At 38.5% G+C, this 288,358-nt stretch overlaps 12 protein-coding genes and 1 long non-coding RNA gene across 17 annotated transcripts; 5 read left to right on the forward strand and 8 right to left on the reverse strand.

Annotated features, from left to right (window-relative positions):
* Window positions 1–35,458: 35,458 nt before the first annotated feature.
* snap47 (synaptosome associated protein 47) lies at window positions 35,459–46,385 on the reverse strand. 2 transcript variants are annotated; one of them, XM_088085648.1, is made up of 5 exons: window positions 46,247–46,385; window positions 44,854–45,367; window positions 42,880–43,388; window positions 41,316–41,446; window positions 35,459–37,993 (listed from the first exon to the last, which is right to left on the reverse strand). In XM_088085648.1, exons 2-5 carry the CDS (start codon window positions 45,348–45,350, stop codon window positions 37,847–37,849), a joined length of 1,284 nt encoding a protein of 427 aa, XP_087941774.1. In that variant the 5' UTR covers window positions 45,351–45,367; window positions 46,247–46,385; the 3' UTR covers window positions 35,459–37,846. The 2 variants fall into 2 exon arrangements, with proteins under 2 accessions (XP_087941774.1, XP_042353005.2); XM_042497071.2 differs by lacking the exon at window positions 46,247–46,385 and adding an exon at window positions 45,493–45,754.
* Window positions 45,820–48,621, forward strand: jmjd4 (jumonji domain containing 4). Its single transcript, XM_042497070.2, has 6 exons — window positions 45,820–46,481; window positions 46,571–46,736; window positions 46,819–46,944; window positions 47,085–47,352; window positions 47,488–47,634; window positions 48,175–48,621. Exons 1-6 carry the CDS (start codon window positions 46,229–46,231, stop codon window positions 48,508–48,510), a joined length of 1,296 nt encoding a protein of 431 aa, XP_042353004.1. The 5' UTR covers window positions 45,820–46,228; the 3' UTR covers window positions 48,511–48,621.
* Window positions 48,622–48,715: 94 nt separating this feature from the next.
* Window positions 48,716–52,214, reverse strand: iba57 (iron-sulfur cluster assembly factor IBA57). Its single transcript, XM_042497075.2, has 3 exons — window positions 51,726–52,214; window positions 49,536–49,885; window positions 48,716–49,388 (listed from the first exon to the last, which is right to left on the reverse strand). Exons 1-3 carry the CDS (start codon window positions 52,064–52,066, stop codon window positions 48,997–48,999), a joined length of 1,083 nt encoding a protein of 360 aa, XP_042353009.2. The 5' UTR covers window positions 52,067–52,214; the 3' UTR covers window positions 48,716–48,996.
* A 3,093-nt stretch (window positions 52,215–55,307) lies between these two features.
* gjc2 (gap junction protein gamma 2) lies at window positions 55,308–69,177 on the reverse strand. 3 transcript variants are annotated; one of them, XM_042497072.2, is made up of 2 exons: window positions 68,441–69,177; window positions 55,308–57,705 (listed from the first exon to the last, which is right to left on the reverse strand). In XM_042497072.2, the coding sequence occupies exon 2, from the start codon at window positions 57,674–57,676 to the stop codon at window positions 56,420–56,422; it is 1,257 nt and encodes a 418-aa protein (XP_042353006.1). In that variant the 5' UTR covers window positions 57,677–57,705; window positions 68,441–69,177; the 3' UTR covers window positions 55,308–56,419. The 3 variants fall into 3 exon arrangements, with proteins under 3 accessions (XP_042353006.1, XP_042353007.1, XP_042353008.1); XM_042497073.2 differs by lacking the exon at window positions 68,441–69,177 and adding an exon at window positions 68,265–68,400; XM_042497074.2 differs by lacking the exon at window positions 68,441–69,177 and adding an exon at window positions 60,115–60,566.
* A 3,010-nt stretch (window positions 69,178–72,187) lies between these two features.
* On the reverse strand, window positions 72,188–74,690 carry LOC121951520 (7-alpha-hydroxycholest-4-en-3-one 12-alpha-hydroxylase-like). Its single transcript, XM_088085647.1, has one exon. It carries the CDS (start codon window positions 74,660–74,662, stop codon window positions 73,127–73,129), a length of 1,536 nt encoding a protein of 511 aa, XP_087941773.1. The 5' UTR covers window positions 74,663–74,690; the 3' UTR covers window positions 72,188–73,126.
* Window positions 74,691–77,367: 2,677 nt separating this feature from the next.
* On the reverse strand, window positions 77,368–84,342 carry LOC121952022 (7-alpha-hydroxycholest-4-en-3-one 12-alpha-hydroxylase-like). Its single transcript, XM_042498533.2, has one exon. The coding sequence runs from the start codon at window positions 84,295–84,297 to the stop codon at window positions 82,762–82,764; it is 1,536 nt and encodes a 511-aa protein (XP_042354467.2). The 5' UTR covers window positions 84,298–84,342; the 3' UTR covers window positions 77,368–82,761.
* A 6,606-nt stretch (window positions 84,343–90,948) lies between these two features.
* On the forward strand, window positions 90,949–94,141 carry higd1a (HIG1 hypoxia inducible domain family, member 1A). Of its 2 annotated transcripts, none has more exons than XM_042498503.2 (4): window positions 90,949–91,101; window positions 91,598–91,672; window positions 91,851–91,985; window positions 92,997–94,141. In XM_042498503.2, exons 2-4 carry the CDS (start codon window positions 91,603–91,605, stop codon window positions 93,068–93,070), a joined length of 279 nt encoding a protein of 92 aa, XP_042354437.1. In that variant the 5' UTR covers window positions 90,949–91,101; window positions 91,598–91,602; the 3' UTR covers window positions 93,071–94,141. The 2 variants fall into 2 exon arrangements, with proteins under 2 accessions (XP_042354437.1, XP_042354438.1); XM_042498504.2 differs by lacking the exon at window positions 90,949–91,101 and adding an exon at window positions 91,238–91,404.
* An 833-nt stretch (window positions 94,142–94,974) lies between these two features.
* LOC148188110 (uncharacterized) lies at window positions 94,975–96,790 on the reverse strand. The gene is made up of 3 exons (XR_015778181.1): window positions 96,683–96,790; window positions 95,199–95,332; window positions 94,975–95,020 (listed from the first exon to the last, which is right to left on the reverse strand). It is a non-coding gene; the product is annotated as an uncharacterized LOC148188110 (long non-coding RNA).
* A 4-nt stretch (window positions 96,791–96,794) lies between these two features.
* ccdc13 (coiled-coil domain containing 13) lies at window positions 96,795–113,080 on the forward strand. Its single transcript, XM_042497937.2, has 15 exons — window positions 96,795–96,900; window positions 97,749–97,921; window positions 98,063–98,211; window positions 98,293–98,435; window positions 98,511–98,594; window positions 98,688–98,804; window positions 99,749–99,853; window positions 100,008–100,178; window positions 100,257–100,433; window positions 101,577–101,768; window positions 101,848–101,948; window positions 102,248–102,310; window positions 102,634–102,765; window positions 104,317–104,470; window positions 109,441–113,080. Exons 2-14 carry the CDS (start codon window positions 97,752–97,754, stop codon window positions 104,429–104,431), a joined length of 1,719 nt encoding a protein of 572 aa, XP_042353871.2. The 5' UTR covers window positions 96,795–96,900; window positions 97,749–97,751; the 3' UTR covers window positions 104,432–104,470; window positions 109,441–113,080.
* Window positions 113,081–119,518: 6,438 nt separating this feature from the next.
* On the forward strand, window positions 119,519–137,185 carry tmie (transmembrane inner ear). The gene is made up of 4 exons (XM_042497004.2): window positions 119,519–119,879; window positions 124,411–124,528; window positions 126,404–126,553; window positions 134,806–137,185. The coding sequence occupies exons 1-4, from the start codon at window positions 119,769–119,771 to the stop codon at window positions 135,099–135,101; spliced, it is 675 nt and encodes a 224-aa protein (XP_042352938.2). The 5' UTR covers window positions 119,519–119,768; the 3' UTR covers window positions 135,102–137,185.
* On the reverse strand, window positions 136,730–200,715 carry pth1r (parathyroid hormone 1 receptor). Its single transcript, XM_042498364.2, has 13 exons — window positions 199,586–200,715; window positions 170,215–170,317; window positions 162,955–163,065; window positions 162,661–162,782; window positions 158,087–158,181; window positions 155,050–155,236; window positions 149,514–149,667; window positions 149,056–149,116; window positions 145,640–145,706; window positions 145,399–145,493; window positions 144,472–144,613; window positions 143,174–143,215; window positions 136,730–143,085 (listed from the first exon to the last, which is right to left on the reverse strand). Exons 1-13 carry the CDS (start codon window positions 199,652–199,654, stop codon window positions 142,723–142,725), a joined length of 1,611 nt encoding a protein of 536 aa, XP_042354298.1. The 5' UTR covers window positions 199,655–200,715; the 3' UTR covers window positions 136,730–142,722.
* An 18,941-nt stretch (window positions 200,716–219,656) lies between these two features.
* myl13 (myosin, light chain 13) lies at window positions 219,657–223,825 on the forward strand. The gene is made up of 5 exons (XM_042497585.2): window positions 219,657–219,875; window positions 221,809–221,836; window positions 222,236–222,385; window positions 223,149–223,322; window positions 223,421–223,825. The coding sequence occupies exons 1-5, from the start codon at window positions 219,768–219,770 to the stop codon at window positions 223,525–223,527; spliced, it is 567 nt and encodes a 188-aa protein (XP_042353519.1). The 5' UTR covers window positions 219,657–219,767; the 3' UTR covers window positions 223,528–223,825.
* Window positions 223,826–230,180: 6,355 nt separating this feature from the next.
* crhr2 (corticotropin releasing hormone receptor 2) lies at window positions 230,181–273,883 on the reverse strand. The gene is made up of 12 exons (XM_042497952.2): window positions 273,547–273,883; window positions 273,285–273,404; window positions 250,599–250,684; window positions 249,431–249,537; window positions 247,515–247,632; window positions 247,222–247,375; window positions 241,052–241,112; window positions 240,873–240,945; window positions 240,222–240,307; window positions 236,413–236,548; window positions 235,853–235,894; window positions 230,181–234,123 (listed from the first exon to the last, which is right to left on the reverse strand). The coding sequence occupies exons 1-12, from the start codon at window positions 273,665–273,667 to the stop codon at window positions 233,983–233,985; spliced, it is 1,245 nt and encodes a 414-aa protein (XP_042353886.1). The 5' UTR covers window positions 273,668–273,883; the 3' UTR covers window positions 230,181–233,982.
* Between the last annotated feature and the right edge of the window lie 14,475 nt (window positions 273,884–288,358).

Raw genomic sequence — 288,358 nt, forward strand, 5'->3', positions numbered from 1 at the left:
ATTACAGCCAAGTTCCAGGACACAAATTGAAAGAAAGAGGCATAAATTTTCTCCCCAAACATGCTGCAAAGGCCAACAGTGACAAAATGAACAAAAACAACCACAAGAAAGAATTCAGTGCATAGATAACGAACAGATAAAGAGGGAAGGAATGACTTTGTTCATTGCCTGTCAGGTTTGCTGATGGGTGTCTCCTTTAAAACTCAAGGGGTGGTCAATATCACACACTTCACTGAAAAATGCATGGAAAATGTGGGGTGAAGTTTTTCCCGTTGCTGTTGTAAATTTATCACAGTGATACATTCATAGCTGTCATACCAGTTTGGTACGAAGGGGAAAAAAAAAGATTTCTCCGCTAATTTCAAGTCCCTGTAGATCAGAGGGTGTTTGACGCGAAGCTGCATGACTTCTTCAAGTGAGGTAATGGTCATGTTTACCAGTAGATAAAGCTGCCAGGACAGACCCTTGTCACATTAATTAGTAGGGGTAACACAAAACACCAACCCAGTATGATTCACCCCCAAAATTCAGCAATAACAATGGCCCGTCCTCATCAGATACAGATGAATCATTATAGGTGGACTCCCTTGCCTCAAAGTCCTATTACATTTTGCTATGTTTTACTGAACCCAAATGATCCAGTACCAGATGTGCAAATCCATACCAGCAGCTCGCTAGCTTTCTGTCAGCCTGTATTGTAGCATAAATCCTCCAAAAAATGTCTCTTAAATCTGCAGTGAGGGAGAATTATAGTAACATTAATAGCCCTGCCCTATCAGGAGGGACTGTAAGAACAAACCCAGTGGATGTCAACACTCCTGTGAAGTCTGTGTCACTCTTTTTCATAATCACATTTAAAGTTTTAATCTGATTAAGCATGTACAATACAAGCTTACCCAATGTGTGGTCTCCTGCCCTAAACCCCCACCCAAATCCTATTACTACCCATTTTAATTACAGGATAATACCTGTGGGATATTGTATCATTATTGTTGCTAATATTATTAATATACAACTGATTGACACTTGGATCACATGCTTTGCTTTTAAGATGTCATTTAAATCTTGAGAAGACAAATATGCGCACAGACTGTTCATACAGTAGATGTGTTTGTAAATGGGAAATAGGCGCTACCATTGAGTCCTACACATTCCACACAAGCTTTGGCAGTCAAATGTCAGACAAGCTTATATTGGTAGATAACTCCCTCTATTTTCATGTCATGTGATTAAGTTGCTAAATGTAGAGTGTTACTTCACACTGATGTGTAAAACACGCCACTGTAAATTTTTCCTCGTTAGGTCTTAATAGGCTTGACTCCTGTTATTTTATCTACCGTGTTCAGAGCGCGAAATAAAACTGTTTCTAATTAGAGGGAAGTGAGTGCAGGGAGAGGCAGGGAGAGGCAGGGAGGTCTGAGGAAACCCAGCCACCGAAGGTGTGAAAGATGAGGACAGATGTTGTGTTGTCTCTGATGGTGAGGTCACTTTGATGGCTTTGACCTCATAAGCACGAGTCAGCAGGGCTCTCGCAGCCAACAGGTCATAAATATATGCTTGGGATCAGGAGGCAGACATTACCAACATAGTGGTGCATGACCTAATGATCTGGCAAGCTATAGACAGTGTAGTGTGTTGTTTTGGTGTGCCCGTACTACCATTCATTCACACAGTAAAATGGATTGACTGTTCTGGTGTAATAGAAGTAAAGGTGATACTAATTAAAAAAAAAAAAAAGTTCCTCTTGCTAAATTTGAGGAATAAAATACAATATTGAATGCAAATTGAGGGGAAGCTAGAAGAACATTTACACTTGCAGGAAACTTTTTAAAACTTTGAGCCTAGTCCAGGTGTCATGCCAATAAGATGTCCTTGACTTCACACTTACATGATGGCAATGGAATTACAAATTGGTTAATTGAGCATTTAAGCCTTATTATGAAAATTTGCATTGGTCTGACCATGACCCCTTAGTCTGTGTTTGATAAATTACCAAGAGTCATGAAGTAAGAAACAGTGATACACTGCCCACCGTTGGCAGGAATGCATATTTACAATATGGTCACCATTACACCACACATCCATCACCTAGCCCTGCAGGATTTTGGGGGTCTGCTTAGTGTGAGTTCTGTTCTCTTCTGATAAGTTCGGGGACCACAAGTCTGATGATGTTCACAAATGCTCCCAAGCTCTTCTCTGTTGTTTTGCAAAAATGACTGTATCAGTGATCACGTCCCCAAACAGGTCAGGCAATTCCAGTTGCGAAGCCGCATGGAGGATTTATTAGAACCAGATGGGCTGTGCTCCCTTACAAGCTCGGCCGAGTCGAAAAACACTGGGCTGGCTTCTCCCAGGCCTGCTCTGGGGGAACGGAGAGCGGCTGGTCCACCCATTTCCTTTCCTTGCCCTTCCCAGGCATGTCAGAGAGGAGCCAAGCCAAAAAAATCAGACCTGCAGTGGCTTTTGGACAGGCTAGGACTCGAACAGTGTGGTAATTACGGATGGCAAGAGGGAAGGTGTGCGGTAGAGAGGAGGGGGGCTGCCAGGCGGAATCATCCCGTGCCAAAGGCTTTAAAAGAGCCACAAAGGAACTAAAAGTAAAATAAACAAACAGATTGCTAAAAAGCTCTGGCACTTTTTTTTCTCTGACATTCCCTTGACACTGACTGTCAAAGCCGAGGTAGCTCACTTTGAGGTTCTTGATGCTCTTTGATGAACAGTGACATGACATAAGACCCATTAGGTCAGAGGCCTGTGAGCAGAGAGAGTGACAAAAAACATTTACTATCCGTGTATGTATGAGGTCCTATCTTAAATAACTTTTCTCTCTGGACCTCTCCCACCCAGCCTTTAAGTCCTTCAATTATTGCCAACAGCAATTTGCACTTGTCCTTACAACTGGTTTACTTCTGTCCAGCCACCTGTTTTTCATTGGCCAGACATACTTCTGGTATCGCTCCACATCTCTTAGCCGCTCTGCTCAAATGGCTTAGACCTGGCTGGCAGAAGTGCAGCTCACAGTGGTTTTTAAAAGGTCTTCTCTTGACTTCATTACATTCGTCTGTGTGTGCTTGAATCACTGTCAAAAGACATGCTATCCTATCCTATCCTAACCTATCTCGGACAAGAGTGCTATGTTCAGACAGGCAAATCAGATTTGTTTCTTAAATCAGATCTTGAAGAGGGACTGTCCATACTGTTATCAGATTGGATTTATTAGTCCATATGTCACCAACCTATCCGTATGGGTTGCTGTGATGGCAACATAGGTGTCAGTAACTATGTAGCCATGCTAGTGACACAGTGTTACAATTTGGAAGCATGAAAAATGGAGGTTCATGGCCCTCCAAACAATTTATTTTGGCATCTGTCCCTAGGAACCCAGGAAGTGTGCTGGGCAATGATGCCAATATTTGTATTGGCTAAACAGTCGAATTTCAAACCAAAGATAGCTGGCTTGGTCGCCTAAAGGTGTGCTTACTGTACGCCCAGTGATGCGGAAGCAGCTCTGCTCACCTGGGTAATTTTATACCACAGAAACAGAGCTTTTTTTGGCTTCATGTGCCACTGAGCAACTTTTATAGGAATTAATGGGGCCCCACCTCCAAAACTGTATCAAGGTCTCTTAATACATCCGTGGTCTGTCTGTGGACTGTTGCTCCTCATGTTGTCCCCTTTAGCCTGCTTCTAGTATAGCAGCATGGATCTGTTAAACACTTGTGTCACTCTGGATTCAATGTCATTGTGTTTAAGGACACTTTAAAATCCAAATCTGAGCATCCCATGTCCAGACTGGGACATGTAGAAATCCAATTGGAATTTTAAACCAACTCCAAATGTGGTTTGGATCAGATTTGCAAAGTTCGCATTTCATGTGTTTTTTTGTTTTTTTCTAAAATCAATCAGAATACAATGTAGATATGCCAAAAAGCGATTTGGGCTGGCAGTCGGAACAAGGCCAAAGTTTTTTAGAAACTGTGCTGTCAATACAGAGCACATTTACTCTAAGATGAGTTCAAGCCATAAGCAGAGTAGTTTTTGTGTGTGCGAATATTAAATGTTCAGTTAGATTTAATGGAGCTGGACTCAACTATGGGACATCAAGGCTCAGTTCTCCCATTCTCCCACAAGCTCCTTTGGACATGTCCACATGAATCACAAACAATATTAGGTGTCGCAGAAGATGAATCTGCAGAATGATTCATTCTCTCCCATTTTGGATGCGAAGCACTGCCAAACTTTATTTGCTCATTAAGCGCCTTGCTTATGATCCTTCACAGGGACCAAGAAATTCAAAGATATTTCCAAACAGGTGGAGAAACTTATGAGCATGGGTGGATTTCCTGAGGAGAAGCATAAAATAGAGCAGAAAACTGGAAAAGCAGCACAGCCCTATTAGAAGGATCTGGCATTTTCTCCTGTTTGTAGTAAAGCAGTGGAATAATATAACATTACACAATTTTGTTTTGGGTGGCCTTGCATATCCCCCCAAGAAAATATAAACAGCCGCTGTTCAGGGAATGCCCAAACATAATTCATCGCTTGAGGAGAGGTTTTTCCTTGCAGCTGCCATATTTTGCCATGACAAGTACATGTCTCAGAAGGATTATGTTAGAGAAACATTGGCTAAAAGAACAGTTGATTTACTCCATGAGTTGCTTAAAATGAGAGGTGCCTTTGTTGCAAGACACCGATTGAGGAAACAGGTAAGTATCAAGGCCAAACCCAGAAAAACAGTTACTGTTTTTCAGTTACTGTTTCTTGGTGTCAAGGACAGAGGCCTGTCTACAGCAAAGTGGTTTGTGATGGACAGTTTGAGAAAGGAAGGACAGGATGGATAATAAAATGACTGAAGACCTTGAAAGAAGAAAATTGATCATTATTAATTTGCCACTGTTTTTGTTTTTAGCACTAGATTGCCAAGGTTCACATATCCAGTAAGGCCTGTTGAGTCTATAAGGCTCAGATGAGATCATGCCATTTAAATGCACTCTGGTGTGCTACAGTGCAATGCCCAGAAACACCCAGCAGCCTAACAGGCAGTAAAACTAAGCCATTAGAGGGTATTTGCCGGTGATATGCCACTCAGTGGGAAGAACATCAGTCAGACAGTGAAGGGGTCAAGTCAATAAATTATTTAAAAAGTGTCAGGGTATTCAGAGGTTACACAAATAACAAAGTATCTCATTACTAATAAGGTTGCAGCTTAAAGGAATAATTCATCATTTTAGGAACAACACATATGGACCTCTTTGCTGAGATTTAAATGGGAAATTGGGGTTTCCCCACACATTAATTTATTTGTGGTGGTCTGCCATGATTAAAACATCTGCTGACACATTTTGATTTTCTACTTTTGGAGTCGGACTGTTCATTAGGAGTGCTATAGAAATATATAAATGTATGGAGTTCACTCTGGGCACAGAAGAAGCAGCAGAACGGCAGACGCAGTGAAAGTGAAACTTGGCAGCAGTCACAAACAGCCGCCCTTCTCATTTATCGATCTGATCAGCTCTAATCAGATTAGTTATTCACCCCACAATGAAAAACTCCACAAAGCGCTGCTGAGGGAAAAAATAAGAATTCCACCTGTGCTGCATTCATGCTACCCCAAAAAACTCTGAATTCAGAGAGGGGGCACAGACTTATACACAAGAACACACAGGCAAGGAACAAACAAGAACAAAAAAAGAAAAGTTAGCAGCATTTGAGGAAGGGACCTGCTCATTCCTGTGAAAGTTGCTCAGTAATGCATGAAACTAAAAAAAATTCAACCTCCCAGGTGTAAAAATTACCTGAGTCTTTCACATAGTTGGGTCCATCAAGCAGGTGCACAACAGACTTTTGCGAGTCAAGAAGCTGTACTGGTATTTACTGGCTCATGATTATGTGGAATATATACCAGTTGTGGTGCACAGTAATAATGCATGAGAATAACCTGTTTGGCCTGTCAATAATTTACAGTGTAACAACAAGCCTTAAGCTGCATGACTTTGCACCTGCTGTGATTCCTCTGGATGCCGGAGTGTTTATGCCTTTTATCCGGACAGGTGCAGTCCAAGCATCATTCTCAATCCTTTTTATCTGACACAGTGACCTTATGGCTTCTGCTGCCCACAAGGCAGTCCAGGAGCTGGTCTGTAGACAGATCAAAGTGGGAATCATGCCCCACCAACAGAGATAAATACACACTTCCTCTCTTCCCTCTCACACTGGTTTTTCCCACACTCCTCGAACCCCCATGCTGTAGCAGGGCCAGCTCAGAGGAAATGACAGACCACATCAAGAGGCTCGCCGTTGCTTTGACAGGAGCGCTCGCGCCAGCCGTCAGGAGAGAGAGTGAGACGCGTTTGCATTCATCAGGGGGTTGCAAGTTATTTGTACGTCTTTTGCAAATGTTGGCAGTGGCAGCACAGCACATCCAAATAAAAATGGTTTCACACTCATTTTGAACCATGCATGACCTACATTCACCATATTCACACCAGATGCCTTAAAGGAATGCCATTAAACCTGTGACCATTTTGTCAGTATTTATATACTGTAATCAACCATAATTAGGTCATCAATTGCCCTAATGGCCTTTCATTTATTATTCTCTATATATTACCATCACAATCTACAAACTGAGCCACTTCAATTAACAAAAAACAGGTCAATGGTGAACATAGTGAAAATTATGTTCTGTTTATTTTCTCGTAATGCACATATTCAAACCAGTGAAATCCATTAAATGAACTCACCCCAACGACAATGATTGATGCAAAAATGTTCCTTTATTGAATAATTGCTTTTAGCTAATTTGTCTGTAGAAGCATATCCTATAAACACTTTTACGGTTTTTAAGGTACTTCATCACTATGTTTCTTTTCCTTAACTTTACCAAAGTAACTCGACTTGCCTAAACCGTACATACACAACTTAAGATTAAGCATATAACCATGAACTGTATAAATAAAGGATGTAGCTGCCATGACATCACCCATTGGTTTGTGACTGCCATTTTGAAGCCTCTACTTTGGCATTGCCACCATCGCCATCTTGGTTTTTTTGGAGTCTGAAGTGACAATATTTGGGGAGAGGTTGGAGGTGTGGAGGAGTGAGAGGTGAATCTGAGTCATAGACTGCAGCCACCGTAAGTGACGACTTGCAGACAGCCAGTCTCTCAGGTGGCCCTGCCCTTAAAGATGCCCCAACTTTCAGGTTTTACTAAAAAGGTAAACAGGTGTAAAAAAAAAATCACCCTCTAGATATTTTTAATGACTGTTGAAATTAGACCAAAGTTGTTTTTTGTACCAGGCTGTACACATGTTCATTTCTGCTGTAAAGCTGGGCATTTTAACATGGTTTTCTTTACTCTGTTATGGAGTCAGTCTCTAGTGACCATTAGAGGAATTCCAGGTCTTTTACAGTGTTTTTATTGTTTTAGTCTTAACTTATTTGTCTTATTTTATGTTTTGTTTATACTGCTGCTGAAGAGTCACCAAACTGTTTGTTTTTAACAATGACATGGAGATCTTATCTATCTTTATCTATCTTATCTGGGAACTTTCACATTAGCTTAATTTTTCATCCTTGGAGGCTGCCGTTTAGGCAAAACGCCACTTCTGTTGCAAACATGAATGTGCGTATTTTTGATAATGTTGACTGTGAAAACTCTGTTGCATTCTGCTTTTAGATATATTAATAAAGAGACGTAGAGTTTATGTAAGTCAAATGTCAAATGTTGAAAGTGTTTCAAATTTTTGAGAATATGCTTTTATTTTCTTTCTGACCATGAGTAAGATGAAAAGAGGTTACTGCCTGTACGAAATATCATTTACAAGGTTCAGATTCATAAGATTTCATACAAAACTGCATCAAACCTTCTATAGGGATACGCTGTCCTACACATGATGTTGTTCAGTATCATGACAACTCCCCTACATCATCCAAATCAAGTATTATTTATTCCTGATCACTCAACAGCAATGAAAGGATTCAAACAGTCTTAATGACAAGACAGACTCTGTTTTGTGCTAATGAATCGTGAAGTAGGTTTCATGGAAGAGATTTACAGTAAAGGATATGATATCATGGGGTTTGGTCTCCTTTTTTAGCTATCCATCTTCAATCCATCTCCAAATCTTACTCACTGAGCAAACAATCCTTTATTTGCTCTTCTCATTGAGCCAGGAGTGGCTGATTAAATGATCCATTTTCCATTGTCTGGAAAATGGTATATTTAATTAAAGCACATGTTGCATGTCAACACCTACCCCAGCGTGCATAATGAGATAATACAGTTGTGCTCACATGCCATTGTGTCTTCAATCTGTAGGCGACCAGCACTTAAGGTCTGCATTCAAAGTGGTTTTCCAAATGGGGGTCCCTCGCCAGAAGTGTGTTTCCCAGTGTTCTGTTGCATCTGATGTTTGTTAATCGTCTCCTCATGCATGTATATCTATACTCAGGATTTCCAGCTGCGGGTACACCCAGACCCTCTCCACCTCCTTCTGTGTGCATATGGAGGAAGTCGGTCAGCGAGAGTGCAAGTGGCACATGGTAGTGAATGGTGGCCTGGGAGCAGATTAGCTGCTCCTGTGTCTATCTGGTGCTGACAGTTCACACAGGCCTTTTTTTCCACTGCCCCTGGGCGTATCAACACACTGTTTCCCTTCTCAGAAGGCTCTATCTCCCGGCCTCAGGGCTAAAAATGTGAAGGCAGACTGTGTACGAAGCTCAGAACATAGACACGGCTTAAAAGTAAATGCTTATAAAGATGAATTGGCTGAGGAAATGAGGTGACAATCTTATTATGATTTCTTTTATGTTGATTTCTACACTCAAACTAACCCAGAAATAAACACAAAGTCAGTTGGACATACATTAAGAAATTGATCATTTATAAAAATATAGTAGCTTAATGTATCTGTATAGTAGTAGTGTGATGTGCCTGGTTTTAATGGTCACATTGTGAATATGACGGGACTTAACTAGTCAGTATGATAACCATACAGATGTTAATGAGTAAGTGATTGCGATAGATGAATTAAAGAGCTGATGGCAATCAGCTAATGCAAGTGTGACTGCAAATCATACACCGTATAGTCGACATGACTACTGTGACATCATCCATTGTTTTTCGGACTGCTGTACTGAAGCCTTAAATTCAGAATTTTGGCGTCAACATCTTGGTTTTTTGGAGCCAGAAGTGACCATATTTGGACGAGAGGTTGAAGCTGCGGAGGCGTGAGGGGTGGGTCTGACCAGTGGTCTCTGATCTGAATCACAGACTGCAGGGATGTCTGGCAGATGGCTCGTCACTCAAGCGGCCCTGCTCTTAAAAATGTGCACTTTGGGGCATTGATAAAATGTAAACAGGTGACGTACATAAAACATTTATCCCAGCACCCCAGAGTTGTTGTTAATGTTGAAGTTAGTTATAGAGACCAAAAACTAATTATATCTGCTGTAGCGTTAGGCATTTTAACATGGGGGTCTGTGGGGATTCACTCTGCCACAGCAGGCCAACGGCCAAAGACACTGGCTTCATTTTTCAGACTCAAATGTTGCCACTTGCTGCAAATGTGTTGCTCCATGTGTTATGTTATAATTCTTTAGCTTTGATGTATTAGTTTCATCCAATTGTTCAACTGTAAAAAAACAAGAGTTTTTATTTTTTTGTGTGCAAAAAACAGGTAAATGGAGTAAGGCCATGAAAAGAAGTACATGTAAATAAAATAAACTAAGAGACAACTTATGAAATATCTCATCCCAAAATGACCAATTGGGAAGAGAATCTGAATACTGAAGGAAATCTAGGAATTAACTGCTTGATGCCACCAAATCCCCCCTACATTTTACACACCTCACCTTCAAGGAGTTAGTTTGAATTTACCAAAGCAAAACAATAACACAAACAAACTGGCCCTCTGATTGAGGCAGCTTTAGAACAGCAGCTCCAGCATTCAACAAGGTAAAATAACTGTTTTTGTCAATGAATAGAGTTTTTACTTTTAGTTTCCTGACAGAAGGGCCTGTGTGTTTGGAAAGCACTGAGGAGATGACTGGATAAATGAGACTTGGCTTACACTGCACTATTTTTGTAAGAGTTTGAAAACGGATGTTTTGATATAGTTTTCAGTGGTTAAATATGGACACCTTTTACTCCAATTCATGATGAGTTTTAGAATTCGTCATTCACTGGAAGCATGTGGTAGAAAAAAAAAAAGTTTTCTTTTGACTTCAACATAACACAGGATGAGTAACTGATATACAAATGGTCATAAGAGGGGGTGTAACACAACCAGTGGAGTACAGAAAGGTGGACTCAAAAATGCACAGCTCCCACAGGAGCAGATAGGAATAGTCAGTGCACAGGTAATCAGAAGTTCAGGCAAATAAATCCAAGCAAGAAGCAGGCTTGGGACAAAAGATCAAAAAGACAGGCTAAGGTCATACTCAAGGAGATTTACTAGATAAAGTATGAGTATGTATAAGTATGTCGAGGATGAGGCAACACCAGGGAACACACAATGAAGTGCCAACATGAGGGAGAACACACAGGGATTATATACACAGACAAACGGGGTTAACAAGATGCAGGTGAGGCCAATTAGGGTGGGCTGAGACACAAGGAGAGGATGTTTTTCTTGTAAATATACAAAGTTTCTGTTTACATCCAGTATTACTCACCAAAACACACTGTGTGTATCCTTGAAGTCTAACAATGTGCTGAGTACATATTCTTCCACATAAAACATCTGCAAAGTCAATTTTTGTAAACCTGAATTGTTTACATCCATGTTTACTTGCTAAGAGGCTTCTTCTTTCCTGCTGCTGTTGGCATGTTGCTGCAAGAATGTGAATCTTGTGTGTGTGCATGTGTCCTTGTGTACACAAAAGGGAACCCACATGTAAAAACATGGCTCCATAGCGATACTAGTGGTGAAAAAATCCACAGAGTACCTTTGGAAGGAGACAAGCATTATCAATTATGAGCTGATGGACCCCTGGACACAGATGCCTCAAAGGGCCCCTCATGCCATGCATTAAAGTAAAGATGTAGATTTTCATAAGAGCTTCTGTTGAAACACTTGTGGACAGATTTTATGTCATTGGTATAAAATTGCCAGTGGGTAAAATGTTACCTTGATCCCCAGGATTGTGCCTGTCTCTGACATTTGCACTACTACGTGTTCAAAATAAATAAAAAGAAACAAATCCTCTCTCTTTTTTTTCTGTACCAATTGGATGCAGCCATGACTCCGGGGCTTTGGGCTCCCTTACCTCTTAGGCTACTGAAACTGTGTCCAGTGAGCAAATTCAGTCAGTTGATGGGACCTATCTTGCCTGGGAACCAAACACTGCTCTGGCAGATGCATCTGGTCCCCCTCTCCTCTGGACAGACATGCTGGACAAGCAGCCGTTGGGACTATTTACAACCATTTATCAAATATGTTATGTTTGACATAAAAAACACAAAAAGGACTGCAGTCGAGGCATTTTCAAAAACCCAGACAGCTATAACTGATGTGAAACTTTCTAATGAAGCCATTATCACATCAGTATTTAACAACGGATGCGCTGATAGATTATTGAATGGCCCTACAGGGCACAGGCCCAGGAGCCAAATCTCTCAGGAGTCTCCCAGTTCCTCACCAGCAAAATGTCACTCAAATTAACATGTACCATCGAGAAAGAGACTCAAGATAACCACAAAGAGCTGCAGGAAGACCACAAAGACATGCAGAGGGACAGCAAAGACACTCAAAATAACTACAAAAACAGGCTAAACAACCTCAAAGAGACACAAACCTACTACAAAAAGACAAAAGAATGACCAAAAAGACAACATTTCCACAAAGACACAAAATCACAAAAAGATACATAACAAAAACAAAGAGATGCAAATGTGGCGAGAGACGGGGGTGAGAGTATAAGAGTTTTTGGTCAGATTGTACACTTCAACTATATTGTTGCCAACAACACCACCTGAGGAGTTTCGCCCCAGGAATTAGTTTTAAACCAATTTCACCTTTAAGGCACGCAGTTCATTTTACTCAAGGCAGAGTAGACACGGTTCCGTTCAAACAAGCATCCTTTATTTTAACAATCGATTTAAAACACTAAAAACACCATTCACACAGGGACAAATCAACGGGGGGAACTAAATTAAAGCTGAGGCTTACCGGGGTGCGTGGGCTACTGACTGATGCGGAGAATCCCCAACCAAAAATATAAACACCCAAACACACGTGACAGTCACACACAGCACACACTCGGTGAGGAAACCCAGAACCCAGGGGAGCACAGCACACGAGAAGGGGGGGGGACCCCGCCACCAGGTCACCACCACCACCACCGGACCTCAGCAACTTAAGAGGAATACAAAAGAAAATTAGTGGGGTCGCAACAAAATTCAACAAACAGAAATATCCAAAACTTATATACAAATCAGAAACTAAACAATGCAAACTACCAACCACAAATGAAAGAAATTAAGACAAATACTGAAAGAATAATCCTCTGCCCAACCAAAATATCAAAACCAAAGAAATTAGATAACAAATTAGGCAAACAGGCAGAGAAACTAAATAAGTAACTAATGGGAACAAAAACAAAAGAAATAAACAAATGTGGGGAAGGATCTAACCCCACTATTCAATCACTACATTAAAATTGGTGAATTAATGGTGATTAAAACCTTGGTGCAGAAGCAAAGAAAAACAGGAAAAGCAAAAAACAGAAAGCATAGCACCAAAAGCAGCACCTAAAACAAGGACAAAGCAGCAGCGGTAAAACAAAGCAAAGCAAAGCTGCAAACGCAGCAGCGGTCAAAAGCAGCATGAAAAGCAGCAGCAGTAAGACAAAGCAAAGCAAAGCTGCAAACAAAGCAGCGGCCAAAAGCAGCAAGAAAAAGCAGCAGCGGTAAGACAAAGCAGCAAGAAAAGCAGCAGCGGTAAGACAAAGCAAAGCAAAGCTGCAAACGCAGCAGCGGTAAGACAAAGCAGCAAGAAAAGCAGCAGCGGTAAGACAAAGCAAAGCAAAGCTGCAAACAAAGCAGCGGTCAAAAGCAGCAAGAAAAGCAGCAGCGGTCAAAAGCAGCAGCGGTAAGACAAACAGCAGCGGCCCCTGTAGCTGTGGCGATGTGTCTCTTTAAACCCGCAGCACCCGATCAGCTGATGCTGACGTCACTCGCGCGCTGTTGGCCAGCTGACGCTCACACACTCTCGGCTGCTGGGATCTGAGGACCCGACAAATCATCATCTACACATTCACACGTGCTTATAACAATCAGAAATGCGGGAGGCTACATACGGGTTAGCAGGGTCAGCTGGGTATGACGCACCAGAGGAAGAGGGAGAGAATCGCGCAGCTACTGACGTTCACCTACAATCACGCACTTGTTAGCCGCGGTCATGAGCAGCAGTTTACAGAGAGGGAGAGAAACTCACCGCAGCAGGCCATCCAGGTGACACACACACACAGGAGTCTCCGGAAGCCCCAAACTTTAGCTCCCGGCCACATGAGCCTAAAGCAGCAGGTGCGCAGACAAACCGCGTTACCTTTCCAAGCGCAAAGGTCCGACACGGAAGTGACGTCACCGTCAGGAGCAGCGAGAGAAAACCGGCAGGGAGGGATCGGCCCGTTTTATAGGAGGGTGCGCCTCTGGTGGTTGGCTGTGGTGTTGCTAATTAGGCAGGCTCACCCACAGGTCTCTATACTGCCACACAAACAACAATAAAAGAGGTAAAAACCACTATGAAGTAAATGAAGCTTGCTCCTTTGTAAGGTAAGGGGTGGAGTTACCCCAAGTACAGTTGTATTAAGTGTGAAAATAGCAATAAAGACCAAAACTGTGTTTTGGACCAGTATGTAAATATGTTTATTTCTGCTATATAGGTGAACATGGAGGTCTGTGGTGATTGACTTTGTTTTGGAGCCAGCCTCAAGTGGCCATTAGAGGAACTGCAGTTTTTGTCTCTTTGTATTTGCTGCATTTTTCAGCCTCAGAGATTGTCCCTTGGTTAGGGCTCTTTCCTTTCTTATTTGAAACAAAGTTCCCCTCCTGAGCCAAAGTAACACTTCCACACTGTTTCCACTGCTTGTGATATCAGAGATAGAAAGCAGTTTTGTGCAGCCATCAAGACAATAAAATTTATATTCATTGACTCATCTTTGGCGAAGCTGGCTGACATGTGTTTGCTGTGGTTATTCAAGGTCAAAAACACACAGTGGTAAGCATCCGGTTTCTATATCCGAGTGTCTCTCAACAAGCACTTCTTCACCCCTGACTGACTTTTCCTCCACCCACCCATTAGAGCACCCATCTGCTTCATTATCTTTATTAATGATGTTCCTTCGCTCTCTGTCACTTCAGAGGTTTTCACTTGTGGTTCTGGTGATACTGCCGGTCATTAGGACAGCTCAAAGTGTGGGATCCCATCTGGAGTGTTTCACACAAAAGGCTGTCAAGCCACAGGGGCTGCTGAGGCTCCAGCAAACTTTCAACAGTTGTCTCAACCAGGTCCCCATGTTGTGGAATATAAGGCTATTAGAGAGACAGAAAGTCTGTGGGTTGTATTCTCAATACGAATGGCTCACCGAGTGCACAGGAAAAAGTGGTCATATTATTTGGAAAGGCCTTTATGGGGAAAAATTAATGAATATTCAGAGGTAGGGTTAGGGTTAGGGGACAGATGCAGGCGTAGAGAATTCATTACAATGGAATGAGCTTCTCATCTCAGTAGAGAAAGAATTCCCAAAGCATGATAAAATTGTGCATGTCCTTCCAGCTTTGAATCATTTAGACATATCCAATTGCAGATCATTTAAAAAGAGAAGAAAAAATCCAGTTGTTACTGATTAGCATAAATAAATGAGAAGTAAATGTTAGCATTAGGAGCTTTGACAGTGATGGAGGGCTGCAAAATTTCCATTCACAGTCACGCACAATAATGTCATCGCTGAGAGGGAATTTAACCCCCCTGTAGATTAACAATCCCAGAAAGCTTTGCAGAGCAGGTTCAAGCACCTGACGTCACGTGCCGGGGTGGGAGTACAGGTCTTTAATATAGAGTGGCGAGGGTGTGGTGCTCTGAGCTCGGAGACCATTAAACTGTCACCACTCTATTTCTGTGGTGGGACTACAGAGGGTTTCTCTCGTCCCCTGTAACACTGGTAATGATGAGATTTGAGGTTAGTCAGCCACTTCACTCTGTGTGTGTAATCAAAAGTCAAAGATTGCATTTGCAGCTACTGTTGAGCTGCAGCAAGTGTGTGCATGTGGAGGTGTTGCGGGCACATGTTTTTCGATGAGGTCAAAGAGGGCGAAAGCATGGTGCATACAGTCATGTAACAGACCTGCAAAGACCTGATTGTAAATCTACAACTCTTTAATAAAGCAAAATTATAGTCCTTCACAAGCAACAGTTAAAACAGGTTTATTAATTGATTTGATTTCTTTAAAAGTAAAAATGGGGTAAAGCAACTTAAAAAAAACATGGCCTACAAATGAGCAAGTAATTTGTAAAAAGTAACAGGAAAATTTCCTGAAAATAAGCAAACAAAAAAGTGTAAAAGAAACAAAAAAAAACAAGAGATAAAAAAGAGATACAATTTATAAAATATATATGTATGTATACATTTTTGTTTTGTAACATAATTTTAAACATATAATTACAAAAATGATAAATACACTTTCTGAAAAGTTTCCTTCTATTATTATTATCATTATTATTATTATATTATTTTCTTCTTATCCTCACTCCTTTGTAAAAGGAAATTTTCAGGTCATTTTCTTGTCATGTCTTACTAATTTCTCACAATTTGTGGGACATTTTTTGTCAAGTTGGTCATTGCCTGTTACCCATGTTTGTTTGTTTGTTTGTTTGATAGTTTGTTTTGTTTTGTTTAGTTTAGTTTTTCTAACCATTTTGCTCAGGTTTCAAAGGGTTAAATAGCTTTGAATACAGCTGAATACAGCACAAATAACTGACATTTATCCAGGTTTCAAAGGGTTAAACATAATTGTCAGGTATGTTTGTATGCACTTTCTCTGTTGCAAAGTGTGCTGATGGGTTACTATAGTAGCAAATGTTTTTGTGTTAATTACTGTCAGCTTACAGTTTACAGCTTACTTAAATCAACGGTTACACTGAAAACTGCAGTTTTTCTCTTATTACCATCTTATTTTAAAAGCAGGGTGTTGTTGACTAACCTTTAATTTCTGTCTCATGGAAGGAAATATCAGGTTAATTATGAAATTAAACATTTTCCACACTATGCCTTTTTATGAGACAAACCTTCGAGGTGGGTATGGATCAAAGATAAATGAGTCAGCTGTGACAAATATGATGTAGCTGTAACTATTGGGAATGCATCACCCCCCAGGCAGTGCAGTCTAAGTACAGGATGACGTTCTTAATCATTCCCCACTTACGGGAAGTCAATTTGGATGTTGAAATTATAAAACAGGTCTGACCTTAACCCTTTGAAAGCTGAGCAAATTGGGTACAAGAAAATCACTAGAAAATTATAAAAAGCAACTGAAGGAAAAATAACGTTTGAAAAAGCAAGGAAGATTTGGAAAACGTGCTTTGAAATATATAATTATTCTGTTACATAATTTTAAGCATGTAATTATGATTTTTATTAATTAATTCAATTTTATTTAATTAATGTTATTTTTCTGTAGCTTTTTTTTCTCAGGGTATTTTTCTCCAGAAATTTTCCCCTGGATTTAAAAAAATATTTTTCTAAATCTACTAATTTCTTGCAATTTTTAGAACATTTCTTACCAAATTGCTCATTGCTTTTTTGTCCATGTTTTGGAAATGAATCACACCACTTTGCTCAGGGGAAAGGTTTAAATACTTGAGAAAGGCATCTGAAAGTAGTGTAAGAAAAGTGATGTCCCCCTAGATTTCAAAGGGTTAAACACGTGGCCTTTACCATGTTTGCCTGTTTGTCTGTGTTGCAGGCACTGCCACTGCAACCCAACAGGAAGATACAGTAGCACCACCTTGTGTTGTGGCACAGTCAAAGGTTATAAGGTCCCCAAAAATAATCCCCTTTTTAAATCTTTTTCTAACTTTGAAACTAAATATAAAGACTAACAGTACAGCATCAAAGATAATGAATACCAGAAATGCATCACATAATCTCTTAATGAATATCTTTTTGTATCAGGAAACTTTTGCTCTTGAGAGTTTCACACACAGCCGATGACGAGGCTGGGCGGTATGAGGGCATCCCCTTGGCCTTTATGTCTTACGCACAGAGAAGAGTAGAATGGCTTGTGTTGGCTATTCCTCCAGCCAAACGCAGCCAGACACTGAGTTGTTCTGGCATAATTAGAACCTGCTGCAGATGTCTGAAGTATTACCTCACTGCAAAGAGCACGGCTTCCCCAGCTAACAGCCCCAGCTGGCTGGATCTGGATTCTGTTCCACTACTGATCAATGGGGAGCTCCCTGCACTTACAGCCACCAGTGGTGCTGTATATTGACCGAATCGAATGGGAGGAGGGGCGCTGGGGGTGAGATTTGCTCTTCCATCAAGCTCTTTGCTGAGTGGGAGCCAGTTTTCCCTCTGTGAAACTGACTGTTGTATCTATAAGAGCCTCACACTGATGGGGAATCAAAAGGGAATGGTTTCCTATACACAGATATGAACATTATTCACTGGTATCACTTTTCAACATGGTAGAAAACCAGTTCAGTACAAGTACAGTACTAGTACAACCAGTTCTGTTCCAGTTTCTGCACAAATTCTAAACTGTTTAGAGAATGAAACCAAATATAAATTGGTTCAGAACCTGAAAAGCGGGCTCTCAGCTAGAACCATGAATAGTAATGCACCCAAATTCATACATATCACATGTATTTTGAAAGGCTACAATCATGTGACCAATGCACTGACGGAAGTAAACAAGAAAGTGATCCCAAGTGGTCTTGTAGGTTGGGTTGGTGGATGGGTCACAAAAACCTGGCTTTCCCTTGAGACTTTACCCTGGGGACACATGTTCTGACTCCTGTGAACCTTGGGTCATTTTAAGGTGTGTCCTCACCATGTTTTTTTCAGCCCCTCCTCATTCCAAAGTTGTCAAATACCGCCGCTTTAGCAGTGAGTCATTGTAAGATCCAAGACACCAAAAGCCACCTTTCACGGCTGTATGATATGCCACCTGGCTGAGAATGCGCCCAGACAGAACCGGTACGGTGTCATGATACGCTGCCAAATGGCCAGACAGCACCTGTCATGTCTGCATGATACAGCGCCTGGGTAGTATCAGGTTAAAACGCTGCTGGTAACGTTGTAATATAAGGAGCATGAAGGTTCCTGTAGGGCTGGCAAGAGTTGGAGTGGCAGTGAATGGGTCGGACAAACCCCAGACTTTCACCCAGGAGGTAGGTTTTCACTTACCATCTAAACGTGATGGGTGTTTTTCCACACCTAACCATGTTCCAGTTTTGCCAAAACCTAACCATCTGTGCCTTTTGTTGCCCAATCCTAAGCATGTTCTTTTTTTGACATTTGCATATTGGTTTCCATGTTCTTTGGTTGACATCCCGGTGTCAGTAGCAACATCCGAGAACATCAACAGCAGGCACAGAAGGATACCTAGAGCGTAATATGTGGACACAGAAGTCCACTGACAAAGAGGCAATGTGTGACGACATGGGATGACAAAATGTTATTCTTTTCCGAGACCTAACCACAGTAACTTAAACAACATAACTGTAAATTAACAACACAACATCATTCGTGAGATCATACAAACTGTTGTGTGTACATTTAAGTTAGATATACAAGTAAGTTGGTTGATTACACTTCCTTGATTATAATGGTTATGTGCAAAAGTGGTGGAAACATGGGCTGGTTTGCCAGAAAGAACCAAGGTTCCAAGAATCCTTAACAGATCTGGTTCAAAAAACAGAGCTGATTTGGTGGAAAAATGTTATGGAAGTACTGGGCGCTCCTCCTTTTCAAAGGACATTTCTCTTCTATACTGCTGTTGAAAATGTCCTAATATAGAAACCAGGGGAGGTAGTTAAGTGACTGCATGCTTTGTAGTATGAGACATGATAACTGTATTTTTCCACTGCCATTTATTAAGTACTCAGAATTCATTAATAAAGGAGTTATTACAGTACTTAAATCATATAAGGCCCTGAGCTGTCATTTCACAGGCACTATAAAGTCTATGCGCACCTCCCCCGTGGCAAAGTATAAGCAGAGTCTCAAAGTATAAGCATATGAGGGACAGCCTAGGGATCAAGGCCGTCTCCGAGGTCTCCTAACTGCCTGAATCTAAACTTAAGGTCATTCCTCTGCTGCTCGACCAATTACCCATGCACGCAGCTCTGCAGAGTCTCAGCCAGACGCTTTGGCTCAATTGTTCCAGGACATCCTCCTGTGGGTTCACATTGGAAATATGGGCTGCCATCGACTGACATTTTATCATCAACTAACCAATACACAGAGGACGTGGGGGGTTGATTTTGTACATGCCAGCTGCATTAAGTGTCTTGTAAAAATAGGCTTGCATTGTGGCGAGATTTCTTTTCAAATCACTAAAGGGGCATTCAGCGACACATCATGTCTAAGACACATTTTAATAATTTTCCTATCTCAAAGGAAATGTGTAATTACTCCCTGATATTTTCTCAGGGATGTGAATGCTTTTAGGATCCGAGACATAGTGTCATTGACATCAGGCACATATTTGTAGACACTGTTTGGTGGGGTGAGTCATGTCATGACTCGTCTGTATGTGTGTTCCATAACCTCTGGTCCCAGCAGAGAATCTCATTACAAGGAAAATGGTGGTGATTGTTTTTTTGTGATGGGAGGAGGAATCCAGATATGTCAAAGCACAGACAAAGACCGTGTCGGAAAGTCTTCTGAGTGGAAGTAATATTAATGACCAGACATAAGCAAAAGGACTGCTGTGTTAGTGGTGACGTCAAAACAGCTCAGCAATCGAAGGTGTGTTTCTGATTTTTCAAATGCATGGTCGAACCTCTTATCATGAGGTAAACTGAACTACACTGCCATGTTCACATGTGAAAAAAACTTCCAATAACTAAAAAAGCCAGCAGTGCAAGAGACATCTGTAGTCATTCACCACAAGAGTAGTGATGGACGCAATGCTTCTTTTCACAGTATTGGTTCCTTCAAGTTAATACATGCAAATATATTGAACCTTTTGGGTTTTAATTTGTTAGTATCAGTTTCTCTGTGACACTTCATTATGCAGGTTCGACAGCTTTTGCTTCCTGCCCCAGAGGATTTCTCTTCAATGCATTGCCAGTCCTCAGCTCATTCGTGTGGTGTCAGATGAAAAAAATCGGTTTCCGTTCATATATCATGGCTCGGCTGATTTGTTCCCTGTGCTCTTTTTCTTTCTTTTTTTTTTAATCGACATGCTGTTTAAACTGAACAATGAAATTCAACATATTTTCTTTATAGTATAATTTTTTTATTATTTCAACTTAAAGCTCATGAACACTCCCAGAAACTACCATCCAAGGAGCAGGTAAATGCTCCATTGGCCTTGTCTGGTAGAGCAGCCTGTTCTCACTCCAACTCATCAAATAGCGCTGCTCTGTCAGTGCTTTCAATGTACGAGCTTGACCAACCCAAACGCGGCTGGATGGTGTCAGTTGAGAATGTGGTCCAACAGATCCAGTGCATTGTTACGATATGCTAGTGGATGGCTGGACGCCATCGGGCACTTCCACATGCAACACGAGCATGGGGGTTGTCACTTGAGAACATGGCTGGACAGAACGAGTTGTGTGTGCATCAAACACTAAAGGATAGCCTTACGTAAAACCACTGCCTGTAATCAAGTCATATAAAGCCATGAGCGTGCTTATAGGGTAGGTGTGTGGGGAGGTGGACAGGTCCCACAAACAACTGACTTTTGTGCAGTTCAGAGTTCACTTTCAGTGTGGATGTGTGTGTGTTTTTTTCTGCATCTTACCATGTGCCTCTTTTGCCTAAACCTAAACGTCAGTGGCTTTGTTGCCTAATCCTAGTCATCAAGGCAGTCTGCACTGTTATGTAAACATAAGGACCATGCTGCTTTCTGCATGGTGTGACATAACAGTAATGGGCTGCATCATCCCTCCATGACATTATTCCACCATGTGCATTTGTTGACATCACAGTAACGGCATCTTGAAGTGTAAGCAGCTGACCCTGAAGGTCCTGACAAAGTGGCACCAGGAGACGAGACTGTGTTGGGTAGATGCCTCAACCTGAGTCCCGTTCCATCGCTTCTTGTTCACTAAACATTGAAGGCAGGCAGTGCCCGCTCTGCAGTACAAGTGAGCAAGAAGGAAAAATTGGGGATTAATGTGCGCTGAGATACTCGACCAAGCAGCAACCTCTGTGGCTGAAAAAATTTAAGCCAACATATAAGTGCCAAACACTGCAGTTATTTGCATGGTCAATTGCTAAACTTTACAGCAGAAATAAACATGTCAACAATCTTTTGTTCCCTGCAGGAGTCTACTAACCAGTGAGTGACGTCACGTTAGCTATGTCTATCATTTTTACAGTCTATGTGCTCAACAGGCTGACCTTGTACACATCGGACACTAAGATGTTTAGTTCAGAAAAGATAAGTTTGTTCATTTCTGCCCATCACTGCACAAGTTACCAGAGACCAATGTGTCTGAAACTCACATTCATGGACTCGTTTGCTCTGTAACCAATTATATAATAGCCTGAAGACATCTCAAAGCTATAATTAATAATCAACATTTTTATACTGGCATTTGCTCCGTTTACTTTGTGTGATGTGAAAAAGGTTGCTCAGTGATAAAACCACACAGAAAACTTAACTCTGCAGACTTCTACAGTCTTTAAGCATCTTTTAAACTGGCTGTTTAGGGGTTGTGGCCTGTAAATTCACTCTTACTTCCCTTTCAGAGCTTTTATCAGTAATTGTTGATAATGAAAAAGCTCTAAAAAACCTACACGACAATTCCTTCCCAGCATCAAATGGCAAACAGGTACAGTTGGCGACAAGCTCACAAGGTAACAAGTCAGACATTTCTCTCAGGAGATGATGGAGACCAAAACAGAGCTAAAAGGAGATGTGAAAATATGTTATTGTTGTGTTTTTAGCTTTGTGCTGCCTGCAAGAGGCATCAATAAATCAATTACTGCAGGATTTAACAGTGCTTATTTTTTTTGAGGATCATAATATTAAGGATTTCAAGAAATCATTTGTTGTTTTCTCTGGTGTTCTTAAACTTTCAAGGAAATATTTGAATATAATTTTATAAAAAAAAGAAATAAGTAAACATACATACTATATGTGCATATGGAATAGTATGTATATGTGTGAGGCCAACATACTAAAGCACAAAAAAGTTAATTTCAGCCTCTTTTCATTTTAAAAATGAACACGCTCTGTTCCTACTGAAAGCCCCCAGACAGAGTGTGTCCATTTTGATTTATGGAGAGGAAATAGTTGTGTTCTCCTTGCGGGTGGGCCTGTAAAACCCATGTCCCCCCTCGCTCTGGTGTGTCGGCCTTGTGTAAGCTGCAGCGTAAGCCCAAATCACAAGAGGTCACCATCTCCAATAGTCAGTTGCAAGTCTTAAATTACAACTCAGTCACTGTAGAGAAATATTCCCAGATGTAGTTTCAGTTTGAGAGAAGATACTTGATCACCACAAACACTCTAAGGAGGAAGGGCTGCTCTCTGCGCTCCGTAAGAGCACAGAATGGATTAAGTCCCTCGATCATTCCGAAGGAAAGAGACACTGGCTCTGATTCAAGCAGGAACATCTATTCATTGAGTAAATGTGATGCATTGCAGTTACTTTAAATGATGTGCAGGACAATGACTTGTTATGAGGGAGTAATGTGTGAACTGACATATGAGGGTAATAATAAAACCAGACATGGTTTCATAGTTGAACACTCATTTTCTGCTTCTCTGCTTCTCAGTACCTATTCAGTGGACTGTAAAATGCAGGATGTGTCCCGTGAATTCACATAATCGATGGTGGTTATTACCTCCCAAAAGACCTCGAGCAGAATGTATCAAGAGCAGGTGTGCACATATAAAAACCACAACAAAATCACGCCATATGACTTTGCAAAATGAAGAGATTAAATAACTTTATTCGACACCTGGAAAAAATGGTAATAATACTGCGCAGTGGGCATATGAAACTGAAACAATCATGCAAGAGGGGTAATAGGGGTCTATAGCCATGAAAAGAAATATTATCGTAAAGCAGTCCAAAACAGTTCAGATATCATGCATGTCTATAACAAGTCATTTTCTTGACAATGGTCCAATTTACTGCTGACGCAAAGCTGTGACATCTACGTCGGCCCGCTCGTCGATGAGACATGATGTCATTGCGATTAGGTGGCTGGTTTCGGTATCACCTTGGCGTGATGTTCTCATATCGTCACTGAGTGATGTGTTTCTGTGCTGCCAGGATTGAAGACCCAGACACAGCCTTAGCTGCCTCATAACTCTGCAAATGATCTAACAAACACAAAATTTAGTTTTCCTCCTCTCTCAGAGGTCCGTCATATCTCTCCGGAAAACAAACTGTAAGCACCAAACTAATAAATTCTAGCTCTAATTCATCGTGAAATAGTAGAGTGCAATAAATCAAGTTAAGGAACTTGACCGCGATGGGTGTGAGCACATTTGTGACCCACCAAATCTCTGTTCTTTCACTCAATGGTGTTGCATAAAAATGAATTAAAGCACAGAGCATGAAAATCCGTATATCTTTCTGTAATACTATGTGAACACAGTGAACTTTAAAAGTGATTGTAACCTCTTTTCTGGGGAATAAATGCAATAATCCTCGGTTCCTGATCTGCTAAAATCCAATAATAGAATGATGAATGAGCTACTATTACTGTCCCAAGACATTAAATATTTTTTCCCTAATATTTAAACAGACAATGCAAAACAAGCAAATGCAAATCAAACAAAAGTTTCTAATCTTCATAAATGAACACCACTTTAAGAAATTTGGAGGCCTAAATGCCGTTGCTAGAGGAAAAAAAGCTGATGTTAGGCAATAATAAACTACACTATGGTTGCACAATTTAACGTCGCCACCAAAACGAGGCTGTAAAGCGATGTTCGGGCACAGCTCAGCGTGATGACATTCTGTAGTCTCCTTTAGCCACTTGTTAGTAACTGCCTTTTTCAATACAAATAAAAGGTTCAGAAATTATGAGTGGGTCATTTACTGATGTATTTTATGTTGTAGAACAAAATGTGGAAATTTTTTAAGCTTGGGTGAACCACAGAATTTATTTCATAATCTAACCAAAAAACCAAAACATTAACATTTACATGAGAACAGGAGGTGCTAAAATGTTTTTAGGACTCATTCCTTTGTTACTTTATATTAGCATATTAGTTAGTGGTTGGACAAAATTCACTTCATGAGGTTGACTATAGATTATCATTTTCATCATAATAATCCCCATGGTGGATTATGCAGGCAGTCATACATAGCCTCATGTGTGGTCAAACGAAATGTGGGTTATATAGCTGGCTTACTTTGAAACTAAAAGTATCCTACACTGCATAATGCATTTCCTTTACATTAAGTTCACGCCCAGATGTAAAGTTTAAACAGATGTCTATAATCAAAGATTTTAAATGCCTTTCTTGATATAGATGTGATGTTGCGCTGCAAAAGTAATATTCTTATATCAGAATGGTCATAAGTCACTTAACAGCCAGCGCACCACATGAACTACATGTCAGCCAGTTGTTTTATTAAAAGGGAAACTCTCATCATACATGTTCGTGTTTGTAGATGTAAGCAATATTTAATGATTTACCCCTCTAATTTGAGATTAAAGCACACCACTAATGACAGAACACCACAGTAACTTATAGATCTCCCTCGAGTCTTGAAAACCACAGGAGAGGAGAGGAGGGCAGGGAGTGACGCACTTTGTCATATATATAGACACGGTGATTTCACCTCTCTCTCACCAGAATGGAAGGAATGTCTTGATCTATCCACCCCACACATACACGCATGCAGACACATACAATCACATAACCTGAAATGAATGTGCAAGCATTGTGGTAAATGTAATGCTTATTAAATGAGCAGAACAAACAGGAAATAAGCTTGAGGTGGACACTCAAAACTTTTAAATCAACACTTTTGTTTTTGCTCCCATTTTTTAACTGTAAACTATTTTATGCACTAAGCAGTCCACCCGAGCTGTTGCCCATGAACTTCGTTTTAATTTCACTACCACAAGACGTCTCCAATGTAATTTTCCTAAATTTGGCAGTACATCCAACCAATCTCACATCACACAAGTTGGTTACAATGGGCATGCATCTTTGGATGTGCATTAACTGTTCAAGTGGTTCTTCAATCTTGCAGGTGAAGACAGGAGATGTGGAGTAGTCTGCAGTTGCGAGGTTGGTTGGATGTACTGCCAAATTAATGGGAACAACAATGAAGACATATTGTGGTAGTGAATTAACGTGCAACAGTTCTGGTGAAATTTCTGCAGTCAGCGTGTCAATGGCACGCCCCCTAAATGGTTTTATGCCTTAAATTGCATTTTTAGTGAGCTTTAATTGAACCATCCCAAGGCACACCTCTTTCGTAATGGTGCTGTAATCAGCATCTTGAAATACCACACCTATCAGGTGGATCGATTGTCTTGGAAAGTGTGAAGTGGTCAATAACAGATTTTAACAAGTTTGCCACCAAAATTTGAGAAAATTTTATCACTTAGTGAATAAAATTATCTTAGATTTTTCACTTAAAGGACCAGTGTGAGTGATTTAGGGGGATGTATTGGCAGAAATGGAATATAATAAGTATGTTTTCTTTAGTGTATAATCACAATTGTTGTGTTTTTGTTACCCTAGAATGAACTGTTTATATCAACATAGGGAAAGGGTCCTTGTTTATGGAGATCACCATGTTGCACTGCAATGTTTCTACAGTAGTCCAGAACACTGGCTCCAGATATGGCCATTTGAGTTTTGGCATCAGGCACTTTAGTTAGAAGCCCAACTGCAATGAGCAGCACTGGAGTTACACTGATTTGTAACGTGAAACTTCTTTATTCAGTGTTTGTAGCAGTTTAAATCATGTGGTTCGTTTGTTTTGGAGAAGAGACCTTTGTGGATGTTTTGGCTTACATTGGAAATCTCCCAAAAGTCGAGTTTTTTTGTTATCAGACAAAAAAAGTAACATCACATTGGCATGTTTTGGACGAGCTGCCCACAGGGACATGCTAAACTGCATCAGACATACATAGATTTTTAAGCTGAAACTACATTATTTGGTGTTTTGTGAAGTTTAAATCAACATCTATTTGTTTTGGAAAGGAAGAGACCTCTGCAGATAATTCTGTTCATTTCTGTTCTGTTCAAGTGTTTAAATGTTTATTCAGTATATGAAAAATGTTAGATGAACAGTCTCCAAAGGCAACAGCAGCAGCAGCAGCAGGGAATGTTGTGCAAATATGATGATTTCCTTTACAAAGTCATCCTGAAGCAAGGTGTGTAAACTATACGTTTGGGTACACTATATGAGTGTATCAGTGCAAATCACACAGACTCCACTCCATTAGTACTATGACATAATACAGGATGTGTCAAAAAGGCTGACGTGTGCTGCAAAAACAATGATGTAATATATGTTAACACTCAATTCTGACAGGCGATGGCATCACTATTAACTATCATTACCGCCAGTGTAATACCACCAATGTGATCTTTTACATTCACTAAGATCTGAAGTGTGTGAGTCTGCTATCAAAGTTGTGCACGTTCTCTCACTGTAAGGGAATGGTTTATAAATGGACATGATGAGTGACTAATTATACCTCACTATAAAGTGCAACGCTTGAAAAACTCACTGTTACTGTATTGTTCCAGACAATCTTACACATCAGATCCAGTCTGGAATTGTTTTTGGGGATGTAGTCGGGCTCCTTCTCACAAGAAAAAAAAAAAAAAAAAAGCAAATATTCAATGTTTCTGACTCTCAAAACATCGGTCTACCACAGGTGCAAGTTTTCCATTCCAATTAGCAACTGCTCCACCCACAAATTTTCCATCAAAATAAACTGGGAACACATAAAAAATGCACATTAAAATGGGAGTGATTGTCTTTGATATTCAATGCTTTAATTGAAACCAGGCTGCAGAATTACCGAGCCCCGTTTTGACGGCTCCATGGTTTCCATCAGTAAAAAAGGGGATTCCTGAGTGATATCCTGAGGAACACTAGATTTCCTTTTAGAGGAAAACCAAACACGGTAACACGTCATTGTTTTGCAGCAGCTTCATGGTCAATCGGCATTGCAGTTTTTTCTGTACCTGTAATGGACACTGGGTCAAAGGTTCACACTCCTTCTGTCTGCCACTCACACATTTTGCACATAAGTTCAGTAACCACCTCACATATGGCAGGGCTGGGTAAACATCTGGTAATCTTTGTTTCAGCTTCTCTATAGCTCACCAGGCTATGGTCTCTCTGTGTGTACTCAATCTTCTCCAATTACATAGTTGCTGGCGGCTCCCCTGAGGTTACGTGGACAAACCGTTTGGGATTGCGGAAGGAGTTTCCACAAAATAGGTGTTGTCCAAAAATTCCTCGCAGTTATGGAAATAAACCCACAAAAAGAAAGAACGATATAGAGACTCAGAAGAGCACGAGCTTGTGGGCATGCCTTTGGGTTCATTTTTTTTCTTTTGTTTTGAACTTTTCATCCCCAAAATCTGTGATGAAGTGAAAGAATTTAAGAGGCAAAATCTTTCAACAGACATTCAAGTGAAAACAGACAGAAATTTGAAGGCTGGTTTGTTTTTGAAGAAGAGAGGATATATATGAATTGCTGGACTTGAGAGCGTTACAGAAGTTTCATTTTATTTCTAAATTAAACCCATTCTCAGACCAAAGATGGTTACAATTATTCTTTCCGTTTGTGGCTGTATTGACTTCAAAAGTCCCAGCCCATGGTATTAGGCTGGCGGCTTCCTTTTGGTAGTTCTTCAAAGAGCATGTCACGGTAATTCCAACCTGAACTTGACGTTCCACACTCTCATTACAGGCCCGATCTATTGTCCTGGCATGGCTTCACCGGCTTTGTCAAACATTCTCATTGCCGTGTGTTGATGCAAACACAACCTATGCTGTCCATTCATTCATTTGCATTCATAAACTGTTGCATCTGCACAATGATTTCACAGGTCCCACTGTCAAGGCTGTTCTTACCATGCTGGCAGGGAGCCAGACGAGGCTGTTGGCCCAGGCTCCTTTCCCCAAGTTCCACCCAGACGCTGCGTGCGCCGTCATCCTGCTGAAATGTAAACCCCAGATTCAGCTGTGTTTGTTATGGTTGCGCCGGCCCTCGGTGAACACACAACGCTGTCACAACGTAGCTATAACAGCGGGGCAATATTTCAACAACAATCTATTTGGTCAGCTGCAATTACATCACTAGGTGGTCAAACACATTAGTTTGCTGGAATGATAATTAGGATTATTTCACGGGCAGTCCTAGCGAGGGTCTGAGATGCTGCTCTTATTTCCTAACACACCTCGACATTTAATACAGAAGTTTAAGTCAAGTGCTTTTAAGTATGTTTTCACAGCGTCTGAACTTGACCCCACTGGACTGTGTTCACAGGAGCACCGTCATTGCTGTTTTTGCTGGGGATGCTGTATTTAACAGCAGGGCCTGCTGTACCCCGTTGTCTCTTTTAATCATCCAGCTTCAGTATAAACAATAGTTTAGACTGAACACCAGTGTTGCCCTTGAGATCACTGGCCTGCTGTACTAATGGCTATTTACTTTCAAGGGAAAATAAGTAACCAAGAAAGTCTATTTTTATCCCGAAATGACCCCAGTGTCAACCCCACTGAGGTGGAGGCGGGGGGACACATCCTTAACTTTAATCAAACTGCCGGCCCTGCAGGCTGCACGCTAGTGCAACAGCCTTCGCGTGATTAATTTTTTTCCTGTCCTCTTGTCAGCTCATGTGACCCAAAGTCACTATAACACAGCAGATTCCAAGAGGATTTAATGTTAAAATATAAATCCATGGTCTGTCTGCGACTAGCTGGGGGTCTGTGCAGTGTGGCATCAGTGGGGTGGGTAATTTATTGTGGGAGCTAAGTGTTTCCATTTGCAGTAAGAGCCACTAAAAACAGACTCGCAGAAGGTTTCTGGGGGGCCCGCTTGTAAAAGTACTGATGCAGTGTGAGCTGGCTCATGGCCTGACAACCTGTTTGAGGAGCTGTATGGATGGGGTTTTAATGAATACATAATCCAGTCATTACAGAAAAGGACTCGTCACATGCGCCAAAGCTGCGACTCTTGACTGTTGTGCTCTAACTATGCAAAGAAGTGGGATGCATTCTTAAGAAAGGTTTCCCAAAGACAATAAACAGGACCTGCAAAGAAAAGTCTGTTGTTGGTTACTGTTACTGCGCATATGCAAAGATTAAAACGCAGAGCCATCACTTTTAAGATCAAATATATGAGCCTGAATCCAGTGGAAAGGAGGAAATGTTTTTTGAAAAAGTTGATTTATTTAATGTTTACCTAAATATAGAGACATTTGCAAGTATTTAGACTGGTAGTTCATACCCAGCAGACCAGACCACACATAGTAAAAACAATAATTATGTCCACACTCAAAGTGCAAAGGTCATAATGCACTAAACGTTTGTATTTAATGACCTGAAACTCACCATTAGCAACTCACTGCTGCCCTCTACTGAATCCAAAGAGCACACATTAACAATAATTATGTTAAAATAATATTTTGGGGGGGAATGTTTGATCAGCTCATGGTTGTTGGTTCAAGAAAGTAACTGTGTTTCGGCAGGTGGTGGTGATAGAGTGACATGAAGTCATTACAAACACTCTAACGCAGTTCTGTGTTAAGGTATATTATACAGTATTAAAAAATAAAACAAAAAAACAGCGTAGAATCTCAGTCATCACTTGTGCCCCTCTAGAAGTATGAAAGGTGTGTATTTATCTAGACTTTGACACTGTCTATATTCTAATCTATTCTATGAAAATCGCTCCTCCTAGTGCTGAAAAAAAATCCTCAAATATAGTGAACAAGAGTGAATCTGTTTAGCTGGCAATATTGTTTACAAACAGTAATGTATATAGTATATCTTTTTCGCAGAGGTGTTCCTTACTCTTGCACATATCACTTAATGTTCCCACACTGTAAAAACTGAGATGTCAGTGTCTCTTCCTATTATAGCAGGTGTAGGTGCTGTATAAATACTGTGAAAGTTATCAAAATACTCAACCCACAGAGAAATGCACACAGTCCGTAATCAGAAACTTTAAACAAGCTGTCAGGACTTCTGTGAAACTGTGATGTCACAACTATTTTATGTAAAGGTAGAAAGTGCCTCTGCAGTGCCATTACAGTCATTTTTCAGCTACAGGAACAGTGCAAAGACACCAAGGGAACAGATGCCGAACACCTAAAAAACATTGCCAAATCAGAGCACAGTAGGCTTAAAGAGATAGCATTTCAGACAGAGACTGTATACAGATAAATTCAAAAATACAGTAAAAAAGTGGGGTTTTTTACATTAAAGCATGTAAACATGTTCTAGCAGAAATCCAAAACACAAGTATAAATCTAAAAATAAGCATAATATGGGACCTTTAAAGCAGTAACACTAGATAAAGTGGCAAGACGTGCGTATGCTAAAACAGGCGAGAGTTCAGGTAGGTTGTAATGTGGGTTTTCACCTGGAGTTGATTTGAGACTGATACTACTGTATACGACCACAGCCAAGTTTGGTTTGGCTGCCTGGCTGTTAACTCTGTCGCACAGAAATGAGAAAAGTTTGTGAAACAAAAGCCAGAAAACCAAAGTGCGCCTCAAAGACCAAGGAAAACATAACAATAAGTGCAAGAGCACATGATATCATCATGCAGCTCAGCATCTGGGAAAGTACCATATTAACAGCCATGCGGAGCACATTTATGGTTTGACTAAACTGAAGACAGATCCGAATCCAAACAATGTACGTGCAAAGAATGTATATTCATCAAGAAAGTCACATGGAAATCCTCAGGTTGACTTATGCCTGTAGAGTAATCTTTGATTGAAGCAGAGGAGAAAATGTTACCACGGGGACAGCCAGGAACAAGAAGATGATGTTGATGTTGGGTGTCATATCGTTTTCTGTTGTAGACCACATATACACCCCCTGGTTGGACTCAAGCACCTTCCTTCCAGGAACGTTTTCTCCCAGTTCTAACATTAACCAACAGGCCTTATTTCCTGAAACCAGAAACTCCCTCAGCAAAAGGAAACCCAGCAACACCTGCACCAGTGAGAGTCCGGCCAGGACGTGAGTCAAAAATCAGGCCATTAGTCTGAGACATAGTCTAATAGTGCAAGTGAAATTTCTCTAATATTTTGTTAATATATTTTAGGTGTGCTCAACATCAACGATTACTTATAAATCTATAAGTGTAACTGATGTCAAATACTATGCACTGGTTAAAGAAGTATTTCACTGTTATGAAGAGGGCCCTCACATAAAATATCTGTATATGTACTTTTAAAATTGGTGCTACATGACCAAAGAAAGCAAAGAAAAGGGCTGCTTTTACTCAAAAGGTAGAAAATCTACAGAATGTCATGCACCTGATCAGACCAATGAACACGCCCGTTGATGGGTGACGTAACGTGGAATGGTCCATGTTGAACATTGGCAGCCAGGAGGATCTCGTATTTACGTTAAATGGTAAGGTAAAAACATGTGATAAGAGAAATATGCAACTCAGTCACAGACTTTTGGTTTATATTTGATCTTTGCTGCTTAGTTTTACCCTTTGATCTCTGTTTTTATTGGCCTCTGTTTTCACTGTGCAGGAAGCAGAATGGTGCCTACTTCCTTTTCACAAACTGTTAGTATTACAGGTAAACACGGTGTTAAAATATGTCTCTGAAAACAAATTGCAGTAACGAAGCCTTGATATGTAGTTGACCAGCACAGCCTAGTTTTCAGTCTAACTTTAAAAGAAAGAAAGAAGGGCAGGTAAGTCTGTTGATCCAGCTCTATACTTTTTGTGTTTGCGGTGGTTGGCAATTACAAAAATGCTAAAGTACAGTCTATTGTTTGAGCTCGAAAGCCAGAAAAACAGGGGTAAGGGGTGATGCCTGAAGTTTAATCTGTTCAGACCATTTGTCATTTTCACTTTTAGGAGATGTCTGCATTAAGATCCTTTGTCTATTGGAATGGACAGAAAAAAAAAGTATCCTACTTTTTTGTTTGCTTGTTTTTAGTTTTGGGGGGTTTTTTGCTAATGATTTGAGTGCATTCAGAGGAGAAATCCATTGCATGTTTTTGTGAGTGTTTGGAACATAATTCTGTTTTTAACTGGTTAATTTTGCTAATATTTACAAAAAGACATTGAAAAACATATTCCAGTGAATGACGACTGCAGTCTGTTTGTACTGCAGTCACATGGCTCCATATTTTGGAGCTCAGCACAACCCACATGTGCCCTCATAGCCCACAAACTTTTGCTGTTTTTTTCCCAGCATGAGTTGATTGATTGGCCATCAATGGAGACATGCTCCTCGAACGAGAGTGCTGGCCACAGAACTATCAAGTAAACAGACTTGGAAGTCAAGGCCAGCAAAATCCCTCGTGTCTCCATACCATCCGTTAGGAAGGCAAAGCCGGATCTCATGTATCTGTGGTCAGACGAGACCGCCACCACTTCCTCGTATTGCAAGGCTGCTTCAAAACCACGCCAGTGTGTGCTCTATTTCCCTGACCTTTTTTTTAAGGGGTTGGAATTCACATAACCATGTGGTGTGCTTCTGGAGTTTGGGACTTCCAGAATCTTACTGTTTATCACCCAAATCAACAAAAATAAACAGTCAGCGGTGAAAACATTTTCAACCGTGCTGGAAGGACTTTTCATAATGTCATAACTAGGCACTCCTTTATTGTTATCATGTGCTTGTGCTTACAGTCTCACGTCTTTCATGGTGGGCTTTGTTTAATAGAAGTGATAAGTTCATGCTAACTGAGACCAGACTGTTGAGTGAGGCTGTCGGTCTTCTTTCAGACCTCTTTGAGTCAGGCGTCTTCCTGATTCATAATTGAGTGCTCAGCCACTTGCCAAATCAAGTCTGCTCTACTGTTGACATGAAGTAGTCCCCCTCCCTTGATGAAAGCGGTCCAACAGGGGTGGTCAGCTGATGCCAACACTTTGGTGCCAACAGGATGTTATAATAGTAGAGTGTATAAAGTGAGCCACTTCCACACAACAGCATGCACAGCGGCTCAAACAGTAATTAACATCCGTTTCTAGTTTGCACGTGTTTTGATATTCTCTGTTGCAATTTGTCACATGGGAGCTGACTATGAGGGGCGTTGCCTGTTGACTTTTTGTTAAAGAATATAGCTGGGTTGGAATTCGGGAGGCTCATTTCACTGCCGTTTGTTTCTTCCAAAAAACCCAATTTGCTTTCCAGTTTATAAATTATGTTGTTTCTTTTGCTTTAATGGTCATTTTGTGCCAGGAGACTCAAGTGTTCTGTTGATTTCAGTCAAATTGGTTGCTCAAAAGCTTCAGCTTGCCTTTAAAAATATTTCCAAGGCACTCATCTTGAACTGGTGTTAAAAGGTGATAAAACTTAAATATTACATGGTGTGCAAGGGCTAAAATTCTTAACAAGTGAGATCCACATGCTCTGTGCACAGTGCATACTGCAGCCTTTTGCTTCAGTTGTTTAAATTCATTTAATTTCAGTTTCTTTTTTTCAGGCTGAGAGCACTTAAGGTGCTTTGTTGCAAACTCTATGCAGGCTTCATGTCTTTCACTGAGGAGAAACTTCCATCTGGCAACTCTCTGGAGTTCTCCCCTGACTGCTCAGTTTAGAAAGAGTCTTGATTGTTTCAAACGTTCAGACTTATGGAGGCTATTGCGATCTCAGAGACCTCAACATTTTTTTTTTTTTGCAGCCTTCTCCAAAGCTGTGCTTTGACACTATTTTGTCTCTGAGCTCAGCAGTCAGCTCCTCAGACCTCTTGGCTTGGTTTTTGGTCTGATATGAGCTGTCGGCTGTGAGGCCTTAAATAGACAGGTGTGTGCCTCTCCACATCATGTCCAATCAACTGAATGCAACACAGGTGGACTCCAGTCAAGGTGCAGAACATTTTAGAGATAATCAGGAGAAATGGGAGACACCTGAGGCTTTGAACCCTTATGTCAAAGAGATATTTCTTCTTCTCTTTTCTTTTTACTAACTTTGCAATATTTTTTTTACTCCTGTGCAACACAGGTTGACTCCAATCAAGGTGTCAAAACATTTCCTTTTAACAACTTTACAATAAATAATTAGAAATCCAGTGGAACACAGATGGACTCCAGTCAAGGTGTACACATCTCAGAGATAATCAAGAGAAATGTGCAATTTCATCTTTCTCTTTTTTTTCCTCTTCCTGTTTTCATTTTGTCATTATGGGATATTGAGAGAAAATTAATGAGGGAAAAATGAATTAAAACAACTTGAGTATAAGCCTGCATTATAATACACTGTGATAAAAAAATGAAGGGGCCTGAATGCACTGTGTACACACAGTGTAGATGAAAATTCTGAATGTATGCCTGATGACAAACTTCCAAATATGTGCTGGCAACATTTAAAAAACTGAGGGTGAAAAAAGCACTAATTTTACAATGTCTTGTAGAACAAAGATTGACTATTTTTACATGCACATGATATCCCAGTTTTTGCCCTTATTCTGAAAAAGACAATATTCCAACTAAGCTCTTAACATGCATAATGAAAACAGATATTTCGTTAATATTCCCGTGTACATGCAGCAGTGCATACTTCGATTAACATGCGCTAACATGTTGTTTATCATATCAAAATATGGGAGAGTGGAATGGCTGGAGCTGCTTGTAATTTAAAGAAAAATTAAATCTACATCAAAATATACATTTTTTAGTTTTCAACTGCTGGCCGACTTGTTTGATGATGCAAACACAGCCTCCCACCCAGGCAGCATCTGTCATGCAGGGCAGTTTGTATTTTTTCATGGCCTATATCATAGAATATGGGCTGGGTAAACACAGCGTAGTAGTATTTTAAATGCAAAAAAAAGATAGCATACACTGGATCAATCAGTTATTTTTCTAAAGACTATTGCAGTGAACCAAAACAATGAGCTCAAAAATTCTAAAACTTGCATACCTGAAAGGTCCTCATAATTTCATCTATTGTTGATATATTGAATTACACACACAAAAATGTAGCAGCTTTAAACCAGCAAAAGTATCCAAATAAACAAACTACTGATTTTACTTATGACTTCATGTTACTGTAAATTACATGCTATTAGAAGTTCACTGTTGGTGACGTCCTAACTGAACTCATAAGAAGGAATTCAATCCAATATTTAGTTTAGAATGCAAGTTGTGCTGCATTTTTTTATTCATTTGTTTGCCATGAGAAGGATGCAGGTGCACTTTTACTGTTATATTTAGAGCTAACTGTTTAGTTGTAACCAGTGTCAGGATGAATTTGGTATGATCGGCAAAAAGAAGCATCTAAACAACACTAAAATCATTATTTAAAAACATGGTACAGGTTTAACAGTTTAACTTTCAGCTTATTACATGTGACACGGTGACATTACAATAAAATCACAGAATTACAATACATGTGTCAGTCATTCACAGATAATACAGATTTGTAATAGTACCAATCTTTAGCAAGACATATACAGTTTACGTAGACCATAATAGGGTGTACTTCGTGTGTAATATTTAAAAACAGAGGAAATGTTTTCTGTTTGCACATTTACAGTCTTCTGCTATATATTGATAATGACGGGCAGCTTTTACTTGATGCAATACAAAGCGGAAATATTGAGACATGCAACATTAAGCCACAGAGAAACTGTGTCCAGAGAGGATAAGTGACAACTAGAACCTGAGAAAGAGAAGTCATCAGGACAGAAATGGTTACAAAAAGGAAGTGTGGCAGTACATCATCAGAAACAAAGAAAGTGCAGTGCTGATACTGGAAAACTTTAGCTGTCAGTCTATTACTCTCTAATCGTTTTGAGGTGAAATCTATTGTACCCAAATTACATTGACACGATCAAATCGAGTTATCAGTCACTCTTACAAGTTCTGTTGTTTCAATAATACTTGTCATGGAAGCAACATGCAGATTTTTAAAAATAAGATTGTGTAAAGAGATTAAATAACCCTGTTATTTTCTGTTTTTGCTTTTCAAATGTCCATTTTTCTTTTCCATGTGCTTGTTGCCATTGCTGTTTCCCACTGGGCTCGGGGAAAGTCCAAACTTAGTTGACAGCTTATTTTTTCACCAGCCAGTTTCCCTGGGAGGGCATATCATGCAATGTGGATTCATGCTATTCCCCCAAACAAGATGCCAAGCCTGATCAGTCAGTCAGCTGGACTTTGACAATCATTTGACCCCTCACTGGCTTCCCACCACAAACTTTGCCAGTGCGGTTAAATAGGCTGAGCCAAGCTATAAGCACCACTACCAGTGCTGGGTGGGGAACCGGGTGCCCGTTTTTGTTGTTTACATATTGATGAATTTTCAGAGCACACCTCTCTTTTCACACAATCTTAACCAAGCGAGACAGTTGGGGAAAAAAGTGTTTTCAAAATGACAGTTGTGCAGCTAACATCATCTGAAGTCCCAGACACCAAATCTACATCAAAGCACTAGCGGCGACAAAGGCTGACTGTTGCACATCGCCTTTGTCTCACCCAAAATGTGTCACTGAATACGCTGCAAGGACAACCAGCATGTACATTTTAGCACCAGCATGAGAGGAAATAACTTTTCATACCAGGCTAATGTAGCATGTATTCAAATTGGTTAGGTTTAGGTAAGAGGAGAGGATTATTTAGGGTTAGGGTAAAAATGTCAGAGTAAGCCATTGAGAGGCAGAGTAAGGCAGAGTAGCGTAGGCTTTTTCTTTGCCATCCTAGGAAATGCAAATTCACTTACATTTTGTATGGGGAGCACAAGAGGCGGAACGTATGGCTGAATTACAAACTTTGAACCCAACAGCTCTCGTCTGATGACTTTTTGCATTTTATTACCTTTTTTCAAATGATGTATCTGCATTCAAATTCAGATATTTGTTCATACAGATTAGCCAAAATATTGTTTGGACCTGTCTCAAGTTGCTGATCAAACTGTAAACAATCAACAAGTCTTGCCTTGTATATTCTCTGGCCACACCTGAACCCTTGAAATATTGGCTTTTGCTCTCAGAGATTTTAGCCTTGTTTTGTCATTTTAGGTGTTATTGATAGAGCACACACTCTACCATTCATAAAGATGGCTAAATTATCCAAGTCACACTGAATTGTTTCAAATAAAATAATGGAATTTATAAAGGAAGGACTAATTCACACAAAATGCTTAATGTAAAACATGTAGAAATATCACAAAAATGTATGAGCCCACAGATGAGACACTTAATGTAATAGATAGAAATATTGTTGTGATATACTAAGGTGTGTCCTTATTTTAAGTCATCATAATGTGCAAATTTCAGGGATTTTGGTGAACATCTTTAGTACTAAGCAGACACTTCCCAGACATCACTGACCCTTGAAGACACTTGATTTTAAACAACAAACATCCTATGAAGTATTTAGTGTATATGCAAGTCCCTACTGCTGTATTCCGCTGTTTTCACATTGCACCAATCCCTTGAGGACAATGAGGAAACTTCCAGTGCATTTCTCAGGAGGGACACAGTGGCCGCATGTGTCTGCTGGCCTGTCACAGCTACAGCAGTCTTTTCATGCGGCAGGTGTGCTTCTCTATGTGCATGGTGGCTCGGTCAGTGGAGCTGGTCAGGTCATCCAGAACGTCGTCCTGTCGTTCCAGCTCCGTCTCTGCCTCCAGGGCAAGGTTCTTCAGCTGCATCAGCATCTGCACACATGCAACAGTCTTTGTTTAAGTAATTACACAGCAGCCCCCAGTGAACATGAACAACTGAGGAGCAAGACACAAATAAAAGAAGATTAAATACTGAAACCTGCTGAAAATTGGTGAGCAATTGCAGGGTGGAACATGCAGACCATATGTGGAGAGGTGTAAAGATGGGGTCAGTGAGTTAGAAAGTGAGTGTGTTATTGAAACAGAGGAAGAGGCTAAATGACGGTTTTTATACTCCGACCTCTGGCTACAATGACAACAGCCTGCTGCTTAATGTCTGAAGATGAAGGACAAAAAACGTTATAATTCAACACCAACCATGATGAAATAACAGCTAGTCAAGTTGCAAATATGATAATGTTTCCTATTATGCAGTACGTGAAGCTTGAGAAGATATTCAGAGAGAAATCCTGGCTTATCTCCGGGGATCATTGATATCATACAACTGTTTGCTCTCAGCGGTTTTCAGGAAAACTGCAACTACGTTTCCATGGTCCAACAACTGTGTATGTTATGGTTGATGGAACAACTTAAATATAAGGTGATGTGCCAAGCAAAACCTAATAAACACTACTCCAAACCCCACCACCATGGTTTCTAAACTAATATTATGTTATTCTACACATGCTCTCACACACCCACCGACATTATGTCAGTTTTCACTGGCCAGTGCGCGCGGACATTGCAACTGAGCAAAGAAACAGCTCCAGACAGCAGTTTGAAAAACAGATAGTATGTCAATACACACCGAGGAACGACTGTATTCACTCACTGTGACTTTACTATTTCGACTTGGAGACTGAATCACACCTTGCTGTTACTATTCACAGGAGTTTTGGTGTGTCATAGAAAAACACAGAAAATGATTATTTTTAGCAGCTGCTTATACAATGGTTAGAGGACTGAAGTCATGTAGAAAGCCCTGAAATTAAACATTTAGGCTAGAGCTGATAGAAAAACACATGAGCTAAAAGCCTTGTGCATGAGCAAGGTAATTTCAGGACTGTGAATTAATAAAAAAAGGACATTACATGAAATCTACAAATGAGTGAACTACTTTGAGCTGTTAGCATAGGACTGATTTCCAACCTCAAACAATAATACAGGTTTTAAAAAATGCTCTACCAAAGCACTTACGTTAAACTGAGCGACCCTCTGTACAAGTTGACCCACTGTTGATTCCAATCTTGACATGAATTACATTAAGAGTGGGTTGTGTACAAAGGCTTAGCATTAAGTTCACTTTGGCAGCCAAGTTGCCATTTATGGACACAATAGACAATCGACCTGTATGACTGGTCCAATGCGGTCACTGCTGCAATAAATTTGTTTGAGAAATGATTATACAGATAAAGACAAGAGTGGAACATTGTACATTGTTATAAAGTACAATGATAACTAAATATTTAAGTGTTAACAATACCTCGTTTCAGATAAGATTTATACAGTGAATCAACAAAATAATGTATCATGAAATAGGACTGTTAAATAACTAAACTATGATGGACAACACTGAAACAAAGATAAGTCACATCAAGACGAAAGCACATGCACGGTACTTGTAAGCCCCAATAACCGGTATATGCCAATCATGTTCAGGTATGCCACTCTAGTACCTACACTCTTTTACCATGAAGCTGTTGTAACACATGCAGAAAGTAGCTTGGCATTGTCTTTCTGGAGTAAGCAGGGACATCTCTGAAAAAGATATCTTCTGGATGGCAGCATATGTTGCTCCAAAACCTGGTTATACCTTTCAGTATTCATGGTGCCTTCACAGATGTGCAAGTTACCCATGACGCCATGGGCACTAATATAGACCCATACCATCACAGATGCTGGCTTTTGAACTTTGCACTGGTAACAATCTGGGCAGTCCTCTTCCTCTTTAGCCCAGAGGACACAACGTAAGAGATTTAAAAAAAAAACAACTCATTGGACCAAGGCACACTTTTCCAATTTGTATCTTCTATAATATGCCAATGTTCAAGCACAACCACTGTGACAAGATATATTCCCCAACTATTACAATAATGTCAAAATATAGTTGAACATAGCTGAAGCCTCATCATCCCAGCTGTACATTTATTATGCACTTCTTAATTGCAGTCAGTATTATTGCTTTCTCCATGTAAAGTGGAGAGTCAGAAAAAAATTCCTAAATATCTCTGGTGGAGCTCATTGCAGACACTTGGATGTGAGTAATAGTATAAAAAAAGCATTGCCACAATTGTACCAGTTCTCCCATGAGTGCTCCATAATGACTGCTTTTTCTATGAAGTTTCAGCAAATGCATGTGTAGGCTATCCCAAAAGATTACTGGTTCCAGTGAATGTGGATTTTGATATGGAGTCCTCTAATTTCTACAATAGGCTCTATTCTGTCACTATAGAACTTTAATCCCATCTACTGATTTTTAAGACATATAGAATTTATTCTCTCGAGGGCAAACACCCTTGTAATGTTAACTAAAATGAAAAATGATTTGTGTACCTGCCGCATGATTTTAATCAGCTCCAAAAATGTAATGGGTTCTTTCTCTGCCCGTGATTCATCCTTTCACCAAGTTACATTAAATTGGGCCAGTCGTTTTTCCGTAATCCCTCTGTCAAACAGATGAACCAACAAACCCAACCAAAAAACATCCTCCTTGGCAGAGGTCATTAGAGCTAACTTGGCTGATATATCGGCCAATATTATCTTATTGTGGATATAATGATGTCTGCATACATAGTATGACGGCTAATAAGCAAAAACAAATGGCAGAACACAAACATTAGAAGATATGACAGGATATGTATATGAATATTGTGTCAATCAGAGAGCACTGGCAGTTTTTTTGTTTAACTATAATCTGATTTATAATTTGGTCACTGTTCTTCAAAAAACTAATATAACAGATTACCATTAACAATGTTTTTACCTGGTATAGTGTGTCACACACAAAAAATGTGTCTGAATCATCAGCCTGAATTTGCGTCACTGTGTAGGTCTTGCCACCACAGACCATGTCCGTAACATTTCTCAGTGCTGTGAGGATCTGAATGGAAAGACTCTGTAAATTCTGACCAAATGACTGAACAGGTTTCTTTCCTTTTCCTTAAACCAGGATGGACTTTGGTTTGTGGTCTCACTAAATAACATTTTAATCATACAGGATGAAAAATAAAAATCATTATGGTGGATTGTGGGTTGGAATGGAGCTATCAAAATACACCGAAACCATCGGGTTGTTTGCTGTCATACATATAAATATAAAAATATGAAAAATCTTAATGCTACAATTGTGCAAATCACATATTCACACAAGTCTCACCTGCTTGAGTTCCTGCGCTTCAGCCTGACTAACAGATGGCTGGAGGACGTGCACCTGCAACTGGGACAGCTCTCCAGCTGGGACCTCCAGCGGGAGCTCTACGTCTTGGCACCTTTGCAGCAAACCTGACTCTATGGGTGGAGATGGTGAAAAAGTGCAGAGTGCATATGTTGTTTATGAGGAAACCAGACAGTAAACTCAAAGTAACTGAGGCAATCAGGATGAAGTGACTCATCAAAACACATTTCTGTCAAGGAGAGACACCAATAATCACATCCAAAAGTCATGTGGATGAAATGTTTTTACATGTGGCTGCACACCTATAAATATACACAAGTGGAAACATAGATCTTTACTGCCCCTTAGTGGTCAATTTTATTTTACACATGAAAACGGCGAATGTGCTGTTACTTACACCGAAGAACATTTTAACAGGTTGAAGTTAAAGATCTAAAACTTTTTTCATGCATTCAATAGATAAATTTCCCTAAAGCTTAAGTCACAATTTTTGGTAAAATCTGTGTTCATGAGCACATGTCCATCCATCTTTAAAATGTGCAGTTTTATCACACAACACAATACCATAGATCAGGCATGTCAAACTGGTCCACAGGGGGGCCGGTGTGGCTGCAGGTTTTTGTGCCAACCAACCAAGAGCACACAGTTTGACCAATCAACTGTCTGAAGACAGAGATCAGTTGATTAAATGAGTCAAGTCTGGTGTGCTGCTACTTGGTTGGAAACAAAACCTGCAGCCACACCGGCCCCCCTGTGGACCGGTTTGACATGCCTGCCATAGATGATGCAAATGTTGATGGATTTTGCCATTGGCATGCTGACTGAAGGACTTTACCTCCAAGGGTGGTTACCTGTGAACTGAATGTTCATTTCACTACCATAAGACATCTCTAATGTTGTTTCCCTTAATTTGGCAATACATCCAACCATCCTCATAACGACAGACCACAAGTAGCCACACAGGACCTCTACATCCAGCGTCTTCACCTGCAAGATCGTCTGCGAGCAGCCACCTGAACAGCTGATGCAACAATAGGTTTACACAACTGCAGAATTTCTGCACAAACCAACAGACACCGCTCCGGGGTCGCTAACATTTTGTCTGTGATGGGCCAATATTGCCTGATAAAATCGACTGACCAACATATTGGCCGGGTGGTAATGTCTTATTGTAGTGAAGTGAACATTCATAGGCAACAGCACTGGTGGACATCCCTGCAGTCAGCATGCCAATCACAAGCTCCCTCAAAACTTGCAACATCTGTGACATTGTGTTGCGTGATCAAACTGCACATTTTAGAGCCTTTCATTGTGACCATCCCAAGGCACACCTGTGGAGTAATGATGCCGTTTAATCAGCACCTTGATATGCCACACCTGTCAGGTGAATGGATTAGCTTGGAGAGGGAGAAGTGCTCACACAGATTTTAACAAATTTGTGACCAAAATTTGAGAGAAATATATTTAAGAGTGCATTAAAAAGTCTCAGATCTTTAACATTTAATTTTTTTTACATTTTTGAGGAATATATTTATCTATGTCTTACCTTCATTCCAGTTGGGCCCCTCTGTGTCACATGGAGATGAAAGTGGAGTTGCTTTGAAAGCACTGTATTCACTGGTGAACTCCACTTTCTTTTTGTACTGCATCTCTAAAACTGACATTGCCTCTGGCATCTTGGCAGACAGGAACCTGTAGCATATATCCGGCTTCCCAATGAACCGCTGTCGAACAGTGATCTCATATGGACTGTGCACTCTGATTTCGTCGATTTCATTTCGTTCGAAGCGATGGAGGAGTTGGCAGTTTGTGTCTCGCACCTCAAGAGCGGAGACCAGTACCAGCAAGCATCCGGGTTTTAAGTCCGAGTTCCCGCCTTTGCTCACTACGGCTGGGATGCTTGTGATCACCTTATGTCTTGCGGAGCCTCTGCTAGCTGCAGAAGCTGCTGCAGCTGCAGCTCTTGCAGCGTCCTCAGCCTTGGCGTCCTGCTGAGTCTTCCAGGGGAGTTTACCAAAAGGCCACCAGGAGGGAGACTCCAGCTCTAACAAAAGTCTGCAACAGATACAAAGGGAGAGGAAGAACTCATTAGCGTATGACTATGAGCCTATTTATGTTTTGCTACTACTTAGTTTTAACAATCAACAACGATGAATAAAGCATGAACAAGTCTTCCGATTTTTAAAAAAGGCATAATATCTCAGAATGCACAATATGTATTAGGCCAATGACTTATTTGCCAACAATGGGAATTTTCTTAAAAGTATTATTACAATTTTGAAATTATAGCTGATATATAGCGCCTATAATACAAAGCCAAACTGCATTCATTTACTAAAAAAGGGCAGCATCTACCTGATACGGCAGGTGGTGGTACACCTTTTAAGCTGGTTTGCGAGCTGCCAATATAAACAGAGACTGCACAGAGTGTCTGATCCCCTACTGCCTGACTCCCCACCAGATCAGAAAACTTCGTGCTACCATTAAACAAGTTCAATGCAGTGCTGAGAGACTGTCTCAGGAGCGTTCACTTCTCACACCAAGTCTTTAAACTACCCAACAAAGTCACACCAAAAAGGCTCGACTCTGTCATTAAACCCATTAATAATCGTTTAGTAACGCTTGCTGTGTGATGCTACAGTTAGCCCTGTCACTTTGTGTGTGCAGGTGGACTGTCACCGTCTGTCCCCCAGCACAAAGCCCATACATCCACAGCTGTAGTCTCTGCAGAGAGGTGGAAGCACCTCACTTTCTGTTTCCATTACTTGTGTTTAAAACTTTGACAGATTATGTCAAAGCACTTAATTTGAATTCTTAGTTAAATGTCTAGGAAGTCTTTTGAGATACTTAACATGAAAAAATGAATGAACATTTGAAGAGTCAGAACTGTTCTCCGCTTTTGTTGTGTTAACAGTAATGTCAGTTAGATTTTGTTAGGTCAGGCTATGTAGTATATAATCATCTATATTTTCTCACTACATCTTGGTCTATCTTACTGTCTAGTGTGCATGAACTACAGTTTATAAACTTTTTAAAATACAAAAATGTGAAAGTATTGGTTATCAGTCATGACAAGCAAGTCATTATTAGTTATCAGTGTTGGCTATAAAGTATATAAATAAATAATTCATCAGGAATGTACAATGTTGGATTTTTTTGCCGATGTCTAATATGCTGATATCCGATACTGATATTTCCCCACCTAATTTTAGTGATCAAGTCTATTCTGTAGTGGCATTAACATCGTGCTATGCACACTTTTATTGTGAAGCCCACTAGCAGATGGAGACATGAAATTAAATGTTCACTTTGTCAATAATAAAAACAATAATAATAATAATAATAATAATAATGATAGTAAATTGTGATATTGGCAGAAATCAACATGTTGGCTGATTCTTATATTTCATTTTAAAGCCAATACCTGCCAATACTGATGACATGCTGATACTGCCGTGCATCTCTAAATATTATGCATCCCTAACAATGTCATTGAGATAGGAAATATGTATATAATTACTTATCAGCCACGCCCAGATCAGAGTCAATCTTCTCCAGTCCCTGCATCATATTGTCAAACTGCTCTCCTTGGTGGCTGAGGACTCTACCGGTGTCCTCCAGTCTTCTCTGTGCCCCTGCCACCAGGTTGATCAGCTCTCTGCCTTTAGAGGGTTGACACTCTGCCCCTTTGGCCTCTGAGCTTGGGGACAGAAGGCGTTCTCTCCAGAAATGCTCTAACACATTATAAACCACCACCCTGTTGGGCTTCAGGGAGCCGAACCAGTGTTTCACATTGCCCTCCTCGAGCACCGTGAGGGTGCTGAAGATGAAACTGGATGACTCCATCTTGATCTCCATGATCCTGGAGAGGCGAAAGCTGGCGAGACTCTCCTTGCTCTGGTTCGAGACGAAGCGCACCATGGTCCTGGTGAGGGACAGAGTACCATTTTCCCACCTCTTCTCGCTGTTGATGTAATAGGAGCCGGGCCAGCTGTGGATGGGAACGTCCCGGCTCATTTTGGAAGGAGATTCACCTACAAGGACAAATAATCCTTAGTTTTACAAACACACCATACACATGTACACACTATTGTTGTTTAAATCTGTAATTGTGAAATAATAACACTGAACCATCTCTCTGTCCTGGTGATAAACATACTTTCTTCAGGGTGAAATAAGGTATCCAGGCAGCAGCTGGGCTCAGCTGAGGCGGTCTCACTGGCAGCTTCAGCTGTAAAGCAACGACCTTTCTATCCCACTGACCGCATTATTACTGCGCCATTACAACGTTATGACACTTCTTAGCGTGTATCACTTCTTCTGGGCGCAATTATGTGCGTCCCACACCACATTAATCGACGATTTTACCTTACTGTGCCGAGCATTACGTTACCTCAGACTCCTCAACATCGCCGATGTTTATTACGGAAGTGACGTCACGGTTAAGCACGGCTGTATTTACTGTCCGACTTGAAAAATTCTTCTGTCAGAAAAAGGCTAACGCGACGATTTTGGTAAAAATAATTATCGTTAGCACGGACGACGGTTTCTAAATAAGCTAAACTAGCATGCAGCATTATTATATTATAAATTGACACGTTTTTATTTGCGGTTTGATAATTAATAAACATCAACGGTTTTATGAATGTGTCGTCCAGGAACCATAATCTGCGAATTTCGGGATGGAGTCAAATGCGGCGACTTGTTGTCATTATAGAAAAAAATACATTTTAATATAATATTGGGTTTCTAGCCCCACCTTTAAAGTCTGATAGCAAAAGTAAAACGACACGCGCTATGTCAAACCGGTCTACCCGTTAACGTTAGTCTACTTTGAACCGTTTTTAACGGTGACAGCTAAGGTTGCTAACTGGCTAGCCGTCTTGTTTATCATCATGGACAGGGAGGCGTACCGTAACTGCTGCAGTCTGGTCAAAATACCGAGACAGTCGTACGAACAGTTTTGGTCTTCACATTTTGTAGATTACATCGACAAGGAGTTGAGCTATTCCAAGTTTTTCAAGAAATATTTGCTTCCCAATCACCCGTGTATGTTTTCAAGAAGGTTCACAGAGGACTGGAAGTGTAGGAAACAGTGGGTGTCAGAGGAGGGGAAGCCGAATTTCCAGAAACTTCTGCAAGATTTTGGTAAATAAATCTGCTACTAATGCTTATAACTACCAAATGTAGCTACTGCAATGGTGACTTCAAGATAACGCATTTGCTGTCTATTACAGATGAGACTCCTGTTCCTGTTGCAAACTGCAATGCAAAGGAGTACAATGCAAACCCTAAGCAAGTTATGCCTTTTAAAGAATTTATACACTACTGGAAAGAATACATCCAGAATGGCCACTCATCACCTAAAGGATGCCTCTACCTTAAAGACTGGCACATGTCAAGGTAGCTGTTAATACCAAAGGTAACTCTGTTTCATACAGTGCAATGTGAAGAACATGATTAATCCAATAATATTGCTATACAGGGACTTTCCAGAGCATAATGTTTACACCACACCAGTCTTCTTTTCGTCTGACTGGCTCAATGAGTACTGGGATACACTTGAAGTGGATGACTACCGGTTTGTCTACATGGGACCCAAAGGCTCATGGTATGTAGAATTTAACATAATTTTAGTAGAATCCCATTCAAACCTTAGTTTAAAGTTTCACTTTAAAAAGTAATATAAATATTTCTATTGCTGTTATAAGGCAACATACCTCTCAATCAGATGCACTTCCTCCTCACCAGGACCCCGTTCCACGCTGACGTGTTCCGCTCCTACAGTTGGTCTGCAAACATCTGTGGCAGGAAGAAATGGCTCCTGTATCCCCCAGGTCAGGAGGAGTTTTTACGAGACACTCATGGCAACCTCCCTTACGATGTAACATCTGCTGAGCTTCGAGACAGAGGCCTTTTTCCACACTCCGAAGAAGCCTGCCAACCGCTTGAAATTATTCAAGAGGCAGGTGAAATCATTTTCGTGCCCAGTGGTTGGCACCATCAAGTTTATAATCTGGTAAGTACTTTAAAGGCAACAAAATTAATTATTGTAATTAGTTATTGTAATTAATTATTGTAATTAATTAATTATTGTACATTTTGGTCTTTTTCTGACATGGGCATTTTCTCTTTTTCAATGTTTGTCTTACAGGAAGACACCATCTCTATTAATCATAACTGGCTGAATGGCTGTAACGTTGACATCATGTGGCAGTTCCTTCAGAGTGAACTATCGTCTGTTCAGAAGGAGATAGATGAGTGGAGAAACACGATGGACTCTTGGCATCAGCACTGCCAGGTACTGCAGAAGCTTTTCAGCCTGCATGCTTTCTGGAAACATTCTGCTACTGTTAAAGGTCCCATATTATACTCACTTTCAGGTTCATACTTGGATTTTAGGTTTCTACTAGAACATGTTAACATGCTTTTATATTAAAAAACACAATCCTTTTCTTGTACTCTGTCTGAATGTACGCCTGTCTCTTTAAAACCCTGAGTGGTCAAAATTTCCACGTCTTCACATCTGCGCTCTCTGCAACTCTTAATAATCACTGCAGCTGGAAAAAGACTAGTGACACTGTAGCAGCAGTGTTTATCTTTATAAAGTGTAGTTGTGACATTACAACTTCAAGGACATCCTTACAGCTAATTTAAAGGCAAAGGTTTATTATTTCTGGATTTGTTTTTTGACTGAGTGTCCTGATACTTTCACGGTATTTATACAGCATCTGTACCTGCTACATAATTTAAAAAGACAATAAAATCAAACTTTTTACAATATGGGACCTTTAAGTTTGCAACATCATCAATAAAGTCACTGTTGTTTGTTACTTTTCAGGTTATTATGAAGGCCTGCTCTGGTATAAACTATGCAGAATTTGCTTCGTTCCTGAAAATAATTGCTGACAACCGAATGGCTTTCCTGAATGCCTGCTCCTCTGGGGATTCCTCCGATTACCCACGGCATCTCTCAGAGATCCTCACCACACTTGGACCTTACCACGCTGCCTTTGACCTACAAAGAGTGGCCCACATAATTGAATGCCTTCTCTGCAACGAAGACTTTAAGCGGCTCGATCATTCAGCTTTGACTTTGCAGCCAGAAACCATGTTACAGCAAATTCGGGACACCATACAGTCCACAAGAGGGCAGCACCTCCTTTATCAGGAGTAAAATGTTCAGTAGTGTCTCTACAATGTTACTATTATCTGGAAAAGGCTTGAATGATTGAATGAGAAGTGCCAATTTGTATAAGTGCAAAAAGGTGATAACGGTGTTACTGCACCTTCAGTTTGAGATGAATGTCTGGAATTAGCTTTTGCACTGAAAGATAAAAAGAATGAATAAACTAGAAAAAAAAAACAACAAATCAATGGAGTTGTATTGATTTTTGCATATTTAATCAACAGTCACCAATACAATATCACTTTTGGTATATTCTGTTGTATAGTGCTGCAATAGATCAGTTAAATAACATAATACATTACAATTTGGGGAAACTCTAAAAGTACATTTTCTGCAAACAAAAATACAAATGGAATAGTGCCACACAGCTGTTAAGCAATGACAGTGTAACATACTGTACTTCAGGGTTCTGTCTATGAGAAGTCTGTCAGATGTGATGTATGTCACATTTGAGGGAACGATAAAACATCCACTTCACTTGATTTTTGCGTCTTCGGGCCACCAGTCTGGCACAGAGGCCTCAAGTGCCACTGTGGTGTCATCGGAAGATTTGAGCATCAACGCCTCTTTGGCGTGAGCCATGCGGATCAGGCTCAGACCCAGCTCTCCGACGCCTGCTCGGTGCTTCCCAGCTGGTTTGCCCGACTGCGTTTGCAGCGCGGCACCTTCCTCGAGGTCTTGGACTGGAGTTGACAAGCGTACTGGCATCAGGCGTTTCCGAATCACCCCAGTGTGATGAGTCCTGGCTGTGAGCTCCTGGCCAATGTAACAGCCCTTGCTGAAGCTGATCCCCTGCATGTAGACGAGGTTTGACTCTAGTGGTAGCGCCACCCCTGGTGGAAGGTCCTTCACGCCCTCGGGAAGTCCTAGACGACAATGACAGCAGAGGAAATAAACAAAACTTGTCAAAAACTGTCAAGAACACGTCCATGCAAATCCTAACTTCCTGTCCTATTTCTCTTATTATACAAACTGCATGTTTTCTAAAAAAAAATAAAAATAACTGGTCTTACCGATTGCATAGCGATGTCGGTGATATTCCCCCGTGTCACCTTTCTGACATGATGCAACGACGTCCAGGGGGTCAGTTTGATTGTCCAACACCAGTCTCCAGCCCATTTCCTGAGTTCGGGGATCGGTCTCCCACACCAGAGCTTTGTCCGGGGAGGAAAGCTCAGGTTTACTGGCCTCTTGAGATGCGCTCTTCTGCTTGGAAAGCACCGCCCACACAGAGAGCTCTGGACAGGGGTTTATGTTGACCTTTCTGCGGAGCTTGTACACCTTCAAATGTCTCAAGATTGAGTCCTTAATTGTGCTGTCACACTCCAGGAAAACACCCTGTCCTGCTTCAACGTCTTTCAGACTGAAAGGAAATGCAGTAAATTTAGTGACTTGTACAAAAAGAAAATACACCATAAAAATGATATAATTAGTTAACCAGAACGTACTTTAATGGTGAGCAAATTCGCCTGATCTACCCGAGGCGAAGGTACAATATGCAGGACTTTTCAGTTACTGTTTGTAAACAATATCTTAAATCCAATCCCTGAGTCACTCCTGTGCCTCATCTGCATTTTTTTGGGCACAGAGTCCTGCTTACACTCTGGCACCTGGTTATCTTTCTGTAAAGTCCATAATTTCACCTGGTGTGCCCGGAGACGTCCTGAACACATGAAAATAAGAAGGATCAAAAAGAAAATTCAGACAGAGTGCAGGGTCTCTGCAGATGGATACTTCACCGCACACTTTTTGTAGGTCATAAGTGGTGATCGAAGAGTTTTACTGTTGTAAGAGAAGATACGCTGTTTTTGTTTTTTTTTAGGAAAATTCTACTTAGAATATCCTTAAAGATTTAGTTTTTTTCCCATAGAAACTTCAGAGTAACACCAGAAGATGTGCACATTGGTGCAAATACATTCCAGTTAGAGATCTAATTTACCAGGCAGAGTTCACACAAAACATTTGGCTTCAATCGCATACTAGTGTCTATAAACCATCTTAGAAAATATGTCATTTTATGGTACACAGCATTACAAATTATTTATTTATTAAAATTTAAATTTGAAATATTTTTTAATGGACCTTTGTATCTTTTAAGGTCTGGATGTGTAGACAATCAATAATTTCAAAACCAGAAAACAAAAATTATCAGAACCACTCAGTAAACATGGACATTATAAAGCAGCAGCCAGTAAAGTAGAAAGATGCAAAAAATACTAAATTACAGTGCAAAAATTAAAGGAGCTGATGGGATCACAATTCACTTGAGTTGTACCTTAAATAATTTCATGTATAATTTCATGGCTTTCAGAGGAAAAGGAATTAGAAGCCCACCCCATATAGACGCCTGTCCCAAATATAAGGCTGTTGTGTTCAGTGTTTTAAGCAAATAATAGCCCGGGCTATTACTTTTACAGTATTGTAAGTTATTTTTTTTACTTGTAATTTATTGTATTACCTTCAGTAAGATTCTTCCATGAGCCTATTTGGGTTTCTAAAAGGGGTCGACCGATTGTGGTTTTTCAGGACATATATCAATACCAATTATTAGTAGTGAATGAGACTGATAGCCAATATTTGGAAATCAATATGCATTTGCAATAAAAATTACAATCTTACAGACAATATTTAGAATTTGGAATACAAAAACTCCAATACAAAACTATGTATAAATGCCTTTAAAAAATGTTCAAAACCGAAACTTTAAACATAAAATACAGCAAGTTCCCAGCAACTATTTTTAAATATTCAAGTGAAAAATTAAATTAAAAATTAATAAATAAAAACAGCTCTCTGAGGTTTTACAAAGTAAAAATCCCTCCCATGCTGAGACTTTCTTTGCACTTTTTAATCAATTAATTTTATCAACAATCACCCCAATGTATTTGGCAAAATGCCCAAAAACAACATGAAAATGCCAAATATCGGCAGTTTATAACTTTTCCTGTATTTTTATTTTTATTTTTAAATCTGTGTTCTGTTACTGTTTTTATTTTTATTTTTAAATCTGTGTTCTGTTACTGTTTTCAATGGTGAGGATAAATAAATATAATTAAAAAAAAAAAAAAAGTTTGTTTGGGCTGGCTCTCGGTCTGCCACCGACAGCAGCAGCTGCATTTCCAGATAAGCAGCCACACCCTCCAGTCTGCTGACAGCGTGCTGAAGTGGTTTGAAGCGTAAAATAAATGTTGTGTAGATGTTACCTGTACAACATGATGTCATACAGTGTCCGTCCCTGCACATTGAGCATGTGTGAGTACATGGCAGTGAGTCCAGGCTCCACCAGCAGCTCCACGTCGTTGGTTATGATCCCCTGAAGAAACGGACTCGTGTCTTGTCCCTGGATTTTAAGTAGCGTCCTGTGGGGCAGGTGATAACACACAAACTGTCCGGGGACATGTCTCTGGACAGTCTCCTGGCTGTACTTCCTGACACGGACACCTGCTGCAGCTGAGACACCGGAGAGAAACGTGACGCGCAAATATCGACCTGAGTATTTTCTGGCGGACGTGAGCGCGCCTCTGGTCAAACACAAAACCCCCATGATGTCCACTGTCACAGGAGTGTGCGTGTGTGAAATTAAAGCGGTTACTGGCCTTATAACAGCAGCGGACGGCTACATAACACAGGACATCGCAGCTGACTCTCACAACAAGGACTCCATTTTGGAAGTCCCACAATGCATTGCTCGATAATAACAGAGCACGTGGGTGGCGCTGTTTTGCTCCCGTAGCTCGCGTGAATATCAGATATGAACCAGTCTACTACCTGTAAGGAGTGTTTACTTCCCTTTAGGCTTTAAACATAGACTGTAGGCTATATAAATATTATTATATAAAGTCTATGGCTTTAAAGTTACACATAACTCATGTTGTTTTTTAATTGAATGTGATTAAACAGAATTTACAAATAAAAGTTGGAGAAATTTGCCTTAGATCTACTTCTCAGGGATTGGATCTTGACCCTTCCTGCAGCTGTAAATATTTTTCCTTTAGTCTCCCTGAGTGACTGTGGGAAAATGAGTGGCCCTCTCTCTAGCTTAAATAGGCCTAACCATATATATGTAGCCTTTTTTTTTTTTTCAAAGTTCAAAATTAAATCAACTTAAAAAGGACTTGCACGTACATTTTTACAGGACCCAGTTTGTGCAAATGTTTTAGTTTTGGTGAAAATTTCAACGAGACGTAGAGTAAAATGATTCTCACAAAAAATTACTATTTTAAGTCTAGATTTTGTTATGTTTCCCGAGGAAAGCATGAAATATGCTCCATTATGTTTTTTGTTTTTACAGATTTAAGCCATGGTAAATGCTGTCATTTTGGCAATTAAAAAAAATAAGAAGATGCTTTTCACACCTGCCAGCTGATATAGTGGCCTATGTTGTGACAGATTTTACCTTTATAAAAAAAAAAAATGCAGCTCCTACAATTTGGATATTGTACTTTGCCATTTTGCAGTCTGGTTAGTACTAATATTTTCATTAATTGTGCAGCCCTAACAGCAATACCAACAACAACAACAACAAATCAGTGCAGGCTTATCATGAGAAAATGACAAAATGCTGAGCAGGCAGCATATGCAATGTAATGCGCCTCCCACTGAGGCTCTATAAACATTCACTGCTCAGTAAAACTCCTCAACAGATGGGAAAATACCAAAAGAAAATGTGAGTAAACACACACACACACACACACACACACACACACATCTGTACAGAACAAATTGTGTAACTCATTACAGAGTAAAGAGCTACAAGGCTTTTTCTAACAAAACTGCGGCAAAATAAATAATGAAGAGCTAATAAGCGTTGTGAAAGCACATCAAATGTTTTCTTACAGGATAAAGTGAAAAAAACTCCTATATATAGAAATAAAAAGTCATCCAATAGGATAGTAGTGATCCAGCTTCTCAATACAGTTTAACATGATGTCTTTTCCTAAAGCCTGGACAAACACCCATTGTTCTCTGTGTTAACAATTTGCTGATTAGCTCCAGGCGTGGAGTGCCACTTAAGGAAACCTACACTGGCACATAGATTGTTGAATGTGCATTCAGTTGCCTGTAACTGTTGGAATATAATAATCATTTGTATATGGATTGAGTACAATATAATTTTCCACATGGAGTTTTGTGGATCAGTAATTGGATTTATTGTGTACATTAGGTTTTACAATAGGGTTTTTATGTTATTTAGTGGCAGTCTACACCTGATGCTACTTATCCAATAATTAATGAGTACAAGAATGCCTGTTTGTCTCCATAAGTCTTTTGACACAAGGCCTTGTTTTAACATTGAATATATTTATACAAGTTTTTTTTATTTATGTTTTTATTTTCTTACTGCAACTGATTAAGGAAAATAGCTGCTTTTTACTTTTTATGGCATTTTCCCATATGTAAGATAGTAAAATGCTGAGTGGATTCATAGGTTGTAAAGATTATATGCCCCTGCTGCACCATCGCTTTGCTATAGGCTACTCAGTAAAGATTAGGGCCCGACAGGCTACATTTCAAAATATACTTAAAAGTCCAGCGTGTAGGATTTAGGGGCATCTATTGAGAGAAGTGGAAGCTATATATCAAAACTATGTTTTCATTCATTTACGACATTTAAGACAAATTGAACAACAGAATAATGTCAGCATCTCATCCCAAACACATTAAACAGTTTGTAGGAATCAGTCGTTTAAAATGTGATCAACTGTAAATGACACAATTTGCTACATTTTTGTTTCCCCAGAAATTTTCATGGACAAAATTTCAAAAATTTGGCTATGACTTTTCAAGGACTCATAATTATTATTATTTTTCTTACCTCACTTGCCCAGTGTTTTTTCAAACATACCAGATTCAAACTCTATTTAAACATAATTTCAGCTTGCTGGCATACATGAAGGGAGAGAGGAAACGCTGGAAGAAAACTGTATGCTATGGTAAACAGAACACACAAATATTACAATAATTGATCAAAAAATATAATTACACACAGTAAAATCCTATGACTTTTCCAAAACTTTTAATGATTTTTACTAATTCCATGGAAAATGTGTTTGTGAAATTCAATGACTTCTCATGGTGCATGACCTTGAAAACCCAGTGTTAAGGCTTTAAATGGATCTCTTTCTTGTTATGAGACTTTCTAGCTATAACAACAACGACATTGTTAGAGCTTGGTGTCCGAGGCTTGAGCCCCAAATGTTTTATTAATAGGATTGGCTCTAAATATGTAGGATATGTACATGTTTAAAAAATTAGAATAGTCCTAATAATAATAAAAAGCCCCAGATCTAATTATCAATGTCATTTCATTTACACTTGTATTTAAATTCACATTCCACCACTGTTAACATAAACTGATTCATTTAACTATTTTCCCAATTCTCATAACTTTTTTTTTAATGATAGCAGTTGTAATTCTGTTTTTACGCAATACTGATACCTACTAATATTTTTAACATAAGAATTCATAATTATTCTGGGAAAAAATGTTTTTACGGATGCATTAAAAATCACAGAAATAGAGATTCTTCATATATATATATATATACATATATATATATATATATATATATATATATATATATATATATATATATATATACATATATATATATTTTAAGTTGGGGAATGATCCTACAGAGTTCTGGGTAAAGCTCCTAATGTCCTATAAATTCTAGAAACACCCCTGTATAACAACAGACATGATACATAAAATAAAAAATTGCAAACTTCTAACCCAAGAACACACCAACAGAGAGGCAGGTGTGCTATAAAGCAACAAATCAGAGGTTTCAAATAAGTTTATTGCTTCATGAATAAAATGCGAGAACAGTCTTTAAAAGTTTGAGGCACTTTGATATATGACAACAGTGAAGGCAGGATTAAATGTTACTCAGAAACCAATTTTAGAAGCATACTGCTTCAATGACAGAAAAACTGAAACGGTCACCTTCAAGACCTAACATGCCTAAACATAAGATAAACGTGGAGCTATTGAATAGCTAAGGATGGGGTTTCTACTGTAGCATATGTGTATAATGTATGTTCCCAGTTGTAAAGCATGCATCATCTGCTTCCGATTGCAGAAAATCAGTTAGAAAATAATCATATTTTCTGTTTACTTACCTCTTCCCCCTTCAAACGTGACACTGCAAGGCTTTGGAAAGTATAGAATAGATAAAGGCTTTGCACGCAATGACTGAAGATCATCACACTAAGCAGATGTTTACCAGAAGAGCCTACAGTGACACAGCCCTGTTTCATTATCTTTATCAAAATATTTCACATTTAATCTGCTTCCAGCAACACTCGTCCATACTACATCCAAAAATACTTCCCCGAATATTAAACATGCATCTTTCCAACAATTATCATCATTCTTCAGAAATGAGTCATTGTGCATTCGCAGTGTTTTTCACCGCATTTTCAAATTTGTATCGAGGGTACAATCACACACAAAGTTAGATTTCTTCAGATTAATCCAGTTCAGCGGCAGTCAAGGGTAGATCAGATAAATAGCTCGAAGCAGTCTATTTTTACTTTGACATTTTAGCTGGAATTAGAGATGTTTAACTAAGTAAGCACATGTTAACCATGTCCAGAAGCTATGGCGGGCACAAACTGACACACTACAGTAACAAAGAAGATTCGTGATACTGGATTTGATCATTTCTTTATGTGTGCTTTCATTGAAATCCCCCAAAAACTGTTAACTGTACTCTTTCAGCTAGAGTGATTGAATTCTTAATTGTTATTGTCCAAAGTCGCATCTCTCACTCTCTCTCTCTCATACACACACACACTCACAGGCACACACTCACACTCATGTTCTCCAGCTGTGTCACAGTGCAGTCCTGGAGTCTTAAAATACTGTTAATTCACTAAATTAGAATTATCTCTAGATCCAGACAGATGTCTTTCCATTTTTTACAATAGTCGCAGCCTTTTCTGCAGCGGATTTCGGCCGCGCTCCTTGTTTCTCCTGGACTGTATTGACTCGATTTTGCTCGGCCATAGTGCCCCCAGACACAGGACTGCTGGTTCTGGATGTTTGCTGGTTGTTTTTGGTTTGATATGTTTGAAAGGCCATATCGAGCTGTTCCTGGGCAACCCGAAGGTGCCGATGCAGGCTCGCCAAATCAGACGGGATATTCTCATCCGGGCTGGTGCACTGCTGCTCCTGGGCCACATTGGCCATGTTCTGCTCGTGGGTGATGAGGCTGTTGGGGATCCTGCTAGGTTTGTCTGTCTTCATCACGAGGTTGTACCCCGGAGGGGAGGCTGGGATGTTTCGAGAAAACGGGCAGCTGTAGGACGTTCGTCGGCCCCGGTTCCTCTTCATGCGAAGAGTGTCCCGAAAAGCGCCTACTCCCAAGTGAAGCATCTCGCACACATTTAGCACTAGACAAAGACAGCTTACCACATACATGATGAGGAGGAAGATAGTTTTCTCAGTGGGCCTGGAGATGAAACAGTCCACTCTGTGTGGACAGGGGACCCTGTTGCATACGTATGAAGGACTAACTTGAAAGCCATAGAGGAGATACTGTCCTGCAAGAAAGGCGATTTCAAAAATAGCTCGCGACATGAGCTGAAGGACATAGATTCTCATCAAGCCTTCTTGCATAATTCTTCGACGGCCATCATGTTTTGGGGGGTGATTGCTACTGCTGCTCGCTGGTTCAGGCTTAGCCTCCTGCACCTCCAGTGTATCCTCATAGATCATGGGCTCTGCATCGTCATCTTCCTCCTCCTCTAGGACATCCTCCAGATGATGGTTCTCCCTCCACCTGGAGTGAGGAGGAGGCTTTTTGCGGAGCCTGTGGTGCTTCCTGCGGTCCTCCTCTGTAGTTCGGGCTATCTTGTGGATGGCGTAACCCATGTACATGATGGAGGGAGTGGAGATCATGATGATCTGGAAGACCCAGAAGCGGACGTGAGAGAGCGGAGCGAAGGCATCGTAGCATACGTTGTCGCAGCCGGGCTGCTTGGTGTTGCAGGTGAATTTGGTCTGCTCGTCTGAGTAGATGGACTCGCCTCCGACTGCTGTGAGCACGATGCGGAAGATGATGAGCACGGTCAGCCACACTTTCCCCACAAAGGTGGAGTGGTTGTGGATCTCTTCCAGGAGACGAGTGAGAAAGCTCCAGCTCATGTTGCTCTAACAAGCTTTTCAATTAGAATCTGTAAACAGAGAAAAACAACCTAATTAAGATCCAAGTAGAGACCCATCGAAGAAGGGATTTGGACTTGAAAAGGCTGTGAGTTACAGTTTAATTCCGTTTTAGTGGATTGTAATTTTGCTCCCGGAATCACAGTAAAATACTGTAGTATTATGTCGTAAGTTTATATATTTCTTCCAGATGTACTCCTTATATCAAAAGCCTGTGCTGTTTATGTCCAACCCAAACAAAACCATACTAGAACTGCAATTAACATTTGTTTTCAGTTTTGATTTCAATTCAAATGTATTTATAAAGCACATTCAAAATCAACAACAGCTGACTGAAATGCTGTACAATCCAAAAATAGCAAAACTATAAAAATAACACAGAAAAATAAAATAATAAATAACCCAGGGGAAACACAGAGACCATATAAACAATGTAGTGGAAACACACAAAAAAAAACTGTTTAAAAGACAAAGGAACAATCATTTATAAAGGCAACAGGCACAGTGAGTTAAAAGCCAGAGAATAAAAATGTGTTTTAAGGCAGGATTTAAAAACAGGCAGTGTAGGGACAAACCTAATGTGTAAAGGCAAAGTTATTTTGTCATTTTGTTTGTTATTGATTGTTTTATTGTCTATAAAAAAAATAACTTGAAGGATCAAGTTGTTCCTAAAATACTTGCCAGTCAATTAATCATTGATCAACTAACCATTTCAGCAATAAACCATTGTGGGCTGACAGGAAATGTGGACTTTACAAATGTGTCAGACATCAACTACACAGTTAGACTTCTTGATGTAGAGGAGACATTCATTTTCAATCAATTGCGCAGCCAAACACAAGACAATGGCTTGTGTTGATTCATGTCAGTGAGCAGGGTGATGTCATTCAGTCAGCCTATCTGAACACACACCACGCGGTACTCTAATATCCAGTTTTAACAGAATTAAATAGTTTCAAAAAGGGCTGAAATAGCAGAAATAGAAATGGTAAGATTACAAACAAGAACACTGAATCAGAAACATACAAATCTGGCAATGATAACATATTTTGGTTACATAGCTTTGACCAAAGAACACACTTAAAAGGGTGACACGCTAAAAACATAAAATGAAACATAAAGTGCTCTGAATATAAGACGAGTCTATTCTGGCACAAGTGTGTGATCCACTCAGAGAGCCACTTCAGAAACATATTGTACAGTGTTTTCAACACATCATGCCAAGGGACACACACAGTCTAACAGATGACATGAAACCTCACAGTGTCATCCTCTGACTCTGTGAGGTGAATGGCTCTACGACAAGGAGACAGCGTAGCGCTTCTGTCCCCTTCATTCATGGGCCGGAGCAGCAGAGTTCGAGTTGATCTCATGACTGCGGCACTGTGTTCCCTGGCGTGGGATGTGCCATCTCCCCTGCCATCTGAGTGAACAGGAGAGGCTTGTTGATCTGCCACGAGGCCTCCCCTCCAGATCCAGCACTGCTGACGCTGGGGAGGGGGGTACAGCCACACGGAGACAGATGGCACCTATGGTGGGCGAGTCAAGTCTGCCCCAGGATGGCATGACAGGAGGGCCACTACACGGAGGATTTCTAAGTTTGAACGAATCATACTGGAGCAGAAAACATCCTGCCCAAACACGGCTCTCAAGATATTCGCCTGCTGTTGATGTGTTTTGCAAAGTGTTTTACAGCTTGCTATGATCATTTGTTGCCTTGTCTGTCTTTAATTTTCAGTGTTGTTACAATTTTAACTACTCTCCTGAAGAGATGTCTAATCTAAATGTCTGTTTAATAAATAAAGATTAGATTTTACTGAGGACAAAGAAGCAAGTGACAAAAACTGAGTTTAGGTTTAAGATTTTATTTGTGTTGGTTACGATACGCAACACACAAAAGTCTTATAAGTCTAATAATTTGAAAATGTGGAAAAACAAGCTTCAGAAATGTTACAAAATAAGCTACAGATGCATTGTAGTTATAGAAAATATTCAAACTGAATAAATACAATCATTTATGATATTAAAATTTCACAAATTAGAGACACTTTTTTAAAAATAAAGGCTTAACAAACTGATACAAACTAGATAGTTATTGCATGGTTAAGGCATATTTTTCAATCCTAAGCGCAGGTATTTTATCATTGATGCAGGTGCAGGCCCAATATATTTTACATTATTAAACAGGTATCATATTGTATTGTGTTTGGTGAAAATATAGCAATAGATACATGTTTTTTTAAGCAGCATTTTCATATTTGAAGACTTCAGCAATGGTATTAAATGATCTTACAGCCAGATGAATTCAGACCTCACAAACAGTCCACAATTTCACTGTAACAAACTGAGCATTTATAATTTTGAGAATTAAACAGAAACTACAGTTTCTTTAGGGAAAATCAATAACTGAAACAACCCACCTGGAAAAGTTGCACATGCATTTCCCATCCTGAAAGTCTCCTGTGCCCTCTCTAGATATCCCCTGCTCAGTCTGATCCATGGAATACCACTTCAGTCTTAATGTCCTTGCCTTCCCCGCCTTATTGATCACTCACAGGATGGCGAAAACGAAAAAAACAGTGACGAAACTGATCAGACTAGACTCTCTATTTATTCCGTTTTCCCACTCTGTGCAGAAGTGAGGTCTCGCCGCTGTGAATGCCTCACATTCTGGCTTGTGTCTGGTTTCTATTACACCAGCCTTCTGCCCAAGAAGGAAGTATAAAAAACAGAGAGGCAGAAAAAAAATCCTCCTCTGGCAAGTGACCCTCATCCAAGGGTTCAGACTTGAGGATATCGTACTGCAGATTGAAATGAACACCCAGCTGAGGGAGCGTGTTAATCGCAACACAGTCAACCTCCCCCCAACGCTTATGTGCAACATTTGTAACACAGATGATGAAGGTCTCTCTCTCTCTCTCTCATTCTCTCTGTTTCTCTGACTTTGTCTCCCTCTCCCTCTTTCTCTTTACTTCTCCATCATCTATGTGTCTTTCCGTCTTGCAGGTTGATGTTTACGTGCCCTCCAACCATTTGTACAGCAACAACAGTATCTGACTAATGTATAGAGTCGTGGCACACTTCACACGCATTTGTAACAATGCAAAAGGTCATTTAACATCCACACCTCCTCCTCCTCTTCCTCTCTTGTCTCACACACACAACAGCCACAGTAATATGTTGGTAAATGCAGATTAGCATCCTCTATATTATCTGTCAATTACATAAGAGTTTACAGTGGGTGACAGTTATGAAAAAACAACTCTGTAGAGACAAAGATGGGGAGTTTGAGGACAGAAGTGTCACTGAGACATAAGCCATCTTGCCTCAGCGCAGATCCGCTAGAATGTAACCAGCAGGTACGCTCAGTCATATCAAGTGTCATAATATTTAGATCCTCCATCCAGGCAGATGGCCAGATAACAGAGCAGTGGACAGGTTGCACTCTGCACTCCTGCTACACGTCTTTTCCGACTTGATGTTTATACTTTCAGGCTTTCACCTCGGCCTGAGGAGCGCAGTAGCACACGTTGTTGCTTGAGGCATGAGGTGGATTTTTTCACATGATGGCAAAAGTGGCTGTGTGTGTACAGAAGTCTCTCCCTCTCTCTCTCACACACACACACACATGTACTTCCTTACATTTTTTTTAAGGTCTGAAATAACACGACAAAGTACAGATGAGGTGGTGATTCATGCAAGATTAAACTTGGAAAGAAATTCCTCCATCTCTTTATTGTATGTGCCAGACGCTGCTGTCAGGTTTGGGAAGCGATCTAAAGTCAACTACTTTTAATCGAGGACAGATAAACGGGTTAGTGTCTGGCTTGCGTTAATGAAATGTGTCTGGTCATTGTCACAGTGACCATATTATTATAATGTTACTTTCACAAGGCCCTCAATAACCCTTAATTATGACCTGTATACAGCTATAAAGCCAAGAAAAACGTTCAACAACATCAGCGAGGCCCCCATCAATCAGATCACACTTTCAACTCAGTTCCTTAAATAATGACAGAAAAGTTTTGATTTCCTGTGTTTCAGTATACTGTGAGGATATTAGACTGTCTTTGGTTGAAGGGTGAGGTTGCAGATTGAATTTCAGAAAGCTACGGTGGATGAAGCAAAAAAGTGGTTTGTCTGTTCTGGGCTACTGTAGGAACAACATGGCAGACTCCTTGGACAAGGAGCATGCCTCCAGGAACAGCCAGGCTTTGAGGCCAGTGGAATGGACTGCACTTGTATGGCACTTTCTTAATCTTGCAGCCACTCAGAGCACTTTAACACTACATGTCACAATCACCTATTCACACGCACATGCACACACAGGTGGCCGAAGCTACCGTACATGGTGCCACCTGCTACTCTGTTACCATTCACATGCACAAAATAAAACTAAAAAAGAAAACATCTTGGTTTGTCTGTCTGCTGTTCCAACAATCACCAACTCTGGTTTGTCAGAAATATGCTGCATTCAAATGGGACATGCAAGCCTGTAGTTACGGCATGGGAAGCCTTGTACACGACATGCTTGGTGTTCAAGTGGTTAAAGAGCACTGCAGTGTGAAATATCAACAATGAGATTGCGCAATCACATGAGAAGTCTTTGTATTTAGATCTCATTCTCTTTGAGCAGTTTGCGGTCAAAAAGAAAACTCTGAGAGCCAGCCATCTGTGCCTGCAGGACCCATCGTCCTGAGGCCTCACCTTCAGGGCTCCCCTCTCCTACTGACTGAGGAGATGTGGCGTAGCGAGCGCCTGTGGTGCAGCACTGAAGAAAAGAAGACAGGGGATGCTGCTGGAATGACTAGAGCATTTGGGGTTTGGACATGTGCTATCCCTAAGGGACAGATACGCACGTGTTTTTAAGTTGCAGCAAGCATTCCTCTCCAAAATCTTCCCATCATCCAAAAGACGCAGATGGTCCAGAGAGGGTTGTTAAGTGAACTAAAAGCCAATTAGAGTTTATATTTCTAAATAGTTGGTAGATCCCACTGCAATTTACAATGAGGAGCTACTCTATCTGTCTATCTACCTGTCTATCTATCTGTCTATCTTCATCTTCATCTAAATATTAATTTGGTTGGTGTTGGTTGGTGTCTAAGATAGATACCACTGGTCATCCATCATTGTAACTTCCAGTTCTAAAAATCTAACACGGCCTAAAAATAACTCATGTAATTTTAAGAGTACAGTGTTTTACTTAAAAAATATTTAAAAAAGAAACAAACTTTATCTTTACTTACTTTATCACAATCTATCATTGGCTTTTATTTTAATTGTTTAAAAAACATTGTATGTATTGCAAGTCAGGGCTGACATAGGTTACCACAGCTGTAGTCAACGGGAAGGGGGAAGTTAACATGTATGTTGAAACATGCATGTTAACTTGCATGTAAATACACTTGTATTTTTTGTTGCCTACCCAGTGCAGCTCAACCACACGATTAATGGCTGTACATATTTGGTGTATGGTTTAAAAACTTCGGCAGCAACTTCTGTAGATAATTTGAGTTAACAGGCTAATTAACTAATTAAGCCATCTGACTGTTATTATGTAAATAGATAAGATGCAGCATTGTAACACCTATTGTGTGCTTCCACTTAAATTTGAACACAAGCAGCTCATTATAGGGTGCTTAAGATTATTTAAATAAAGCTGGCAAATAACCACATATTTATAATTATTAACATGTGGATTACCAGTAATACCATCACTCAACTCTTGGCGATTAGGCTCACTATAGTTTGATAGAGCAGCAATTATTTGATAATAGCAAATACTCAAATTTTAGCAAAAAGAGTAATTATAAACAATCGATTTTTTAAACAATTAATTAGTCTTTGAAACAGCATTAAAACATCTGAATGGCTCACAGTTACTTTGAGCAAAACCAAAAGTGCACAAATGCATCCAGTCAAACCAATGATCGTCTAGTTTTGAATGTGTTGTCCCCGTGTCCTCGGACAACTCGGGCTATTTTAGCTTTGGGAAACTGTAGTTCATGTTGATAAATATTGATTGGACCGCCCAGAGCCAGGAAAATATTACAGTATTCCCCTGTAAGACATTGCTTGACATTGCTCTTGTCACAAGGACTGGCAACATGTGACAGCCAAATGAGAATGTTTAATATTCATTAGGTTACAGTTATATTTAGTGTTACATGTAAAACAAAGCATTTTTTTCAGTTGTGGTAGCATCTGCGAGATGTGAACAACAGTCAAAAAATCCAACATGACAGCTGACAACTGAACACAAACTTACTTTTTTGAAAAAAAATAATGATGATAAATTATTAGCATAAATGTAGTAGTGCACCTGCTGTATGGAAAAATTCATTTTTTTTAAATTTCCTTAACATTTAATTTCAGACACATTTTAACAGAAGGATTTTGTTATTCCCAGACAGTTTCACCTTTAAGAGGTCACAGGGAGCTGTAAGGGTTTGCAGCGTCGCCGAGTGTTGAAGTGATGCAACATGGAGGAGTGAACATCTCGACAACTCTCCTTGGCTGCCACCAATGTCAACACAAGAGTTTTATCCACATGTATTTACTGAACAAAGTTGATGCGAGCAGACTGGGGGCTGTGGAGGTCTGTGTTTATGTAACAGATCAAGCTCCACCATGTGACTTCAATGTGCCCCCCGCCCACCCCCCACCCTCAGAGAAAAGAGTGACACAAGACACCAGAGCAAAAACATGCAACTTGGTGCCTGGACTCCTCCTTCTCTCCCATCTCTCCTACTACTATCATTAAACTGCTCTTACCAGGCTGTGGGGGAGTATCCCATAGGCAGCCTGAGAGTGGTGGCAGTCCCATCTCATTTGTTCATTTTTCTCCCAGTTTCTCAGCCGAGCCTATCCTACCCCCAGGGTGAGTGCGTCCCGTGCCAGTTTTACTAAGGCTGGAGTCCACTGAAGCGACTGAGATGAAAAGCCTTGAGGTGGATGCCAACAACTTCCCTTGGCCAGGGCTCTGCGTCTCCCACATAGAAGCAAAGCAACTTGTATTGAAAATTAGCCAAGACACAACTGTACAATTAAGCAAATAAACACAACTTATTCAGTTAATACTTATGAATTTCTAAAAGAAATTTAAAAAGTGTCAGGTATTCCATCATTTTCCTAAAAACATGTTTACTTTACAATCTGGACTCACTTAAAAATTCATGTCAAACTATTTAAAGCTCTGCACAAAACAAGGACGTGTAAAAATATTTTAATAGTCCTAAAAGTAGATTTTATTCCATTGGAATAAGTCTGTTTCCTTTCATAGAGGCAGGTTACATATATTTTACCGCTCTGATTTCAATCACTCCGGTAGTAAAGATTTGCCTGTAAAAACTCTGCTGCTTTACGTGAGGTATCAGGTCGACCTGTAGACTTGGCATCAACAGCTCAAAAATCTCAATCATTCATGTTTGTCATTTACTATGGCTGACCTTGTGCCAGTTTTTTCCAGTTTGCCAGCTTTATTTTTCACAGGAAAACTGTTAATATTGAAAGTATAAAATATAAAGTATAGAAACAAGTATAAAAGAGCCCTAAGGAACCAAACATTTACTGGGAACAAGACTTCTCAAGTTTAGGGGAGACTTTAGGGTACCCACAAACTTGTTCCTATTCAGATATCTTGAGGTGACCCTATTGAAAATGACAATGCTAATTGTTTCCTTGCCAAAATTTAGCTTAACTTTCAAGTGTTCTTTTGCCCCCCTCCCAGCAAGCTATTCTGACACAGTTGGTACCAATACATGCCTTAGGTTGTCTAATTTCAAAGTGAGTGCACCACAGTCTTTTAAAGACAATAAAGTCAGTTTTTAATTATTTTCACCAGGGAAGCCAGCAATTGACAGGAGCCATGGCCCCACGCTGATTGGGGGCGTCACAGCATAAAGCATCAGTGCTTGAAGTAACGGACTGCCCTGTAGACTTGACATCATGAGCTCAAAAATACTGTCTCATTCATGTTTGTCATCTGATATGAACTGACCTCTTTGCTGTGTTATCACTGTGCCAGTTTGTTGTGGGGTTTTTTTCTCAGAAAAGACATAAACGGTTAAAGTGTGCAAACCAGTGTCCACAGCACATGACTGACTGTTGGCTACATGATAGAGTAAGGTCATATCATGTTTTTTTTAAGTTGCTGACAGGCTTTCAACACATTGAGGCTCAGTTGCAAAAAGATGGTTAAATGGAGCTAATGGAAATACTTTTTGAGAAAAAAATCCTCTGTGTTTATTGATATTAAAGCAGATCGTGAACAGATGACACTAATTAAGATTTACTTAAGAGCTCTTTGATCACAAGGGTCTCCAAAATAGAAAGACACATTGTAATTGAACATTCAAGTGAATCAAGTTCACAAGATTCTTATTTTTTTTTATTCCCTGTCATTGTTTTTGCACTCGCTGATGAGGTTTCCCATCAGGGCAGTACAATCCAACACACAACTACCCATCCAAATAAACAAAATAACAACGCTTTGCTTGCAGAGCTGGAGGGCCTTAATCTTTGACATTATCTTGTCTTAACTGGCCATGTCATGGGCTGATCTGAGGCAAGCCCAAAGGAGCAGCAGACCTAGTCAGGGTCATTTGGACTACCAGAGATATGTTTACTGCAGCTCCTTCCTTCCAGATGCCTTAGTGCTGCTGCCCTTCTCCAACTCAGTGAACTCCTGGTAGCAATGCTGCAGGATTACACTGAAAACAGCAATACACCCTCTCTCTTTGGCGTTCACTTATGCAACAAGAGCTCAGATCAAAACTGTATATGTGAGCTTACTGTATAGTGTACTAGTGCACACGTGACATTTAAAGCTTAACTATTAAGTCCATGATAAGATGAGGCAAACTGCTGAGCAAAAGGCACTGGCAAACAGGAGGAACAGATTGGGCAAAATATTAACCTGCAAGGCAAATGTGTATGTGATGATGTAAACCCAGAATATTTTCTGCAAACAGAAAACAAAACTGCTTTTAAATGGCCTACATATTACAGTTTTTTTGCAGAGACATGAAAACCGGTACTTGTGGCACAATAATTTAAAGCCATAATTTAAAAGTCTGCTTTTCACTAATTTTGAAATTCCAAAACACACTTCTTGCAAATAACTACACACCATTATCTACACCACACACACCTTTCAAAAGTAAAAGCCTGTGTGCTGCTTGCTAAACACCAAACTCAATCATCAATCACCTGCACCAAGAGTGCACATGTGAAAACACCTGCAACCAATTAGATCACTTAGCAATCAGAGTTTAAACAGTATGAACGGGATTAAAGTTTGTTCTGTCATGTGCACAACAATTGAGGCCAATTTTGGAGAGAGATTATGTCTGATACTATTATGATTATTGAGAATAAACAAATCAGTTTGTTTCCAAATGCATTTGTGTTCATAGTTTATATTTACATCAGAACATGAAAAAGACTCTAGATAATAGTGTTTTATTCACAGCACATTAGACAGCAATTGGCATGCGGAAAGACCTATTTATCTGGTGTTTGTAATCCAAATATACACATTTTATAATGGCTTATATAGTTTTGATTAAGAGTTTGCATTTGCAAGAGGTGTTTTAGAGTTTAGAGTTTTGACAAATGGGGGCTTTAGTTTTAGAAATGCTGGCATTAGTAATACACTGATCATTAAGAGCAGATGTATGTAGCTAATATTTGCTCTGCTTATGTCAATTGACATTTTTATCCACTAGATGGCATTCATGTACACAGCTGACACACTCTGAGGGAATGTTTTCAAACATCTTGCAAATATGTGGTACTTTCCAAATCACTTTTATGTCAATGATCGGTCTGTTATCTTTACCCACATAAGAGGATAAGATTATTGACTTTTGGAGCACTAGCCCAGAGTGATATTAGGTGGAAAATATAAAAAAAATAATGGCAGTTTAGACACTAAAACATAACTGCCAGATCTTCATGATTGCACAAACATATTGGCTGAATAATTTAGGCGTTAAGATTGAGTTATAGTATTTTTAAGGCATTTAATACATCTAACCAGCAAGGGAGTGTAAAATTCCATTACTACAACAGTTCACATGAGGACTACACCAAAACAGGAAGGGTTGTTTTATGTGCTGTGTCCTCATTGTTTCAGGCTGAAAACCGCTTTCCTGTTTAACTGCCCCTCTGTATCACTGAAATAGATTCTTCTCCTTTTTTTTCATTTGAAAAATCCCACTTAATATGTTTTAGATTACTTTATACAAACACTGCCATTCAAATTTACAGGCATAAAGCAGTAACTTACTGTATTAAGAGGTTTACTAAAACTTCATATCAATCTGAGCTGCTGTGGCAACACGATAACCGCTACTGTCCATATTTTAAAAATGAAACAACACATAATAAAGTTAGATTTTCAAGGACAGAATACAAAACAACAACACAATATGAGACAACAACACAATGTGATACAACTGTCATTTGCATTAAAAACCAAACCTCTCAACATGGCGTTTAACCACGAGACTGAATAGAAAAAGGATGCATACATCACATTTAAACAAAAATGTAACAAGCAACCTACTTATTTTCTGGCACTTCAAGTTGCATGAACATCTTTCTCCAGCTTAGTCAAAATGCTGACAAAAATGAAAGCCTTTGTTTATGCATATAAAGCCAATAAATACATACAGTATTATGAGCAGCATAATCCACAGCACCACAGGGGTAAAAAAAAAGAGTAATGAAGACTGTACCTACCTGTCCATGCAGATAAAGCAGCAGCCTTATTCTATGCTTATGTTCATCCTGGGCGGGCATCCAGAGGCATCGTTTCACTGTCAGACTCAGAAGCAGGATGAGAGAGACAATGGGTCATTTTTCTTCAAAACCCCTCACCACCAAGTACAGGCACGACACTCAGGAGACCAGCATCCTCCCAAAGGCCCCATTGTTTCCCCGCTCGTCTGCCTCCACTGCCATGACCACTCGCTGTTTATTTATTTAAATCAGGATGACTCCTGCTACAACCCCATTCATTCACCCAGAAATTAGAAGTGACGTAGCTCTGGACCTCCAAAACCTTGCTTTTCCTGATTTAGCCATGTGTGAGTGTGTGTGCAGGCCTGCATGATGTGAGAGTACTACCAAAGTTATCATCAGCTGACAACATTATTTCCAACATATTCTTTAAAAATGGTGTCGTTAACTTATAGTGTACTTGTGGGTGTTTAACACATTTCATTATCCACCTAAAAAATACTTCACCAACAAAAATTGTCCCAAAAGGTGCTTATGATGTTAAGTCAATGCATGGGGACCAGTTTAACAACAGCAAAACTACATACAATATTTTTACAAACTCTAACACAATTCATGCAGTATAATATGAGTCTTACTTATCCAATCAGATGCATAGTACTGACTAAACTCATGCATTTTTGCATTTACCCAGGGCCTGCCACAGCACGTGCAAGCATATGCATGCAAGCATGAGCAGAGTTCACAGACACGGATGTATCTGATTACTAATGATAAAGCAAAAAATGCACAATTTTGGAAAATACATGACTGTTTGAATGAGACTTGGGTTTCACAATATGAGTTTTGCTGGTAGACGTGGTCCCAATTCATGAAAAATATATAAATATATATATATATTCATAAATAAATATATAAATGGTCATTGTGGAAGTGAAGCATTCCTTTAGACCTTATTCTTGTGATGTGCTGAAGATTTGAATGTGGGGTTTTTTTTTGCCATTTTAAAGTTATTTTCAAAGCCAAGGAAAGCTTGTGTAAGGCTTTTCCTCATGTGTTTGCAAAGGGCTGTTTGTGTTGTTCATTTGCCAAGGTATGAAAATGTGGCAATGGCATGCCAAAGCCTTAATGATTACAAAGGTATGATATTCTTTTGGGATTATGTTTAATCTCTTGTCATCTTTTGTATCAGAAATGTAGCACTGTATGTAAATGAAGTTCAACTTACATAATAAACTTCAAATATATACATGCTACGGCAAAGATAATGTAAAACAAGTATGGAATTGTGGCAGGTTTTTAAATTAACAGGTTTTAGGTTACAGGTTTCACCGATGTCCTGATAAGACCACCGTGACTATAGGAAAATCATAGACAAGTATTCATTTATAATGGTCCACATTTAAAATATGTGTTCAGGCAAAAAGGACTGCATATGCTTTTTGAAAAATCTTTTACACATTGTTCATTTAGCGGCTACTTCCATCACAGGACAGGCTGGGACTTTACGGTCGATTATTGCTCATGGGCAGCTTTGTGTTAGGGTCAGCCAGAACATGCTGGTGTTTATGTGTAATGTCTGTTAACTTCAACATTTACATAAAGTCCAGTAAATGTACCTGTCATAACAATAATCATAAATTGAGAGAGTGATTCACACATTAATTTAATTGTTTACATACCTGATGTAAACAATTTAAAAAGGCAAGAACATTACAGGCAAAGATTACAACTCTTTTTTGTCCCTTCATTTTGAAATAACAAATGCCATGGATATAAATCAATTTTTATGCTTATAGCGTAGCACTATTGGTGTGTTGGTCAGTCTATCACTTTGATTCAGACAGAAATACCTCATCAACTATTAAATGGATTACCACGAGTTTTTAAACAGACTTCCATGGTGTCCACAGGCTGAGTCAAATGACTTTTGCGATACCATTAGTTCTCATCTTAATTCTCCTTAAGTTACACTGTTGTCCTGTGGCATTTCAGCTGATGCTGCCCAGCAGTGTATCATACTGCCATGGAGGAAGAACTAGTTTTGACAATGTCTGACACAGAAATCACTGATTAATCTGTGGTATTTGATGATTTCAGAATGAGAAGTCATGAGTTGCTCTCATACTTCCATTTGTCCTTTATGTTGGCACAGTTACAGCCAATAGATGGCATTATAAGACAGAGTCAAACATATATAACAACGAACAATGTGCTTGTGGGGTGGAGGAGGTTGTAATGATTTATCTTTTAACAGAGGCAGAGTTGCAGACAGCGGTGGTCTGGGATGCCATTAAATACATCTCGACATGTGCAGGGGGAATTATTTTTCACTACATTACCGATTCATTCCATTTCGTTATTTTTAAATGTCTTGAAGTCATAGCATACCACGCTATCAAAAAATAAATAAATAAATAAATACTCAGAATATTGTAATACTCCTTAAACAAAAGGATAGCGGAAGAAAATATTTTTTTTTGTTTTCCAGCACTTACTATATCTTTACTATATGTTTTAAAATACTAATAAATAAAAATACCTTAGAGCCTTTAATCAATCATTTATCACATTAAATCATGAAAGGTTACAACTCCATTAACATGCAATCCTGTGACCCTCTTCAACTAGTGCAGTGCAATTTAGTCCCTTTTTGCCTTCTTATGATTTGCACAAAGTCTAATATTGAACAGCTGCTAAATAGGATAGGGTGAAAAAAGCAACCCATTAGGTTGTTTTTCTGGTTCCTCCACATTTTATCAGATGTGGGAAATTACGTAAAAGTTCAGCATATGGCATGTATTGGTATCAGATGTCACGATTGGTGACAGATGTGTTTGTTTCTGAGTGTGTGTGGGCGTGTCACCCACAGCAATAAACAGCAGTGAATGTTGTAACCCACATCAAAATAGCTGTTTTATCAAACATTTTGTGTCTGTGGACTGAAAATCTTTTTTTTTCTTCAAAATGTATGGAGTTTTCAAGTTTAAGTGAGCTGTGAAGCACATATCTCTGCACTAATGAACCCCAGATTTCTTTTCAGGACTGCTGCCAGGCTTACAGAGAAGCCCTCATTACTAACAACTTCATGAGTTTCTTTTAAGATACAATTCTAAATATTGAATACATCAACATTGTACCATTTCTCTTGTGCCTGTGACACCCTGTCACAACTTTTACAGTTGTCGCCTTGTGGAAAAGAGCCCTCAGAAAATCCCTTAACTTCATTATCAGTGACCTACACTGATAATGCTTGATCATAGCCTTAGATTCAACAAACACAAGTATCAAAATGTATGAACTATTTTCTAACTCCAACTCAACCACCTTCAAAACCTGTTTGTTGAGACGAAGGTTAACACACCTATGAGTATGTGGACTTGCACGCAGGCTACAAAAAACATTTAATAACCAGTGAAGCTGAGTCAAGGGACAGAACTGGCACAGAGGCTGGTGGAGGCAAATGCTGAGAAAAGAAGTCGTGTTGAAAAAAAGCTTGTTCACCTGCCAGTTTGTGTGTGCTCCATTCATCTAAGCTCTCCAGTACTTTTCACACAAATTATCATAAAAAATGTTAAATTTTGTAAAAGGATTTCAGCACCTAGTCCCACATAAAACTGCATAGTCGTCTGAGTGAAGTGATAGAGTATCAGTAACAGTTCGTTTTTGAAAGCTGGCAATAAACTTTAAATTACTAAAATGAACTGTCAAACATGAATTGTTGAGCAATTGCACTGAAAAACAAAGTTCAGAGACCACATCACTAGGTTTATTTAGTCAAGGAAAATGTACTTTGTTTCTAGTTCAGTCTCTTTAAGGTCCTGGCATAATACATTGTAATCTTTTTTACTATAGTTACTTAACTACAGGTTGCAAAAAATCAAAAACAGTAATGATCATGATAAACACAATTAAGATTACAGGTGCAATTTATGGAACAAGGACTTCGCAAATAAAACCTAACCATGACCATCTAATTATAAACCAGTCCAGTGACATTACATTCATGCACGTCCTAAAAGCAGAATGCGGTCTTGATCAACAGATTATCACACAGACATGAGACGAAAGCATTATAAAACCTGCCCTTGCTGATATTATGGTTACACAAATAGATTTTTGCTCAAAAAGTTATTAAATGAGGAATATAACCATCATGATTAACAGATACACAATAAAGAAAAATATTGACAAAGCACTGACATTTTTGCCTTTTCTACTTTTGTTTTTAGTACTTGCCTGTCTATATCCATGTCATGAGATGTAGCAACTAATGTCAACTAGTCTCCAGCACTCAAAACTTCAGCATTTTAAGCTGTTTGTCTTTGACTCATAAAATGTTTATTATTTTGCAAGATGCAGGTGCCTCTGGCTTATACTATGTACATGGAAGATTACTTGATTAATTTTATGTTACACCCAAAACATATATGACTAAGTAAAGGTGGTCTTGCACCATGCACTCACAATCACGTGCTAGAGATCTTTCAAAGAGCGAAACAAATTCTCATACAATGGTTTCTTTGATATCTTATGAAAATCCACACACAGTGGATATCAAATGGAGTAGCACTCAGCAGTTTCATCTCATTAATCCATAAATATGAGTAATTTTCAAATGAATGCTTTCAGAGATGATCACAGTCAGGAAATACTTAATCAGTAAAATAAAAGGGATTGACTGGTTTAATATCTGAGTCTGTATCTGAACTGGACGTCTCTCTGTGGCTGCATCGATCCAAAGCCCCATCGCCTGAAGTCAACGTCAGGTATCTTCTCATCGGGATTCTTCAGCTCAAAGTCAAAATAAACCAGCATGAGGAAAACAAACTGCTTCAGCTCATTGGTGGCAAAGAAACGCCCAGGACACATGGAGACCCCAGCCCCCCAGGGCATGCTGTAATACTTCACCCTCTTCCCTGCTTTGTAAAAGTCAGTTTTCTTGCTCCCGTCTGGATTGAGAAAACGGTCATATTTGAATGAATGTGGGTCAGGGTGGATCTCTGGGTCAATGTGAACGGCAATGTATGGAAACATTGCCATTCTGTCACCCTTGCGAATGAAGTACTCACGCCCATCAGCCATCTTCAGGGTTATATCCTGAAGCACTGCCCTGGTGAGGAGGGGTGCAGCAGTGAGGCGGAGGGTCTCTTCTACAGCACTGTCCAGGATTGGGGTTTTCATCAGCATTTCACGGGTCAGGTTAATTAAAGGGCTATCACGTTTGACTTCTTGTCCAAATTCCTTCAGAACCTTATCCACCTCTTCCTTCACTGCTCTCATGGCTTCTGGGTGTTTCATGAGGAAGAGGAGCAGCCAGAATGAAGAGGCTCCTGTGTTGCCCTGTGAGGCCCAAAGAAGCACAAACATGTACCTGCTTATCATAAACTCCTCCATGCCCCTCTCCGCTTTGGCTTGCTGGATGTCCCACACCCAGCGACTGATGTTGTCCTTGGTCCTCATTTTCTGCACTGACAGACTGTTCCAGAAGTATCTCAGCAGCCTCTCTGATTCCAGCCTTTCCCTTGGCAGCAGGACCCCATACGCCAGGTTGGGAAAGAGCTGATCATATTTACGAAACTCATGAAATAAGGCTTCTGATTCAGCTCTGTCGTTCCCTTTGGCTTTCTCCTCACTTCCCGCTGACTTGTGTGGCTCATTTCCATACAGAGCTAAATAGCCGGCCCTAAAAACAATATTGTAGCTGTACATAAACAGTCCGTCCTCCGCCCAGGTTCTTTGGTCTGCAGCTGAGCCGATGTTGTGCAACATCAGGTTCTGCAAATTACTCATCATGGCTTGTGTCATTAATTCTAGGCCATCGCCCTTCAGATGCTTGTTGCTGGACATCTGGAGAATCTCATGGTCATCCACTATAGATGAGTAACCAAACACTCTTCGTATCAATTGCTGAGCAAACTTGTTGAAGTCGAGTTTTTCTCGACTCTCCTTAACAAATGCCCCAAACGACAGCGGATCCTGAAGAAACGTTATATAAAACCCTCCCAGCTGTACCGTAAACACATCGCCGTGCTTTTTCTTCATCCTCTCTAGAAACTTGGCCGTGTCCCTGCGAAACTCTAAGACATGACCCAGCCAGGGTATGAGCCCCTTATCCAAAGGGGGTTCTCCAGGTTGCCGCTGTCTAAACACCCCAAGAAGATAAAGCCCTCCAAGCACAGCGGCAAGAAAGCCCAGAAGGATCGGCAGCAGCAGTTCCATGACCGAATCCTCTGACAGTCAAACAGAGATTGGGAGTAAATACCCACATCCTGCATGATCAATGGACCTTTGCTCCGCCTTTTGCTTGGGGAAATGATTGAATTAATTAATATTTAACTTTTTTGTCTGGTCATTGACCTGACCCATCCATCATGGGATTATTCAGACATACTTACCAATAACACACCAAACATATTATCCAGAAAGCCAAAAATCATTGACAGCCGCAGTTCAATGACTGATGCCTGTGTGAGCAGCATGTGCATGGCATGGAATACCTTGTATTTTTATTTCTTTGGTGCCCATTTTAGAGCAGCCACACTGCCTGCATGTGCAGTGCTGCTCACAAGCAGCTCAGTTGCTGCTCAGTTGCCGCTTAGCTGCGGAGCATGTAGAGATTCAAAGTCGCAACTTTTTTTTTTTCCACGTGACAAGTGTGGTCTGCACGGAACATAGGCTGAGACATCATACCACCTTTCACAATAGTTTCAATACATAAATCTACCACAGACATGTAAAAAATCTATTTATTTTTAACTAAACATTTTCTGTGTGTGTTAATAAATAAAAACTCTCTGCCAGAAGACTTTTCATTGTAATTTGCATGGCTCCATAAATTACTGAAAAACAGCTTTTCACTCCGAGGATAAGGTAAAACAACTCATATTTGTGGATTAATGAGATGATGCCAGATGATTGATACTAGATTACTAATTAAGAAATAAACCACATTAATAAGTAGGCATTAGACCAAGAGTAGGATCTCCTTCACATCTAGAGAGATCAATTGAATTGCTTCATGCTTTTCCAAGATTCCTCTTTAAATCTCAACTGCTGAAAATTGTATTTAAGCTGTGGTTAATAACTTTTATTAAAAAGAAAACTTTGTTTATTTTTTCCTGAAACTGTCACAGTATCCTCAGAGCATCAAATGAGACAGATAATCAGTGAAAAAGATCATACTCCTCTGCATAGTCTACTGCCTTGTAGCATTTCTAACAGCTTTTCTGCATGTGAAGGGCAAAAAAATAAATAAAATAAATAAAACAATCACAGCCAAGGGGTCTCTAGCGCAGCTGTGAATCATATTAATTACTGCTCATGAACTGCGGTCACACTTTCAAACTAGGCAGCACTGATCAAATATGAATCAAAATTCTGTTACTGCATTTCTCGCCTCAGTGTTTTCAGAAACATATTTGAGTGGTCTGTTTAGCTGTAAAATGGGAAATTTTGTGACCTGCCCACCATGCTGAATAAAGTTAAATGGTACCAAGCACCGCCCATCAGCCGGACCTTTCTGATTGTACAGCTGAACAGTATGCTCATATATGTTTCTTAAAACATTTGAGTCGAGAAATAGGCAGTGCAGCGACAGAATCTTAACTCATATTGATCAACGCTGCCTATTTGACAGAGCAATATTGGAGGTAGTGCCTAAAATCTGCAATGGAGCCAGTGGCAGCGGAAAGAAGTTTCGTAACAAGAAAAATTTTCTTTTGTTACAAAAGAAAATATGACAACTGGGTAGATGTGCTAATTTTAGCCCCTTTGTCATCGCAATGACAAGCTGCGACAAAATACCATCCGTCCCTGTCCAAGCTGTGCTCAAATATTGTTTTTCAATTTAGTCTGCACCGAGGTTGAGCGAACGACTGAATGAGTAAGAGGTATAAAAAATAAGTAACCCCAGTAAGATTTTTAGCAGCTTCCCTGTATATTTTTGTTTTCTAATGTGACACACAAGATAAAAAAGGCGTACTCATCAGAGCTGTGTACACTGCTCTGGTCAACCAGCTTGTTCTCACTCCAAACTCGTCAAATGTCAGTGCTTACAGGATACGAGCATGGAGGCAAATGCTGAGAAAAGAAGTCGTGCTGAAATAAAGCCTGTTCACCTGCCAGTTTGTGTGTGCTCCATTCATCTAAGCTCTCCAGTACTTTTCACACATATTATCATAAAAAATGTTAAATTTTGTAAAAGGATTCCAACACCTAGTCCCACATAAAACTGCATAGTCGTCTGAATGAAGTGATAAAGAGTATCAGTAACTTCGTTTTTGAAAGCTGGCAATAAACTTTAAATGACTAAAATGGACTGTCAAACATGAAAAACAAAGTTCAGAGACTACATCACTAGGTTTATTTAGTCAAGGAAAATGTACTTTGTATTTACTTCAGTGTCTCTAAGGTCTTGACATAATAAATTGTGATCTTTTTTATGTAGTTACTTGACTGCAGGTTGCAAAAAATCAAAAACATTTAGGCATTATTGTATGGTCATGATAAAAGGCCATAATAACGATTACAGGTGCAATTTATGGAACAAGGACTTCGCAAATAAAACCTAACCTTGACCATCTAGTCAAACCAGTCCAGTCACATTACATTCATGCACGTCCTAAAAGTAGAATGTGTTCTTGATCAACATCGTGTGTCGTGTTGAAATAAAGCTTGTTCACTTGCCAGTTTGTGTGTGCTCCATTCATCTAAGCTCTCCAGTACTTTTCACACAAATTATCATAAAAAATGTTAAATTTTGTAAAAGGATTTCAGCACCTAGTCCCACATAAAACTGCATAGTCGTCTGAGTGAAGTGATAGAGTATCAGTACAAGTTCGTTTTTGAAAGCTGGCAATAAACTTTAAATTACTAAAATGAACTGTCAAACATGAATTGTTGAGCAATTGCACTGAAAAACAAAGTTCAGAGACCACATCACTAGGTTTATTTAGTCAAGGAAAATGTACTTTGTTTCTAGTTCAGTCTCTTTAAGGTCCTGGCATAATACATTGTAATCTTTTTTACTATAGTTACTTAACTACAGGTTGCAAAAAATCAAAAACAGTAAGGCATTATTGTATGATCATGATAAAAGGCCACAATTACGATTACAGGTGCAATTTATGGAACAAGGACTTCGCAAATAAAACCTAACCTTGATCATCTAATTATAAATCAGTCCAGTGACATTACATTCATGCATGTTGTTACGTTCCCTTCAAAGTAAAGGGACAATAACACAACAACCAAGAAAGACGAACCAGAGAAGAAGTGGAAATTAAAGTAATTTATTGGTGACCAAACAAAAGTTTCTCAAAATGTGAGAGAAGATGGGACCACGTGGTTGTGCCAAAGAAAATACCTGAACAGAACAAAACTGGCCCTAACTAAACCATTATCTCTGAAAACAAAGTAGAAACAAAAACCTAACTCCCTTCTAAAGAACAGCTTTCACAGACAAAAAACAGGGGTAGCAACAACCACTTAACCTAGTGTGTCTAAACAGAGATTTCCTAAGTGTGTGAAAAATGTAAAGGGTACCCCCAACTAACCTAACGTCCACAACCTCTCATCACATACCTTTCACCAAATGCAAAAATACAGTTCTGATCACAGGTCACAAAAACACACAGCCAGCTCAGGCGCAGAACAAAAAAAGGAACAAAAGAGAAACTGGCAATCTGTGGGGCATTAAGTGGAGGGAGCCAATGAGCATCCTGCCCCTCTGCAGCACCTGAAACACTCAGGTCATTAGCACCTGGAAAAAAAAAGGGAGGAGGGAGAAAACAGGAGAGAAAAACACACACAGCATTGTGCCCCTGCCTGGCACGTAACAAACGTCCTAAAAGCAGAATGCGGTCTTGATCAACAGATTATCACACAGACATGAGACGAAAGCATTATAAAACCTGCCCTTGCTAATATTATGATTACACGAATAGATTTTTGCTCAAAAAGTTATTAAATGAGGAATATAACCATCATGATTAACAGATACACAATAAAGTAAAATATTGACAAAGCACTGACATTTTTGCCTTTTCTACTTTTGTTTTTAGTACTTGCCTGTCTATATCCATGTCATGAGATGTAGCAACTAATGTCAACTAGTCTCCAGCACTCAAAATTTTAGCATTTTAAGCTGTTTGTCTTTGACTCATAAAATGTTTATTATTTTGCAAGATGCAGGTGCCTCTGGCTTATACTATGTATACGGAAGATGACTTGATTAATTTCATGTTACACCAAAACATATATGACTAAGTAAAGGTGGTCTTGCACCATGCATTCACAATCACGTGCTAGAGATCTTTCAAAGAGCGAAACAAATTCTCATACAATGGTTTCTTTGATATCTTACGAAAATCCACACACAGTGGATATCAAATAGAGTAGCACTCCAAGAATTATGTTACGTATTTCACATAAAGTAACGTAGGTTAGATTTGGGCAAGTAATGTTAATTCCGTCTGGTTTAGGAGAAAAAAAAAACAAAACAAGGTTGGCACCCTTAGGTTTAGATAAGTATAGAAACTTTTCGGAAAAGAGACATGGTGATGATGAACCTAAAAATGACTCAAAGTCCACACAGTTCTTAACACTGATCTCTATGTAGGATCCGAAAGGGGCTTTCCCTCCACCGCGCGGTAACAAAAGCGTAGACAGCAGAGGAGAAGCGGATTTGAATGTGCAGTTTTTGCTCTGGCGCATTGAGTTCACTGTGATGAACTGTGATGAAAACCGTGGTGGCAGCAGTCAGTTTGGGTGTTTCATGAGGAAGAGGAGTAGCCAGAATGAAGAGGCTCCTGTGTTGCCCTGTGAGGCCCAAAGAAGCACGAGCATGTATCTGTTTATCATAAACTTCTCCATGCCCCTCTCCTCTTTGGCCTGCTGGATGTCCCACACCCAGCGACTGATGTTGTCCTTGATCCTCATTTTCTGCACTGACAGACTGTTCCAGAAGTATCTCAGCAGCCTCTCTGGTTCAAGCCTTTCCCTTGGCGGCAGGACCTCAGGACATCAGGTTCTGCAAATTACTCATCATGGCTTGTGTCATTGACTCCAGGCCATCTCCCTTCAGATGCTTGTTGCTGGACACCTGGAGAATCTGGTGATCATCCACTATAGCTGAGTAACCAAGTGCCCCAAACGATAGCAAGTCCCGAAGAAACATAATATAAAACCCTCCCAGCTGTAGCATAAACACGTCGCCGTGCTTTCACTTCATCCTCTTCAGAAACTTGGCCGTGTCCCTGCGGAACTCTAAGACATGGCCCAGGGGTGTGAGCCTCTTATCTGATGAGGGTTCTCCAGGTTGCTGCTGTCGAAACACCCCAAGAAGAGACAGCCCTCCAAGCACAGCTGCAAGAAGGCTCAGAAGGGTTGGCAGCAGCAGTTCCATGACTGAATCCTCCGACAGTAAAACAGAGATTGGAGATAATTCCCAAATCCTGCATAATATACAGGCGCTTGCTCCTCCCTTTGCGTGAGTTTTAACATTCCAGGAAATGATTCAAAAAACAAACCCCAGGTGACATGCAGTTGCATTTGGCAAACAAAAGGGCCTTCTTTTCTGCACTTTCCTTAGAATTGGCAAAAGCAGGTCAAAATTTATTGACAAAATGCATTTGTATTGTCAGAGGTCATGTGATTCCCAAACTATGGTCTGTGTTGTTCAAAGACCACCTCAAAGGACATGTAGGACCACCTGCAGCAGTGCATATCTTATTGGGAATAAAATATAGCACGATAGCACATCAACCAAAGACGAACCAGAGTAGAAGTGCAAATTAAAGTCATTTATTGGTGACCAAACAAAGGTTTCTCAAAATGTGAGTTAGGATGGGAACAGGTAGTTCTGCCAACGAAAATACCTGAATAGAACAAAACTTGATCTTGGGAAACAAACCAGAAACAAAAACCTGTTGTTTTGCATGAAGGCTGACACACCCATGAGGTTGTGGACTTTCACACGGGCTATAAATAACTTTTAATAACCAGTGAAGCTGAGTCAAGGGACAGAACTGGCACAGAGGCTGATGGAGGCAAATGCTGAGAAAATAAGTCATGTTGAAATAAAGCCTGTTCACCTGCCAGTATGTGTGTGCTCCATTCATCTAAGCTCTCCAGTACCTTTCACACATACCATAATAAAAAAAATGTTAAATTTTGTAAAAGGATTTCAAAACCTAGTCCCACGTAAAACTGCATAGTCGTCTGAGTGAAGTGATAAAGAGTATCAGTAACTGTTTGTTTTTGAAAGCTGCCAAACATGAATTGTTGAGCAACTGCACTGAAAAACAAAGTTCAGAGACCACAACACGAGGTTTATTTAGTCAAAAGAAAAGTTACAATTAGTATTCACTTCCAGGACATATGATGCAGTAGTTATGGATGTGATGAAAATATGACAACTGGGTAGATGCTCTAATTTTAGCCCCTTTGTCACTGCATTGCAATGACAAGCCACAACAAAATAACAAACAAAAAAAACCCCAAAAAACAATCACAGCCAAGGGGTCTCTAGCGCAGCTGTGAATCATATTAATTACTGCTCATGAACTGCGGTCACACTTTCAAACTAGGCAGCACTGATCAAATATGAATCAAAATTCTGTTACTGCATTTCTCGCCTCAGTGTTTTCAGAAACATATTTGAGTGGTCTGTTTAGCTGTAAAATGGGAAATTTTGTGACCTGCCCACCATGCTGAATAAAGTTAAATGGTACCAAGCACCGCCCATCAGCCGGACCTTTCTGATTGTACAGCTGAACAGTATGCTCATATATGTTTCTTAAAACATTTGAGTCGAGAAATAGGCAGTGCAGCGACAGAATCTTAACTCATATTGATCAACGCTGCCTGGTTTGACAGAGCAATATTGGAGGTAGTGCCTAAAATCTGCAATGGAGCCAGTGGCAGCAGAAAGAAGTTTTGTAAAAAAAATTAAATAAAAATAATAATAATGTGGTGCGGGAATATGACACTTTCTTTTCTCCTGTATTGTATCATAAATAGTGAAATAATTTCACAAATCATTGAAAAGACATTCAACTATATAATTAAGGTCGCCAACAGAGTTTAGTTTTCTAACATATATTTGGATTAATTGATATCAGGTGGATCACACCACACCTAAATGACCACAACCCAGGCAATTGTTTGTAATGTTGATTAAATGTGATAGCTGCTGGATGAACCTCACATGGGAAGGTTCAAGACATGGTACAACTGGTTTATCTAGTCAAGGACAGCATACTTGCTTTTAATCACATCGCACATCGTCCTTAGACCTTGGCTTAATAACATGTAATCATATGGTTAAATAAAGGCTTTATTAAAAGGAACTTTTAAAACAGACACATTATTTCATACTCACATTTATAAGCTGTACTTATGGGGTTGTATGTAAGTGTAAAATATCATGACAAAATCTGACCTTGACCCTATAGTAAAACCTCGATCAAGAGATTACAAATGAATGCGTAACTGTAAAACAGAAGCTTCTGAAGGTTAACAGCTACCATGTCTGATACAGCTGATATACAAAGGAATTTATATTTTCCTCCATCATGACAACCATGTCACCGAAGTACATTTAAAGTATGAACAAAATAACTGCATCTCTGCTTTTTACTACTTTTCTCCACAAGCTGACATTTTATGTGCTTAGCTTTGTGAAAATTCACAAGTGAATATACAAAAATATTATTTAATTAATCTATTTATAGATTAAATATTTGGATTGAAAAAGTAATATGAAATTAAGTGCTTTTTAGAGCAATTACAGTACTAAAGTCACCACTTTATCTTTTTTATACTGATCGTTTGAAAAGTATAACTAGAAGCCAATTAATATCTTGACAAACTATATTTGAATTGTCAGAGGCCATGTGATTCCCAAAGTATGGTCTGTGTTGTTCAAAGACCAGATCAAAGGACATGTAGCTCCACCTGCAGGAGTGCATATCTTATTGGGAATAAAAAAAAAGAAAAGTACAACCATACAGCCTGTATGTGACTTGTAAGCTTACTTAAATTAAGATATATTTAATTACTGTAAATCATACTGGAAAACAGCTGTACACGGAAGCAATATTCTGTTAAAACTACAGTGTTTATTTATACAAAAATGCCTTATTGTTATTGTACGCAACAATATTAACACACATAGCTTTGAAGCCACATGCAAAATGTGCACATCACATCACTGATATTAAAATAAAAATAATATTAATCTCATTTTTCATGCATAATAGTCAAATGAATGCTTTCACAGATGATCAGCATCTGAAGGCAGTTTAGGATTGACTGGTTTAATATCTGAGTCTGTATCTGAACTGGACGTCTCTCTGTGGCTGCATCGATCCAAAGCCCCATCGCCTGAAGTCAATGTCAGGTATCTTCTCATCGGGATTCTTCAGCTCAAAGTCAAAATAAACCAGCATGAGGAAAACAAACTGCTTCAGCTCATTGGTGGCAAAGAAACGCCCAGGACACATGGAGACCCCAGCCCCCCAGGGCATGCTGTAATACTTCACCCTCTTCCCTGCTTTGTAAAAGTCAGTTTTCTTGCTCCCGTCTGGATTGAGAAAACGGTCATATTTGAATGAATGTGGGTCAGGGTGGATCTCTGGGTCAATGTGAACGGCAATGTATGGAAACATTGCCATTCTGTCACCCTTGCGAATGAAGTACTCACGCCCATCAGCCATCTTCAGGGTTATATCCTGAAGCACTGCCCTGGTGAGGAGGGGTGCAGCAGTGAGGCGGAGGGTCTCTTCTACAGCACTGTCCAGGATTGGGGTTTTCATCAACATTTCACGGGTCAGGTTAATTAAAGGGCTATCACGTTTGACTTCTTGTCCAAATTCCTTCAGAACCTTATCCACCTCTTCCTTCACTGCTCTCATGGCTTCTGGGTGTTTCATGAGGAAGAGGAGCAGCCAGAATGAAGAGGCTCCTGTGTTGCCCTGTGAGGCCCAAAGAAGCACAAACATGTACCTGCTTATCATAAACTCCTCCATGCCCCTCTCCGCTTTGGCTTGCTGGATGTCCCACACCCAGCGACTGATGTTGTCCTTGGTCCTCATTTTCTGCACTGACAGACTGTTCCAGAAGTATCTCAGCAGCCTCTCTGATTCCAGCCTTTCCCTTGGCGGCAGGACCCCATACGCCAGGTTGGGAAAGAGCTGGTCATATTTACGAAACTCATGAAATAAGGCTTCTGATTCAGCTCTGTCGTTCCCTTTGGCTTTCTCCTCACTTCCCGCTGACTTGTGTGGCTCATTTCCATACAGAGATAAATAGCCGGCCCTAAAAACAGTATTGTAGCTGTACATAAACAGTCCGTCCTCCGTCCAGGTTCTTTGGTCTGCAGCTGTGCCGATGTTGTGCAACATCAGGTTCTGCAAATTACTCATCATGGCTTGCGTCATTAATTCCAGGCCATCCCCCTTCAGATGCTTGTTGCTGGACATCTGGAGAATCTCATGGTCATCCACTATAGATGAGTAACCAAACACTCTTCGTACCAATTGCTGAGCAAACTTGTTGAAGTTCAGTTTTTCTCGACTCTCCTTAACAAATGCCCCAAACGACAGCGGATCCTGAAGAAACGTTATATAAAACCCTCCCAGCTGTACCGTAAACACATCGCCGTGCTTTTTCTTCATCCTCTCTAGAAACTTGGCCGTGTCCCTGCGAAACTCTAAGACATGACCCAGCCAGGGTATGAGCCCCTTATCCAAAGGGGGTTCTCCAGGTTGCCGCTGTCTAAACACCCCAAGAAGATAAAGCCCTCCAAGCACAGCGGCAAGAAAGCCCAGAAGGATTGGCAGCAGCAGTTCCATGACTGAATCCTCTGACAGTCAAACAGAGGTTAGAGCTTATCCCCACATCCTACATGCTATGTGGGCGCTTGCTCCTCCCTTTGCTTGAGTTTTAGCATTCCAGGAAATGACAGCCAAATACTTTTCCAGTAAGGCAGGACACAGTAAAATGGTGTAAAACCCCCACTGTGTAACATCAAAAGACCGAGCAGATGGTTTTCTTAACGACACATCATTAAATCATAAGTATATTTTCAGCTATGTCTGCAAACAGTCCTCATTATAACTTTTTTTTTTTTTACATAATTTGTAGCAGTAGCTGTAGACACAGTAAATAAAAGTGAAGCTGTGATACACCAGACAGAGTGAATAAGCAATATTGTAAATTACTCACACAAATTACTCACACACACTCACACAAATAAAGCTGAGTGAAATGGAATTTGTGCCCGGAGGTGACACCATGTGACACTTTCTGATTAAGAAAACAAGCCCCATGTGACATGCAGTTTGACAAAAAAAGGTCCTTCTTTTCTGCACTTTTCTTAGAATTGGCAAAAGCAGGTCAAAATCATGTTCAGTTGTTTATACTTAAAAAAACAATATTCTAATGTTGGCAGTTATAAGTTAAAATAATTTCCACACCTAAAGGAAAAAAAAGTTCTATACATAATTTGTCATAAGCACCTACTGCATATAACAATCAGAGTAAGTTCAGTCAGTAATGTTGAGAACACTGCCAACAATCTGAAAGAGGGCCAATAGCAGCAGAGAGAAAACTTTAGTAAAAAGAAATCTCATAATCTCATCTAAATATGAGGCTTTCTTTTCTTGTGTATTGTTTCTTAAATGGTGAAATAATGTCACAAATTATTAGAAAGTCATCCAACCATATTTCAGAGAGTTCTTTATTTCTCTAAAATGTATTTGATATCAAATGGGCCATATCTATTTTTTTGGGAGTATAACTCACTAACTGTGGAGTTGATTAAATGTGGCAACTGTTTATTTTTTATAGCTGAATTATCCTTACACAGGAAGGTTCAAAGCCTGATATGTCTGTTTTTTAGGGCTGCACCTAATGATTTTTTTTATTGATTAATCTATTGATTATTTTTCACTTAATCGATTAATCTATCGATTATTTTTTTAATTGCTCTAACTATTATTTTTTTATTACTTGATTAATATAACAATACATTTACCGAAAATAACTTTTTAAAACGCTGCAGGGCATTATTCCCCAACAAAAAATAGCCCAGTCTTAACTGGTAATCTGCGTTTTACAGTCTGATATAAAGTCTCTCCAAATAAAATGAATGCAAGAGCTTGTTCCACTCAAGTAAAAGGAATGTAGTGCAATCTACATTTAGCAATCCAACAGCAAAATAAATAAAACAATATAAAATTCAAGTCAGTTCACAAATAGTAACTCTTTGTTACAGTAACAAACCTCAAAAAAAGCAGCCAAAATGTCTTACAGTAAAATCAGTGCAATTTTAATAAGACTATAACTTTTCTCTAACAGAAATAATTACAACTAGTCCATTCTTTCTGCATCAACATAGTCCAGCTTTAACTGGGCCTTAAGGCATATCGCTGCCTGCTGATATGAGGGCTGTATTTTCAGCTGACAACCCCATGCTGGAAATGTTTCAAAATAAAATGCATTGTATCAGCAACTGACAGCATTCTGTCCACAGAGACGCAGTCAGATAGCTTTTGTTTTGAAAGGAAAGCAAAGAAGACGACGTAAAACAAACATCTTTGTATTTCCTCATCTCTGTGACAGAGAGCAACTTTAAACTGCAGTATAAAGTGGTATAGAGTCAACAAACGTGAGCGTCACGCATGAAAAAACAGCGTGCAGCACCATAGATGTGCTGCAGCTGACACGCAGCTCAGACACGCCTGACAAGCGCTGCTCGGGCGAGCGGTGTGCCGGTGCGATATGTCGACGCACGTTACGTGACTCAACGTATTTACGTAATCGATTACGTTGATTACGTCGACGTGTCGCCCCGGCCCTACTTTATTGTTATCCACATAATATCTCATACTCACATTTTTTAGCAGTAGTTACAGGGTTTCATGGTGCAAATTATTCCATAGCCCTTTCCCACTGGACAAAGAAACCTACCTGTTAACACCTGTCTTTTGTATTCATTGGGAAAAGTTACAATTGGTATTCACTTCCAGGACATATGATGCAGTAGTTATGGATGTGATGAAAATATGACAACTGGGTAGATGTGCTAATTTTAGCCCCTTTGTCACTGCATTGCAATGACAAGCCACAACAAAATACCGTCCGTCCCTGTCTGAGCAGCGCTCAAATATTCAAATGTTTTTAAATTTAGTCTGCACCGAGGTTGAGCGAGAGACTGAATGAGTAAGAGATATAAAAAATAAGTAACCACAGTAAGATTTTCAGTAGCCTCCCTGTATATTTTTGTTTTCTAATGTGACACATAAGATAAAAAAGGCGTACTCATCACAGCTGTGTACACTGCTCTGGTCTACCAGCTCGTTCTCACTCCAAACTCGTCAAATGCGTCTGCTTTGTCAGTGCTTACAGCATACGAGCACGACACCAAAAGCCATCCTCTGCATCCAACAGGAACGTGGCTGGACGGTGTCAGATGACAGCATGCTAGGACAGAACCAGTGGTGCTGTTATTAAGCATTTGCGGACAGCCGGACGGCACCGGGTGCATCCATAAGGAGCACACTGTATTGGTGTTACTTGAGAACGTGGCTGGATGGAATCTGGCGCGTGCGCATGAAACGCAGAGGAGCAGCGTCTGGTAATAACGCTGGCGGTAACAATGAATGCGCTCATAGGACGGATGAGTGGGGAGGTGGATAGGTCCCACAAACAACTGACTTTCATGTGGTAGTCCAGAGATTAGTGTTTTTTTTTCTACACCTTCTTCATATGCTTTTTTTGCCTTAAACCTAACCATCCATGACTTTGTTGCCTAATCCTGACTGGCATGGAACCGCATGGTAACAAAATCCTGGAGCTTAAACAGCTGACACAGAAGGATATCTAAAACGTCATAAGTAGTCAGAAGGTCACTGACAGAGTGGCACCATGTGAAGAGTTGGGATGAGAGGTGTTGTCTACTGGCAATGGGAGACAGTTCACTATTTCAACAGGTTTTTGTCCCCTTTTAAAAAAACCCTGCGTTTTGTTGGGGAAAAGTTACATAATAAAAACCTTGACCTTCTAGTGAAACTTGATTATAAATGAATGCACAATTGTGAAACAGAAGCTACCAAAGATAACAACTGCCCTGTCTGATAAAGTAGTTACACAAAGGGATTTGCATTTTCCACCATGATGATGACCATGTTACAGAAATACAGGTTAAGTATTAACGAGATAACTGCATCTTTGAGAGCTGTGCGGAATTTTACAACTGAGAGTAAATAAATAATATTAAATATTTGGATTTAATAATATGAAATAAAGCACTTTTAGAGCAATATTTACAGCACTGAATTCAATACTTGGTCTTTTTTTATACTGATCCTCTGAAGAGTAGAAAAAGAAAAAAAATTATATCTTAACTTAATCTTTTGAAATGTCAAGGGTCATGTGATTTCAAAAATATGGTCTGTGTTTCTCCTGGACTATGTAAATGGACATGTAGCACCACCTGCTGGAATGCATGTCTTATTGGAAAAATAATAAGCAGCAGAGCCAAGATGTTCACTGTACAACCATATATGCGAAGCATACAACCTATTTTTGAACCTTGTTTATGCAAGATATATTAAATCAGTGACTGTCAGGTGTAACAAGGCCAAAATGTGGCCTCCAACAGACTAGGTAAGGCTTTTTGTTTTTAGCTAAGCCAGTTTCTGAGAAACTTGCAGCCCCTATCTGCTGTTTAAGAGAAGTGACAAATGATAAACAGTAATGGGTTTTCCAGTAACTGTGAACCACTGCAACCACGAGACACCCTCGAGCACACACTCAGAAATGTGCACACAAAATACCATTCTGATTGTTCAGTGGTGTCTGAGATTAACTGGGGACAGACAGAAACACACACACACACACACACACACACACACACACACACACACACACACACACACACACAACCAAATGCTTGGATGAAAGTCTATGAATGAAAAGCTTGACTAAAGTTTGAATTTGATTGAACAACATATGCTTATCTGAAACTATGACAAACTTTTTATTCAGTTTATATGTTTTAAGCTTTGTAACTTCATTGGTGGTAGTTGTAGGTTGCTTGATGACAGGAGACCTCTTTTTTCATATAATGAAACATCATGCCACACTGGTTTCTAATAACGGTCAGACCTTGTGAACATAAACTGCAGCACACATATACATTAATATGAAAATATGAATATGTGTTACTTAACTAATTGTACTGTAAAGATTGAGTGGTTAGTTTTGATATCCCCTTTAATTTTTCTGTCTACTTCAATATCTTTACTGTAAGTTTGTCAACTGAACAGTTACCGTCTCACCTCACTACTGATTAACAAAGTCACCACAGGGTGGAGATGTTGTTTAGATTTACAACATCACTGCAAGGCTCTGAGCTTTCTGACTGAGACAGTTTCCTTTGGAAAAGTTGTTTAATTGCAGGGTCATTTTCTTGTCTGTGGACAAGGCAAAGTAAAAAGCTGCAAATGCTAAGTTAGAATTCAAATATAAGCTGATGTTCAACATTACTTTTCCAGCTCAGAAAAGACATATGAAATGTATGGGTTGGATCTGTAGAAGACAGCTCAAGTGAAAGGTATGACACTACATAACACTAAAAAAACAAAATTAATATAAGTGTAAAATTTATATCAAATTATGTTCTTAGGAGTATTTCTGGAAGATAATTTGTTTGAAGGACTCCTCCCTTCATCTCTGCTTTAGTCTGGTTCACATCATGGCCTGGTGCATGATCAGTGGCAACTGATAGTGCTTCATAATTGCATAAAGAAAATGCCATGTCATTAGTGCTTCAAAGCTGGTGGACACAGAACCTTTCTCAAAAACATGGCAGGTTTCTGTTAAGATACCAAAAATTTAATCTACTGCTTTAGCTTTACAAAATCTTAACATTAGTTGTCAGATGACCACATAGGTTTTCATAGTCACCTCAGGCTTACAACAATTTGCAGGTACAACTAAAAATCATGCATAATGTATTATGACAGTAATTAAAGTAGCAAGTATTTCTAAGTTTAAACAAATCTTTAGATAGACAGATATTTATTAGTTAGTCCTTTCGAAATGCATTGCCTGTGACACAGCAATTATCAGATAAGTAAATAGACAATTATAATAACACCAATAACAACACCCAATGAAAAAACATCAACACATTAAGTACTGTAGTATGTCACTAAGGTGGTTTATGTGACTATTTCTATACAGAAATTTTATCATATACTGTTATTAAGTGTGTGTAGACAATTATGTTACCATAAACTGACTGGTGCTAAAATTATTTCTGTCAATGGATATGACCTTGATTGTAAATTATTATTATTTTTATTTTTATTATTATTATTATTATTATTATTATTATTATTATTATTACAGTACATTGCTATTATTACAATAAAAATAATATAAAATGTATTAGTCAAAGCAATTTAAAACTGGGTCAAAACCTAAAAATGTGGACCAAACACTCAAACTATTATTAGAAATATTGCAATCTTTTAAGTTACAATATTCAAAACCGGATGCAGCACGTTGCAGAAACGTGCAAACACGAGCCCCCATGGCATGAGCCCAGTGTTACATCATCCCAGAGATCAACACGTGAGGCAAGAGCATTCACTTCCACCTAACACCGTTCGTTAAATACTGTTATGGCACAGAACAGTGTGAGGAGAGATCATACAAAAGCGTAGCTCAGCGTGGTTTCTAACCACCGACGTGGTGTCTCAAGTTACTCCGAGATTAAATGAAATATGACAATAACAGCAAAAATGTCATATGGTCAGCTGACGTTATGAATGACCTGTTTCTTTGTTTCATTGCGAAACAGACTACACGCCCATCGGGCCGGTCGTACTATCTCTTACAGCTGTCGTTTCACTCTTTGACTTCGCAAAGGGATTGTACAACTGATGCTGCGTTCACGACACATCGGACTTACTACAACCATCCAACTGTTGCAATGTAATCTTAACAGTATATGCTGGCTAGGGTAGCATTATGTTATGTTTGCCCTGCATAATGCACAGCCGTCCGTTGCCACCAACAATTCATAACTGAGCTATTCAGCTTCGTGCTAAAATGACATTCAACAAACAGACCCACCTCAAAGCACCCAAGCTGCGCGGCTTTTATAAGCATAAGCCTGTTCAAATGTAGATATTTCTTTTTTTATTTTCAGATCAGATCAAATAAGACAAGTCTTAAATCACTCCATCCTGGAAAGGTCACACAATTCAGCAGCTTAGGACTCAGAAGCAAGAGAAAATGTTACTTAAGATCCAATACTGACAAGCTCATTTTTTTGAATATAGGATACATTGCATAGGATACTCTTTAAAAACAGAATCGCAATACATACAGAACTTGGCCTGTGGTTAAGATTTCAAAGCATTTCCAAAGGGCAACTGTATTTTACCATTTTCTTCTGGGACTTGACCACAACATACTCATGACACTACTGACGTCAGACGTGCGTGCGATCATTGTTACATCACGTAGCCGGCTCACTACTTCCTTCATACTGCGTGTGATCTGAGGCTCTGAGAACTCCTAAAACCTCTTTGGGTTATTTCTTTATTGGCGATCCAAATTGCAACACACACCTTAAACAGGTAAGAGTCAGTCCAGCCCACAGTGGCGTAATGATGGTTTTATCTAATGTCAACACTGTAGTCCTCGCTTGATTGTTTTATTTTATTATCTGGGGTGTTTCGGTTATGTGGCCTTTGATTAAAATGTAATCTACTTCGAAAGAATATAACTTAGTATTGCACAATAGTTTAAGTGTCTTACAATATGCGGAATGGGTCGAGCTATTTAGGCCTATAAAAGGATGTGCCCTTCATGTGTAACCTCTGAGCAGTTCATGTGGTATTAACATCAGATCTCAACAGCGAGTTATCAACCAGCTTTGGGTACGAATTTAATCTGGGGGTTTTTATTATGTGGGTTAAAACAAGCTTATTTACGACTGTAATTTGGGTTTAAAGTGAGGATTTCACGTGGATCTAACAATGAATGGACCCCTTATACTGAGCTAGCATGCTATATGATACGAATAACATCCGAGTTGCATTAATACTTTTCTTGTTTTTCTTTTCATTTTAGTCAAGATGTCTGCTTATGAAGAGAATGAGTCCAAGTTCATGCGAAAAGCAAAGGAGAATCCATTTGTCCCAGTGGGTGAGTACATCTGGTGCCCAAATTGTTATATAATGTACAGTTAAATTTAGCTAACACTAAAGTATGCTGCTTAGTGTTCTCCACTTTTAATACTTTTTTGTTCTTAAAGTTGTCAGACTCTGACTTGGTTTTAGTGAGTCTTCTGTGTAAATTTGATCTGTGTTTTGGCTCCTTACAGGAATGGCTGGGTTCTTTGCCATCGTCGGGTACAGACTTATGAAGATGAAAAGTCGGGGAGACACCAAAATGTCAGTTCACCTGATCCACATGCGTGTAGCTGCCCAAGGCTTTGTGGTTGGAGCCATGACTCTAGGTACTTAGCTTGGATCATATATGTGTTTCTGACAAGATCGTTGTCTCAGTGTTTTAGTTTTCTCATAACCATAGTTCTTTTTTTATGGGGGATGTTTATTGAATCCTGGTTGTTACAAGTGGTTTTGACTAAAACTCTTTTAAATCATTTTTTAAAGAACATTTATGTTACAAATTAAAGAAAAAAACAGACAACAACAGTACTGATAATAGACCCTCTGCCTGTTCAAGGCGGCATTATCGTGCCATTATGCTGCCTCACTGTTTTGTAAAAAGGGTACAATTGCAGAATGGCGGGGCAGAGTCTTTTTGTCTTTGAACCAGCAGGGGAGCTAGTAACAGCCCTGATCGGGGTCTATTTAAAAGGGACAGTTGGCAGGACGGGATTTTAGACAGGACAGGTCAGGTGTTTTGATGGTGTGTCATGCATGTGACCCACCGTGGGAGATTTAAAAAGCAGTTTATAGCAATTAGCAGCTAACTCAAAGAAGAAGCACAGAGGCCGTCAAGGTCTGCAAATTGGGAAAACAGTGAGGTCCAGGAGAGGGTACGGAGCAGAGGCCACCATATAACAGGGACAGTAACTGGTTGTTATCGCCATGTTATGCCGTGGTTATTGTTCAGAATGTGCTGCCGACATGTATGTTACAAGTCACACCAGAGACTGACGCTGTTGTGTAAAATGTCACGTCTACCACGCCTATCTTGTTGGCATGCTTTCTAAAATGACATATGAGAGTGGCATGATGCCGCTGTGGTTTGTTTCTGTGTAAAAATGCAAAGGCAGCTTAAAAAAAAGGGACTTTGTTGTGGCCCCTATAGCACAATCTCTGTTAAAAAAGGGCTACAGTAATCACAGAAAACATGAGTAGTTTGGACTAAAACAGTTGTCCATATAAAGGTCTGGATTTTGGCTTTTTACATCATGGTGATTATTACTTGTCAATAATAAATTATTTTACATAGAGGTAAGGGTCATGTGTAAAATGTCTTTCTGTTTCCTTGTTTTTAGGGGTCCTGTATTCCATGTACAGAGAGTACATTGTAAAACCCAGAGAAGAACAGAAAGCAGTGCAACACAAGTGAACATGGACTCTCACTGACGTTTTATGTCCCTTAATATTACCTCATATTAAGGTGTGTAGAAAGTTTATTTTTACAAATGTGTCATAATTTTTGTATGCACACTTCCCTTCAGTAACTCACCTACACTGTAAATAGGTTTAAGTTATTGGTTAATACTTTGTATCCTTTAAGTAGCATACCAGAGGCTCTAGCTATCACTTCTGTATTGAGAAGGAGGTATACTGATCTCAGCTGTTTTAACACTGGTTAGTTACTCTCTGTGTTCAGTAGCTGGTTTGAAATCTGTGTGAACAGGTGACATGACAAATTGAGTTTGGTCGCCTTTATTTTAAGGGTATGTGTGAGTGAATATAAAAAATTTGACTAGGCTAAGATTTTAAAATAACCACCACTGGCAGGTAGTCAGATGTTTTTTTGTTGTGTTTATTTTATTGTCTCACTCCTGCTATATTATTTTATGTACTGATGTAAGGATTTTTGCCAAATAAAAAAAAATTGCACCTTAGCCCACCTTTTTAAAAAAAGGGTATCCCAATGCATTAGGGATATGTTAGGGCAGGCTTTGACAACATGTGATCTACAAGATAAGGCCAGTGCTTTCACATTGTTTAAACAACAAGGATACGAATGGTTTGTGACTCACCACTGATCAGATTATCACCAAAAACAAATATATAAAGTAATCAAGTGGAAATTGGAAAAGAACTAAAGCCATGAAACAAAACCATAAAGGTCTCTTATCGAAATAAAATGTCAATAGCCCATATACACATAGACTGTAAAAGGCAAGTGTTTCCTTCATATTTTTATCATTATGTTGCGGTACACAGGGGTCCAATGTTTCATTACAGAATCTTCACAAGTCTTCATGAGACGCATAACTTACTAAGGTTCACCCACAGACTGTGCAGTTAACATCATCATTTATCCTGCCTTGTGATGTGCTAAAATAGATGCCTTGTTTAGTTATTTACAAAATTCAGTTTTGAATCTTGTGCTCAAATACAGTGCATGTTAAATTTAAAGTTTTCTTTGATTTTGTTCTGGAAATAAAAATGAAGAGTCTCATAATTCTGAAATTCTGTTGTGTATGTTTTGAAAACTCTCCAAATTGAACTGATTTTTTTCTTTTACTGTTGTAGCTTATCCTACATATCTAACTAAAATAAATACATTCAATACAATAGTAAGCAGTGAGTCTGTGTTATAACACAATACAGTTCAAAAGCACCACAACCTACAACCTCCAAAACAGCCCCAACAGTTTCAAACACCACTGCATCAAAAGATGAACATTAAAACATTCACGATGGTACGATTTACTGAAGACCACATTTGTTTTAGTGAGGTTTATCAAAGGTCATTCTCAACTTTGTCTTATATGGTTGGTCAAACTTTCTTACTAGATGCAAATTGAAAACTGTTGTATGTTCCAAGTGCTCACTTTACTGTGCATCAGTTGATGTCCTAAAAATTAAAACAATAAAACCAGTACACATTTTTGAACATTAACCTGTCTCTCCCATCATATAAAACTGATTTGCTTCCCCTCACTGATATCTCAGCAATGTTTTGAAATACTGTAGTGTCCCACCCAAAGATCCTATTTCAACAGGAAATGGATGACATCCATTTAACAAGGCCAGATGCTCTAAAATGCTGTGTCACCATGACTTTGGACTGTGAGTGCCGTGACGTCATTTACTTTTTTATCAGGTTTCACTGTGTAGCCTACCTATATCAAAATGCAAGCGGAGAGCACGGATGTCACCTGTGTAGTGTTTCACAATAACACCTGAGGATGGTGTGTGTAAGCATGACTATGCCAATCATGGGGCTTTTTATCACTCCTCATTCATTGTAACATAATCTATTCAGCATCCTCAGCGTTTTTCCTTACCTCCAGATCTGGGTCGATGGATGATAGTTGAAAATCTTTCACAGGATTCACTATCAAATGAGAAAAAATATTTGACTTTTCAGTATCTAAGAATATATATGGGTGGATATTTTAAATAGGATATAGCTACAGCCAATATCTGTCAGCCTAACTATAAAAAATAAATGTGCTATTGTGTGTTTGGCATGACATGGTTGAGACTGAAAACCCCCCTCCGAGTCTTTTTACCTTTGGCAGTTTGACAAAGGCTGCTTCATGGAGTACATTGCCCTCTTGTGGTCACGTCGGACACTGGTTTCCAACCTGGGGCTCCAGGTTCCCACAAGGAGTTGCCAAAGCTTCTCAGGGGGTGAGGAGGCCATCTAGATTTTAAAGGGTGAAAGACAACTTTAAAAAAGATATATATATATATACAGTTGTCCTTTATTTCAGCATTTTATTCATTCCTGTGAAGAAAATGAAAAGAAACTAATATTTTTAAAGTTTGGATTATTATTTACAAAGATACAAACTTGGACAGAACACTTATTTATTTATACACTTTTTTTTTTTTTTTTTTTTTTAAAAGGTGCAAAAAACAGGAAAACTCATCTCTTGTACATTAATATTAACAGGAAATAATCTGTTCAAAATTGTTCCAAATTGCTTATTTTACAGAGAATTACTACAGTTCACTATTTGAGTTAATTGTGCAGTTTGTCTGTTGTTCTGTAGTTTTTTGTGATGTATAGAATATTATATGAAACATCCATAAAATCCATCACTTAGTCAGCAGTTGTCAGTTTCTTTAACGATAGAAAATATTTTAGACAGACCTGTAATCTCAGTTCTTTGAAACCATATCTTCAGTATATGCTTTTAACCTAAGGGATAGCACTTGTATATATATATATTCTATATGATGTTTTTTTATTCACAGACAGAAATTACATGAGTCAGCTTCTACATTTTTCATCATTCTTCCAGGAATTGAAGTCTCTTTCTAAAATCACTCAGTTTATTAAAAAAAAAAAAAACTGTCAAGCTTTTGTGAAATCAAGTTTTTCTCCAAATCCTCTGACTGAATCCACTTCATCTATATGAATGTATCCATGTATTCTTAAAAAAATACGTGTGTGTGTGTGTCTGTGTCTGTGTGGGTTTTTTTTTTATATTGATGATGTTATTTATACTCTTCATACATAGTTGTAGCAATCAGATTGCTTTACACACGCTGTTATAATTTACCTGATGGTTTTAATTATGGCAAAAAAGCTTAAATGTTAGAAAGGAGGTCTCTTAAAGAAAAGGTTGGGAACCACATACACTTTTTTGACATGAGGTGACGTTTAAACAAATATCTCCTTCGCTGAAATTCATGCGACAAAAAACGTTTGTTTTTTTTTACCTTTTGAACTGTTGCTCACCGTAAAGATATTCAAAAGTACTAACATTACAGTAAAACCAAATCTACCTGCACATACGAAAAGCTTGAAAACACTCAGTTTAACGTTAGCTTGGAAAACTTCTTCAGTCAGTAAAGAGCTGTTGCACCTGATGCTGTTAACTGTTAGCTAACTTTTCTCCTCGTTTCCCGCCTCATTTAATTTTCTAACACTATTTTTCAAATTAGCAAACGATAGACAGCAAATCCCCCGGTCTTACTCTTGTTGTGTGCTGTATGTTGTTGACTGGCTCTTGAAAAACGGACAAAAAACGTTAGAGTTGCATACCTGTGAACTGACGGTTGCAGGTACATTGCAGGTACTCTTGGCTCCATGACTACATTCTTGCTCTCGCGAGATCTTGTTGCAAGTCTCTGAAGTGACGTTGCTATGGATACAGCAGCGTCGCAGTCAGTGAGGAAGCTAACAGTTTATTCACCTCCAGTACAAAATGACCCCGACAGCCTGTAATTTGTTTACAAGTGCGGTACTTGGATAAACGACAGGTGAGCTACGTTTACTTGCTTGGTCTACTATTCAGTGAGAAGTTGGACGACTAGAATTACAGTTAGTGATAGCAAAGCTGTTAAAAGTAAAGTATCATAAACATCAACGTTACCTTTCGCTAAAGGCTCCTCACGTTATCATGCAAATATCAGTCAGTTTAGGTCCATGATGCCAAATTTAGGTCAGTGGAGTCATTATTTATAGACTAACCTTATGCCTGACGGTATTGGACTCACAACGAGAAGTTGGTACTGCCATCTCCATGAGCTTTAAAGGGAAGGACCTATTAGGAATATCCAAAATTTGGAGCATTTAGGTCTATTTGGTCTGTTCGGAGAAAATTAAATAACTATGGCGCTAACACTGACATTTGGGTGAAGGTAATGATTAGGGACTGTTCTCTATTTATCTGAAAAAGGGTGTAACTGAGTTATTTATGAGTTATTTTTTTATTTTGTTTGTTTTTTCTTTTTCTCAAACCATCTTCAAAACCAACGGGCAGTTTTGGGGTTTAGATGATATTTAAAATACAACCATTTAAAGTTATATGTGTCTTCCCTAAGCTGAAAAAAAAATACGTTGCTAATCAGTGGGTAAAAAATATTTTACATGCCTCTGCACCACCTCTCGCCCCTAATAAATAATGAACCGTCCCTTCAGCTAAAACAAATAAGTGATAAAAACTGTACAGCTTAACTGTACTGTAGCCTTCAAATCCAGAGAAATGTCCTTGTCTAAGTGTCTATGATATTAGTATATCCAAAATCCCATAGTCAAAATATTGATTCCCTTTGTCATTTTCCATTCTTATAAATTGATTCTTCTCTCCTTATGCTATAAATCATAGATCATGGAGAATGACGAACTGAATGACTTGCGGCTTCAGTTCCAAGCGCTACAAAAACAGCAGGAGAAAAGAAAACTTGATAGAAAAAAGGAGAAATACGTCAATGTCAGTGTTACCCAAGATGATTTGGATCTGTTTAAGCAAGGTAGTCAGGAAGACGATGTCGAACCCAGGTGAGTCCTTCAAAGGCTTAAATAAATGTTTTCCCTCAAGCTTAAATTATTTTGATACCATTAATAAGCACACATTATAGATTCTACATTGGGAACAGTCATCACCTGAATGTGAAAAATCATGTTTTATACCCGCTGTAGACTGTTACAGAATGAAAATCAAAATATGCTGGACCAGCTGAGGGAGCTTAAGGACGAAAATGGTCGGCTTTTCAAACTTCTCAGTGAGAAGGATTTTGAAATTAAACACCTGAAGAAGAGAAGAGAAGAAGAACGACTGGTTTTAGCAGGTATAATACCGTAACTTTGCACCGCAGTAATTTCATAAAGGCAACACAGCTTCCATGTGACTTATCCACTCATCCACTTAGGGACATCAGGTTTGGCAGGGGATGTCGCAGCCACCAAGATTGTAGAGCTATCTAAGAGGAACAGAGAGCTAACTGCTGAAATTGAGCGAGAAAAGATTAAATCCAAGCAAAACAGCAACAGAAACAAAGAGCTTGAGAAAGAGGTAACAGAGTTTGGATTCTGATTTATTTTGAGGAAATAAATGAATTAATAAATAAGTGTATTCTCCTTTCTATAGCTGCAAGCAGCTTTGGTGCACTCTCCACCTGGGCAAAAGGTTGATACAAAGTCACAGGATAAGAGGTCATCCGAAGACTGTGAGGTAACTATTGATGTGAAAGAGGATATTTTTAATGTCTTCCTCACTTTTGTGATAACTACTCAGTCTGAATCGTGTATCATGTGTTCACAAAAGCAGGAAAATCCAGTGGTGAAATCTCTGCAGGAAAAATTAGCTGCGGCACAGCTGAAAGTGACGGAGTATCGCAACCAGGTTCAGTCTGTCAAACAGGAGTTGAAAGTAGCTCAGAAGGTAGTATCTTTTTTTCCTGGTCCTTAAGTGACCATTTGTCTGACACTAACTCACTCTGCTTTATGATGAAATCCAGAAGCAACTTTTGTTTTCTTGCATATATTTTTCCATGCATTTCTTGCATACATGTAGTTATATATGGTCTGTATAGTTTATACTTTATATGAAGTTATATATAGTTAAAAAAATTTAATTATTTAAAAATGGAAGCGAATCAATTATTTCTCAAAGGCTGATGGAGAAGGGGTGGGATTTAATAAGTTTTTCCCACTTCTTTTTTGACATGCCTGTATGTTTGTGTATATTTACATGTTCGTTCTTAACATTTTTACATGTTCAAAATAAATTTCAATTCAATTCATGTCTCCACGTAAGCAAAAAAAAAACAAAGAGAAAATTCTTGATGAATTAAAGGCAGGGGGGTTGTGTTTAACAACCACAACAGAACTTTTCAAACGCTCACACAACTCATGCAATATATATACACGACTAGTTTGATGTGTACTTCCCAAACACATGCACATTTTGAATCCACATAAACAGTCTCAGGCACAAACAAGTAGCATGTCTGCACTGTTTATAGCTAATATTTGTATGAGCAAAAATACTTTGTGTTTTGGGAAGTGCTGAGCATACGACTGAATAAATGAGATTTGTATTATACTGCATAAGTTGTGTGAGAGTTTGTAAACAAATGTTTGGACCCCATTCACTTCAGTTCATCAAAACTACTCTCAGTTTTTGGATTCTTCATTTACTGGAGGCATGCAAGAAAAACAAAAATGTTCTTCCAGAAGTAAGTAAGAAGTAAGGGTGAGTAATTGATATAGAAATGGTCTTATTGGGGGTTAAGTATCCCTTTAAGTCTCACTGCTTAGGCTGAATATCAAACATTTATATGATTAATGATCAGTGCCTTCTGTATTACAAAATATGAACTGTAGGTTTTGATCAGTGAGGTTGGAGAGGAGGTCAACTTCCAGCAATTACTAAGCTGTCCCGGGAGCTTTAGAGGTCGCTCTCAGCAGATATTGGCTCTTCAGACAAGGGTAAGCTAAAACATGTCCATTTTAATGTCCTTCTTGAATTAAAGTTATCAAGTTCTTTACAGATTTAATGAAGTGTTTTGCAAAGTGTATAAGATAATAAACATATAAAAGAAACCTGAATTCAATGTTAACAAATCTGGGTACTGTACAACAGGTGCGTGACCTTGAACAGCAGCTGAACCAGTCAACTCAGCGAAGACAGCCAAGTGTCCTTAGTGCAGAGGAAGAGTTTCTGGGCGTGGGGGTCCTTCAGAAAACCCCTCCTCAAGAGAGGAACTTCAGCTACATCCGCACCATCGAGAAGGAGAAGAGGGAGGCGTTCGAGGTGTGTATATAATAACTGTTAATTATTTAAAATCTGAATTTGTTGATGAGGTCTTGCTTTCCTTTCACAACTGCCCAGAGGATCTCAGTGGACTATGAGGCCCTCCTGAAAGACCACGAGGACGTAAAGAAGAAGTTGGAAGCCTCTAAAGCCAGGAACAAATCCCTGTCTGCTGAAATTAAGTCTCTGAAGACCCACATCTCCACTCTCCTCGAGAAGGGTAAACATGACGATGAGCTTGTGGATGCTCTGCTGGTAAGGCATTAGATAAGGCTTTTATGTAACAGGAATGTATTTCCTGTTGCTCTGTTTGTGAGTTTAACAATGTTGAGCGCGTAATATGATTTAATCTGGTAATTTGTGGTTTGGGAGCAAATGCTCCATGACAGGCATGAAATGTTTTTCAAATGTTAAGGTTTATTAACTACACAATTCAGTTCTTGTTACACAGACCAGACAACAATAATTAATCAGGTATTTCACATCATATTTACAAGTTAACCTTTTGAAACCTGGAACTACATTACTTTTCTTGTGCTGCTTTCAGATGCTTTTCACAAGTATTTGAATCTTTGAAGCATTAGCAAATTGGTGCAATTTCTTTTAAAAACAAGGCAGAAAGGCAATGAGCAACTAGGTAAGAAATGATCCACCAATTGCAAAAAATCTGTAGATTTAGCAATTTAAAAAAACAACAACTGTATTTTTAATTATCATAATTACATATGTACATTTATGTTACAAATTTATGTTTGTTTTTACTTTCCTTTTAATTAGCATTTATTTATTGACTTCTTCCCATGTTTTTGAAACAAATCAAGCCGATTTCTTTGGGTTTTAAAGGAGTTAAAATAAGCCACACAATTTAGAAACAAGGATCTTCTCTGATAAGTTCAGTTCGTCGTAGTGGGGTTAAAAGGTAAAAGCAGGACTGATTACCCAAGGCCCCAATGGGAGGGGGGTGTTAAAAAGCCTGGAATAAAAAGCTTGTTGTTGTTGGTTTTTTTGATAAATAAGTGCCATAACTAAATTGGTTGAATAAATCTTTTGATGGACTCAACTTTGTGTAAGAAATAGTGGTAGCTCTTTGAGGCCCTCTAACCCCTTAAAGGCACAAAATAGTTTAGTTGAATGAGTGACTGCTTTTGCTGCTGGAGCACTAACGTAAACTGTCAAGTCTTTCTCCGTGACAGGGAGAACAGGAAAGAAAGGAAAGTGAAAGAAAGCAAACTGACTTTGTAAAAACAAATCTAAAGGTGTATGAGAGAGACATGGAAGATAGAAATGGCAAGGGGCCTACAGACACTGCTTATACATAAGGCCCAGAATGTGGTGCTACACCCTCAGATAAGCCCATACATAGTCCTCAGCATTAAATGGCCCTTGTATCTCTGGCAGAAGCAGCAGTCTCAGATGCAGGAGGTGCTGAGAAGGCTCAGCCAACAGCAGAATGTGCAGGAGACCAGGAGGAGCCCGAGACAACAGCTGAGCAGTGAGCCCTCAGAGCACAATGCTCTTATCCAGAGACTTGCTGAGAGAGACGCCAGGATCAAAAAACTGGAGGAGGACATCCAGCAGCTCTCTGTCAAGGTATATAAAAGTCACAGAAAATCAAAAAAATGACATACAAACTCACCTTAGCAAAAATAATGTTGTATTTGACTTACAGGAAGAGGATGTGGAAAGACAGTCCAGCCTCAAGACAACAATTTGCAGTTCAGTATGTCCCCCTGAAGAGGGAGACATTAACAACAGAATAACTATCTCAGGGTATGTTTTCTAAATGATAATCATGCTAAAATTATCACTGGAGTATGAATACATAATATCACTTTAATGAAATTAGTCACAGAGGGTCATTATGGCTATCAGTTCATATGTTTAAGTATTCTCCTCTTCTGTCTCTTACACTGGGTTTTCGGACATCTTGTCTGGCAAAACAAGGGTTAATAATTCACTCTGGCTAATGAAGGACTTTCTGTACTTAGATTATTGATTTTGTTTGATGCCTAACAGCTTTGCCACAGAGGGATTTCTTTTAATACAACTGTGTGTCACCTTTTTTCCAGATTAGTTTCCAAATTTGGACATAAACTGGTGTTGCCCGCTGTAGGAAGTAGTAGAGAATTCAAGTAAGTGGACATAAAGCTACTCTATTTATGCCTTTCCTTAAACATTGTTACACATCTATTCATGTACCACTATGAAATGAATTAACTCACTAAAAATAAACTTTTTACTTTAACTGAAAGAAAGTTAGTGTCCAGGCTGTCTGAAAATTTTAAGTTGACTGAATTTAAGAAGTCAAGTTGAGGTAATTTTGTAATGATTCAAGTTGTCATCTCAAATTCAGTCAACTTAAAAATTTAAGGAAGCCCAGACACCAACTTTTAAAGCGAAAACAACAAGTTTCTTTTTACAGTGCAGCAAAATTGATGTGTAATTTTTTTCTCAGGGGTCCAAGTTCTTCAAGATGTCCACAATGTTCAGCTGATGTGAGCGCACTGATGACCCAGTGTGACGAATATAAAAACATTTGTGTGGAGAAGAACCGACTCCTTGAGCTGGTTAACGCCTTACAGACAAAGTAATTAACACATTTTTTTCTCCAATATATTGCGTTTAATTTTTGAATGTCAGTGGTACATGGATTTTGTTGAAATTCACATCATGATTTCATACATTGATTCATGTGTTGCTTTGAAACAGTTTCTATTGATTCAAGCAAAATATCTTGACAAAACAAGTTAATATTCTCACCATAATATTCACCATATATGGTCTTCAAAAGCAAGAACTCTTTGTTACCTTGCTTACAGATGATGAAATCTGAGATTAGTATATGAGCAAACAGCACTACAGCTGGCTATTGTCTCATTAACAAATATTTTCTGTGAAAAACATTTGATGCTATTGTCTATCTTGAATGGGAACTATATGCCCATTTTCAAAATTCACATCATACCTTTTTCTAAGACATTCCAAAAATATTAACAAGCAATCCTCTCCACAGTTAAAGTGGTCAAATTTGTGATGTATAAAGTCTGGAGCTGTGCTTTTGATAATGAATGGTGAAAGATGTCCTAGATGACACTGAGAGCACCTGTGGGAATGTTCTGAGTATATGGAAATGTTTCTTGTTTCTGAACTGAGAACACTACAGTAGATAAAACTCATTTGGGTGTAAAAAAAGAAAATAAACGTTTTGTGGGTCCACAAATCATGCCCCAATTAATTGTCTATGGAGCAGCTCCAAATTTATACCCTGTGACATCACAAGTTTGAGAATTACTCCTCTGGATATTGGATTTGAGAGAAAGTTGCTCATGTTCCCAAATATCAATTGAAATTTACTATATGGCGATAACATACTGAAATTTTTAATTTAGGTGGCGTTCCCCTTTAAGAACTAAAATGTCAGTATTGTTAGTTGCTTGTGAGAGACGGCCACAACAAAAACATAACATGCATACGAGTTCCAGAGGTGGCAGTGTCCATATGCAGAGTTTAATTGTGGTGTTTATTTGAAGGTCCCTTTAATGATTCACATGAGGAACTCTGAACCTTTGAATTTTTTTTTCATTTCATGTATTTTAATTTAGCAATTTTGATGTTTTTGTGCATCACAGATATCAAATGAACTTTTATAATAAAGTGTGACTAAAATGCCACAATGTTTTACAACTAAAATATTCGATATATTTGTAGTCCATTGTATGTGCCTATTTCATGACCACCTCTTATTGCTTGGTCTTGGAATCAGCTTTATTTATGTATTCAATTAAAACCTTGACTGAGCTTTTTAATGACACAACAAATTGACCTGTTTCTTTGACAGCCTTCAGGCTCCATCAGCATATGAATATTGTCCAGTTTTTCTAAAATTCTAGTAGAGGACAGAGTAATTTTCATCCTTCACTAGAATCACAATACATTGCTAAATCTGAAAATCCTGTCATGATTTAAGGATTAGAAAAGCTATAGTGTTACTTAATCAACTTTAAATAAGTAAGTAAATCTATCTGTTCATTTATTTGTCCATCCTTGTTGCATCATTCCATCTCTACTGTCAGCATCCAGAGCAGTAGCAATATTTTTTAAATTGTATTTCTAAATATCAGACACCTTGATCTTTCAGAGAAAAAGAGATGACCCAGAGGTTTTTGGAGGTGAAACAGAAGTACCAGGAGGAGCACTGCAGGACGGTGATCCTGGAGCAGCAGCTGGAGAAGACAAAGTTGGACTCCAAGTAAGGACTCTGCAAGCAGCAAGGATAGAACTGGTATGCCAAGGTCAGTAACAGCATGATGTGGCAAACAAGTCAAGCAGATTTATTTATTTATTTTTCTTTTTTTTTCAATGCGCTGAATTTATATCTCCCATGTCTGTCTTGCTTCTGGTTATCATGACTCTGTCCCTCAGAAGCTGTGTCCCTGAGCAGCAGGGTGGCAGGAGTCACTGAGCAACAGGAAATTCATAGATAAACTATCCACCAAATCACTTTAAATTTGAAGACACTGTCTTGGACAGATGCAGATTTGTATTTTTCCGATTGTGGCGAGGGGCTTATAGAGTTTACCTAAACAAATTGGAAAAAAGAGTAATAAAGGTTACCGACAACGCCACCTGAAATTTCACCCCAGGACATTAAGAAGTTCACTCTGTTACTCATAGCAAGGACACAGGTTCAACACCTGAATAGAGACGTGGTTTACAGAGTTAAAAATGATATTTATTTTGATAACAATTAACAGACAATAGGTTTAAAATATAATCACAAAAATCCCCCCAAGCAGAGCCAAAACATGCAAACTAATCAGCAAATAAATAAAGTCATGCGAAACAAATGAAACAAATAAACAATTCAAAAAGCAAACAAACTTCTGCCAAACACATGCAAAATAAAGAAAACAAACTCAATGAAAAGCATATCAAAGCAAGGCAAACATCAATGCAAACCAAAAACCAAATAAGGCAGGGCTAAATCAAACAAAAACACAGAAAATGTAAAACAAACTAAGCAATGCAAAGCAGGCAAAATTAAATGCATGCAGCACAGCAAGATCAAATGCATACAGAATAACAAAATTAAACACATGCAGAGTCGATGCACAGCAACTAGAAATGCATGCAATGAAATAATCCCAGAAAGCTGCTGTTAGTCAATGCAAGGCAGAGCGGGGCGAAGTGAAGCAGCGCAAAGCCAGTCCGAGCAGCAAAGCCAGCCAGAGCAGCAAAGTCAGTCAGAGCAAGGCAGCAGAGCGAAGCCAGCAAAGCAGTCAGAGCAAGGCAGCAAAGCGAAGCCAGCAAAGCAAGCAGAGGTCCACCACAGAGCCACACTCCAGTACAGCCTCTGTTAAGTAAACTTCTATCAATACACGAAGGATAAAAGATGGCTAAAACTATGATATCGTGGCTTACCTTTCATTCAGTTGTCACGGGAGGGAGAGGTGAAGAACACATGCTAACATAGCGGCGGCAGCAAAGAAGGCTATGTCACGCCAGCCGCGGGCCGAGCACACTGACACGGGGTCCACAAACACACGCGGCTACAACAAAAGAACAAGGAACAATGACTGATAACGTCAGTAAGGTAAACGCCAACACCAAAGTAGCTAAGACTATGTTACCTGTACCGGCACGGAGAACACGGAAGCAGATGATGACAGGAAGTGGGCAGTCTCAGAGCCAAAGAGCATGAGGCATCGCCAAGATGAACACCGCACCTTTATAAAAAAGCGCGCTCAGGCGGCCATAGGCTTACTAGCACAGCTGATAATACAAGCATGCTCATTAAGCGCAGGGATGAGACGTCATCCTGCCACAATCTACCCCCCCAAAATGCATCGGCGCCCCGACGATGGGCCAATCAAGACCGAAATCACCAAAGCTAACTCCAGGGTCTAAAGATTGCAGTAACTGCATTGGAGACCGGCTCGGGTGGGTTTGCAGCCCCCCGGGCCCTTTCTCCTACCGACCTTGGGAGATGATTGACATTCGAATGGTTACCTGCGGTTGACCGTTGGGTCCATGCGTGGGTCACCTCCTCCATACCAGACCGAGTGACTGCGGGGACCTCCACTCGGACAGATGGTTCACTGGCTGCCATAGCAGCAGGAGACACAAAAGGAACGGACCCAATCGGGGCCGGGTCAGTTTGGGGAAGTGGCCCAGGGAAGGTTATTTGAGGAATGACAGAAGGAGCTTCATACCTCAAAACGAACCAACTATCACCATCATCGTCCTCTGACTGAAGATGGACAGAAGTGGGTACAAGAGGATCAGAGGTGTAACCTGGACCAGTTCTAACCACAGCCTTTAACAATGAACGATGGACATGTTTGGCTTTAGTCTGGTCGTCCGCTGGTGCAACAGTATACACCGAGCCTCCTTCTTTTGGTGCCTTAAGCACCATGTGCACCACAGAGCCCCACAGATCCTGGATCTTATGGCGCCCTTTCGCACTAAAATCCCGCAACAGGACGAACTGGCCCTCAGGCAAGGGGTCATCCCGGACATGTTGGTCATAGTTTTTCTTTCGCCGTTGTGCTGCAACTCTTAGCCGGTCTCTGGCCCCTTCGAAGGCAATCTGCAACCGAGTCCGATGCTCCTGAATCCAATCATGGACCGCACCGGCAACAGGGTCCTGAACTCGTCCCAACAGAAAATCAATTGGGAGTCTCTTGGCTCCTGGCCAAACATCAGGAGAAAGGTGATTCTCCAGTTGCCTGGTGGGGAGTAGTGTTATAGGAATACAACAGTTGTGGCAAACAGGAGTTCCAGTCTCGTTTCCGAGACACTGGGAGAGTACGCAGCAAGTTGTGAAGGGTACGGTTGAACCGTTCACACTGTCCATTACCGGCTGGATGGTATGGTGTGCGTGCGACTTCTCAATCCCATAAAGGGCACACAACTGTTGAATAAGAACACTCTCGAAATTTCGGCCTTGGTCCGAATGTATACGTGCAGGGACCCCGAACTTCGAGAACCATTCAGTTACCAACACCTGAGCAACAGTAGCGGCTCGTTGGTCACAGGTGGCAACGGCCAACGTATATTTACTGAAAACATCAGTCATGACAAAGACATTTTCAATACCATTATGGGTAGGTTCCATCAATGTGAAATCCATAGCCAGGATCTCATTGGGTCCGAGAAGCTAGCAAGGTGCCCCATGGAGCTGCGAGCAGTTGGCTGAACTTCTTTCGCAACTTGGCACCTGTCACAAGCATGGCACCACTGGGCTACATCAGAGGACATCGACCCGACGATAATAACACGTTGGCGATTAAAACCCCAAAGGTCCTCTCCACTCCCTGGTGGCCATGCCTCTGATGGACGTCCCTCAATACCTCTTCCCTTAGGACAATAGGCAACAACAACTGCAGTACTACCTCTGCACCATCAGGACGAACGATCTGGCGATACAGGACTCCCTCCTTCTCAGCCAAGCGGTCCCATTGCCGAACAGCGCCAGCGCGAGTGGGGACAACCGTTCACGCTCCTCCTGGGTGGGCGCTGCTTCTGCTTCCAGAAAGGTAGCAGTTCCGGATAGTGGGGTCCGCTTCCTGGAAACTACGGATGTCAGCTGGTGTATGACTGGGCAGGGCTATGACGACAACTTGGGATGCCTCAGTCCTCTGGGCCTGCAGAGCTTGCTGCAAAGGCTCAGGAAGCCCTGTGCCAGGAAGCATAAGCTTCCATGTCCCGACACTGCAGGGGATGCTGGCGAGATAAAGCATCAAGCATTACTGTTACTCTTTCGAAGCGCGATACTTGATTTCAAAGTCGAAGGAAGCAAGCTGGGCTGCCCAACGTTGTTGTGAAGCGCCTAGTTTAGCAGTCGACAGGTGGCTGAGTGGATTATTGTCGGTATAAACAATACACTTATGGCCAAGCAGATATTCTCTAAACTTTTCAGTCATGGCCAGGACATTAAGAGTTCACTCTGTTACTCATAGCAAGGACACAGGTTCGCAACACACCTGAATAGAGACGTGGTTTACAGAGTTAAAAATGATATTTATTTTGATAACAATTAACAGACAATAGGTTTAAAATATAATCACAAAAATCCCCCCAAGCAGAGCCAAAACATGCAAACTAATCAGCAAATAAATAAAGTCATGCTAGAAACAAATGAAACAAATAAACAATTCAAAAAGCAAACAAACTTCTGCCAAACACATGCAAAATAAAGAAAACAAACTCAATGAAAAGCATATCAAAGCAAGGCAAACATCAATGCAAACCAAAAACCAAATAAGGCAGGGCTAAATCAAACAAAAACACAGAAAATGTAAAACAAACTAAGCAATGCAAAGCAGGCAAAATTAAATGCATGCAGCACAGCAAGATCAAATGCATACAGAATAACAAAATTAAACACATGCAGAGTCGATGCACAGCAACTAGAAATGCATGCAATGAAATAATCCCAGAAAGCTGCTGTTAGTCAATGCAAGGCAGAGCGGGGCGAAGTGAAACAGCGCAAAAGCCAGTCCGAAAAGCAGCAAAGCCAGCCAGAGCAGCAAAGTCAGTCAGAGCAAGGCAGCAGAGCGAAGCCAGCAAAGCAGTCAGAGCAAGGCAGCAAAGCGAAGCCAGCAAAGCAGCAGAGGTCCCTACCAGAGCCACACTCCTCAGCCTCTGTTAAGTAAACTTCTATCAATACGAAGGATAAAGATGGCTAAAACTATAGATCGCGTGTAAACACCTTTCATTCAGTTGTCACCGGGAGGAGAGGTGAAGAACACATGCTAACATAGCGGCGGCAGCAAAAGAAGGCTATGTCACGCCAGCCCGGGCCGAGCACACTGACACGGGTCCACAAACACACGCGGCTACAACAAAAGAACAAGGAACAATGACTGATAACGTCAGTAAGGTAAACGCCAACACCAAAGTAGCTAAGACTATGTTACCTGTACCGGCACGGAGAACACGGAAGCCAGATGACAGGAAGTGGGCAGTCTCAGAGCCAAAGAGCATGAGACGCCAAGATGAACACCGCACCTTTATAAAAAAGCGCGCTCAGGCGGCCATAGGCTTACTAGCACAGCTGATGGCAATACAGCATGCTCATTAAGCAGGGATGAGACGTCATCCTGCCACACAATGATAAGATGTACACCAGATAACAGAAATAATGATGCGTGGCAGTGGACACACTGCCTGTGGACAGTGCTCATTCGAACTCTCATGTTTGGGCTATACAGAGACGCTTATGTCGCTTGTGTATGTTGTCTACTGGTTGTTCATTTAGCTGGAGGAAACAGAGGCGCTGAGGGCATCGCTAAAGTGCACTCTCCACCATGACCTGCAGCTCTGCAGTGACGTGATGAGACAAGCCAAGCATGTTTTCCTGCAGGCTCTGTGACAGCCCAGACTAGACACTAACCAGGGGAACTGGCTGGTCCCTGCTCAACCTCACGTCCAGCTGAGCCCTACCTTCTCCTGTCACATGTGACAAACAGCAGCCTTCAGGAAACAGGCTCTCCTCTTCAGCCACACAAACATCACAAGGATCTCCATTTTAATCATCAGAGGACAGTTTGTGTTGGTTCCTTTGTGCGTTCGGTGGCCTCTGTTGAAGCACTTGAGTAGCAGAGGTTTTACCCTGATGGCATCAGACACATGTTCCTACTGCTTACTGAAATGTTTGATGCTGATTTTGTCTGCTTGCTATTTTATAAATGCCACTGTCATATTTTATTAAATTTATCTTCCACTGTTAATGTTAAGTGCACTTCAGGTATAGAGAGCATCTGCTTTTAAAGGTCCAATATTATACTCATTTTCAGGTTAATACTTTTATTTTTGGTTTCCACCAGAACATATTTCTATGCTTAAACGTTCAAAAAATCCCATTATTTTTCTCACTCTGTCTCACTCAATATACCTGTATTCATCCTCTGTCTGAAACTCTCCGTTTTAGCGCCTGTCTCTTTGTAACCACCCTTCCTGAGAAAGCCAGCCCTGGTCAGCATTTCTGGGTCTTTCACATCTGGGCACTCTGTGTCTCTGCACCATTATTGCAGTCGGGGAAATTACTGTAATGGCACTATAATGGCATTTTCTATCCTTATAAGGAGATCTATCTTTTCACTGGATTTGCATTGCTAAACAACAGCTTGAGTCCATGTTTACTTCCTGTCAGCTGATGTCATTTACATACACTGCAAAACATTCCAACAGGAAAAAAAGGCCCATTTATAATGTTTATGCTACAAGTTTCAAAAAGTTCATAGACTGAATCACCGTGATGTCACGCTAACAGTAAAAGTCACCTCCTGGAAGAAAACTGGCTACTGTTTTGACTTGCAGAGATATGTTAATTTGGCAAACTTGTTTATTTCTGTTGTCATTTTCAGTCATAACTGTAAGATATAAACATATAGAGTTAAACACAGCAGTCTGACCTGATGTTTCTCTTGTGCTTATTTTATAAATTGTGTTGCTTTACTACCATCATTTATCAACCAAATCTACTGGCTCAGAAGCTGAGCATTGTACTGCTGTGGATGGAGTCGCAGCAAAACATAATTTAGCAACCTAAAAAAAAATTGAATATTTCCTCTGTTTCACCTTACACAATAGTTATCAAGGCACTGTAGAGAAGCAACTGCCTTTTTGTAGCGTAAAATGACTGCTTTCATACTGTATATGATTTTATAAACTAAGCAACAGTTTTCTGCTCTGAAGTTATTGTTGAAAAACATTGTGATTCCTTCTATAGGATATTTGTGACATCATAACTTCACAAAAGTCCTGACGGCTAGTTTAAAGACACAGTTTCTTATTTCAGACTGTGTAGATTTCTTTGTGGATTAATCATTTGAAAACTTTCACAGTTTTTATATAGCTCCTTTACCTGCTTTATATGAAAAAAGAAATAGAAATATGATTTTTTACAATACGGGACCTTTAAAGTATTTTTGTAAGCAAATGAGACATCCAATTCAATCAATGAAAGGGGAACCGAAAATTTACCAAATGTTTGAATATATTGTTTACATGCATAGCTATGACCTTCATAGACATTTTTTTGGCTTTAGAGGGTTGTACGTAAATGTGTGACAGGCCAAGCCAAATAGTAAAAACCCCAGTTAAAGTTCCCCAAAACGTCAATATCCCTTTTAAATATTACCACTAATCATTCATGACTTAAAACCAGCTGTGTGGGAATAGCGGTTGTAAATGAATCTGGGCTCAAGCTGCACAAACTCCCACTGTAGTCCTCAGCACACTCCCCAGAGCATGTCACACGTATGTGATCCTAGCTTCTTAATCCAAAATTTGTGTGGATGTGCGTAGCCTGGTGGGAGTGCCCTTTCATACTAACATTCATACTAACATCCGAGTTATTTTCTTCCGATGCGGCCAAAAGGATTTCAGCAGAAACCCCCTCCTTCTCCTCCTCCTTCTCCTCTCCCTCCACATCACGCTTAATTTAAAACCATGGCTGAGTTAGTGTGCTGCTTCAAATACCGCACTATTTCTTCCAGGACCCTGTGGGAGATTGGCAGGTCCCCATTGGACTGAGCGAGAAAGTGCCACAAGACAAAAATATCAGAGTTTGGACGTGATGAAGAAAGCCTTTATGCTCAGAGTAACAAAAAACAGCTTGTGTTGAATACCTCCTGGATAGAAGGTGAGGCGCCCTTTAATGTAGTCGAGCGGGATGTGTCACTGGATGAGATACCATGAGCTTTACGACTACATGCCCTGCAGGACTGCCAGATTTGTATCAAATGTAGCAATGTGCGTCAGAAAGGGTGTTGATGGAGCAAATACTTGTCATGGTCCCTAACTGCATCTGATTCCAGGCAAAATGTTTAGCTTAATAAATTTTTGTTTGGTTGTTTTTTAAATTTGCCATAACACAACTTCATATAAAAATGTGTTTGTGAGCATGTGGAATACTTTCCCAAACGTGTAATCTGAAGCTTTTATTTTGTAGTAGTTGATAGGAATAAGGCCAATATTACCAGCTATTGGATTTCAAATCAAGCTTGTTTAATACTTATTTTACTGTATAATTTCAGCTAAAAACCAGTGTTGTCATAGATTAATGTGACTACTCTTGTTGACTTCAGTCATTTAAGAGTGTCATCACTTCCAAATAAATTACTCTTCACGAAACAATTTTAATATTGTTTTATGTAGCTGTATTACGCAGAAAGGTGTAGATTTATTCCAAAATGCCCAATAACCCACCAAACCAAACACAAACTTATGTAAACACAGCATACGTAAACAGCCTCACCTATTTGTCATTCCAGGTTTGAATGACTCCTTTCTCCATCCTTCTCCTCAGAGGTATTCCCTCGTTCTGGACCAATGCTTCCTGCAGACCATTGACTGCATCCAGAAACTAAAGTAAATAGTGGAGCTGTGAACGCAGAGGTTAAAGTTAGCCATCAGTATATGAGGGATCTGTGAACTTTACTCAGGCCAGAAAACGGTTTGTGCCTCTATGAGTCCATTCATCTCCCGGTGCCTCTCATTTACATGTAATGGAAAGAAAATAAACAGCGGAGTCCTAATGTGCTCATTTACAGTAAGTAGAAATAAAGTAATGAGCTGTTATCTTTACTAAGACAGTGGGGAAGCAGTGATAAACATCTTTTTTTTTTTTCAAATGTTGATCAAAGTCTACACACAGCATGAGTAAAATTGTTGCTGACGATGCTATCTAAAATGCAGCGTGGAGGCGTTCACTGCAGTCATCCACAATTCATAGAAATGTGTTGACGAGACAGTTTCTGTCAGCTGATTGTTTGATCTTCATTTTGATCTGTACCTCTTGCTTTCTTATTTCAGACTTTTGAAGATATGTTTGCGCACTTTCAAACTTTGGCTTTACTTGCAGTTTGACAATTAAACATAGTCTGGTGCAATGATGTCAATGCTGTATGTTCTTCTTTAGTGATTTTGTTATTCAGCAAGATGGTATCACTAGGTGGAAGTGTGGTCAGTCATGTGCTGCATATCATCCACTTCTGGCATGTTTTTCTGACATTATCCGGCAATAATGTGGTCTGAAGACAAAAATGCCAATTAAAAATGTTGTATGCCTGCTCTGTTGCACACAGAAATGCTCTTCTGTATTCAATGCAGAACATTTTAATTGCCATTATAATGAGTGAGTTTTGATTTTATCAACAGACTGTAAAGAAAAGCAATATTGGTTCTAGAAGCAATGTTGCTAACAGAAGAGTAAATAACTATGGTAAATGACAGTAATGATGTTGATGCTTAAAGTGACCCAAGTCTGACATCAGTGTGAATGGATCTCTGCCCTGAAATGCCTCACATTTAATCAGTAATGTCACTCAATGGGAAGGGTTTTAGAGAGGAAAAATTCCAGGTCTTCATTCCTGTATCTCTGTTGCTGCCTTATGAAAACACTGTCACAGCATGTAGGCAAGCTGTCCCTATCAGAAAGTGTCTGGCATCAGTCTTCATTGGCAGGTGACTGGGGCAGCTTATCGCAGCAGCTGTACATCTGCAGCCTTCTGTGGTTTCAACGGACCTCTGCGACACTGTGTGGTGAGTGATCTGCTTCTGAGTAGTGAAGTAAAAAGTAGAAAAACTATGTATGTCTTGGGCACATGAATTCCAAAATAACTGTTCTCACAGTCTTATCCCCATGATAAGTTTTTTTTGGGGGGAGTCTTTCCCTTTGTCAATATGAGGGTCTAAGGACAGAGGGATGTTGTATGCCCTAAAGCCCTCTGAAGCAAATTGTGATTTGTGATAATGGTCTTTATAGATAAAATTGACTTGATTTGACAGCAGTCTCATGTCAAGTTATTGGATGTACATTTAAATGCACAACACTTCATAAATTTAAGACAAATTAAGCAAATGGGATTTGTGATATGAACTTTATTTAGCTCAACATGAAACACTTGAGTTACTTGGACTTAAATCCACTTTCAAGGTTAAATTGAGTACATAAAATCAAATGTTTTAAGGCATTTTCTCAAACAGTTTGAGTTGGACTCATCGGGTTTTACAGTATGTGACATTATTGTAGAATATTCCAGCTGTGTGTTGGCTACAAAGATACTTTGTATGACAGCAGCACAAAGAGCAAAGTACAATAAACTGACTCTGAGATGGTGACAGCATGGCTTAGAAAACAGCTATCTTTTGGCTGTAGCTCCTCACAGTCTGAGCCCTGCATGTCCCCATTCCCTGTAACCGTCACTCTTGACTCTTCAATTAAATTGCTTTACTTTTCTGTCAGACTCGGAAATAACCATTTTCTTCAGGAAACACTTAACCTCATATCTGATGACAGGCAAAACAAGCTGCTTTGTTGTAATTCGATCTCCTGACAACTGACACTGTAGCATTTATATTTACCTGTAAGACTACCTCTGTTGAAGAAGAATGACATACAGTGTGTATAGTTCAACATTTTTTTTTCTATTAATAGCCGAACTGTACCAGAGCTGGATGTTTGAATCACTGGCTGTGTCATGTGTATGCATCATCACTGGGGTGGATATCCTTAATGTTTCTGCCAACGTGAGGTCAAGTCCCTTGATGAACACTACTGTTTCACAAGTCCCTTCATACATGTTGACACAGTGGCTTTGACATTTTGCTCCCAAACATGAACACTGCCAGTGGTATCTGCTGCTTCCTGCGGATGTGTGCATGAGCACCGCTGATCACAGCCTTCTGATTTTCGTAGTTTTACCTTTATCTGATAGTTGCAGCAAAAAGACACAGAGATAATTGCAAGAGACAAAAGGGAATGGCATGCCAGCTGAGCCACCTCGGCGCCCCAGGAGGCTGACAGAGAAATACCGTCTGTGCACGCTTAATGAATATAAATGCATGAAGCTTTGTTTTGACAGAACATTCACATCCAATGATTAATACTTAATGGTCCTCGTTATGTCGGCACAGGGTTATACACTCTCTTCATGTAGTGTGCTATGTAAAGGTGGTATGCAATTAGATATTATCAGACCCAATTAAAAAAAAACAAGATGCTCAGATATTTCAGGGTGTTTTGAAGCTTTCCAGACAACACTAATGAGTTACATTATTATGAGAGAGTTCCACACAATTTAAAAATGAACATATGTTTTGTTGGTTTCTGCCAGCTGCTGCATCCTGAATACGCCATAAGCTATTTCCACCTCTACCTCTTATGTAACTGATTTCTGACACTAAGGACAGTGTAATTCTGTAAAGAAGGCATATTTGTTAAATACAGCACACATTTACAGGCCCTATAAGCACCATCACCTTAATTGTCCTCTTCCCACTGATACCAGATGTTGATGTCCCCAAGCATGTTTGGTCTATCACATAAAATCTAGCTCATCAGGCAGTCATAGGACGAAAATGTCAAACACTCAGTTTGTCCCACTAGAGGAGGCCTTGACTCCCTGTGTTACAATCAGTAAAGTGATTTGACCTTCAGTGTTTGATGCTTGAAGATGCATCATCTCCTTCTTAACCCATTCTTGACCAACGCATCATAACCGTAAGAAAACCAAGAGAGATCGTATAATTTTGTCTATTTCCTAGATCCTTTTCATGCCTCAATATAAACGTGATAAAACTATAAGTAAAATAAAAATTAAAAACATTAAATAGTGATATGTTTATTTGTTTATTCTTGTCTTCTCATATCTGTAGCCAATGGCATAGGTGTGATTTGATATCTGGAAGAGCAAGTAGCAACCTCTGGGGATGAAAAATGAAGCCAACAAGGAAGTGTCAAAAATTGTAGTTGCTTTAATGGCCACTTGAGCCTGGCTCTGGAAGTCAGTCAATCCCCTTAGATATCCATATTAAAATGCCCAGATTTATAGAAGAAGTAAATAGCCTGGTAAAAATGTGATTTTTGTCTGTATAGCCAGCCCATTCTCATTCTAAAGTCGTCAAATACCGCCACTTTTGCAGTGCTTTCAACATAAAATACCAATGCCAAAAGGCACCTTTCACGTCTGCATGATATGCTGCTCGATAGCGCCAGATGAGAATGTGGCCGGAGACAGCTAGACGCGTTATTATTATTATACAATGGCGGATGGCCGGACGGCACCTGCTGTGGTAGCATGATATGCAGACAGTCAGCGTTAGTTAGAATGCAGCCGGTCGGATCTGCATGATAAACCGCTGGATGGTGTCAGGTTGAAACGCTGCCGGTAACAACATAATAAAAGAAGCATGAGGGTGCCCATAGCGCAGGTGGGAGGGGTGGTGGTTGGATCCAGCAAACCTCAGACTTTCATTTGGGAGTCCGGTGTTTGCTTCCCATCTGAATGTGATGTTTTTTGGGGGGGGTTCTACACATAATCCTTGTTGCCTAACCCTAACCATTCGTGCCAGCATGTACTGTTGTTGTTGTCCCGACATCGATCTCCATATGCTTGCGTTGTGTAAACATAACTATGTGCAGCGTCATCCCACCATGTCCAGTTGTTGACATCACGGTAGCACCATCACGACGGCGCCATCCTGGAGCGTCAACAGCAGATGCAGAAGGATACTTTGAGTGTAATATGTAGACATTGAAGCCCACTGCAAAGTGGCAGTATTTAACTGCTGCTTGTCCTGCCACCCCATTTACTTGGGATGAGATGTGTTGATTTAACTAAATTCCCTATTCATGAACATTTGTATAACCCGTCGCTTTTAATTTTTATTAAGGCTTAATGTTGAGGATAATTACAGGTGGCTGCATTGAGAGACAAGCTGTTCGCAAATAGTGTCCTCTGCTACTTAGTCAGATCCACCCCTCGCTCCTACACAGCTTCAAACTCACATCGAAATGTGGTAACTTCTAGGTCCAAAAACCCAAGATGGCGACAACCAAAATGCTGAACTCAAAGCTTCAAAATGGTAGTCCCCAAACCAAATCGTGACGGTAGCTACGTCCACTATTTTTACAGCCTAAGAATGGGACACATATAAAACAAAGGCTTTGGGGTCCTTCACTTGAAAATTCTGAGCATCAACCAACATTTTCTGTATTCTGGTGAATTTTTATGCACCGATGTGTGCCTTTTCTGCATAAATTTATGGTGAAAATGCACCTTTTCAAAATATTAAAGTCGGATGTTTCCCCAGCATAGCCCCTGAAATCATGTCTGCAGCATATTTCCTTATGCTATCGAGTTGTCACACCGTATTTCTTTTTCTTAATTCCTTTTTTCTTTTTAAATACACACTGTATTTGCTGTGTGTATTTTATCCCAAATATTTTTCAAGGTTGAAAATGTCTCCCTCATTTTTGTCTTCTAAATATTGATTGTTTTTTTTCGGTGTGCTATACATCTGAAATTCTTGTCATTATTCCAGTTGAATACTTTGGCCTTGTTAAAAATAAACATGCAATATTTCAGTCATGTAGCAGTGGTTTAATGATTGCTTCCAACACCTATGCCAATCTCTTGAGCTATTACTGACTTAGGTAGAGGACAAAGGTTTTCATTATCATCAAAAACCCTTTGGATGGGACTACACACTGCTAACACATATTTTATATTCATCTTCATCATCATCATCATCATCAGGGAAGTCAGATTCAAGTGTGCTACATACTGTATTGAAGTGTATGCTCCCCAATCATGCTCCAGTTTCTATGGCAATACATAGCCAAGGTAAGTGTGTTGTTATGGAGAGAAAAAATTTCAAACAAGACAATATTTCACCGATAATGAAATATTTTCCCAGGGCCAGGGAAAGGTCAAAACTATAATGAAAAAGAATCGGCTTTTATTGTAGTATTTAGACTGACTCTGAGACATGAGGATGCTTGATTCCATGTGAAAAGGTGCCTCAGTCAGTCAGTTTGCAATTATTTAACAGAAACCTTCATGGAATCTGTAAAGTCAGTGTAATATCTGGTTATTATAGCAGTAGGTGTGAGAATTGTTTTGTTGTCAACAATCATAATAGCAAGAGTAAAAGATGAGGTTGACCCTAAAGGGCATGCAGTAATAATACAGCACAGCAAGAAAACGGACCTTGGAAACATCGAGTGAGGTTAAGTAACAACGCATACCCAAGTACATGAGTACTGAGTACTGCTGCAAGCAATCTTTTTTATATCCAATGAATTGCTATTTTGGTAAATAGGCTTATTCACTTTCTCCCTGAGATTTATAGTGCTATCATGTTTGTTCATTGGCCCAGGAAGTGCATCAGGCTTTAAACCCCTTTTTCATAATGGCCAATCGATGTAATTACACCATCATGTGATGCCCCGTGGCCCAATGGTGAAAGAGTCATCTGTAAATAAGTGGATACATTTTTTGATCATTACCTTTGCAAAGCGACTTGTTTCACTATCAGGTTTGAATCCATCTAGTGTGACAACATTTAATCTGAAGAGCTGCATGGTTGAATCATTTGATCCCCATTCAAGTTCACAGAGCGCTAATATGGACGTGGTCGGCTTGGCTGTCAGAAGTCTCTGGTGTGCCGGCTCTATGGGCCATACAGTGTGAAAGCAACGCTGATCATCCCCAGATCGTAGTCGTATAATTTTATACTCAGCAGTGAAACCATTTTGGCTTCACGCCACTTAGCAGTTATACCTGCATGGGCAATTGTTTCCTCTCATGCTGGTGTAGAACATACGGGCTTGTTGGCCATTGGTAATAGTCTTTGAGGTGAGTTCATGTGTAATTTTTTGTCCAGGTCACAGGCAAGGTGAGACATGGTGACACAGTCTTTCTTCAGCACCAGTTCTTTGATGTCATTTTTGTGTGTCTGGGCCATGAAAGCATGTGCAACTACAAACTGTAGGAATTTGTTAGAGGGGCTGCATTGTCTAAGCCCTAATTAAAATACAGTTTTACTATTCAGCAGACTAAAGTGGCCCTTTTTTAAAGATGTACTTAAGAATATCAAATGCTCTTTTCTTATTGTTGTATATGACTTGAAAATACATAAATTTTATTACTGAGGCGAGCACAAATGACTGCAGCCAAAGCCATTGGACTCCAACTATGTTGCTCTTTCTTCAGGCGGGTGCGTTGAAAACACTGGAATCTGCAGCATCTTAGTTCTTCACATTCTGCCACACTGAAGCAACGAGGCTGCGAGCATGTTTACACTCCAGATTCAGGAGCAGTAAACATGATGACGCTCACAGCCATTTGCTTCACTGTCCTGCACAGGCCAGTCTCATGGTTAACTGTACTGCCCCTCCCCCCACACTGAGCTAACTGCCTGTCCCCAGCAGGATGAGCTGGCTGTAAACCACACCAGGTCTATTAATTAATTAATGTACCCTAACTGCAAGCTTGGCTCCCTCCATTGTAGTCGAGCAGTTTGGAGCTGGCTGCAGTGGTGACTGCCCGTGTGTCTGTGGTGTTTCTGCGGTGTGGTGGGAGAAAGGCAAGAGATAGAGGAGCAGAGCAGCAGAAAACTGTGGATGAGAGGAGGCCGTCAGCACCAGTAGTCACCATAAATCACCCAGGGCCATTGTGGTCCTGTCCTCTATACGGCGCCAGTGCAGGCAAGCAGGCAGACAGAGAGAGAGAAGAAGAGAGGAAGAGGCAGAGGAAGAGGGGGCAGGGTGGCTGCAGGGTGAAAGAGGGGGAGAGAATGGTTGGGGATCAGCCTGTATGTCCACCTCAGCTCCTGCTGCGGGGCTGGGGAGCTGTGCTGCTGTCTCAGTGTTTGTCCTCCGTGTCCTCCCAGATCCCGGATCCTGAGGTAAGAGCCTGATACACACACACCATGTCCTCCACAGGTTCCTCTCAGAGCTTTTCTCTGTAACGGGTGCAGGTGTTCTGCCATTTAAAAGGTAGCTTTGTGTGATTCTTGTTTGGTCGTCAGAGTTGTTGTTTACGTTACTGGATAAAGATTCGGGGAATGTTTTGTGGAAACCTGATACAATTTGTGGTCTTACATGAATAGTTAAGCCACATGTTTTTTATGCTGGTACAAACAGGAGGATGAATATGATGAGTCCTAGTGTGACAAGTTATTTTTGTGTTTTGGGGCTAAAGAGAAGAGGGTTACATTACAGACAATATGATTACTGCAATGGTCAGCTAAAATCCATTACGTTCTGTAATAAAATATTCCTGCTTGAAAACAGGCAATTTACTTCTGTGTAGTACAATGTGTAGTAGCATGATTAAAATGTCAAAATATTTAATTATATATTTAATACCACAAACAAACAAAGTACATTATTTTTTATTAAAATGAATGATCAGTTTTATTTTTATATTATAAACATCTTAGAAACACACTAGCTGTGACATGTCAATAAATTCAACTTTGAACATGGATTATGAATTTGAATAATCCAATAGATTACATCAATGTATACAATTTTAAGAAGGCAAAAAGATTATAGTGTTTATATTTATTAATGTTAATACAAATATAACATATAACTTACTATAAAAGGTCAGTGAAAGCACACAAAACTTCTCAAAACAGCCTCCCTCTGGCTGTCCATATGAGGCATTCACAGCTTTCAGGAAGTGTAAATGGAAGCTTGAGTTTGTAGCTGAAGATGCTAATTAAATAGATATGTTTGTTTCTACCATACACCAGTGATACTCAACTTGCAGCTCATTGGCCAGATCTGGCCCTTTTTTGTATAGAGATTGTTTAAAAAAACTAAGTGGCTGTGGAGGTTCCCCCAACAGAGACCCAGGCTAATTATTTATATATTAATTTTTAATGTTTGTTTACATAATGACCCCTGGCTTTGTGCCATTTTGCAAAAAGGGCCCCTGGGCAAAGCAAGTTGAGTATCCCTGCTATAAACTGTATATAAAGAGGCATGTGTCTCCACTTACTCACACCATACAAAAATGAAGCCAAAATATCTTGGTTATGGCCACAGTCGTCCTTAGCTGTTGACGTAATTTGGAGCCCGAGTCTGTGCAGTAGTGATCTCTGAGTTAACGAGTTTCCACCCATACACCCATCTGACCAATACCTAGTAGCGCCCTTGATTGTGGGTTTAATTCGCACACTGTTGGTCATGAAGTAAAACCCCATTTTGAATATCAAATAACAAATTAAAACTGGACCTATCAGAAAAACAAACATTTAAACATACATCATGGTGATAAGAACTACCTAAAAATATTTTATTTAGTATATATAATAAATGAAGTATATATAAATCAGTCATTCATTCATTCGTGGTGGGCCAGCATGATTAAAAGATCTACCACCACAAATAGATATTTTATTTTTGGAGCTGGAACATTCAGGCGTGCTGTTGAAATATATGTATTCTATAACTATTGATTGCACCACACTGATGGAGTGTGACTGACAGTGAATACTCTGGGCACAGATAGGGGAAGCAGAACGTCAGATGCATTGAAAGTGAAACTGAATCTTTCATTCTTTCGGGTCTTAAAGTTTGCATTCACTCACTGCAGCTTTTCCTGTCATCCATCAACCTGATCTGATCAGCTCTGAATGGATCAACAGATCAATTATCCACCCCTTTATTTGACATGTACTTTGATCTCATAATTTGGTCTATGCATGCTCCATCTGCTAACATGGAGAGGGCAGGGTTTATGACCTATACTGCAGCCAACCACTATAGTGTGGTTGGAGACGTTTTGGCTTCTTTTTTGAAGTTGTTGTCCATCTTTATATACAGTTGATGGTTTACACTGAAGGAAAGCATTTGCAGGTAACAAACAGTGAAGGCTTGAGTGACATTAATGTCACTCTTTTGTGGCGCACTTTTAAAACTTAAACGTAGGAAATCAGAATCTTAATACTGGAGGCATGGAAAACAATTGCATTTTTTGCAGGATATCCTTTTGCAAGTTTGTAATTGTAACTGGCCCTTTGCCAATACCTGTGAAAAAAGTAAACCTGTTTCCCAACGCTCATATTCCTACATTTAGACGGTAATCCTTCATTCCATTCTCCTAATCTACCCTGATCAATACCTAAGTACTCTTAAAAAAAAAAAAAAACTTACTCGTGGAAGAATATCCAAATATGCCACTGAATATGTAATGATCAAACTATCCAATCAACGATCCAACAAACAAAAATATGTAATAAATGTGGGTATATAACGATGAGGTAACTTGAGGACAATGTTGTTGTGTTGTTTGTTCCACCAAAAGAAAACTTGAGGCTTACAGCCACTAATCCTGCCCCATGAATGCCCCAGAGGAAAGGACTTAGCCTTATGTAATCACTCTTGAGCAAAAATCGTTATTATTTTAGAGCAGCCTGCTAAATATCCCCATCAAGGCTAATCCTTCTGTGGGAGTTGCAAAAACAAGATTGTAGACTTTTTCAGATCTTTTTTCTTTGTTCAAGTTCACAGCCCTTCTCGAGTCCTCAGTACATACACACACACACGCACACACATACACACACACACACACACACACACACACACACACGCACGCACGCACACGCACGCACACACACGCACACACACACATACACATTGTAGAGGCCCTGAAGACAGCTTGTACCGTCACATATCGCATGTTGGCTCGCTGATAAAGCCTATCAGATCTGACACACAGCAAAAACAACAGGTTATTCTGTCCTGGTGCTGAGGAGAGTCTCACTCTTTTCTTGTACTTTTCTTTAATTTCTTGCATTTTTTTGGGTCAGTTCATCTTTAATTACCTGTTCCCTTCTTCCCATGTTTTTGAAAGCAATCAAGCTAATTTCCTCAGGTTTCAAAGGGTTAAAAAGACAGATATACAGCATTAATTTGAAGGAAGAAAACATTTACTGGGAACAAGCCTACTCAAGTTCTAGAGGAACTTGCAGGTACCCATAGATCCCATTTTTATTCCAGCATCTTAAGTGTAGACATCAAGGGATCCCGTTAAAAATGGTCATACTTGTTATTCCCTAGTTTAGCTTATCTTTGGGTCATTATTGAGCTCCTATCCAGACAAGTTATGCCAGTATCTTTAGCATCAATGGATGCCTTAGGCCGTCTAATTTCATAGGATACCACCACTACTACATTTGCGCTAGCTCAATATATGGATGCAACAGTATCTTAAAGACATCAATATTTACCTCCAATAATGTCAGCAATTGTACCACGGGAGCACGCCATTCCCCGGCCACCCGTGGCTTTGACTGGAAGTCAAAGAAAAATATCCTCTGCAGAGCCTCAGTCCTGTTGTGTTTATCACCGCCTCAGTTTATTTTTAGAACATTTTTTCAATTTCACCATAAAATGGTCTTATCAGCAAAAGCAGCAAATGTAATAAGTGTCCATTATCTGATCCATCATGTTGGTTTATGGACTAAAGTATAGAGTTTCCAAAACAACCTTGTATCATCTAATCAAGTGATCGATATACAGTCCACCGGGAGAATTCCTCACAATGATTCTCTCAGGGAACTGATGCTTCGAATGCCTCGCTGGGTCTGGCAAAGCAGTGATCCAAGCCATCGATCTACTCTAAAACTTACACAGTTTTATTCTTATTGATCCCCAATCCTCAGCTCTGAAGAAATGTGTTTTGCAATGACAAAATAATATATAGTTTTGTGCAGCAGAGAATTTGGGCATCTAAGACCACTGGGATTGTTCAGAGATAATGAAGGAAAAGTGTGGAAACCAGAATTCTTTGTCTGCATGGTTTCATGTTGGTCTTGTCTGTAGACCTCAGTGCTTGTTTGTGTCAATGGAGATCAGGTGGTGACAGAGCCACAGGTGATGTGGGTGTTTTTTCTTTAGCCCATTTTGTTTTTCAACATTTTGCCAAACGCCTTGAAAAAGATACTTTCCCTTCGAGTCATTTCTTTGGTTTTCTATTTCTGTTCAGAAGTCAGTTCAGTTAAATGTCACTAATTTAAATAATTAGATAGAGAATCATGGGACTGACCTTCACAGAATACAGGATTCAAAGTGAGGTAGTTGGATGCATGCTTGCGCACAGATTGTGCACAGACCGAAATTACTGGCCGTAACTAGTGATAACTGGTAACAGTGACAATCAGTGACCTTTACATGACTTCAAACTCTTCTTTTATCCTGACATTTTTTAATGTATAACTCTACCATGTATATTAGATATAAACAGAGTTCACAGACAAATCAATTAATCATTGCCACACCACATTTTCTGAAGATGATAAAGAGAGCATGTGAAGCCTGAGGTTTCCTCTCTGCTGTAAAAACATGTCTGTGTAGGTTTATTGGTGGCATGCAGATACTTAAAAAAAATATAAATAAATAAAACTTTTGTCTTTGTTTCCAAAGCTTTTGCCCACAGATCCCCCGAAGAAGCCGGACCCTGTCAACTCAGAGACTGTTGTTTTCTGGGGGCTGCGGTTATGGCAGGTCATCGCCATCTTTTCTGTGTTTGTTTTAGCAGTTGGTCAGTACAGCTCAATCACTTTGCTGACACCTCCACAAACTATTCTTGTAACAGACTGCAATTTTGAGATAAGCCTACAGGCCAGAGATGTCAATGCATGCAATTATGTATCCATAGTATGACCATCAATAAATATATAATAACATAATATTGATTAATATTATGTCAGGGAAGGCAGGGATCACTATTTTGGTTCAAGCAGTGAGTCACACAAGTAATAGCAGCAACTGCAGAACAAGCTAAGAGAATCTCTCACTTGGTACAAAATGCATACCAGACACTTTCTGATTTGTTACAAAATTGAGTAAGAGTTGAGTTGGATTTTTGTCCTATAGTCTTTTTTTTTTTAAATGATCAGTTTCTCTAAACGAGGGAAGCACATATCTTCTCAGTTGTTTCTAGTAATATCTAGAAATGCTGACAATTTTGTTTTTTTTAGATCAAAGGAATTAAAACTGAATTTTTAACAAGACTAATGCCATGTTCACACTGGATGTGGAAGTGCCCCAGTGTGTCAGTTGTGGCACAAGCAGTCGCCTGTGCATTTCTCCGTGCCAGTCAGCAATGATTCTGCTCCTATGCCCATTTCTAATCACATGTACAGCTCTGTCACTGCCTACTTGTTTGTGAGTACTTGTCTCTCACTCTCTGTTTAGACCCAACTGTGGAATAATTAAAGATGCATATTCTATCATTTCTAAGTCTTATCATTTATATCATATCCTTTATATCATACTTAATAGATTATCGGTGTGTTTTCTTGCCAGATTTGATCGCTGCTCACAGAAAAATAGACCAGACACTGAAACTATTGATCACAAGCCATCAACAGAGCTTGGGGCCATGGGGTATCCCATGTAACGAGGTTAACACTAGAAGAAAACAGCAGTTGGCAGCGCTTCACAAATTATCTGCAGACTCTATGGTACTTCCATTCAGTGTGAACCAGGCATCAGAGACTACAGCCATGCTAGCAGCTGTGTGTGTCAAGGCACAGTGTTGCTTTGAGCTAAATGCTAACATCAGCATGCTAACATGCTCTCAACAACAATACCCTTGATGTTCACAATATTTACCATTTTAACTATCTATTAAACTATTATCTATTAAACTACTACTATTTGTGTTACAATTAGCATGTCAGCAAGCTAACATTTACTTATAGTATAGATTGTTCGAGGAAGGAGTCTTAAAACTTAGAAATGATTAAGCATTTTAGCATTTCCTGTTTCCTTGTCTCAAAGTTGATGTGTTTTTTGAATGGGTTTTTGTTTAGATGCCTGAAATGAGTTCTGAGGTTAACACAAGCTTTAACTTTTTTTGTTCTACAGTCAGTAAATACTCACTCCAAAATTCTGAACCTTCTGTGTGTCTTAAAGGTGGCAGTTGCTAACAAGGGGATAATTGAGAGTGGAGTAGCCTATCATCACACAGTACATGGCTTTACAGCCTTGTTGTGGTGGCAACAGTCAGTCAGTCATGCCACTGTAGTGTAGGTCACTCAGTGCCTTTTGTTTGCTTTTTGGTTCTGACAGTTGCGTTTAAGCTTAAAAAAATCATAAAAGTGGTGTTCATTTGTGAATATTATCTTACTGAACAAAACATGTAAGTCTTGTAAATGTTTGTCAAACAGATAATTTTCTGCAATAATTCAAAATCAGATGGAAAATCCCATGGGCTTTTTGTCGAGGGAACTAAAGCAATACTACGTTCTGCGTCTGCCTGTAGAAAAACATCATCCACAGAAGACTCTAAATAAACTGGGCCTGACTTTGGGTCCTGATCCTGAATGTGAAGGTTATACAATGTGCAATTATTAACATATATGCAACTATTTATATACACTAATCATGTCCCTTTTCCCCCCTCTTTCAGTTATCACTCTGTGTTGTATTTTTAAATGTCGAATTCCGAGAACCAAAAAGGAAATCGAGGCACGGCACGCACAAAGACAGGCCGCCAAGAAATACGCCAACACATTAGAGACAGTGCCACCTCTGAATGAGCTCACTGAGATCCCAGGATGTAAGTACATCTATCTAATATCTTTACAATATTAATATGATTATAGTGGATTAAGTAGTCATATTAAGTTTGACTGTGGCTAGTCCCTCGAATGGTTCGGCTTTGTTTCTCTTGCAGCACCATTTGTTTAAATGATGTTTGAAGTTGCACAGGAATGCTGGTGGCTTGAAGTGATAGACATAGGTTAGAAAACTGTGTCGTACATCGAAGTCCTGTGACATCAATGAACTACACAGACTAATCTGTGATTGAGTTACACAAAAGCACATGACAAAGAGATCTGAAAAACAGGAGAAATAACTTTGATGAATGGAGTTCTCTGTGGGTGGAGAGCTTCAGTTTGGATTTAAGTCTCGCTCTGTGGGCACAAAAGTGTTTTAATACTAGAATTTATTCTTTCAGATCTACAGGATTTAACAGTCAAAGACTCTTTGCTGTTGTAGTCCCAAATTGTGATTAAGGCTAAGAGGACAGCTGTCTTTTTACATAACATCTTTTCTAGGACAGTTTTAATTTCTTAAATTCTTACTGTCTCTTTTCATCTCACAAAACAGCTCCAGTTGTTTCATTCTTTCTGCTCTGTTACTAAATTTCCTCTTCTCTTCCTCTCTTCCTCACTGCTTTTCCTCCAGCTGCCCCAGATGCCTCTGCAGTTCAGACAGTCTCTGAGCAGGTCCAAACTCAAAGTGCTAACAGCAGCCAACTCTCAGTAGTTAGGGTCACAGAGGAGCAACCCAGCTCCCTCACCTTGCCAGAGACCGGCTGATTTTTTTCCTCCTTTTCCTCCTCTCTTATCTTCTGTCAGACTCTCCTTTTGATTAAGTGACTTTATAGTGCACAGTGAATGCACTGGTAGCCACTCTGAAAGTCCTCTTCAAGCAACATCCTCTATCTGTCCTACCTTAATACTATTGCTGCAAGAGAAATTAAATAAAAATGCAACTCTATTTTAACTGCTTACCACATCATTTTTGAAATCTATATCCAGAAAATAGAGCACATTTTGAACTGTCTAGATGTTGCTTTGTGGTGGAGTTGTAGTGTAGCACTGACTATGCACAGTAGCAAATAAGACTTTTACTGTGGCTACTAAATACAGATTGTGATGCTTTTGCAAATTTGATTACTTTAGGGCTTTTCTAGTTTGTATTTTGTATTTTTGAGGTTCTCCTCTTTCTTAAGATGTTTTTAATATAATGCAAATGTTTTTCTTTGCACATATTTGCATGGAAATTTCAAGAGTGTGGCACTGAATCACCGTGACTACTGGGTAGCAAACCTCAGTGTCATCTACATAAAGTGAAATGGCATGGAGCAAATGCTGCTTCATTTGGTTAGATTTTAGTCATCTAAAAATATGCTCACTTTGTTAAAATCCCTCTCACAGGCTGCAACAAAGATAAGACACCAGATGGGAGTTTAGAAAGGGTAAAAACATATTTATTTGCAAAACAATCAAAACAAAATGACAGATTGAACATGTAAGTCAGTAATCAGTCATATATGCATGTACTGGTGTGTGGAAATGGCCACATTAACAGCAGCCTGCGAGGAAGAAGGATCAATTGCAAAAGGAGGGAGGTTTCTATGGCCAGAGCACTGCGACCCTCCATTCAGCACCTGCAACACAACATCAAACACTGCAGTACAAATATGCAGGCGCCCCTAGTGGAATGTTTTGATCATCACAACCTAAAGACAAAATCATTTTAAGTGTCTGATTAGAGTATTTTCACCGTTTTACTTTACTGTTAGACAACCCTTTCCGATACAAAACTAAAGGAGTTATCTCAAGACTCAATTGACAAAAACAGTAATTATACTTTACAGAATATGGGAGTTGTCAACTGCTGCTTCGATCATTTAATCCATTAGGCAAAGCAGTGAAAATATTCCAAATATACTCTATGGTGAAACTGATTGATTGATTTTTTCTTAGGTTGGTCTCTTTATGTGGCTAAAATATGCAGCGGCCTCCCAAAGCAGTACTACTTGCTTAGGTTTAGTGCTGGTAGATTTGCTTTTTTTTTTTTTTTTTTTTTTTCAAAGACACAAAGCAACACATTACATAAAATAAGCACAGCCAAAATATCAGACAGGTAAGACTGCTGTTTATAATGACATGTCTTTATATGCTACAGCTACTGCTGAAAACAATGACTGAAATAAACAAGACTGATTTCATTTCATTCATATCAATTGAAATTAACTGCCAGTTGTCTTTCCATTTTGTTAGCACAATGTCACAGTGATTCGGTCTAAATTAATAACTTTCAGGAAATTATGAGACAGCATATTGTTCTTACTGAAAATGCTAATGCGTGCAGCATGTTCGTTGTGCTCAGTGTTTGTTTCCCTATACCTGCCTGTTCCATTTCCTATGGTTAGCTTTAAATAAAGTGAGTCATTCACACAATTTCCTGTTAGTGTAAATTGAATATGATCATTGATGTCAACAACACTGGTCTTATCTGCAATTAAATATTTACTTCCCCTCTCTTACAGAGAAATTTGGTGTGTTGCCTCGTGTGTAAGCCATCTCAGCCGCTTAGCTGTGGCCCTCTTAGGTTAAGAAATGTGACAAATAGGGACTGACAATCTGTCTTGTCTTGTTTCTCATGATGATATACTATGCATTCATGTGCACAATCATTGGTTCTTGTGTAAGAGAAAGCACTGAGCTGTCAATAAGTTTTTCTTGCATGACCTGTGTCAAATAAGATCTGCATTAGAGTGGGGTCACATGATAAACTTACTCTAGGAGATCAATATATCTTCAATCTCTATTATAGTCTAGAGATCTCATAAGCATTGGAGTTAATCCTCTTTCATGACTGTATAACTAATCATCTATGTGGCTCTGGGAGAGCAGCTAAAGGGGGCTGACTGCGACTCCTATTATACAGAATAAGGATGAACATGTTTATTTGCTGCTCTCAACCATGAACTCCAAACTTACCATGCTGTGTTTGCTTTTGGATGAACTAAGGAGCAGGGCAATATGAATGTACAGCAAATATGCAAAAGCTTCTTTTCCCAACTGCATTTTTTAAATGAGGGTTTGATTATGCAAAGCTACACTTAGGAAATCCAGAGCAGTCAGTAAGAACAACACAAAATATAACTTAGTTATATTTGTTAATTAAATGTTACAAATGAGGATCAAGAAATGCTCACTCTTATCTTTGAGATGCGTACATGAATACATTTTTTGTACAGTAGCTGGGGAAATCTGTTTACCTCTTTGGGGAAAAATATCGTTATTTTTATGACATGTGTCTAACATTCTCCATTAAGAAAGCTTCTGCGCCTCCATTTACACATTCTTGCCACGCTGTTAAAAGCATCTGGGACAAAATCTGAAAAAAACGAAAGCCTTTCACAGCCAATATCTGTTGCAACACACTTAAAAGAAAGAGAAGCCATGAACACAGGCTTAGACACTATCATCCTTCTCAAGCACCCCTTCACAAGCACTCATGCCAAAATATATAATATTAGATAAAATAGAAAGACAAAAGGACGGAACTGTGAATCAGTCCCTCCCATTTCCCACCTACACTTATCTGACTTTAACTCTCCCCAAATCTCCTGCTTCTTCAGTACAAAGCCCAAAATTTTAAGCAGCCGTAAATGGGGGAAGTTTTTAATGTCCCCAAACAGTTGTGGCTGTTGTTATTGTTAACAGCTCAAACACATTTCTCACACATCACTACAGCTCTGAAAAGGCAGTGAGAAAAAGGTCATCTGAGGTTCACAGCATGCCGACTGATGAGTGACGGACTTGCAAAAAGGAATTTGGACTGGTTACAAGTCCTGCTTTGTTCCTCAGGAGGAAATCTTTGTAAGCAACACTTTTTAATAACCATCATTAGGCTAATGGTAAATTGACAGTTAGTTCAACTTTAGTTAAAAGTTAACAAACTAAATGTTAAACAATGAAATTATAGTAAATTTACTAATTAGTATTGCTATTATTTATGTTACTTTGTTTTTCTACACATTAAAATGTTGCACCCTAAATTATGTATGTGTAAATGGTTGATGATTGTTTTGTAAGCCAAGAAACATTATAAAGTTGCAACAGATGATTATAACAAGTTATTTTATTCTATTACGTTAAAAAAAAAATCATATTCTTTTCTATCACAACTGTTTTTGTTCTCTTTCATGTTCAGCACTTGGTGTTGCATTTTATGCATGAATGATGATGTATAAAAATGATGATTATTATTATTATCTTCTTAAATCATTAAAACATTAAAAAAATAAATGAATGCTGTACAGTGCATATAATAATAATACATTTTATTTATAGAGCACTTTTCACAGTACTCAAAGATGCTTAACAGAGACATATATAAACAATGCCACGTTGTGTTGGCCAACCAAATATTTATAGATAGAGCGAGATGCCCCACAGAGTGAGATAGATATAGATATACACAGTTGTAATTTCATAATAGCTATCCTTATAGTGTTTACAGACCAATATTAAAAGCTCCAGTGCAGGACTTTCCCATGTAAATTAATGTCTGCTAAGTGGTGTCCCCAGGCGGGCACAATTGCTGCCCGTCCAGGCCAAAATAATTGGAGGCTGATATTACTGTCTTTAATAGGCTGCGCTGCGTAACCTCCAGAGCTGTAAAAGGAAGGCAAAACATGGAAGTACCAAAAACTGCAGTTCTTTGAACTTGCAGGCTGGCTACAGATGAGAATCAATCCCCATAGACACCCTTGTTAAAGTGCCCAGCTTAATAGCAGAAATAAACTTGTTTCCAGCCTGGGAAAAAAAAAACCAAAACATTTTGGTCTCTATTGCTACAGTTTTTTGTCAAGGTCTTGAAAAGCAGGTAGCAGACTTGGACCCAAATGCAGACAACAAAAGAAGCAGCTGGACACATTTAAAGACTTAGTTAAAAATGAGCTACAGTCCAAATCAGGCAGGCACAGGAAAGGAGGCAACTGAACTCCAAACCAGAAATCAAGACAAAGTGACAAAGAACAAAGGAACTGGGCAGGTATATGTAGGGAGAAACTGATTAGGGAAGTGAGAACAGGTGAGTAGACTGCAGGGCTAGTGAGGGACAGGTGACACTAATCAGAGCAGGGCACGCAGTCAAATGCAGGGGAAAAACAAGAGCAGGAGTGAAGTGATCTGAAAAGAGAGATGTGAGTAACAAAATAAAACCAGAAACAGAACCCAAAGGTTACTGAAAGACAGCACCCACCCACTGTCTGTTCACCCTGCTGCCATCTGGGAAAAGATACAGAGGTATCTGCTGCTGTACCAAAAGACTACAGACCAGCTTCTTTCCCCAGGCTGTGAGACACATAAACGCCTCCTTTGACTCCAAAAGATGTAGCAGGATTTCAGGGCGAACTATTAAATCTACCTTGAACCTTGTACCTTTTAAAACAGTAAACCTGAGTGAAAAATAGAACAAACAAAGGAAAAACATGACCCCAAGAAGGAGATCAGGGCAGATCATGTCATCTCTGGCTTTGTGCAAGCACAAAGTTAGTGGTATTTTGAGAAATGAGACGACCTAAGGCATCCATTGGTATCAACCATGTCATCATAGCTTGTTGGGAAGAGGGCTAAATAATGCTCCAAAGTTAGCCTAAATTTTGGTAACGGAAAACTGCCATGGCCAATTATTAAAGTTGTCCCCTGAACTCTCACCCTATATATCCCGGAGGGAGTCCTGTGTTGCTTGACCCATCAACCACCCCAACTTGTGGCTTATTTATGCTCTCTCTATGTACAAAAATGGATATATCTGTTTCAAACATTGTAAATCTTACTGCCCTCATACATCTGTGTGCCCTTTCAGATGGCACAAAAACAGTTAATATATGGCACTAAAGGGTGGAGATAAACATTTCTGACAACAACAAAAGAGGAAACATTGGAGGAGGTTGTAATAATACATACACAGTACATTTAAACAGAAGCCGTGCTGTAGATGGTGGGGATCTGTGCAGCCGTTATATACATCCCTATATGTGGACAGAGAATTCTTTTCACCAGTTGTACTATATATTTTAATACAGGCCCACTGATTCGTTCTGTTCCACCATTATTCTCTTATGGTCATCTCTTGAACTACCTTACAGTTACCTCCACGATTTCCGCTGGTACTGCTAAGTTTTGTCCGTATCCATTGGGTTTCAGAAAATGTGCACAAACAAGGACAAAATGAATGCGAAAACAGACTATCACCATCTCCATATCTAACAGTGAGCATAAATAAACTTCATCCAACTTCCTTCTTTACTTACATTAGCACATTGGTCACATGATTGCAGCTTTCCAGATTAAATGGATTATTCACAAATTACTTGTTCATGATTACTTGGGTTATTTAAAAATTATTCACGCAATACTTTTTGTAGCTTTACATATGAACAGTCCATGAGAACACCCTGAATTTAATATAGTGTGCAGCAATAAACTGTTAAATAACATAAGTTATTGCATTATGAATAGTTGGTGCACATTATTAAATATAATTTTGTTATATGTTAATGGTAAAATAACTATGAACTGAGGTTCAATGAATTTACCATTTATTATGATGGTTATTATAAAGGGCTACCAACTAATTTTAATAAAACTGGCATTATTTCAGTGGAACAATTTGTTGCAAGCAGAAACATAACTTCTGAGATAACATTTACAATTTGTCAGTCAGATTGAACTGTGATTTCTTTGAAATGCCACAATGCCCTTTTGTAGAAGGCAATGGTAACCTTTAATTAGTCCACTACCATACACAGTATGTAAACAACAGGGTTCGTGGCACCAGCACTCCAAGTCTGACCAAAATTGGAGCAATGTGGAACATGTCTGGGTTTCAAATTCTGATATTTAATTACGGCTCTTCATTTAGCCATCACCAACCCAGGCTTTCATAATGGCACAGATGCATCAACTCTCCAATTTTTGTCTAACTCAGACTGTTACATAAAGAAATAAGAAAAAGAAAAAGACTGAATAAAGAATGGATGAATGGAGGAGAAATGTATGAGGATAAAAGCGGAAGACAGTCTCAGACTTCACTCAAAATACAAAGAAATCTATTCACAAACATTCTGATGGTTGGTTGGTTATTTTAAGTCAGCTGGATTCACCCAAAACAGTGAAACACAGGACCAAAATAAGTCCAAGTTTACTCTGACCCCCTCCGGCAACTTTTGACATTTAGTGTGTGTTTGTCATTTGTTTTCTTGGCCTTCGTTTGAATATCCAGTGTCTCTGCATTTGTAGAACACCGGGAAAATGTCTGCTTTGCTACTGGAAAAAAAGAAGCTGCGTTTGGCCTCAACTGAAGTCTTTCCTTTGAGCAATTTTCACAGTTTTTAAACAATAGTTGATGAAGTGTAAAATCATACCAATGTGTCTTGTTTATGTATATCCTTTTGTTAACTCTTGCTTAAGGCCTTTACATGTTTTGTTGGACGCGGTTAGCTTTGTGTCAGCTTTATATTAGAGTTGCATCTTTCATGTGGAAAAGAGATCTGTGGAATTTGATGCCTGAGAGAAAAAATAGCTGTGTGCTCACATCTTCCAAAGAAATTAATTGAAAATGCCTTTTGAGTTTTTGTTTTTCTGCTAACTAAAGATAGCATTGGAAAGCTTTGATTTTATCTCCAAAATCTTCAACTCAGCTATCTCCAGTATGCAGACAACATGTTTGACATTATCTTTGCATGCACAACTTCGAGCCTTATCTGACAGATTCTGGTGCTACAGTGTTACAGAAAGAAGTGTAGCGTCAGTTATGGAGTTATATATCATAAGATATATATTTTTTTGTTTTTGGGAAATGCATTTAATTGCTTTTATTTCAAGTGTTAGCTGTGCAAATCTATGTCAGTCTCATATCTTGTTTATTAAAAGTCATATATGCTACATTCAGAATATTAATGTAGTGGGAAACTATTTTACGAAATGCAAAATTGTAGAGGAGTTTGTCTGTTATTTTCTCTGTAAACTCACACAAAGCTGACAGTAAACTTCTGTTCTCCATTTCCCACCCAGACAGTATGTGAAACAATCCCATTCAATGAATAAATAGACCATGCTTATTAGTACAGATAGAAACAGATGTGCCTTCATTATATCCAACCTACTTAGCCCGACATTCTTTTGTATAATATTCTCCCTTCCAATTAGCTCTACAGGCAGGACTTAGATAATACCTGATGCTGAAATCTTCAGTGATTGTTTTCTTGTTTTCCTGCAGCTGCAAAAGCAGACGAAAAAGAGGAGGTGTCAACAGTCTCCGGAAAAGTGGATGCTGATAAAGGAGAGAAGAAGACAAAGGAGGGCAAGAAAGAGGGAAAGGGTGCCAAAGAAGGAAAAGGAGATGAAAAGGATGCATCATCCAAGAAGGGTGAAAAAGGTGAAAAGGGAGCATCTAAGAAGGAAGCGGGTGAAGGGAAAGGGAAGAAATCTGGAGAAAAGGGAGACAAAGGGGAAAAAGGAGAAAAAGGAGGCAAAGGAGGGGCGAAGGGGGGAGCCAAGAAAGCTCAAAAGTGAACTCAACCCTCAGTGGATGAACACTGAAAAATACCATTTCATATTTTTCACTGAGAGCATTTTGCACACTATTTTTCTAAAATGACATTTGTATTATCTCAAAAATTTAAATGTAACTCTTTTGTTGTTGGTCCCATTTTACAAAGGTTTAAGTAAAGACTTTTTTTAAGCAACCACCTGATACTGAGTCTCAAATTGCGGTCGCAAATTTGTTAAAACTTGTTTTAGTGAGCACTTCTTCTTGTCCAAAATAATCCATCAACCTGACAGCTGTGGCATATTAAGATGCTGATTAAACATCAAACCTTAGAGACATGGTCAAATTGGGTTGATCTCTTTGAAAAACAGGAAAAAGGCAAAGAGCAGCTTAAAAAGAAATTAGGAAGAAATTAGTAAAATGTTCAAAAAATGAGTTTACCTTAAAATAAGCCAATAAATAAATAAAAAAATAAAGGGAAAATGGGGAAAAAGTCCCTAAAAAAATAAATATCTAATTATTGTAATTATAAATACGGTTTAGTTTTAGACATTTTTCCCGGATTTAAAAAAAAATTGCTAATTTAGACATGTCTTGGCAAGTTGATCATTGCCTTTTTGCCCCCGTATTTTCGAAAATGTCGTTTTTCACTCAATAAATAAGCCAGGAGTAAGCAGGACGGTGCACGGGAGTTTTTTTCTTTGCCCTTAGATTGTTCCTTTCTCCAACACACCTGTCACACACTCAGGTGTGCAGAGATTTTCTTCAGATTTGAAGGATCTGCCCCATATTTCAAAATAAATCAAACCAATTAGCTTTCAGCACAATACAAGTGATGTCAATCCAAGTTTCAAATGATTAAAAGCCTCTCTAAAATTAATGTTCACCACCGTAGAACATCTCAGTTTTTTTCCCCCTGAATCTGGCCGTACATCGAACGGGCTTCACAACCACACAAGCCGTTACAGTGGCGAACTGCTGACTCTGGCGAGCATGCTGATGAACTTCGCTGAGACAGTTTCTGATGGTTTGTGCAAACCAGTCATTACATCAGCTGTTCTGGTGGCTGGTCTCAGACCACCTTGTGGGTTAAGATGCTGGATGTGGAGGTCCTAAACTGGTGTAGTTACATGTGGTCAGCGGTTGTGAGGCTGGTTGGATGTACTGCCAAATTCACAGAAACGTAATGAAGAGAACATTCAGTTCATGGGTGACAGCTCTGGTGAATAGTCAGCTTGTCAACAACATGCACCTTCAAAACCTGCAACATCCTTGGCATTTTGTTGTGTGATCAAACTGCACATTTTATTGTGACAAGCCCAAGGCACACCTGTATGGAAATGATGCTGTTTAATCAGTATGTTGATATGCCACACCTGTCAGGTGGATGGATTATCTTGGAAAAGGAGAAGTGCTCACTGCTCACTAACATGGATTTCAACAAATTTTGCAACCAAATTTTGAGATAAATATCTATACAAATGCATCTATTCAGTGCATACAAAGTCTTAGATCTTTAACTTACATCTGTGAAAAATGGGAGCAAAACCAAAAGTGTTGCACTGAAATATTTGTTCAGCATGTATTTTAAATAAACAAAAGCTTTTCCAAAAATGCATTTGCCTTCAGAATCATTAAAGTTACAAGCATATCAGATTACAGTAATATTACAGATTTATTGTCTTATTCACAATTCACCGATGAACATAGAGACCAGAAAACATATTCCTATTTTAAACTAATATCTACAATGGGCCTAAAACAGTATCGAGTGATGAGAAGGCGAGATGTGTCTGAGCAAACACTGCCCACATACTGCATCTAAAGCATTAAGACCAATGCCGACTTCACTGAGTACATTTCAGCACGAGATAAATAAAAGACAACGACACACTTTATACTTCCATGAGAGGTATTTGAAAACAATGCATTACAACATTAGCTCTATGATTATTGGCCTTATTGTACACTTGATTCCAAAACACAATCATTTAACATGATACAATCAGAAAAAAATACTGTATTATAGGGTATTAAAGTGCTCAAATATAATTTTCCACGTTTCATGTCTTAATACCGGACACTTTTTTTTTTTTTTTTTAACTATCTCACACAACATAATGTCTACTTGCACAGTGGCTGTTATTGGAATGCCAGATTGAATTTGAACAAACATTTCAGTCAATTTTATTTTTAAATATAGTAGTACAACACTACTCCTGAATGGGCTACAAATACACAATAAATTTGTGAGAAATGTAAAGAAAAATAAATACTAGATAAAAGAAGCCATTTAAATATGAAAAGTCTTTACAGACATTAAGATACTTAATTATCAAGTGACAAAGGTTTACCTCCGCCTCAGTTTCCAGCTCTGTGGCTTGTCGCCACCTGTAATTAGTGTTGTAGTCAATACACCCAACCTCAAGTCCCACTAATGACCAATCCTAATGGAAATGTTCAAGCTGAGTCCAATTGGATTCACTGAAAGGCTAAAATGCACTTTTTAGAATTCCTCTGGTAACTGGTAATTGTTTTGTTATTCTACATTTTTCTTATTACCAAGAAACGCCATGAAAAGACTCAAACACTTAATGTATTAGTCCACTTGTCTGTGCTTTCCAATGTCCCTGTCTCTTATTTTTAAATTGACTTGTTCTCTAACATTTGAAAACGAGTTACAAATATTTAGTTTTATATGTTTTAAAAGCTTTCATAATGTCAATTAATCACAGGACACTGTAAGTAGCAAAAGTTCGTTAATTATGAGTAAATGGTGCAATGGTAAATGGGACTATTTTCAGCTGAGGAGTAATACATAATTAGTGTGCTGGTGAATATTTACACACCTACATGGTAAAATCTGACAAGTTGCTTTTACTTTAAAAAATTATAGGAAACCGATTGCATTGAAAAATATAAGCAAACTAACAACTATCAGTCTTAATTTATGCTTACTTTATTTTCAATAATCAAGTTTATTTAAAATGTAGTTATCTTTACTTAATTTTGTGAAGTTGTTGCAGCTTCAATAATAAAAAGTTGAATTAAGCCAATATTACTAAGTTTTAGAAACCTTAGTGAACCAAGTATCCTGTGCTATATATCTGTATTCTGCTGGTTACAAACTAGTCAATCATAGTTGTATTTTCTTAAACATTTTAACAAAACAGGTCTCCTCACTCATCATCATTGTTATGATTAAGTTAAGTCAGACTAACTTGGTTTAATGAAGTTGCTAACACTTAAGATCCAACAACTTCACAAAATCAAGAAAATGCAGCTAAATGTTGAGTAAACTTTACAATCAGATACAAATACATATATAAACATAAATTAAGATTAATAGTTATATTCAAGGTTTCCAAGGTTATTCTAAGTAAGATGAACTTGTCAGATTTTATTGTGTAGGAGGTGTTCGTGAGAAAACTACGGTGCCCATGTTTATCGTAATGAAAGGAAATGTCACCCAGAACAACAGTGTGCCTACATTTTGTGTTTTTAATAGTTTTTGGGCAACATTAGAGGTATATGGCTCAGAGGAATAAGCTATGTCAGATGATACTTTCTGTAAAAGTCACATCACTGTTGGTTTTGGTATTTTCATGGGAATAAAAACAACATAGACTTATTAATTCTTTACACATCTGCTGCATGGGAAAACAGTGGACCTGGTTTGTAAAGTTTAAATTTACTAATCAAAATATTAGTGAACTTTAGTGTTCTCTTTAAGATGCAGTGTAAATTAGCTGGATGGAATTGGGGGCAGTACAAACTAAAACAAACCAGACTTCAACCTTTCAAAACTGAGTCAAAGCACACACCTTAATGGATCTAGCATCAGCTGGAGAAAAAGTCGGTATCAGGAAATTGGCAAACTCAGAACCCATCGGCTATCATCTGTTGATGACAAAGCCTCTGGGGACAATGGCAAAGATTTGGGGGGGATCTAGTGTAGCAAGCGGATATGCGGGCCACTTCTGTGTACCACCCATTATTTACAGATCCAGTCAACATTTCAGCAAATCTCTACAAACAGACAGACTGGTTGACTGTAGGCAAGCAAAGCTGGTCAAATGCTACCGGTCAACACTACAGATGGAAGCTGATACCAAAATCCTGTACTGGTGCCTAAAATTCCCCATACATATGCAGATTTCTGTTTATAGAGGTTGGGTAATAGGGAGCCTAATTCAGTCAGTGTGAGTACCAAAAAAAACGCAATAGCAGGAGGGAAAAGAAAGCTTCAAAGTGGGTCTCTACTGGATGATGTAAAGCAATGTGGAATAACACTTAGCAAAAATGAGCTTTTGTCACATATTGAAATTAATGTGAGGTAAAACTCTAATAAGCTGAATGCAGTCTAAATCATGACTCAATCAGACACATTAGTCCAAACCAAATTGTTACTAATTTAGCTCTTGAGACCAAGTTAATCCAAGTGGAGCAACAAAAGTGCCTTTAATATTAATGGTCTTTGTCCATTGTTGCTAAGCTACAGAGTGTTGTGAATGTTTTTCCCATTTGCCTTATTACTGTTTACATGAAACCTAATATTTATCAAGAATCTGTAAGGGTGCTCTATTTTTTGACACTTTTATCTCTACATTTTCTTACACTAACTACCAGTAGCAAATACTTTTTTGAGACAGTGATTTTACTGCAACTTTAAGACTTTTTGGTCACACTGTAAACAAGATGGTGGATGATAACACAAGAAAATGCTGCAAAATAACCTTCTCACTGTGGCAGCCTTTTCTCTTTGGTATTACAGATAATGTCACCTAACCTGCAAAACATGCAGGTTAAGTGTGGTAAATTACAAGTTACAGAGATTAACATATCTATTGGAATGCTTCATTAAATGCTAGTTTGAATGCCCTCCGTCACCTGTAAATATATTCACCAGTTTTGTTTTGGACTATATACAAAACCAAATATTGCAAACAATCCGTAAACAAACACATAAAAAAAAAAAAACATAGCTTTATAACCATACACATAAACACTATTAGCTCACAATTATAATGTATTTCTGATCTTTGTAAACATTGTGACTTGTATATACACATCAAAAAGCAGCATAACACTGAACCATTTGTAAAAAATCACTGTGTGTTATTCATTTTCTGGGTTTTCCTTCATATCCACCACAAATGTCACTCTTGGAATTCCAGCTGAATTTGAGATTTTCTTGGAATCCTCATTTAATTAACATTCCACTGGAATATATGACCGTTTCCTGCACCCGGTGTTTTTAAAACGGGGTCTCCTCCTTTGAAAACTGTGTGGGAACATACGATACTGCTGTTGTCAGAATTCCATAACGTTTGTCTTTACCTCAGCTAACACTGAACCCACAGAGCGAGACAGTCTTCAAAGAAATAGTCCTGCTTTGGCATCATGTTGTGTGTGTGTGTGAGTGTGTGTGTGAGTGTGTGTGTGTGTGTGGTTGTGTGTGTGTGTGAGGGTATTTTTGGAGAAAATTTGAATATGAAACATTCATTTGAACTCTTCGAAATTTGTTGTAATTAGATATGAATACTGGGTTCTTCTGAACAGCAGAAACTGTACAACATTTCGAAAAAAAAATATGACACAGTCTTATATAACAAACCAATACCCTTAGAGAAATGCTGACCATGCCAAAACACCACTTTAAAGTATAAAAAATAGGTGTGCAACAACAGAGGACTTCAATTACCTGAGTACCTTCCCTTTTACACTGAAGTGGATTAAAGTCAATGCAGGACAAATGAGATACCATGCCAAAAAGCATGAATGGATGCCTCAAAGTAGTAGCATTAAAGAATTTTAAGCTGAGCCTACACTTAGGGGCCGTGTCCACCAAGGTGTTTTTTTTTCCCAGCTGAAAACACCACTTGCTAGTCAGGAAACGCCGTTTGAGAGAGCTTTGGAGGAGCAGTGTTTTTTCAGCTGAGACGCTTTGGTTGCGTCTGGTTGCTATGATACGGAATATCCGCTGAAGTAAACATGTCGGCACAAGGTAGAGTAAGTGCACTGGATTGGGGGGGGCAGAAGCATGTATGGAGAGAGGATTCACCCTCCGGTCTGTGTGGGTTCATGGGAGGAATACATAATATTTTTACAGTATGTACACAGATTTCTCCTCCATATTTTTTTTTTTGTTCAGCACTTGCTCATGTCAGATGTGTCAGTTTGTCTTTGCTGTAGGCTGTTTGTCCCTCCTCCACTGTGACTGGACAGCTTGCTCTCACTCTGAACTCATAAAAGTACTGCTTAGTCAGTGCTTTTGGCATAAGTGTGTGATGCCAAAAGGCACCTTTCGTGTGTGCATGAAATGCCGCTGGACGGCGTCGGGTGAGAACGCGGCCTGACAGAACTGGTCGCATTGTTATTATATACACCCCCGGACAGACGGATGACACCTGCCGCATCCACATGATGATGCACTGGAGGCATCACTTGAGAATGCGGCGGGATGGAACCTGTTGTGTACGCATGAATCGCAGCAGGACAGCATCAGGTTGCAACCCTGCCGGTAAAGACATGAGGGAGCACGAGGGTGCTCATATGGTAGCTGGGAGGGGAGCTGGAAACCTTTCCATGTGCTTCCTTCCCCTAATCCTAACCATCCGTGACTTTATCGCCTAGACATAATCTGTGCCATCATGTGTGTTTGTTGACATTCAAATGTGTGGTTGCCATGTGATCACTTTGCCTAAACACAACGACGTGCCACATCATCCCACCATGTTCTTTTGTTGACATCATGGTAAAGGCATCCTGGAGTGTAAACAGCAGATGCAGAGGGATACCTAACTCATAATAAGTAGACACGGAAGTCAACTGACAAAACTGCAACATGTGACGAGTTGGGATGAGAACATGTTGGACTGGATCTCTCAGTTGACAGTGATGTGCATTTTAACCTTAAGTTGAACAATTTTCAACTCTCAGTGCTCCTAAAAAAGGGGAAAAAAAGAAAAGCCTAACCAGCAGCACTCAGCGCAGACTTTCCGCTCAGCACCACTTCATGCTGCCCGTGTTCGTAGTTGGGTGTAAATATGCGGTGCTCCCACTGCAAATCATTAAAAGAAATATGCTGGCCTCAGAAAAAAATGCTTTGGTGGATACTGCCCCTTTAGTCTTCTCATGCTGACTTACTCCAACATCTTGCTGATAAAACTGCCCACACATGCATCACTAAGTGCACTCAAAATCCACACATAGGTGATTAAGGCTGTTCCTGGCAACTATACTGTAACTAACCCCAGTTTAATTCATGCACAGAAGCTGAGCACAAGACACTTGCCAAAGAAGCAAACAGAAAGTAAGATAACAACAGTTATGGCAGTGGAAAAGAAATAAGAAACGGCAGTCTGTTTTCATCCTTTTACACATTCTCTGTGGCAGGTGGATGATGAAAGAGTTGAGAGTGTTTTTGCCACAACGATGTGGGTCACCAGCACTCAAATAAAAGGCGGCCCAGCTCACAAAAGTGATACACCCTTTTTGCCTTGAGTATCTGTCGGTACTGTCCCGGCTTGATTCACAGGTGAAAAAACTGGCAGTGTTGACGCGTGCAGCCGTCCCCTTCAGACCATCCTGAGACTGTTCCTTGATTTATTTTTTCCAGTTTTCATCCCTATACACTGGAGGTCACATGACTGTCTCCCTCTCCTCTTCCACCACAGGTGAGGGTTTCTCGTTTTCGCAGGGCCGTGTATGAGCAGAGTGCTCCTCATCAGGAATGTGAAGCTCCTGTCCTGATGAAGGTATCGAGTTCTCGGAGACAGAGCCGTTCTTCACGTACCCAGGGAGGTTCCTGTGCCCGTTCACAGGCACCGGGCCCAGCCTCGTGGTGAGGTGCAGGGCCAGCGGTCCTCTGGCAGTGACGTTGGTAACACTGGTGTGTGAAACCATAGGTCCGTAGCTGTATGTGTTGCTGCCGCTCCGAGCTTTTCTTTTGAAGTCCAGGGCCAGAGTCCTCCTGCTCCAGGACTTTTTGATCTCAGCTTGCACCTGGGAGCAGAATAGGTTGCTTAGCCATGTAAAAAGCTTAAACATTATGCAAGAGTTTTTGCTATAAAATGCAAAACTAAGTTCTTACCTCCCCATTGCAAAAGCAGTATATAATTGCAACTAAGAATCCCTGTAGAAAGAGAAGAGAATGATTTTCATGAATTTCAAGGTCAGCTGATGACATGTTAGCTGTGTAATTTGATATTTTATTAATATGGTATTATATTAATATTTTAAATCATCAGCACCCCCTCTTTTCCTCTTGAAACTGATTAAAGGAATACTTCAACCCCCAAATTTGAATTTGTATATCAATTTCTCACAGGGTGTTCAGCTGAATTCATAAATAAGTCTTACTTGTTGCCAGACTCCATTGACAAAACACTTAATTTTACCTCGCTGAACACAGAAGCTGCTGTTCTAACAGTGCCTTGATCCGTAGTGACTTTAATTTATAGCATGATTTTGGTGTTACTGAGTATACAACTGGATACATGAGAGTTTGATTACTCTGCACAGGTTGTGTGGAGTTTTAAACAGATGTTTGGATTTAGTTAAGCTGTTTTTTAAACTTCAAAATCCTCTATTTTGTTCATGGGAGGCATGTGAAAAGAATGTTTTCTGTGAGTAACTGGTATAAAATAGTCATTTTGGGGGTTGAAGTATTCCTTTAAGATCTATCCACAACCAAATATCTCAACATTAAGCAAGTATACTGAGAAAAAAAACTAAAAAACCTTTTGTTTTTACTCCCATTTTTACAGGTTTAAGTTAAAGACTTTTTCTGTGCTCTCAATAGATCTATTTCTCTCGAATTTCAGTCACAGATTTAACTTCTGTGTTGGTGAGCACTTCTCCTTTCAAAAGATAATCCATCCACCTAACAAGTGTGGCATTATCAAGATGGTGGACAATTCTGGATTTCAGCATGCCAAAGACACGCTCCCTCAAATCTTGCAACATCTGTAGCACTGTGTGATCAGACTGCACATTTCAGAGTGGCCTTTTATTGTAAACTCCCTCAGGCACACCTGTGGAGCAACGACGCTGTTTAATCAGCATGTTGATATGTTGCACCTGTCAGGTAGAGGGACTATCCTGGAAAAGGAGAAGTGCTTACTCACTAACACTAAATTTAACAAATTGTGACCAAAATTTGAGAAAGATGTTATCTATTAAGAGCATGAAAAAGTTTTTTTTTTGTTTTTTTTTAGGTAAAATTAGGAAACTGATTTCTTCCAGTGTTTTCCTGAGATGTTGGCAAAGTTTTGGGTGATGAAGACACATTAACCCCAAGGGCTTGTAAAATCCTGATCAGATCACCAGATTTGTTCAATATGAAGGGATACAGTAATATTTACATGTATAACATTTCTACAGCTTTACCTGGAAGGAGTTGAAAAGCATCTCATAATGCATCTGTATCAGCCAGGGAACTCCAGACACCTCTGTATACGGCATGGCGTGGAATATGATGTAGTGGACACCAAAGAGTGGCATCAGCACCAACGTGGACTTCAACAGTTTTCTGTAACAGCAACAAAAAAGTAACACTTCATTATCTTAAAAAATACTTGTAGTAGTAACAGCTAAACCTGTAAATAATAATTTTAAGTTGTTGAGGAGAAAGTTTAAGTAAAGAAAGCAAAACATTCTCTGTTTCCAGTTTCTTTACTGTAAAGATTTGCTGCTCTTCTCTTTTTTAAATCATTCTGAAATGAACATGTTAGAGTTTTGGTCTGTAAGTTGGACAAAACAAGCAATTTTAGTTGTAACCTTGGAATTTTTGATGGCCATTTTTCACCATCTTGCAAGATTTTATAGACAAAACAATCTCTTAAATAAATTTAAAAAAATTAATTGTAATTATAACAACAGCACACATTGATCTACATGTCTGTAAAGGTGCTAGTGTTAGCAAGCCAGCTAATTTTTAACTGTAGTCCTTTAGCCAGATGTTTTGAAACCTATAAAATGCTAAAATTCACAGACCAAAAACAGCTGGACACCATAAAGACAACAATAGTGATGGCAAACAGAAATTCTCAAGGCAGAACACAAGCCATGCAAAGCAACTTGAAACAGCAAAACATCAGCAGGAAAGAATAAGAAAGCAGCAACAGATCTATCTAATAATAATCAGTAGACGCACCTTGTAATTTTAGCCTGCCTGACACAAATGCAATCAGAGAAAATACATTGCTAGTTTTACATCAACTACATCATGTGATGAAAAAAATCAAAAGGGAACAGGTTGTCTTGTAAGTTTTAGAAATAAAAACAGAATTTTGCACACTAATAGTAACTCAGTACCTGTACTGTTGTCTTGTGTCGCACCTTCCAGCATTTGTTTCTCGTAGTTTAGTTGCCAACACTCTGATGATGTTCAGAAATAACATAAAATTAACCTGAAGACAAAATAGAAACATAATGATATTGGTTAGTGTAATTGAAAAACATAATAAGATGTTATCCCATGACTGTAATGGCACAGGTGCAGTAAAGCTCTATTATTTCCTTCTCAGCAAGGTGCAAGCTGTGAGCATGTACTTACCACTATAGCGGCCAGGATAGGCACTTGGTATATCCATTTCAAATTGCCTGCACTTAAGTCCCAACACCTGCAGTAGATAAACAAGAAAAACAGGAATACGCAAGACATAAGTGAGGATCAAGGTGTCTGGTTTAATGATCCAGGATCCCTCAGTTCCACACTGGTGTCTCGAACGACCTCTGCTATTGTTTCTCAGCATGATGGGATTTAGAGAAAGATTTCGACAAATGCTTACTCTGTCTCCCCCGACCTCAGAGTCTTGACACAAGTAACATATAAAACCACTGAGAAACAAGATCAAGTTGTCAAAATAAATATTTACAAGTTATTTCCAACCTACTGAATTGATGCATTACCCCTGGGCTTCACATAAAGCCCCCTTCATGTTTGAGGGATTTCGCAGTTCTGAAAAGGCTTTTTAAGTTTGCGCCAAGGCATTGAAATAACAAAATCTGTGCCTGTTTTTAGTTGGTATCAAAACAGTTTACTCAGCTTAAACTGTCACACGCAATTAAATTTTTATGAACCCCACAGCCTGTGGGTGGGTTTGTAAGGCATTTTCTTATAAAAAAAAAGAAAAAAAAAGTCTAAATGTCAGTGTTTATCATAGCCAGAAACTGTAGAAGCATAACTTATTGTCAGTATTTCAAATGATCCTGGGACATGTCATGTGTAACAAATGCTATGCGAAAAAATAAAGTGAAGCTTAAAATAGTGATAATTTATCAAAATCAGTTTATTCTACATGTGCAATTTAAAATTTTGCTGAAAATAAACCATTACTAACTATAACTGTAAAAAAAAAACCTAAATTCTGCGCTCCTCAGCACAACCGGGATGCAACGACTCCACTGAGACCAACAGTCACAGGACAAGAATGAAAGTTAAACTTTGCCAACATCCACACTAATACACCTTTGTTTTTAAAATGCAATGCGATTTCTATGTTCACCCATTGCTATGACTTCCTCTGGTGATAAATAATGCGCCCATTACCACTCTAAGATGTCGACGTACTTGCTTTTGAATGACTCCCAACCTGTTTTCTGCTGCCTTAACTGCCTTATACTCGTGTAAATTACAGTTCCACTTTGTCATCAGCCCAATCAAAGAAATGACTGGTCTTCCTTTTCAGCATCATTACTGTATTGTCTGTAACCAAGCAACCAACCACAGAGTAGATAATCTGCTTCCAGTTTAAAATCGGCACGCACATGCCTGGTGAATGTCATGGGATATGTGTTTTAGGGTGTTTTAATATGGAGGGTGGTTAGATCTGAAGCTGTGCTGTGCTAAAACGCTGAGTGTGTAATTTTTTTTGCTTGAAAGGGGCCTTTTTAAAAGAAAAAAAAACATTCGTGAACATATTAGTATGAAAGTTGGTGAAGATTCCCGGTCGTCCAGGTCATGGTAATTCTACATCGTTATATCAGAGGCAACTGGACTTCAGTTCACAGCTGAAGAGGTCTCTCAGATGAGATATGAAGGGTCTTCAAGAAACTCAAGCAAGTCCAGCTGCCTACGATATAGAACTTACAATAATAGTGTGTATGTGGTTTTAGTAGAAGTTGCAAAAATGTAAGCAGTTCAATTATAATATAGAGCATGTTGAGCCCCCTTTTCAACCTATTGGCAACACTTGTGGGCACTTGTTGCATATATGTATCATTTTTGGTCGAATACATTTTCGAAGAAATTCAGCTTGTGTTTTTTCCTTTTTTATGATTGATTGTTATTATAATTGTTGACATTATTGTTTACAGCACAAAAGACATTTTGAGTTTTCTCTACTTTTCGACATGAATGTGTTGTTTCTATAGATGTGCAGGACTAACATAGTGCACTGAAAAATGAGGCCACAGTGAGTAAAAAGTGACAAAGGCAAAAACACCCTGAAAATGCTTCTAACTCTGGCTTTAACTGATGATAAGACACTGAGGTCATCGCCAAGTTTTTTTTTTTATGCCCTTTAGTAGCAAAATTCATAGATCTGTGGACTAAAAAAGCATTGATAACAGGCAGCTAGTATTAACCAGTGTGATATCTACTGTAGACAGATTTGATTTTTAGCCAAATGCCAACTATTACATGGCCAAGCTGTGGTTACTATCATACTTGGCTTGTTTCTCTGCCCAAAAAGGCGTAAAATGGAGCTGCTCTCCTGCTGACTTAGAAGAGAAATATGTGGTTTAGTTCCACTGGACAGCTGTTGGATACCAGCAGCCGTAAGCTCTCAGCTTCAGACTCCTCAATGTTCAACTGTGGTAGAGAGCCCATGTGGAGACTACAGATAGTGCCAGTAAGAGGGGGCTGAGAGCCCGCCAAATTGGTTCGAGGCAGTTTTCTCTGTGACCATTCAGAGAAGGAAAGTGAATCGACTTGAGTTCTTCTTAGCTTTCAAACCTTTCCTCAAGCTTTACTACAGAAGTTTGTGGGAAATACTGACATTTTTATTATATTGCAACTAAGATCTGTGTGAAATGCTGCTTTTGTTACACCCTTTTGTGGATATGCATGTGTTTATTTTATTTATTTACTAATTTTATTTGTAAAGGGGCCATTTACAATATTAAACACACATGTATCATACTCATGCAGTTGCTCATTAGTTCACAATTAAATCAAAAAAATATTTTCTTGATGTTGGTCCCCAAGGTTTTCATAGAACTTGGCAAACAAGCTTATAAATATGCCTCTCCCTTTTCTTAGAATAACTTACAGATGGACCTGAAAATGTCGAAGCTGATTACTATCAGGGAATTTGAGTCAGTTTTAAAGGATCAGGAAAATAATACTCTCGGTCAATGTGATTGCTATTCAAATTGTCACTGATATTGTTTTAGAAAACTGTACATGTATATGAACTTGACGGTTCTTGTGCTGCATTTTAACTGAAAGTTATGCTTACTGTGTGGTGTTATGATATGCACCGGGCGATAGCAGTTTGCAACATTGCTGGCATCTCCCATAATATAAAGAGCTACAAAGTCCCTATAGGGTGTGCGCAAGGGGTGGTAAATCAGTCCAACAAACCCTGGACTTCCACCTTGGAGCCTGTTGTTTGCTTCCTGTGTGAATGTTTAGCCATACCATGATGGTTTTTTTTTAATCTAGCCATGTGCTTTTGTTGCCAAAACCTTAGGAGATTAATGTAAAAAAAATAAGTGTATAACCTATGTTGTACTCATATTTTGAAAAAGACTATAAAATTTGGAAATTGACACGCCATCCAAAAACATCCAAAACAGATGCAAGAGGGAAGTTCATCTCATCATATTTAGATGTGAATGTTCACTGACAAAGCGGCGGTATCCGCACACACTCCCCACGCTGAGCTGACACAGATAAGGTTGAAAATCAGCAAAGTGTCACTTTAGGTTTAACAAAAAATGTCTAGTAATATGCAGTTTACTTACTCTGTGTCTGCAAATGTGGCTCTCATAGTTGCCCAAACTGTCACAACCATAGCTGGTACTCCTGAAAAACAGAAAAAAAAATTACAAAAAATTGAAACAGATAAAATTCTCTAAATGATTCCAGAGGAAGTCCATAATTTGGTCATATAGGTAGAAGCTGGGTAGCACAGCATCCACATTGTATGCGCTGTGCTAATGTAACTTATACGCACAGTGTGTACAATGCAGGAACTGTAAAGCCCATATTCATGCAAAAAATGCAGTCATTTTTAATTGTCCTTACCTACTTATTAATACACTTAGGGGATTTGACAGCACCTTCCATGTTTCTTTTTGCAAATAACTAATTAGATTATCAAGAACTAAATAGTTTACTGAATGACTGAATTCATGCTGAGTCCACTAATAATATTGTAATCACGTGCATACAAGTAGAATGCAAATGATGCAAAACTCACCCCATCCAATCAGAGTAAATCCCCACAGATACTTTCTGTCTGAGAAGAAGGTCATAAAGATGAGGCTGTGGAGGTACAGACCCTCCACAAGGATCCAGTAGTAATTGGTGGCCAGAAAGTACAAGAACAAAGTCACAACCACCTTGCAGCCGATCTACAAACAACAGACAAGGAGAACAGATTTAATCACGCTGACAAAAAGTCACATTTTTTTGAACACTTTTTTTGAACCATATCTGTTTTCTTTCATTACTCACATTACTCACACAGTGCTATTGTAGCTCTACAACATAGCCAGTGTGAAACCTATATAGCTGTCCAAGCACATCGATCAGTTATCAGCGATGTTTGAACAAAAAGGGATACTTCTTTATAATTTTCCAATTTCCACTGTTTTGATTGTGTTTTATTAATTCTGATTTTGTTTTGCAGGGAGTGCAGTTGTTCAATGGAGCCGAGCAAAACTCCCCCCACCCCCAAGTTTGTAAAAAACACTTGAATTTGCAGTCTATTTAATTAAATTTAATTGAATTTTTGTTATACTTGTGTCTAACTTTTATTGGTATATATTACTTATTTTATTTTTCTTTTTTATTTATCTTAATTCATATGGTTTGTCCTCTTTTAATTATCTACTTTTAGAATTAGTACTTTATTTTATTTTATTTTACAATTTTTTTTATCATTTACTGACTCACATCTCTTGGTCTCTTTTATTGAGTCATTCCTTATTTTAATTATTATTTTATGAGTTTTTGTTTAAATTTTTAATGGATCTGATTCGCTTCTATGGTCAGTTGACAGCATTGTTTTATCCTGCAACTTGTACCTTGCAATTTTTGCAGTACATTGTGCTTCCATCTGGAACGAAATGTGCTATATGAATAAAGTTGGGTTTTTCTTTCTTCCCTTGCTTTGCAGCATTTTTTGTCACTGATCTTGACACAATAATACACACTTTTTGGTCGCAGTGCTATTTATTTACCAAGTCTTGCAATATGTTTTATTTTGCTGGGTTCTAAGCCCATGTGTGAAATAAAATTGAAGGTGTGGTAATTTCTCTATGTCTGGACCTTCAACTAGTCACTGAGAATAATTCTTGACTCCATAGCAACCACTGTAATAAAGGTTCATGTCATGTCATCTCATCTCATCTCATCTCATCTCATCTCATCTCATCTCACCCTTTAAAACACCACTGCAGATTACTAAATACGCACTCATGGATGTAAGCTGAAATACAATACAGTCCATCAAATCAGAAAACTACAGCAGACTCTGAATGTTGCTGCCAGAGGCTTCCCAGGAAAATCAAGAAGGTGGATGATACCCCTCGAGTTTTCAGATCTTTGCACCAGTTTCCTGCATGTCTCAGAATTGATTTTAAAATTCTATTGAGAGGAAGAGGAGGAAAGAGGAAAGGTGATGACTGAAGAGGATCTACAGGAACTTCCTGGGAGGCTGACATGAGATCACAAATCTTTGAAGTGCTGCTGGTAGTATTGATATGTAAATTCATGTCTATCACTTCGCTACTTCCGCACTGAACACCTCTATCTTTGATGGCTTTAACCTCCCCTCTAGTTCTGCCACATACGACCCTGTGCTTGGTTACTGTCACAACAAAGTCATGACAGAATGAGAGAAACATCACTTTGATAACATTATTGCAAATGAGTTAGAGTTTGTGTTCAATGTAAGACCTCATATATGAAGCTCTCCATAATCAGATTGAAAAAAGAAAGATTTTCTTGCTGAGCCTGTGTGAGGACTTTTACTGCACAACATGTACGTACAACATGATGTGTAGATTTCTTTGTGGATAATTAAATGAGATATTTTGTCGATAAAAAAAAAAAAGAAAGATTCATGCCTTGTTTATAATGCAGTCATGAAGCATGTCTGTTAAATTCCAAGTTTTCATAATAAGACCGCATTATTTCTGAAAGATTTGAGGAAGCTAATTAGGTATTTCAAACTAATTTATTCAAGTAATCAAGAGATTCACTATATTAGCATTACAAAGCGGCTGGAGCTGAAGGGAGGGGGCTGCTTGCGTGCCGATTCAGAGCCGGCTCAAACTTCCCAACTAGGCCAACTTTGATTCGCAAAGTTGGATTGTATTTTAATCCTATTGGCAAATTTGTAGTCGCAATGCAGCGGGTGAGTATTTCTTGCTAGATCATGAGCGACAATCAGCCTACAGCTGGTTCACCCATTTTAAATGGCATTAGTGTAAAATATATAACCACCACAATGTAAAGTGAACTCAAGAATTAGGATAAAGATTACCAGAAAACCGGAGGTGCCACAGCAGTGACCTGCAGCTCTTTTGTAAAAGTTACATGTTTTTTTTGACCATGTGAATTTCCCCTGGGCTCTGCTGACTCTCATTAGTGAGCAGTGAAAACTGGAGATGCCGTCGAACAAGTTGGTCAATCATTTGGTCACTCATCCATCCTCAATTTCAGTGAGAGGTACACAAGTGTGGAGTGCATTACCATCTGAAATTCAATTACAGACAGAGCCCAGGGTTTTTATCATGCATGCAAAGCATTGCCTGAAAATGGAGCAAACCTGTGAAAACTTGACTACGCAGGCTACAATCTTTGATCAAACATACAAACCCATGCGCACATTCATTAAGCACAATGCATGGATGTACATGTGTAGGCATGCACAAATACACACACATGCACGTATGCTTCATACTTGAGTAACAAAGTCATTGTTAAACTTTTTTCACTTTTTGCACTGTAATCCCATACTTCCTGTTTTCATTCTAAAAGCCTAAACAGGGACTGTATGCATTGCATCTACTCTGTATTTTACATATGAAGCAATGTTTTATGTTGAGCGTGTCAAATAAACAAGTAAATGCATACAATAATAACAATAATAATAATAATAATAATAATAATAATAATAATAATAATAATAATAATAATAATAATAATAATAATAATAATAATAATAATAATAATAAATAATAATAATAATAATAATACAAAAATAACAAGAAATATCCTAGGTTTGAAATGAGTAGGCAATCCTAGAACTGTGCCTTTCACTACAACATTACAAATGGCATTTTCAATTGACCTTGTTACAAAATATTTCTGTTTGAACAGAGGTTAAGTGGAGTCTTTTAAGGAATCCCCACCTTCCCACCCCCACAAATCCCAGGAGCACATATTGATTCAGTCAGGCATTGATTCAGCTCCACTTAAAGCCATCCTCCACAATGACTTTGGCTGTTGTTGCTGTATTGCCATGCCATGATTATTAGAAGCTAATTCCTCTCAGTGCTCCTTTCATCCACATTCATTACCCGTCTTGTAATTGTCATCTCTTCCTTTTCTCATCAGTTTGTATTCAAATATGCACTGTTGGTTTCTTGCCGTGGAGAGACACAGGTCTTTGATTTCGACATTTTTTTTCTATGAACATTATTTCTTAATTATGGAATAAAACTGATATTTAAAGCTGCAGATTATTAAATTCTTAAACCCTGTAGCTGTATTAAACAGCAACACAAAAGACAGATGTATAATCAGACAGGTTGATCAAATTATAATGAGTATGAAGTCAAAGTCAGCAAAAGAAATCAAATATGTGAAAGAAAGGTAGATGATTAAAATCTAATTTTAGCACCTCATATTGTCTACATAATAATTCATGAATTAAGAGGTTTTTTATACTGTAATTTATATGGTAATTTTCCAAATCTGTTGGATTTAGAAACAGCATGCCAAAAGTTATGTAGCCTAAAATATTTAGTAAATCCAAATCAACTTCACAAAGAAAACTGATTCATGTTTTTTAAATATATGGGCAGAATTAATTTAGCAGTACTAAATATTATAAATACAAATATATATGTATACACACACACACACACACACACACACACACACACACACACACACACACATACATACATACATATATATATATATATATATATATATATATATATATATATATATATATATATAAAATAATAAATATAATAATGACAAATGTCTTGGTGCAACAGTCAACAGATTATCTTAGATTTACAGAGACAGTTACTGTACATATTTTTGATATATCTACAGTAGTTTTTCAGATAAAGCCCAAAAAGTGTTTAAACAGGATTTTTTTTTGCTTAAATCTACATCATTTTTCCTGTGCTGTATTGAGATATCTTTCGCATACATTTAAACCTTTTAAACCTGAGCAAATTGGTTTGATTTCTTATGAAAACATGGCTAAAAAGGCAGTGAGCAAGTGTGAGAAATGCTACACAAATTGCAAGGAATTAGGGAAGGGTGACAAGAAAATGAACTGAAAATTAATTTTAAAAGACAGACATTGAGAAATCATTAGCAGTTAAAAATAATATTTGAAAAAATATAGAAAACTATACTTTTAATAATAATAATAATAATAATAATAATAATTGTAATTATTCTTAACTGTTTTATCTTTATATTTATTAGGTGATTTACTCAACTTATTACTTTATCCTTTGAGGTCAAATATCTGTTTTACAAGCAGAGACATGGCCAAGAATAGCAGCGACCAGGTTTCAACGATTAACATAAAACTAATATAAAGATGCAGAGAAAAAGATTTGATAACATTAAAATGATCATATAAAGCATTTGCAGACAGACAGCCTGGACTCTTTATATTTAACCGTAGTTTTGAACTCATTCAGCGTCACTATGTCTCACAGCTTCGGCTCATGATTCTGCAGATCGTTCAAGAACCTAAAAGCTTTTTTTTATCAGTGCTGATCTGACTTTGGGCATACCAAAACATAAAAATTCTTGAAAATGCAGATTGTAATTTCTGTACTTCATATTAAAAGTGAAGATAAATAGTTAGGAATTTTACCAAGAATAACACATAATGACTGAAGCAGTGGTCTTATGTGGTACATGCATGACAGTATGCAAAAGCACAAACATCTATGTTGCTTCAGCATGTACTCTAATGAAGCACATTTAATGCAGTCCATAACTCAATTTGGAGAGCCACAGGATATGTGTGCACTAAATATATTGCGCAAATTGTTTGTTTGCATATTAAAGCATGCATGAAAAGTACCCAGTCCTTACCCATTTTTTAAACTTGACTCTGAAAGGGAAAGCCAAGTACTGGCCTAGTAAAAGCTTGGCACGGTGACAAACAGTGCAGTTTATTTGCTCCAGCACTGGAAAAGCAGGTGAGACTCTGCAAAATACCACTTCCTCCTTGGAAGCAAAATGCCCATCGACACTGCAAGTCAAATTATCTGCGCTTGTAATGCAATCAAACAAGAATGATTGCTGTAATGACTGTTTGGAAAAAACTGAAAATCCTTTATATTGCATATCAACCCTCAATCCTCCCATAAATACTGTATGTGCATAAAATCACTTTATGTGTCTTGTTGCTTATGACTGTATATAAATTGAAACTCCTCTATGAAAAAAAGTTCAGTATGTGTTTCTCCTTCTCTTCATATTTACTTCAAGGACACAGTGTACTGTGTTTGTGTACTTACGAACTGTGTTTTGTTGGCTGGTGGGGCCTCAGTGATGGACTTGAGGTCTTCCACTGTGACTCTTTCCATGTTCTCTAAGGCCGATCCAGAGTAGAGCACAACATCTTTCACAAATATACTTATAGCTCTTAGCATGTAGGACACAAATAGGTGCATGTGGATGTAGTTCCTGGTGCAGTGCAATCGTCTGGGGAGAAAACAAACAAGAGTGGCAAGGTCAAAAGATAGATCCGTCGAAAATATGTGTTTGTGTGTGTATGTCTATGTGCGGGCTGGCACACCTTCATGTCAGTAAGTATTTTCACACACACACATGAACAATACTCATCCTAATTAGAGCCAGCTGAATTCCACGCTGACTATTACACATTCTTGAGATTTAGGGGCTTGAAACGCACAAATATTGAATTGCTCGGCTCAAAGTGAGCTGTAAAAACAAAATTGCAAGCATGTGTTGAGAAAAAAAGCATGCGAATTTCCCTTCCAGACAAGCACGAGTTTATCCGTCAAAAGTTCTTCCAAAACATCCTGTCTGAGAGGTTATTATGGAGAGAGCTTTGACGTGATGTTACAGCACTGGAACCAGCTTGCCGGATCCATACAATAAATTCTAACATTGTTGCAAAGTCAAAAAACAAATATCAATGATAATATGACAGACAATTTAGTCATGGTTTAATAAACTCCAAAAGCCAACTTGAATTAGACTATTCTTAAGTCTATTTTACAAAAAAGTCTAAATACTCAAATTATCTTACTGCCATCTATTATTGACTGATTTTCTTGTAAAGCCTCATTAATGAGCTAATTATTTGACAAGTTACTGTACTGTCAGAGAGCTATTGATTTAAGACGAAAACTAATCTAGGGTACATTTCCATGGAGAAAAAAATCTGAGCACAACTGCTAATGTGAAATATCCCTTTTCTCTCCCTGGAAAACATTTATGAGCTCTCCTGTCTAAAAAGCTGACATTTGAAGGGGAGGCATGGCTGGAGTGCTCCACAGCACAGAGCCAGAATGTCAGATGGGCCCCTGGGATAACTTATTAAACTCATTTGGCCCATAGATTTCCTGGTGCCAGTTGGGAGCGTTCCTAAAGCCGTCTGACTGCCTGCCTGTATGGTAAGTCACGCTGGTGGGAACATTGGTAAACAGCGCCTTCACATCGATTCCTGATACTCCCCATGCTCAACAAAATAAGCAAATAATGACAAATGTGCCCTGCATTAATCAGTTGTGAAAAAAAATGTTGTGTTGCTGCACAAAAAAAATGAATTCAGCCTTGTTTTAGGTTTTTTTACTTCAATTAAGGAGAGTTGCCGCTAAGGCAAAAGAGGTAAGATAAGACTGACTGATGTACATCATATGTGATTTGGACTATCAAGCAATTAATTTTTGAAATCACAATTAATCACAGAATTACTAAAGTTAATTTTGAATAATCCCATTCGTTTTTAATCCCATGTATTCAATTCCTTTATTTTGCATTAAAAACTGTTTTGAGGTCCATATTGACAAAGTGAGGCAATAACTATTTTACAATTCTTCATATCTTTTAAGAACTTATTTTGTCTTTATGTTCAGTTCACATCCATAAGCCTTCTCAGTGTTATTTCTGTTAATTTGGCAGCACATCCAACTGGCCATACAACCACAGAGCACATGTAACCACATCAGCCCAGGACCTCCACATTCACTGTCTTTGCCTGAAAGATCGTCTGAGAGCAGCATCGTGGACAGCTGATAATAAGCTAATGATAGCTAATAATAATTGATTTGAAGAACCTAAGAATTTCTGCACAAATTGCCAGAAAACCATCTCAGGGATGCTCATTTGCATACTTGTTGTCCTCGCCCCGACATCAGTTCGCCATCATAACCAACCTTTGCGGTTGTATAGATCTTTGTCATTCTGAAGTGGTCAAATACTGCCACTTTGTCAGTGACTTCGGCATAAGATATCAACACCAAAAGCCACCTTCACCGTGATATGATACGCCCTCAGCTGTAAATTTACAACACCGCCAGGCAGAACCTGTCGCGTTGCATGATACGCTGCCGGATGGCATCAGGTTGAAACGCTGGCAGTAATGACGTAATGTAAGGAGCTGGAAGGTCCATATACAGTGGAATGATGGCATGGTGGATGAGTCCAGCAAGCTTTTCACTTCACAAATGAATGTAGAGCCAAACCATGATGGTGTCATTAGTTGCCACGTGCTTTTGTTACCTAAACCTAACCATGTGCCTTTGCTGCCATCCCAGCAGGGTTGCGGGTTCAAGGAACTTCAACAGCAGACACAGGGGGATACCTAGAGTGCAATGTTTAGTCGTGGAAGTCCACTGACATAGCAGCAATATGTGACAACCTTGGAGGAGAACATGTTGGGTTGTGAGGCTGGTTGAATGTACTGCCAAATTAATGTATTCAAAGTTTTGTGTTTCAGTGCCAAATTAATGTATTCAAAGTTTTGTGTTTCAGTGGGGAAAAAGGAAAGAACACCTTGCAGCTTAAGGACTGTTATCTTTGTAAACTTGGTAGATTAACAAAATCATTATGCGAGCTTTGTTTATTTGCCATCCAAACCTGAAATCAGCATAAAAATAAAAAAGAACCTAAATGTCAGACAATGGAGCAAGCCTGGAGGCAAACTCCTCTTCAAAGGTGGATGTATCACAGTTTGCTGAAAACCAAAGGTAATGTTTGATACAGTTTGCATGCTTCATGTTGTTGCCGTGACACAAAATACTAGCACTGCATGCATACATAGCTACAGCAAACTGCACGATATCATGATAAAGCCATTAAGCCATTGTTAAATTAAATGCTTTCTGCTTCACTGTATGTTTGCGTCTAATGACGTGGTAAGAGTGGAGCTTTCAATGTGCTATCATTAAATCTATTGCACTCTGTTTTGATCCGTGCTGCAGCGGCTCTGACCTTAATTTCTGACCCTGTATCTAAATCCCCCTTTTGGGAGCATCTGTGATTAAGACGATTGATTGGAAATTTCCAGTAACAGCACTGACTCACCGGAAATATCCCAAGATGACGACAGCCACCATGAGTGATCCCAGAGAGATGGAGTACCCGACTGTGTAGATGAGATACAGACGGTGAAAGACATCCTGTTGATAGAGAGGAATTTGTTAGAATGTCAACAGTGAGGCAAAAATTTACAAAAAGACTAAAGCATATCCCCTCTGTTCTGCAGTGTTAATACTGCACATTTTAATTAAATTACTGAAGTTTTGTGTGAAAAGATCTGTAATTATCTTCTCTTTTTAGCAAATTTCATGAAAACTCTGCCAACAAATATTAATTCATGTCTCGAAAAATAATAAACTGCAGCAGCACTAGCATCAGAGAGCACGATGGGCCGACGGGTGGAAATTGGCTTGATGGCAATGAGCAGCTTACAAGAAACGGCCCAAAAAAATTAGCAAGAAATTTGCAAAAAGTTCAGAGAGTTACTTAAAAACAAGTAAAAATAAACATAAAAAAGGAGAAGAAATGTTAAAAAAAACAACAACAAAACATCAGAAACAAAGGGGGAAGTAAATGACCTCAATAACAGGCTAAAAAATATCTGGCCTTTTTTTTCCACAGTGTTTTTGAAAGACATCAAACCAATTCTCTCTTCTCTATTGAAGAGAACTGATTCAAGTGTTAAAGGGTTAAATACACTAAGCTGCAGGGTTATTCTTTGTGCTCGTAACATTACAAGTTCAAATTTTGGTGACAACATTACTTAGGGCAAGTGATTTTATTACAAAGAGCATGTTTTCATAATACTCTCACTATATTTGAATTTCCACCCCTCAAAAAAGCGTAACTTCAGAATGTCTTAACTTCAGCGAGTTTAAAAATGCATTGCCATCTGGTGACAGAAATGTCTCAAGCACCCAGAAGTTACTGATGGAAACAACATTTGACATGGGTGGCGGAGCTGAGAAAGGCTGGGTGGGGCAGTTTGATCTTCCAGCAGCGTGCTGGCAGTCAGAGGACACTGTAAGGAGAGCCACTAACCAGACCTTCTGTGCGTCAACATGCTGAAAGGGCCAAGAGCCCCGTGTGATGTAACCAGATACTCCACTGCTGTTATCATTTAGCATCAGGATCCTGAGCCAAAAAAACGGGTGTCTTAAGTTGTGGTGGTGGTCTGCGGTATGGCAGTTGTGCTGTGTGGGGCTTTCATTCGTGCATATGTATTTGTCATTAACTGCTGCAACCGCTCCCTCGGGAGCCCATCAACATAAACATCTGAAGTCAGAAAGAAACTGAAGGGCGCCATGATGAGGTTATACCCACATCCTCCACACCGCATTCAAGCAGGGGAGAGGAAAATGTATGTGGGACTGCAGCTGCTGTTTGTAATGTTTCATGGCAAAAAAAAGAAAAAATCAAATTAATGTTTTTTATCAATTAGTGACTGACTGGTCTATTTTTCTATGTCCCCTATTGGCAACATTTTGTAAACACACCAAAAAAACTGCAGAGCCACATAACCCTATGAAACCTGAGCAAATTGGCTTGATTTCTCTCAATACCATAGAAAAAAAGAAGGCAATGAACAATTTAACAAGAAATGACCCCCAAATTTGCAAGAAATCAGTACAAAGTTAAAGATTTAACTGAAATTAGCAAAACAACAACAACTGAAGGAGGTAAAATAACAAAAACAGGAAGTGACCTGGAAAAATAAAATAAAATAATAAATATATCTTTGGAGTCTAAATTTAAATATATAATTATAGTAATTTTAAAGTTTTCTTTATATTTTCCCTTGTTAATTGATAATTCTCTATCATTCTCTCTCTCTCTCTTTCTCTCTCTCACACACACACACACACACACACACACACACACACACACACACACACAACTTGTAGCTAATTTTTACATCTTTTTCTCATCGCTTTTTACTCTACTACTACTTAATTTGTGGGAAAGGCATCTAAACACAGCACAAGAAAAACTGATGTTGATCCAGGTTTCAAAGGGTTAACACCAGCCTCTAATATAATTATGCACCTCATCCATCGAAAGACTGTTTACTGTTTTATATGTGAGATTATTAAAATGCTTCCAGACCATAATTAAAAAATAAATATACCATAAAAATTCCTCAAAAAGCCACGTCAGCATAATTACTGCACATAATGTAATTTTACTTAAACAAGAAAAACTTGTCCATATCACACAATAACGGCTGAGAAAGTGCTATTTTCCCATTTATAGCCACGCTCTAGCTGTTTTCCACAGCTTCTTACAATACCCAGTAGTCCCATTCACTGCCAGTGTTATGTTCTGACATCCAACCCTCATGCAATGATAGAGCGAGAAACACTGGGAGCAACTGCAATCAGGGTTACATCTACCTTTGTCAGTCACATGGGGATGACGGTAGTAAAAGGTTGCCGTGCTTGGTTTACAAAACAGCTCTCTCAACATGTGCTGTGGTGCGGTGGTGATGTCAGGGCTTATGGTATTTATGGCCCCAGGTTTGACTCTCCCAGGCTGATTATGTTCAGATTGTATGTTACAGATAGCTAAGCTGAAATATATTCTTTAGATAGCAGGAATGCATATCTGAAGATCATCAGTATTGACACATATTGGCTTTAAATTGAAATATTGGAACTGGCCAGCATCTTGATATCTGCCATATAGGTTTTTATGGACAAAACATCAACCATAAGTTGGCCGTTAGCAGCCGCTGGCTGGAACAAACAGCTAATGGAGGTTGCATGTTTCATAAAAAACAACAAAAACCATTGGTATCTATTATCAGCCAAATGGTTATTTTAAACAACAATATCGTGTCTGCAAACAATTTTACAATTGGTGCATCCCTAATTTACACCCATCCCTTTGACGCCTTATTAGTTCCATTTTTTGGCGACAGTCTATTTCAATGTGGTCAAACTGAGGTGCACTAGAAAGGGCTGTCGCACATAAGGGCTGTGAGTTTGGTGTGAAGGAGATAAATTGGCCTGCACAGAATGCTGACCTTAACCCAATCAAGCACCTAAAGGACACCAGGGACGTGTTGGACTGCCAACTGTGAGCCAGGTCTCACTGCTGATGATCTGTGCCCGACCTCAGTCATACCCTGTTTTTGAAACCTGGCTGCAGGGACTTGCTCCCATTTGGCCAGGCTCAAAACTGGTCACATATGGGTGTAATAACCAGGTGTCGTATACTTTGCACAATGTGGTACATAAAAATGTAACATATTTATTAGATTTGAATCCATTAAAGAAAAAGAAAATCAAAAATGTGCTACACAGCATATTGGTAGCCTAAAATGGCAGTCAGACACTACTTCTTGTCCTTAAATTAAAAGAGTACCTCACCCCAAAATGATAACTTGCATATCTCACTCAATGTTACCTTGAATTTGTGAGGAAACTTTGTTTTTCTCACATGCATCCATAGTGAACAAAGAATCCAAAAATTGAGATAATTCTTGATTATTAAAGTAAAATGCATAAACTTGATTAATCAATTTTTTACAAACATCCAAAATAATATTTTACTGATAAACAAATCTATTTATTATTACTAATTTATAATTTAATTTTCTGTCAACTCTCCGTCAACTATATGATAAACATAAAATATACTTCTTGTATAATATGTCATATCTTGCCATCTTTGCATTCATTTCTATGAAAAAAGCATTGCCATTTGGCTGTGACTAAGAATGACTTTCACTGACAAATAATCTGTTTACAGGATTACTTTCATTTTTTTACCCTCCTAAAAACTGTTTAAATAGTAAGGCTTTAGTGAAATGTTTGTGTTGGGAAGTACTTAGAATACGACTGGATAAACAGGACTTGTATTACAGTGCAAGAGTTGTATGAGAATTTGTAAATTAATGTACTGATATGCTTTTGCTGTTGTTAAATGCAGACCCCTTTTACTCAAATTCATCAAGAATTCTCGTTTTTTTTTTTGGATTCCTCATTCACCGTGGAGACAAATTTTCTTCGCAAATTCAAGGTAACGGGCTGAAATATTGATATGCAAATGATCATTTCGGGGGTGAAGTATTCATTTAAATCATTACCAGGAAAGCATCATGAAATCAATTCAGTCCTTGGGTCTAAATTTCTTTTTATCACTGTCTTGTAGCTTTGAAGGCGCCTGTGAGGTTGAGTCATGATTGGTGAGGTTTTAGATTTATCTGAATGGGTTGCTTTCCGGGAAGTTTTGCAATTCGCAATATAAAACTAATGTGACAATGTGACGCTGCTTTCACTTTGAACAATTAGACATTTAGCTAATTGCTGCCTCGTATTAACACAAAGCAACCACATTACCATCCCGTCATTATCTTATCGCTCTGTCATCATCTTGACATTTCATTAAATATGATTCATTTTCATTTGGACTGCACATTACTGAGAAGGCATGTCGACAACGTGACAGATTTCAAAGGGGATTGTAATTGCAGGGTAAAATGGTGCAACATTTGCCTAAAAGGCTGCAATATCTACAGAGTGACAATTTACTCAATGTACACACTCAAAGGCTAGTGGAGGACGGCACTGTAACTGTGACAATGAGCATGTATAAGGCAATGAGTCAGATCTCACCTTTTCATGGCTGTGGTTGTAATGGTAGAGGAATTTTGCACACTCGTTATAATTGGCCCATGTCTTGTTGGCGGTGGCCAGCTCCCACGTTCCGTTGTTGTCACACCGACGGTATGCTAGTCCTGGACATCAAACAGACAAGTCTAGTTTTAATTACAAATTTTGCCAGTTATTTTCCAACGCATGCATCCTCTGCTTCTTAATTGGACCTGCATAATTGTGGAAAATTGCAAAAGAGACTTCAAAAGGAGTTTCAGAGTTTCTGTTGCTGACTAAATCCAGGGCCAGTCTTACCTTTATGGTTGAAGTCATGGATATACTCTGGGCAGGCGGTGGATACAAGTTTTCCCGGGGGTCCTTCGGGCCAACAAACAATGCCGTCCCATTCTGGTGAGCAGAAACCATCTGTGGAGACAAAAGCAATGTTGACGTTTAAAAGCAGAGCAACATAGTTACAGCATACCATGGCTATAAGCATTTAAAGAGCAGTAATGCTTTAATGGATTCTGCAGTCCTTTAAAGAAGAGGCCAGGTATCTGAACCTTTATGAAATACATAAATCAGCACTGTAAATTGTGGTAAGTCTGACTGTATATGGCCTTTTTTAAGGAAAACTGTGCTCACCCAGAGAGAAATCTCTCCATCTATCATACAATTAAGACTTGCCATCATGGAATTCCCCACAAGCTGATAACAAGTTGTCCATTGAATCCGGTGTATTCATTAAGGTTTGTTTGTCAGCTGCAGCAGATTTCAATGACGGCTACATAGCATCATAATGTCGTATGGTTTCAATATGGATCTCTTTAGAAATATTCCCTACAACACTGGCTGCGTTCTGGTATCCTTAGTTACTTATTATGGCCAAATAAAAGTGCTATGTTCAATAGCTCATTTTATTCTCTGTATATAGTGTGTTCTTTAACTGCATTTATTAGGAATCCAAGGATAAGTTATTGATTTCATTATTGATTTGTGTGTGTCAGAAACTGACACCTGACATCTCATGCTCTTAAAAGGTCTTGTTTTGTCTGTCCAAGAGTCACATTATTAACACATAATATAAATCTGTACATTTGAGAAGATGGGAAAAAACAATATTTGCCATATTTGCTTGACTCAATTATAAAAAATGTTTGCCAAATAATATCTTACAGGTACAGGTCAACCAATTAATTCATGAACAAATCTTTTTTAGCATGAAACTTTATTATCTGGGAACCCTGGTTGTTGAGAGGTATTTTTTTTTTACCCCTTACACTGCTGTGACTGTCTGAAAAGGCATAAAATGCCAATAATAATAATAATAATAATAATAATAATAATAATAATAATAATAATAATAATAATAATAATAATAATAATAATAATAATAATAATAATAATAATAAATACTAATCATATCCTGTAGGATATATCATCTCTTGCCATCTTTGCATTTAGTTCTGAAAAAGCATTAGTTATTTTCATTGTCTGTAATTTTCTTGATTAATTGATTATTTGTTTGGTCTATTAAATGTCAGTGAATTGTAAATTGTTTCCCAAAGCCCAAGATAACATCCTCAAATTTGCTCAAATCTTCACATTTGTGAAGATGGAAACTAATTATTTGCTTGGATCAATTTTAAAAAATGTTGCTTATTAATATTCTATTGATCAACTAACTGATTCATGAACAGATTCTTTCAACCTGAATGTGTAGGGATAATTTAACCGTCAACAGTCAACTCTCTACCTAAGGATTACTGTCATTGTCTATTACTACTTACTAAAATATGTTCCTGATTGGTCTATAAAATAATGCTAAAGTTGACATCATCAAATGTCTTGTTTTGACCACAACCCAAAACTATACAGTTTCATAGAGGACTAAAGAAACCAGAGAATATTCACATTTCAGGAGTTGCATGAGAGACATTTTATTTTATTTTTTCCTCAAAGACAATGCCAAATATTCTGTTGTGAAAGTGAGTACGTGTGCCATTTCTCTGTTCTGCATTATCAACAAATGTGATAACATTGACTAAATTAGGATTTCAAACTGTTGGTCTGACAAAACTTTTCCTTTTTAAATTACTCAAACTGATTAATCAGTTATCAATTTGTTTATTTAATTTAATAGTTTACAACTAACTGATTAATCGCTGTAGCTCTAAATATCAGGCAAACCAATTAAAGAAGAAAACAAACTATTACAGCATCCTGTAATTACACTTTGCAAGTTTTCAATTGGTTGATTGCTGTATCAAAAGAAACTTCTTTCAATTAAAGTTGGAAATCGTTGAGATCATGGTGAGGAACTACTGCAACATGTACTTTACTACATGACTGAACTTTTCCTGAAGACTCCAGAAACTCGGTCATCCATTTTGACAAAGAATGCACGACATCAGACTCTGTAATAGTACATGTAGTTCAGACAAAGAGCAGCAGGTTCAAAGGGGGGAGCCATTTCCAAGCGTAGAGCGCCTTAATTGTCAGCTAAACCGTAGACTTTAGCCCTCCGATAGTGGGAGCAGAGTCCCTTTCCCCACAGATTCCTGGCAAGAGCCTCCCTCATGGCTTGGCATTTATGTTGTATTATTGAAAACATCTGCCCCACTTTGACCACTAATAAGTAGCTGAGGATAAAACTAAAACTATCCTCTCTTTGCAGTAGATCCATTATTTTCTCATTCCTGTAATCAAACTTGCAGAGAAACATCTGAAGCAATGACGACATGCTTTTTATTTGCCTGTCACTTGGAGCGCAAAATTAAAGAGCAGACTGAGTGGAGCTGACTGATTCCTACAGATCTCTGGTGGGAGAAAAACAGCGTTTAGTTTTGAGAATCACACTGACCACACATCCTGGAGAGTAAAAGTAGAATTGCTGTTCACTTTTGCCATAGGCTTTATTACCATAGGACCACCTACTAACAAGCTTAAATTAAACACAGAACACACACACATATATAATTTCCCGTAAATTTCTCGACCACGATTTAAATATAAACGTGACTACGGAGGGACTTTGGTATAAGTGATGTCACTATGGTTTTTAACACGGTTTTCTTTCCCCCTCACTCATTTGATTCTGACCTGCAGATGTCAAAACACATATTGCATTTTCTCCTGATACATGCAACCTTTTATAATGATTGCTGATGTTATTCTACACCCAGACCACAAGCTTGAAGGCTGAGCTATTTTCACACTGCAAGGTCTGGGGCATTGAACCCACATCCCTCCACTGTCCTCTCCAGGCAAACCTCAGTGCTTCCCTCAATGAAAACCTTGTCTCAGCCACGTAATGGAGACTTTTGTGTATTTAAAGCACAAATGAGAAATAAAAACAAACAGATCAAATGTTGAAATACAACCAAAGCTGAGGTTTTAGCCTCACATGGGATCTAATTCTCTCTCTATGAAGCAGGAATGGCACGATCAATTCATTACTCAGAGCAAATCCTACATTTCACACTAGTGTTTTAAAATAGTCATCACTCCACATCTCCTATAATAGTTCAGAAAACCACGAGTTTATAGTGCCAGAAAAAAAAGAAAAACTCTGGGGGTGGCCAGGCGGGACACAGGCAAGACAAACACAGATGTAAAGCCAAAACGTCCTAAAAAATGCACGCTAGCTGTGATTCTCAACCCACAGATTCAAGGTCCCACCACAATACAAGAAGAAAAAACCTGAATGTTTTAAAGAATTACAAGAGGGAATTCTGTCCAAGTCCTAATGACCACTTCAAGGAAAACGCTTACATGGGTCACCAGAAGGCACAAGTTAATGCTTTCCATGAACTTTATCTCAAATCTTGACAACCTCCTAAATTTTACTAAGCATCACAGACGAAAGCTTCCCAAATTTTAAATGATTTCCACGTTACATAATTACCAACAACCAGATGAGACACATTAGTTCAAATCAGGGTCAAATTAAGTGAAGTCAAAGAAATTCATGTGCCGTTAAAAAAAAAAAAAAAAAAAAGGCTCAAATCAAGCATGTTAAATGAGCACATGTGTGTATCCAGGCATACAATGACTACATCGGGGACTCGTTTTTTTTCTATTTATTATTTATCTATTATTAAGGTAATATGTTCATCTTAATTCCTTCAACTGTGATTGAACACACATGTGCAACCTTCCAAAAGAGGTCAGAAAACAGCTACCACATACAGGATGAGTCACATCCTGTGTGCCAGCAGCATCAGGTATGCGGGTCAACTCTTCATGTCCCTCCAAAACAACACCTCAAGCATTTCAAAGCATCCCAGTCAGACATTCCTGATGTACTTGTTAGAGTCTAGATTCAGTGTAAACATCCTCGCTGATGTTCAAAGAGAAAAACATGCACATAAAAGAGTATGAAGTGCAATGGCGCAGACAAAGTTGTATCTAATCTTTCAATTTTCTTAATCCAATAGCTAGAATAAACTGGGTATTTTTTTTTTTTACAAACATTAGATAAAAAACGCTATTTGTGGCACAATCGTGGCAGGAAACACAGTGATGGCTCAGTTACAAAACAGCCGCTTTCTGTTTTTCATGAAGCTATCATGCTTTTGCCATCAGGGCCCCTGCCTGAGGAGATATGGCTGCCAGAATCCATGACTTCTTTAAAATCACTCTAAAATCCCATTTTTATGGACTTGCCTTTATGTAATGTTGTCTTTTAATTCATCTTTTTATTCTGCCTTGATCTTGCCTATAATAACAACAATAAAAATCATTATTATTATTATTATTATTATTATTGTGGCTAGAAACACAGCGATGTCTCAGTAAAAAACAAATGCTTTTTGTGACACTATCATGGAAGGAAACGCAGCCATGGCTCAGTCAAAAACAAACATTTTTCTTGTACTATTCTCAGTGAGAACACAGTCACAAGTTGCTGAAAACCCACATTTGCTGCCTTAAAAGCCACTGGAAAGGCAGCATTGCCTGGTTAATATATTACAACCATTTTTTTGTTTGTTGGTCTCAAAAGGTGGTCTGCAGATTGGCAGGCGTCTTGCTTATATGACGCATCATTCACCATCCCCTCCACCTCAGCATGACAAGTCAGCTTATAAACTGAGTTACTTTACACTGTAAAAAGAAATTATTTGTTTTAGCTTAAACTTAAGACTTAAAGGCAGCTCAGACCTTTTTAGTTATAAGAAATAGTTTAATTTTACAGTAACATTTGTGGTTTGCAGAAATGTACAATGCTGATATTTTCTAACAATAACAAATCAAAACGTTAAAAAGAGAAATGGAACACACTTTGAGAAGCTGGAAAAAGAAAGTTTATCCTTTTCCTTGCTAAAACAATTATAAATGATCATTTAACATAGAGACATAATTAGAACTGTGAAAACATATTTTCATTTTACTGGGTCTTGAAATAATAAGGACATTTGACATGTTACCGTCATATCTGCATCTATTAAGGATTGCGTGAATTTTCTATGAATTGATTCAAATTCAATCTATAAACATTATGCAAATGAAGCGACAGCTGCAAACGGTGCTTGGAGGTTTATGGTGAAGTGTGACACCGGGCTTGCCAGTCACTTCAGCGTGTCAGGATGGATTAAGCATGATGGTGGTCAGATGAGCAGCACACACTCTCATCTGTGAGAGGCCTAATGTTCAACTGACTGCTCTGCTCTGCATTAACATCGATGACCATCCTGTCACGTACGTTTCGAGGAAAAAACAGCATTGTTGTTATATAAGCCTTTGACGTCTAACATGAACTACTCCTTGGCGCCTGTAGTTCTCAATAGTAGCTATTCTTTCATATTTTTTAAAATCCAATTTGGGATTTGTGGACATTTATCAAAACCATGAAAAGTTGGGAAATACCACGCAAGGCAATGTACTGTAACTAGTGGGAACGGTCAACAAAAGCTTTTGTGTTCTCAGCCTGGAAGAAAACATTTTTTAATTATGTGTTTCATTTACAAAGGGGTACCGTTTTAAGGGTCGAAGAATTCGGTGCGACCACATTGCACTGGGGTTAAAGAGAAAATAATACGATTGGTTTGGCTGTGGAATCCAAAATCCTCCTCTGAACAATCAACTGGGAAAATGACAGTAACCACAATGAGATACAGTAGATGCTGGGGTCTGTTGGAAAATCGTGCCCGTAAATACACCCCAGGATCAACTTCGCCTTCAATCCCAGCCTCCGGAAAGCCCCAGGGAGGACAAAGGAAACAGAACAGCATTTTGAAATGTAACCATCAACTTAAAGTACACATTCAAACTGCTCCCGAAAAAAAAAAAAAAAAGTTGAACATTTCTGCAAAAAGTAGGAAAAACAGTCTCTGAAACCCTTATCTATCTGGAACTTTATCTTCATCAAGGTGTTTCTTGCAGAGCACTGAAGAGTGCGCATCATCAGCTGATTAGTATAAGCTCTCAATATCAGCAATCACATGGAAACACATCACCAATCACGTTCAATCAAGACATCGAGGCGGTTCTTACAGTCTCGCTCACTGCCACTCAATGATCATCATGTGATCATTATGCTGTTTACTTCCACAGTTCCTGCTAACTTTACCTTTTGTGCTGATTGATTCCTTCCTCCATCACTCCAGCTTTTTTCTCCTATGTCTTATTGGCATTCCCTGGCTTGTGTATGATATCACATCTGTCTCTGTGGGGTTCTGCTCTGTTTAGCCCCTGTGGGATTTAATGCACTCCCCATTGAACCTCCCGCTCCAGCTGGAATTCACTGTAACAGAGCATATTCTGACTAATAAAACCATTTTGAGTTATAAATGGCTCCTTTGGCATTCTCTGACTCTGAAAAACCTGTTGCAGGTAGAAGGAAAATCAAACTATTGGAGACCCAATCAAGGCTAATAAAGGAGGATCTTCTCCCATCCCACATGACCTTCTTAGTTGCCTTCAGGGTTGCAAAGTGAGTAATTTTGGTCGATATTTACAAACCATGTGTGACAGGTTTACAGATTACAGAACCAAAAGCTACGCTAATACAATTGCTGACCCCACCCCTGACTCCTCCTCACATATTATATATGCATCTTATGTATTTTTAAACTTGAGTGGGCTTGTCCCCAGTAAATGTTATATTCCTTATAATCAATGTACTCCTTCAAATTAAAGCTGTATAGTAGTCATTTTAAGAAAAAGGACAACTATTTGAAGAACAATGACTGGCCTTACACATGTACATACAGATACATAACACATTAAAACAGTATGTTGCTTTGGAACTCAAAATAACTGTGTTAGCATTAGATAATAAGTTACAGATATTTAGTCACATTAACTGTAAAGTATAACATTAACTGTAAAATTAAAAAAAAAAAGTATATCCGATTCTCAAATTCACATGTTTTTCAACGTGCTTGTATACTTCCTAGAATTCAGTTATGGCTTTCAGTTTTGATGTGCCACCGCAGGATTTTCAGTGGCCCCATGTGGCAACCATGGGGCCACTGAAAATCATTTCAAAAATCATCATATCATTTATATCATTGTAGCTGTGAACATGTTACCATTTTGACACTGACATTAGCATCTTGTTTCTCTACTCACCAGGAATCTTGTGCTTTGACTTGATTGTTCCCTCGCACTTCCGTTTGGCTCTGAACAACAGGCCTATCTGTTCATCTTTCGTAAGCACATCATCAGCGTACGCCTGAAAAAACAGAACATGATATATATTGGTAATAAAGAGAAATGTTGAAGTGTAAGTGGCAGTGTTTGTTGTAAATGTCAAGCCCCAGCAATAACACACATTATTAAGGAATATGGCAGAGACATTTTCTATAAGACAAGATGTTTTCTCAACTGATTTGTGGTCTCATCTGGATTTAAAGCAAAGGTTCTGACCTTTATGTTAGAGTAAAACAAAATGAGCCGTAAATGCATCAGTTAACTCCCAGACTGCAAAACGTGATTGAATCAACAGTGAGGTATTGTCAGGCAGAAACACTGAATCCATATTGCCGACACAAATCAAAATTGAAACCACTCATGTTTACTGTTGAATAAATGTTATTTTTTCATCCATGACGTCTCCTTTGTCATTTCCCTCTAAAAAATGTTTCCTCACTACATAGAAATTATTTCTTTGCCATCTAAAACTAAGGTCTCCAGATTTTGGAAATGACAAACAGGGACATTTCCAGTTTGACTGTCAATATCAATAACATGTCTATATTAATATCTATGCACAAAAAAAAAGGACAAATCAGGTTTTATTTGACAAAGTAACTGTTGTACTGTAAAAACTATAGTGTGGGCCAACTAATAAATTGGGTAATATATGTATACTTTATTTTATATTTATTTCAGCCTATAATAAAACTTTCATCTAGATTTTTTCTTCTATTTCTCTGTTTATATTCCAGTCTAATTTAATTTCTAATATGTGTATGTCGCATTCCAGGAAGATACTCAAAGTGACTATAAAGAGATACAAAAACAGGCAAAACAACCACAAATGACCAAAAAAATAAAATAAATAATAACAATAATCACATACAAAACATATATATAAAACATATATAAATGTTTGGGTTTTTTGTTTTGTTTTTTTTTAAAGGCAACACTACTAGGGAGAAGTGGTGGGACCTTTTACAAGTGCATTTACCCAGGGACCCACTGTTTCATAATTCGCATATGAATGTATGACGTGAGTGCGCTAAAAAATGACAATTGCGTGAGTCTCACTTTCAACTGGGAGTTGGCAGCCCGGCAGTTAAAAACAATGACATTTCTGGGGACAGCTCCAGCTGGGGAAAGGCCCCAAAAACAGGACAGTCCCCGGAAAATGGGGACATCTGGTCACTCTATACAAAACCAAACAAATCGCATGCATCACAGAGAAGAGCTGCTTTATTCAAAACAAGTCTGTCTTACAATCCCCTGAAATGGTTGTTCCCATAAACTTTTACATTTTTTGATTAAAATTATTTTTTTGTGTTAAAAACTTGACCCAAATAACAATTTAATGGCATTTAACTGCTGAAGAAACACTGATTCTAATCAGATTTTTCAACCTTTCTGACCTCAACTCAGTGTTGGATTAACAAATTTTGCTATCTCCAGACATGATTTCCTCTTCACAGCTGCTTCACAACCCCTTTAACCACTGCTTTCTGCATCCCTGGACATAGCGCTGCAGGCAGCACCCTCTTAATCCGGTTTCCTTCTGTGAAATGTTCCTGAAAATGTACACTGCTGACATTTTCTCAAAAGGAATATGGGGAAAAGCAACAGGGTGGCCTGGATGTTGAACAGCCCCATCTGTATCTGGAAGGTCAGATTAGATTGTACATTGACCGCAACAATCCACCCCTCAAAGTGTTCATGACAAAAGCGGTAGGGCTTTATTTATTTCTGTCATGAAGCAAAAACAGGTTGTTAAAGAGTGTTTTTCCTTGAATAAACAGTATCAGTTTCACTTGTTGTTTATAGTCCCAGCTTGTATTCCTGTGGTTATATCCACTGTGTGGTCACTAATCGGACATGACAAAGTTAGAACACAGACAAAAACGACATTTTATTCCCAGCATTTACTTACACCTTATATGTTGTCAGCTTTTGAACATTGTGTTTGAGAGTGGCGTGGTACTTCAGGTGTGGTTTTCCAGTCATGGAAACATTTTCCATTCTAATAGGTCACATTGACTGGCTCGCTGTTTGCCCTGGGATCACTTTTGGGCAATGACAAATGTGACTGTATTGAAAATGACCATATTTATTTTTAACAGAGCGTGACGAGAAAAGTGGAAATGAAAACAGAGAAATCCAAGCACAGTGCTAAAACTGAAACGTAGATCAGCGCACAAATCATCAGGATTTTCTACGCTGTCAGATATGAGTTTTCATGCTGTGTTGACCCAACGCTGCGGCAAAATGCAATATGTATCTGCACAATGAAACACAAACTAACGTGTGTGCAGTGCAGTGTGCCCGGAGGTACAGCTAAAAAAACTCCCGGCCTTATTTTTTTGGTTCAGTGATGCAAAGTAAACAGTACAAATTAAAGACAGACGTCCACCCAGAGCAGCTGACTCCCCGGCTTTAGTTGTATTTGTCAGTTTCAGACATAAATTTACATGTCTGGATGTAAAGAAATCAAATTCTGCTCTCAGGTTAACAAGTAATGGGAAAAATATTTGTCAAAAGGCAGTTTAGACCGAACATGACACAAAGAGACAGAAAGAGTGCAAAGGTTAAATGCACACACAGATATGCATAATTATACTTAGAAAAAATGTACTGCATCCATTTAATGTATGAAACAAAAGCAGTGTGAAAATGTCCTGAGGATATAACTATTTCATTCTGTCTTTTCTGTAACTGAAAATCTGGTGCCGTCTATCCTATGTATTATTTATTTGTTAAACATGCACTTTTTAAATAGCGATAAACTAGCATTTTTGAGGGACAATAAACTAAGAAAATCTTTTAAAAAGTGGATGATTGCATATTAATTTTTGTTTTTGGGCATCTAGAAATCTAGGTTAAATCTGTTAAATCCAACAGTGAAAAACTATTAGAACAGTCATTAACTGTAAGTTGCTTTCTGTTTGTTACTTTACAAAATCCAATTGTACATGAAGTATTCTAATCTTAAATTTTGTTGAATATTCACACAATAACGTAAAAAATATTAGTGTACAGTATAAGTCCAGCATTCAAACTCTTACTTAAGAGTGCAAAAGTATCAGCAAAATGTACTTAAAGAGTCCAAAGTAAAAGTATTCATAGTGTTCAAAAGTGTTCATAATAGCTCCTGTTGAAGTGATATTATCATATTATTGGATTATTACTGTTGCACACAGCATTTTAGTGATTTAGCTGGTTGAGGTGTTTTAAGATCAGTTTGGTTGAGTAAAAAGTGCAATGTATGCCTCTAAAATGCAGCAGAGTAGAAGAATAAAGTAGAAAAATGAAAGTACCTTAAATGTGCACTTACAACTAAAGAGCTTGAGTAAATGTTTACGTTTGTTCAGTGGAATACTTCTAAAGTCAGTGATGGAGGAAGTTTTAAGTTCCTTTACTAAGTCAAAATACACAGAAAATTCATTAAATAAACACCACAAATACTCAAAACTGCTAAAAAAAAAAAGAAAACTGAAAATGACTCACATTTTTATCAGAATAGTTGCCAATTAATTTTTTAGTCAATCAGCTATTTAATTAATCAACTAACTGGACTCCCTGGACTTTTCCGTTATTTTTTTATTTATTTTATTTTTAAATCTAAATCTACTAATTTCTTGCAAATTGTGGAACATTTCTCAACAAGTTGCTCATTGCCTCTTTTCCCATGTTTTTGAAAGAAATCGCTCAAATTTGCTCACGGTTCCAAGTTTTAAATACCTGTTCAAGGCGTCTGAAAGCAGCACAAGAAAAGTTACATCGCTCCAGGTTTCAAAGGGTTAAGCTATCAGATAAATGCACTAAGGTAAAAAGTGCAATATTTCCCGATGCTATTTACTCGTACTATTTACGAGTTAAAGTATAAAGTGGCGTGAGAAGAAAAAACTTAAGTAAAGTATTTCAAATGTGTACCCAAGTACAGCAATAGAGTAAATGTAATTAGTTACATTCCACCACTGTGTACAGTTACTATAGTATTGCACACCAAGTAGTATGGAGTTTTGCAGCTGGCTGCTACAAATGAAATAAGAACCATTTACAGCAGCAAAGCAAAGTTTTGCTCCCTTTAAGCCCTCTCTGGTTCTTGTTTATAATCTAAAATAAGCAGCTATGGAACTTCTAAATCTGCATGCTGAGACAAGGAGTAATTTGGGAACAAAGACTTGTATACATTGTCTCTGGTGCAAGTGCGTAATTTCGTGAGCTCAAAATGAAACTGCAAATACCGAGCCGTCGTGGATTTGCAGCACACAAAACCATAATACCTCAATCCATCAATATTTTCACTACTTTCAGCCCTGAAATAAGGATGTCCAGTCTGGGAGCTGAATAAGGTTACAGAATGAAGACGTTTATGGCTTTGCACAGTAAACAACCACAGATGGAACAACATTCGACCGCAGGCGAACAAGGATAGATACTACCTGTTTGCTGTGCTAACTATGCCAATGTAGAATATTCCACTGAACGCTCCTGAGACGTTGACACTATTTTCATCTGAATAACCGGCTGGTTTTACTTTAGGTGAACGCTGAACAAACGGGAAACCAGAAACAGTGAGTCTGGATGGTGACTGCTCTTAAAGGACAAGTGTCATTATCATCACTGCATTCTGCAATGTTGTGATTGCAATATTCACAGCTTGAATAGAAATACCAAGCTCTTATTATGCTCAATTTTTACATTACATTTTTTGTCATAAGGGTCACTTTAACTTCAGTCAGTGAAATGCCAGTGACAATTTGCTTTTATACATCGGTTTTTTGGCTTCTTTCTACAATTCTGGTGCATGGAGGTGGCGTTCTGACACATTAAAAACAGATATCTTAACCTTTACAGCTCAGTTTGAGCCGGCGTGAAACATTAAACTAATATGAGGCACAGAGTTTCGGGGTCTATTTTCTTTCTCAAAAACTGGGGAAATTTCCTCCTTCATCTGCAGACGCCAGCTTCGCAGAGACATAGAAGAGTATCATTTACCATTTTAAGAAGAGAATCCTGGGTAATAAGTGTGCCCCCTGATTATTTCTGAAAACTATTCCTCCTCCACTGGCCAGAGTCCAAACCTCCAAAGTAAACACAACTCTCACAGGGAGAAACATGGACATTCTTATTTACTGCATTTCATTCAAAACACAGTAATCTTTTTGTCAAAGGCTTTTTGCGCGTGTGCCAAAATGAAAATTAGAAAAATACACACCATATAAATATGTGTGTTTTCATCACTGGACGCTAGAATACAAACTCCACTTGAATAAACCACAAGTTTCTATTTGTCTTCGCAAACTGCGGCTTGATGACTTCAACTGCAGCTCTCTGCTAGGATATAAGACCAATATTGAGAGAACTGTATTTAGGCTGGTGTGTCAAGACTGTGTTGAACCACTACGCCTAAATACTGACGGTAGAGAGTAAAGGTACATTTACAGTTTTAGTTCTAATTCCAGCATTTGGTTTCCATATTATTTTAGTAACCTAATGCTAAGTTATGTTTAAGTTTAGCTCGTCTGGTGCCACAGATGTCTTCAGTGTTCATTTGTTGATTTTTAAATATTTTGTCGCAAAGGCTAAAAAAAAAGAGTGTTAAAAAAATATCTTGCATCAAAAATGGAGTCATGTGGACAGACGCCATGCATACATTGAGCGGAGACACTGGGTTTCCGGTACATTACCAACAGTCTTGATTGTGGACAGCTTGCGCTTTTTCTTTCTCTTTTTTCAAGAAAGTTGTGGTTGACCAAAGTCATTTCCTGAAATGCCCTGCAGTGAATAAGAGAGCGCAATGCTGGGGCTTGTGAGGTAGACTTTCATTAGAAAGCACAAAGTAAAAAAAAAGCTGAGTGTCCAAAATGTTCCAATGATCCGCAAAAGTACCACTGAGTTCAATGTAGTGTAATTATCTATTGTGCATCAACAATGGAGTCAAAGTACAGCCCTATGATCTCTTGGTTGTATTTTAGTGCGTGAAAGAGAAGCCTTAATGCAAAAAAACTACACCACTTAACAAAACTCCAAGTTCAAAGAACAAAACTCATATTTAACTGAATGTTCTGACAACCATAACTTGTGTATTTCTGGGCAAGACTGCTGCTTCAAATGGTTGTGACCTTTGCATTGACCTCCACAAAAGACAATTTCAAAGAAAATTTCTCCGTCAAGATTAAAATGTTATCGTGGTGCAGATTCTCAAAATCACAAACAGCATATTTCCACACAAGGGAAACACATAAAATACCTGCTGGTATAGAAAACTGCTTTCAGATATATTTACTATCGCTGAATAATTGAAAAGATAAAGATAAAATTCAAACAAAAAAGAAAAAAAGAGCTGGCGATTTTAAGGATTGTTTTTACTTTTAGTATTACATGACAGCAATATGAAAGCGCACTTTTTTCATTTTTATGCAACTGACTGACTGAGTCTTAACAATGCAATGACTATACTAACCAGTCCTTCAAGGATTTCCCTATGAATTAAGCCAGATTGCAATTTTGTGAGATCATCACAATTACCTGCAAATTTGACTTCTTAAAATGTGTAAAATCTTGTTTAATTTTAACACCGCACACAGCGTATTTATCACATGCTATGTGGTAAATATTGAATGTTCAGAAAAATAAGCTCCAAATCCAGCATAATCACAACTATGTTTGCAATTTGCACTTGCCCCCATGATTTCAATACAAAAAACTGCCAATGAACACTGCAACAATCATTACCATAACAAAAAACAGGCATCTCAGGCCGCAACATTTCCCAAAACAGCCCGCAAAATCCCTGAGACTGATTACTTTCACCAATATTTTTGGATGATTATGAGTGGGATTTTTTGTTTATTTTTTGACATAACAAACAAACAAAAACAAAAACAAAAAGAAGGGCTGGGTAAAAGAATTTTTTTTTTTTTTGATCAAGTACCTCGACATCTATATGCAACAATATTGTAGGGCTGACTACAGATGCTTCAACCAAATATTAATGTAATGAGATTTTGATAATTAATCATCTGTAATGTATAATTACTTGGTTGTAGAGGCAAATAACAGCATAGACAGAGCAGTCTGGAATTCAGAAAACTGCATCACTTTACTGTAACGAGCCTTTAAAACCAGGAAAAGACAACAATGCAATGAAATCCAAAAACTATCAATATCAATTAAATATCAATTAAATATTGATATATTGCCCAGTTCTACTATAAAGTAACAACAAATATGCACGAATAAGCTAAACTGTGGTCATTCATAGGAAATCCTCAAGACTCTCAAATAAAGACATTTTGCAATTTGCAAAAGAATCCAACTGTGACCTACTTGACAGGCAAGATTCGACCAATTAGCAAACAACAGAAACTTTGTGTTGATTGGTTGAAGTGTTTGATTCAGCAGAGTAGCCAAAGTGTGGCACTGTGGGAAAGGTTGTAGGATTTTCAAAACTGATTAAAAAGGTTTCTTTATGTTAGGAACATGGGAACAACTGAAAGGCGAGCTTGATGGTGGCACTTGAGGACCACTACAAGTCCAAAAGCTGGCTCAGCTCAGTCAGTCACTGGCTGAGAGCCAAAACAACAGTTGGGATTTAGACAGCCTCTCCATCTTCATCTCCAGCATGAAAAAAAAAAAAACATTTTGCAACCGACAGCAGAAAATCTGAGGTGCATTGCAGCTGAAAAAATGTCACTGAACAGTAATGAAGATAAAATGAGATTTAATTTATCTCAGTACTAAAGACAGGTTTTAATGTTCCAGTATACAATTACTGCCCTCTTTACCAATCATCATCTTCAGTTTGCATAACAATAGTCTGATCATTTCACATATACAGGTTTGTGTATTCTATTGCAATATAATGTAATCATATTTATTTTACATAATTTCAGTATTGATAGGTGCCTTTTAGGAACTGTTCCTTTGTAATCAGAGGGGCATTGTTTTTTAGTTTTGTTTTTTCAGGATGTTGACCTATGTTACAAATATTTTCCTCTGAGCCTCCCTGACTACAGGGAAAGGTATGACCCTCCCTTAACCACAAGCAACCTTTTTTTCTAATATTCACACAAAATGTAGCTATTAGAGACAATGCAATAAGCAAACAGCACTGGAGTGTGAGTTATCACCAAAACAAACAGCTAATTTCTTAAGCAAAATCCAAATCCCATCATCACACAAGCTGTGTGTGAACTTCAGCAGAATACGGATGCATAACAGCCACCCGTCCTACCACACAAAACTAACAAATTCAATAAGCTTACCCATCAAACACATGCACGCATGCATGCTGCATGCATCACAGCTCGCATGCAGTCGGCATTAGCAACATGTGCACAACAACATTTTCTCAAATGAATTGAACACAACAGTGGCAACAGCAGCTGGCCAGAAAAATATCAGTAACTTTGCATGACAAACATAATTGGATCTGAAATGTGTGAGTTAAAAGTTAATAACAAACCCTGAAGATGTTTTTTTCACAATTGTCATACATGCAGAGGTGCAACTTTTAATGTTTTTTTTTTTTTTTTTTACATGATGTGGTTAGTGCAAACACTTTATTGTTGTTAAAATTTTAAATGAGACATGGAAAAAAGTGTTAAGGATTAAATATCACTATAGTAGGAGCTATTTGTTGTTAGTATTTAGTCGTTGTTTGCTAATCATAAGTTATAGTGTTTTGATCATTCTAGATGTTTGCTTTATTCATATTAGATTTTGAGTGTGGTTTCTTCAGTTTTTTTTAGATTGTTTTAAATATTTTGTTTTGCATATTGTTTTTTTCTCATAGTTAGTATTTTGTTTTGTTTTTTTGTTTTGTTTGTGATATGGGTAATTTGTGGTACACCATTTAGATAGCTAGGCATGTATTAGACCAGAATGCACCTGGGTAAGTTAAAATGTTTTTTTTTTAATTAATTAATTAATTCATTCATTCATTCTTATTTTTTTTTTTTTATCAGAGAGTCAGTGGGTCAGGGTTTTGTTTTATTTTTAATCAGGTGTTATTTCTATTGTTATTTTATTTTTGTTTTTGTACTTTGTTTGCTTTTCTAAGTTTAATTTTTATCTTAATGACAGATGGCCACAACAAGTATTTTAAACTCAGATTTGGTTATATTTTCTGATGGAAGCATTTGCCATGTGAGTATGATATATGTTTGATTTTGGTGATTTTTAAAGAAATTTTTTTCACTTGCACATTTTTGGGGCTCAAATGCTATTTAAAATAAATTCAAAATTTAAAGTTGTATGTCCCGCCTCTCCACTAAAATAAAAAAAGAGTAGTCCCTCCCTGGTGCATAAAGAATATTTGAAATGCCTCCCTTGATTTGCACCACCTCCACTCTCATAAATAAAGAACAGCCCCTTACAGACATATGTTATATGTCATATGTTAAGTGTGATTTACAATATCTGGGAATGTGTTTTCAGAGGTAACTGGTTTTCATTTCTGGGTAAAGTTCACATGATTTTGAAAATACTAGATGATTATTCAACCAGCTTTTAAATTGTTTATACATGTGAGCTGTATCTACACACACTCACACTGTTATACCTCAGTGTTTTTAATGTCAACACAACATCTCTGATCACAACTCTGTTACTATTTTATCTGGAAACACAAACCATATTAACTTTCTCCCTCATTTCAGAGTCTCCCAATAATGCCTCTCTCTGTTAGCTGATCCGTCAGTGAGGATGAGATTTTTAGGTAAATGGCTGCATAAAGTGAGACTTTCCTTTCCAGATCACACTTCGTCACATGAATGATAAATAATATACAGATAATATTTACTCTGGTCACTGTAAAGCGCCTCTATTATGGGAATACAGTCGAATGTTTGTTTTATGTACTTGTTTTGGTCATTTGCCATTCTTTACACCGTAGGCTAACATTCACTTCCTTGTTGTTGGCATATATTCAAAATTTGATCCCAGGGGCTTTTGGACTTTCCTGTGCGTTTTTTTTTCGGCAAAATAGGGGGGTCTAGAAAATTATAACTCTGCTGAATCTTGTTTTTAATGGCCTGTCCGCTATCTGGAAAAAACATGAATATGTTACTTTTGACATATTGCACCGCATGAATGTTTTAGCGGATGAGGTTCCTGGATATTATAAACTCTATGAGTCAGTGCCACTCCTCTTCAACTGTGCAATTTGCATTTGATGATAAAAACCACAAACCACAAGACTGGTTGTCCTTTGGAAATGCTTGCAGACCACATTCTGACTTAAAGCAGCATTTAGTTCCTAATTATACCCTGCTCTGGTCGTAAGCTTGAAGAACAGCACTTTTGTCCTTGATGGAAACATTGTGTGAGCTCAGAGAGGCAGCATACATCTCACGCTGTGATGGTGTTGTTGTCCCAAATTAAAAAGGGCTATTTTTGTGTTAAATGTGATTTAATGCACAAGTATGAGCCCCTCCTCCAATAAAGCAATGCAAATGAAGCATTTTCATTTTCATCAAAAGCTTAAAAACTACTAATGCCTATGCGGCAATGGCATGCACTGGACATTTCATAATATCTTAATGGATGTCACAAAAGTGTCAACTAATAATACTTGTGGCAGCAGGAAAATGGGTTACAATACACGTCATTTTTATATATAGATTATTAGGATTTGGAGTTAAAAATATAGATTCTAAAGTGGATTTTTAATCCTAAGAGCTTTTTTCTCTAAATGTAACAGATTGTGTACTTTTACTACACACACTGCATTAATAGCATATGATACCCTCTCAGTCACAGCCTGTAACCGCCACAGTAATCCTCTCAATCACAGCTGAGGTTAAAACATGAGATGATATCAGTACTCATATTACCATTCAAAATGCATCATTTGTTCATTTTCATTAGTGAGAAAAACTTGACATCACCCATTATATGTGGAGAAATAGACACATTTCTTAGTATTACCTGCAATAATAAATGAAGTGTCAAGTTTGTGGGTTAATCTAATTAGATACCAACACACTGCTGTGACCTACTGTCCTGAAAATGAAACAGGTGAGGCCGCAGAAAGTAGGCCTCTACAATATTTATTAGGATTGACAGCAGCTACTTTCTAATGGACTCATCCATATTTAATTGTGACTTACAAAAATTCATACTGCTGCAAGAAAAAGAAAAAAAAACAGAAAAGCCTTGAAATGTCTGAAAGCTTTCCACAGGTAATTTCTATTTACACAAAAGCTTCATAAATCAATGATGGGCTTTGTGGTTCAGGTGGCATATCTACTGTGCAAAGGTTTATGTCTGTCTATTCACACTGGCGTCTTTGCAGCTGCCACAAATGTTTCTCTGCCTCTAATTCACATAATTTGCAGAACCCTATTCCAGTATTGGGGCCCTTAAATTCACTGTCAGTGTTGTAATTATTTGCCTGCAGAGAGTTTTTCAATTCATATTCCACTTTTTTTCACATCACAAAGTGGAATTGTCAATGCAGATAAATACTTTCACAAGTGTTTACTACCATCAAGCCACCATCAGTATTCACAGCATGTGAACTACAGACATACTGTCAACAATGGGAATATTTTACACCCATGTGAAAGTTTACACAGAGGAGCAAAATTACCAATTGAACATAGTGAACTTATTACTGTAAGTTTCACTGTTCTTGGGCACTTTATTTTATTAACTGATGGTTTACACACAGCAGTTCACAAACAGTTTAGGTCTGCTTGAAATGGAAATACACTGTTTGTTTTAACCCCTTGAAATCTGGATCGATATTCATTTCCTTGTGCTATATTGAGATGCCTTTTACAAACTGTTCATCTGTTTGAAACCTTTTGGTTTGATTTCTTTCATGGGAAAAAGGCAATGACTGGCTGGGCAAGAAATGTCCTACAAATTGCAAGAAATTAGTGACACAAAATGACAAGGAAATTACCTACATAATAAGGCTTAAAGGCTTAATAAGGGGAGATATTAGAAAATTATTATTTTTACACATGGAAAATTGTCCCAGAAATTATATTTATAACTACAATAATTTTATATTTAAAGTTGTGTTACAGCAAATATGACTGAACAAGACATTTTAAGATATTTCCCTTGGGATTTGGAAAAAACGTTTTTCACTATTTTTACATTTATTACAATAAATGATTAACTTTTTAGTTGAAAAATTAATCTGCAAATTCATCAATAATGATGATAATAAATAACAATAATGAAAAACAATAATAATGAAATAATCACTCAGTCATTCTGATAGATCTTCTGCTTTTAAGTGGGAAGCTCAACTAGTGATTTTGACCACACAAAAAACTAAAATCAATGAACCAGAAAACTATGTGGAAATGCCCATCCAAGAGTCAACAAAACATACCAAGAAAATCAGTTACACAACGGGAGCTCATCATGTGCAAAGAAATTGACCAGTAGAGCTGAGCACAATGAAACACACCTTGAAGCCAGAAACCAACCAAATGTGACAACGCCAGTCCATTTGAGCTTTGGGACCTGATGAAAATAATTTCTGCGTCAAGTACGTTGTGTCATTACCAGTGAGAGCAGAGCACAACATTGCCATCAGTGCTGTGGACGTGATTGAACATGAGTGCGGGAGAACAAAAAGGTGACACATGTAGAGGGCAACACTCAAAGGAATCAGACCATCATCCACCAGGGCAGCAAGCACCCCGCTATCTGCTAAGAATGCTGTTTGTAGAAAACCGCTAATTGTGACTGCCTTTCCCACAAAGCCTCTAAATTGTAGACAAATTCGGCATTGTTTAATCACCCCAAGGTGCCCCCCATTGCCTACTAATATTCCAACCCTCGGATTTGCTTATTGAAGTGGCTGCTGATTGAAGTGCTTTTCAGAATAGCCATTCTTGCCAAAAGACAATTAAATATAAAAAAAGCACAGAATAGGAATCACACTCCAGTTAATGAACTGACAATCATTATTATCAAATGAATTATTAATCCAATAAATTAAATCTATTCCAATTTATTTTTAGTACAAGATTAATCACAAGATGAATATTTTTACAGAGCAAACAACTTTCTTGAAGCATAGAAATTAATAAAACATGATGGTAACATTATGACCTTCAAAATGATATTTAAAATTTACATATGTTGCGTCCTTCCCTAAAGCAGTGCTTTAAGGGTTAACATAAATAACACGCACCATAATTTCCAGTCTGACTTCCAGGAAAAAGCATTCACACGACATAAAGGAATTCCATTCAAACACAAGCTATAGAAAAAAAATGATTGTAGACATCGTTGTGCACTCTACAATTAAGGTTAAAATCATAGAAAGAGATAAAAAGCCTCTACAAAGCCATTAAATGATGTGTTGAGCCATTAATGGATCGACTACAGAGTGACACATGTACACTACATTATGGCTGCATTTACAAGATTTAATACATGCCCGAGACACTAACGTTAATGTGCACTTCTGAGGATAAGGATGCTCAGACTGTCTGGTGAGTGAAGAAAATATAAGCACACATGGGCTACACTGTTCACGGTGTGCTCCAACTGAGAGGCCTGTAACTGGCCTGTCAGCATGAGCTTTCCACTTTCCACTTACTACAGGGTCACTGGTGCTGAGGTCTTTGAACCGTGTTTTTATTTGACTGAAAATGGCTTGAACTGGGTAAAAGGCAGAGTCTGTAGCAAAAGGCAAACAGTGATGAGAACAGTGCAGGTCGATAGCACGCATTTAGCTCACTGTAAACACAACAGTAATATGGTTGAAGTAACTTTGCTTTGCACATTAGCCAATAAAAAGGTCACTGTCAATGACTTTGTGGAATTACATTTATAAAATATGTGTGTTTTTAGCCTGTATGAAGCTGGTGGCTTGCACTGTTGCCTCATGCCTAATAATAAGAAGTTCCTGTGTTTAAATCTAGATAAAATACTGTTAATTCATGGTGAAAGCGCTGGTGAACTAAAGTGGAAGTAATCCTTGGCACATGAGATGATAATGAAGTACCACGCTTTCTAATATTTTCCTTATTTGCATAATTGCTAACAATCCCTTTCAAATTTATCCCAGAGAACACATCTGCCTGACTGAAACTGAACTACTGTACCCTGCAGACCAAGATATTAATATATTAGATATATTAAAATTCATTAAAAAAATCATTGCAGCAAAACAAGAGATATCCTCCTTTTTTATTCCCTACATTCTTCTTCCTTGTCAAGAACTGGCACCTGCATTGGCCACAATGCAACACAACTGGTCAAAGTTTGGTTCAGATTCAGGTTTTTTATGTTAACAGCTGCTGGCCTCAAAAAGAGATGAGAACCAGGCTAGAGAGGTCTGATCTTTCCAACTGAACATACAGATTTTATTTCTTTTTCAAACTTTAAGTCATCAGCACCAGCCGATGCTGACATCACTTGAGGCACCCTTAGGTGACATCATTTGAGGCAAGTTTTTAGATTTCATGGATGCACAAAGGGCTTTATACAACTTTTTTTCCCAAATTAATCCCAGCAAAACTTATAAGAAGAATTTGGTGTGAAATTGGTAGAGTGTCCCTTTTAAGTCCTCCGTCACGCACAATGTGGTTTACCTATGTCTATGTCCCCTAAAATGTCTGACCTTGACTGACTTGTAACTGTGCAGTCTGTCACTATAGAGGTGTTTTCACATTCCTCTACTGAAGATGGGGATGTCTGTGCACCTCCCTAAAATCTGAGATTCAAACATTCGGCGGACAAGCTAGATTAGGTTTGTTAATATGAGGGCCAATCACTGTCCAATACAGGAAACACAACACATAAGGAAAACACAACAGGGAACAGACTCTAGCACAAAACCTAAAGAAACCTGCAACCCCCCGCTTCGAGTCTGCATTAGCAGCAAAAGCTTTGAAAGCACACATGGTAGTATGTATGTTTTTGGGATGTAAAACAAACCAATGTGAACACACAGTAACGCTGTAGCAGATATTATTATCTGTTTCGCAACCACTAACACTATGTCAGCCACTGCCAGTTAGCCTAAAAGCTAGCAAACATAAACAAATAAAAGATGCTAACTACACTTACCACTCTAATAAGTCGGCTAGTTGCCAATTTTGATTAAAAACAGACTCCTCATTTTAGTCTGACTGAGTCTCAAATATGTTTGTCTGAATCTCTCAAATGTTTCCTTTAATCTTAATGCTAGCTATCTTGATGCACACTGCTCTTTCACTGCACCTAGTGCTAGTTTGCCATCACACAACCTTTCTCCACACTTCTTCTCTGGCTGTGACATCAGTGGTCGGGCTGAGGCCCAATCAAGATTTTCTCTATGAGGGATAATGAGTAGATGCTTTGGCCCCTTTTAAGAGTTTTTTAAAATGTACTTTCTGTGTGGGAAAACCAAGTTTTGCTTGGAGAGGGGCTTTAGGTTTTTAAGGAGTTCATGCACACAAGAAATAATCATGTACAGCATGTACATTTTTTTTTGTTGAATTATGAATCTATGGGAACAAAAAGAGTAGAAATCTTCCAAACCAATGTCGTAGCCTCAGATATTTATTACAGTACATGCTAAATGTAGGTTATGATTGGTTTTTAAAGTTCTTTACTGGAGCCCTTATGAAGCAGATTATCCTTGAAAAAAAAATCTCAATAATAACACATGAAAAAAATTTATTCCAAGGTCTGGTTCCTCTAAAAACTATCATGCCACATTGCATCACAAATAAAAATGACAGCAGAAAGAGGCCACAAGCTTTAACAAATGTTCCAGCTTGAGCGTCACATGGTAAATTTGATAAATTATGAAACTCAACACCAAAACACTGCAAGGTTACCACATAGTACATACAGCAGCAAATTCATGGGCTATAGTACATTTCAAGCAACACATCTATGAAGTGCACATGAATGCAAACATAGTGTGAGTCAAACTATAATTGAGTGACTTACACCATGCAATGTATGATTGGTGTAATAAACTTGTATATTTAGAATATTTCTGTTGTTTGCCTTTAAAACACTGATATGAATTGATAGCAAACAACAAGAACTTCTACAAAATGTGCATAGCTTAAATATAACAAAAAAAAAATTTAAATTTTTTAATTAACTTGTTCACCCACCCACTCATTAATTTAATTCTTACTATCTACTGAGCATATAGTGCCAAAGGCTTGGCTGGAGTCTGTCCAAATACACACGTCACCAGTCTTCCAGTGAACTTCGACCAATGAGCATTATCTTCTTATGTTGGAGGAAGAACTCATGCAAAACCATTTGTGATAACACTTGGAATTAATCATCTATCTGACCTTCAATACACAATTAACATCGTAAATGTCAGTCTAAAGGATTAATTGAATTCCTCCAGGTCTAAACAAGTTTATTACTATGGAGCACTTTAATTTCAGATCGACAAAGAATCTGATCTCTAAAAATGCAACCACATTCAGGGTTTGTGCTCTCATTGGTTCATGTGTTAAGTGCCATGGAACGAACACAGGACAGTCTAGCCAAACTTCACACTATTATCTGAAATTAGATTGGCTGAGATTTCCCCTGCACTGCAGTGTGAGGATTTCTTACTTATTGCTGGAAAATTCGGAGCCATGAACTGCATACTTACAAACCCATAAGCCCCAGAGTTTTGCAATGAAACTAATAAAGGTCCTTTTAAGAAATCCTGCCTCCTCTCAGCCATATGCCATGTGCCCGGGGAGTATTCCTGCCCAAGATCTGAGCTGCTACCAAATCACGTAAACAACTGGATCAGATGTGTGAAATCCGACTCTTCCTGCCCTTGATAATTTGGGGAATTGACTAGGAATTGTCTACAAACTCAATTTTTGTTGCATTTAGGAGAGAAGAATGAGTCTGGGAGCTTCTGGAGATCTGAAACTCAATCCCTTCAGCAACAGTGGGGGTAGGGCTGAGCAGAACTGTCGGTCAAACGGCAGAGGCATCTACATAACTGAGAATTTTCTCATGTCAACTCAACTGAGGTACTCTGGGATTCCAAGCATATTGCCCGCAAGGAAGTCTGCACCACAATATTGATACAGCAGGTAACTGATGAAAAAGGACCACATGGGATGCAATATCATCCTAGCTCTGGCAATCAATCAATACACTGCTATTCCAACAGTTTCTTAGTGCAATACATGTACTGAATTTTGATATTGGACATGTTCAACACTGATAAAAGCCAGACCACCTTATCAAAGATAGGAAAGGCAGAAATGTGTCAAATGTCTGACACATGAATATGACTTTAACTTCTCACAGATAAGCATCACCACCTATTCAGCTAAAACTTGGAAACTGCCTATCTGCAGAAAAAAAGTCATTTCATTCATGGCTTGTCCACAGTAAGAAAGGGGAACAGAAAGAATTGTGAGTTTGCAAGGAAAAATATCAAATGAAGTTTACTAAAGCATCTTTGGCCTCATTAAACATTACCTTCTCTGCCTTCACTGATCTTTCTCAAACTGCGACTCATTAGCTTTTGGAGATGCATATTTCACAGGATCACCGAGTGCTAAGAAGCTTATTTATATGCATCATTAAGTCGTCAAGGTTAAAAAAAAATACAGGCAAAAAAAAGGAAAAGGGCCACCGACTCAAACCCATGGAGTGCACAGCCAAACAGCCGATCTTTATGAATGTGGAGGTTCATAGGGAAGAGGCACATCATTAAAATATCTGTTAGAAGTGTTACTTTTTCAGTGAGGTGTAAAAGTGGCATTGAGTTACACATACTCTACCATTTTTCAAGTGGAAAAGCTAAAGAGAAAAAAAAGCAAAGGTCATGGTAAGTCAAGAAAACAAGCCCTTTCCTGAGTCAAACACAGCCATGGTATAACCTTACCATGCTGGTGAAACTGAAGACTCTCCTATTAACACGCACGTTATGAGCTTGACTCACAGGCCCTCTAAAAACTGAGCAATGTGTCAGTCAATACAGAGAAAAAAGATAACTGTGGCACAAGAGGTATCTAAAAGAAAGTTCAAGACATCAGATTATTCTGCAGTTATTTGGGAATTCCTCTCAGTCACTGTAAAGCTCTGCAGTGAAATACAGAGCATAATGACATGTGTGTGAGTGGTATTTTCCCACTACAAGTTGCCTCTGTGAGCTGAATCCCATGCTGATCCCAGGAAAATTCAGGCAAACATGTTAACTGACCGGGTGACGACAGCGAGTGAGTCACAATCTACAGCGACAAGCCATGTACAGCAGCTGATACAGAGTTTACACCCCCATGCTGCTTAAGTCCACATCACGAGCTGTAAAACTAAATTGCAAAACAGGATGTCTCAAATCTGCCAACCACATAATCTCATTTGGATGGAGAAATTACACTTTAACCTAGGTGGGTATAAATTCCATCTATGCATGAAAATATACCCTCTAAAATCCTTTAGCTTTACACACTCCTGATTTCCATTTCTGTATGTTATTTTTGATGCATTCATTGACTCAGTGATATGACATTTCACTTGAAAAAGGACTGCAAATATCAGTGGACCATCTACACAGAGCTGCAAGCTTCCTGTGGCTTTAAGCACTATCCACACCTACATCTCAAACACAACTTTAAAAGCATCCCAGACCTGTTGTCATCCCTCATAGTTCTTAATTCACATCTAGCCTGTGGAGTTGATGAGTATTGTGTTTGGGTAATTTTCCACTCTGGGTATAACAATACAGGAAAAAAAGCTATTAATATATCAAGACCACAAACTCAAGAGCAGCGGGATAAATCATTTCATCACAAGTAGTGCTTTTAAAGAGGTCAAACACGCACAGTGGCTTATAAGAAGTTATGTGATGACTGTCAGCATTTCCAAGAGGGCTGTGATTTAGTTTGGTTGACATGATACTATTTCCAATACCTAATCCTCATTCTAGCAACATGGTGTGAACCACTCATAACACCCTACAATCATTAAATTGACCATTTGAGTGTTTTCCTTGTAAAAGATAAATATGAATTTGAAGGGGGCCAGCTACATCTACTGTACTAGTAGGTTCATAACCCCATAATCGGCCCATTAAATGGTTGTGCTTACTGTTAGGCGGCAGCCTCCAGTGGTTGAAGTAATTACGACAGGAGCAAACTAGGAAGTCAGGTGACCTAACATTAATATAAAAAAAGAAAATGAGGAAAGAAAAGAAGTCGAGGTGGTAGTTGGGTCAAACAAATACAGGACTTTCACCTAGAGATTGTATATAACGATGGAGTATACATACCTTTTCCAAAGGCTGTTTTCCGTCAATTTAGATAATTAACATCGTCCTGGTGTTCAAGAGTTTAATTTTTTAATAAGTTTGGTTTTAATTAGTTATTTGATGCTAAAAAAGTGGGCTTGAAGTCATGATTGACAGCTGTGTGTGCCAGTCATCATGCTCACGATAAATGGCATTATACTTGCAATTGGTCGGACTGGTGAATGGGCGGGAACTTGACACAGCAGAGGTATTTATTGCACAGATTTTGGCTCTAAATAAAGAAAAATTAGCTTAATTTTTTTATAACGTTGGTAAGTGGAGACACATCATCCATCTTTATATACAGTCAATACTTTTACCCAGGATACCAGGGTTTTTTCCACTGTGAAGTCAACATGATTTATTTTAATTATGTAACATACTATATCACATGACATATTTCGCATTATGTTACATTATTACCAAGGGTACTTATTTTATGTCACACCATGATATTTCTTTTTCTAAACCTACCCACATAGTATTGGCACCTAATACAATAAGTTAAAGTGAAACCTAACAAAACTTCTTCGTTATACATGTGTACTGACGTTTTACATGATGTTGCTAACATAATGTATGATGAGGTTATATAATATAGGAATATTATACTTGTCACTTTGCAGCAAATTTTGCTAACACTGTGTTGCCTTACCTTAGAACAAATGTAGACATCCTTGTTTATCTTCTTCTAAACTCTTAATCAAAAGGAGACACTTTGCTCTGTTTATGTAAGGTGTAAAATACACTCCATTTTCTAGCCTCTCAGGATACCTTGTATCAGTTGCATGTACCTCATACACATTGTTTGACAATTTTTTTAAAGTTATAACTGCATAAATTCAAATAAAACCATAGAAAAATCTAAATTTCTGATGCTTTTCTATAGAGGACTACAAACAGGATGTCAGAGTTCATTGTGTAGCTGCACGAAAATGGGATTGGCTCTTGGCATTCGAGGGTGGGGCTTAGCAATAGGACAGCTGAGTAAATGGCGCATTGCCACTGACTGATACAACAATGTGTTGTAGTCTTTTTCTACATTCAACATAATGAGAACAGGTCATAAAAAATGCCAAGGAGTGTCATCATACATTTGTCTCATCTAGTTCAGCAATGCAATAACCCACTATCCAAACTGGATTTAGCACAAAAAACTGGCATGCTCTCTGCTGTAGATTGAGAGTGAAATGAGAACTGGCATCAAATGATACTGTTCTGAGTGGCAACACAGATTTATGATGACTAACTTACTCACTTTTTAATTTTTAGCCATTGGTGGGTGTTTTTGCATCTTCTAGCTCGTTGTTTTGGTTTAATGGCACACATTACATCACTTTTTTTTGTTTGTTTGTTTGTTTTTTAAAGTCTCATTGCTGTACCAACTTTGAAAACCCTCAGTTACAGTTAACAGAAATTTGCAAAATTATAACATAAAAAGATGATATCATCAAAACACTGTATGATTCAGCTAAACATCAATAAACAGTAACATGAAATTATTGCCAAGCACTACTAGCTATATTATATTATATCATTGTACAGCTACAGGCTAAAAGTAGTCATTTCATAGTTGTACTGTCAAAAAAAACAGTGTGAAATGTGTGAAACTGAAGTAGAAGTAGCAATGCAAGCATAGCAAACTGGTTGTTTATTGCACTTGAGGCTCTGTTTCCAGCAATCAGGGAGGTGTGGGCACACAGGGTGACTCATGTTTGATGATTTCATGGCTGGGGGCATGCAACACACTTGTTGCACAGTTAAAAAACAGGGTGAATCTTGAAAAATACAAAAAAATAAGTAGGGGCTGCAAAAGTGATGGCAATGCCTCTTAATCTTTCCTTCAAATGCAATCGTCTTCTGAAAAACAGAAGTCCTGTTATTTGTGATTGAAGAGAATATATGAAGTGGATCCAACAATGACAAATTCAATATTTGCAAAGGCACGTAGTGCAGTAACAAAAACGGGAAATGTTTCAAGAAATATGTTTTTTAAAAAAGCAACAATAAGCTGTAGATATTGATATTGATATGATATGGGCATAATACATACCTGACAAAAACATACAAAATCACTATAAAATGAAGAAGCTATATGGAAAGGGGCTGACTTTTTCTAAAATCCAGCACCCTTTACCTGACACATAGTTTAATGGAGACCAACCCTGACCCTTAACTTTTCTTTTATTTCACCTTTATTTAGCCAGACTAACAATTATGAGACAGTTTGAAGTCAGCACACACTATAAACATTATTCAAATTCTCTAAACAATCATATACAATCATCCTTAGTATCAGTTCCCCTTCACTTTGGAAGCACGGTGGAGTTCCCTGCTGGATGGAAATCATAAACACTACGCCTAATTAAAGCTAAAGATCAGCATCAAAGTCAAATTAGCCAACATACAAATATGTCACAACTACCTTGGGGCTGATTTCAAGCTCACTGCCTGTTTTGTCCATGATGCTAAGCAGAGTGACAGCTAAAATAAGTTCATGTTAGGCAGGAATTGAAACACTGGCTAATACTAGGGTACAGTTTAAATTAAATTAAAACAAGAGAACAAAAAATGCAAGATGGAGGACACAACCTGTCAATATAATATAATACAAATAAAAATATCAAGCACAACAACAATCAAAGCAATGACACCACAAAATAAAAGGATATAATGAAACATATATAAAATAATTAAAATAAATAAAATAGACGACATTACATGAGAGCAAGTCTTCTAAAAATGGGTTTTAAGAAGTGATTTAAAGAAAGTCACTGACACTGCCAGCCTTATCTCCTCAGGCAGCTCTTCCAAAGCCAAGAGAAGCCCTGATATCAAAGACATGGTCACCTTTAGATTTAAGCCTTGACTTTTTGAATGGCCAGAAGGAGCCCACCTGAGGATCTAAGGCTGCAAACTGGCTCTATGGGGTCATCCTTTCTGCTATGTAGCTTGGGGCCAGACGAGCTTTAAAAGTGATCAATAAAATCTCAGAATCAATTCTAAAACCAACAGGGGGCCAGTGGAGAAAAGCCTGGATTGGAGTGATGTGATGTTGTATGTTAAAACCAGTGAGAAGCTTTTTTTTTTTCTTTTTCGGATGTTGATACAACCTTTCCAAAATATGTCATTATTATTGTGAGCCCACATGCTATTAATTTTGTCTGTTTGTTTGCTTTTTCTGGTGTAGATTATGGTGGATTCACATGGCTGGATGGCCCTTCCTTCCTTGGCCTGATAGTGTCCCGCCATGCAAGAGGCTCAATTTGCTCAAACTAAACAACAATTTCAGACAAGTCAAACTGACTGGTTAAAGCAAGAAAATATGCGTTTTAAGGTTAGGAGCTTCCTGACAATTGTTTCATTGTTTGTGTTAGTAGCTAGGCAGTGGGCTCTGACTGGTAATTTAACAGGCAACTTGCTTCAGAGGTGACCAGTGTCAATATGGTAAAAGCCTTCTTGATGCTCAAAGATCACAGGGGAAATTGGTTAAGCCAAGCATAAAAGCACCCCACTAATGGACTTTTTGTTTTCAAAGAAGCCTTTGCTTCTGGTAAAATCTATTCATCGTGTGGGATAAAAAGAGAAAGACATAGAAAGATTGATATTTGTATTACATGCTTTTGGAGAGGTCTAAAAGCAAGCCTGGTAATTCGTGACACCAAAATTGTACTTTGCTACCTAATCATTGCTGACACACCTCCTACTGTTTCTCCTCTCCCACTTGGGAGCAGTAAAGGTCACCATATAAAGTCTGGCCATGCATCCCACACACACACACTCTCAGAATGCAGAAGCACCAAATTGATGTTACCTATTGTATAAGTACATCTGGCTGGGGTTTTTTTCTTTGTTTAAAGAAATAAGAAATCACAACCAGTTGACAGAATTGTACACTGAGATGAGCAAATTGGTCCCAGCAGGGCTTTGTTATCTCTCTCTGTTTAGAAAGGGAATCAAAATCCTGGCCACGTCTGAACTGTTTGAACTCCCTGTGTTAATGCAGCATGAAATACTGGTTTCTGTGGATGGTAATGAATGATAACATCAAAAGTGTATGGTCAAATAATTGGTGTCTGGCATGGTTTTACAAGAAAAAACATACAAAAAAGTAGTTCCTTTTAAAACACCGTGTGAGGAAAAAAACAAGCCATATTTGATGAAGAGAAAGCTTAATCATACATATCACCCTGTTTAATTGGTCAGAGGTGACATATCCTGCAACTAAACAGGCAACTGCAAGAAGAGTTTTACTTTTATGTCACCTGTAATTACGTGAAGTGGTACCAATTGTTTTTCAAATGATCATGAATCAGTGTTGCACATTAGGTTGTGAAACAACTCCTCCTTTGTTCATCTGCTTGAAAGATAATGAGACAGTATTATTGTGGGTTGACAATGTGGACAAAATGTATCATAAGATAATTATTTCAACATTGTCTAACACTAATTCTATAATTTCTGGTATTAAAAATAAACACAAAAAAATGAATAATTCACATCACGTGTCTAACTGAGTCAAATGATTTTTACAAAACGCTATATTTTTAAAAAAACTACACAATCCCCTGTGTATTTGAGTCTATTATATGTATAATTTTGCAGACTCAAATTGCATTTTGCTGTGTTGACACTGAAGGGAGCCAACCCCTCGCCTCCCACCAACCCCTGGGTAAAATTTCCCAATTTGAAAAATTCATGTCCTAATGTCTCATATTATTTATCATAAGCAAGTGCACCTTTATGAATATGCAATAAAAAACTACTACTGTCTACATACAACTACACATGCAGCACAACATAAATTACTGAATGACACTGATAAATGACACTCAGATTTCATGGAAGGCTTAGAGGGCATAGAAGCTTTAATGTGAAATGTCCATAATTAATAATAGCTTCAGGAAGACAGATCTTATTTTGAAAAATCAGTTTCAGTTAAAGTGCCTAAAACAATGTGACATTTACTGATTTGTTACCATGCAGCAACATTAGACATACTAGCTAGAAGGTGATCTGCCAAGCTGGTTTTAGATTTGTGATGTGATAATTTCCCTAAACATACTGGACGTGACTTTTTTCGGGTTGTCTTTGCAAAGTTTTAAACTATTACAGACGGCTGACCTTTTTGACACCTTGCTAGCCTATTACAATCCAACTTTCAGTAGTGCTGGATTTTGTGGTGACTGATGTTAAATTTCTTTATCTAAGAATAAAAAATAATTAGTAATGTTAGGTCATACTGAATAATGATGGATTTCTATTCCTTAATTTATGGGCCATTCAAGATGTATTTATTTTTATTATATAATAACTGATATACTGAACTGTAGTTCAAAAACCAAATCAGATTTTGGAGTTGTTTATTATGGCAACAAGCATTTGGGTCAGCCCTACCCATACTGTATATTATAACAACTTTTGCCGCAATATATTTCCATAGAGAGACAAAAAAGACTACTAAAGATAATAAATAAATGCATTTAAAGAGATTCTTCATTTCAAGACACATACAAACTCAGAAAGAATTTGAGAGAAAAAACATACCTTAAACTAAATATCATTTTAAGAGGTGAACAAAGAAAATTTCAATATCAAAGCCTGTTTCACAAATGCACAGGCAGTTCATATGAATTAGTGAGAAGTAATCTGCTGCCCCTAATTACCACAGACAGATTGAGTTGAGATTATCATGCACTCTAATCAGTGGTATGAACTTCCACTGAGGGAAATTTGAGATGGATGAACTACTCTAAAACGTTATTCCAAGGGGCAGTTTGTGCCTTTTGGGACCATCAGCTCTAAAGGCTTTTAAACGCTAACCTACAGGCAAAATGATTTACTACAAAAAGCTATCTTTTTACATTTTATGGCACCTTTCTCTCCTGTTACTTGTTGACAAAATGGTAGACTATAATCCCGCGATCCTGTGGTTTTAAGTATTCAGGTCCAACACAACAACAGATATTTTCCACATCTAGTCAAACTAGTCAATACTGCCTTGTGCGCTACAAAACATGACAGGATTCACAGTGCTGACATAATGCTTGGCTATGGCAGGCAGATACAGATACAGCTCTAGTCCTTCCAGTGAGGATCCAGACACATGCAAGTCATCACGGAGGAAAACACAGTCATGAGGGAGAAATTAAATGCTCACTAAGGTTCCTGAAAGCAGTGCTTCCGCTTAATAAATGTAATAACTGAGTAAGTGAGGCAGCCAGTCACACTGAACAAAGGCTCTGTGAGGTTTGTCTGTGAGCTGTCACAGCAGCGTGCCTGCTGAGGTGTAAAGCACAATGGAGAGATTCCTTATCTGTTCTTGTATCAGCCAATTCACCAGATAAAAATGGTGGATTATAAATTCATAGTGTTGACCTGGTGCGCGGTGAAGGATGTCATCATTTAAATGCTAAGCATCTGGAAAGTGGCACAGTCTTGTAGTTTGACAACTGTATGTCTCAACTTAAAATGCATTCTTTTTTTAAACAGAGACACACACTTTCCACTCTCAGCTTTGGCTTTCAGGGAAATCGTACCGTTTGGTCACAGTTTGGAAAAAATATACTTTTTTGTGGCGAGGAAGACTAAGCAAACACCAAACTCAAAAATGGGTAAACATCATACACAGACAGAGCCTTTTAACGACCGAATGTTGAATCAGCTATAAATACACAGCAAAGTTATAATTGTTTTCCTCTGCCATCTAAACCAATGAGCCTAGAGGTCCACTGCGGTACAGTGATGGACCACATCACTGGGAAAATGCACTGTACCTCAGAGCCTGGGCGAACTGCCTGTTGAATGCACAACAGCCTCAGCCAAAACACACAGAACCAACTTGGTACGCTGCTCTGCCTGCACAGTGTGTGTGAGTGTGAGTGTGTGCAGCAGGCCCTCTGGATACAGCTATGGCAATCTTTGAGAGCGCAATTATAAATCACAATGTCAGAGAGAAGTAAATCATTACAGCTGTGAATCAGAGGGGTGAAAATGTTCAGGTGCCGCTAAAATTATGAATGAAATATTTACTCCCATTCTAACTGCAACAATCGCTTCGGTTCAGGCAGGTGAGAGCTCTGCAAAGCAATGACACACTCTGTAGTAAGCACAATGCCTTGCCTATTACAGGAACTAGGTTACCAGGCGCTGCTTTAACACAGACACTGTGTTGTTGTATTGTAACTGTGAGACAATGCATTTAATGGAACAAGGATGTAATCACTAATCACAGCAGCTTGTTGTTAGGAGCCCTGTCAACCCCTTCAGCCCAGTCAATATGATGATATGTTTGTCAATACACAAGGGTGTCTGTAGCAATTTCAGCCCACATACAATTTAGCCTCTGTTCACTGGCAACAATTCCAGGAGAAGTGTGACATGTAGTGCAGAGACAATTAACAGTGCGGAGGTGAGAGGATACAACCGAAATTACAATGTTATTTCCAGTTCAATCAATATTTGTAAACATGAGCTACAATCTATCAAATTTGAGATGTCATCTACTTTTAAGTCTGTGGCTGCTACATAGGCAAAAGAGCTTGGTAAACAACATCACTGCACAGTCCATTCCCTGGCAGACCACTATATTGTGACACCTCAAACGGACCAAAATTAGCCTCCAGATCTGTCAATTCTGGCATTACCGACAGTAGCTGTCAATTAGGCTTGGGCAGTATCATGGTATCACAGTACAGCTGTGTGTTTAGAAATCCCACAGGCATGTTTTTCAATAATTTCTTGACTACAGGTGCTTCTCTTTCTATTAATTAATCTCATTGTAAATTTAGTGCACAGCATGCACCACCAGTCTCCAATCTCTATCAGTGGAACAGGTAGCTGCAAAACCTACTGGTGAAGGGATAAGTTAAAGGACTGTAAACAGCTGGCAGCCAGTGGGCAGAAAGAGACTGTGAGGAATAACGGCACATTTTTTACATCTGACTTGGTGAATTAAGGATTCATTTCGACCAAACCAGAGTTGGTAAATTTTGGAACCGTGGACTTACTAACAAGATTACTAGCAAGAGTAATACAGATACTTTGGGTGAGTTTTATTTTGTTTCTGACAATTTTGAATTAAGTGTTTTATGATGAGTTAATGAGAAAGTTGAATTTAAAAGGTTTCTATTGTGTACTTTTTTGTGTAAAAAGCTGAGAGTAAGTAGCCATTTTGGGGGCTTGACAGTGCCACACACTTGTATCATTGTATATTATATACCCAGGTGAAATTTGCATAATGTATGTATTAAATGTATTAAATATTAGATACAGCCCAAGCCTACTGACAATGCCAGTGTTACTCGCTGTAGCCTATTGCTTGCTTTATGCTTGAAAGAAAAGAGGATGGTACAGAAACAAACTTCAACCAGTGGCAAAGAAACCATATGTTAAAAAAAAAACCAAACCATTATCGGAAGCATGGATCTTTAAAATAATGAGACTGGGAGACTGATTTTGAGGACCCACAGAATGATTGTTTTCTTTTTTATACTGAAATGAGCTTAATTCTTGCCTGGGTCTGGACCTTTTCAATCCACCCACTGTACCGAGTTGTCTGATTTGTCTGACAGCATGTCATGAAACAAACGGTTTGTCGATTAAAATAAAAAAAAAAATCCATAAGCATTGCCGGGGGGACTCTATTAGTCAATCAGTGCCACAGGCAGGCTCATGCCATAGTCAAGCTGTTGTCAAACGTTGTCAAGCGGTGTCCCAGAACCAATAAGGAGTAATTACATGTGGTTACTTTGTTACCTTGGTTCTCTAAGTGGAGACACAATCTCTCCACTCCGTTACATCCTTTACATCTATGTGGGATCATTCCCAGAAAAATATGGAATGCGTAACTGAGAAGAGACAATATACACAAAACAATATAGAACAATGGCGAGCAGTGTAGATAAGCTAGACAATGCTTTTGAAGCTGTTCTAAATCGATATGTCTTCTCAATATCACCCAACATAACAGTTTGTTTTAATTTGCTTTGCTCTACTCTTTTTTTTCTATTTTTTTACTGACACAGAGACAACAAAAAGATAGAAAAAAATAATGCACATAATTTCAGCAATTCCACAACATATAAATGGATCCTGCTATTTCTAACCACCATCTAAAATTAACCAAAAATCAAAATTGAAACCAACTCCTCACCAATGTGCCCCTGAAACAAAATTAGTGCGAAACATAGGTCATCTCTCGTAACTTTTTTCTATAACTCACGCAGACAACATGTAATGTTACATTAACCAAAGGTCAACATAAACAAGCCAACTCCACTCCACTCTTAAAACCCACCAAAACAGGTATGTTGGTATGGCTACACATCAATGTGGACTTAAAATGATGTTGGATTCGGGTCGATATGTTGGTCTCTAGTGATTGGTAAGGTGAAACTGAATCTCTCTCCCCCATGGAAATCAGTTGCAGTAGATGCACTGTCAGACTGAAGACGGAAACGTAGTGTAACAAGTTGATTATTCTGTCTGACATCAGGATAGCGTTATTTTATTGTCATGTGAAAATGTACTACTCAGAACAGTCCCATGAGTGCTCTCAGTGTCATCTACGTATAGCATATTTCCCATATCATTGTCTGTGAAGCAGCTCCAGTCTTTACACCCGTTACTTCACAAATTTGTGTTTTTGTACTCTAGCTTTTGGATTTGGAAAACAGGTGTTTTACTTACATTTTTTGGACTGTCTTAGAAGATAGGAATGGATGAATTTTGACATTGGTCTTAGTTTCCCTTTAAACTCTAGTTAGTCATGATTTGCAAGAGATACAATGAACAGAATTTGTAGAGACCAGAAGCTGAGGGTCAATTTTGCAGATATGATCAAAACGCACTGATTAGAAATGTAAGCAGCATTACATTTTACACACACACACTTATATGTGAGCACTTGCAATGGCAGCTGCTGTTTTACCCACTCTCTAACAAGCTGTCAGTGATTTGTGCATAGAGGAGACACCACTGGACCTCTACTGTTCCCAAATGCAGAAAAAAAACACATTTTCGTTGTACATGCATGCATATATGAAAAAAAAAATGACTTACCAGACATAAACTGCTGAGTAGTGAGATGAGAAGAAAGTCCAGATTGTGGAGCAGCAGAGCGGATCCCATCCCTGACTTGAGGCAACTCTACCTCCAAGAGTCCTTGTGGGGCTCAAACAGACGCTGATGATGCTCCGATGAAATGATTTAATCTACTTAACTCTCTTCAAAGTGGACCGAGTGGTGTTTTTTCACTCCATCTGGCCTCTCGGTGCTCACGGCGGCTTGTGAAATCATAACTCTGTAATCGCCTTGCTCAGCCCTCGATTTAATTTCCTATAATCTACTATATGCTCAGGCTCAGCCCGCTCTCTTTATTTCTCCGCATCTGTCTTTTTTCCTCTTCTGAAATTACATCCACATGTCAGAACTATTTATGTCGCTCTCGCTCTGCGGTGGGAAGTTCAAATGATTCTTTGTAGGGAAGAAACCAACGCTGTATTTTTAGGTCTTTTAAATTTCCCCTCAGACTAACTTAAACACTTCAGTATGGAGCTGTGCGCCTTATGGCTTATTCCAGTCGTCTCTTCCAAATGTTAGATCAGCGTTGGGCACAAATAAGCCCCGAAATGTGTCACTCCATCACCAGTCGCTGTTGAATTTCACAATATGATTCCCTCTGACTCATGTCACCATCAACTGCAGTCATGTATATCGTGCAGTGAAGCAGCAGACTTTCAGCATTTAACACAATAACATTGTGACAGAGCAGAGCGTGAAATAAGAAACTTTTTCTTTAGATTTGTTTGCTTGATTATGCGCGAGTCACAGCTGCGCTTTCCTTTTCCTGCTTTGTAACTCATGAACGCAAAACATGGAAACCGAGTTCAACACAATCTAGCGTGGCAGTTACACGGCAACTGAATGTATGAAACTCCCAAACGGGCTCTGTTTACCAATGCTGATGTAAAAAAAAAAGAAGCTGAGAGAACGAGAGAAACGCCAACTTGGCTTCAAGAATCTCTACTTACTATCACGAGAAAGCCAAATTCACCCTGACGGATTGACACTTCGCAAACGCCTGAGTGTTTCTGCGCAGAGTAAAAACGCAAAAAGTTGAAGTTTCTCGTGTTGGGAAGCGTCTCCAGATGTGGCAGGCGGCAGGTCGTGTTCAGTAGTGAGTATGTGGATGGAAAAGGGGGGGCGGAAAGGAGGCAGGTAGGGTGGAGCGTAACAGCTTCTCATTGGTGCGCACTCTCTTACGTTGGAATAAACCACGACTCCGAAATGACATATTTTCTCACCCCTCAAACAAACTCTACATTCAACAGATCGCAGGGCCTTTGCCAAACCACTTTTTCCCCCTGCAGTCTCTCAAAAAGTTGCATCTAGTAGGATTGGATTACCGAGACATAATGCAGGAGATGTCCGTTTTTATCTCAGGCACCATCTGCTGCTTGACTGTGATTTACATCAAGGCTTCAGAGGCGTCTAGTTAACACGTTTCTCAAATTTGGACGTTAAACAGTGGATAGTTTGGCATTCAGTGTTTGTGTGTGTGTGTGTGTGTGTGTGTGTGTGTGCAAATCTACATGTGTTATTTCCATATATAAAATGTGAAACTTCTGATCATGACCTGTTTTATTTAACTCCTATTTTGTTGACTTTGGCTTTACTTCCTTATTGTTTGAGGCCCTACAGATCCCACTGCTGTATGTGTAATAATAATAATGATTGCAAAAGCAACCGATTTTGACGTCAAAACTGATTATCTTTTCTTCTGACCTCATTCAGTCCAGTATGTGGCGACGTGTTGAGAAAAATAATGACCATAAAGCATCATTATTACACTAAAATGGGAAAATTGACAAGTTTAACCCTTGAAACGACATCATTTTTTGTGCTGCTTTCAGATGCCTTTCACAAGTATTTAAACCTTTAAACCCTGAGCAAAGTGGTGCGATTTCTTTCAAAACCATGGGGGAAAATGTAATGAGCAGCTTGATAAGAGATGCTCCACAAATTTTGAGAATTATGTAAATTATATATATATATATATATATATATATATATATATATATATATATATACTTTTAAAAAGACGGGGGAACTATATTATAATAACAATAATTGCATATTTAGAAATATTTTTCAGAATTTTTATTATCTTAAATCACTGTTCTCAGCTAATTCCATTGTTTGTTTGTTGTTGTTTTACCTTATTTATTTTATATTTTAGTCATTTTCAGGTAATATTCTTGCTAATTTTTGGGTAATTTCTTCTTTAACCTCTTATTTGCCTCCGTTCAATGTTTTTGAAAGCCAGTTTACTCAGATTTCCAAGGGTTAATGGAATATTCATAAACAAATAGTTCTGACTAGCAACAGCAGTAAACTTATTATCAGTAATAACTATCTTAATGTCCTATATGATAATATATCAGTCACAGGGAACAGTTTCATTCAGAGCCAGTATTTTTTATTTGGATTAGCATTTTGCTAAAAACCCTATGTAAACCTTGTATTTTTACCTTACAATCTGAATGCAGGACTTTAACTTGTAATGGTGTATTTTCACATTGTTGTTTTAGTACTTTTACCAAAGAAATACTTCTTCCACCACTGACTGCACCATTCACAGATCTACAGTATGTGGAAATCCTTCCCACTGAAATGTCATTAATCAAAATCATGTTTGTTAGCAATTTTCCAAGAATTGCATAAAGTTGTGAAGTGTCAAGATGATCAAATTATTTAACTGTGCTATTTGATCTTTTAAAGACAGTTACAAACCAGAACTTTAGAGTCAAAATTTAGATTAACAAGAGTGCTGACATTTACTGGTGGAAAAAATGGATCAACCTTTTTTCTGTAAAGCAGGCAGTGTTGACGTTACTTGCCATTGTAAATGTGACCTTTCTGATTCTAAAGGCTTTACTACCAACTGTTCTGAGATAACTGGCCAGTGTGATGTCCTCTTCTGACCAATTCAAGTGTGAAGATATCCGACTGAATATAAAAAAGCCTTTTCCCAAAGGAGAACACACAGAAACATGCTCTTAATGACTTCTCCAGATATTGACAACATGATGCTAAAATAGCATTGTGCAAAACCAGTGCTTACTCTAGCTCTTTTATGCTCCAACAGCTGAGGGTACAGTTTTATGCATGTGTGGTCTCAGCAGTGAATGAACACTTAAGTGTGGCAAACTGAGTGAAATGTTCCATCTATAAAACCATGCAGGGCTGCAGCTATGATAGCAGAATAATTGCGTAATTCAGTAATCGCCTCTCAGGCTGTGCTGTTTGGAACACAGCGCACACCGAGCAGCAAACAAAGAAAGACACACTGAAAATAGCTTTGGTGTGAAAGCTTTCACCGCTGACATGCAGTGATGGACTGCTGTTGTGGACTGAGACAACATTATCCAACAAAGAGAATGATGTTTCTGCATTAGAGCCTCCCTGGCATATGTTACTGCCACACAGAGTGCAGATTTGGTGTTGTTTACCCTCATGTGGAATCTCATTTTGTTGACTGTGCCATCATATGCTCTGACATCAAATGTAAACCTGTCTGAACTCATTACATGTGCAGTCAGTATGCAAATTGGGTCTAACATGGGCCTTACACTATCCACTCGACATGCACTTAAATATTAATAGCTAAGTAGCCCTGTTTAGCATTCATAAGCAGAATATGAAAATGGAATAAATAGTTGATGAAATGCTTCAAAGTAGATAAAAGTTATACATTTTTATCAAAGTCTTTGTCAACAACCACAATTCCTCTTGTGGACACCCAGATACAGGCTGGTAAACAGATAATGAATGACAATCAAGTAAAACGGCTGTTTCCAACTTTCCAACTCATTATGGTGTGCTGTAAACCATTTGTTTAATGTTTACCTACTGCTTAAAAACATTAAATAGGGGGATTTAAATGAATACTTCATCCTCCAAATACCTTTTTGTATATCAAATACTCCCCCCATGTTACACAGAATATGTGAAGAACACTTTGTTTTAACTTGCATGCCTCCATAGTTAAAAAAGAATCTTAAAAAAGATGGTAGGGGTAGAAAACACACCCACATACACACAGACACACAGGACACAAACTCCAAGCTCCCGTATGCAAGTCAGTGGTTTGTGGGACCCATCTACCTCCCCACGTCCCTGCCCTGTAAGTGCATATGCGCTCTTTATATTACATGGTTACCCAACCCGTTTTTTTTACTACAGAATGTCATAGGTTGATGCAGCAAGGATACCTAAAGTGTCATAGGTCAATGTAGAAAGTCACTGACCAACCGTCTCCATGTGATGACTTCGGAGTGAAGCTGTGTTGGTTCCTTTGGTGGTTTAAAATGTTAGTTCAGATTCACCAAAGTCACAAAATAACAGAAACAAACTACACGGAGGCAGTGGTAGACCAGCAGCTCCAGTGTGTGAGGAAAAAATGCTGTTTTTATCAATGGAGTCTGGCTTCGAAGACAGCATAGGTAACTTTCACTTTCCATTTAGGTCTCTGTTGGTAGGGGCTGTCTATTTGGGAAGTATTGAATGTACAACTGGATAAATGAGACAAGGATTGAAGTGCACAAGTTGAGTGAGAATTTGTAAATGGATGTTTAGCTGTTGTTAAACATGGCCACATATGACTTCATTTTTTTTTCTTTTTTGGGATTCTTCATTCGCTGAAGGCATGTGAAAAAAACAAACATTTTTCTTTTCAAACTTAACACAAGGTAACTGATATACAGTTTATCATTTGGGCGTTGAAGTATTCCTTTAGTTGATCTTAGAAACAATATGTTGACATTAAGTAAATCTCAAGATCTACTTTTCAACATAAGATTACCCATCAGACCAGACAGGCTGTTCTTACAATCTGTTCGAATGTCTTCCTATGAAAAGTTATCCAACCAACTTCATATATATCCAACGTCTTTCGAAAGGCTGTGATGAGTGACCAATGTGCTGACGGGATTAAACAAGGAAGCGGTCCAGAGCGATCTTTTCAGATGGCAAGTTTTTTGGTGGATGGGTCACAAAAATCCCGACTTTCTCATGGAGATGTGTGTTCGGAACCGTGCTAACTTATTTTAAGGTACACCCACGCCATGTTTCTTTTCCTAAACCTAACCACAGTGACTTTACTTGCCCAGACCTAAAAACACTCAGCCATGTCTTTTTTCCTAAACTTAACCATGGTTACTTAAATTACCTAAACCTAACCACAGTAACTGTATGTTAAGGACATGACATGGGGCACAAATTCGTATGATGTCATACGAACTGTTGTCCGTGCAATTTCCTATCATATCATAGAAACTGTTAAATCGGAATACTTTGTGCTAGAACAGTTTGTTCTTCAGTAATTCAGTCAGTGATATATTCTGAGGTACCAACAGCACAAAGGTAGCAACTGTTGCAGGGCTGTAGGCCCTTAGGGGGCCCTAAGGCTCAATGTTCCTGTTTCATATTGGCACTTGATTTAATTTAATTAAATGCATATTTGTTTGTTAACATTAACCATCAAAGCATGGGGCTCAAAGCAACACCTACGTTATTATCTGATCTCGAGGACCCATCTGGTAGAGTGATATCTTAAAAATCTAATTTTGAGATTTATATTGTGTGCTTTATATATTTTACCAAATCCATGTGTGTTTGAGACATGGAGTGGGGGTATTTGGTTGTTTGCAGCAATTTAATGTGTACTTGATGTAGATCTGTTGCAAATAATGAGATTTTATTTTTACTTGAACTTATAAGAAACATTCATAAACTTGTGCATGAACATGTGTTTGTACAGTACTCAGAATATATTGTCCTTTTTTCCACTTCCCTTTCCTCCTTCTTTATCTATAACTCTGTACATTCATCCGTCCGGTGTCATGTTATTTAAGTACCAATATCATCAACCTTAATCAGCCCAGGCATCGTGCCCACCAGAAATAGGTTATACCTGTGGTGAGAGGTAATGAACAATATGAAGGCTGTCATAAACAGACCTGTGACCATACATTTGCTCTTCTGTCTGCCATGCAGAAAGATTGCACCCCTCTGCTTTTCCATGGGAAACTAAAAATACTGTAAACTGCAGCAGATTAACAGAGGAGACCATGTTCATGACATATGCATAATCTCCACTCCATTTCTAATCTGTCTCTCTTTTTCTATCGCTCTTCCCTAAAAAAAAAAAAGGCCAAGCTTTTCTTTTGAAACATTCTCTCTGAAAGGTTAAGTGTGCCTTTAAGCCAGTTACTGCATCTCTATGCCGCCATCCCTGGTTATTGCACTTATTTCTGGCAATGGAAATGTTCATTTTTCACCCTATGACCCCTTCCTGCAGCCACAACCATTGCATTTATCATCATTATCTTGCAATCCATCTGTGATGGTATCCATCCGCTGTGAGTATCCAAAGTGCTTTGCAAATGTTATCAATTGCAGGCGATAAAATAGGTCATTAATGTGGGACAAATTCTAAGCATCTCAAGGGGTGTAAGAGGTGTTCGGTCACTGAGCCATTTGTGACAGTCAAGTCACAACCATCGTAGCCTGAGTCCCATTCAATATTAAGTCAATGTATAGATGTTTCTTTTCATGCATTTACCACAGTTTAATGATGGGAGTCAGCTGTCAGTGTGTTGTCAGGTAGGTGAGAAATGTACCATCATCCAGAAAATTGGACACAAGAAATCTATTAAATATTACCTGGACAGAAAACTGAGTTGTTTATCGCTTCATCTAATCCTCGCACTAGTTCATCATTCCTAACATAGATTTCTTCACTAAAGATAAGATGGCTTTTTTTGGAAGTTACTGTCCATTCTGGCCTGTGGGCGTTTTTTTTAAACACAACATCAGATTTAACAAACCAGTATTCACACATAGCATTTATGTTTGCCAGACATAATCTGAATGAAGCAATAGAATATACCTTTAATATCTACAAAAATGTAGGAATGGGGACACTGAAACCTTATATCTGTGTGACGCATTTTCCAAAAGTCGTGTAAAAACCCACATATAAATTGAAAGCACATGTATGTTTTGGGCACATGATGGTTTTCATGTGTGAACTTTTGTTTAGGACCACATGGTTTCATGTAGCTCGTATGAAGATTTCTATTTATTCTTTAAGTCTGATCTTTTCCATGTGCTCATTCATTTAACCCCTCCCCCACACACATAAAAACACATTTCACCTTTACACATAACCTTTATAAAGGCAAATAGATTCGCATGCAAATATACAATTCATGGGTGAAAAATATATTATCATGGAAAATGTGAATTTTTACATTATGACACAGATAGCACTTGGAATTGGAAATACTTGTTCTTTGTTTCATTTTTAACCATTTCCATTTACTGTAGCCATGGTTTGAAGACAATAAATGTCACATACAATACAACCAAAGTTCCTCCTTTATTGTAAAACAATTGGTGTAATCCTCCAGAGGAAGCTATTTCCAGTCAGATTTAGCTCATCCTCTCTGAAGTAACTCTTATTGTCTTGACAGCTCACCCACTCAGGTCTCCCAAAGGTATACCACAGAAATAGACCAAAGGACAGGTCTGGTCAAAGAAACTCTGTCCCTAACGCCCTGAACACGGGTTTCCACATACACGCTGCTGAGGTGGACATCTTTATCATTACGAGCTTTATTCTCCCACCTTCATGTCTGTAGCTATTGAGGCAACTTTGATCAAACATATGGCTCAGAGAGATAAGAGAACATGAAGTAACTAATGACTTTGACTGACCTCTACACACAACTGAGGAATCTCTATAACATCAACAGGTGTCTGACACATTGTACTGTGACCTGGAACGGACAAAAATACCAATAGTAATAATTAGTAAGTTATAATTTTTTCAGAAATGGTTTGAAAGCCAGACATTTTGCCACGTGGTGATGTCCTTATTAAACCATTAAATGTCATATCATCAATGTAATAAAACCCAAACAAGGTTTCATAAGATGTCTAGTAAAAACTTCATACAAGATTTATTGTACACCATAGCCTCATACAATGTTTCATATGATATCTGACAAATTAGCACCCAATGAATGACATTACATACTTTACATAAAGTTATAAGGGTTAGATTTAGGTAAGCGCAGTTGGGTTTAGGAAAAGAGACATGGTTGGGTGTCTTTAGTTTTAGGCAAGTACGTTACATGGTGACAATGTACATTAAAATTTCTCAAAGAGCCTGTTTATTCCTGGTATGAACATGCGTCTTGAGTGATCCCATCACAAGTGGACAGCACTAAGTACGGATGTAAACGACTACCAAAGACCATCTTTTCTAGTGTAGTTGTTAAAGCATTCTGATGTGCCCCTGACGGAGACTACGTCATCATTCATTCATTCATTGGCATTAGCCGCTTATCCTCTTAAGGGTCACGGGGGGCTGGAGTCTATCCTAGCTGTCAATGGGCAAGAGAAGGGGTTCATCCTGGACAGGTCACCAGACAATCACAGGGCTGACACACAGAGACAGATAACCATCCATGCTCACATTCACACCAACAGCCAATTTAGAGTCACCAATTAACCTGCATGTCTTTGGACATCATCAAACAGTATATGAACAAAAGTATTGGGCCACCTGCACATTACACTTATAGGAGCTTTTATGACATCCCATTCTAAACCCATAGGCATTAATATGGAGTTTGTCCCCCCTTTGCAGCTATAACTAACTTATAATAGGTTAACATTGCTGATTGATTGTATACCTTTTTATCTGTTATTATTATTCTTATTATTATTATCATCATTTTTTTCCCTTGCATTTCATCTGCTCAACATCATTGTGAATGAGGGCTGGCCGTCAATGATTTTTCTAGTCTAAATAAAGAGAAGATAACGGCTTCCACTCTTCTGGGAAGGCTTTCTAAAAGATTTTGGAGTGTGTCTGTGGGAATTTTTGCCCATTCATCTAGATTTTATACACCTGTGGCAATGGGACTGAATGACACACCTGAAATCAATGATTATGAAGTGTGGCCCAATACTTTTGTTCATATAGTGTACTTGCAATAGTGATTGTTCTGGTGACCAGGGCCTGATGCTTTATAACTTACTTTATGATGAGTTGGATGAAATGATACATGACCATCTATTGTTTTGCTCTATGGAGATGTGTTGATTTCTACTGAAAGCTGTTTCTTCAGTTGCACTAATAATACTACTAACATGACTAGGAAACATGCTAGTGAGAGCTGGAGACAGATGATATACAAAGTTGTAAACGGCACTGTGTCTTGACTTTCCACTCATTTTCTGATTAACATATGTCAACACCAGGTGTAAACAGGCTCGAAGTTGCCTTGGTTTCACACAGTCTCAAACACCGGTCTCCTGGAGGCAAGTCCTGTGTTTGTTTTGCTCTCTACACAACTTCGTTCTTTACTCCAGTCAGCACATTGGCCCTGTGATTGCAGCCTTATTAATTACGTAGGATATACATGAATTACTGGCTTATGATTACAGTGCCTGAGAAAAGCCTGACTGTGGATGCTGAAATTCACAACTCAAGGCATTAATCATAACATATATTGATGGGGACACATCCCCCTAATATTACTATGCTATGATAGGCAACCACACACAGCCACAGACCCCAGACCCCTCGGCAAATTTAGTTGCCTCAGTGTTGACACCATGGCTCAATAAAAGCACAAATACATTAAACAGGCTGTGTCTTCACAGACATGGTGAGTACAATATGTGTTGTAATGTTTGACTGTCAACAATGTCCAACAGAGTCAACAAATTCCTAAGTAACCAAAGTGTTTTGCAATAAGACAGCAGTGGTAGAAAAAACTATGCACTCAACAAAATACAAAAACAGAGCTGAGGGAGTTTGTAATGAATGTTAAGTTCCAGCAAATGGAAAAGAGTTTGCACACCCAAATCTAACACTAGAGCTAATCTAATGCGATAGTTGACAAAACAATCTCACCACAAGATCCTTTTAGTGCATGTTCTTGAGCTCTCTGTCATTTCACACAATGTTCATGTATTTTCCCTTGTTTTCATGGAACTTGGGGGTATTTAAGGAATAACATCTGTTTGCATAAAAATTAAGATTTAAAAGATAATTTTGGAAACAGGGATTAACAAAACAGTCTCTCCACAAGTTCTATCTAGTATCTGTTCCAGAGCTTTAAAACTTTAAAGGTCCTTAAATTACAAAGAAAATCAAATTAAAAGCATTGCAATAGGTAAATTTTTTTAAGGTGAACAAGGTGAAGAATGAATTTTTCAGACCAAAATGCTCTGTTAATTATATCTCTCTAGCACTGTTCAACAAGGTGACTTAAAAAAAAATATTCCCCAAAAAAGAACATATCAGATTTAACTAGGTGTGTTCACGCTTTTTGTACAATAAGAAGGGTCCCTACATCTTCCTAAATATTAAACTCAGTGACTTTTCAGTGACTGTCCATTCCAAAGCAAGACACAGACCAAGGTTAATTGCTGTTATAACACTCGGAATTTTTAGCTGAAAAGTATACAGACCAAGAATGTGAAGGCTCATGCACACCTTAACTACTACTATTACTACTACTTGTAGACAGGTGTGTCTAGAAGGAAACTGTCATAGGTGAAGAAATGAGAAGTGCACTGAACAAAAATTTAAATAATACTTATGTTTGTGCTCACATATTTCACAGGTTCAAGTTAAAGATTTCTTTATGCAGACAAAAGATTTACTTCTCTCAAAATCTGTCAGTGAGCACAAATGTGCAAAGACATTTAGTAGGATTTCACATGACTAGCACCACTGAAATGCATTTTTTGGTCACAGATCCCCCAAAGAATCATTCAGTATCTGGTTTGCCCACCATTTGCCTCATGCAGTGCCAAACATCTCCTTCACATGCAGTTGATCTGGTTGTTGTTTGTGGCCTGAGGAATGTTGGCTCACTATTCATAGCTGTGTGAAGTTGCTGGATATTGGCGGGTACTGGAAAATGCTGTCACACACGTCAAACCAGATCATCCCAAACATGCTCAATAACTGACATGTCTGGGTTATATGCAGGCCATGCAAGACCTGGGATGTTTTCAGCTTCCAGGAATTGTGCACAAATCCTTTCAACAAGGGGACGTGCATTATCATGCTGCAACATGAGGTCTGTGGTGGTGGTCGATGAATGACATGACACTGGGTCGCAGGATCTCGTTAGGCTGTGCATTCAAATCACTAACAATAAAACACACCTCACTGCCCCCATAGGACACACTGTTCGCAATGTTAGCAATCTGCTTGCCCATATTTGTAGGTAAAGGCACCAGATGTGGAGGTACTACGCTGGTGTGGTTACACATGGTCTGTGGTTGTGAGGCTGGTTAGATGTACTGCCAAATTCACAGAAACAACATTGGAGAAGGCTTATGGTAGTGAAATAAACATTCAGTTCACAGGCAATGGCTCTGGTGGACATTCCTGCAGTCAGCATGCCAATAGCATGCTCCCTAAACCTGTGACATCTGTGACATTGTGTTGTGTGATCAAAGTGCACATTTTAGGGTAACCACCCTGAGCCACACTGCTGTAGTAATGATGCTTTTTAATCAGTTTCTTGATATGCCACACCTGCCAAGTGGATGGATTAGTTTGGAAAAATAAGTGCTCACTAGCATGGATTTAACAAATCTGCAATCAAGATTTGAGTAAGTAAGTCTTAAGTAAGTCTCTTGCGTGCATCAAGAAGTCTGACAAAATCAACAAAAGTGTTCTGTTTTAATGTTTGTTAGTTAAGCAGGCTTTATGGATGGTTTCAGAAAAGAATTAAAAATGGAGGGGTTTGAATGTGTGAACGTTTCTCAACTGAGCTGTGTTTTAGGGATGGAAGAATATAGCAGAAGAACTTTAAAACTTAAAACTTAAAACTTATAAAACATACATTCAAGCAGTTTCAATAGCCCAGCTCAACAAACTTCCACTGCCTTGATTTTTCCCTCATATTCAAAAACTTAAAAGGATTTCAAGGTCCTGTGGGAACCTCTTGTAAAGCAGTGAAATAAAATGGGAACTTTAATTTCTATTCTTGAAAAAAAAAAACAACACAGTCACTCAGGTTCAGTACCTCAATTCAATGAACTTCCAAGGCTTTGATTTTTTTTCTCACAAATTCACAGACTTTCAAGGACTTTAAGAATCTGTTGGAATCTCTTATAAATTAGTGATATAATAAATATAATAGTAATAAATAAGTAAAAGTTGTGTGCTTTGAGCTGAGTAAGTAAATACAATATACTTAAAGCTTGTTGACATGGGTAAAGCTAAAATAAGAAAAAATAACAGTAAAAAAAAACACTGAAACAATAATATTAACCATGTTTATCACAGAAAAAGAAAAAAATAAAATACATGAAATAGCTGTGTAGAAAATGATACAAAACTTATAAGACATTTAAAAATTTTATAAAAACAAATTCAGATACTTTTTTATATGCATCACACAGACAGGATGGTTAGACAATATCTGCACAGTATTTAACCACTGACTTATTAAGCGTAGAAAACATCTTTTGTCACTAACATGCACCAACACTAGAATAATTTGGCTAACCAAAGGGTAACATGACAACAGTAGAGGTTGGTAAACAAATCATGCCTGACGTGGACAAAGGTCGTCTATTCGTTTAAAAACAAAGAGCAGCAGTGGGGTTGAGGCAGTAATGAGCAGCTGCGATAAGAGGCATTTTTAACGCTGTCTCTGCACAGTGCACAGATCACAACACCAAATGCAATTTTAGATAAACAAGCGCTTGTCACTTGGCGGTTAGCATTGTCGCCTTGCAGCAAGGGCATTCTGTTCTAGTGTGTGGTGGTCAGCGTGTGCTGGAAAGAGGCTGCGCACTGCTCTACTTAGTCAAAGTCAGAGTATGAATCAATGCATGTAACATACCTCAATAGATCTCCCCTTTTTTCTGTCCATTGACTCATTGAAGTAAGAGAGTAGGGGACAGTGTAGATGGATAATAACATGGAGGACAGGGGGAGTGAGGTTTTAATGGAATGAATTATTGTGAGGATGCTTTCATACAAGGTCATCTGGGGAATGTCAGAATGATTCAGTGATGCTGCTCAGCATCCACATGTCCAAATACCCCATTGTTTATTAGAATCAGCTTCAATGGTCAAGTGAGTGTGTATGCATAAAAGGAATTTGTTCATAGGTTTTTTGTGACTCTCAATGTACATACACAGAAATAGACATAGACTTGAAACCAGGTCAACATAGCTGAACAAGGAAAACAAACACTTTTACACAATATGTACACACACATGTATTGTGTATGTGTGCGTGTATATATATATATATATATGTATGTGTGTGTGTGTGTGTGTGTATTCTGACTTTCATTCCATATATTCAGACTTTCATTCTTTATGTTCTGTTATTCCTCAGATTTCACATTATTAGAATTTGAAGTTTGATTATGTGAAATAACAGTTTATGCCATTTGTTAATTGTTATTTTATATTATTATATTATTATTATTGTTATTATTATGTCATATCTATTTACCCTGTAACCAAAGGAGGGCGCTGTGGCTCAGCTGCTGACCTGGCTGTTGGTGTTTGACAGCATACATGTGAACAACTTATAACTTAGGTTTACAGTATGACATCCTGCTCCATGAATAAATAACACATCTTCATAATTACCTATCAGACTGTAAAGCATGAACTGTCCGCTTGCAAACATTGCTGATGTTAGAGGTGTTTGATTGATCCACAATAACTCTCTCTTACACATGCACCCACACACACACACACATGCACACACAAAAAAAACAAGAACAGCAAAGATGTTGTTTATTAAGGTAAAATGTCTGATATGAAAAAAAAATGTTTTAATGGAAATCCAGCTGTGAGTCCCCCCAAAAAACAGTGTTTATATTATCTTTACTAAATAAGAATTCCTGCCAAACAACATGGCAACAGAGTCTATGTTGGAGTGAAGCCTGTACAGGCTGGCACTGTACACTAAACTGGATACCACATCGGGTCCTAGCTGGACTGGGGACAGTTTAATTACACGCTCGCGCACTTCACTGACTGCCTTGTGGAGTTGATAATGAACACGTCACATCTACCAGGAATCCAGCTGGTGTATTAACCACCTTATTAGTTTTAGCATTGGCTTGGCCACACTATATCCTGAGTGCTGGTAAATGATCACAGTGGCACAGAGCCACAGGGGAGTTTCTGTCAGTTAATGCAGTTACAGAGCACTGCATACACTTAATACTGCTTAGTAAACAAGATGTTAATAAAAGGTTGCCCCTAAATTTGGAACCCACTACCACTTTAAAATTCATTAACACTGGTACAAACACTAGATAACAACTGATAAGATATTCATGTTTTCTGATGCTGTTTTTAGGTCAGAGTATTTTGTAAATAACAGGAAACAAGCCTATATTTTAATAGTGATCAATTGTGAAACATAAAAAATCTGTGTTTAAATTACAAACTCAAGCTTTTTAATCATGTATGTAAATGACAAAACATATTCTGTGGTTTGAGCGAGTAATTGGACATTTTCTGCTTACAAAATATTTATTACAATACTAATCGCTATTCAACTGCTAATTTGACTATGTTTACATGTATAACCTATACTCATATAGTGTTACAGTCGATTCATTCTAATAAACTAAACTGAAGTAGGAGAGTTTTTTTTATTGAAATAATCTGTGAAAAGGGCAATCCTTATTAATCATGCACCGTGGCAAGTATTATTAGTGTTTTAAAATGTAAAATATCTAAAATTACAGACTCCTGATCATGTTGGTGAAAATTCTCAGTTGTCCAGGTCATGGTAATTCTAAGTACTATATTGCAAGAAACTGGACCTGGTTGAGTTTCATGAATGAGTTTCTTGACCTTCACCTCTCATCCTGGAGGCCTCTTCAGTTCTACAGACTTGTCAGGAATCGTGCACTTTAAACCCTGTGTTGGTGTCTTTTGCATAAATGCTGAGGTCTCCTGACCTCTAAGTTTCATGGACCTACACCTGAATCCATTAAACACTAACGATCCACATGATGGCCTGGTGGGTCAACGACTCACATGTGACCTTAATGACTCTGAAACTCAGTGTTCACATGTGACTTCAATGAGTCTGCAAGGGTTCACACCCACACAGAGCTTAAAGCACCCGACTCCCAATTAGTTAGAACTGAAAAGCCTCTCAGATGAGAGGTCGAACATCCTCAAGAAACTCAAATGTCCAGTTGCCAACGATAAAGGACTTACACTCATGATCATCTAATTTTGCAAACATGCAGTTAAAACAAAACAAAAAAAAATGTAGCTTTTTAATTCTATATCAACATTGGTCAGAATAATTGGCTGAATGATTTAACATTTTTGCCGAAACCTTTTCCTGTCTTGGGGGCCTATCGCATAATTTGAAGTGTTTCTCCTTTTCATCACCCACCTCCTCCTTCTAAAAATAGAATTCTCTGTATCTTACCTAACTGGATTTCACACTTGGGCACTATTACAGCACATACAGCAGGATGTGAAATTTTGCTTCAGAACCAAAATTCATGTCAGGTGCACTTGGGACACTTAATTAATGTTTTCAGCTTGTGGTTTTGTGTCTTTCTATTGACACATGTGAATTGCACTGGCAGTTTTTTGTGGTAACTATGTAACAGCCCTGCTTTTATCCAGGCTGTTAAAACACCATACAACAAAGGCTACAGCTGCACTGAAGGTCATCTGATGCGTCCAAGTAACAATTGGCATTGTGCACAGATTGGAGTCTTTCCAGATACCAGCCAGATTAACAGACTAACTCCAAAATAGCAAACTGCACAGGTCTTGGATGTTTTAAGAGCTTGACTGTGTGTGGTTGGTCATGTCGTGAATTGCTACTGCAGCCTGTCAATGGCAATCACCTGGTGGGATCTAGAGGAGGGCTGGCACTGAGCTATGTAGGGCTGAACCCGTTTATAATCGGACTGACACACACAGTTTCCGTCTGTGTCTCTATGTAGGTTAGCTCCAGCCAGACACTGACCACTAGAGTCATGTGCTGTTAGAAAATAATGAGGAACAAACTACAGCCGTGACTTATTCAGCACACTCTAATCTGGTGATTATTTTATGCTCTGATGTCCCATCTCTTCCACAGCAGACTGGGTCACAATGAGTGGCTGATAATTCTTCTGTGTTCATTTAGTTGTTTTTAAAAGATCTTAGATAATAGTGCGGCATCCTCTCATGCATTAATATTAACACCTTTTCATCCCAAGTTGTCATAAATTGCTGCTTTCTACATATTATGCTATCAGTATCCTGCTGTTGATGTTTCAGGATGCTGCAGTAGTGTCAACAAAAGCACATGGTTATGTTTAGACAGCAAAAGTGCATGGCAACCAACGCTGGGACATCAACAAAAGCACACGTTGGCATGGATGTTTAGGTTTAGGATAAAAGAGGCACATGGTAATGTGTAGAGAAAATACATCCATCACCCCTCCCCCAATAGGGACCTTAATGTTTCTTATATTACGTAGTTACTGGCAGCCTTTTAACCTGATGCTATCCAGCGATGTATCATGCTGCCATGAAGAGTTCTGTCCACAGGCATTTTCAGCTGATGCCGTCCAGTGAGTTATTTATTTGGATAGGAAAGGTAGCTTTTGGCATTGGCATCGTACACTGAAAGCACTGCAAAAGCACCTGTATTTTTGTCGATTTCAGAATGAGAACAGGCTGTTAATATGGACTTGCAATGACATATCAAAAAGTCTCTCTCTCTGCAACAATCAAAAAACAAAACAAACTGTATACTGACAGGTTTTGCTAATGTGAGTGACCATCTTGGTCCAAACCCCACATTGTGTTTAACAACACCCTAAAGGATTTTAATTTGATTCTCCAGTTAGCACATAAAATTTTGCGTTCAGTTGACGTGGGTAGAATTTGTTTAAGTCATGCTTGACAACAGAATTGTTATTACCACGGTAAAATTATTCTGTTCTTGCTCTGACAATATCGTTGGTTTTCCCAAGCCATCACTGCAGAGTAAAGGCAATCTCATTCAAAATTCGTATTGACTTTAAAGCCTTAGCTCTTCATGAGCAACTGGGAATTTCAAAACTCATTGATGTCCTCTCAAAAAGATGACTTTTAAGGTTTAAAGGCAAAAAATCAGACAAAAGAAGAATATGTGAGGTGCAGCATTGTAAGTCCAACAAATATAACCAAGGCCATGCTTTGACAACAACACATTTTTGCCACTACTGACAGTGAATTGGTTGCCACTTTTCCCACATGAGATGAGATGAGTTGGAGCCTAAGCTTTACATACAAGCCCAGAACAGCTGTAGAGAAACATTGTTGGAGTGCAAAGACAAGCAGATGTTATGAAGTGTGTTCAAAGATGGAACATCTGTACAGGAGACAAAAGCATTTATTGGGCACGTTGATACAAGATCTATTCTCTCTGACATCATCCCCAAGAATTGAATTTAGTTATCTCATAATGATTTGCATTTGACTGATGTGTGTAGATTCTCATTAAACCATGCATGACAACTGGATTATCATCACCACACTGAAATTATTCTGCACATGCTCCCACAATATTGTTGGTTTTCCCAAGCCATCATTGCAGAGCAAAGGAAGGCAATCTCACAGCTCATTAAAAATTCTTCTTGACTTTAAAGTTTTTGCTTTCCATTATGAACAGGGGATTTCAAAACTCATCGATTTCCAACATAAGAGCAATGCATGAGGAAAAACATCATGAGGAAGGCCATGTTTTGAATGGAACTTCAGTCAGTGGGATTTGCCAAAATTCATTATCCAATATTGACTTCAATCCCAGAGCAGGTGTAGAGAAACATCTTTGTAGTGCAAAGACAAAGGATGTAATGAAGTAGGTGTAAAGATGGTCCAAGGACACAAAATCATTTCTGGGCACATTGATACAGGATGAGCATTTGTTGATGAGAAGAAAAATAAAAGCAAGAGTTAATTTGTTCAAAGTCAGACTCCCTCTCTTTATTTGTTTTTGTTTTGGTTTTCACTCTCATTTTTTTCTCACTGGATCACATAATCAAAATTGATTGCAGCACCTGCATACAAATCGAAATGTCCTTTTTTAATCCAAACAGTACCTCACCACTTACTCTCCAAATCCAAAAATTAGGAAACATACTGTTTGTAATCTGACAGGGCTGTCAGCTAAATAAACCAGCCCTCCAGTGGTGGTAATTCTGGATATTATCTATGACTCCAGACTTACCTGCTGACATTAAATGTAAATGAGCTGCCCACCTGTTACCTAGGAAATGGCACAAGAGATAAAGCACATTGTCCGTGGTCACAGTGATCTGGTGACTTTTGCTAATTTTACACACTACTTTTTGGCAGAACTTCCGGAAAGTATGATTTTTATTATTACATGTCTCTGATTTAACCTTCTAAGCACACAGCATGCTGGGGCTTTCTGAGTAATTGCAGCAATATCAAGTTCAGGTGTGTTTGTGAGGCATAGTCTCAAGCAGAGACATTTCATTATGCAGACAACACACATACATGCACACCAACAACAAGGAAAAAGCTAAAACAAGCAAAAAAATGATTAATGATTAAACACTATAACAAAGGCTTTTCAATATTTTCCTCCCTGTTTATATAATTTTGGAGTGCCTGGATTGCCTTTCTGTGTATCCTATTATTGCCCATCTTATGATTTAATCTATATTTTAGTATACAGAGCCACTGATCATCTTTTTTCTGAAAAAAACAAATGTATTGAAATCAAGTGGCAACCTCTGAGGCTGTAAAATGAGGTCAAAGTCCCAAAAACTGCAGTTCATCACATGGCCACTTGAGGCTGGAGATCCACCTCTCACTCTTCCACAGCGCCAACCTCCTGTCCAAATATGGTCACCTCTTGTTCCAAAAAACCAAGTTGGCCACTGTCAAAATGCCAAAGTCAAGTCTTCAGAATGGCAGATGACAAGCCAATGGGTGACTACGTGGGTGGCAATGTTCATTATTTATGCAGTTTACTGAATACTTTAAAAAGGGGTGAAAACAGAGAATCACAGCTGGACAGCTGTTCTACACTTGTTCTGATGAGCTGGAAGCATGTCAGAAACAGCATATGCTCTATGCTTTATATAGTGTACTTATAGCTCTATGAGTGGATTCATGTGTTACAGTGTGGACGCAGTGCAACGAATGTTGTTGGAAAGAAAAGTACATTTTCAATATTTATGAAATGTAAATATTCAAATAAATATATCTCAAAATGGCCTTTAGAGGTTGCTCTACTCCAAAATGATTTAGTTTCGATCTTTATTTCATCACAATGTGAACACCACAAAAAAACATCACCCTGGCTGCGGCTGTGTCTACAAAGTCCGTCTCCATCAAAGTGGGAATGGCAGCTTCACAAAGTGGTACTTAGTGTCATTCTAGATTACTTTCTTGGCTTCTGTGTTGTTGACACTTAGCTTTATAAGCGTCTTCTCCATATGTAACTGACTTGAAAGTGCAAGACCAGACACAACAGAAGCCCAGAGTCTGGGACGGCAGATTTGAGTTTAATGCTCTGCAAATCCCCTTTGATCAGTCCAGATAAATGGTCATCATTAACACGTGTCCTGGCACAGCATGTGTACAGTGAATACTGCTGTGTCATTAGTTGCAGTTTTGAATAACAATAAAGGACAATTGCTGGTACATGCAGTGCCCACTTGGCATCACACAGCATTGTGGCAGAGTAATTTAAACATCCTCAAAACCTCTCTTGTCCAGTAATCATCATTTTCGTCATCTCCTCCACACAAATAATTGCCACACTTCACTGAACATGCTCAAAATAAGGGAGTTCACACAAAGGTCATGCTGATGAAAATAGCATGATTAACAGAAAGGTCCCAGTCAGGGGATTTCAGCTCATATCCATATCATGCTTATCTTGATGACGTACAGCCTACAACAACCTTTGTTTTAAATAGAAGCACAAAGGCATATCCTTTTATAGACCTCCCCTATTGCTGGCAGTGTGGTTGGGCATTGTCGGGGGGTGGAGGACATGACACCTGTGGACAGTGAATAAAGGCGCCTAACCTCTAATGGGCCACCTCCAACCGCAGTGTGCTGGATCCCTCTGCTGTGTCGCTCCTCAACTTTGTCTTGTGAGAGCTTCTCCCAATGGCCCCAAAGAAGAAGGAAGAGCCAAAGCCTGCAGCACCAGCAGCCCCAAAACCCCCAGAGCCCGAGCGTCCTAAGACCCCGGACTTTGACCCTTCAACTGTGACGGTAAAACAAAAGAAAAACAGCTGTGCAGAGAAACTGTACATCTGTTGTAGACTTCAAATATTAAGATTTATTTTTTATTTATTGTTAGGGTGTTTCTGTCTTTCTTACTATAAGATTATTACCAAAAAGGGTATATAATATATTTGTTCAATGGTTAGAAATGGTTAGCTTGTGTTAAAAGAACATCAGAGACCCCATGTGACCTTATCTTGGCAGTGCAAGCAAAACTCTACAGGCATTTAAAATGGGTTATGGCTATTTGTATAAAACTGACAACTATTTCAGTTCTTTGATTGGCTTTATTTTTTTCAAAAAGGCAATGAGTAACTGAAGAAGACAGACTGTCAAAAGATTATAAAAAATAGTACAGAAAAAAAGAAAAAAAGGGGGAAAGTAAAAAAAAAACAATAAATAAAAAAGAGGGACAGCTTTAAAAATTGCTTAACAATTAAAATAATCATGTTGAAAAAAAATCAATATAGAATTCTTTCTCTAGCTTAAAAAGCTAAACACCTACTAATTTCCTGCAGTTTGTGAGACATTTCTTGCCTAGTTGCTCATTGCCTTTTACCCCATGTTTTTGAAAGAAATCAAACCAGTTTGCTCAGAGTTCAAAGGTTTAAAACTTTTGAAAGGCATCTGCATAGAACACAAGAAAAGTGATGTCGATCCAGGTTTCAAGGGATTAAACTTCAAACGTGCATAATAAATTATGTTTTAAAAGAAGCTGTGCCTTCATGTCAGGAGGAGGTTAAAACTAGCTGATACCAGACATGGAAAGATCCTCTGCTGACTTGGCCCCTTCTCAATGGATAAATGTTTTCCTGGTTTAGCAAGCTGCCATGTTACAATGGAGCGCGGTTAAAGCCACAAAATATGATTTTCATTATGTCTCTGAACATCGGACCACCCGCGCCATTTCTCTGAGGGCAAAGGGGTGGAAAAACTGGGAGAAAGAAAAATACAGATAATTGCATCCATCGCTATCCATCTTTAAACATGCTTATAAGTGTTTTGATAATATTTTTACTAAGCTTCATGGAGAGGCTGAGGTTAGTACATATGCAGATAGACAGGGAGGGTTATATCTGATGAGAGGCCAAAACATACAACATAAATAGTCATCATTTGTCAGTGATATTAGGACCAGTGATTTATTTCTAGACTTATAACTTAACTGCCATACAGATACTATAGTTTGTATAAAATGTATACAAAATAGTGTAGAATAGATTAGATCCTACAATGTGACATTACATCACTTTTTGTAAATCAAATAATTTTTTATTAAAGTTTTGAACCATTTTCATGTTTCAAATAATACTTCCTACTGCTTTTCACACGTGTAAGTTGAGACAGTTGACAATAGATTGCATTTATCATCTTTTTTTTTCTTTTCATGTTTTGAAATAAAGACATCAGTCAAACAACAAGTGATTGCAGAATCAGCAGCACATGTACAAATTAAGTGCATCTACTCTGTACCATGACTTAATCATTTAATTGTGAGTTCTTCACCTTGTTGAGATTATATGAAAAATGCCCCAGTACCTCTCCCTCACAGGAATAAGTTGTATGTGCTACACATGGAATGTGACTGCAATGTGACAATATCACATTTTCATCTCAACATATTGCATCTAAAAATAAACTCAAACGAGGCATACAGTAGCAGACAGGAGAAGGGAGTGTTTGGCCGAAGGTCAGTGACAAACAATTCACTATGATCAAAACAGATGCAGACTGTAACTCCATCTGTTGGACTGCATGATAAAGATAGAGGCAAAGCCAGGGCTCATGCCTAATGGTTTGTTCTCCGGTTTTTCAAAATAATTTCCTCTGCTGTAAATCCCACTCACTTGCCTTGTGAACTGCTCTAATTCCTTAATGGCCAGCAGCATCTAACTGCCTTATTTGCTTTATTTCTTTTCAGCTGGAATTCACCCCAGAGCAAATTGAGGGTAAGGTTGTCGTTACAGTTGTCAATTGTGTTGCATGGACTGTAAGCTATTAATAGAGGGATTGAGTGGTTTGTGTGATCGTGCTTTCTAGTAGTGTGTGAGAAATGTTTGGCAACAGCTGATGCTACAGTGGTTCAGGGATATTATTTTAAAGTAAACATTTCCTTCTAAGTCGACTCCCTTTGAAAGGGGAGATGAAGGCTCAATTAAGGTAAAGTTGAACACCTTAGGGTTTGACTGTTTCTTCATCTTTAGCAGAAGACTTTTTAATATCTAAGATACCATAAGTACTCCGAAGCATCTTCGAAGCCTTTCCTCGAAATTTCTGCATGCACTCTTGGATCACAATGCACTGATTAGAAATCTGAAGGAATAACCTGTTTTTCTTCATGTTTGCAGACTTCAAAGACGCTTTCCAGCTGTTTGACAGGACACCAGCCAACGAGATGAAAATCACTTACGCCCAGTGTGGTGATCTCATTAGGGCTTTGGGCCAGAACCCTACCAACACAGAGATCATGTATGTCCTTGGAAAGCCCAGGCCTGAAGGTGGGTTGCATGCACGATGTCAGAATGCTGAGTGACTCCCCTCTATGTGCACAGTCACATTGGTGTTTCTCTCTGTTGAAACTGGTTCAAACAGCATCTGTTGAATACAGAAAAAGGTTCAGATAAAGTTTTACATTGGTCATGACTGAAGCCCAGGAATACTCAACTTGTTTTGCTTGGGGACCCCTTGTGCAAAATGACAAGAGGCCAGAAGCCTGTCGCAGCATGTAGTCCCATACATGTTTCTAGGATTTTAGGACATTTCTAGGATTTTAGGATGTTTCTAGGATTGTAGGACATCTATAGTCTTTTAGGACATTTATAGACTTTGAGGACATTTCTAGGAATTTAGGACATTTCTCAGATTTTAAGGACGTTGCTATTATTTTATAAAGTTTCTAGGATCTCAGAACATTTCTAGGATTTAAGGATGTTTCCAGTATGTTTGGACATTTCTAGGATTTTAGCCTTTTTCTAGGATTTTATGAAGGTTTAGGTTTTCAGGACACATACGTTTTAGGATGTTTCTAGGATTTTAGGACATTGAGGAATTAGCTAGGACCTCTGTCGGGGGTGCATGGCATCCTCAACTGGCACTTTTTTTGATAAACACGCTCTATTTTTATGCTTTTTTATGCACTCCTGATTCTTATGTATACTAAAAATACAAAAGCAATTCCGAGTGTGAATCACTGAGTATCACTGCTGAGGTCTGTCCAGTTTTCTTTTTCTTTGGTAAAACCACTTTTTTTTGCCCCTACAGACATGCAGACCAAGATGCTTGACTTTGACCAGTTTCTGCCCTTGCACCAACACATTTGCAAGGCCAAGGACCGTGGAACATATGAGGACTTCGTGGAGGGTCTGAGGGTATTTGACAAGGAGGGGAATGGCACAGTCATGGGAGCTGAGCTCAGGCATGTCCTGGCAACACTGGGTGAGTAAAACAGTCTTACCACACTCTATTTCTTAAAGCTGCTATTATATGGATGCATACTGAGCTGACAGTCCTGGTTTCTCCCTTATGGACTACAGGTGAGAAGATGAGGGAGGATGAGGTGGAACAGCTGATGCAAAACCAGGAGGACGCTAATGGATGCATAAATTATGAAGCTTTTGTGAAATACCTTATGGCATCTTAAAAAGGGTATTTCAGCCCTATTGTCATTCTGGTGCTATACCACTCTGCCGTTCATTTCTCCCTCACTGTAGGAACCCAGGTCACTGACCTCTTGACAGAAGAAGATCTTTATGTTTCTGTTAATCCCATCTTGTATATTTCTCATTTCCATGCAACACAAATGGATCTCTAACTCATCAATATTTCATCTTGTGTTTATAGGACCACTTGTGTTGATGCCATGTGTACATTGCACCTTACCCCTGTTTTTGTTGTACATCATGGTAAATAAATAAATAAATTCATTTTCAAACCCACAATTCAAAGCTGCTCCACATTTTATTAAAGAGATAATAATTCACAACTTTTGTCAATTAGTATTAGTAAGTAAAAATAAAGTGTCAATAAATTCATGCACACTGTCTGAGCTTATTAGAAATTTCAGCTTTCCCATCATGGACCATTATCAGGCATTGGAACTGAAAAACTTAGTGCTGACAGTTTACAGGATAACCTTTTTCTTTTGCATGATGTCTTTCTTGCACACCTGTTCACTCTATGCACTTCAGACAGTCACTTATTTGTTTTTTTCCACAAGAGAAAAAGAGAAATAGACAAAATAAAGGGCACAAGATAAATTCAAGATCAATTTAAGGGAAAAGAAGGAGTGCTATCACAAAAAAGAATTTCTTCTTTAGTCACTACTTTATAAAGATGGAAGATTGCAGAAAACCATACAATTAGAATTTCATATAATTAAAAACAAAATCACATAGCTGCATTTTATTACATATTGATATGATAATAATAATATAATAATAATATTTTTTTTTTATTTGAACCTCAAGGGGAAATTTAATAAGCTATATTAAGTGTATTACTTAAAGTATTACTATTACTGCTATTACTATATTACATATATTTATTTTCTTATTTTATTAAACTTCCCATTGCTCTATGCTGTTGTTATCTTCAATAAACAACAACAACAACAACAAAAATTTTAATGAAGTATGTATGCCTGAGACAAAACATTGATTCTGAAACAATGTCTCAACTTTCTGAATTCAAATGTAAACTCCCATAAATCCCACTCATGGTTGAGCATGTCACGCAGCATGTATTTTTATTTATTTATTTATTTATTTATTTTTTTAATGAAGAAAGATCAAAATTTAAGTTCACAAACCAGAGTAAAAATGGAAAAACATAAAATATGTGTGTGTCTCTTCCTTTGCCAGCAGGGGGAACTGTTGTTCAAATGATTTCTTCTTTATTCTTATCAAAGGGATTTGGTACAAACACTATGGGGAAAAAATCAGCATGTCATTTCTTCGCTGAATGAATAAAGAACCCCGAAAGCCTTATCGTGGTTTTTCAGTCCTTCCAAAAAGCTCCAGTTCTCATCATACAAATGAGAGCATAATTATCCCCTAAAGTTCACCTGTCAAAACCCATCCATCCCACTGGTGCCACAAAACATAAAGTCATTTAAATTTAAATTTTCATTTTATCTAATCAGTGATACAGTTATATTCACACTGCTGATGAATCAACATCGTTCAAATAAAGACTAATAATCAAACTTATTACCAAACTGCTGGATTTCTTTTCCCTTGGAAAATGCAAAACACACATTCACTTACCTGGTTGTTGGATAACTTCTTTCTTTTTCTCCTTCCTTAAAACACACATTTATGCTTTTTGGTGTTCATAGTTTTGCATTTCATGCATGATTTACATCATGAATTAACAGTGTATTTGCAGTTGGCTAGCTTGCTGGCAGGGTTTAAAAAAAGAGTACTATAATAAAACACTCAAATCAAAGTACTGTTACTTTTAATTATTGTTTTCTTAACTGCAAGTTAGATTAGTTTAATCAGAATGTACTCAAATAAAATTAGGCTAGTTAAAATGTAATCTAAGTAAATGTTACTGCCTTATATTTTTGAAAAACAAAGGCAAGGTAGGAAAGGTAAAGAAAAATTTGTATATGATGATGTTTTATCGGACCCCTTAGCCGAAAGAGAGACAGAGCAGACCCCCTACTCCATATATTATATTGAGTTGCATACTACAGTAACATGTTGGGAGGTCTAACTGGCATGTACATACCCTTTTATGGGGCAGAAAATACTGAGTTAATAATTTTTGAGGTGAACAGTATTTCTGAGTCTCTTGCTCAAAAAGTTACGATCCACTGTGGCTCATAATAATGAAACTTGAAATACTGTTATAGCTACATTGCCAGTATGTTACAACTGTCACGTGTGGAGCAGGTGAACCAAAATGCAGAAGACTCCAGGCAATGGGAACTAAAATAGATCACTCTTCATTCGAAGTTGGTGCAGTTAAAAACAGCATACTGAAGATCACATAATAAAATTAAGGATCCAACAAAGACCAAACAGAGTACCAGGACATCTGATGAGGGGATGAAGTGCAGGTGGAGAAAAGGGCAGAGAGGCTCAGGTGAGGGGAATCAGGTGATTAGGCAGAAGCACAGGCAGGGAGCTAATTCACTAGGAAAAACTTTGAAGCAGAGAAGGATTAATGAGGCTGATGCAGGGCAGGTGTGTAGATGGACAAATGATGGGTAGGCAGCTCAAGAACACAGGAGGGGAAAACACAGAAACCCATGAACCAAAAAAACACACTTTATAATAATAAACAAGTGGCTAAAGTGATAAAAGTTGCATTACAGTGACCTAAACACAAAGATATAAAAGCACGAATAATTGTCTTAATTTCAATCTTAATCACTACAGATCTCAGTTTAGCCATGTTCCAATAACCGGAAAAAACATGAACACAAAAGCTGGCTGACATGGTTTTCTAGTGACATGGACGGGTCAAGGATAACACTTAAATTGTGAAAGTTTTGCTGAATACAGATACTGAGAGACCACATGTGCTACTTGGTGTCAGGAATATACTTCTCAGGGACAATAATAAGAGCTTTTGTCTGATTTGTATTTAAGTGAAAGCAATTACCAATCATGAAAATCTTCATGGCAACAATTATTTAAAATAGGCACTTTGCTGATCTCTCCAAGTTTAAAAGAGCATTACAACAGAATGTTATCAGCATAAAAAAGAGATAAAAGAGTTTGGCTGGCTTTGAGTTGAATAAATTACAGCTCCTGGAAATTATGTGCATATATTTTATTTATATGTATTTTATACTACTAACAAAAAAAATAATAATAATAATATCAAGAAATATTTATACCCATCTAGGCATCATGTGCATCATTTTATACACATTTCCACTAAATTCAGACATATTTAGTTTCCTTGGAAACGTTATAATTAAAACTAAGTGGGCTCTGTAGGCTTGAACAGTGTTTAGTACAGAATGAGTTGTAATGACTAGGCCACCAGCTTGTTAGGGGATAAAGTCATTTGGAAACAAATCATTTTAATCTCCACATTAATATAACTTTCACGTTCACCACAAATAGCTTTTTCAAGCACTTCTCCTCCTGTGCTCTGTTGACCTTCATCACACCGCATAATCTTTGTCAGTCAGCCCACTTCCTCCAGCCTGAGTGTCAGGATATATATTTAGCCATTATTTGTGCACAGTCAATTTTCCACTGGACCTCCAGGATAGCACCTGTTTATGGTTTCAACTCAGCTGCACAGACGAAGTAATTCAGTCAAGTGGCTGTATCATAATGAAATCATTTCTTTAATGTGAGTCACGCTATTTGTGTTTAAGTTCACTTTAAATGTACTCAACGTCAGCTCCTGAAGGCTTATCCTTTTAGGCCAAATAAGATGTTGAAATAAATTGGTCTCATTTGACATTCTTGATTAAAATGATGAATACGATATAATTATATTCAGCATTCACTGTGTTTTTTATTAGCCAAGGGTTTGAGCCACAGTATATTATTGTACTGGCATTCCTCTGAAAGCTTTAGTGTCACAAACTTATAATAAGACCAGATTCAATTCCAATAGTCAGTTTAGTTTCCCATCAGTAAAAGATTTGTTGGGTATTTTTTTTTTTTTAATCTGCATTTTACACTATAATCTTGGTCTCTTGTTCCAGTAATGTTATGATTAATAATAGGTTCTGCACAACACTGTAAAAGAACAATTACATTATCAGGATGTGATCATTTGCATTGTCCAACTGTGAAATTTTACCTGTGTTGTTGTAATTGTAAACTAAAAGGCTGTGGTGCCGCATCTGAACTGCACCACAGAAGCTTAAAATCATTTAACGCTCAGGCAAATGACATCAAATAAAGAGGTCCTCCGCCTTTTTTTTTATTGCATTACAGACCCCTTCACTTTTTCACATATTTTACTTTGCAGCCTAATGCTGAGATGATCAGGTGTCTCCCATTTCTCCTGATCATCTCTGAGCTGTTTGAACACCTTGATTGGAGTCCACCTGTGGTGCATTCAGTTGATTGGATGTGATTTCAAGAGCCACTCACCTGTAAGTCCTCACAGCTGTCATGAGGGTAAAGGAGCTGTCTGCAGAGCTCGGAGACAGTATTATGTTGAGGCACAGATCTAGGGGAAGCTGCATCAAAGTGTCCAAAGAGCACAATGGCCTCTATAAGTCTTAAATGAAAGACGTTTAGAACAACCACGACTTTTCCTCGAGCTGGCTGTTTTGCCAAACTGAGCAATCTGGCAAGAAGGGCCTGGCAAAAAGGCCCCCAAAGGACTCTCAACCTGTGAGAAACAAGATTCTCTGGTCTGATGAAACGGAGATTGAACTGTTTGGCCTCAATTCTGAGCATCATACTGTGGGGGTGTTTTCAGTGGTGGGGACTGGTCAGAGGTGAGGGAAAACTGAACAGGGCAAAATACAGAGACATCCTTAATGAAACCGGATGGAGGACACTCAGGACCTTAGACTGGGCCAAAAGTTCACTTTTCAAAGGGCAATGATCCCGGGCACACAGCCAAGACAACGCATGAATAGCTTGAGGAAAAGTCTATGAATGTCTGTGAGTGTCTGAGAGACCTGAAAATGGTTATGAACTGATGGTCTCCATCAGACCTCACGGAGCTTGAGAGGATCTGCAGAGAATAAATGTAGAAAATCCCAAAAATCCATGTGCATTGCAAAGTCAAACCCATGAAAACTCATAGCTGTAGTTGCTGCCAAAGGCACTTCACCAAGTACTGAGTAAAGGGACTGAATACTTGTACAAAAGTGATATTTCATTTTTTGCCTCAAAGTCCCTCTCCAGACATGTTTTTAAGTATGAAAAGTATCAACATGTTCTCATTCAAAGTGTCACATGTTGCCACTTTGCAGTGCACTTCCATGTCCACATACTACATTTTAGGTATCCTTCTACGTCTGTTGCTTCAACATTTCATGTGCACACGACCGCTTCTGTCTGATGCATTCTCAAGCGATGCCGCCCATGTAGGTTGCATGTGGATGCACCTGGTGCCATTTAGCCGTTATCCAGCACATCATAAAAACGCCAAACACGGTTCTCTCCAAACACATTGTCATCTGACAACATCCAGTTGTGTTCCGGTTGGATACGGAAAACGGCTTTTGGTGTCACACATGTACGTTGAAAGCACTGACAGAGCAGCACTATTTACAAGTTTGGGGTGAGAAGAGGCTGGACCCTTGCATGAAGGTCTAGGGTTTGTTGGACCCTCGCACCTACCCAATAGGCACCTTTGTGCTCCTTATGACGTTGTTACCGGCAGCGTTTCTCTCTGACACTGTCCAGCGATGTATTATATTCCAGCTACGTTCTCAACTGAACCCGATCATCAGCGTATTACGCTGCCATGGCAGGTGCCGCATGGCTGTCCGCAAGAGCATAATAACACTGCAAACAGTTCTGTCTGGCCCCGAAGCTAACTCTGTCCAGCAGCGTGTCATGCAGACGAGTAAGGAGACTTTTGGTGTTGGGATCTTACACCAAAAGTACAGCAAAAGTGGGGGTACTTGACTGCTTTCAAATGAAAACAGGATGAGTTCTCCTACACGCTTGACACATGGGAAAAGTTTCAGTTTTGTAACCCCACTAAATCTTACACACTGTACCTCTAAGTGAGTGAAAGCCATTAATCAACCCTTTTGTTTTCAATTGATGCATCCTGTTCTGGGAAACACCTCATCATCGCATTATAAATGAAGCATTGTTGAGTCTGTCACAGTGGCTTCAAGCTCCCATGCAAGTCATTCAATTTTAGCTGCGGTAATGACTGGTGAAATGTAGTTCAGTATCCAAACAAAGAAGCTCGGAGGAAATGATCCAAAACGCAGTGCAGATGTGCTGCTCGCCTCTAGCGCTACAGATCATATCCACTGTCTGCCTTTCATGCCGTTGTCAACCATGAAAAGCAGTAATTGTCACAACAAGCCTTTATTAGGCTGCATCACAGTCTCGGCTAATTGTTTAGGGATGTATAACTCATCGAGTCCTGAGGGGTTTGGACACAGGGAATAGTTTCTGCTCCACTTCACTCCAGTCTGAAATGTATGAAACTCTATCTACATTCATATTGCATAGCCTAGCAGGCACTCTCTCAAGACACTGAATACCATATTTACAAGTAAGACAATTACATGCCACAGTGCCAGTGAGGCTGCAGTAGTCTCCTTTATCATAAGAATAATTATATGATTGAGTCATTAGAAGACGGCTGCATTTATTTCACACAGTGCTTGGAGATAGGGATAGATAGCAAATGAATAAACAGATCCCATTAGTGCAATCTAGAGCTAATACTAGATTGCTCAGTGGAACTAAATAGACATAATGCATCATATATTCTGTCAACCCACATTACCGTTGTTTACAAGTTCCTTGAAAATACAAGATATTTTTACATGAAAAGCCAAAGAGCAAATATAAGAGAGTAATAAGAGCAAAATTTTAATTCAAATCAACATTTATCCTTTTACATGTGCATGTACAAATGTATATTTTAGTAACACAATGAAACATCGTTTTACAGAGACATTAGCTTCCTTTTCACCCAAAAAATGCATTGTGTTTTGTCTGTAAGGCAACATGGGTGGTTCAACAAATAGTTTTCCATAAAATCAGGAAGTCAAATGTACTCATGTACAATAAGTTAACAATTCTGACAGCACACTGCGTTGTTTACATCTCTTCATGTACAATAAATGGTGTACAAAAGAAAGTCAACAAGATTTGATCTACAAAGTGCAACGGCAACAATAGAAATATGCAGACAATAAAAATTTTGGATGCTGGCAAATATGGTCTGTCTCTTTGGTGAGTGTGAACAAATGATTTTCTTGTTTCTCTTTGAAAATATTTCACAACTATTAGATAATGAATATTCAATGTTTACAGAACATAATGAGGTCACCGGCAGTGGTACAGCTGCACAAGTTGTGATGCTGGAAACAGAAATTCAGGTTAATGTTAGGATAAAATATTTACATCAAGATTGCTTTGGATGATTAACTTTTGATGTCAGTCCAGTCTAGCAGCATATCGACAACAACAACAACAACAACAAAAACAAAAACTGTAAAGTAACAAAATATTATAAAATACAAGTATGAAATGTCCATTTTACTACAAGGTGTGATGATCATCACTTCTATACTACACCCTCAAACAAATCTGAACACAGAATTCTGTATATTTTCTTTTACGTTTTTTAAAACTAGTTCCCAAACAGAACCAGTGGCTTTTAATCCCAATAAAAGTATTTAAATCAATAAATAAAAACTTTAAAAAATAACAAATAAAATAAACAATTGTTTGAAATTTTTGAAAATATGCATATACACAACCTTGCTAAATTACATCAGAAGCAGTGTGCATGTTAACTCGTGAGGTTACATGAGGTAAACAGGCATGAGTGGAGACTCTTTTGGACAGAACTAAACGTCTGCACACATGACACATGTTTTTGTACCCTCAAATCCCTTTAATGTCGATACACAGAAGACATGCTCAAAAGCTAGAGCAATGCCATTGTGGAGCATTTCCAAGCGCCTATTTTTTTAAGGTGCAGTGGCTGCCCCCTGAGACAAAACAAGTTAAACTTTTGTACCGCAACAATGCCCATACGATGAGGCACAACCAACCACATCCGGGAGATATCTTAACTTTCTTCCATATATATCAGTCTATGATAATTATATAGAGGAAGTTGATAATTTTAGTGTCGGGCTATCTAGAGGTATCACGTTCACTAAAATGAGATGGATGCAAGGCCACACTGACCGTGACCTTTGATCATCAAAATGTAATCAGTTCATTGTTGAGTCGGACGTTTGTGCCAAATCTGAAGACACATCCTCAAGGTGTTCCTCCAATATCTTGTTTACAAAAATAACAAGGATGAGGTCAAATGACCTTTACCTTTGACCTATAACCATCAAGACCTAAACAGTTCATCAATGAGTCCAAGTGGACGTTTGAGCCAAATTTGAAGACAATCTCTCAAGGCGTTCTTGAGATATTGCTTTCATGAGAATGGGACAACAGAAATACAGACATACAGACATACAGAAGACAACCTAGACGCACAGTGGACACATAATGCTTCCGGCCATAGCTATTGCTGGCGCAGAGGCATAAAAACACCTTGAGGAAGATAAGCTCAGAACTCCATATTTAGGGCAAGTAGGCCATGTTACAGTGCTGTATGTTAGCGTCCTTGAAAGCTTGCACAGAGTAGGCACAAGAGTAGCACCCAGCACCTGATTTTGCATTTTTCAGGCAGTCAAAGATGCAACATGTCCCAGCCCTTAGCCAGCTGTTTCCCCTGGTTTCCAGTCTTTGTGCTAAGTTAAACTAAGCTGGCTGACAGATATGACACAACTCTCAGCCAGAAAATGAGTAACTGTATATCCTAAAATGTCAAACTATTCCTTTAACAAAATTTAAATTGTACCTAACTGACAGAAATACTCCTCCGATGTTACTGTGTGTTGTAAACATTTGGGACACACAAAGGAGCATCTGCATCAAAACATAATCTTACAACATATTTTTTTGACTATTTGTAATCATTTTCAAAACTAACTCTTCCTCTCACCTCTTCACCCTTTTGCAGAAAATAGAAAGTATTTTTGGAGTTTGACAATGCAGATAGATGGTTGTTCCCATTATTGTGTGAGCGGCCTGGGCAGATGTGAGCTGGCCTTACAAGCAGGGCAAGTGTGTGGTGCTCACTTCATCAAGCTTCTCTTCGAACCAGCAGCTTAGTTGTGACACTGATTACTAGAGAGCCGCAAGGATTTCATAAAGCCAAAAGAATTTAATCTGCAGCCACTGTGCCTGCACCATGAATCTATGCATGGCACTTAACATACATATACATTATATTAATGGCCAACGCTATATAATATATCTTTACTCGTTTGGAGGAGAGATTTAATTTGGGACTGCTCACCTATCAGCCTCAAGAGGTTCAAACACATGACACATTAAATTGGTCTTTGTGTTCACACCCTACTTCTCTAGGGAGCTAAAAAAAAAAGCAAAATCAAACAAAGGGGAGGTTAAAAATAGAGGTGAAAACAAAAAGGTTGAAACAGAGAGGAAACTGAGGAAAAGTATTATCACAACTACAGTATGAGACAAAAAAAATCAACAGTATAAAGGACCACAAACTGCTCCGAGGACACATTAAAAAGGCTTATAGAATGGCTTGTTTGTATAAAATCATCATCTCACATTGACCAAAAACATTCCACCACGTGTTGAGATTCTGTTTCGGTGAATACCAAGTGCTCAAATTATTTCTTTCATTCTGATAGTGCCCCTTTTGAATCTTATGCCTTTTATATTGTAGTGTTTTTGATATTTAATTCAGGTGAACCCTCTTCCTCCCCAAAGCCTCTTTCCTAGCTGTCAAACACAGCTGTTGATGCCATAGAGCAGATAACTCAAAGAGCATTTCTAAATCTGATATTCGTCACACTAAATACAAATCTGGAAACATTTTTGAGAGCATCTCAGTCTATGCATCTAATTAAATTGCAAGTAGTCCTTGTTGCACCTCCTCTAAGTAACAATGGAGCAGATGCCTAAAAGTGTGTGAACTGTTGAAGTATCTTGCTGTAAATCCTGTAGGATTAATTTGCTCTATAGCAGCAACCACTAAGCAGTCCGATGACAGCGATAATAACGCTGTAGGATCAGACCGTAACACTTGGTGTGACGTGACAGTTTGATGATGATGCCATCCTTAAGTCTTTTAAATACACTTCAGGAAAAACTCAAACCCTGTATACCTCAGGTACCATATATCATGGGACAGAAATCCCCCAAGAATCTCATGTGCCCATTTTACTTCATGTGTGGTTAAAGTAGACGCTGTTATCGCCATATGGGAGAAGTGGTCACACTCTTTAGCCACACTGGACACACTGCTGCTGCTGTTGAGGAATGAGTCTGCTCTGTGGACCACTGCATTGTTTATACAGGACAAAAAGATTAAGTCCGTTCCCTTAGATGTTGTAGAAGAGATTATGTGCTGCTCACACAGCTGTGGTCTGTTTAATGCTGTGGAAGCTGATCCTGGTTGGAGATGTGGGGATAGACATGGCTCGTGCCACTCGCACTCGAAGGGCATGGTTATCCTGCCAGCGGTGCCATCGTTTCCTTACTGCAGAACGCACCTGAAATGTTGAGGATGAATATATTATTGTACTTCTTATTAACACTTTGTATATACAAAGAAGAACAAATGTTATAACATAAAACATTTACATGACATTTTGCCAAACAATAAGATCAATGACAGTCTTGTGTCTGTTTATTAATTATGAGGCTACAGCAGGAAACATCTGGGTTAGCTTAGCATAAAGACTGGAAAGAAGCATCACAGTCACCGAAAGAAAGTGTTGGTATTGTATGTTTTTGCAAACTACATCTATGTTGCATTTGTATGTTTTATACCTATCATACCAGCGTTTCTAAAGAGACATAGTTCTGATTGCATTTATATGAGCCTGGTCATCAGGAGTTTGAGGGACTGGCGGATGGTGTGACACCTAGGCGAGACTGCTGCCAAGGCAAGCTGCGACGCTACTGTTCAAGACCAACAAACAACACAAGGGGTTCTTTTGTTGAGAGACATCAGTGGCATTTCCAGCAGTGATTGTGCCATCAGAAGTGGATGTTTTTTAGCAAGATATTGGCCACATATTTAGCAGAGACTGTGCCATCACAAACAGGTGCGTTTTAGTAAGACATGTGTGGCATTTCCAGTGGCAATTGTGCTGCCAAAGGCAGGTGCATTTTTAGTAAGAGACTGGCAGCACTTCCAGTCATGTTTGTTCCACCAAGAGCAGGTGTTTTTTGGTGAGACATTGGTGACATTTGCAGTGGTATTTGTGCCACAAAAGCAAGTGTTGTTTAGCAAGACATTGGCGGCATTTCACGAGGCAACTGTGCCAGCAAAAGCAGCTGATTTTAAGATAGACATGGTTGGCCTTTCCAGCCCTGATTGTGCCACCAACGTGTTCACGAAGGCATGTCCTGATTGGCTGGCTATACTTATGCTTTTCTCAGTGTGCAAATGTGTGCTTGTGATTAGAGGAGATTTGAAAAGAAAGTTATTATTATATATACACTGTTAATATTGGACTAGTTAAATTGATCGTAATGTGAAAAAAAGATGGGCATTTAGAGGGATGCTACCTCCCCAAAAGATCATTTTACTAGCCTTTTTACATTAAAAAACTGGAGTATAAGATAAAAATTTACTGCCAACTACGTAGAAACTCTTGCCATTTATTATTTACAGAAATCTAAACGTCCAAAAGTCAAATTTGCCCCTTCATGTCCTGTACCTGTCCCACACAACTGATTTTGTTAATGACAATTTTGAGCTGGTATGAAATTATTGTACAAGAGGGGTGACTCAAATTCTTCATCATTCTTTATCAAATTAACCGCCCCTTGGCCCTTGAGTTTCAATTACTTGAGAGTTGTTACGAGAACGGCGAGAGGGTCCTTCATTTTTCACAATTACTGACAAATGTGTGGTTCCTATAATGGCATTAATGACTTTCAAACAGCTGGAAGTCAAGCAGTTTGCTTCTGTTTCAATTAGATGATGATGACAGATGTTTTATTTTCACACTTAATCAACATGCTACAATTTCACTACCAGAGCAGGTAATCTTTCAGCGTTTTTTTTTTTTTTTTGAAAGTTACCTGATCCTACCCCCAACTTGAACTTTTGAAAATTGCAACTAGGAGGGTAGTTAGAAAAAAAAAACGCAACTAAACTAATCAAGGAAATCCACATGGGGCTTAATTAAGATCATATATCAAGAAAAACATCGACAACTTAATTAAATTCATAAATTCTGAATCTCTTGCAAAACTCCAGTGACTCACCTCTCCATTCAGGAAGCAGTAAAACACTGACACAAAGAAGCCCTGCAGAGTAAAGCACATCGCTATTGAAAGAGGTAAATGGACCTGTATTGTGTAAAGGCACCTTAATTAGACATCAGAGAAATCAGATGGTGCAGTAACCAGAAGAAATAGCAAAAGAAAATGTTCCATTTTGCAAAATGTGTCATGCCAAATATAATTCTTGACTTAAAAAGCTCAGCTTGAAATGTCTTTTTCCTGCCCACTCAGTCTTACATTTCAGCTCAGAAAATAGAAAGCCAAAAAAACAGCCACAGAGCAAAACATGCCCACATGGCTATGTGAGCTGTGTCTGCTGAGAACTTGAGGAAGGAGAGTCACATCGTGTATAAGCACAGCCTGGACACTACTTCAGATCATCTTCCTACAAGAAGGCTCATAAACTGAAAAGAAGTGATATGACTCTGCGATAAGACGCATTAAGAAAAGCAGTATGACTCACATTGTTCACTTTGTGCACACTATGTGTGGGTTTTTGAGCATTGGCCTGTGTCACACTGCGTCATTATCCTCAGTCTCACCTGAAAAGACTGTAGAAAGGAGTTGAAATAGATGAAAACGATTTGTGAGATGTCGTCCTCCCCCGGATTCACAAAGAAAAGCATGTAGGTGATGCCCAGCAGAGGCAACAAGACCAGTGTTGCTTTCACAGCTTTCCTGTGAAGAAAAGGATGAAAAATCATCAGTTTCATTTAGAAAAAAAAATGAATAAAAATACTATAATAAGAACTTGGATTTCACTCTGGATTTCACTGATGCATGATTGTGCATCAGTGGGCTGACTGGGAGAAACAAAAAAACACACTCACCAACACACACACACCTCTTTGCTTTTTAAAGTATCAACACATTATTACAGATGAAGCCTAGTTTGCAGACAGACACCAGGTGTGCAGTAAGAAATTACTTATCATAAATATTAATTAATACACATGTTTTTACAATTATCCATAATGCCTGCAGCTGTGAAAATTAATACATTAAAATAAATTGAATTTAGTTTGGAGGTGGTGCAGCTCTTTTCCAGTGGCTGAACAGTCTATTGGACAGTTTTATTTCTCATTAACTAAAGAGCTAATATATCCCATGATATTTCAAATTGAGTTCATATGACTATGGTCATATTTTGTATTCTTGTGGGTCTTTCCATGAATGTGTGCAAGTGTCTCTATGTATGCAAATAGGTCTGTGGCAAGACAAGAAGATTATTGGTCTGCAGCCCTGGCAGGGTATTAATAATAAACAATAAACTTTATTTATATAGCACTTTGCATGCAAAAAAATTCAGCACAAAGTGCTTTACACTAGGGTATATGCACTGAGTGCTTCACATGCAAATAGACAGAATAAATATAAAACAGCCCAACAACGCTATTTAACATAAAAGAACAATTTCAAAACAGTTAAACCAAAAAAATATGATGAAGTAGAGTACATAAGAGGCATCAGAGATCAATATTAGCAAAATCATAAATCTTAATACAATAAAATAATAAATCATGAGATCTTTAAAACCATGAATAAAAAAAAAATAAAGTAAGAGACAACATTTCAGTAATGCATGTAAATTTAATTGTTTGGACACTCAGTGAGTTGCCTTTTTTAGCTGCTTGGGACTTGGGGAAGATGGGGGCTTAGTTCATGTTTTGTCATGGGGCATAACATAAATTGGGGGCTCGTCCTTTGTCTTCTCTTGTAAATATGAGGTGATATATTCTAAAAAAAAATGCTGTACCAAACAAGCAATTTAAAAATCACAGGAAATCCCATTTCCTTGTCAAATTTGCCCTGCTATTTATTATGCCAAAGCAGTTCTTGTAAAGCCAACTGCAATTTTAACAACATAATGTACTATTTTTAGGTCACCAATTTATGCCTGACACTCCAGTCCTCCACTCTCCTAAATCTACAAGGCTCACGTCAGCACTTCTGTCAAATCCTGACCGTAAATCCAACTTCATCCTGAAAAGCCTGAATTGAAGTTGTCTGAGCTGTGACACCACAAACACCCCATACACTCAAAATAATCCCCTGAGGAGAAAAATACACTTGACACAGTAATAAAAGGTGAGAAAGCAAACTCACAATTTTTGCAGTGATGCACAACCTAACAAAATAAAGCAGGACTGCGCACAGCTCGCCAAGTCTTGTCAGATACGTGAGAGGTTTGCCATTTCCAACGATTACTGGGGGGGGGGGGGCACTAAGTGAAATGTTGCACAAAGTACTATACCTTGTGCTCACTCAAGTCAAGTTGTTTGTCAAGACTTCATTTTCAATAAATATGACAGGTACATCTATCTTTTCTACTATTAAATTCTAAATCTAACGTCTGCCGTTACATTTTTTGAAAATTACTGTAACATAAGACACAAATATCACCATAGATTTTAACAGAAAGGAGCATGTACCATATGACATTTGAGGTGTTGTAGGAAACAAATCAAACTGAAAAAAAAAGGAAAACACTGGGAACTATCTGACCATTAGCATTTTATGACAAAAAAGCAACCAGAAATACTGCCTCACAACTGTATTCCTCTGTGCACCAGGATGGTCGCGCTCACAATTTAAATCCATATACATGAAAACATGAATGCTTCAGAAACATCTTTACCCCCGGCAGGATATATTCCTGATTTATGACATCGAATAATTGCCACCAAAATGTGTTTCTGCAGAACATCATGATGTCACAGTGAAGTTGACCTTTGACCATTTGGATATAAAGTGTCATCACTTTAGCACTATATGCTATTAGACATTTTTGTGAAGTTTTGTCATATTATCAAATGGATTCTTGAATTATGGGCAAAAACATGTTTTGTGAGGTCACAGTTACCTTGATCTTTGACCTTTAAACACCAAATTCTAATCAGTTTATTCTTGAGTCCAAGTAAACATTTGTACCAAATTTAAAGAAATTCCCTCTAGATGGTCTTGAGATATGGCTTTCACAAGAACGACATGGATGCAAGGTCTCATTTATGTAGACCTTTGACCACCATATTCTAATTACTTACTATAATTAGTCCAAGGGAGAATGTTTGTGTCCAATTTAAAGATATTTCCACAAGGTGTTTACATATATTGCATTAACAATAATGAGACAGATGAGATCACAATGGCCTTGACCTTTGACCTATGACTACTAAAACCTAACCAGTTCTTTGTTGCATTCAAGTGGACGTTTGTGCCACCTTTAAATGAACCCCTTTGTGGTGGTTTGTGTTTTTTGTTGGATTGCTTGTGACTGTTCGTGTGCATGCTTGGTGTGTCTCTTTCTTTTCTTGCTTCCAGGTGTTCAGTGCACACTTCATCACCCCTCTGCAGCATAAATACCTCAACTTCACTCCTGTTTGGTGCCAGATTGTTTAACACCTCATCCATGGTATATTGGCCGTCTCTCATGAGATTTTTCCTGTGCTTCAAGAAACTTTTTGACTTTGACCTTTTGTGCTTATTGTGCCTTTTTTTGTGTGCTTTATTCCAGTGCCTACCTTCTCAGAGCTCCAGCACCTCAGCGCCTAGGCCCATCGCCTTCATGTTCAGTCACTCACCTCCCTCACCTTCTCGGATCTCCACTACCTTTCGCCTCACCAGCCTCACTATTACCTCCAGCTTCACCAGCCTCCTCCACCTTCACCTTCCCTGGATCCCTTCCCCTAACCTCCATCACCTTTCTTCACCATCCACTCTCATTAAAAGCCCTTTTGATTATTTTTCAACCCCGTCTGTGTTTTGCTCTTAGGTCCACCTCTTGCTCATGGTTCATAAAACCGTAACACCCCTAAAGGTGTTCTTGAGATATTCCTTACACAAGCACTCTCTAAAGCAAACATAATGCCTCTGGAAACAGCTTTTGCTGGCTTGGAGGCATAAAAAAGAAAATTTCCATGCTTGAAGTATTTGAGTTTTTGAGTACAACAGATTGAATAATTGGGTTTCAGTTTGTTTATGTGATTTATTGTTTTTAATTTACCACAGTAATTGCATTGGCTTAGCCTGAAAGAGGTGCAGAAAAAGCCATAAGAGCGATAATTGATCCCCATTATTACAGCATTGGCAGTGATTTGAATTTATTAACACTGGATCCTTTGATCCCCGAATATCTTCTTTTTGAGAGGATTTGAATGGAATTAAGTCAGAATTTGAGCACTAAATTATAGACCATATCCCTATAAACATTAACTATAAAGTTTAATATGAGTACTGGAAATGCATGTCTTCACTGTCTTTAAATGCTTCATGTTGTCCTTGCAAAGATAAAAACAGAAGAAGAAAGTGTCATTACAGTATTTATACAGTAATCCACACACAATGAACTTACCTGTACTGTATTGTTTCAGATGTGGTCGAAGCTCTTAGTTTGGTCATAAGAATCCTTACTATGTTAAAGAGGAAAACAAAGTTTATCTGGAAAAAAAATTGCACACACACACACACACACACACACACACAAAATAATTAGCCTTGAACCCTGTGCTAAAGACGTACACAGCAATACACCCAAAGCAATTTTCTGCTGCAAACACACTCCGCTCATTAAATGCTGAGTAGGAGGAGTAGAGAGAAACACAAGTCAAAGCCACCTCCTTCTCAATGAGAATGTGCACACAAATCATGGCTGGTCACTGCAGCACTACTACATGCTAACAGCTTGTATATAAACCATTAGCGGGTATGTTCCTATGAATGCAGTTTCTTATTTTTAGGCTCCTTGTGAGATGCAATGCCTGAAGCCATCAGGAAGATTAATTCCACCTTTCCAACAAGCTGGAGGTGGGATGGAAATTATTTTCATTACAAAACCATTTTCACTTGAAGACATACTTTTTTCCATCAGTTTACACCTTCAAGCAGGCATTAGTGATGAATGTTAGGGTACATTGTGTGTTATAGGACTGAATGGTTCTAGCAAATAATGCAAACGCTGTGGCAGTGGATGTACAGTGCAGTGGCTTTCTGTGTTGATGCTCACCAGAAGCACAAGAATAACTGGTCCCTGATAAATGTAGTCCATGTATTTTCCAGGCTCTTTACCAAACCAACATCTGTTGACAAAAGAAAATAAATAATCAGTACAAAGGAAATTAAATAAAACTATTAAGAAAACATTCGTGTCAGAAAACACATACAGTATATCAGTCGGAAACTTACTGTTCATTTTCATAATACAACTTTCCTATGGCCCAAGCAACTATTATAGGGCATGGAATGCCTGGTTTAAAGAAAATAAAAAATACACATTAGTCAGAAATTGACATTTACAGAGGGTATAGAATAGAATACTGTTAGAAAAAAGAAGTATATTAAAGGGCACATTTGTAGGATTTAGCAGTCCCTATGGTTGAGGTTGCAAAACTGAAACTTCTCCAGTGTGCCCAGCGTTTAGGAGATCTATGTAGGCCAATGCTAAAATGTGAAAACATGCATGGCCCTATCTAGAATATTTGATTTGTCCGTTCTCAGCTACTGTAGAACGCCAGTGTGGACTCCGTGGACAAGGAGCCATTAAGTATATATGTATAATCAGCTCATTCCAGATAATGGAAACACAATCTTTCTTAGTTTTTGGTGATTATAAACTAATGAAAACATCTTCATGAATATTATATTCTGCCAATAGATCCCCCTATATCAGTGGACCTTTAATGTAATCAAAGGTGAAATACATTTGGTAAGCTTACAACAAACAGCTATTTTTTCTCACTGGAGGGGATGTGACAGAAGGATGAAGGTAGTTTTTACCCAAGGCAACTCAACAGCTTTGTGCAGCTTGATCAAAATGAAAAAGATAACATGACTGCAAGATCCTGCTACAAAGTACAAACTTGAAAAAAAGAAGAACATGCTTTCATTTTTCTCTTCTGAAAGTATCAACATGTAAAGCCTAACGTGGCTTCGCAGTTATACAATCTGTGACTTAAGAAACAGCTGTTGCCCTCATAGATGGATATATGTGCATTTATCTGAAAGAAAGAAGGTTAGTGTGTGTGCATCTTCTCAGACACACTGTCAAAGTAAATAATACACTTTGATAAACACTTATGAAATGAAATAAAAATAATCTCAGAAAGAGAAGAGTGCATGTTACATCCTGCATCATTCACATAGGCCTACCGCAGCTCTCTTTGCTGAACATGGACCACATTTCAACACTGATCTGTCAAATCAGCAGGCGTCGTGTAGTGAATGTACACCAGAAATTAGGTGCTGGCTATGGCAGTGACATAATTTGAGTAAAGGATGGCTGTGCTTGGCTCCACAGATTTCATTTTATCAAGGCTTCAAATATGGATGATGCTGTGAAAAGGTTGATATTCTAAAACATGGATGCTTCACGTGAAAAACTTTCACTTCATAATTTGATCCTATTAGACATTATATGAATTGTGTCCTAACTATCATATGAATTCTTGAGTAATGGTCGCAATGACCTTGATCTTTGACCACCAAGTTCTAAATCATGTATTAATGGGTCCAATGGATCTTTGTGCCAAATTTAAGGAAATGCCCTTAAGATGTTTTTGAGATATTGCCTTCATAAGAATCACACGGATGCAGATCACAGTAACCTAAACTTTTGAATAGTAGCCACTAAATTATAATTGGTTCATCGTTGAGTCCAAGGGGGCGTTACCAAATTTGACGAAATTCCCTCAAATTGTTTTTAAGATATCACCTTCACGAGAATGAGATGGACGCAAGGTCACAGCGACTTTGACGTTTATTCCTCATTTCTAATCTGTTCATTCCTGAGTCCAGGGGGATGTTTGTGATAAACTTAAAGAAATTCCCTCAAGACATTTGTCAGATATTGTGAGAAAGGGATGGACAGACAGACGAACAACCCAAAACATAATACCTCTGCACATGGCTATCACCGGCGTGGAGGCATGAAAACGATTAAATGTGCAGTCTTAGCAAGTGTGCATTTCTCCTCTGTGAGAAAATAAAACCAGTTTAACTTAAGCTGTCATTCTCTCTTCAAAATAAAGAAAACTTTTAGGGAAAATTCCCCAGGTTTAATGACATTTTTATGCAATACACATTTCTCTCCATTTTTTCCTTTCATTTTTCGCACTAGAACACTTTCATTTACCACAATCTAATCTTCCATGTTCATGTGGTCTGTGTTTTAGAAGTTATGCTCATTTTCTAAAACTGTTTTGAGACTGTGCTGCATCATAACCCTTTTCTCAGATTTTTGCTGTATGTTAAAGAGGAAAATACAAAAAAGTAAAAGCCCTTTGGGATATCTCACTGCTACCCCAAAGTACTCAGGACTGCAGATCAAGGAAAGTCTGCTTCTTTTTAAACAAGCAGTTCATTCGTGACTTTTTCACCCTGCCAGTGAGTCGAAATGTCATTAGTGGGTGCACAGATCAGATGGTGACAGAAAACTGGTTAAGTTTTAAAGCCAACCTGGATCAGATGCTTATAAATGTGTAATCAACTTTAATGAAGTTGAAACCGTTCAGGTCTAAACCTATTTTAATCCCAGCTAACACCAGCATGCCTCTGGTGGAAGACATATTTAATCTGCCCCACTTCCATCTTGTCCTAATGAGTTATCTCAATCTCAAGACATATCAGTGACACAATGAGAAATCCAATCTTGCCACTGGCTTGCGGTTTTCACAATGCAGCAGTTGTAAGAAAGAAAGAATAATAAATTGTACAGATTATACTTTATACCTTCGTATTTATATTATGTAAAGTCCATACACCAATACTACTTGTTTCCTACTTTAGTCTAAATTTTAACAAGTCATTTTATTTTTTTTTTTATTCTAGGTTGTTAATGTAATATATATTGAGAGGAGGGGGCACATGCTCCCAATGTATTGATGGAAAAAAATAAAAAACAAACAAAAAACACTTTCCTCTGCTTTGACTGGCAACCATGCACCCCCATCCAAAATAATCTTTAGTCAATGTAATCATATTTAAACTTAATACACCTATTGCAATTGTGGCAGTATAGAGACCTGTGGGTGAGCCTGCCTAAGTAGCAACACCACAGCCAACCACCAGAGGCGCACCCTCCTATAAAACGGGCCGATCCCTCCCTGCCGGTTTTCTCTCGCTGTTCCTGACGGTGACGTCACTTTCGGGTCGGACCTTTGCGCTTGGACAGGTAACGCGGTTTGTCTGCTCACCTGCTGCTTTCGGCTCATGTGGCCGGGAGCTAACGTTTGTGTGTCACGCAGAGCGGCTGACTTGGAGCTTCCGGAGACTCCTGTGTGTGTGTGTCACCTGGATGGCCTGCTGCGGTGAGTTTCTCTCCCTCTCTGTAAACTGCTGCTCATGACCGCGGCTAACAATTGCGTGATTGTAGGTGAACGTCAGTAGCTGCGCGATTCTCTCCCTCTTCCTCTGGTGCGTCATACCCAGCCGACCCTGCTAACCCGTATGTAGCCTCCCGCATTCCTGATTGTTATAAGCACGTGTGAATGTGTAGATGATGATTTGTCGGGTCCTCAGATCCCAGCCGCCAAGAGTGTGTGAGCGTCAGCTGGCCAACAGCGCGCAAGTGACGTCAGCATCAGCTGATCAGGTGCTGCGGGTTTAAAGCGACACATCGCCACAGCTGCAGGGGCCGCTGCTGTTTGTCTTACCGCTGCTGCTTTTGACCACTGCTGCTTTTGACCGCTGCTGCGTTTGCAGCTTTGCTTTGCTTTGTCTTACCACTGCTGCTTTTTCTTGCTGCTTTTGACCGCTGCTGCTTTTCTTGCTTGTATTACCGCTGCTTTGTTTGCAGCTTTGCTCTGCTTTGTCTTACCGCTGCTGCTTTTCTTGCTGCTTTTGACCGCTGCTGCGTTTGCAGCTTTGCTTTGCTTTGTCTTACCGCTGCTGCTTTTCTTGCTGCTTTTGACCGCTGCTGCTTTTCTTGCTGCTTTTGACCGCTGCTGCTTTTCTTGCTGCTTTTGGCCGCTGCTTTGTTTGCAGCTTTGCTTTGCTTTGTCTTACCGCTGCTGCTTTGTCCTTGTTTTAGATGCTGCTTTTGGTGCTATGCTTTCTGTTTTTTGCTTTTCCTGTTTTTCTTTGCTTCTGCACCAAGGTTTTAATCACCATTAATTCACCAATTTTAATGTAGTGATTGAATAGTGGGGTTAGATCCCTCCCCACATTTGTTTATTTCTTTTGTTTTTGTTCTCATTAGTTACTTATTTAGTTTCTCTGCCTGTTTGCCTAATTTGTTATCTAATTTCTTTGGTTTTGATATTTTGGTTGGGCAGAGGGTTATTCTTTCAGTATTTGTCTTGATTTCTTTCATTTGTGGTTGGTAGTTTGTATTGTTTAGTTTCTGATTTGTATATAAGTTTTGGATATTTCTGTTCGTTGAATTTTGTTGCGACCCCACTAATTTTCTTTTGTATTCCTCTTTAGTTGCTGAGGTCCGGTGGTGGTGGTGGTGACCTGGTGGCGGGGTCCCCCCCCTTCTCGTGTGCTGTGTGTGATTGTCACGTGTGTTTGGGTGTTTATATTGTTGGTTGGGGATTCTCCGCATCAGTCAGTAGCCCACGCACCCCGGTAAGCCTCAGCTTTAATTAAGTTCCCCCGTTGATTTGTCCCTGTGTGAATGGTGTTTTTAGTGTTTTAAATCGATTGTTAAAATAAAGGATGCTTGTTTGAACGGAACCGTGTCTACTCTGCCTTGAATAAAATGAACTGCGTGCCTTAAAGGTGAAATTGGTTTAAAACTAATTCCTGGGGCGAAACTCCCCAGGTGGCGTTGTTGGCAACAATATAGTTGAAGTGTACAATCTGACCAAAAACTCTTATACTCTCACCCCCGTCTCTCGCCACACAATTATAACTATTACTGAACTTAGTATTACAAATGATACTAGTTTTGTTGTGTACAGGAGTTGTTTCATGTTTGTGTTGGTGGTGTTGTTGTTCACCAGTAGAAACCATTGCTTGATTTCTGTTGGTTGGTATGTGTACAATAAAGGTCTAAACATTAAAATATTTTTTTTTTTTTTATGGAAAACTAGCATGTAATATGAGTGTCACATAGGCTATATCACTATTGACTGTTTCACTTTAAGTATGCCATAAAAAAGTCAAAATGTCATAATTTGTCTTAAAAAGAAATAAAATCTTACAGTATATATAAAAAATTTATTTTTTAAAAAAGCGCTATTGTGTGCACTTTGCATGTTCACATGTTGGCTGTCTAAAATTGTACTCGGTTATCAAAATTTGAGTACCCCCAATTTAAGGTTTTTGTTTTGAAATTTGCTCTAAAATGCTCAATTTTGCTGTTAAGTTTCTAGAGATTTCTCCTGGAGAGAATTCCCTCCATTGTTAAATAGCTGATTACAGCCCTGCTTGTATTCTTTGTCTTACATTATCTGTTTTCAATGTTTTTAGCCTAATTCTTTTGCTGCTGCAGTGTGTGAATTGTGTGTGGCTGCACAGATTTACTGGATTAAAACAAAAACCAAGTTCAATCCACACCTGCAGGAAGGTTTAGTGAATCTCATACTACATACGAGTTGAATTTACAGAGGAATAGGAAGCTTCACTGATAATCTAATCATGTCAACTGTCAATTATTTCTGTTTTAAAGTCAATATGACCTCTCCAATAATGTCATTACCAATCATTTATTTTTTGTTCCTGTGTTCATAAATCTCTGTTGAGTAATTCGACTTAGGTGCAGTGAAATGTACATTTTCCTCCTGCAAGAACACACAATGTCCATTACATAAACACGCAGAGATAAAATGTCAGACCGGTTCAGGGAAGCATACAAGCGTGTTTCCATGAGCACTTTCTACCTCAAGATGGAATATTGTGACACCATGCTCTTACCAATACTGTAGTTTAAATCAAGGTGAGCATAGATAATTTATGTGGTCATGACGGGGCATCTGCTACATGTTCAAAAGTCATTCTAGCATGTGAAGTCAAGCACAAAAAATGACATTTTCCACACTCCACTGCAGCCCTGTCCTCTTATGAAATTTAAGCCTTATCTACAAGCACTAAAAGGTCTCCCTGTGCTTCACTCACTGGCCAGACTTCAAGCAAATGTTCACTTAGAATTATCAGGAAATGTCATATAACACTGTGGGTCAGCTGATTTCCAACCTAGTTTTAATTTTAAACTGTATCTGTACAATATATATAAAAATGTGGCTGATTCAGCTTTTAATATTTGCAATTTGAAGTGAAAACCCTAAGAAAAACTATCTTTAGAAAAATGTTCCACACAGCTTGATGGTTAAGGAGGAGTGAACACTTATACTGCTATTCAGAGCCAAGAGTTGAGTGAAGTGTTAATAATGCACTGTCAACACGGACATACTCACACCAGCCGATGAAAAGGAAGACCCACTTTCTGAGCTTATCAGTGGAGTAGGTCATTACGATGGCTGTGTGAAGGTAACATCCTTCAACAAACATCCAGAAGAAGTTTGTCACCACAAAGTAGTTGTATATTGTTGTAATTAATCGACACCAGGGCTGAAAAAGAAAACACACTTACTTGGAATCTGCAAAAAAAAAATAGTTTATATAAAATTGTTTATAGCTTAACTTGTAAAATATTTTTAATGTCTTAATGTTGCACAGGTTTTTTTTTTTTTTTTTTTTAGCACATTACCTCATTGCTTTCATGGATATTGTGGTCAATTAATTGAAGCAAAAACCACATAACATTCCTCAGTATGAAGGTGGTGATCAAGTTCCAGTGGATGATGTTTCGAAGACATCGTATGCTCCTACGTTGAATCAAAGACATGTTTTATTAACACGTTTTCATGGAAACAGTACAGCTTATTCAAAGCAAATGCAGATAGGTCTGAATAATGCTGGAGCCATGCTGTTACTTTTGGAGTAGTACTGCTGCTGAGAAATTACCGAGTAATGACTTAAATGAGTTTTGGCACAAATTGGGGTTTAAGGAATCCCAATATTTAATGCTGCAGATATCAACCCATGGCAGCTTGGTTAGTGGCCCATAGTGTGTAATATAAACACGTGAGACGTATGAGATGCGCCTGCCTTTCAAGTTACTCGAAAATAAAATCTGTGGCAATGATGTAGTAAAGAGCAAGAAAGTTGTGGTAAAGTCGATGGGTCAAACAAACACAGAACTTTCACACAGGAGACCGGTGTTTGTGTCCCATGTGATACAAAAAGTCAAAAGTAGTAAAAGTAATTTTTTTTTTTTTTACTACATAGTGTCACAAAAAACATACTTGTTAACTAATGAGTTAAGTTATGTGACAAAAATACTTTTCATCCTTTGAAACCTGGGCGAACTGGCTTGTTTTCTTTCAAAAACAGTAGAAGGCAATGAACAACAAAAGAGAAAACAATCCCAAAATTACCAACAAATTCCAAAAAAAGTACAATAAAATGACCTGAAAATTTAAAAAAAGGCAAAAATAAATAAATATATATATATATTTCCTCTTGCTTTTTCCTAAGCTTTTTAAAAATAATTATCTAACTGTGTTAATTTCATGCAATTTGAGGAACATTTCCTACCGAGTTGCTCACTGCCTTTTTCCACACGATTTCAAAGAAATTGCACCAATTTGCTCAGGGTTCAAAGGTTTAAATACTTGAAAGAGGCATCTGAAAGCAGCACAAGAAAAGTGATGTCACTCCAGGTTTTCAAATTTGAACCATGATTTTTTTTTAAAACCTAGCCAAGAAGTTTTGTTGACTAAATCTTAAGCTGTTTTTGTGGCAAAATCTATGGTTCCTCTGGACACAAACCTTTATTTTGAAAGTATGCTGTAGCTTGTGATAAGCAGAAATTGACATAGAAACTGACTTGTCCAAAACTGATGCTAGAGGGGGAACCTAGAGTGTCAGATTGAGCTTTAGGGTTACTGACCAGGCTGCTGTTTTTGACAAATTGGGAATGCGCCCATACTGCAGATATGGCGGGACCCACCATGAATAATAATTTAAATAATAAATAATTACATTTGTCAGGCTTTTAACAGGATTTTTTGTTTGTTTTTGATTCAGATGATGTTCAAAATGTGGTTTCAGATCATTTCCAATCCTGCTTAGAATAAACGTCTGTGGGAGAAACACTAGGTAGTTGTAGATTGTTCATGAAATCTAAAGAGATTTTATGTCAGAACATTATATTGACTATTTTGGTCTTTAATCTAAAAAAATCAATTTTTTTAAGAAGCCTGCATCGTTCGATCCACAGTACACAGCACAGCTGAGGCTGTTTAGTATATGTTCTGCTCTGTCAGAGTCAATGTAGGTGTGTGTGTGTGTGTGTGTGTGTGTGTGTGTGTGTGTGTGTGTGTGTGTGTGTGTGTGTTAAACCAGGACTGCTCAGAAAAAGAAGTAGCGTTATGAAATACACATTACGTCTTTTTTTTATCCGGAGTACTCCAGCTGAGCCAGGCTGCAGAGATCTATTCATCTGACATAAGCGAGTTAATGATAAGCAGTCGGAGGATATTACACGAATTTCCCTGATTGTCCTCCATGAGGTCTCATGCATACAGGACACATTTAGATAAGGACTATTTCTGTACTTGCCTTAAGCACAAGAAGAGAATGAAGGCCACGACTAGAGCTCCCACTGAGATACAGTGACCTAGGTAGTTGATGATCAGTGCAATTTTATAATGCATTGGATATTTTCTCTGTAAAGAAAACAGGAGAATTACTTCTTGAAGGAAACTGCTGGATAACAAAACAAGGACAATGGGTTATGAATACAAAAATGCATAAAAAGACCCAGGGTGTATGTTTGTCCTTAAACTCTATGTATATGTATTTATCTACCTTGGCTTCTTTTGTTGTGAAGTTTAACCCTTTGAAACTTGAGCAAACTAGCGTAATTTATTTCAAATACATGGGTTGAAGACAATGACCAACCAAAGAAGAAATTACACAAAAAAATGACAGTAAATTAGTAAAAAGTACAAAAAATGTAACTGAAAATTAGTAAAAGTAAATAAATAAATAAACAACAAAAAAAGGAAATGACCTGAAAGAAGTTCTTGAAATATAACAATTATGTGACATATTTTTAAGTTTGTAATTAGTTGGCTGTAAATATTTGATATATAGTTTTTCTCTAGCTTTTTTCTTTTTTTCCCTTGACATTTTATTATTTTCTATTCATTTGTTGCACTTGTACCAATTTGAAATTGCACCAATTTGCTCAAGGTTCAGAAGTGTAAATACTTGTGAAAGGCATCTGAAAGCAGAACAAGAAAAGTGCTGTCGAGGTTTCAAAGGGTTAACCAAAGTGAGATAAAGCAAATGTCATTGACACACTTCAGATGTCATGGATTAAAATTATCTGAGAAAATAGAGCAAGACCCAGAAATACACAGAATCAGGAGATATGATGTGAGGTAATCGGGCCAAAACTCATCACATGCAATTCATCAGTCTTACAATTCGGCCTCGGGCTTCACTTACAGGGACACAGACAACAAGACTGTACTTGTATTAGTTAATTCATCTGGAAACAAACGTATAAACAGTTTAACTGCACAATGTAGAAAAATAAAACACAGTTCAGTAAACATTAAACAATCAAAACACCACATTACTTGTGCTATATATGATTGGTATTCCCCACATGCATAATCGTAATGATGAGATGCTGTACTGAGCATTTATCAGAGATGGGTAGCAGATTGCATATGGAGTGAAGGATGTAGCAGGATTGCTCCTGCGACGCCACACTAACCTTTTCCTCCAAAATGGGTTCACAATTGGAGTAATTGCTCTTCAACGCCCACGTTCCATTATCCATGCATTCCCTGTAAGCACTTCCTACAAAAAAAAAAAGCACGGCTAAGAAAACAACTAAAGTGTTGCAAACATTTGTAGTGTTTTAAAAATACAAAATTGCAAACGTTTGTAATGTTTTAAAAATACTAAATTGCAAACATGTATAATGTTGTAAAAACACTTGTTCTTTAAGATTGTTCCTGCTTCAAATGTCCCATCTGTACATGAATATAACATCAGACACTGCGATCAGCAGACTCCGTGCTGGTGCAACGCAGTTATTTATTGTGGCAAGGTTATAGTGAAGTGTTTGCTAAGTAGGTAAGCAAACACATCCTTGTAATTTTCTTGGAGCTCAGTTCAAAGTTGAACACTACTATCTGTCTGAGTCTTACACAGAATACCAATTCTGCAATACAATTTTTATTCATGGTGGAGGAAATGCAAAGCCTCTTACTCTGTCACTTTATTTGCATATCTTTTAAAACCCACTTTCCATAATCAACTTTGAACTGAATTTTTTATTTTGAAGTTCCTCACCGGGTCCTTTATCTCTTTAATGCTGAAAAATGTATAAAGAGTTGGGCGGAAACAGAGCAGCAATAAATGTGTAAAGGTTACTTTATTTTATTCTCTTAAGACCAACCACTGAAAGTGATCATTTGAACCCATCTGCTGCAACAACACATCATTTATGAGTTTGTTTTATTATTGCGAATGGAAACTCAATTATGGGCTTGCTGCTGTTGGAATCTACAACTGTGATTCATACTGTTTTAAAAAAAAAAAAGCATTAAAAATAGTTGATCACGCTCTATTTTCCCAGGTCAAGGCCTCCAGTGTGAATTTCATATTAAATGCCAAATAAATTTCTTTGAAAAATGAGATAATGGGCCCCTGGGCAAAGATATGTAAAGGGCCCGCCACCTCTTCTACACAGGAAAACAAGACACACAGACTTTGTGGTGGTTTTGCATCTTTTTTTATAGTCATTATGCATATTCCTGGTTGTGTTGTGTCTCTTTGTGGTCTTTTTGTGTCTCCTTGTGGTTGTTTTGTGCCTTTTTCTAGTATTTTGGATTTCACTGAGGCAGTTTTCTTATTTTTGTTTTGCTTTTTAGTCATTTTGTGTCTCTCTTTGCGGTTGTTTTGCCTATTTTTGCATTTTTGCATTTTTTCATAATGTGTCTCCTTGTGGTGTTTTGTTTGTCTTTTTTTGTCTTTTTGTTAATGTTTGGCTCTTTTTAAGATGATTTAGTTTCTCTTTGAATTAATTTTGTGTTTTTATTGGTCCTTTGTTGAGCTTTTTAGTCATTTTGCTCCATCTTTTGGTTGTTTTTTGTCTTTTTGTAGTTGTTTGGGTCTCTTAAAGGTAATTTTATATCTCTTTGGGGTACTTTTGTGTCTTTGGTCATAATTTTATTTCACTTTGCAGACATTTTTGTCTCCTTGTGATTATTTTGTCTCCCTTGAAATATCTTTGCATCTCTTTGTGGTTATTTTAAGTCCCTTTCTGGACAGTACTGGTTCATTTGAGTGACATTTTAAAGGTAAAGGTCAGGGGGGGCCCTAACACTTTGAGCACCTGGACCTTTGCCCATGCAGTAGACTTATCTATTAATCCTTTCCTGCATACAGATGAATCAGTTTATTTATATGTAATAAAATCATTCAACTACATTTCATAAATATGTGCTTAAGTTGCGTCAAATTATCCTTTTCTCTGTGAGTAAATGAGTCTTCAGGTCAATTTGACAAATCCCTTAAATATATGAAAAGATGAATGAATAAATGTTAATTTCAGTGCTCAGAAACGTACATTTCTTATTTCTCCCCTAGGGGATTAGACTCATTTCACACATGTGTAGTGTAATGTTATTTTTCCACTGTCCTGTCCAAAATATTCTTACAAACAACAAACAATTTTGTAGAAAGTGAGAAAACCATTTACTTCACAAATTACCTTCAGTCACTCTTAATGCAGCGGCAGCAGAATAAGATCCCTTGCATTCAAATTAACATTACATAATGTGACATTTGTGTTTGAGAGCAGAAAACTGCTTGTGGCAGCTAGAATCAGGGAAGGAATTGACTTATGGCAACACTTACTGAGGACCAGACAATGCTTTGTGCTGCTCATGAAGGAAAATCCAAATACTCAGCTCTTTAAGCAGGAGCTGTTTATCGCAGGAGGCAGTGGTAAATCAGAGTCAGTAAAATCACTAAAGCACTTGAATGAGTGGGACTTACATCCCCTGAGACGCAGTAAAACAGTCAATTGCAATACACTCTAAAACACACTGTGCTTATTTGTTTGACTTTGCCAGAAAAATACCTTGACATGTTCATTGATTGGTTGCCATGTTGCATTTAGAGTCCACAGCCATGACAGGACAGCTAATGTCTCATGCATGGGTTGAACATGAACTAAGGCAAATTACCTGGAGAGTGTTTGTTTACAGGACACATTTGTTCTTTTCACTGCATAATTGTGACAAATGACATTGGTTTGGAGCTTTTATGCAGTTGATTGTGAGTGACAGGAAGAAATGGAAACCCTTGTGTGATGTAATATGTTCAATAAGACTATCAAAGAGGTGTTGACTACACCCTTTTGTGTAAAAATGACTAATGGAGAGCATAGTTTTTATCCTAAGACAATATACTGGCAAACAGAATGCTTGAAAATAGAATATGACACCTTTAAGTTGTCTGAGGTAATATTAGAGCGGCAGCACAATGTGCTTTCCAGATAAAGTTCTCTCGTCTCTCCAGGCAAATATCACACTGTGTCTGTGAAACAAGCAGTGATGTTGCAGAAATAGAGGAAGGGGAGCAGGTTGTGAGTTTTGTCCCTGTGAGCTATTCCACTGAGGCAGGATTAATTCAAGCCACTGGTGCAGGGAGAGCACACTTCTGACTAACCATCTGTGCATCACGCATGGTAAAACCATTCTCTTTCTCTTTGTATCCACACAGTTAAAATAAATTTCACTCAATGACTCAGTTTCTCTTGGGTTCGGAGAGGGCTGCCATGTGAAGGTGTTAACGATGCTGGAAGCGGCCAATCACTGACCACACTCCGCTGGTGTAAAGATGCAAAAGGAAACTAAAGAAATCTGCAAATTTCAACTAGATTACTCTTTGCCAACAACACCCACCTCCTCCACCAGCCACCCTGCCAACTTTCTTGCTTTTCTTAGATGCACAAATATGTACATGCAAACAAGCGCCATATGATTGCTTAAGAATTGGAAGAAGCTTGTTTGTTGAGATAAACGAGGAAAGTGTGAATCCGTTGTCCGTGCATAAGTGGTGCTTCACATGGGGATTGAAAACATGAAAGATTCAGTAATTAATTGCATTAAAAATTTGTAATAAATTCTCAGAACTCATCTGAAAGACAAATAAAGCAGTGTGTGTCTGCAGAGCTTGACCTGTTTTATTGAGCTGATTGCTGCTGTGCTACCAACCAGGGAACCTGCTGCAACAATGACTCAGGAATGACCTTTTTCATTTCAACCTTTTTCACTTAAAGGTTGTGTAAGCCTGCCTTTCTTTGTTTGGCAGCTGACATCCTGCGTTTTAGTTTGACATCTGTCTTATACATTTTAAGTCAGTTCTGAGCCAGTAGGTAAGATTCCTGATGTATGAATAAAATTGACATTACCACCTCACTGTTGTATGCAGATGTACAATTTATGCAAGGTCCCACTGACTTTGTCTTTTGACCTCCCAAATGTAATCAGTTGATTGAGTCCAAGTGAACATTTGTGCCAAATCAAATAAATCCCTAAAGCTATTCTTGAGATAGTGTATTCACAAAAATGTTATCAGTTCATCTTTGACTCCAAGTGGACGTTTGTGCCACATTTGAAGCAATTCCTTTAAAGCTGTCTTGAGATATGACATTCATGGGGATGGGATGGATGTACAGTATGTCAAAGGTCTAAAATTAGTACACTAAAAATGGAATGCTACAATATCTCAAAGTGGAATGATCAAAACAGCTCCTGCAAGCCGCACACCTGAGCCAGTTACGACAGCGTTTCCTTGAAGTTATTTGAAATTTGATTTCATGAGCGGAGGACAGCGTAAACTAGGCCATACCATAACAGCATGGGAATCTCACAGCTCATTGCAGTTTGATATTTCATTTAGGCCGCAGCAGCCGCTGGAGCAAAACTGCAATGTCACTTTCACACACATCAGAGGGCAAGTGAGAGCATGGAAGTGGCAAGAGAATACACACACACATATTGTATTTTGACAACATAAAGAGCATTATGAGGGAGTAAAACAATGGAAACTGCTTATGATCACTGCTCCAATGACTGTGTATGTGAATAAAAAAAGCAGAGGATAGATGCACATTTAAATCAATGCTGTTTAAAAAATTTTTCTATATCAATGTCGCAGTCCCTCATACTTTGCTGGCTGTCAAAGTTCCCCTGAGTTGATTGGAGAGTTATTGAAATCACCTGTTGAGCAGGGTGTGAGGAGTGACTCCTAATTAAGAACTGAGAGCAGCTTATTGCATTTCACCTCTGGGCCAATCAGGGTGTGACGACGAGAGCTCAAGAGAAGTGAGGAAATGCATGCTGAGCACAGTCTGATCCTTCTTCAGTCCAGTGCAAACCTCATGTTTACAGATATTGTCTGCCAGAAACTATTTGCTGACTTTCTTCTGTTTGAGTGTGATTTTGTGCATTCTGAAACTTAATTGCACACCTTCTCCTCTCTTCTCCTCTCTCTAAGACCAGATGGGAAAAAAAAAAAAAAATTCTCAATGATATAAAAATAGCTCCTGAAAGTTTATGACAAACAATGGCTCTTCAGAGCTGCTGTACAGATTTAAGAATGTTCATATAAATGCTGTTAAAAATCACTCTTCTACAAATCCACGGTTCATTATGAGGAACCTGTTTTATCTGTTCCCGAGCTTTTCAGGTCATCATTTTCCATTATTTAGGTTTTTATCAATAACTTCATATAATAACCTGTTTTTACTTTCTGAAAAACAGCTGTTATTTTTGCCTTTTTGTGTGTGTGCGTGAGTGTATCAGCGACCTCCTCTGCTCTTTTTTGTCTTAGATGTCCTTTTTCAAACGGCAAATAAAATGTTTTCCTCCCCTTTTCCTCACTTTTTATTCCATATTTGTCATCTGGCTGGGAAATGAATGCCCTAAGAGATACGTTTTGTCCAAAACACATAACAGAAGACACTTGTGACAAGTTTATACAGAATTACCTCACGTAAGAAAGCAGGTGGAAGGTGCTCCCTCTGAGCAGCATAATGGAAAACCCAAACTGTTCTCTATCTGGAGAGAAACAATCAGGCTGCCTCCAGTTACCAAAAATCACATATTTATGACCCAGGTGACCAGGGGTTCAGATCATAAACCGTTGTACCTGTAAGCACAAACAAGCCAACATCACAACATTAAAATTCAGCTGTTTCTAAGCCCCTGATCGACCCAAGTGTGATCAAACACAACATGGCAGCTAAACCACTTCATAAAAAAAAAATACTGTCCTGTCCTTGTCACGTTTATACATTTTGTCAGAGGTGCTGATCCTTTTTCAAAGCAAAACAAAGTCCCTGGCTCTCTGGCATTATCAGCACATGCCCCAAAAATGTCTGGATTACCTAAAATACATCTCTAGGAGGTTTATCCTGAGGTACTGAAAACCCAGAAAAAAAGTTAGATTACAAGTCAAACATCTACCACAAAATATTCAAACTCATTGCTGCAGGTATGAGCTTTCTTGCTGGGATTTAATTCTGACGCTCTGAGCTCCACCAGTAATTAGCAGTGTGTTACTTAAATATGCAAAAAGGAAAAGCCTGTAAACTCATAGGTTGTTCTGTCTTATTAAAGAAAATCTTCATTTTAGGGAATTTTTATGCATCTAATTATGTGCTTTAAATTGCTCCAGGAAAATTAAGTTACTGCATTAAGCTGCACACAAAGTTTCAAAATCAAACGCGTATGTGACACTGTGCATAATATTTTTGTTTTGTCATCTCTTCCCTTTGTGAAATTTTTACACGCACTCGTGGCTTCTATAAAAGGAACTGCCCAAGGGAAGGAAGAGAAGAAGCTTTTTCTATGTCATGCACATTTGTGCCTTGCACAGAAGTGTTACTGACATATTTTTGCTGACAAAATTAGACACCCAATTCTACTGTAGATGCTTTTTGTGGTTCAAGAATAAATCTTGGAAACATAGCCTAACTGATGGATTTTTGCTAGATAGCATCAAAATCTTATTTTGTATTAGAGTCAAAAAGATGGGGTAGAATAGTGCAAGGAAACTGCCAGAGTAGAAATCCCACTGTTGCTTTTTCATTTTCTCAGTGACTTTAAGCTTCTGTTGTCATGTATGAAGTTAACCTTTTGAACTCTGCAAAAGAAATAGTCCACCAATGCCCAAACTTGAAATTGCTTTTTGTGATGTCATATCTTAAAATGTAGTATTAAAATTATGCCATGATTTAAATAATACCAAAACTCTGACTTTTTTTTAAAAAACATTTTTATCAAATTTGAACACACATATACACACACACACAAAATGTTGATCAGAAAGCTTTCTAAAAGTACAAAAACACACAAAAATATCTGAAATATGTACATTATTTAGTATTTGTGATATGCTCATTTTTATTAGAGATTACAAAGGCATTTCTATGGTTTCATTATTCTGCTGCTGTAGCATGGTTTTGCACCACATAAAATGCAAAGTAATCATGTTATCATGAGCATAAAATGTTATCAAAATTAAACACCAAAGCCTGCTGCAACGTTTTCGCTATTCTAGTTTTTATTTTACATCAATATAGAGGATTGTGTAATTAGCGATCTCCCATGGCCATACCAGAGAACTGGTGCCCCTGGTTGTTGTCACTATGTTTGCACCACATATACGGTATCATAACGTTATGATGTGATGATGTGAAAGACAGAAGCATTAGCTTTCTGCTGCAAAAAGAATAAATGCTCTACCTATTATGGTTTACACAGTTTGAATGATTTATACAAGATCAACGATATATTAAGGCTGTCCATGAGATGTCCTTCTTTTTTTAAAAGGGTTAATAAACAAGAGGACAGAGAGCTATTGAAAAAAGATAAGCAATCACAACTCATTGGGCCATATCTTTTTTAAGGAGGTTGTACACACAATTGGAGGCGGTTTAGATATTAATAGTCAGTTTGAAATATTTATAAAAAACAAAGAGAAAGCCGTTGACAAACTTCTGACACGCTCCCTTCACCATATTGAGATGTATTATCTCATGTAAAAAGTGTGATGTAAATACTCACAAAACAAAAGGAAGACCAGGATACAATGTTATATGGCATTATAAAAGCACAACAAACAACAAACTAAATAACTAAAAGGGAAAAAAAAGATGTGCAACCCTAGACTAGATACATTCAAAAGAACCATGATCGAACTCTATCTAGAGACAAACATCGATAGCATTACTGAAAACAGTTTCTGTTTTAAGATGAGAAAATAGAACATTTTACATTTTTTTTTAAAATAGCGAAATGATGACAGAAAATGTAAATTTAATTTATTCCAGTCAGAAGGAGCCTGGAAAATAAAATCTTTTTTTGGCAACTTCAGGATCATGCACAACCCTCATATCAAATTTAAGGCTCTTGATTTGGAATTGTTGTCAGTCAAGTCATGAATAAACTGATCGAGCAGAACAAGAAAACATGTCTGAGCAGCCATGAAGACAAGCCTGCTGACAGCATGTAAAAACAGCTCAATCACACACAAATTCTTACCATAGTGTTTTCATTCTCTTACTGCTTTGAGAGGCAGATTTTACGACAATAAGACACCTGCAAAGGCATAGCTTCATGTTGTTAATCTCTGTAGTTTTTTGATATAGCTTTGTAACAACACAATACCTGAAAAAACCTTTATGTGATTACAATCCAAAGGGGGACAAATAATCTCCCCTGGTATGAGAGCATTATGTTACGATGATGAGTTGTGATTTTTGCAAATTAAGTCTAATAAATATCACCCAAGCAGAGAAAATGTTAATAACTGACAACTCCATCACAATCCAGGGATTACATGCATCAGTGGAAAGGTAAATTATTGCACTTTGCATACCAATACGTTTTGATTGTTGTACTGTAATTATGTTCACATGAGCTAAGTATGCAATTACTTGTGATGATCCATCTGTACTTTAAACACATATTAGCATATAAATTGATAAAGTTTAAAATTCTGGAATGCAGAAAAGCCAGAGGGGAACATTTAAGCATTTCTTATTCATATGTCTCTCAGTCTGTCTTCCACCTACTGGGCTAAAATGTCTCAACACTTATTAGATAGGTTGCTATGGAATTTTGTACAGACTCATGGTCCCCAGAGGATAACCTACTTTTTTTAAATCTAGCACCACCATCATGTTAATGTGTGCATTATTTTGGTTTTTGACAGAATAGCCTACCTGCACAACGAATGACATTCCCATTTGCCATGTGTTGTAATCAAGCAGCAACCTCTGAGGCTGAAAGATGAAGCTAATGCTGAAGTGCCAAAAACTGCAGTCCATCAAATGGCCACTAGAAGCTGGCTCCAAAACACAGTAAATCCCCATGGTAGCAATAAATTGCTCAAATGTTTTGGTGGACCACTTGTCCAAAAGCCAAAGATTATCATAGAGATCAATTATCATAAAAAGAAAAAAAAAGAAAAAAGAAAGCTAATTAGCAGATGTTAGTGTGCAAACACACTATACTAAGATAATAAACATGAATATTGCAACCTAAAAATTGATATGTTAATACTCTCTTTGTGAGAGTCTTAGCATGTTGATGTTAGCATTAAGCCTAACGGAGCTGCAAGCTTTTCACTTGATTCAGCTAAAAGACAGCCTTTCCTCTGGCAGCATGAAAAATGTGATCAAGGACTATTGTCATTTTTACTTCTAGTCAAAGTGGTTAAAATGTATTCTACAAATGTGCCCTTTGGTTGGGACTGCTCGGAGCACTTGTCATTTCAGATCAGTCTCTTGATTTAGAGATCAATAAAACAACTACAAAAACAAACACTTGTCACAGATTGTACTGTGATGTTTTATGTTTTCTGAAGGACTTGAAGGGAACCATCTGTCTGTGTGACTTGGAGACCTGATCAGGGGGCGTTACAGCTTTGATGTGTTGCAGAGGCGATTTCCTGAGGCACATAAGAGACTGAGACACCCTGTTGAAATTATGCCACTTTAGAGAATAGTTTGTTCAGCTTTGAGTCCAAATACAAACACACCTTGGAGCAGGACATCAGCAGACTATTGAAGACTACTGAACACCTTGGTGAGATGTCTGTTTCATCTCCTCTGGGGCTTTGAAGAAATGTTATGCCTCTTAAGATGTCAATTGTAGAGATGGGCCAGATGATTTCCCCTGAGGAGAAGGGGAAGGACTATGATAGGCACTCACGTTACACTCGAGATGGTTCATTGAATTTCATAAATGAGTTAATTGGAAGGAGCAGGATGTATACATACACGTCATACATTTATTGCATTACTTGCTTCTGCCTTGAGGCTGTATAGTCATTAGAGACAACATTGAATCTAAATATCCCCTCTGATAAAACATTAATGAACCTGAAATGATTTTGTCCTTTTACTATTTGCTCAGTATAACCGTTATTGTGTCCGCTAGGGTGATTATTTTCTAGAAGAAAAGAATTGAAAGTGAAAAGAAAGCAGCTTTTCTCAGATTAATTCAAAGGAAGGGGGCAGTTTTTTTGGGGTTTCTGAATCAGTCGGCTGGAACTGCTGGACACACGCGAAGAGAGAGAGAAACAAAGAGAAAGAGGGGGTATACAGCTGTTATTATTCCTCCAAGTTAAAAAAAAAATGTTTTTCAAATATGCTGATTTTAAAGCTTGTGGAGGTTGCTGCATAAAATTAAGTTTATGACAGCAACTGGACAACATGTCAGAGGCATGATGCACAGTTCAAGGTCGAGATCTTTATTCATGTTATTATTTAGATTTCATTATAAAAGTTTAGATTCAGATTCAGGTGCAGGTAGACTGCTTCGGGTCGCACACTGTCAAGCGCCCCGGAAGCAACAGTTTAAGGTGACAAAAAACAAAACCCTGTATTAGTGTTGGTTCCTATCAGAATGGTATTTACATTTCAGTAGCTGCAGTAAACAATTTTCACAAAGCTCAAGCTGGCATACTGTATCCACCCGAAACATCAAAAACCAGCAAATATTCTGACAAGCTGGGCCCAGAAGTTGTGGATTTATTTTCTGAAACAAGAGCATATAGAATATGCAACTATTTTAACTACTGATTTATTTTATTTTATTTTAATGGTTTTAACTTTAAGGTTTAATCTATTATTTGGTCTTTTTTTTGTTTGACTCTCGTGTCATCTGTTATTTGTAAATTTATCTTAGTCTTTTATTCATTTTAATTCATATGTATTATCTTCTTTTACTGGTCTACTTCTGTATTAGTATTTAATTTAATTGTAACTTTCCTTTTATCTTTTGGGATTCATGCATTTTTGTATCTTTTATTGGTTTATTCTCCATCTTAATTGTTTATTGTTTATACATTGTTTATTGTTAATTGTTTATACATTTTTTGTTGGGTTTTTTTTAACGGATTTGATTTGCTTTTATGGTCAGTTGATGGCTTTTTTTGCCTGCAACATGTACCTCGAACCTTGTGCAGCACATTGTGTTTCCACCTGGATTAAAATGTTATATTTGTTACATTAATAGTCTTGCTTGGTTGCTTTTAGCACTAAACACAAAATACACCTGAGGTGGATGGGATGCCATTTGTTTTGCAGGAATTAAAACTTTCTAATGATGATTACAAAAGTTTATACAATAAATCCCTAGGGGTACATGAATGTACATGAAGAAAAAGCCACGGGTCACTAAATTCTTGGCACCATGAATATCTGTACCTTGTCATTTATTTAATAGATGCTGAAATATTTCAGTCAGGAGGACTGGCATAAAGCCATGTACAGCAGCTAGATCACTAAAGCCTCTTTTACACATGCACTTCAAACCTGAAATTATCTAGACATTACCCAAAGGAGCTTACTGTGAGAAGAAACATGTCAGAATCAGTTTGTTTGGCCATTAAAGTGACATAACCCTGTCAGCTCCCTAGTACAAAATCTATGTAATGTAAGATTGAGCCCATGTGTGAATAATGCAGGTAAATGTCCTGAAAGTCCACAAATAGCAAGTGGACATATTGATGATGATGTGTCTGAATAGACTCATGCAAAACTGGAAGAAAAAACTAAGGGTGAAGAAGACAGGTCTTTTACACAAAGACACCGACTAAAATGTCTAAATGGAGAGATGACAAGAATCAGAAACCTCTCGTGGTGAGTGCTAAAGCTGAAAATGTCAGACAAATTTCAGAAATGGTAAAAGACTCCAGTCCCTTTTATACAGCTTGTCCAAGACGGGAAAATTGCTCTGTTCTCGCGGTCTGTGACGTCAGTGTGACGTTTTGACAGGGTGTTATGCATGCGAACCATTGCAGGAGATTTAAACAGCAGCTGGCAGCAGTTAGCAGCTAACTCAAAGACAAAGTACAGCAGCCATAAATGTTCATAAACTTGGAAAACAATAAGATTCAGTAGCTCCTTAATCTCTGAGCAGAGGACAAGATCAGGCGTCATATAACAGAGATGATAAATTATTGTTATTGCCATGTTATGCCATTGTTGATGATCGATCGAAAGCGCTGCTGACACATATCTTACATGTCACCCAAGAGGTAGTGGCTGCTGTGTTAAATGTCACACTCCTTTGCTTCCACGATGCTGGCATACTATCTAAAATCACACAATGAAGTAGCATGATGCTGCCGCTGTTTGGATGTGTGTAAAAATGCAAAGGTAGCATAAAAAGAGGCAAAGGGACTTCTAAGCAGCCCAATAGCATGATCTTTTTGTAAAAAGGGCTTATGTTGTTTAGGACAAAATTGCAAGGCCGCTATCAGACCCCGGTGTAGTCCACGTCATACCCTGCCTATTGCATGCTTTACCCAGGTTTCACCCCTTGCCTAAACCAAATGGAGTATTTCCAGTGAAGATGAATGCTTTTGACACAGAAATTCTCCTGTTGTGTTGAAGATATGTGAAATAGAAACTGCTGACAATGTCCAGCCCTGATTCTTCAATCACTGTGCAAGCTAAATGGGAAATTGGCTTAAAGCAATTCATCAGTTATCAAAATCCTGTTAATGCCCTTCAACATCTGATTATTATTTCAACATCCAATTTGATCATTTTGGACAAAGAACTAAAAGTCTGGATAAAAGTATTACTAATAGCCTCCCTGCACTTCAAGCATCACCATGAGCAATTGCATTGGAGTTTGGGTAACTGTCAGTCTATTTCCTCTTGTTTGGCAGGGAACACTGAGTCTCTCTCAGAAATAAGCCTTGTGCCATGAGTGATAACCACTGAAGCAGACAGGCAAACAGAGCCTGAGGAGGATGCACTGGGTAGACTTCCACTCACAGCTGTGTCTCTTAAGCTTTCCTGCTTCTCTTCACGCCCTCATGACACATTAGGAACAACTACAATTGTAGTTCATAGATTCAACCGCTTGCCAGTGTGTTTCCTGTCAGACCTCACAGCAGCACTGAAGTTAGTTGGAGAGAGAAAATGAGCAAAAGGATGTGTGCTAAAAGTCTGTGTCCCTGAGGGAAGCTAACAAGCCAAACATTGAGGATAGCATGTCTGGATGATGAGGCCATATTATTCCACATTACACACCAAAAAGCATGCGCATGCTGTCACATTTTGTAAGTATTTTATCCACATCATTTATTGCAGGTCACTGCAATAACAAACAATTTGAGGTCTGGCCAGTATCATTAAAATCATTTGTGTCGGTCCAGTGCACTTTTATATAATAATAGTCGAAATTATGTAATTCAACACTTTTTAGGGGGGAAATATTATTGCAAAAAACACAGCAATGTCACTGTAAAAAACAATTGCTTTTTGTGACAAAATTCCCACCAATGGATCGCTAACAACACAGACATTTGGAGCTATAAAAAGCCAATGGAAAAACACAGAAGAGTAGCTACAAAACACCCAAGATTGAAGCTAGAAGCACAACAATGACAAGCTACAATACAACCTGTGTTGTTGTTGGTTGGTCTTGAACTGTGTCCGTCTGTCTGCAGCTTGACAGCTGTCTTGCCTAGGTGACACACCATCTACCATCCTCTCTCCCTCACAATGACAAATCTCATACTGTAGGTTATGTCACTTTAGAAACATTGATATAACACATATGAAATGTTCAAATGTGTCTGAGGTTTGCAGAAACATACAATACAAACATTTTCTTCTGGCAAGCAGGTGCTTTCGGTCAAGTCAACCTTTTAAAACAAACCTGGACCATAATCTTTAACTAACCATGAAGAAGCACTTTGACTTGCCAAAAGGCATCCATAAAACTGCAATCGCTGAAAAGACCGCAAGATGCAGTTTAAAACTTTTCGAAGTCAGGAATAATTTTCACGTCAGCTGTGAAACCATTTGTGCTTGTTGCCAGGTGCAGATATAGAAAACAAATGTAATATATTAGTATGTTAATACAGATTTGTTGTAAATGAATCAGAGGTGTCATTTACATAGAATAGACAGTGTCCATTCTGCAGTTAAAGTCTGCAACCAATTATTAACTTAAATTGTAATTAACTAAAACTGTTGTGTTGGGCAAAGGAAACCTCTCTTCCCTAACTTTATACCTAAAGAGAACGCCTAATTTCAGGCAACAAGGTCAAATGCAAAACCAACAACGAGCTTCATGGAGAGGCATGAAAGAGATATTTGAAAACACAAGTAACTATGAATATGATATAAGATACAAAAGCACATTTTAAAACTGTCTGACAATGAGAGCAGCAGCGACTGTCACAAATTAGAGGGCAAAGCATCTGCAGAAGAGGGATAGAAAAAGAGTGGCTTCAGTACTGCAAGGATTTAAAAGTGTTGTTGATCGATACCACTGAGACTGATGCTACCTCTGTTAGTGGGTGCTGAGATATTAGGCTCTTTTTACAACCAAGCTGTTCCATCCTTTAAATTTTTGTGTGTGAAAAAGCCCCTTTGGCGATTTTGTGATCTCAGAAACAAATGGAAGGTGTGTATCGATTCCAGTAATCATTTGTAAAATACCACAAAATACCCATTGATCAATAATGAAGAATATATTGTATAATCCTTTTTTGCAAGAGGAAGAAAGTGTTACAATAAGACTGGGAGTTGATTAATATGCCTTTTGCAGCTGCTATCAACCCTACTTAACCTGAGCAAATTGGTTTGATTTCTTTCAAAATAAATATGGGGAGACGCCATTGCGAAACTTAACAAGACTGGCCCAAAAATTTAAAAAAAAAGTAAAAAAGTTACAATTACACAAAAGTTACAACAAAAGAAGTAAAATACATATATATATATATATATATAAGTGAATTAAAAAATACTATTTTATGTAGATAATATTAATTCTGAAATTATTATGAATATAGTTTTCTGGACATTCTTCCCAATTTTTTGGATAACTTTCAAATAACCACCCCCTCTTTGTTATAACAATTTTTTGGATAATGTTCTTGTCACCTTTTCCTGAATCCTTGCAATTTGTGTCACATTTCTTGCCAAGTTGGTCTTTGCATTTTTTCATGTTTCACAATAAATCAAACCAATTTGTTCAGCTTTCAAAGGGACAAAAAGGTTGTAAAATGTGTCTGAATGCAGCACAGTAAAACTGTTATCAACCAAGATTTCGAAGGGTTAAATGACACTTAAAGACAAAACTAAAAATTAAAAGCCAATAGTTCTCATCGATAAAAACCACTGATGTATACATTGCTCAGTAGGTTAAAAGTGCCCATCCAGGTCTTGCACTGAAGTGTATGTGTGGATGCTGAGCCAGTGGTGTGTGCAGCCTGGGGATCCTGGTGCTGATTTGACCTCCTGGGGCTCTTGGTGTGCAATGGCCAATGAAATGTCTGCTACACACATGCTGACCTGAATTTGCTGACTGACTAACCTCTTAACGATTCTCACCGTGGAGAGTGGATCAAAGGTTTCAAGGGGATACATTCACTGCAGGAAAGCTACTTCACAGAGGATTTTGGTGCATCACTGGAAGGAAAAATGGCATCAATTTCTGCATAAGAAACTGCACACAAGAGGTCACTTGCATCAAACGAATAAAATAAGAGGTTCTCTGGTTGGGAAATCTGAAAGCAACAAATCCAATTTTGAATGTGCACTTTGTATATGCAGGTGGGTTTTATCCTGAACAATTTAATGCTGGGGACATGAAAGCTCACACATAAGAAGATGCAAAACATTATTGCATCCATTTAGACTCAGTTAAATGGTAAACAGTGAGTCATTAGATTATGCTGATGGACATTGAGTAGCCATTTGACAAGCATAAGGAATTATTTTACACTGCTTAAGTAAATATCCTCAACTTCTTAATTCTGAGCAGCACATCCATTACCAAGGGTAAATCTCTTATTTTTTAATAATCTTCCTTTTTTTACACACAGAAAATTGATCAGGAATCAATAAGGAAATCAATGGAATGAGATCTATGAGCAGCATTGATAATATCACTGGTATAAGTCAAATGTTATCAGTTTCAACCCATATACACAACCAAACCTCCCAGTGATTCACACTACATGCTCTGCAACTTTTAATAGATTTGTGGCCACGGCTCTGTCCTCCAGTGTCATAAGTAGCTTTTGAACAATTTTGATAAGAGATTTCATCCTTAAGCCTCTTAATGATTGCAATTAATATGTTTACTAAGGGAAAATATGGTTGTTTTATGCAGATGTTTGGTGCTTTCTCCACACATAATGAAAAAAAAAAAACACTAAAGAGAGCATCCCTGTGAACTTCAAAAATAGCTTCCAATTTTTATGTTTAGTGATGACGCAGGGCTCCGTGTACTCACAGCTCTATTTCAGTTTCATGTTTGCCTCCAAGAGACAAGGTAATGTTCCACAGACTCACCTCTAATCTCAAATAAAGCACCAAGCTGTATCCCCAACATGCGAGCCTGCAGCCTCTCCCTCTCACTCTCTGTACCTGATACACCACGGCGCCAATGTGTCTCAGACTTTATTAATCCCGATAAGAGAATCAATAAAGTTCTAATGTAGAAGCGGCGATTTTGACTTTGAGCGATGTTGAAAGTACACTGTGTGCTGACAGGATGTCTCCCGTGACAATGATTGGGGACACACAAGGATGAAGTGAGTTTACCAAAGAAGAAATGTGATTTGCTGAATAATCACAGTTACACTGAACAAAGAGAGCACACAGGTCACTGAGATAACGCCATGACTTTGAAAAACTGACACATCGGTGATGATATCGTTCATCTATACTGTTGTGAACATCATGCTGTGCCTGAGGCTTGACAGAAGGCACGTCACATAGCAGTGACAAAGCAGAGACAATGAATGACCTTAAACCACATCTGCCTCAACTGTGGTGATGTGCATTTCATGTAAACCAGGGAACTGAATAAAATCACCAAAAAAAAAAGGACACAGGAAGGTTTAAAAATGCATAAACCTCTTAAGCCACTCTGCACAGATATTAATATTAATGTATGCTTGACGAAACAGAAAGGAATTTACAGCACCTCACCTGAACAGGCCTGTAAAGTCTGTGAGACCTCAGATTTTTTGTAAGAGAATTGCAACATTTTGCTGACATTAAACTTAGTCAGCTCTTCATTTTAAAATACTACAAAAAAACTACAAGGTACAGCATTTATATCCTCCGGTGTTCAACAACTGGAAACACAAAGCACAGGGGTTTGTCTTAAAATATCACAGTGGCCCACTCTGGGTCATGCTTTTCAAATATGCAGGCCTATAGCATTAAATGTTTAGGTCTGAGACATCCGAAGGAGGCAAATGGAAGATAATGTATTGTTAGTCTCTTGGGTCCGATACTATATGTGGCCAAAGTAAGAGATGCAAAAACACAAAGTTAGGCTTCAGTTTGTAAAACAGTGTTCTGTAGCTTCAAATCAAATGAATTTTCTTATTTCAGACTCTGCAGCGTTTTAATTAACACCTGCTCATGTGATGTTAGGGCCTACTTCTATTCTTAGTCTGACCTATTTTGTGATTTTAAATTTTTATACATCTGCGGCTGAAAATGGGCTCTGCTAATGTGACCCTGCAGAATGAAGACACACGCCTCTGTCTCAGGTCCTGTGTCACTTTGTTGTAAAAACATGCAGCATCTTGTGACTGATGAATTAATTATACTATTAAGAGTTTTGTAAAGGCTTCCTTTCTGTTCCACTAATACATTCACCCTAATACAGACTGGATGTCTTTAAAATTCAACAATTAATGAATAATCAATAGAATCTAGTTAATTTTATTTCCATTGTGTTTTGTCCGTAACTCAAAAAATGGCATTACTTAACTCATTGGTTCTCAACAATTTTTGCATCAAGGACCTCGAAATGATAGAAATTAAGTCTCTGACCCCAATTTGATAAAATTTTGCTCAAGAAACCTACATCTGAATATATGTTGGTTGTTATTTATGAATGAGACCAGTTATTACAAATAACTACAACTGCGGAGATAACCATAAAGAAAGTAAAACCCGAATAGTTGATCTTAAGGCTCATACTCCCTTTACATACAAGACAGATATATCCATCTTAAACATTTACTGCCCTTTTTTGCATTTTTTTTAATGATGGCACAGATACAGCCAATAGATGGCACTAGACGGCGGAGTCAAAAATTTCTGACATCAACAAATGAGGCGACAGTGGAGTAGGTCGTAATAATGAACCTTTTAATTGAGGCAGCGTTGTTGACGGCAATGAGCTATGAGGCCATTAAATACATTGCAACATGTAGATGTAGAATTCTTTTCACCGTATTATTGTTCCATTAAGCATTTTTTAATGCCCTCCTTTACTTCTATGGTTGTATTTCACTTGAAAAATGCTCCACTGACCCCACAATCTCCTGTGGTACTGCTCCGTTTCATCCGTATCTATAAGCTTTCAGCAAATGTGTACAACTATGGAATAAGGCTGTACAGAAGGCTCCATCTGTCTCCGTATACTAACATTGAGCGTGGGTCCTCGTGACTCATGCTTCATTAGGCTTAGATGTATTAAATAGTGAAAGAAAACTATGCCTCATTTTTCTGGGGACTCCCTAGAACTCCCTCAAGGACCCCTGGGGGTCCCCAGACCCCTGGTTTAGAACCACTGATTCAACTGAAACTAGAGTGAAAATAAATACATTATCACTAATGGGAGTAGTTTGACTTGGTGATGTTCCAACCAGCATAAGAGCTTATACATCTCTGAAACTATGGCTACTTTATATTTGTATGTAGCGGCTACGTTGAACCTTTACATCTCAACAACAGTGTGGTTAACATTTGGTTAGGTTTAGGTACAACAAACATTTGGTTATAGTTTGGAAATAATTGTGTTTGAGCTTAAACCCCCGTTCGAGGGACACAGTCCCGGCAATGTCACTGAAAAAGCAACCGCTTTTCATGGCACTTTCCTTATCGAAGGGTTGCTTCAAAACACCCCCATTTGGAGCAAAAAAAGGCAGCTGAAAACACAGCAATGACTTAACAAATACATCCATTTTTATTATTTAATGGAACAGTGGTCTGGTCTGCCACTCAAGCATCTCATAGGCGACACCCCATCCATCACCCTCTCCACCTCCAGACGACTGGAAGTAATCTTATACATTACATCACATTAGAAATGTTGATGTGACACACATAAAACATGCAAATGTAATGTATTTGTGGTTTGCAGAAACACAAAATGCTAATATTTTCTACTGCCGACTACGTTGGATGTGCACGTGGAGATTTACTGGTGGCCAGCAGAGTTTCACAGTGCATAGAGATGTAATAGAACATGATCTTATGTGACACAGGCATAGCAAATGAAACAAAGCTATAGGCTATGTATCATTCAACATGCACACTTCATTACTAAGCTAAGTGAATAAAAATATTTCCCAAAATGTCAAACATCATCTCTGCCCTAGATGACTACTTTAAGTACCACAGACTTGGCCAGATTAAACCCTTTTTATTTATGTAAGTACATGCTAAGGCTAAGTATGCAATGTTTTTCACACATCACACTGCATTCCCATCAACCTCCCTAAACACTACATACTTGTATGCATCACTGCAACAATCTACAGAGACTGTAACACTCTCACATGATCAAAACTTCACTAAAGAGCTCCACACAACAAACTCTCATCCGCCTGTTAGTGATTTCTGTGTTTTTTAAAAAGTGACAGTCGATCACAGACAGATAAGCTGATCCAGTCTGCCTCAGTGGCTCTGAAAATTCCACACAATGCAAAAGTCTATTACCTTCTGCTACAGCAGGACAACAGAAAATCCCAATACATTGCAGTCAGTGTGTGAAAGAAGCTTTTAGTAAATACTGTGTAACTGCAAAATGACAAATTGTAAAACCATCTCATATTCTTACCTGCTTTGTATGCAACCACACTGAGAGCTCTAGCGAACAAGCAAAATAAATGAATTTTTTCACAGTCCAATCTGAGGTGAAGGTAAGTCAACACTTTAAATAACGATTACTGTACCCATGTGAGAGCTGCAATATGTTCAACAATGTGACTTAATTTTCATTTCATTCTTGCACTCATTCTCTCCCATTTTATCTGTTTAAAAACAGCAAGTGGCAACAAGAGCGTAGTGCAATTATATCATCACCTCTAGCAAACAAAAAGTGCCATTAAACTCCATCTGACAAGCATATTGTTTGATAGGAAGATCATTTTTTCAAAAATATTCAGTCTCTGCCATCTCACTTCAATATCTAATCCTCAACATGTCAAAAAATTGACATCGATCCACAAAGGTGTCGGCGAATGGAGGGATACATTCAGAGGGTGCATGTTGTCATGGCAAATGACTGCGCTTTTCACACACAGTGCATCAAACCACCAGGCATGCCCGACTAATAATGAGCACCAGGCAGAGCAAAGGGTGAATCAATGCAGTAAGCACACAACAAGGTGTGTGTGTGAGAGTGTCTGTGTTGGGGGGGTTAGTGGGTAAATGACACTGCACCTGAGCCGATTACAGAGATAACAGCCATGTTAAATGAAAAATCCAGCCTCGGACACTCACTCTGTCACCCTGAACCTTCATGCTCAGTGCATTCATTGAAGGAGGCATTTTCTGATGTTGTTTTCTGAAATTAATGCTGTAAATCTGAGTGTGTCAACAAACTTCATCAGCCTTATGATTAATACACGAGTTACATAACGCGACACTGTTGGTGTGGTGGAGCGTTGTGATGTGCTGTTCTCAGCACTTGGTCAGACTGTTGGCTGGTACAGATTGGGTTTGGAATTACTCAGTGTTTCGAGCCAGCAGATAAAAACCATCCCTTCAGCTTATTGTCAGAATAAAACAGCAAGATAAAAATTATTACTGTGACAACTACAGATAGCGGCAGTGACTTTGGCTGCAACTTGGTGTCAAAATTTGATGTTGGAGTGAAGCTAATTAAAATTAAAAAAAAAGAAAAAGAAAAAAAATGCTGCACACTGACTCTAACCCACGCATTTATTTGAATAAACAACAGTTGGATATTCATCAGGTCACAGTCATAACGAATACACTGATTGACAAGTGTGATTATGTGAAGTTGCAATGCCATAAATTCAGCCTGAGATTCAGCAAAACATATGTGACTGGCAGATACCTGATGAACCCTGTACCAGAATAAGTGGCCAGAAAATGGGGCTGCCCAGCTGACAATCCTGTTACAGACTAACAGACTGCAATGCATTCTGGTAAAACTGTTGTCCAATACTGCCTGAGATGGATTACCTCCATTATGATGAAATTCTCATTTCCGTCTCTGATTGTTGACCAGTATTGCAAAGTCCTATTTCCTAGACTCTCCCATACTTTTTGTGCAGACTCAGAGTGTTTGGGGTCAGACTGTAGACTATATAAAGATTGACGCAATAACAGCTCTCCAAAAGTGAAGCCAAAACATCTCAATCGCGCCCTGTTGGCTGGCTGCAGTATAAGTCATAAGCCTGCCTCCCCCATGTTAGGAGGCGGGCCAAACTAAAAACTCAAAGTACAAATGCATTTTTTCCCAAAGATGGTTTTTGTCATTTTAGGTAGTTCTTATCACCTTGATGGTGGTTCAAGAGTTCATTTCCCTGATAAATTTAGTCTAAATAAGTTATTTAATGCTATTAAAAGGTGATTTGACGGCATAATTGATTCATTGGGGCTGCACACAATTAGATGATTGATTCGATCATGCTGTGGAAGACATTATATTACGGAATTATAGCTTAGTTTTATCATTTATCAGATAAGTTAAAATTACAAACAAACTACTCCACATAGTAATTGTAAGAGAGCAGCCTCTTGCCCAGATGCTCTACGACAGTGGTTCCCAACTGGTGGGTTGCAGGTTCTTTCTTAATGGACCGCAAGTGACTCGTGAATATGTCAAATTTGTATAAAACACCCTTTATTTTGAAGTACTGTGAATTCAATGTTTTATTTTTTGTGTCTTAGCCAACATGTTGTTAACATGTGAAATAAAACCGAAATGTATAATATGTGAACTTTGAGTAATGACTATGGATAAATCTGGTTCCCATTACTGGACCAATTGGGAACCACTGCACTATGAAAAAACCATAGATAAGGCTTAAAAAAAATATCACAGACTCCTCCCATGTCCTGTATTCAAAATACCAACTGCTCCCATCAGATATACACTATATGGTTAGAATTATAATCAAATACAAGATGAAATTCCTGAATAAGCATGAAAACTCTTTCATCATTTTGTCAATGAAACTCAGGATAAAAGGAGGGTGTAAAATGGGGGGGCAGCGTTTCCTTAGTGTACTTAATGTCTGCACTTGCAATGCACTTACAGAGTATGTTTCAGATGTCCAAGACAAACTTCACTGTAGGACCATATTAAAGTAATCTTAAATCTTTCCAGTGCATCTCGAGGGTTTTTACATTTTTTCTCCTCTTTAAAATGCTACCATAATTGCACTACAAACATCTCCGTATTGTCCAAGTTTGACCAGGCACATTATCACAACACATTTCATTGACTTTTCAAGTGATTTTGTGGAGAGTTGTGTCCTTTGCCTAAGCAGCACACTGGCTCATTCTGATGCAGCTGTTGCAGTGTCATGAGGTGTAATGATCATTGAGATTCACTGTCATCACTGCTCCACATCAGAGCAGAAGGGGATTCAACACAGCTATTCAGCGTGAAAAAGCATCTACATTGCACATTATTCTGTGTTTGCTGAGTGTATGCTTATAATTAGGAAGCAGAGATTGCATTTTTTTTTTTTTTTACTAAGAATGATATTTTAGTTTTACTTTTAAAGCCAGATGGGTACAGTGTGTATTTTTTTCTCTTGCACGTGCAAAAATAATTTAATCCAAATAAATTTAGAGAACAACTTTTGCAACAGCTAAATATCTTACTGGTGGTGTTGTACTTCACCCCGTTGATGTACTCAGGACAGGGTCTCTCCACAATCCTCCCGGTGCTGCTCCGCGGCCAGCAGGTTCCAATCTCATCGGTTGTGGCATTGCAATATAAACCTTTAGGAGGCAAAAAATAAAGTACAACAACAACAAAAAAAAAAAAGAAAAAAAAAGAAACGCGGACGCTTACAGTTTCCGTTATCCAAGCCGCAACATCTCTCAATATTGAACAACAAAAAAAGAAGCAATTCCATCTTACCATCAGCGCTCAGCAATGACAATGAAGCGTTTTCCAAAAAAGTGTCTTGAAAAGCATCTATCAAACTACAATTTAGGTCCCCGAGCTCCCCAAGTATGATCTGATAAATAGTGGCTTCCATGGTGCGAGCCGCCGCTTTAAAAAATGTAAGATTAATTCCAAGTCCGAGGAGAGATGGTCACAGTGCGCCCAGCGGTGTTCATGGGCTTGTGAATCGGAGCAACAGTAATGACAAGTAGGGAGCCTAGTGCTCCCGCTGGGAACCGCGTGCCTGGCCAATCACAGTCGCGCACTCGCTCCTCCATCCACGTGCTGTAGCAGCCCCGTGAAAGACAGCCTACACACCGGACTAGACAGATCATGGGCATGGTCATTATGACATATCACACCTGCCAACCGCCCGTCCTGTTTATTTATGGGGGGAAAAGACGTTGATTTCAGATGGGAGAGTGAGTGAGCCATAGAATAAAAATGTACATAACCCATACCTGTTGATGCCTGTAGATCTATTCTGAATGTGTACTGAAGATATGAAAAAGCAGGCAGATCATGTGCACAGTGCAAAAAAGGAATAATGGCCACTTTGCCTATGCCTTTGACATACATAGATGAATACATTTGTTATCACATCTTGAGTCAGATGCAACACAATAAAAATGTCAGTGAAGTCAACCCTTATTATGGGATATGTATCTGCAAGTGCTGAATCATATACAATTGCTTTTTACCTTTAATCCAACATAACGCATTCTTATATGAATAAAAAACCATTATTGTCCCAGCTCAGTGTAGAGGTGTTGGCTGGTAGTCCAGAAAGGCAGCTGAGGCACTCTGATTATGGTGAAAAAAATTCTTTATTCACACATGGATAGACCAACGCTTTTCAACTTTAGACAGTCTTCATCAGGGTAAAAAATATTAAAGGTCTACCCTGGGGCAGTTATTGCTTTTTATTCTAATATGACTATTTGCCTTATTCTTGAAATGCACATTTGTTTTTTTAGTTTGTTTGGTTTTCTTTACAATTTTCTACACTTAATGTCTTGAGCCAATGTAAACCTCCCCATTTTTTCCTTCATGACACATTCTCACTCCCACCTCCTCGCATATCAGTGTTTGGTTGCTGGCCCTTAGCATCAAACTATGGCACTCTTCTCCTTCAGTCAATTCAGGATACATGCATTGTGTCTTTTTAAGTAAACTTCCATTTTCACATAAAATGTACAGTTTCTGCTACATGCGTGCAAACTCTTTTCAAAATAAACTTAAAACAATTGTTGAAAAAAAAGCAAAAAAAAAGTGTTTTAGTTTACTGTCTTTCATTGACAAAAGGCAGTGGTTAGGTTTAGCAAAGCACCACCATGGTTAGGCTGATAATAAGTGTGTTTCTTGCTAAGGATTTGTGTATTATACTACATATACTAGCACATTACAGTGTTATTAAAATGACTTGGTTGACTTTTGCTTTTACACAGGACACACACAGCAGCTTTGAGGTGAAAGCTTGAAGTGTGTTTGACCAATACACTGCTCCTCCCACTAATGCTAACTTAATCTGTCTTTGTACTACGGCAGTTGCTTGGCATGCCAAAAAAAGCTGTGTGGGGTGCCTCGGTACTCAGTGTCAAAGGCCACTGAACATGCATCAATATTTGACAAATTGCGAGTTAGACTGACTTTTCCAACAAGCTTTTCTCTTAAAGTCTGAAGCTAGCCTTTGATTTAGCACTTCTAGACTTACTGTGTGTGTGGGTGTATGTGTGCATTTGTGTGTGTGTGTGTGTGTGTGTGTGTTTGTGTGTGTGTGTGTGTAGGGGTGCATGCATGCTTGTGTCCTGTCAGTAAAAATATCTAATTTCCAGGTAATTGTGATTAACACACCATGGAGGCATGTATGCCTTGGAATTAAACCATATTGGACAAGCACACACTTCACAATTTGCAGTGCGTTTAGTGCCAACACAGGACTTAGCGTGTCATATATGAGGCAAAGCAGGAAATAGGGGTGTGGATGCCAGGGTGGTAGATGGAGGTGTCGCATATTCATTTCACGTATCATATCCCACCGTAGACCTGCTATTAATTATTAACTGTTACCACAATATTTCCTTAACCTTAAAGGTCTGGTGTGTAGGCTTTAATGCTGAGGTTTCAGATTGGAACCGACTGAAACTTCTCCTGTGTGCCAAATGCGAATAGTCCTATGCTGAGCCATTGTTTGGTTGTCTCCTCTGGGCTACTGTAGAACAACATGACGGACTCTGTGAAAGAAAGTCTGCTCCATATGTACATATAAACAGCTTATTTTTGAGGTAATAAAAACACATCTATTTTCTGAATATTATATTATATTTGGCCAATATATCCCCTTAAATCCTACACACTAGGCCTACAGCTAAATGTTTTAGATGCTTAACTGTAACTAGCATGACCATAGTTTATCCATAATCACAGTCTATTCCTAACCTTAACCACAGCTGCCAAAGAGCAAAAAGCAATCATTTTTTAAATGTTTTAAATAGAAAAAAAAAAGATTAGAATTGACCATTTCTGATGTTCTTGTACGCACTCTTCTAAAGCCTAAGCTGAATGGCTGTCTGTTGAATGTGACATTAACATACAAAATCAAACCTCAAAGACTTGACTTTGATGCAACAAGCTTTTATCCTGTACATTGACGACAAAACACTGTAGGTGGTCTTTGACACTGACTTTTGAAATGACCCAATCCTTAACCTCCAGTTAAGGGTTTACGAAGTGCAGGTAATATGTAGCTGGTAAAGATTAGCCATTGTTGAAACACTCAACATTGATTGTTGGTAGGAGAGGATGCAAACAATGGTTTCTGATGTCAGATTGAGACAATTACAGTAATGCACTCAACCCTCCTCCTCACCCACCCCCCTAAGTGGTTTTGTGACATTAGAACAGCATCATGCCATCTCCACAATTGTTCCTGAGTTAAGACAGCTATTATTTCCACAACCACAAAAAGTATAAGTATGTTATCCAGAAAACAAAAATAAAATTTGTTTTAAGCATTTTAAAAAATCATTTGACTTTTCAAATCAAAAGATATTTGCCCCAATGACGACTTTGAGTTGAAATGCATTAAAGCTAAGCCCATTTATTAAAGGTTTTTTTTTTTCATTTTTGCAAAGCACTGTGCCCTTGTATCATTTCATCAGTTGTTGTTACGAAACAAAGTACAAGTCTCAGCTCTCCTTTTCTGTTGGGTCTCAATAACTCCTTTTACATTGACTTTTCAAGGCAAGACAATGGTACGATTTTGCCGCCTCACAGTTTTATATAAACAACAGGTTCTCATCCCAAGTCACACATTTCACCACATTGTCAGTGAATGCTCGCATTTACATATTATGCTCTGGATATCCTCCAGCATCTCTTGTTGACATTTTGGGATGCTTCAACCAATGGTGGGATGTCAACAAAAGCACATGGTTTGGTTTAGAAAAAACATCATGGTCTGGCTCTACATTCATAAAGGAAGCAAACACCGAGCTCCAGGGTGAAAGTTTGGGTTCTGTTGGACCTGTCCACCACCACTTCCACCCGCCCACCTGACCTACCAGCGCTTTATATTACATTGTTATTGGCAGCGTTTTATCCTGACGCCATCCAGCGGCATATCATACGGCCACGATAGGTTCCGCCATCTGATGCTGCCTGCCTGCGGATCATACTGCTGCATCAGTTGCTTTCCAGCTGACTAGCAGCATATCATTACACCATGAAAGGTTCCATCCAGCCGTGTTACGAGCTGGTGCTGTCTGTCGGCGTATCATATCACCATGAAAGGTGTAAAAAGGGTTTAAGACAAACACTTGATTTTTTAGGTGATGGCAGTCGCCTTTGATGACAGATAAAATTAAGTACAAGTTCCCCATCAAGCCACCCAGTAAGGCTAAAATACAAGCCAAATAATTTAGTGTGACTGCCCTAACTAGGTATGACTCCACACACTCAGTCCTGTATTCTTTTTCTTTTAACTCTTCAGTGATAATAGCTTTAGAAAAGATGAAAATTAGATAAATTGCTTTCCCCTTTCACATAAACAGCCTATTTGTGATTTTAGAATGTGAAAACAATTATGACCATAATGAAAATTAGCATGTAGTTCAGTACTCCCAACACTCTTTTTCCGAAAAATTGCAAATTAGCTAAAGGTTGAGTGACCCTCCTCTCTAACAAAGAATTGCGCTGTTCACTTGAATGTGGATTCAGCCGGATACATAAACTGTCAGCCTGCCATCCACCTCAACCACCTCCCTGCAACTCTGTTTGATTTAAAAGGTTTCAGTATATGTCACATGAAAACTAAAACCCTTCATCATAGGATGCAACACGTTGGATCAAATGGATAAATGCTTGTCAATACAGCCAGACATTTGGTGTTTGAACATGAACTTGAAAGACCCTTATATCCGTCTGTTTCTGCATAAAAGCACCTCAGGCTCAGAATAAACAGTTCCTAAATATGATTTTTGTTAAAGCTATACATAGATATAAAACCATATAAATATCAATACATAAAATGTACAAAATTATGGCTCCAATACTTTAAACTTTTTGGCTGTTTACCAGTTAAATTTGAGACATGACCTTTTCACCAGCGTTAGGCTTTCTCTCTGAGCTTGCTCTAAGCTTCCAATGTAACAATTCATCTCATTTCACCGCCCTGTGCTTTCAGATCACGTACTCAAAGATCTGTAACACACCGGAGCTAAGTCCAACATCTAAATGTTGACTTGACCATGTGATGAACAATGTTATAATTGCCCCTGCTATAAATAGTACAACGAAAAGTTAATGAATTCTCCCATAGCAGTTCCTCTGAGCTGCTTTCAGTGATGGAAGGAGAAAGGAAGGAATGCGGCTATTATGATTGTTTATATCTGCTTTATGGTGTTGAAACAATCTTGTTTTTAATGCAAAAATAATATTTAGATATGTTGTCATACAATGCATTTGTAACTATGTATGTAAAATTAAGCAGAACTCTTCAAATCTGGTCTAATACAGGGTAAGTCTGCAATGTCTTAACATTTCACAGAAACCACAATCATACCCCAACCTTAAAGGAATACTGTGCCGATTTTCAACCAGTTTTGTATTATAACAACGTATGAATGAACTGTGGTAAACTTCCCTCAATCTTGCAAGTGATCCTCCTCCTAAATCTCCCAGCTTATTAAGCAAATGAACAACAGTTTGTACTTCATTATTTTTTCATTCTGACCGCCGCTGTGAAAAGAAAAGAATATAGAAGCGGATCAAGAGCCGTCCCTCTCTTTCGAACTCAGATCAAACTGCATTACATTGCATGTAAATTTGTTATATCATGACTACAGACAGAATGTGAAGTCTTATCATGACCTTTGTACATTTGTCATAACAGTGAGAATGGACAAACAATTAAGTTGTTCATTTCTAGGAGACCAGATTGGAATTAAAACATAAATACTCCATGAGAAAAAGTTAAAAGAAAAGTTACACTCCCCACCTTAAGCCAAAGAAAAACATAATTACTCTCCCCTCTCCTTTTCCAACCTTCCCACAAATAAATATCATTTAGTTCCTAAAATATACCCATTAAATTGCTTATCACTTTGAAGCCAAACAAAAAAACAAGAAATAAAAAGTGCTATTTGGGAAGTTTTATGCATTATTAATACTGTATCTGTGTTTTCTGATCATTTTTTTATACTTTGTTGCAAACCTAATTTGGGCATCTTGTAGTGATGTATCCATACTTTTTGCAAAATTACCATATAAAATTGTTTTGAGCAAAATTTGCACTGTGGTCTAATTATCGCTGGAGGATAGGGAATTGCAAATCACAGTAATGAAGATATGCAGCAAAGACTTGAATTTCCGGAACAAATAGCAATAACAAGGGGAAACTTTTCCCCTCTGCCATGACATTATATTTACAGTGTATTTTCATGATTTCAGTCACTCCCACCCTTTGTTTGAACAACTGAGCGTTCACTCTGAACTAAGATGAGGGACATTTCATCAGGGTTGCATCGATCCAAAACTTGCATATGAGCCTGAGATGAAGGAGACTGTGTATCTGGAGACCCCAAAGGCATTTAAGCCTAATCCCACATAACTCATTTTATCTGTGGATTGTGTGGTGAATTATAAAAGAGTGTTGATTTTATGTGGGATTTCTCGGGTGATTCTAAGCCTTAGGGTGTTTGATGACTCAGGTAATGTAAGTACAGGCTGCAGATAAGAAGCCAGTTCCATCCGGCTGGGCATGACTAATCACATGTACAGTAGGCCGAGATTTAATATGTGATTGTTATTGGTTTTTCTGAGGCTGATGATATGGTTACAAATCAATCACTTGAGATTAAAGAAACATTTTTTGTGTTGTTTTTCTGGGGGGTTTTGCCACTGGCATGTGAAATCCTTCACCCTTTGAGTCTAGTTGACCAATGACTCAATGTCATTTCTACAAGTGAGCTTTTTTGCAACATTAAAAAGGGTACTTTTTTATCCTTTGGCAAGCAAAGGCAGAGGCAAACTCCAAAGAATTTGTGGAGGAGTGGCAGAGAGCAAGCATATGGCACAGAGGAACCTACTGCAGAGAGGCGGCAGGAAGGGGAGAACAAAAGTGCATTTGGAGCCTTTGAAGAACCTACTGAAAATGAGCGACAACAAAACTATACCTTTGGCGGAATACAGCAAGAGGTCACAGTGATAACGTGTTAAATATAAAGAGCAAATACCAGCCTATACATTATACAGCACACTGGCAGGATATGATAAAGCTTTAACATGCTTACAGTATAGAAGGGCAAAATGATCTTCTTAGTCGCCCGGAGAAGCTTGGCATGACCTAAGGGTTTGAGCTACTTAATGTACTCAATGAAATGACAGCTGCTGAATAGATATCCACATGTACAGTGGTACAGGCCTCAAGGTGACTTAATGAAAGCTTAGAGCTGTTTGACAGTGCAGCTCAGTAGTCACACACTGAGCCCCACTCAAGTGGCACAAGTGATAAGCCCTGCTCATTGTAGCCATTTGACTCCCAGTTCATTTGGCAGAGGATGTGAGCAGTTGAGTGCAGACGGGCTGCTGCCAGACATGCAGTGGTGCCCCCAGATATTTTTCACAGTTGTGGCCAGGTGGGGCTACTTAAAATATTGGGGCGGCACACTGCATACTGATATATACTGACATACTTTGGTTTTTCATTTTACATTTAATGTTACTAATTATCTAATGTGAGAAATACCAGCATAGTTAATATTCCAAAATCAACAACAGTTTTGCTTTCAATGACTCTCTACTCATCAAATATCAACAGTATGAGAAGCATTTTTTAAAACTCAGAGCAACTGCTGTTCTATAAGGAATGAGAAAGTCGATGGATGGTGGGGGAGATGTGCTGGTCAAACAAACCCCAGACTTTCACCCAAGAGAACCAGCCCGTTCTTATTTTGAACTCATTAAATAATGCTGCTTTGATCGTGCTTGCAGTGTACGATCCCAACGCCAAAAAAGGTCCTTTTGCATGCGTATAATATGCCCCTTGAAGGCATCAGTTGAAGTGCCGGCCAGACAGAACTGGTCGTGTTGTTATTATACGCCACCACATGGCCTTATGGCCCTATAGCACCTGCCACTTCAGCCTGACACGTGGGCAGTGTCACTTGAGATTTGGCCAAATGGAACCTGTCGCATGCGTATGATATGCCACAGCACCGTATCAGGTTAAAATGCTGATAAGGAGGATAATACAAGGAGAGCGAGGGCACTTGTAGGGTGTGGGAGGGGTAGTGGATGGGTCCAACAAACCCTGGACTTTCATGCAGTAGTCCAGTGTTTGATTCCTGTCTGAATGTGATGTTTTTTTCTACACCTTACCATGTTCCTCCTTCCCCCAATCCTGTCCATCTTTGCCAGCATGTGTTTGTCGATGTTCTGGTGTTGGTTGCTATGTGCTATAATGCCCTCAGGCTTGCACTACAAAGTAGCCCTTACAAAAACAAATTAGTACTCTAAGTCTTTTATTTCGTCTACTATCAGGCTGCTAAATGTTGACAGTAGTCTTTTTATATGACTGTTTTATTTTCTACTTGCATGGTTGGTTTATCATTGGGCCTCTTTCTTCACATGGCTGAAAAGCCCATACATACATTCTATGAATGTATCTGAGTGATGTTCAATGCATCAGAACATCATGTTGTTTTTTTAAATTTATTTCTTTAATTTATTCTGCCCGGTCCTTGTGTGGGACAGTATGCTCGGAATATACCAGTTGCCTGTGTGTATCTTGCCCAGGCACTGATCTCTCTAATGTATTACTATTGCTGCTGAGTGTTGCGTGTTGTTTCTGGTCTGGGTAGACTGTGAAACTGAACTGCCCTGTTGGTATAAATAAAGTTGTTTGAAGTTGAAGTTGAAGATGAAGTGCTTATGTTGTCTAAACATAACCATGCACAGCATCATCCCACCATGTGCATTTGTTGACATCACAGTAGTGGCATCATGGCTCATAAAGAGAAGATGCAGAAGGATACCTAAAACATCATATATAGAAGAAGATTTGTGATCAGAGCGTGTTCGGAGACTGCTGTTCATATCCCATGTGACATGAAAAGTCAACCAAGTTATCTTAATGACAGCACTGTGTGCTAGTATGTGTAGCATGCTACGCTAGTGACATATATCATTTGATCTAACCCTACGTCACATTACGTTGGTAACATTTGTGCTTATTTTAAGGTAAACCATGATGTTCATTTTTAAACCTAACCATGTACTTTTGTTGCTTAAACTTAAGGATGTAACCAATGTTCTGAGTCTATTTTAAACACAGACTCGTGTTGTGACTTGTGTTTTACAAGCAGAAACTGTACATTTTGTGGCAGCACCCCTGCAGATATGACCCACTCCTCTGAGTCACTGTACCACAAAACACTATGACGGCATGTTGAACACATGCCTCATGGAGGAAAACCTTTGACCACTCTCTCTGAACTGAGTGGCACTGCCAACACACAGAAGTGGGTAAACCCGCCAGTTCATCGGATGGTTCAAAAAGACATTCATGTTAAAAGACCGTAAATGATCTCTCTGGGGGCTGAGGCAGGCTACTGTACTGTACTGAATATGCTAAACTAAATGAGCTGTTGTCACTGTATCTTTGCAAATGTCTGCTCACATCGCTGTGTGAGCTCTGGTACCATGCTGAGCCACAACGGATGCACTGTGTTATCACTGTCCATAAATTCTGAAGGGAATCCCATATCTTCTTAACATTGTTCACCAGAGCTGAATATTGTTGAGCTGAGCTCAAACAGAGAAGCTGCAAATTCTGCTGTTGCACTGCAGATAAACATACAGCTTCGTGCTATTGATGCATCTCGCATCACTTTGTGGTAAACTGATTTTTCACCTGGCTACACCATGAGTACACAACTACAACCAACTCTTATTATTGATTACTCTTATTATAGTACATACATTAAATCTTTGACACCTGGATCATCATCAGTTTTCTTGTGCTGCATTCAAATGCCTTTCACAAACCCTGAAATGTCCCACACATTGCAAGACGTTAGCAAAAGGTGACAAGAAAATTACCTAAAAATTAGTTTTTAAAAATATGGGGGGCTATTACAAAAATTATCAAAGAAGGGGAAATTATCCAGAAAACTATATTCATAATTATAATGATTTCATATTTAAAATCATGTTGCAGACAAAAATATAACATTTATGAAATAAATACACTTTCTTTCTGATTTTTTTTGCAAGTATTTGGGCCATGTCTTGCTAAGTTGCTTGTTATATTCTCCCCATGTTTTTGAGAGAAATCAAACCAATTTGCCCAGGTTTCAAAAGGTTGAAAAGAGAAATCAATCTGATCACTGGAAATGCATACAAAAAAAATTGCAGATTGTTTACCTTTTTTGTGGATTTGTGCCACAATCCCTAAAAACACAAGACTGTGTTGAGGAGAAAACACCCTGAGGTTGTTCAGTTTATAAGACAGAGTAAAGGCATAAAAAGAGAAAAAAAACATGTTCAAGGGAATGAGAACTCTAAGAAGGAAAGTGCATTTGTAGGAAGCAACTCTATAATGAGACCAGTCTAACTCTGTGGGTGGAGAGTGAATATTCACCCGCTTCCTCCAGCTTTCACCCCAACAAATATACTCAGTTCAACTCAAGCTTTGACTTTTGATGCCGGTTGATGCTGTTTCTTTATGTCTATTTATATGCATGCATGTCCTCAGTCTGCGTGTGTTTTGTTTTTCCTACACTGTGAGGCTAATACAAGTGGTTGTTTTTGCAAGGCGGAGCTCAAGTGGATGATCTGAAATGACTTTTACTAGTTTTGTGTTATTACCAGGACTCTTGGGACTCTGACGTGTGAGTTATTATGGTGAAAATGAGAAACGACTTGTTGGCTGCAGTTTTTGTTTTGTAAAGTCTCAGTGTGCACTTGTTTCTTGTTGAATAATACCAGTGCACCTTCAAAAATTGTGCTATCTGAATAAATCTATTTTTTCTGTCACTGGTTTATTCTTCTTTGAATAAATCCTCTCACACGATTGCTATCAGATTTGTTAGTGCAGACAACACAGACTGCTATTTGCAATCACACTCTGGTCTCATACAGTAACAGTAGTATGCACATCCTCACTATCGCTCAGTAAAAATTGGCATCTGAAATATGACATGAAATCTTATTCATATTCTCATTCTGTTTTCTTGTGTGTCTGATAATGGCCAAAGGCTGGAGGCAGCTGGCCACTGTCTCTAGTCTACCCAGGTATTCTGTCAGCTCCCTCTCTCCTGACACCACCATGAGCTATGTTGGACTTTTGATTTTCTGTATATTTTATTTATTTAGCTCAACCTTAGTCTGGAAGTGTGTTTTCCTCCCAGTCCCATTTGATTCAATCTTTGTTAGATAAAAATTCTCTAGTTTGCTGTGATCTTTGAGCTGGACCATAAACACACTGAATTAAAAGAAGCCTAGAAGCTGCTTTCAGTCCCTCCTCACATTAAAGCACAGGCAGTGCAAACTGTTTGTACACTACAAGGTCAAGAACAGGCAAATTTATTTAAATCAGGAGAGAGTAAGATTGGCTGAAAAAGTTTTTAATGATTGTGTTTGATGTTATGCTTACAAGAAAAAGGTAAATAGATATATGTGTAGTATCAAGTCATTAACAGCTATACACCATACAGGAATAGCTCCTTGGGGTCTAGACCTAAATGACCATGGTATCGTTTTTAGGGGGGAGGAGAGTCACATTTTGCAATATAGTATACGTGGTATTTAAGAATGTTTAGAGATTTGTGTGAAATGTAATCTGCATGGAATATGTTTCCTCTTGATGAACATAAAGAAATGAATGTCATCCTGTGGTTTACTGCAATATATGTTATGTGTTTTCTCATCATACACTGCATGCAAATAGACATATATGAAAAAGGATGCAGGTTCCTGGTCTCACTTTATTTCTTATTTTTGAAACTTCACTTCCTTAAAATAGCCTCCTACCCTAGACCACAACATTACTAAAGTGAGCATACTAAGCATACTAGTTTCAGGGTTAATTTAACTGGACCCTCTAGAACAGCAGGCCTCTGGTTTCTATGAGTCAGAATCACCACTGCTTTTGCTTTCTGAAACTTCAAGGAAACATCCAATAACACACCAACATAAAAACAGCATTTCACAGATCGCTTTTCCCTAAAAGAAAGCAAGGTTAATTTTAATTTTGAGCATGAAATCATATTACAAACCCAGTTTAAGAGCACTGCTGGCAGCACAAGTGAAGCTTTGTTTACAGAGTTCTCCTCAATGCTTTGTAATTTCATAGTGCTTGCCAGTTTGGTATTATCTCCTCAATTTGGCATTTTAAAGTGGAGAGGAGTTGCAGAGCGCTGCCAGGTGAGGCATGAAAATATATTTCTCCTCTATCTAAATGTATGTAACTCAGTAAACAAAACCTCCCAGGCTGGAGGTGATGGTGTCGTGTGCAGAGAGGCTCCTACAGTCTAATAAGAAAAGTGCCACTCTGTGAGGCTGCTTGTATGTGCTTGCATGTCAGACAGTATATCTCCTCTCTGAGAATGAAGAAATATGTTGATTGTTTACACTTCATTTCCCGGAGGCAGATTCTTTCAATGAGCTTCATCATAATATAGCTTGCTGAGCTGACGCGCCCTTGTGCGCCTTTGAAAAATCGCCTGACGCCGCCTCTCAGGATGTCACTCCCACTGCCTCAGATTAACCTTGTGTGAAATGGTTTTGGTCCTGGGGGCTTTTTTTAGACTCTGGTGTGCATCATACATGTCACAATGCCAGAAATTGTTCCGAGATGTTGCATGAGATGTCAGTTTCAGACACTTCTCGGGTGCTCTGAGCGCAGACACACTGAAAGAGCAAAGCACATTACCCAAGCGGAGTTCAAGATTCAGTTCAGCTGTAATGATGCCACATTCTGCCTCTTGGTCCATGAAGCTAAGAAGATTAAGCTGTACCATAATGCTGTCAGTGCTTTCATTCAAATCTTTAGAGACTTGAGACATCTGCTGCTTCTCATCACTTAATTTGAGGTGAAATTACATGATCATGTCAAATGTAAACATTTTCATTAAAGCTCATCTCTGTTTACAGGAGACCTTGGCCATGTGGTGTTCCCAGGTGTGAGTGAAAATGTTGCAAATTTAATCGTGGCAATAAATGAGTTCATGCTTCAGAATCCCGCAAACAGCACCCTGGGGACAGAAATAAAACTGAGAACATATACTAAATGGATAAACTGGGCTTATTTATCTGGTTTGCTAGAAATATAAGCAGTGAATTTAAACACTGGATGACATGCGATCTCCACAATAATGTTTAGTCCTTGTTAGAGGTCTTTGATAAACAGCTTCTTGATTTTCATCTAAAGCATTATTTGCACAGTTACACACATCCCCAGTGAAGACTGGATGACAAATATCAACTACTAGGAGAATCAGACAGTCCTTAGTGTTCATGCTTTCTCTTATGGATTTGTGTATTTTTAACAGAGTTTTGTGATGGATGGTGACCCACAAAAACAAGAGGTGGTTTTTGTCTGTAATTTATTTCTGGGTTCTGAACTGGTTTTCTTCATTTGATAGGATGAGAATGATAATAATTTAATTCAATGTTTTAATGTTTTAACCTTCAGATTGTTGATGTTCTATGTTGGCACTTTCTTCTCTGCCAACTGGAATACGCAGTCAGTTCCAATTCTGAAGTCGTCAAATATTTTTGTCAGTGACACCAAAAACCACCTTTTGCAGTGGTATGATAACATGTTGGGCAGCCTCAGTTTGTAACTACGAACCTTTTGCAGTGTTATTACATGCAGCCGGTCGATTGGACCGCACCTGGTGTGGCAGCACACATTTTTGGTTTTGACCAACTGTGTGATGCCACCACTAGTATTTGTATTCAAACAAACGTGTCCCACAAGTATATGTAAATAAATAAATACCATAACTTCTAAGATCCAATTCCGCTGACTGCCATGAGAAGCACACACATGGTCGATCATCATCTGGATTTACCGCAGTACCTTAATGAAGAACTGACTGGATGAAGCTGAAGACCTCACCATCTAAATCATAGATAATAGAGGTGATACTTTTGCCACGAGCTGTCATATGATAAGCAGAGCAATTCTGTCTTCCCCATATCTTTGACGAGGTGTCGTTATTCGAGAGATTTCTCCTTTCGCTTGTCTCAGAAATGAAGGCATGCAGGCCAGGGTACTGAGGAAGTCTTAAAGTGGATTTCTGATAGGAGCACTTCGGGGTGTCTGAGAGGCTGAACAATTGGAAGAAATGTTAAAAACATAACAGTGCCATCAGAGCAGAGTTTATCCCCTCACTATTTCTTTTATCACCAGAACTATGATTTCAAAATTGATGTGCGTGCAGGTTATTTGCAATGTCTTGAGTAAAATTCCTTGCTGCTGATTGCTATTGTTCCTAATTTCTTTGTGTTAAGGCTGGTAGACCCTTGATTAAGTGAGTTTTCTTTTTCGAAGTGTTCAATTGTGGAACATTCTCTAATCGTCTTGCAGTAAAATAAACAAGAAGAAAGAGGCTTTAATCAATATGTATTCATCCCAAGTGTATATCAGACAATTCCTCTCAGCTAAATACCCTGTCTCCACCTCCACTGTTCTTGATCCTCTCCTGTGCTGTTTGTTTAATTTTTAAAAGCAACATGACTGCACTGAATTAATGGTGAAGCTCTTTAATCCCTCTCCATTCAAAATGTTCAATTATGGGTTTTAGTAAACACTATGATTATGCTGGTTTCTATTTTATGCCTACATATTTCATCAGAAGATCACTACTAAATGTCTTTTTATGCCTCCTGGTGGTGATATCCTAGGCTGGAGATTCAATGTTTTTGTGTTGTCTGTCCGCCCGTATCTCCATTTCATTCTCAAGAGGGCGATATCTCAATAACACCTTGAGGAAATTTGCCCAAAGATGGCAAAAATGTCCTGTTGGACTTAGCAATGAAGTAATTTAGTGGTCATAGCTCAAAGGTCAGGGTCATTGTGACCTCATTTGTCTCGTTTTCATGAACCTGATAATCACCTCAGGGGAATTCTTTAAAATTTAACACAATCGCCCACTTTCAGTCAGTGATGAACTGATAAGACTTTGGTGGTCAAAGATCAAGGTCACTGTGATCTTGTCTGTGGCATTCACGTGAATGCTGTATCTCAAGAACATCTTGAGGGTATTTCTTCAAACTG

This window comes from Plectropomus leopardus, chromosome 12 (genome assembly GCF_026936395.1).
Source record: "Plectropomus leopardus strain MGB_pleo_1.0 chromosome 12, ASM2693639v1, whole genome shotgun sequence".
In the NCBI taxonomy this organism is placed as follows: Eukaryota; Metazoa; Chordata; class Actinopteri; order Perciformes; family Serranidae; genus Plectropomus; species Plectropomus leopardus.

Bases quoted from the DNA above. Each gene is read 5' to 3' on its own strand.
- LOC121951520 (XM_088085647.1), bottom strand. From the start codon at position 74,662: ATGGAACTGCTGCTGCCGATCCTTCTGGGCTTTCTTGCCGCTGTGCTT.
- jmjd4 (XM_042497070.2), top strand. From the start codon at position 46,229: ATGGACAGGGAGGCGTACCGTAACTGCTGCAGTCTGGTCAAAATACCG. The intron at 46,482-46,570 runs GTAAATAAATCT...TGTCTATTACAG, and splicing joins GAAACTTCTGCAAGATTTTG to ATGAGACTCCTGTTCCTGTT. The intron at 46,737-46,818 runs GTAGCTGTTAAT...ATTGCTATACAG, and splicing joins AAAGACTGGCACATGTCAAG to GGACTTTCCAGAGCATAATG.
- tmie (XM_042497004.2), top strand. From the start codon at position 119,769: ATGGTTGGGGATCAGCCTGTATGTCCACCTCAGCTCCTGCTGCGGGGC. The intron at 124,529-126,403 runs GTCAGTACAGCT...CCCCTCTTTCAG, and splicing joins TGTGTTTGTTTTAGCAGTTG to TTATCACTCTGTGTTGTATT. The intron at 126,554-134,805 runs GTAAGTACATCT...GTTTTCCTGCAG, and splicing joins GCTCACTGAGATCCCAGGAT to CTGCAAAAGCAGACGAAAAA.
- snap47 (XM_088085648.1), bottom strand. From the start codon at position 45,350: ATGAGCCGGGACGTTCCCATCCACAGCTGGCCCGGCTCCTATTACATC. The intron at 41,447-42,879 runs GTAAGACATAGA...CTCCACCCATAG, and splicing joins GGGGCCCAACTGGAATGAAG to AGTCAGGTTTGCTGCAAAGG. The intron at 37,994-41,315 runs GTGAGACTTGTG...GCATGTGTGCAG, and splicing joins AAGCGCAGGAACTCAAGCAG to ATGCTGATGCAGCTGAAGAA.
- myl13 (XM_042497585.2), top strand. From the start codon at position 219,768: ATGGCCCCAAAGAAGAAGGAAGAGCCAAAGCCTGCAGCACCAGCAGCC. The intron at 221,837-222,235 runs GTAAGGTTGTCG...TCATGTTTGCAG, and splicing joins CACCCCAGAGCAAATTGAGG to ACTTCAAAGACGCTTTCCAG. The intron at 222,386-223,148 runs GTGGGTTGCATG...TTGCCCCTACAG, and splicing joins TGGAAAGCCCAGGCCTGAAG to ACATGCAGACCAAGATGCTT.
- higd1a (XM_042498503.2), top strand. From the start codon at position 91,603: ATGTCTGCTTATGAAGAGAATGAGTCCAAGTTCATGCGAAAAGCAAAG. The intron at 91,673-91,850 runs GTGAGTACATCT...GGCTCCTTACAG, and splicing joins GAATCCATTTGTCCCAGTGG to GAATGGCTGGGTTCTTTGCC. The intron at 91,986-92,996 runs GTACTTAGCTTG...CCTTGTTTTTAG, and splicing joins GGTTGGAGCCATGACTCTAG to GGGTCCTGTATTCCATGTAC.
- LOC121952022 (XM_042498533.2), bottom strand. From the start codon at position 84,297: ATGGAACTGCTGCTGCCAATCCTTCTGGGCTTTCTTGCCGCTGTGCTT.
- ccdc13 (XM_042497937.2), top strand. From the start codon at position 97,752: ATGGAGAATGACGAACTGAATGACTTGCGGCTTCAGTTCCAAGCGCTA. The intron at 98,805-99,748 runs GTAGTATCTTTT...TATGAACTGTAG, and splicing joins AGTTGAAAGTAGCTCAGAAG to GTTTTGATCAGTGAGGTTGG. The intron at 100,179-100,256 runs GTGTGTATATAA...ACAACTGCCCAG, and splicing joins AGAAGAGGGAGGCGTTCGAG to AGGATCTCAGTGGACTATGA.
- iba57 (XM_042497075.2), bottom strand. From the start codon at position 52,066: ATGGGGGTTTTGTGTTTGACCAGAGGCGCGCTCACGTCCGCCAGAAAA. The intron at 49,886-51,725 runs GTAACATCTACA...ATTTCCTTTCAG, and splicing joins TATGACATCATGTTGTACAG to TCTGAAAGACGTTGAAGCAG. The intron at 49,389-49,535 runs GTAAGACCAGTT...ATTGTCGTCTAG, and splicing joins CCGACATCGCTATGCAATCG to GACTTCCCGAGGGCGTGAAG.
- pth1r (XM_042498364.2), bottom strand. From the start codon at position 199,654: ATGGGATCCGCTCTGCTGCTCCACAATCTGGACTTTCTTCTCATCTCA. The intron at 163,066-170,214 runs GTGAGTAGAGAA...TTGTCTCCACAG, and splicing joins GTCAAAGCACAAGATTCCTG to ATGGTTTCTGCTCACCAGAA. The intron at 155,237-158,086 runs GTGAGTCAGTGC...TTTTCTCCCCAG, and splicing joins GTCATCTTGGGATATTTCCG to ACGATTGCACTGCACCAGGA.
- gjc2 (XM_042497072.2), bottom strand. From the start codon at position 57,676: ATGAGCTGGAGCTTTCTCACTCGTCTCCTGGAAGAGATCCACAACCAC.
- crhr2 (XM_042497952.2), bottom strand. From the start codon at position 273,667: ATGGAAGCCACTATTTATCAGATCATACTTGGGGAGCTCGGGGACCTA. The intron at 273,405-273,546 runs GTAAGATGGAAT...TGCCTCCTAAAG, and splicing joins GTCATTGCTGAGCGCTGATG to GTTTATATTGCAATGCCACA. The intron at 240,308-240,872 runs GTGAGCATCAAC...TTTTTTTTCCAG, and splicing joins CAGTTATTCTTGTGCTTCTG to ATAAACTTTGTTTTCCTCTT.